The 286,752-nt window shown below is 34.0% G+C and overlaps 5 protein-coding genes across 8 annotated transcripts; 2 read left to right on the top strand and 3 right to left on the bottom strand.

Moving 5' to 3' along the window:
- Positions 1 to 45,096: 45,096 nt before the first annotated feature.
- On the bottom strand, positions 45,097 to 56,557 carry PIH1D2_1 (PIH1 domain-containing protein 2). 3 transcript variants are annotated; one of them, XM_051209617.1, is made up of 6 exons: positions 56,475 to 56,556; positions 53,864 to 54,040; positions 51,758 to 51,872; positions 49,110 to 49,837; positions 48,076 to 48,445; positions 45,097 to 45,323 (listed from the first exon to the last, which is right to left on the bottom strand). In XM_051209617.1, the coding sequence occupies exons 2-5, from the start codon at positions 54,032 to 54,034 to the stop codon at positions 48,404 to 48,406; spliced, it is 1,056 nt and encodes a 351-aa protein (XP_051075075.1). In that variant the 5' UTR covers positions 54,035 to 54,040; positions 56,475 to 56,556; the 3' UTR covers positions 45,097 to 45,323; positions 48,076 to 48,403. The 3 variants fall into 3 exon arrangements, with proteins under 3 accessions (XP_051075075.1, XP_012795467.1, XP_051075074.1); XM_012940013.3 differs by lacking the exon at positions 48,076 to 48,445; XM_051209618.1 differs by lacking the exons at positions 48,076 to 48,445; positions 49,110 to 49,837; positions 51,758 to 51,872 and having other exon boundaries at positions 56,475 to 56,557.
- Positions 56,558 to 73,352: 16,795 nt separating this feature from the next.
- MS3_00002059 (uncharacterized protein) lies at positions 73,353 to 85,047 on the top strand. Its single transcript, XM_051209616.1, has 3 exons — positions 73,353 to 73,644; positions 77,953 to 78,433; positions 82,099 to 85,047. Exons 2-3 carry the CDS (start codon positions 77,954 to 77,956, stop codon positions 82,249 to 82,251), a joined length of 633 nt encoding a protein of 210 aa, XP_051075073.1. The 5' UTR covers positions 73,353 to 73,644; position 77,953; the 3' UTR covers positions 82,252 to 85,047.
- A 2,332-nt stretch (positions 85,048 to 87,379) lies between these two features.
- UNC13C_3 (Protein unc-13 C) lies at positions 87,380 to 223,798 on the bottom strand (the record flags this gene model as incomplete). The annotated part of the gene is made up of 44 exons (XM_051218576.1): positions 223,758 to 223,798; positions 220,416 to 220,545; positions 218,583 to 218,700; positions 211,559 to 211,682; positions 209,258 to 209,581; positions 207,323 to 207,734; positions 205,922 to 205,981; positions 196,394 to 196,633; positions 194,639 to 194,794; positions 190,208 to 190,267; positions 187,564 to 187,656; positions 179,266 to 179,322; positions 178,242 to 178,741; positions 176,514 to 176,704; positions 173,132 to 175,121; positions 170,297 to 170,420; positions 167,663 to 168,071; positions 166,896 to 166,921; positions 165,679 to 165,778; positions 164,403 to 164,411; positions 160,198 to 160,278; positions 157,490 to 157,709; positions 154,077 to 154,304; positions 150,669 to 150,810; positions 148,748 to 148,789; positions 144,604 to 144,731; positions 140,833 to 140,948; positions 133,881 to 133,955; positions 131,615 to 131,712; positions 129,917 to 130,067; positions 125,920 to 125,988; positions 120,056 to 120,145; positions 117,933 to 118,058; positions 115,843 to 115,967; positions 114,108 to 114,326; positions 112,052 to 112,292; positions 109,675 to 109,974; positions 109,101 to 109,235; positions 106,696 to 106,767; positions 105,250 to 105,360; positions 104,383 to 104,617; positions 101,959 to 102,054; positions 88,453 to 88,612; positions 87,380 to 87,788 (listed from the first exon to the last, which is right to left on the bottom strand). The coding sequence occupies exons 1-44, from the start codon at positions 223,777 to 223,779 to the stop codon at positions 87,380 to 87,382; spliced, it is 8,814 nt and encodes a 2,937-aa protein (XP_051075072.1). The 5' UTR covers positions 223,780 to 223,798.
- A 9,283-nt stretch (positions 223,799 to 233,081) lies between these two features.
- MS3_00002057 (uncharacterized protein) lies at positions 233,082 to 252,141 on the top strand. Of its 2 annotated transcripts, XM_012940021.2 has the most exons (5): positions 233,082 to 233,136; positions 247,933 to 248,078; positions 248,120 to 248,216; positions 249,132 to 249,328; positions 250,229 to 252,141. In XM_012940021.2, exons 2-5 carry the CDS (start codon positions 248,036 to 248,038, stop codon positions 250,519 to 250,521), a joined length of 630 nt encoding a protein of 209 aa, XP_012795475.1. In that variant the 5' UTR covers positions 233,082 to 233,136; positions 247,933 to 248,035; the 3' UTR covers positions 250,522 to 252,141. The 2 variants fall into 2 exon arrangements, with proteins under 2 accessions (XP_012795475.1, XP_051075071.1); XM_051209615.1 differs by lacking the exon at positions 233,082 to 233,136 and having other exon boundaries at positions 247,665 to 248,078; positions 248,838 to 249,328.
- Positions 252,142 to 253,758: 1,617 nt separating this feature from the next.
- Positions 253,759 to 283,317, bottom strand: MS3_00002056 (uncharacterized protein). The gene is made up of 9 exons (XM_051209614.1): positions 283,262 to 283,317; positions 280,172 to 280,660; positions 277,540 to 277,617; positions 272,383 to 272,417; positions 270,384 to 270,599; positions 267,559 to 267,678; positions 266,132 to 266,298; positions 256,064 to 256,217; positions 253,759 to 255,050 (listed from the first exon to the last, which is right to left on the bottom strand). Exons 2-9 carry the CDS (start codon positions 280,584 to 280,586, stop codon positions 254,925 to 254,927), a joined length of 1,311 nt encoding a protein of 436 aa, XP_051075070.1. The 5' UTR covers positions 280,587 to 280,660; positions 283,262 to 283,317; the 3' UTR covers positions 253,759 to 254,924.
- Positions 283,318 to 286,752: the final 3,435 nt, after the last annotated feature.

Here is a 286,752-nt window from a genome sequence, read left to right as displayed (position 1 = left end):
GTAAGACAAGTTATACAAGTATATACTTAGTGCATGTGAATTCAAGTTTATCGTACAATTTTCTAAACTCTTGTATTCAATGTATTTGCTTTTTTTATTATTTATCATTGGATTTATTAAATATTATATTTTGGTACAATATAGAATTCTCAGCACGAGGTATTTCAACAAGTTTCTTCTACAAAAACGGAAAAAAGGAAAATAAGAGAAAAAGATGAAGGAAAAGATCTGAATCTGTACAACTTTTCAATTAGAAACATGTTTAAGAATGCAGGTTATTGACTAGGTTATCTCTAACAACCTGTTCGTTACAGAGTATATTTGCTAGTTATGATATTGTGGAGATTTTATGCCTTTGCTTGCATGCATGCATTGTAATGTGTTGACGTCGCGTTCTATCAGAAGATATACAAGGAGAAAGATATGAATAAAGGGGATGATAAGCATCTGATAAGATAACGCCTTCCAGAAGTTTGCAAGACTTTAGATGTCTATCCACAACCATATTAATAATCACCTAAAAAGAATTCACCACCCACCTTACTAACTGCCTTCAGAGTTCTCCGCAATACAGCAATGTCTCTTCTCCAAAGCCCGGGAAAGAATAATAGGTAATATGTAGGAATTGAGAAATTGTAAGAGTATATGTCGACTAATACCAAAAGCACACAGCCTCCTTATGTGGTAAGTCAGACAGAAAACTTTCTTCGATAACAGTAAAACATGAGATGACCAATAGAGATCAGAGGAAAAGGTAACACTAAGGTAATTGACCTTCAACACTGAGTTTACCAAAGAGTCTTCAATGGCACAAACAATATGTGACCCTTAAATGGTGTTTAGATGCCGTTCATGTCTCATGCTAAAGTGAACAGCTTGACGTTTAGACGGATTAAGTATGAGACTATTAACAACAGACCATCATTCAATACGAGACAAAAACTCATTCATTTGTTTAGCATGTAAAGAGGTAGAGTTCGGTATACATACAGCGAGATCATCCACATATTTCACAAAAATGTGTTCTGTGAAGGCTGACAGCCCATGCAGCAAAAAGAAGAAAGAAGAGGTGAAAGAACGGCTCCTTGTGGCACACCGCCATGAGACAGTAAAGACGTTGAACACTTTCCTCCAAACACAGTATACTGTTCTCTTCCAGAGAGGTAGGAACATAGCTAGTTGGTTATCCAGCTGTCAGTGTTGACGCTGATTAACTCGTTAGGTAAGAGTTGTCTTGAGATAGAATCAAAAGCACAAGTATAGTCCAAAAAAGTGCATCGAACAAAATTTTTACCCTTTTCCAAACTGAACATTATATTGTGATGCAGAACACAACGGCATCTAAATTGCTTCTTTTGCATTTGTAAGCAAACTGATACTGATCGATTTGCTCTTTTATTGCAGGTTGAAGTAGGAGTGCCAACAATTTTTCCATCACTTTGAGGAAAGGTGAAGGTATTGCTATGGGTCTAAATTTCACATTCTTATCACTAGATACTTTCTTAGGTATAGTGATTATCTTTATGTTTCTCCACACTTTCGGTATGGGGTTAATTGAGAAGGATCTGTTAAAGATACTCCTGAATGGATAACACAACTATTCTTCAAACGTGTGGATATAGGGAGCATGACATCAGATGATTGACGTACGAAATATTTACAAACATTCGGCTAGTTATCGCTTCTAATGTGCTTGTCACCTGTAAGCTCTTTAAAGAGCTTCCAAATACTTGAGGAATTTTTACAAGAAACGGGTTTCTGAGTAGAAATAGAGTTGAAACGTTTAATCTCTATGTTTATTAGACCATTTAGCTTACAAACTTCAATAAAGTTTCCCTCTTCGTACATTCTTTCAGGGGAAGAATACATGGTGAACAATCAGAACAATGCGATTCAGTTTGCAACTGTTTTGCTTTTAAAGCTATCAATGAAGTACCTTTAAAAACATTCTCGCAGTTTATACTGAATGTCAGTCAATTTCTTAATTACAAACAAGAATTATTTATAATAAAATATAGTTAGTATTAGTACAATTCAGAAAAGACTCTGTTATGATCTTGATGTCTGGTTTTTTCTATCACGCGACTTATCCGCCAATTACAATACGACTTATACGAATCTTCACACTATGCCAAACCAATGACGTTCAACCGGTATGAGCAGTCTAACGTCCTTATTGGTCATATGTCCTTTTAGCCCTTCCACTTAAGTCCAGAACACAATACCAGCTTCCGTAATATGAATCGAATCGGATCAAACCGTTTATTTCAGACATACTCGGTTAATATATCAATCAGACAGACCACAACGTACCATAAAATAGAAAATAACATATGTACACAAATAAGCCAAAAAGTGGCTGTGAATGTGGGAGGCAGTAGTTAATAAACTGAACATAGCTTAAGAACCGTAAATTGTACAATAATAAATTATAGGTCAAAATAAAGCTTATAATAAGAGGAATATAAATATACATAATCTAATTATTGAATAATCATACAATAAGAATATTTATAGAATATTAGTCCATTAACAGTCCTCGGAAGTTATCTGTAACTTAATCTTCACTGGGTTATAACAGATTTTATTTCTTTTTCTTGAAGAAATTCAACGAATAACAAATATTCATTAAAATAGGTATAAAAATCATTTATCATTGACTAAATGTTTTTAATCGATTATCTATATACAGATTTTTTGATTATCATTACTTGATTGAAATTAACTCAACTCTAAGTAACATTTACAATGCAAAGATAATTATTATTAAAATCATGTATTCTATTATTATTATTATTTCAATAGTTTATCATTGAAGATCTTGATATTTATTATTGAGAATCTTCAATTGTATTCTTAACTATTAGTTTCAATGATCACATTTATTGTTTTCATCATGTCAACTTATTTACTTGTTTAAATCGTTCATTATATTGCGAATTAGTTTTATGTTCTATTTTATACGTTCTATGCTACGCAACTTATTTGACTTATTACTATTATTACCATTATTATTACTATTATTGTTGTTATTATTATTACCATTATTATTATTATTATTATTATTACTATTCCTTATCTAGATGTTTTGTTTTTCTAAAGTTTTTTTTGAAAAATCATTTTAAATGTTGACAACAGATTTATTTGTTCATCTTAATCAACATTCAAATTTCTTGTGGTGTTTTTGTTTTTTCTGTTTTCTAAATGACAAAGATGTTTTGTCAATGAGTTTTAATATTTTTTTTTATATATGATTAAATAACATTGAGAATAGGCTTATAAAATGCGCTACTTGATAAATATTTCTTTTTATCATAATTGTTTATAAGCATTTCATATATATTGATAAGTCAATAAGTATACTTACTTACTTGCTTATTTATACATGTTAACCATCATTGAGAAGTATAGGCCATCTGCCAAGATTCTCCAATAGACTGTGTTTTGTGTTTTCAGTTTCTATTCATTCTCTTGACGTCTGCTTCCAATACCCGACTTAATGTATCTCTTAGTATTCAGTTTTTCATTTTCATTTTAAGATTCCAAGTTAAGGCTTGCCACGTGATACAGTGTGATGATTTCCGTAATATATGTCCTATCCACTTCTAGCATCATTTCCTAATTTCCTTCTTCATCTGTGTATTGGTTTGTTCTCTTTCAAATTAAATGAGTATAAGACCAATGAAATTTAGTTAGATTTATTCAAGTGATTAGTGTATGGTTTAAATGATAATAAATTGACAAGAACATATAAATATGAACGATTAACACTGGAAACATCGAGAACTAACAGAAAATAAGTTAAATGAAAACTTCGCATCATTTTTTATGTACAAATACATTGATTTAGAAGCAAAAACAAAAACAAACCTAGTTGGAATCAATAAACCTGGGACCTTATATATAATTTTCTTAGAGTATGATCAGATGAATTTATATAACACCACTATGATATTGTAATAAGGAAAATGAATATAAATAATTTATAGTTGAATTCATGAGTTAATTGAAGCTAGGCCACTATGGAAAACCTGGAAGCACTGGATGGTCGTTTCGTCCTATTATGGGACTCCTCAGCAGTGCACATCCACGATGCCACTTCGCAACATACGAAACCAAGACCTTTCGATCTTGAACATGAACACTTGACCTCTAGACCACTGAGCTGGTAATTTAGATTGCTAATTAGTCCTACTTATATTTTTTAATGTTGGAGTATGTTAAATTACCGAAAGAATATGATTTTGAAAATGATTTACATTTAGTTTATTTTTGCATTAATTCTTTATGTGAATTAGAGTTTTCGTGTACTTTCATCATACTGAATAATTTACCGTGTGTTTAAATTCCAGTGACGATTACTCAAATCAATAGTTCTGTGTTCTTTTAAGAACTGTAATTGAATATAGAATCTCTAAAATTGGTTAATTACATTATTGAACTATCTGATTATTATAACTAATGCTAAATCTTTCATCGTTGATCTATTTTATTATCAACGACATTTTTTTCCTAGTACAAAAATATATTTAATGAATAAATCTCAAAGTAAATGCCTCTTACTTTTTCAAAGGATTTCATATTGGGAAAAATGCGTCAAAATACTATTGCTCTTCTGTTGGGTTTACGAATTTTAATGGAGATGTATTCCGTATTAATGTTTTATTCATCAGTTTCACTACATTTTCGATATCGTACTGAGTTAGCATGTCATATAGGTCTCCTACTCTCTTATTTTGTACTTCAACACACGTAGTTGGAATGATTAAATTGATCTATGGGTATTATTATGGTCTGCTACTTTTACGACAAGTTAAAGAAACGGTAAATAAAACTAGTGTTCACTAGTCTATTCTATGCGAGGTACTCAGCTCAAAATTGTGTTTTAAATTACCAATAACATTCATAAAAGGACAGAAATTAACATGTTAACCAGTATGAATGTCTAATTATTTAAAAAAAATCGTTTAACATTGTCAGTAAAATTAACATGAATATGACTAATTCTACTTCGAATGTAGGGGGGTGAGGTGACGATAAGAGATAATTTGGCAGTGTAGTTAGTGTGACTAAAAAGATAGGCTTAGATACTAAGCAACAATGAATATGATCCAGTGACAGATTTAATTTCAGTAAGGAGTAATTAGAATAATTGTTATTATTGATGTTTTAAATTCAAAATAATCAAAATTGTAATCACTTTCTGGTCCGAATAAATTAATTAGCTAAAAAACTATTATTACACACAGCTCTATTGTCTTTTAAATCATTTACTTGTAATCTAATCGAAAAACGGAATGAATTCTTTTTCAATACTGATTTCAATCTGCCACATTATGCTATATAAAGTGAGTTTAGCTGATGATAAATAGCTAAATTGTTAGAACCATTGGGTTTTTACACATTCATAGCTTGGATTGTGAGTCGCGTACTAGGACCAAACAAGTATCAATGCATCCTTGTTTTTCGATGGTGCCTGAATTGAGAACAATCTGTGACGAATATAACTCACGTAATCTAATTGTTTATTTTAAGGTTAGTCATAAATTAAAAAATGGCGGGTGTTTACAATCACATTTAAATGAATAAAAGAGTAGTACTTTTATCTATATGATATAAAAATTCCCCAACAGTTGATAGATAGATGTCTGTTTATGATATAAGTTGAATATTTGGTTTCGTCTATGTAATTAAAATAATTAAATTTGTTAGATATATTTCAACCTCTAACACAAGGAACCATGGAGTTGGAAAGATTAAAATATAGATGATAAAACAAGTCATATATATATATATATATATATATATATATATATATATATATATATATATATTATCAAAACTAAAATGAAAGGAAGGTTACGAATGAACCAACCGGAAGTTAGAATAAGTGTAAGATAAATAAACCGCAACTTTTTTTAAATTCAGCTGATCTTTCCAAAAACACTTATGCTGATAAAACTAAATGATGAATAACATAATGAAACTAGATTTACACTGAATGCAAACCAGTCAGGAACGGATTCGCCTATTTACTTTTATAATACTTTAGAATTCAATGAGCGTTAGTAATTTCAGAAGGTAACACCTGACCTATGAAAAATTATTACTCTGCTAAATGCATCTTTCTACACACAATAATAACTAACCTAAAATAACAGTAGGAAAACTGATCATAAAATTTTTATTAATTGGACTGACTATAGAATTAATTGTTCATTCAGCCTATTCAGACTATGTAACAGTCCTCATAGAAACATAGAGTAGGAAAATTTCTTTTTTATCTAACAATGGCTTCAAATGTTGACTTGTAATATAATCATTTCCTACTGATAATGGTAATTTACACATGCCTGATGTTATTATCAGTTTTTTCAACGTTCAATAACTGTGCAGTATTCAAAACGTTTGATCAGTGCTCCACCTATTTGGTGAAAGATTACTGCATACTGGGGTGTAATTTTCATCAAAACTATCATTTTAAGCTTTAGAAGTCAGTTGTAGCTATCTGCTATGAATATTTCAAATCTATCATAGCTTAATAAGCCAAGTAAAAATTTTAAATATAGTGAACGTTATAGTTTGAAATGACATCACTCGCTGAAACTACATACAATTGTGAACTATTCATTCATTAAATAGACGGAAAAATATCTTGGATACAACATATTTATTGGACATTGCAAACATTCATATGATACTATTTCGCGAATCATGAATTGTTTCTTTCAGATTAATTTGAGAAATTTTCCACTTAGATTTAAATCATTAAAAATAGTTGACCTTTTTTAATTGTATTCAGTATAATATGGTGAAATACAATACAGTTTACGCCCAAATCTAGCTGAAATCAGTCTGTATATTTTGTTTACACGAAATGATCAAATCGTTTAAGAAGAGAATTTTGGATTCTAGCTTCTATAACCTAAAACTCAATGTATTTTCTTAAAGTAACTAAAATAGTATCATAGCATAGATTGAATTATAAATTCGTGAATAATATATAGAATATTTTCTATAACTACTTATGACAGTATAGTCTATAATGTACCAACATTCAGCTTGAATGCTTCCTATAAGTTAAGCTGAACCTTGAAAGTCGGAATTAAAATAAATCCAATTTAATGACATACTTCTTTCTTTCATGAAGATAACAATTATCAAATCACTCAGGAGATTTGTGGAGATTGTAGTACTTTTAACAGTTGAATTCACTAGTCGACCTGGATATGCTGAGCGGCCATTTCCTTCTAGTATGGGATTCCTCAACAATTCACACCCACCGCCTTACACGCCGGACTCGAACCCAGGACATTCAGTCTCGCCTAACCTCTGGACCACTTAGCCAACAACCAGTGATGTCAACGGCTAACTTCAATCGATCCGTGATCTTGAGCAACCCTTCATCCGTTGTCAGAGGCGGATAACTCTCTCACACCCGACATGGATTACACTCCACTGGTCACGGTTTCCAGGTTTTCATTGGGAGTCTAACTTAGATTGACTCGTGATTTCATCTGTGAAAATACTGCAACCTCCACAAATTTCGTATACTAAATACTGTCTAACCAGATATTTTCTCTAATTTGAGATTATGAAAAGTGGAATATTTTATCCATTAGGTTCCAAATTTTTTCTATCGAATTTAATTTCAGATCATCTTACCCAATAAATTGTCTAGCAAAATAAATTGGTTGATTTTTTACTAAAATCATCATCACAATTTAAATCAAACATATAGTCTAAGCATAAATGCTTTACAATTAATACGTTTTTAATGGTTGAGATTATGAGTCATTTGAAGCTAGACCACTATGGAAAACCTGGGTGCATTGGACGGCCATCTCGTTCTATTGTGAGACTCTTTAGCAGCGCTCATCCACGATCTTCGTGCGAGGAGGAGTTTCACAACAGGACGAAACGACCATCCAGTGCTTCCAGGTTTTTCATGATGGTCTAGCTTCGACTGACTCATGATCTCAACCATTAAAAATTACTATCATGTTCACAAAACCCTTTTTGATGCTAATTAATACGTTGTTAAAAATTTCTTGCAGAAAACTGAGGATTGAAATAGTTTATTTCTATGTTAATCATTTATTTCCATTACTAGCCATTGTAATATACAAGTGAAATAGTCTAGTTAATTGTGATTTCCATGTTATTAAATTATGAGAATTCTACTTTATTGATTGTAAATATTGAAGAATCTATTAATAGAATGAGAATTTCTTGTCCATAATCTAGTCAAGCATAAGCGAACAATGTATCGATTCATATATGTCCTATTTTCAGTCTAGACAATTGGTTGAATTTTATACAAGGGATGGAAAAACGTTTATCACTTTTTGGTTAGACTGAGAAGGCAAGCAAGTGTCTCTTTCTGAAAGAGATGATTAATTAGTTGATTTTGTACTTTTAGTCTAATTGCCTTAAATTATTTTATCAGTCGAACAGTGCTAAGGCGATCGCAAGAATAGTCAAATTTTATTGAAAAGGCTAAAATCGCTTCACGAACGATAACTACTAACACACGTTCTACCATTTCGATTTCTAAACATGATCCTTTACCTTTTAATTGGTTGTCATATTTTTTTAGTTTGCAAAATTACCACTTGCTCGAAGGTCATATTCTACTACTATAGTAACAACTTTTCTACCAATTTCGTTTGAGTTGTATGTTTCACCACATATCTGAAGTTAATTGAAATTCTGTCTTCTTCCTGTCTTAACCGTTGAGGTTTGATGTGTTGAGTATAAATGACTGTTGACAGTTCCAAAGAGCCTTTTGTGGAAGAGAACAAACCAGCTTCCAGCTGAAGAGGAAATTAGGAAAAGACGATGGAAATGAATAGGATATACATTATTCAAATCATCAAACTGCATCACGAGACAAGCCCTAACTTGAAAACTTGAAAGGAAGCGGAAAAGAGGAAGAGCAAAGAACACATTACGCCGGGAAATAGAGGCAGATATGAAAAGGATTAATAGGAACTGGAAGGAGCTGGAACGGATTGCCCAGGACAGGGTTGGATAGAGAATGCTGGTGAGCGGCCTATGTTCCTTCACGAGGAGTAACAGGCGTAAGTAAGCTAGTAAGTAACTAGTTTAACACTCGTTAATATAACATACATCTAAAATCCCAAAAATAACCAAACATAGAGATTGCTACTCTTTCAGGTAAAAAAATATCACTCTACTACTTACTCATATTTCCTGACTTCAGTCAATTTCCAATGAGACTGGACAATCATTCATTGTTATCTTTCTGTAGTTATCTTTATCTCTAATATGGTTGATTCAACGATCTACGGTAACTAATGCTAAAAGTTGATAAGAACCATTAACATGTAAAATTTATTTCGACATTTACCAAACAACGACCAAAAAATTATCAAAATCATATTTTATAAAAACGAAATATTTAAATGAAATTCGTTTAATTTGAAGATTTAAATACAAATTTTTTTCTTGTCAATCAATAGTGTACCATAACGTAAGTTATTTAAGTATTCAGAAATAAAAAGATTTGATCTTTTTTATACTAACAAAGCCCTGGTACGGCCGAGAGTAGAGAGAGTCCGCTCTCCCTCTCGAAATGCTCTCACATGGCCACGTGTATATAGCCTCTGCCAGGGAAGTCCTACTCCCTGCCTTCTCGTGGCAGGGGTGTTCTTTACGAAATTGAGAGGACGAAAAGCGAGTGTCCGGCACTTTAACTAGGTTGGTGGATATGGAGAGTCCACCTAGAGGAGTTGGAAAACCCTGATTCCAAACCAATGGTGAGAATGAGATCCAGTATCCTGAAGGGACAAATGGCGTATGAACCAGTCGTTGGTCACCGGCTTCCATGGGACTGCATCTCCTTACGTTGCTGCACTACATTGTGGATCAGACGTTCAGGTTGAAGGCTCCGGGTGTTCCCCTCTACGAAAACCACCTACTTCGGTTCGGGCACCCGGGTAGTATCCCAGCCCTCACACATATCAAATGAGATCTGTGTGGCGCATATGTATTTGGTGCTTCCTTGTACCAATATCTATGTGTTAAAATAAATAAAATAAAATAATTACTTCCGTTTATGGAAACAAAATTTTTCTTTACATATGTTTTTATCTTAATGATAGTAGAATGTAAGATTTAGGCTATTATTCAAATTATTAATAAACACTTTCAGAATGTAAACACAGAATAATTTCAGTATAAATGTTCATTCATTTTAAAAAGTTAAAATAAAAAATTTTGGTAATAAAACAAAGTAGCCAGTCATTGCCTGTTTAGAATATGGGACAAAACTTGATCACTCGAAGTTGTTACATTTGCCAAACACATCAAGTTGAATCTATTAAAGGTGAATAGGAAATTAGAATAACTAGTAGTACTTTCAATAATATTAAGAAAGATTAAGTGAAGAGAATATAATTTGTTGAGAAAGAATGAATTTGAAGAATAAAAAAAGTTAATATCATTGAATACATGAATCTCTTGCTTTACAACTTATTCTGAATCATATCATTCAATGCCTCCAGAAAATAGTCACGATAATCTTGCTTACGCCGACCAGATGTCTGAACCTCCGGAACAGTCTATGACTTCATGGTTCAATGTTATGTTTTGGTTTGGTAGCTCCGAACTTTTATCTAACTAATTTCCATGCTAGCCATCAGCGCGCGTATATGTAGACAGTGGCCGGGCATGTGTAACTTGTATCCCAACCACCTCTTTAGACGAATATTAAGTCCCTCATCAGTTGATTTACCACTTGCATAGTACTCTGCATCTAACTTCAGTAGTAATCAATTGATGCTCCTAACATACATGACTAATGCTTCAAATACACCTGTAATCCACTACTAATAAGCTGAGAATATTTGCTACATTTAGACGGCAAGTTTCACAATAACATTATAAAATAACTTTTCACTGAACAATTCCTTCGGCTTTTAATAAGTAGATAGATATTGGGATAAAAGCTTGAATGACCCAAATTAACAACATTCAAATGAGCTTTCTGAATTCTTGCTGTTGGCTCTTCAGTAGCACGGATTCATAACTTATCTTTGCAACTAAAATTGTAACACATATTCGTGATTATTCCATTAATCAGGCCATTCGACTGTTTTTATGGGTAACGTATACGTATGAAGCTAATATACGTATAAGGATAGAACATTTGTGTATGGATTCTCCAGACGTTTTTTAAGTACTACAAATAAAAAGCGCACAAACAATTAGTAGTGTCAATATAACGCGATCAGTTTACTTAAGAAGTATAGTCTTTAAACTAAAGCCGGCTAATTATTGGTTGATTGGTTCCTCTGAAACTTTATGATATTATTCTAAAGTTTTATAAATTGTAGACAAAGTATAATTCAAATTATAATTCATATCAATTATTTTCTGAAAATTATAGACACAGGTTTTCGGTTACACAGTTGTCAGAGGATGTGTTACGTCGTGTATCAATGATACTGTACAAGGGTGTTCCTGTTGTACTGCAGATCTTTGTAACAATCAAACACTTACTGTAAACGTGGATAAACTGGGACAACATAACACTTAAAATAATCTTAGTTCTAGTGTTTCGGCTTCTTCAACCCATGAATCCGTAACACCTGTTACACCAGTCATTTTGTCCGCGTCTTTGACTAGTGCTAATATTACTGTAGTGAACGAGAACACAAGTGGTACAATCAAATGTGCTTGAATACAAAATTACAGAATCTCTTAGTAAAGTCTGAGAACTATACAGTAAATACTTTGTTTGCAAAATGTCAATCAATCGCTTCATACTTGATTGTTCCTTCGTTTCAACACCCATCATTCTCTGTTCTCGTTTTCTTCTCTTCGATCTTCTTAACTTTCTGCCACCAGGCATTTCACTTTCGACTGATGACACATGTAGTGTCGGTTATTATGTTAAGCCCATATACCTTATTCTAGCTTTCGAACAGGCCAATCTATTCATTCTACTTGAGTCATATTTTGACCTTGTTAATTATCCGCTTATCAATCTTGACTGTTTTTATATGAGAGTATGTGCGTGTTCACTTCTTATCCTACTCATCACATGTCTGTAGCCTATTTTTGTGTGACTATAAATATTGATTAACGTTTGACTAAACAGGAGTTGGCTTACCCGCCATCTCCACTGCGTGTCGTTTCGCTTCTCTCTATTCCATTCACTTCATATACAAAATATATGTATTCAAAAGTTCATTCTCATTATTTGACATATTTAATTCCGTTAATGAATAACGCGATTTAAGTCGATGATTATATACGAGGTTGGGCGACACATATATTTCAATAACAATCATTCACACGATCAAATTGGAATCAGATCCCGGGCCACTAAAGTGGAGAGCCCGTCGACAACATCGTCCAGTCTGATTGATGACAAAATAAAGGCCCCCACACATATACTACTTATATCTGCCGACATCAGTAGCACACACCACACTACTACTACTTCTACTAAGATTTCGATTATGCAACCGACAACAAAATGGGAAACTCGAAGATGGTACTGGATTGAAACAATTTTATTATATTTAAATGTAGTATTTGTATATTCTCAATGTTATATATTTTTCCATGATAAATCACAACAGAACAGACAATTATATGGGTTTCTCTTACATTGCTTATTCTTGAGTATTGAAAATATGCGTGAATATATGTTCTGTTTGTTTAAAAGATGTTCAACGTTTTATATATTTGATTCATTTAAACAAAATACCCCTCAATTATTTAACAAAGAATGAACAAAATCACTTCACTGTAAATTGAATAAATATGCATCAATCACCATTCTGTGTATAATTTTTATGTTATCCCTTTTACTCTTGATTCAGCAGTTATTTAGTCATAGTAAAAATCATCCACTCAATAATTAATATTAAGATCATGGTATTACTAAGAAAAAGTACCATTATTTTGATTGTAATCCTTTATCCTATGAACAATTTTTACAGATTATATGCTCATTATCACCACCGATTGAACTTTAAGTTTCTTTCTCAAGTGATATCTTCAACTTAAAAGCAAATAGATGATAAGAAAGTTTTGTTCGACAAAACAACTAAAACATTGAATCATAATACACAATTAGGAAAATATATTTTACTCATTCTAGTTTTGTTCAATCTTTATTACTAGGCAAGATAAATTTTGCATCATTATAATTATGATCTGATTAGAAATTAGTTAGATCATAAAATACATAACCACTATGAGATAAATGAATGAGATGTATTGATGCCATAATAATCAAAGAAAACTGGATAGATTTAACAATAATCGAAGTTTTAGATATACTTGTAAATGAGACTGAGTGGAAGAGATCAACTAAAGATAAAAACTTATTGTAAATAGATGGAATAAATTTACTCTAGTCAACCTGTATGACAGCCATTTTGTGTAAGTTTTTTCAATATACTAATAAATTACATGAATCAAAAGAATGAATGTTAATTCGTCAAACCACCGAAGGATACTCTAATTTGCAAAGAAATAAAATGTTTGTCTTCTAGTATGGAACGATTGTGCTTGCCTACTGGTAATTATATTAGGTATGGCGCTGTGTTATTTCGTCTTATTTTCATACTTTTAATATTTATATATTGAACAGGGAAGTAAGCTCATATGCAATCTTACTGTATACATAAACATTATTTAGTAAGATGTTTTGGTGGCCCGATATCTGACTCCATTTGGATCTTAAGAATGAATGTTATTGAAATATACATATAATCAATCCTCGTATAAAATTATCGACTTTAATCGAGTTGATAAGTCAAATACGAGAATGAATTTCGAATACGTATATTTCATACAATCGTTGATCCAGACAAACAAGCGAAGAAACGAAGCAAAATGAAGAAGGCATCTGAGCGAACTCAATTTAGTCAAGCGTTAGTCAATAATGTATAGTCAGAACAAAAATAATCTACAGACATGCGATGAATAGGATAAAGTGTACATAATGGTGGCTGGAAGTAACCAATAGGAAACCCTGGACCCGGGTTTCATTCTATTTGGCACTTTTCACCAAAGCTTCACAGTCGGAGACGTTACCACTCGGTTGAGTTCGTCAGGGAACACCAGGTCCCTCAAGATTACAGGTACACCTTGCTGACGAGCGCCAAGTAGCACGAAACCCGGGTCCAGGGTTTCCTGTTGACTACTTCCAACTACCATTCTATCTCAACATAGTGCACGCAATGTCGAGTCACCTAGACTAGTGGCCTTATTGCAACTTGGTCGACGGCATTCGATCTGCACTAAGATGGAGTCAGATATCGGGCCACCAAAACATCTTACTAAATAATGTTTATGTATACAGTAAGATTGCATATGAGCTTACTTCCCTGTTCAATATATAAATATTAAAAGTATGAAAATAAGACGAAATAACACAGCGCCATACCTAATATAATTACCAGTAGGCAAGCACAATCGTTCCATACTAGAAGACAAACATTTTATTTCTTTGCAAATTAGAGTATATCTCAAACAATAATGATTAGGTTCAACACAATATAATTGATGTGCAATGATTATTGAATACAGATTAGTTGGTAGATCTGTAAGTGGATAAATTGAGTGAGTGGGTCTAAATGTATCAGTGATACAGCGTTAATCATATGGTTCTAATGACAAGTCATTAATTAACATGGTACATATCCATTATATTTACATATGATATGATCAATTATTTTTATAAAGTAAAAACAAAAGATATTCATCATTATATGATGAGTCTGATTTGTGTGCCACACCACCCCCTACCTACTTAATTTGCATTGATCAATTTGCATATAGATGCATTCATGAATATATTTATCATAGATCGACTTGTGCTCATGGTCGACATGCGTTGGTCATGTCAATTTTTTATTTGTATGCATGATACAAAGAAATCATTTTCATGTGAATGAGAAAAAAATTGTCCATTAACATGGTTTCTAAAAAAATATTTATGAATTCCCTACACGAAGTTTCACTTTCTATAGATGTATTATACTAATGTATATATCCCAATTGTCCTGTATTCGATTATGTTAGTAATAGAAAATATAGACCATTAGTCTGCCTACATGAATGGTAGTATAGATCGATGATTTTATTTTGACTCTCATTTTAAGTAGGCTGACGTTCATTTGTCTTCAATGACTTACTCACACAACACAATTTGTAAGTAGTATTTGTTATTGATTGATTTCAATTGACTGTCACTAGCAATCAGGGAGAGCTGACCAACCGTTTGATTTCATTCACGAGTTGGTTTATGTAGATTGGAATAGTTACAATTTTTCCAACGTTTTACCATAGTTTATCAATATCGATTCCTAGAGAAAACGTATTCCTACAAATTCTCCATAACATTTTCATTAATGACGATTGTTAACTTCAAGCAATGACTTATATCAAAAATGATTTATCAAAATTAAAATGGAGAGCAGTAATCTAAATGACGTCAACCAAATTTTGTTAGAGATGATTGACAAATGATGATGTTACACCACTCAAATGTAAAAAAGCTGGAATCTGACAATCTCCGAATGATATGGTACATGTCACATGTCATGACTACACATCAACCATGTAGTTTAAATTACGAAGAAACAAACCTTTGTTTTTGCATGACTCTCAGTGATTTTTAAATTTTTTGTCACAGCTCCTAGTAAGAGAATAGTTTTCGTGATAATTACAAAGTATGAAGGTAGCATCATCGATGAACAAAGAGGATCTGATGAAGACATTAATGCATGGATTAGCAAAGGAAGGGCTGCATTCCTACAGTTGAATAATATATGGAACTCAAAACAACCGTCAACCAGTATCAAAAGCAGAAACTTGGAGAATTACAACCATCAAAAATGTACATGTATTTATAAACAGTTGTCTACTCAAAATACTCAATATCTGTTGACAGGATACCATCAGCAATACCCTACTGTGGGAACGAAAAAACCAGCTTCCAGTTACAAAGGAGTTTTGAAAAAATTCTTCATCGGACATACATTACGGAAATCATCAAACTGTATCACGAGTCAAGCGCTTACTTGGAATTGTGAAGGGAAACGGAAGAGAGGAAGATCAAGGAACACAGTGAATTGGGAATTAGAAGCGGACATGAAAAGAATGAATGACAACTAGAAACAAGGGGAGAGGAATGTATAGGACGTTGTTGGATAGAGAATGGTGGAGGTGCCTATGCTCCTCGATGAGGGGTAGCAGGAGTCAGTAAGTAAGTAATAAATATTCATCAGTAGATATCACTATGATGAATCAATCTCTATTACTCCATTATGTTTTCAAGCACCTGTCTCAGCAACATATTTATAACCATATGCTGGAAGCATTAAGTGAAGTGTGTTAAGACAAATCACAGCTGACGAGTCGCAAATGGGACGAAACTCGCATTCTGGATTTTATTGCTAGCCACTATCCATCTCTGCTTATGATGCTCATGAATTAAGGCAATATCGAGGCAATACGCACAGTATGCACATAGGGCAATAAGAGACTAATCAATTACAGTCCGAAACATAATTAGGAAGATTCAAGTAAACAATACGAAGTGAATTCACTAGTATTATAGACTAAATATTTAACGGAGTTTCGAGATACAGTTGTCTTTATCTGCCAAAATGATAACCTTATAAAATGGTCGGTTAGAAAACTGAGTCAATATTCAAATCGAGTTATTTTTTTATATTCAATTCAGTGATTGATTAACGAAACTTTTTTTCAGTTAATTATGATCTAATTCTTAATTTGTTTCAATGAACTAATGTCTGGTCAAATGATCTTAGCTCAAAAGTAATTTGTTTAGTTACTGGATGAAAAACTTACACTTAAAATTGAGTCAATTCATTCTGATCCATTTTTTTTTAACTTAAATTAAGCAGTCCAAGTAATTACTGAGTTACTGATTGCTGCAGAATAATCGTCTTTTTACATCTAAATCGCATTAAAAGATCATTAATACTATGGTACTATAATTTAGTAAGTCCAATCTCAGGCCAAGTAAAATCAGTCTATAGTTTATATGTTTTCCACTTAATCAGTAATAATAATGGTAATAATAATAATAATAATATGAAATAAATTATAAACTATTTTATATAAAATAGATTACAAAAGTAAATAATTTACCATTGTTGTTTTGTATGTGAACAGGGAGTAGTGTAGTGTATAGCTCAAATCTTGACATGGTGGAGAAAATTTGTAGGTCAGGTGAATGAATTTGATGGAGTTTTGTTCTCTGAGCTGGACAGTTTGATCGTGGAGCTTTCATCATTCTTCTGAAGGACATCTTTAGCACAAGCTTCAGGTAGAAGTGAAGTACTCTATCAAAATGGCTCAAATCTTATGATGAAAACAGATTTAACGAGATTATCTTAATCATTAAGAGAAATTATCCATACAGATGAAAATCTATACTTATTTAAAAAAGTTAAACTATAATAAACATAGAAGGGACTGCAATTAGCAAAACTAAACTTGTATTATTGTGTTTAAAAGATGTCAATATAATAGAGAATTAATTAATTAATTAGGTTTAAATACTTGATTTGCAACTTTAATTATTCGAATAATATAAATTGTGCTGATATAGTTTTTTAAGCAAATAATCAGTGGAAAGGGCTTACCTACTTACGCCTGTTAACCCTTGTAAAGAAGCATGGACGACCCCCCTTCATGACTCTCTATCCAACTCCTTCCTGCGCAATCCTCTCCTCTTGTTTTCTAGTTGCCATTCTTTGCATGTCTGTTTATAACTCCCAAACTACTGTGTTCCTTGATCTTCCTCCCTTCCATTTCCCTTCACGATTCCAGGTGAGCGCCTGACTCATGATCCAGTTTGATGATTTCCGTAATGTATGTATGAATTTGATCGTTGATGGAGTGACATCTATAGGAAGGTCTGTGTGTGCTGCTTCGCTATCCGGTGAACCTAGTGTGGCTAGTTTATTCAAGAGTTCCTCAAAGTGTTCTACACACCTGTCCCTCTGTTCTTTAATCCCAGTGATTATCTTGACTTCTTTGTCCTTGACTGCTCTCTCTGGTTTGCTATATTTTCCAACCAGTCTCTTCGCTATATCATATATTCGTCTCATATTTCTTCCTTTACAGCTTTTTCTTATGTCATTGCTTGAGTTTCCACATATTTCTGTCTGTCGGCTTTATTGCTCCTCTTCACTTTCTTGTTTACTTCTGTGTATTTTGTCTGTGCGTTGACCTCTTATGATCTTGTTGTGCTTTTGTTAATTGCCGTCTTCTTGTTTTTCCTTTCTTGAATCCTGCACAATGTTTTGATAGAGATTTATTTGATTGGACGATGGTGGTTGTGGCACAACATCTGCTGACACGTTGAAGTTAGTGCTTCTTTGATCCTTTTCAAGTTGTTTTCCATAATAGTTTATTCTCCTTTGAGTAGATCCAGTAAGGCTTGGAACCTGTTGTTGAAATTTATCTTGAATTCGTTGAGTTTTTCAGTATCTCAAAGGAAGTCTGCATTGAACCTTTGTGATTCTGTTTCCTAAGTTTTCCACTGCTTCCATTACTTTAGTTTCATCTTGGTCACAACCAGGTGGTGATCTATATCTATGTCAGCTCCTCTCTTGTTTGTCACATCTTCCATTGACCGTGTAAACTTTTTACTGATGAAAATGTGATCTATTCGGTTCTCCCTGGTATGATCCAGTGAAACCCATGTAGCATTTTGTATGCGTTTGTGTGGGACACATACATTTACAAATCTTTCACCATTCTCGTCCCTTTCTCCTGGTCCATGTCGTCCTATGATATCTTCATGACCGTTGTTGTTCATTCCGACTATGGCGTTTAGGTCTCACATCAGGATGGTCATGTCCTTTTTTGAACACCTCTCTATATTCAATTCTAATCTCTCATAAGAATGATCTTTATCGTTGATGGGTGCATAACAATGTATGCCGTTCATTGTGATTCCCTCCTTTGTTTTGAATAGTGCTTTGATGATCCTGGATCCCTGAGATTCCCATCCTATAAGTGCATTGAGTGCATCTTTGAATAAGAACGGGGCAACTTCTTGAGTGTGTGGATCATTTTTCTCTTCGTAGCCAGAGTACAAAGGCAACTCTTCCATATCTAGCCCTCGCTGTCCAGCTTGGATCCAATAGGTTTCACTGATTCCCAGTACTGTCAATGTGTATCTCCTCATTTCCGTTGCTATTTAGCTGGTCTTTTCGGTCTCCTACAATGTCAGGACATTTCAGGGATATCGGCCTCATAACTTCCGAGGAATCAAGACTTCTATCATGAGGCGTCATAGTTCTTCCTTCAACTCGGAGGATATAGTTTAAACGGTCTAATTTGTTTATTGTGGTTAGCGTTTTTAGCAAGTTTTTTTCTCTACGAGATGGTGTGTCTGACGTCTTTCTCAACTGCTATCCTTTACCCTGTTTCGGGACCGGCATTAGTCCTAGAAAAGCTAGAGGCGGAGCTACTCATATATATACTCCATCACTTCTCTCCAAAATTTCCAAGAATCCATATTTAAATGAGTTAATTAACAAAACAAAATTTTATTAACTCTTACTATTATTGTTATTAATAATCAGAGTAGTGTGATTGCTTGTTTTCAAATTACGCCCATAACTACAGGAATATTCATAAATTAATGCATCATAGTGTATTTAATAATTTCAACAGTGAATATTCATTCGATTTATTTTTCAATGAAATCCAATTTGTTTCGCTTATCTGAGATCTAGTCACCATTTTCTATCATTTTTGAAAAAAAATATCTAATATATCTGTTTTCAGAAAAATTTATTTATTAATATTCTACTAAACACAACCCAACTTGCATCGACATAATAACTAAATCAAGTCAATGCACACATAGTATAGATAAGCTAACAATAACTAATCACTATGCAGAACATAATATCAATTGCAGGACAATTCAAATTTTTACTAGTAAATATATTAACATCATACCTGATGAACAAGTTGGTGAAATTGGTAATTCATACAATTCCACTTCAGTCACCTGATGCGACATATACTGGGTTTAAGAGTTTGTATGAATATGAACACTGAAAGGCAAGCACATTTACTTGACGTGCTCCAAATAAGATGAAACTTACAGTCTAAATTCAGCTCCTAACAAAGATCCATCTATACTTTACGATTTACTTCACAGAAAGATTTTAGTGTTTAGTCGACATAAGTTCAAGGTTTATTTTATTTGGAGTTCAACCAGGTCTGTTGTGAGATATCAGCTCACTGAAGATAATGGTGTACGGTGGCGCACCTTCGTGGATTGGTTGAAGTTAGACATTAACACCGTTGGATGCCGGCTCAGTGGTCTAATGGTTAGGTGCCCGCGCGCGAAGCCAGTAGGTCCTGGGTTCGAATCTTGCGGGGTGTGGGATCGTGGATGCGCACTGCTGAGGAGGCCCACACTAGGTTTTCCATGGTGGTCTAGCTTCAATCGACTCATGATTTCAACCTGTGAAATTTCTAAAAATCTCCACAAAACCCGTTCTGATTATTTCTGTTAATCAAAAACGTTGGTTAAATTAGAAAAGTAGTCTAATGAATGTGAATAATTAAAACTGACTACGTTACACAAACTTTTTCAGCAAACACTAACAAACTCCATCATATTAATGTTATCAAATATATAAATCTAACATATTAGGACGTGAGATTTAATGAAATAGGTGAATGTAATGATAATTTACACTTTAAATTGATTTTAACCAGACAACTTCTCAGGCTATAAATGATACCCATTTACTTAGTATTGGGAATACCTTCCATGAAAAAGAATTTCTGAAGTTTCAGTAAGGAATTGTGGTCATTAGAGTTTAGCCATATAGAAATTGAGACAGGTTTTACCCATCACTAATCAATTATATTGAAAATATGAATTACCGAATGTCTACTTGAAGGTCTAAAGGTAACATACTCATAAAGAATTTAGTTAGAAGATCCTGGTTTCAATTACTAACATATTTGTGTATATACGACATTGAAGTATCTCATACTGGTTAGTGCTTACTTAGTCATCATGATTAACTAGTCAAAATCAATTTGTAATACAAACTTACCTTCAAATGAATCTATTTACAAAACTTAGAAACTCATATAGAAGTTTCCATAATTAGTATACGACTTTATTGTTACGCAGTACATTTCTAACAGTTAAGTAAAGTTGATTTATCATTTTAGAAAATGTTAAAATGAATAAATGTTTGTTTATTTATACTTTTTTGTCCAAAATACGATGATTTATCTTAAAAATTCTACTTTATATTTGATTGATTGAGATATTCACAATTAAATCAAATATAATATGATAAACAAATATAACTCATAATCTCAACTATTGAAATTACTATAATATCCACAAAAACCCCCATCTGATATGAATCAACATATGCTCACTAGTGACTGGCTTCAATAAGTATTTCTTGAAGTTCTAGTGAGAAGCAGTGATCAGTGGAGTTCAACCGTGTCTGTTGTGATCTAGTAACGCACTGAAGATAATGGTGGATGTGTCGCTCAATTTCGTGGATTAGTTGAAGTTAGATATTAACACCGTTGGATGCCGGTAAGCTTGGTGGTCTTGAGGTTAAGCGTTCGCGCGCGGAACTGATAGGTTCTGGGTTCGAATCACGCGAGGCGGGATCGTGGATGCGCGCTGTTGAGAAGTCCCACAATAGGATGAAACCGTCATCCAGTGCTTCCAGGTGTTTCCATGGTGGTCTAGCTTCAATTGACTCATGATTTCAACCATTAAAAAAATTTTAAAAAATGATGATTTGAATGGATAATGAAAACTGTTGTTGCATAACAACTTTTGATTATTTTGATCATGAATAAATAAATATATATCGGGAGTATTTTAGTAATACATAGTTTGATGATTCGTTGAATACTTTTGAAACACAGTTTCATAAACATATAGATTAAAATAAATGATTTCTTAAGGTATAAATTTAATTTTTTTTATGAAATAGTGATTAACATTCATTAGATCAATTCCTACAACTTAAGAAACATTGAGCTGTACCTTTGTATTCAGTTTATTGGAGAGAAACGTAGAGTTCGAAGTCGATAGAAATCACCTAACATTGTATTAGCATTTCATACATTTGGAACAGAATAAATATTTAATGAAGTCCAAAATACTTTTGTGAATAGATATGATAGGTTGGTAAATGTCATTTTGAAAACTTATCTGGCTTTTGCTTGTGAAACTGCAGTATAATAGGTTATATTATGTGAAAGCGTGAAGACAACTGAATACCACTGAACTTCAATCAAATGATCCTGAATGTTGAATGGTTGATGAAAAATTGAAAATCGATGAAGGTCAATGTGAAAAGAATTAGATGACGTGGATTGGCTCTTGTGATAATGTACCCATATTCTGGACTTTTTTAACCTATTTTTTCTGATATAAGATATTACTCCAAGAACGTTTCGTTTGTCCTTGAATTGCATAGTAGAAGCGGGATAGCCTGGATAACGTATTAGTGCAATTAATCACTCATAATTCAGTGTACGATTACGTAAGTTAATAGTTCACTTCATTCCAGCTTATCACCAGTAGATCAAGACCATTAATCAAATAGCATAAACAAGTTCAATAATAGCTATCCTAGTCTTAGATCGCAAACATTCACAAATAATTAACCGTGACGTTTTATCCATGCATGTTTCCTACATATGTCTATAAGTTTATATTCGTTTGTCTATTATCAATCTGTCTGCTTTCATATACAGTCTGATTCGTACCTTAATAAAGGTCTTTTGATTAGTATTGATCCAAGGCTAACCTACGATAACGACTCAATCCTACCGTCAGTGTGATAAACTATATACATGAAATGAATTCTTAACAATAATTGTACTCAACTTTTTATTTATAATTTATAATCCCGTAATAAGTTGCGAGATTATAAACGAATTTAGTTAGGATGTATATTTTGCTGATCATCATCTTATGAAGCCAAAAAAAAATAACGAAGATGATGAGCATTTTAACGACAAAAGATATATTATCCAATATAAATTTTATTAATCATACTTTTTAAATCTTATCTCTGCTGAATGTTCAAAGTGTTATAAGAATTAACGACAGTGGCTTAACTGAATTAATCTTTTTTTTCTATCGCTTTTCAATATGTTTTAATTGTTCTGCCTTCATCACTCATCTTTACTTTTGTTTACTGTGATATATTTTTCTATTCAGTTTAACTTAAGGTTATATCTAGGCAATCCACACAGGATGCACATATCCCAACAAGAGACTGATCACTTGCAGTCCTAAATAACAATGGGAAAATACAAGTAAAAACAACATCAAGTGAACATATTCAGTTTAACTGTTTCTTTATATAAGATTTAACGAGTTTATCTAGTTTTCCAAAATAATCTCCTATCTACACTGTCAAACGCCTTCTCGTATTCAGTGAATTTGATGTATAGTGACGGGTTCTACTCAACTGATTGTTCGAGGAGGAAATTAGGAAAAGATGGAAATGGATAGGACATACATTACGCAAATCGTCAAACTGCATCACGAGGCAAGCCCTAACTTGGAATCTTGAAAGGAATCGGAAAAGAGGAAGACGAAAGAACATATTACGTCGGGAAATAGAGGCAGATATGGAAAGGATGAATAATAACTGGAAAGAACCGGAAAGGATTGCCCAGGACAGGGTTGGACGAAGAGTGCTGGTGAGCGGCCTATGCTCCTTCACGAGGAATAACAGGCGTTAGTAAGTAAATCCAGTATCTAGTTTTAAATGGTATAAACTTATGGTTTTACTAGAGAATAATTATGACTAATTTGTATATTACTAAGTGTATTATTCAAATTTAGGTTCTTGTATGAATGAGATTTTGATTTTTTTAAAAATAGTTTTTACTTGTTAATACTTATGATTGGTTGGAAGTAAAAAGATTAATTCAAAAAAATATATACATTATTTTTGAAATTAATAATCTCCTATGGATGATGAAAACATTTAATTATAAACAAGCAACTATAGAACAACAGAATGTTAACGTAGGCAATACTGATAAGTCAAAATAGTGACATTCATATGGTAACTAGTAATCCCCAAGACTGTCCAATACATACTCTAATAGTTATGAATAGATTAGTAATTAAGTAAAAAAAAAGAGAGAAAACAGTGAACTCATTCGTAAGTATTGTATTTGGTGAATTGAATTACGCGCGCAATTATTTATAAGGAATTATTGATTAGTATAAACACAACAGATACATGAATATTTCCAGGAATAAATACTGAACTTTCGAATTACAAAAATAATAACAGTTTATCCAGCTAATAATAAGTTTCATCATTGAATATCGTATATATCTTTAATCAATCGAGACTGAGATTATCGTCAACCTTCTTAATTTTATTATACCGTAACCAACACTCAAACGTTCTTTTGTTTATTTAATGCGTAAAAGAGAAAAATGTTTATTGCATAATAATATGCTACATGAAAATATGATAATCAATATTGAGAACACTTATCATAAAATGAATTAGTGTACGTTTGACATTTGTTCATACAAAAAAAAATAATAACCGAAATCATGAATCTAATTGCACTAATGTTACTTAGGACGAAACTCGCGTCCTGGATTGCACTTCTAGCCACTATCCATCTTTGTTTCTAATGCTTGTGAATTAAGGCGATATTGAGACAATCACCCAGTATGTACATATGACAATAAGAGACTGATCAATTGCAGTCTTAAACATGAATGGGGAGATTGAAGTAAACAATACCAAGCGAAAGAAAATATTTTTTTGAAAATAATCAAGGCAATAAAAATGATTAATTTATACCTCTAAACTCCTTTGATAATATTCAAAAGTAATCCAGTCATAAAAAGTTCAGAAATTTGATGTAAATTAAAAGATGTGTTCAACAAGCAATACTGTCTTCAAATTTCATCATCATCAGGCTCCATTCTAATATATAGTTCTGTTAATATGGATATATTAAATTTATTAAACCAGTCAAATGAACTGACGCATCAATAATCACAATGAAATAGATTACATTACACAAAACAAATCACGACACTATGGATCATTGTTGGATAACCAATTGAATAAAACTTATCACATTGCATCAACATCCTTGACCATGAGAAAGCATTTGACAGTGTGCAAAAAAGAACTTTATGGAACCTTCTTCGACTCTATGGTATACCTGAAAAGACCGCTAACATCCTCCTGAATTCATACAATGAACTGCAGTAGAGAGTCGTGAATGGATTACAGTTGACAGATACGTTCCATTTAAGGACCGAAGTTAGACAAGGCTGCTTACTCTCATCTTTTCTGTTTCTTCAGGCGTTTGACTGGATTATGAAGACCTCCACATCTGGGGGGAAGCACGGAATGCAGTGGATAGGTCGGATGTAACTAGACGATTTGAGCTTCACAGATGACCTAGCTCTCCTATCACATACACACCAATAAATCCAGGTCATGACAACCAGTGTATCAGCAGCCTCCACAACAGTAGGCCTCAACATACATAAGAGAAAAAGAAAGATCCTCAAATACAACACAAATAGTACCAAACCATCCGCATACGATGGCCAAGCGTTGCTGAATGACTATAGCCTTCACAGCTTTCCAAATCGTACAACTCAGATAACTCCATACAGCGATTGAGAATACTCTTATTGAGTTACTGATTAATATTTCCCTGATGGATTAAATGATGATCTAGTCATTTCACTATCACAAGACTTACTTGCTTACTTACTTACTTACGCCTCTTACTCCTCGTGAAGGAGCATAGGCCGCTCACAAGCATTCTCCATCCAACCCTGTCCTGGGTAATCCTTTCGAGCTCCTTCCAGTTGTCATTCATCGCTTTCATATCTGCCTCTATTTCCCGACGTAATGTGTTCTTTGGTCTTCCTCTTTTCCGCTTCCCTTCAGGATTCCAAGTTAGGGCTTGCCTCGTGATGCAGTCTGACGATTTGCGTAATGTATGTCCTATCCATTTCCATCGTCTTTTCCTAATTTCTTCTTCAGCTGGAATCTGATTTATCCTCTACCATAGTAGGCTTTTGCTGATAGTATCCGGCCAATGGATGTTGAGTATCTTGCGTAGACAGCTATTTATAATTACTTGTACCTTATTGATAGTAGTTGTTGTAGATCTTCAAGTTTCAGCTCCGTACAGTACAACTGCCTTGACGTTGGTATTGAAGATTCTCACTTTGATATTGGTTGAAAGCTGTTTTGTGTTCCATATGTTGTTCAACTGAAGGAATGCGGCTGTTGCTTTGCCAATCCTAGCCTTTACGTTTGCATCTGAACCTCTCTGTTCATCGATGATGCTTCCCAGGTATGTGAAGGACTCTATATCTTCCAGAGTTTCGCCATCAAGTGTGATTGGATTGCTGTTCTCCGTGTTGTATTTGAGGACCTTAGTTTTCCCTTTGTGTATGCTGAGGCCTACTGATGCAGAGACTGCTGCTACACTGGCTGTCTTCATCTGCATCTGTTCGTGTGTACGTGATAGGAGGGCTAGGTCATCTGCGAAGTCCAAATCGTCTAATTGGTTCTGAGCTGTCCAATGTATTCCGTGTTTTCCTTCAGATGTTGAGGTCTTCATAATCCAGTTGACCACCAGAAGAAAGAGGAAGAGAGAGAGTAAACGGCCTTGTCTGACTCCGGTCCTTACTTGGAATGCATCTGTCAGCTGTCCTCCATGCACTACTTTGCATTGTAGTCCGTCGTATGAGTTCCGGATAATATTGACAATCTTCTCAGGAACTCCGTAGTGTCGAAGAAGTTTCCATAATGTCCTCCTATCTACACTGTCGAATGCCTTTTCATAATCAATGAAGTTGATGTACAGTGTTGAGTTCTACTCAATTGATTGTTCAACGATGATCCGTAGTGTTGCAATTCGGTCTGTGCACGACCGATCCTTACGGAATCCAGCTTGTTGATCTCGAAGTTGGGCGTCTACTGCATCCTTCATCCGGTTCAGCAACACTCTGTTGAAGACTTTCCCTGGTATTGACAGTAGTGTAATGCCTCTGTAGTTTTCACATTTGCCCAGATCTCCTTTCTTTGGAATCTTGACGAGGTGTCCTTCTTTCCAGTCCATCGGCACTTGTTCCTCCTCCCAAATCTTTTTGAATAGAAGGTGAAGCATGTTTGTAGTTACTTCGATGTCTGACTTCAGTGCTTCAGCTGGTATGTTGTCGGATCCTGATGCTTTCCCGTTCTTGATTTGTCTGACGGCCATTCTAATTTCTTCCGTCGTTGGTGGATTGACATCTATAGGAAGATCTGTGTGTGCTGCTTTGATGTCCGGTGGATTCGTTGGAGCCGGCCTATCCAGAAGATCCTCGAAGTATTCTACCCATCGGTTCCGCTGTTGCCTTCTTTTTCTTTGACCGGTCTCTCTGGTTTACTGTATTTCCCTGATAGTTTCTTCGTTGTATCATAATGCTGTTTCATATTTCTTTCTCTTGCAGCTTTTTCCGCAGTCGTTGCTAGTTCTTTCACGTATTTCTGCTTGTCGGCTCTAATGCATTAGAACCCAAGTCAAGCACAAAAATCAACAAAAGGATCACCCTACCATATATACAAGGAATATCAGAAACCGCGACGAGACTGCTGAAAACCTTCGGAATAGGTGTGGCACACAAACCGACAAAATCACTACAATCAATCTTATGCAAACCAAAAGATGAAATAACAAAGGAAAACAAATCGAACATCATCTACAAGATAAATTGTGCCAACTGCGAAAAACACTACATCGGACAAAGCGGACGCCCCCTTCACCTTCGCCTACATGAACATCAATTAGCAGTCAAACGGCATGATATCTCTTCACTTATATCAATACACGTGGACAACTGCGGACACGCATTCGATTGGAAAAATGTGGAAATCTTAGACAGAGGAAACTCCAAAAACATCAGAGAATTTTTAGAAGCCTGGCACTCAGGTCAATCAGCAATCAACAAGCATATTGAAATCAATCCAATTTATCAACCAATCAGAAAAATCATGCATAAATATAGGAACAAAAATCAAAACAATGGGAGACACAACCAAAACAAAGAAGTAAACAATGACAAATTTAAGGTCAACAAGAACTAATCAACGTCGAGGTGCACAGAACAAGCTTTGAGACACATATGGAGAAATTCAAACACTTCACTTCTATCTGAAGTTTGTGCTGATGATGTCGTTCAGAAGAACGATGAAAGCCCCACGACCAAACCATCCAGCTCAGAGAACAAAACTCCACCAAAATGCTTTTCTTCACTTGCTCGTTTGCTTCTATGTACTCAGCTTGTGCTTGGACTTTCTCTGCTCGTGTTCGGCTGTTGTTAATTGCTGTCTTCTTGTTCTTCCTTTCTTTGATCTTGTCCAGTGCTTCTATAGAGATCCATTCCTTATGGTGGTGCTTCTTTAGGCCCAGAACCTCTTGATACGTTGAAGTTAATGCTTCTTTGATACCTTTCCAGTTGTCCTCCATAGTAGTTTCTTCTTACTTCAGTAGATATTGTAAGGCTTGGAACCTGTTGTTGAGAGCTATCTTGAATTCATTGAGTTTGTCAGTATCTCGAAGGAAAGCTGTATTGAACCTTTGTAGTGCTGTTTGTCCAGTTGTCCAGTTCTTTTTCAGCTTCAGTTTTAAATTGGCCACAACTAGGTTGTGATCTGAAGCTATGTCAGCACCTCTCCTGGTTCTCACATCTTCCATTGTCCTTCGGAATTTTTTGTTGATGCAAATATGATCTATTTGGTTCTCTGTAGTGTGGTCCGGTGAGATCCATGTAGCTTTGTGTATACGTTTGTGTGGAAATATTGTTCCTCCTATGACCAATTTGCTGAATACACACAGATTCGCAAATCTCTCCCCATTTTCATTTCTCTCTCCCAGTCAATCCATGTCGTCGCATGATATCTTCATATCCGGTGTTGTCTATCCCGACTTCGGCATTTAGATATCCCATCAGAATGGTGAGGTCCTTTCTTGGGAACTTCTTAAGATGATTGATTGCAGCCGCTCGTAGAATTCATCTTTAATGTCGTCATTGCTGTCACTGATGGGTACATAACATTGGATAATATCCATTGTGATCCCCTCCTTCTTTGTTTTGAATGATGTTTTGATGAATCTGGATCCGTGAGATTCCCATCCTACAAGTGCATTTCGTGCTACTTTGGACAGCATTAGAGCAACTCCCTGAGTGCGTGGAGCATTTTGTTGTCCAGCTTGGGTCCAATGGGTTTCGCTGATTCCCAGTACTGCCAAGTTGTATCTCCTCATTTCCGTTGCTATTTGACTGGTCTTCCACATTGTCCGGACGTTCCATGTACCTATAAAAATTGTTGCTCTGGTTGTTAGAAGGGGCATCGGCCTCGCGGCTTACGAAGGAACTCGGCTTTCACCATGAAGCGTCATAATTCTTCTAAATGAAGACCTAACTCCCAGGGCAGAGTTTAAATGGTTTGAATTATTTTTTCTGGTTAGCGTTTTTTTAGTGAGTTAGTTTTCTACGGGATGGGGTCGCTAACCCCATGCCCAACCCTCCTCCTCCTTTACCCGGGCTTGGGACCGGCAGTAACTCTAGAAGAGCTACAGGCGGAGTTAATATTCATCTAATAATTTCGTTAACCTTGGTAGAACTCCTCTTGAGATGGTGGAGAAGATTTGTAGCTCAGGTGGATGATTTTGGTGTTGTTTTGTTCTCTGAGCTGGATGGTTTGGTCGTGGAGCTTTCATCGTTCTTCTGAACGACATCATCAGCACAAACTCCTCTTGATTTCAGTACTCAGAACACGTGTGATTAGATAGGTCTAAACAACAAAGTGGGCTATTTTTCAAGTACAACGGTACCGTTTACGATTATTCTCATCAATATACGATAGTAACTTAGTAGGTCATTAGACATTAAAACGACCTCACTAATTATCAAGCTGACATTCTTATTCTTAACAGAAACCTGGTACCAGTCTTTGATACCAGACCCAAACCTAAACACAGATGGTTATACTCTGTGTCATCTCAATCGTCATCAAAAAACCAAATAGAATTTAAGATCTACGTCCTTAGCCCCATTAATAGATAAGGTCAGACAACAATGTATTAATTATATTCCCAGATTTATCCTGACTGATAATATGCGGCATCAGTTATAAGTTGCATGTAGGTTATGTGCTCATATTATCGTGAGCAAATACAGGTTTATATACATATCACTTCAGTTATTTCACTATTCATTCGGACTACTTATTAGCTGTAAACCTTCTGTCTAAATCATAACACAATTGCTTAAAAAATATCTAACTTTTCATTCTGACTTCTTTGGCTGTATTGTTGTATTGTATGTTTATTTCACATAGACTAATGAATGATTCTTGATGTATTTCACTCTGTCCCAAAATACTGATTTTAAAGCAACTTAGAAATAACATCTTTTTGAAAAGTATACACTTAAAATTATTATTATCACTATTATAACCTAGTAATTTATATCAAACTGATCATAATTGTAAACTCTAGTGCATTTTATAATTGACTGGCAAATATTATGTGCTAATTTTTAGAATCTATCTCCCTTCATTATTATTATTATTATTATTATTGATGATGATGATGATGATAAAGGTTGAACCGTTTAGATTGATAGCAATAAATAGCGTAATAATACATAAAAGGATAATAAATGGCGCGAAATCATGTACTAATGATCAGAGCTTGAACGAATAAAACTATTCAAATAGTAATCGTTAAAATTACGTAATAAGAAGTTTGTGAAAATCATGTTTTTATTCGAGCTTTTACCTACTTTCTATGTCCATATATTTGTTCATGTTACTATGCTATATACATATAAATTTTATTGTATATTAGAGTTATGATTGATGGAGATTTAGTGTTAAACAGTATTATCAGTTTATTATATCTTACCCCTATTATGACAGTTATATGTAACTAATTCTTTATGGGTATATACTAAAAGGAGAAAAAAATTATTGTATTAATTTACCATAAGATATGTACTACACTGAAGATTATTTATTCAGCTGCAGGGCTCATCACCTACTAAAACAAATGAAAATTGACAAATCTGTCAATTCCATTTATCAGTTTACGTACGTGTAAAAACACAATTCGAAAGAACAGAAAAAAGAATAAATGTTCGTATTTCTGAGTACTTTTCAAAAATTTCGATGTTAAAAGATGCCACCGTATTGAACAATTCAATTGCTCAGTATCTAATTGACAAGGGGCATATAATCAACTTTCATAAATCATTCAACATTAACAACAGATAGAAAAGCGTAACCCTTTTTACGTTTCATTAGAGCAAATGGTACTACAAAATTCGAACCCAATTTATGTGTTAAAAAAACACTCAATTGTCAATTCATCACAACCATCATGGATTCATAATTTTGATTAAGATTACTATGTATTCTATTATAAATGATCATATTTTGTTATGCAATTTTGGCCTAGCTAAACGTTATTTAATCCAATTTAGAATTATCATATTACTCATTAAAATTTTCAGTCATTCAATTTTTAGTTACTCTAGTGCATAATTACTCACTGTTAGTTAGATATAATTTTCTAAACAATATAGCTTCAAAAGATCTACTTTAAAACTACGTTTACATATGGATACGAAGCAGTCATTTAGTATTATAACCGAAGTATCACTGTCAGAATGGGGATTTGTGAAGATTGTAGTAATTTTAATAGTTTAATTCATGAGTAAAGGTAAGCTAGACCACAACTGAAAGCCTGGAAGCACTGTACGGCCTTTTCATCCTAGCACGGGACTCCTCAGTAGTGTGCATTCAAGGTCTTGAACGCGGGACTCTAAGTATCATTGACAAACTTAAAATATTTATTTTATGGAGTACCTAGTCAAATATAGAAATTGACGTTTCAATATATGAATTATGTATTTCATAATTATTCATCGTTCCTGTTTCTGTTTTATTTTTAAACCATAGGCTTTGATTATGAGGTAGTAAAAACTGTGATCTCTAGTTGTTATTCCAAATAATAAGCTCTTTATCCTGATTATCGTTAATAATTTGTGTGAGTCAAATAATAACATCAAACATGTGTTCAGAAGAATAGTTGCTTGTATCGGATTTTCTAACAGATGACTTAATTAAAGTGTAAAATACTAACATCTACAATGAAATACCTTGAGGACGAACTAACGTAAGACTAATTTTCACAAAACAAAATAGGAATAACGATTAAGTTATGCCCATAAAAGTACAGCAGTAATAAAGTATTTTGTAAATCACACACACAGTTTCAAAGAAAAAAACTGGTCTTGTATCGAAAATTCAAAAAGTATGTTCCTCGCTATTTGTTGAAATTCTTGTGGATGGATTATTTCATTACATTAAGTGAAGTAAACTTCATATTAACTAATCACAGGTGAAATGTGGCATAAATAAATAATCCGTTATCACATATGACAAAATCAGTGTAAATATGCACATTTACTTGTTTATTTACAACTTAGCGTCTTCTAGTCTGAGCCATGTTGGTAGATGCAGGCTACTTGGTTGGGGTCCACGTGACTATCGTAACCAATGGTTGGAGACTCTGGATTATATGGCTCAGAATCGATCACAATGACGTAGGTGTATACACTCTCTGTCTTTCCTTAAACCGTGAGATTAAAATTGCTTTATACCTTTCTTTCTACGAACCAATTCTTTCTTCCTGCATTTTATCCTTATACACTTTCTTTCTTTTATATATTACTACCATACCATTGAAGTAACTACTTCTATGAATTTGGTGTTCATCTTGTTGTGATAATGAGGTGTGGAAACTTGGACCGATGCATATGTGTGCTTGATCCTGCGTTGTAGCTGACTGACGGAATGGCTGATATCATCATTGGTTTGCATACCCTTGGCACAAATTGTATCGTTTCTTAATAGCCTGTCGATTACCTTGTACGCTACATAAATTTCACTTCAGTCCTCTTACAATAGTTTCATTTAAATTTACTTGTTTACTTTGATGATGAAACATTTACACTCCTGTGGAGCTGGTTATATAGGCCGTACTCAGTGGGCTTTATCTTTGCGTGTTCGTGAACATGTACCAGCATGGTTGGGAAAAGAAGTCACTAAATCGATTAACAATACCATTCTTTCTTACTTGTTAGACAGGTAACATAATAGTAAAATAGATGAAGCTTTCTCTGTTTTATATCAAGTTCCAAAAAATCTATCTTAAGGAGCTAGATTACGGCTAATCTACATAGCAAAGACCTTCTGGATCAACTACAGAAAACCGAACTTATGTATTCAGGTGTGATATATCCGGCCTATATGTTTACCGTGGCCTAGTACTGGATTACCGGATACATAAACTAGATATTATAAACCTGTTATCACCCTTCCCAATTCCTTTTGTATTTATATCGTTCTTAATCTTCACGTTCATCTACCAATTCACAGGAATTCATTTTTATCGTAAGTACCTTGATAATACCCCTCTTAATAAATATTATATTGACACGACGATATTTTTTTGTCACTATTATTATCATTATTACTTTGACTAACAAGATGAAATTCTCCCACTATGTATTTTATTCACACGAATTTTTACTTTACTAAATTACTGTAGGGCCAGTGATATATCACTGGGCCCTAGCCAAATTAGCCTGCAGTCGCGTCACTGAAGATCGAACAGTCCGCCGGTCCTCGTCACGGTCAACGACAACTAACGCACATCAGTTAGCTGCACGCCATGAACTGGCCCATGCAGCAGTGGTTGCACTTTGCTCTTTGTAGCTACTCTTACTATGATATTTCTGTAACAACGTTTTTTGTGTTGTACGGTCATCAAAGCAGCCATAGTACCTGATTAAGAGTAATCCACATTAGGTACTAACCACGAGGTGTGACTTAGACGTTAGCTGGTTGGTCACACCATTCTCGTCTAACTCGAGTAGGTCCTCAATCATTCGACACAGGTAATCTACTTTGGTGATCTAAATTATTATTATACTGATTGTGACTTGACACTTTAAACCAAATCATTCCAATCACATTAAATGACCTCTCTAGTTCACAAATAATACAATTTCGAAGTATTTAAATAGTAACAGGTTCAGACGCTCACCAATTTTAACATATAACATTGTCAAATCTATTAATGTATACCTTAATTTAGCCTTTGTAAAATATCATATTTATGATGAAGAAGTTATTGAAAACAATCGTTCTCTCAAATATTCTTTATTTTTGGATAATATCCTTATTAATGGAATGGAATGAAAATATGTGTGTGGCTAGTTTTTGATATAACATAAAGTACAATGGTTTAATTATTTTCACTTCCGAAAATATTATTTATAAAATATGTGTGTTCGAGTCCAGAAAAGCGAAGATACAAACAAACGATACCAGATGAATTAGACTTCATCCCATTGCACAACCGACGTCCATCAGGGCTCAGTAGCTGAGTGGATAACACGATGGCGTCTTAAAGTGAATGGTACTGGGTTCGAGTCCCGGGGTGGACATCAGTCCTGGAATGTATGTACATCTAGCTGACGAGCCCCAAATACGGCGAAGCTCACGTCCTGGATTTCACTGCTAGCCACTATCTTCCTTCGCTTATAAAAATTCTCTGTTGAAAATACCCATGAGTTGGTCACATTGTTATCGAAGATACTAAATTTGATTAGCATAGAAGTCACTAACCAATTTTAAAATGTTATGTATACTATTTATCTCATTCTAAAGTAGTTAAGATCTGTAATAAAAAATAAAGCGGCCGTCTGAAAAAATATCTAAGTAATCGAATTTTTTGACAGTCTAACCAGGAAAAAAGGTTCTTATTCGAAAGCGATAACAATCAGCGGATAATTATATAGGTAACTTAACAAGTATCTTATTGTCTGGAGTACGTTTGCGAATAATAAAAAACCTAACTAGTCAAGAATTACCCATACACAATTTTAAAATGTATTCAGGTGTATATCCCCTCAGTTTACTCTACCTTAGTTGTAGTACAATGAGCAAATTAAATTTGTTTTGGTGTAAACTCAAAGGTTCAATTAATTTAATATTCAAATACTCTTAGTGTAAAGGTGCAATCTGTAAAATCAATTATAAAATATTATGGCTTTCCCACCAGTCATTATAGAAAAACTGTGGAACTTTCTAGGAAATCCGTTTGTTTAGCTTGAACATATTTAAACACTTATGACCACGCTATAGTCAATATGGTAAACTATGAATATTATAACGTTGATCTATGACATGAAGTGGCTATAAAAGTGAGTGGATAAATAAACACAATATTCAAACACCAATTTAATTAAAATATATTTACAGGTTAAAACATATTGTTTCCCAAAGTTCAAAATTCAATATTTTCATATCTAGCGAAAATTTCACTTAGTATCAATACAAGATATGTGACCTTCATGGTAAAATGATCAGTATTTGTCATCAAATCAAATGTAATTTTGTGCAGAATAAACGACTTCACCTTAAAGAAGCACAGACCGCCCCACCCTTATCATCCTCCATCTAACTTCGTTCTGGCCAATCCTCTCCTCTTGTTTTCCAGTTGCCATTCATTCTTTTCTTCTTCATCTGATAGCTGGTTTGTTCTCATCCATAGTAGGTTGTTAATGATGGTATTTGATCAACGGATATTGAGTATCTACTGTAGACAACTGTAGGAATGCAGACCTTACTTTGCCAATCCATGCCTTTACTTCTGCATCAGATGCTTACTTTTGTAAATATATGTAAACTTATATCTGAAGTGACCTTTATACTAAGTGTTTGTATATTCCGCTTTGTTCATATTCAAGACTGAAATAGATCAGTCCCTATTGATATATGTGTATCCTCAGTGTGATCAACGGTAACATTCTGATACTTCTCACAGCAGAGTTACAAATTTGATAAAATACCTGTCCTGAATTCCACTCCCAGCCCCAAAACATATATGCTCAAGTGAACATTCAACTATCAGCTATAAATATCATATAACATTTTATTATAGAACTAATAACATCCATTTCCAAACTTTCTGTTGTAATTCAGGTGAATCAAGAAGCGAACACCTACTTTCATATACTTGAAGCATGTTTTATAGAAGTATGATAGTATGAGTACAATAATCTTAATCGTCCATAATAGTTTACTAAGTTTATTTCTATACTACTTTATGTGAATATATACAAGTTTGTATGGTAATATCTGAAAATTTATATCTACAGAGCAAACCTTCAGGTAACTAGTTAACAAGTGTCCACCATTTTAAGAAATGACATAATCAGTCTTATAAAATGTGAATGAATTTGAATATGGAATAATATGAACGAATATTAACTTAGTGTATTCACATTCCTTGTAAATAATCATCAAATTTACATTTATAATTTATAGGCACCCATGTTATTTATACAGAAAATTTGGAATTCACTTTCAAAAGTAAATGTTCATATCACATTCATTTAGTTCACTTTCTCATTCATTATCATACATACATGGTACAATTACTATGGATTCCTATGTAGGTGACATTTTCCTTAAAGTCACTATTTGGCCTGATTAGATTGGTGTTCCCACTCACATGTTGGCTACAGTACAATGAACACCCATATTTGAAAACTAAAAATTCTCTCAATGATCTGAAATGATTATTGAATGTTTACTTCCTTCTTGGCTTTCATTATTCTTTACAAATTATATCAAGATGTAAGATATTTTAACATCTATACAAATAATCACATTGTACAATATCTTCATTTCATTAATAAGCTTAATTCAAGACACTCGAATAATATCTATTGTGTGTAGCAAGATAGAGAATACACTTTTGAAATTGTAATATCATGTTCACATGATAGCAACTATTTCAATATATGTAGGATTGGATTATGGAGTATAACTCATATTGTGTTCATTTTAGTTTGATGTCCTGTTGTTTAATGTTCAAAAAATGAAAAATGATGGTGTTATGATTTTATCATCCAAGTAGTTTTACTTGATAATCTCTTAATTATTTTATTTTAATATTGTATAATGGTAATAATAATAATAATAATAATAATAATAATAATAATAATAATAATAAGACATTGGCTTGGTGAAATATAATCACGCTCTCACTAAACTTCATTAAAGTACAGTAATCATGTGACAGTAATTATTATTATACTAAATATGTATTTCTCCTGAATTAATTTATGATAATGATGATAAGATTTTTGTTTAATTTGTAATGGTTTGAATGATCCCGTTGTTGATATTTCTGACTGAAATTTCATCAGTCATGGCTGAAATATGGGCTTTATGTAGGCAATCCTCACAAGATGCTAATATGCCAACCAAAAATGATCAAATTTCAGTAAAAAATATCAATAATGGAATAATAATAATAAATTAGTGGGATTTTGAACTCAGCGGTTTAGAGGATAACGCGATGGTGTCAGAGTAAACATCAGTTGTGAGATACACGTAAATCCAGCTGACGAGTCCAAAATAGGATGAAATGTTCGTCCTGCTAATCACCTTTCATCTATTTGGTACCAAAGTTTTTTTGTTTTTATTAAAAACAACATGAAATTCTGTTAAACATACGGAGTACAATTTCAGTGTATATTACTATTTCTGGTTGTTAATATTCAAGATTGAATTGGATCAATCTCTCTTGGGATAAATAATCCTTTACTGAATGCCACAATATTGCTCGTAGCTTCAAGTTTATTATAGTTCCGGACAGTGATTAACAGTGGAATACAGAACACACCATATACGCTACTTGTGTCTAGTGCCTTTCACATCAATGTTGATTTTCAAACTGACATGGATCCGTTAACTATCGCTAGCCTGATAATTCGCCATTGTGATAAGGGTGATCGATGGAGTTCATTTTTAGACATTAACAACAGAAAAATAGGAAGTCCTATAAATAATAAATATCACAATCACTGAACATGTTGTTTGGTGTTTTGAATCACTATTTTATTAGATAGCTTGTTACTGTTTAAAGAAATAGGCATTAGTTTCAAGTTTCAGTGTGAACAACACCGATGCTACTCAAAAGCAATCACATAATATCACGTATTGGAAACAGCTAAAAATGTAAATATTAGTATGAAAACTTCGGTCTTGACGTTAAATGCTTGGTGCAAAGCCATGAGTTTTTGGATTCGATCCCTGACAGGCTTATGGGTCTGGACTGTTGATTCCAATTTCAATACATAACAAACGCTCATTACATCCTAGTTTTCACTGGTTGTTTATCTAAAAGTCAATTCATGATACGAACTAAAAAAATAATTAATCTTAACAAATTCCCAGTACTCACAATAATTATTTTCTAATTAATGCTTACAGTTCTAGTGAGAAGGCGCGATCAGCTGGGTTAAACTATGTCACTTATGAGACAAGGATTGACAAAAGTTCATAACTCTAAATAAGTAAACTATAAAAATTCATTAGTTGACCGCCCCCGAATGCCCTGGTATGGCTGAGAGTGGGGAGAGTCCGCTCTCCCTCTCGAAATACTCTCACACGGCCACGCGTTTACAGCCTCTGCCAGGGAAGTCCTACTCATTGCCTTCTCGTGGCGTGGGTGTTGTTTACGAAAATGAGAGGACGAAAAGCGAATGTCCGGCGCTTTAACAGGATTCCAAACCAATGGTGCACATGGGCTCCAGTATCCTGCGGGAACAAATGGCGTATGAACCAATCGTTGGTCACCGGCTACCATGGGACTGCATCTCCTTACGATGCTCCACTGCCTTGTGGATCAAACCTTTAGGTCGAAGGCTCGGGGAGTGGCCTCCTAAGAAAACCACCTGCTTCGGTTTGGGCACCCGGGCAGTATCACAGCCCACACGCAAATGATGAACTCTCTATGTCTATGGAAATTACTTTTATCGCTTCGAACAACAATCAAATGATTCAAATTATTATCATTACTATTATTGTCATTATTATTATTATTATTATTATTATTATTATTATTATTATTATTATTTACCACATTGTTCACCCTCTTTTATACTTATACAGTGGCTCGTCTTTGGTGGAAATTCGACTGTATCTAAACGTTCTCGAGTCACTGTCCGGTTGAAAATTGTATGTTACCACTGAATATGAGTACTGAAGCAGTTTTTCTGAAACCACGTGCACCATTCAAACTGGCTGCCTTCAACGTTCGCACACTTATGCAGGTCGGACAACAGATAGGGCTGGCTATGTCTTTGGAAAGTCTTCATATCGATGTCTGCTGTCTATCCGAGACCCCTATTCAAGACTCTGGTGAAGTACTTCAAATTCGCTCTCCATCTGTCACTTCAAAAACTTGTTTTACATGCGCTTATCCGGGGACCCTGTGGCATCTTCGTCTGGTCTGCTGGCGTTGGTGTCGCACTAAGCGCTAGAGCTGAGGCAGCACTAGTCGATTGGATCCTCATTAACAGTCGGTTATGTGATGTTAGATTAGAAAGTTCCATCAAAGTGAGAAGAAATCGGCGTGAGAAACGATGTCTTTTCGTCATCTCCGCCTATGCCCTGACAGATTGCAGCCCGAATGCAATCAAGGATGAGTGTTACCACCAGTTATCTGTTCTTCTCCAGAAAGTGCGTTCGACAGATATTATAGTACTAGCCGGAGACTTGAATGCTCAGGTCGGGCGTCTAGGCACAGAAGAGAGTCGTTTAGGTGGCCGATGGGGACTCGTTGGTCGCAGGACAGATAACGGGGACCGTCTACTGCAACTGTGCACAGACCACAACCTGTTTCTGGCTAGCACTAACTTTCGGCACAGTCATCGCCGATGTGCCACCTGGCGTCCTCCCTCTGCATCTCAAGCCTGGACTCAGATTGATCACATCGCGATCAGCTACCGCTGGCGTGGTTGTGTACAAGACTGCCACTCCTTTTGGAGTACCTATCTGGACTCTGACCATGCCTTGGTCTGCGCCAATCTTACCTTACTTTTCAGTGGACAACGAAGTGACCGCCACCAACGGATTGATGTTAGCAAGTTGGTTGCAACTTCTGTTGCAAGTAAGTATCGAACCGGGCTAGCCTCTAGGCTAGCTACCACTCCACCGAAAAGTATAGATGAGCATTGGTTGCAATTGCATGACGCCATGAAAATGGCGAGTACAGTCAGTTGTGGGTTCGCGAAACGTCCCGCTTTTAAGCACTGGGTTTCTTCAGGCTCCTTACAACTCATTGAAACCCGTCGGTCTACTCCGGGTGACCGTGAGTTTGACCATAAACGAAGGATGTTACGTAAGGAAATTGGGCAAAGGTTGCGTAAGGACCGAGAAGCCTGGTGGTCGGAGCGTGCTAATGAGCTGGAAGCAGCAGCTGCACCTGATAACTACCGGAAGCTCTTCCAACTCATCCGAGCCACTGGCAGCAAGAAGTCTGGTGTGAGCGAAACAATCTGCGAGGATGATGGGATGCCAATCACTAACATCCATCGACGTCTTGGACGATGGGCAGAATTTTTCGAAGGGCAGTTCAACTGGCCTGCTGCTCCGGCAACATCGGTCAGACTGTTCTGCCCTCCATGGCCGGTGACGACTGATCCACCAAATGAGGAGGAAGTCCGCAAGGAACTCCAACTCTTGAAGCGTCACAAATCACCTAGCCCAGATGACTTACCTCCGGCTCTTTTTAAAGATGGTGGTGAATTTCCGACTAAGGAATTGACGACGTTGTTTACAAAGGTCTGGGAGCTAGAGAGTGTACCAACGTCATGGAATGAGTCGATAGTTGTCCCTATCTTTAAAAAGGGTTCGCGTCGTTCCTGTAACAACTATCGGGGGATAAGTCTACTTCCGATTGCATCCAAGCTATTGGCTTCCGTCATACTTCATAGGTTGTTCAAAACCCGTGAAAGACTGACTCGCGAGGAGCAGGCTGGGTTTCGTTCTGGTCGAGGATGTATTGATCATATCTTCACCCTCCGCCAAATGTTAGAACACCGCCATACTTATCAAAGGCCAACAATCGTAGTGTTTCTTGACATCAGGGCTGCCTTCGATTCGCTGGACAGGGCTGGTCTCTGGGATTGTCTATTGAAGAAGGGTGTGCCTGAGAAGTTTATTAACATCCTAAAAGCCCTATATACAAACACCTCAGGCAGAGTGAGGGCATACAACCACCTCTCTCCATTGTTCCATTCGAGCAGTGGGGTTAGGCAGGGTTGCCCAATCTCACCATTCCTCTTCAACTTTGCCATCGATGACATTCTGGAAACAGCTCTGATGAATGTAAGTAATGGTGGTGTGGACCTGTTGCCTGGAGAAAGACTTCTCGACCTTGAGTATGCGGACGATATTGTCTTACTGTGCGATAATGCCCAAGGCATGCAATCCGCACTTAATCAGTTGGCAATCAGTGTCCGTAGGTATGGTATGTGCTTTGCACCTTCGAAGTGCAAAGTACTTCTACAAGACTGGCAGGATTCCATTCCTGTACTCACCCTGGATGGTGAGCAGATAGAAGTAGTAGAGAAGTTCGTGTATCTGGGTAGCTGCATAAGTGCTGGTGGGTGTGTGAGTGATGAGATCAATGCACGTATAGTGAAAGCCAGAGCGGCTTATGCCAATCTGGGCCATCTTTGGCGCCTTCGTGATGTTAGTCTGGCTGTAAAAGGTCGGATCTACAACGCGTCGGTGAGAGCAGTTCTGCTCTATGCTTGTGAAACCTGGTCTCTCCGAGTTGAGGACGTTAGACGACTCTCTGTGTTCGATCATCGCTGTCTCCGAAGGATTGCTGACATTTAGTGGCAACACCATGTTAGTAATACAGAGGTTCGGCATCGTGTGTTCGGGCACAGAGATAATAATGCAATTGGTGTTACCATCTTGAAACACCAATTTCGGAGGCTTGAACATGTTCTACGAATGTCGTCCCAGAGAATTCCACGTCGTGCACTATTTGCCGACGCTGCGACTGGTTGGAAGAAGCGGAGAGGTGGTCAGTGCATGACATGGTGTCGTGGTATGAAAGAAAGCTGCAAAGGACTGGCTTCTGTCGGTCCTTCACGACTCCCTGGTTGGGGTCCGAGAGATGGTGCTACACAGTGGCTAGAGACGTTATCAGATATGGCTCAGAATAGAAGCCAGTGGCGATCCTGCTGTAACCTTCTTTTACTTTCTTCATAAAAAGTGGTTGTGTCTCCCTTACCTGAAAGATTTCTTCCGATTGTACCTTTGCGTTCCCTGATTACTAGCACATTACCTTACACCAATCTCTTCGTTATTGTTCTCTTTTTTTTACGCTCCTTACCTTTTGTTTCTTTTCTTTTCTCTTCGAATTCTCATTGTTCTGTGTGGCGCATATATATTGGCGCTCTCTTGTACCAATATTTATGTGTTCAAATAAATAAATAAATAAAATAAATACATTCGTTGACCATACTTATTTTGACTTACAGTCAGCAGATGAGTTAATGGCTTACAGAAGTAGTTATTTTAACCTATGCAATTTTATCTAAGAATGTTATGTGATAAAAAAGGAAGATGAAACAATAACTGTCAAAGTAAATCAATAAAAGGAAATACAAGCAAATCTATAATTCTTTAGGTTATAAAGAGTTTATAAACTTTTTTTCACAGCCTTTACACTCACTTCTCATTGAGTGTTGAAGTAATCACTACCGACATTGCAATATATTTTCTAAGCAGCTTCCGATGTTATTTTTCCGTTTAAATAAAGATAGTCATGTAGAATATTGGATGCCAGATCAGTGCTCTAGAGATTCAGCGTTCACAGTTGTATCACGATTCCTGTTTTTCAATGATTGTCTAACTCATGTTTGTTTGGGATATCACCAACATTTAGTTATCTCCAAAAACCCACTATATTAATTCCTAAGAGTTGAATGTCTGATTACATTGGAGCCTCTTGGTTATGTATTCATACGTTTTGGTCGAAAACCCTTCACCAATCATTTGAATTACCTTATAAGCCTTAGATTAATGCCTTAAATTTAAAATTAACTAAACTCTTTACTATGGCATAGAAAATGCTGTATCTAAGCAGAGTTCCAGTTTACTAAAGTCAGATTGGCGGGATATCTATCATAGCCTTCCTTATTATATTAATCAGGTTTACTTTTCATGCAGTTGTGGTCACTTTATTGGATAACATAAAAACCCAGAACTAGTTTGTGGTATATGCTGACCGATATAAGTAGCATGTAGCAAGTGGAATGCCTAGTAGCACAAGATTGGAATGAAAAGAAGAGGACGGAAATCGGAGTACGATCGAAATAACAACAGAGTTGCACGGGTAATGGAGTATGTAAAAGATAACGGCAAAATGTACAAATGATATATTTAATGTGTGAGTTTCTTATTTTACTAAGCCACTGTATGATTTCCCAATAAGCACTCATTTGAATATCCCCACAAAGTTTTTGTTCCCTACATTTGCTGTCGCTGCCTAAAAAGAGGCGGAGCAGAGTCAGTCCTAGGAACGTCGTTGCAATGCCGGGAGATGGGTCGTTAGTTGATGCAGCCTAGCTAGAAAGGAGATGTCAAGTGGAGTGTTCTGATGAGGCGACTTTCGGTGTGGCAGTCGCTGTTAATGGGTAGAACACGTCGGATGTTCGGGTGCTGGGTGGACATCAGAGTTAGATGGCCCGGTAGGTCGACGGAGCTACAGAGGTCAGCGTGCCAGATGTTTTGATGAGGAGCGTAGCACAGACTGCGACAAAGGCGGCACAACGAGCAGAAAAAGTGAAGGGACGACCGTTTAAACGTGATATGAGTTTGATGGATGGCACTTATACAGAGAGATGTAAGTAGTATGTAGCACCACTTAAAAGTGAAACGCCTGTGAACAGAAAATTGAATTGAAGAAAACAGGGAGGGAAACAGAGAAGAATCACAATCACAACAAAATTGGAAGAATCATGAAGTATGTAAAGGAAAATTGAAGGAAGATGTCCAAATAATGTATTAATTTATAGTTTTCATATTTTACAAAGGGACTGTGTAGCGTTGCATGAAACAATAAATTGGTTCTCCCTACCTGGGTTCTCGTTTACTGACGGTTTATTTTTGATATTAGGCCATCATAGTGACCCAGGATCTGACTTCAGTTAGAGCAGACAAATGATGGTTATTGAATGATTGCTGTTGAAATATACATCCTGACTATTCTCGTATATTATTATCGACTTGAATCGCTCTAGGGAATAACGGAATTAGATAAGTCAAATACGAGAAAGGATTTCGAATACATATATTTTGCATGATCATTGATCTAAACAGATAATCAGAGGAATGAAGAGAAGAAAAGAGAGCGAAGCGAAATGACGCGCGATGGAAGATGCGTGTAAGCCAAATTCATTTAATCAAGCGTTGATCAATATTTATAGTCACAAAAAAACAAGCTACAGACATGTGATGAGTAGGATAAGAAGTGCACACACATACGCTCATATAAAAAAGTCAGGGTTGACAAGTGAATAATTACCATGGTCAAAACGTGAATGAATAAATTGGCCTGTCCAGAAGTTAAAATAAGTTATGTGGGTTTTACATAGTACCCGACACAGCACCATTATATTGTCGTTGAATTCACTATTTTGCGTTCCTCAAGTTGATTGATTTGCTATTATAAATAGAATAAATTTTTAGCTTTTTGGAATTGTTTGGGAAACTTTTAAAGCTCTCCTAACAAGAACCACCTCTATAAATCATATAGCTGAAGTTGAGATGAATTTACATTCCGTCTTCGTATTACCAGTAGCACACATAATGCAAGTATGAAAAAAGCGGAAGATTGCTTTTCAGATACTTCAACGGGGTATTATAAAGGGAGTTCATATATGCGAACGTAAAACTTCCTGTACCATTATATCAAGTCATTTATTTAAATGATCACTTTGAAAGTCGGATAGATTAAGTCAAGTTACACCTGAAAATTAATGAATATATATAATACTAGTTAGATGTAAGCTCCCATTACTGTATAATAAACAACATTGGTCATTAAGCATTTTTACTATATTTACATTTCATTATATATATTACGTAATGGTTGACAGATAAAATTAATCATGAAGATGAAATTATTGGAACAAGTATAATGAGTTTTTCTTTTTTCGAATTGAATTTTGCTTCTGCTAAATCAGTTTCAATTTTACAAGGTAAAAGAAGATCTAACGGATGAAATCCAACGGATGAATCCATAACTTCCAATTTAACTCGATTCTATAAAATTTTATATTTTAGAAGATAAATAATAAAAAAAAATCAGATATTGAAAAAAGGTCGTACGTTTCATATCTAGTTATTAATGTATGAAATAATTCCTAATGAAACAAATTTTTCGAAAGAAAGAATAATATTATTGCCGAGGTAGTTTATGAGATAACAAGAAAAATCAGTCGTTACTATGTTTACAGATGATAGATGAAAATCGATATATCATTGAGTAAAAGATTCATTTTATATTCTTTAAAATTTAAGCCATTCATAATTAATTGTAGAACCATATTATTTGCTATATTATTGTACTATTCTCACTGCTTTCGATTCCCCACTATTCTTATCGATTTATCTGTTGGTAGTTCAATGACTGTTTCTTTAAATATTCGGCCCACAGCACTCTCATATTCTTCAAACAGATTAGCCATGATTCGCTTGAGCACAGCATATAGGTTTGATTATCTGTATCAGGTGGGTTCTTCACTCAATGATTTCATGTAGACATTTAATTACGTGAAGAGAATTTTCACCAGTTACAGAATCAGTGGAATCTAGGGAAACTCGAGAACCATTTAGTTCTTATTCAAGGATCGATGCCAATGTCAACCCTCTCCCAACCATATATAGAATCCAATCCATTAGCATTGAGTAATATAAGATTGGACCACCAAACTGGGTACTTTATTTCTTTCAGTTATGTTATTATGTCAAATGGATTACACAATCATTACTGAAGTAAATATCATCATAAAAACACAAACTTAAATATGCAAAATGTTTATTACAGAAATCGTTCTCAGGCACGAATTAATGTGTAACTGTTTATTCAGTGAGTCAAAATCCACAGAAACATTTTACTCGTTTAAACTTTGCATTTAAGATTACTTTAAATTGTTACTAATTTCCATTTATAATCAAATGATGAAATCGTTTATCAAAATGCAATGAATTCCATGTGGCAGCTAATAGAATTTTAATTTTTAAATAAAATATGGCCGATTAATAAAATAATATTGAATAATTATACATATGGTAGATATATATTTATAGTTATACTTAAAATTACATACAGATATACTATAGTGCAACAATTCGTTGCCAAGAGATTTCTTCACTGAATTTTAATTTTATTTTAGTGTTTAAATTGGAATATGTAAATATATGTATTAACATTCACTTAGTGTTGTTTTACTCGTATCTTCCCATTGTTATTTAGGACTGTAATTGATCAGTTTCTTATTGGCATATGTGCATACTATGCATATTGCCTCGATTTAGCCTTAAGTCACAAGGTTTTTAAGCAATTGTGGATAGTGGCTAGCAGTGGAATCCAGGATGCACGTTTCGTACAGCTGACGAGTCCCAAATAGGACGAAACGCGCGTCCTGGATTCCACTGTTAGTCACCATCCATCCTTGCTCATATATATTAACAGTTTTGAAATCTTCATATGTGTACGAACAGAACAATGATTACTTTAATAGTTAGTGTGAATAATTGAAACTAAGGTACTTTTAAAGATTAGAGTTAAAGATGTTCAGCAGGTCTTAAATTGCTGATATAATGTACTACTATTGCTATTAGATATTATTGATGTTAATTAACACACAGAACTCACTCACCCTGCTCTACTAAAATACAAACTATGCCATTTCCTGTGTACGAACTATTATTACTATCTAAAGGAAATTAGTGTTCAATTTCATCGACTAACAGTAAAAATGTCGATTATTTAGTCTACATGGTTACAGTCCACCGTTTTGTCAATGAAAAGTCAGTTGATTTAAAGTATCAAGTCTGTAACCTTAATTTATATTGGTGTTTTTATTTATTTAGTAAGTAATTATTTTAATAATTTTATAATAGTACTATTTTAGCATTAAATTTGGCAGTACATTTTATGTAGTCACTAAAATAAACTTTAATCTGTGTATTAAGTGTGTATGAGAAATAAACTAAATAAATAATAATTCACTGACAAACTGAAAAGCAGTTTAAAATAAATGAGTCCATGAGGGATTGAACTACAATCTTTCTTATTTTGTTTTTGTATACTTCAACTGTAGTGGTATTGGATCCTAACCTCAATCCTCGAAGCTGAACGTGAGATAACTGGGAAAATAGACTTTCAACATGTAATACTAAGAGAAGGTCAATAATGGTGGACGCGGTAATATTCATTCTAAGTTCAATTCATCGGATAGCATGGCTCGGATTTGCAGGAGTGGTTGGAGTTATGTAACATCACTTTTATTCACATAAAGTATATTGTTATATCTCCAACCTAAATGTGTTCTCTATCGTATGTTGGTAATTGTTACGATACAGTGAGTCAGTGTAGACAATGACGTGACTTCCACGTAAGATCTTATAGATTAGGTAGTTACATCATGACAAATCTGCAATCTTATGATTAGATCTACTATTAAAGCAGTACTAATAACGAAGTAGACCATAATTCTAAACAGCCACGTACTTCTTTAAGAATGAAACATCACTAAGCGGAAAATTCTTTCCATAAAACCGTACTTAAATGCAAATAGCCTATTGATTAAGGAAAGCATGAACATTTAGTTTTTCAGCATTCTGGCTTTGAATCGGATTTAATCACATCAGTGGTGGAGAAGATTTGTAGCTCAGGTGGATGATTTTGGTGGAGTTTTGTTTTCTGAGCTCAGAAAACAAAACTCCACCAAAATCACATCAGTATTTTAAGATGGGTAATAACCGTGTCGAGTGTGAGACAGTTACTCACCGAAGACAATAACAGATGATTGCGCAATATTGTAGATTGGTTGAAGTTAGGCATTATCACTACTTCGTGCTGGCTCAGTGGTCTCGAGTTTAAACGTTCACGCGCGAGATCAAAGGTCTTGGCTCTGAGTCCCGTGCGCGGTAACGTGGATAAGTACTGACGAGGAGTCACGCAATTGGGCGAAACGACTGTCCAGTGCTTCCAGGTTTTCAATTGTGGTCTAACATTGATCGATTCATGATTTCAGTTAAAACCTCAACAATCTCCACAACTTCATACTGAGTAATAAATAACTGATTCATTGTTACACATCTTAACATTTGCATTTTCAGAGCCCATGTAACAAACAGAAGGTTATTTGAATGAATCCCTTTGAAATACAAAAATAATGTTTTATTTTTCAGATTAAAATATAATGGTCTAATGAAAATTTTATGATGAAAAGAAATCATTTTGCATAATTTCTTACAGCCAGAAAATAATACGCACTAAGTGTGAATCAGGTCAATTGGTTGATGTTTGTGTTAATTTATCAACCAATTAAAGTTTCGAAAAAGTCAACCAATTGATTTTAACTTGGTAGGCAATGAAGTGAAACTCTTGGATTCAGTTCCAAATTAAGGTCCAAAATTTGCATTGACTGATGAAATCGCACTCAAAACAAAACAATTTCACATTATAACTGAGCTCTTATTAGATTTTCAACTAGTATTAGTATTCTTTGGCAGATTTCATTTTCCTGGTTTAAAAATTTTCTATTTAGATGGTTTATGCAGACTATTTCAATTTTAGAGATAGATTTGCGGTTGAAAAGTCACTCAAAAACGATACAGTGTACTGTTGATTAATGTTAATTTTGTACTGCCCGACCATGAGATAGGATCTAAGAACTTTAATTCTTATGCTCAGCATGCTAAATCTTAGACTACTAACTTGAGTAAAGTATCTCATGTTTTCGGATTCATTTAAATAAAATACTATTTCTGAAGATTTATATTATCGTAATTTATCAGGATGTTCTTTATTTAACTCACTATTGTTAAATCGACGTTGCACTGTTTCCCAGACTTTATACCGGGTAATGCGAAAGTTAATTTCAATTGATTCACCTTATTTGATTGTTTAGTTAAATTAGAATTAATTACTTTAGCGGACCATGAAATTGAATTTATGATTCCTAATGTTGTATCATGTGAATTCACTGATGTTTCGTTTATCTCTTCAATCAGAACTTTCTCATTTGAACTAAATGATGATTTTTGATCATAGTTTGATTGATCTGTGGAAAGTTTAAATGATTTTAATGAACTCGAACATAAATCAATATCATGATCGCTAACAGCATGATCATCATCATCATTCACAGTTGATCTATAATTTTTTAATTCCATTAAAGTTTCTGGTGTTAAATTTTTTATCCAATCAACTTCATGATTAATTTTTTTATTTGTTTTAATTGGTTTAATGAAATAACCAATTGATTTAAATACTTGTTGTTCACTTCCATATTTATTAGATGATTTTAATAATTTTGGACGTATAGGATTATTAGAATATTTTACACTATAAGATTCAATTGTTGTTAAAGATTTTTCATTTTCTAAATAATTTAAACCAAGCCAAATAAGTTGATAACGATTATCATTGTGTATAGATTGGCAATAAACTATTTCTTCATTATGTATTTGATCATTTTTCAATGATTCATTAAAATTATGCTCAATAAATACTTTTGGATTGAAAGTTAATGTGATAGCATTCACTATAAAGAATATAAAATATTGACAAAGTTTAAAATAATTATTACTGAGTAACTTTATATTATTAATACTTAGACATTTCAAGATCGACCCTGAACTCAAAGAAAATATCAGAAGGGGTTTTGTGGAGATTTTAGAAATTTCACTGATTGAAATCATGAGTCAATTGAAGCTAGACCATCATGGAAAACCTGAAAGAACTGGACGGCCGTTTCATCCTAGTATGGGACCCCACAGCAGTGCGCATCCACGATCCCGCACCCCGCAGGACTCGAACCCAGTCCCGTGCCAGGTGCTTAACCAACTAGACCACTTAGCCGGCCAGCATCCTACAGTGTTAATGTATAACTTCAACCAATCCACGAAGTTGCGCCACCGTACACCATTGTCTTCAGTGAGTTGATATCTCACAACAGATCTGGTTGAACTCCACTGGTAACTCACTGCTGAGGAGTCCCATACTATGATGAAACGGCCGTCCAGTGCTTCCAGGTTTTCCATGGTGGTCTAGCTTCAATGACTCATGATTTCAATCAAGGAAAATACACAATTAGTATTTAATTCCTAAAATTACTGTAATAAAGTAAATATGTTCCATTTAATGTATATGATTATGATCTTAACCAGAAAGACTATGAAAACTTTACGACCGAACCATGTAGTTTAGAGGAAACAACACTTCTAAAATCTCTGTCATTTCAAAGTGTGTTTCATTTTTTTATTTTAAGTTTTACTATGAACTATAGTACTGATTACCAAGTCAACATGTGTGAAATAAAACCATCTTCCTTCGATGTTTTAGGATTTTTTAATTTTCTAAAGAATCTTAAAACAACACAGAATTAAAGTATATTACAAAACAACGAACACACTTCGAAATACTTTAGTTCGCTTAAAAGAAAAAATCCCTTTCATATCCACACAGAACTACATTTACAAATTAGATTGTATCGATGTGATGCCTTCTATATTAGAGAGTCATCTCGAGAAATCTTGACTAGAGCCAAGGAACGTATTAGGTACACAAAGAAACCACCTAACAATCCCGTAGAATTGGATAAACTTCAAATTAAATCGGCAATAGCAGTTCATGCCATTTTCAACAACCACCAAATCGATTTTAAAAATATCAAAATATTGCAAAAAGGCTTTTCCAATTACAAAGAAAGGAGAGTAGCTGAAGCATTCCATATAATGTTTAATCCTACTTCTCTCAATAGAAAAGAAGGCCTTACCATATATCCTGCTTGGACTATCTATCCTAACCATTCAGTCTGATCACATTTACAATTCACACTACATCTTACAAATTAAACTCTATCCTTTCTCACCATAAATGTCACAATTTTTCATCCTTAAACAGTACATACATACACACAAATTTACATACACATCACTTATGAATCACTTTGACCGAAATGACATGACATTAACTTGTTCAGACCAGTTTTTGATTGATCACATATTATTATTATTGTTCCGTTGTACTATTTAAACTTGGATTAATTTTAATCTGGTTATTTATTCTCTGAAGAAGTGACTTACACTGAGTAACGAAACGTCAGAAAACCTAATTTTTCTACTCATTGAGATATTACAAATATATTATTTATTTACAACAATCTACCCAATGCTCAACTTATTCGAAATTATCAAATCAAACCTTGGTAATGATACCTATAAAACTCTCAAGTCCCACGCCAAGCACTTATCTTTCAGACAGCTTATTCGTCATGCAGAGGTTAACACTCATAAATGCATTCAGTTTGTTTCAGTGCACAACCATTTTTTATCACCTTTACGAAACGTCTAGACAATGTTTTCTTTAACTTTCAAACTAATATTTTGACAACTTTAGAAAACAAAACATGGTTCAATAACATTTTGGATGAGAGAAATTCAACAGTTTTTCACTCAGTTACCTTCGTTTATCATAAATATGTCACCACATTTCACAGGAATTGGAGTATCTGATGATTCAGGTTCTGGAATAATTGACCATTCACAAAAGTTGACTATTAAAGGTTGTTCGTTCAACTTAATAAAATGAAGTTTTTAAAAGCAAATATATAAGCAAACACTAAAAGGCAATTCACAGTTTTGTTTTTAAGAAACATTAGTTACACGACGTGTACGAAACGTTATAAACTGACGAGTGAAGTTCCGCGTAAAATCTTTAGATTTAAAAAAGTAACATTCGTTTACTAATGTGATAATAAGTTCGTTAATCGAGTAAATATTATCCATGTTATTCTTCAAATTGTGAGTAGTTTAGATATTCGACACACTTTCATATTCATGAATAAAAAGAAAGTGATTAGTCTATAAATAAATAACTAATTATAGAATTACAAGACGTATTCTGCACAAGAAAGCAAAGCAGTCATATCAAACGCGAATATTAGCAATTAACGAAAAAAACAATACGAGCTACCTTGTTGAAAGGAAAGAAGTTCGCACTCTGTAGCTCTCACAACGAAATTGAAAGTTTGAGAATAGGGGATATATTATCAAAGTAAAGTATGGAAAAATATTATAAGAAGCTCATTTCACCATACTGATAGTACTTGTTACAGCTTGCGAGGCTTATAAATAATTGAAATACAACTCAATGTACTCATAAATAATAAGTAGTATTCAATTAACTTCGAAAGGAGGAAACTGTATTTAGTGCGGATTATGAATGGATTTTCAAAACAAAAGAAATAACGATGATCGATAGATGAAATACAATGATACAGTTTAACCGAGTAATGGCTGCTCACGAGAATTTACTATAGTCAAGAACCCATAGTGACTTGAGACCAAAGTGTTGGTTTTGCTTTGTAATAGAGTAACATGCTTAAATACAAATTAATAATATGAAATGGACATAACAAAATGTTACAGACGATTAGAAGGAATCAGTACCTCAACTCAGTCACTCTCCAATCAATTAAGATGTAACTCTCAGGCTCAATTCTAGGACTTCATACAATATCAAATAGAATCTAGAAAATAGACAATCTTGAACTTTTATAGTAAAGCAAAATACATATAGTAGTGACAAGTAGAAAAGTTAAAAACAAGTATACCATTCTATGAATAACTCTTCGATAAAATAAATCAACATATAGTTGAATGTAAAAAGTTTATCCTACTATTTATTAATCAGAAATTGTATATTGTTATTTCTAAAGCATTAATGGGAAACATATGCTCTGTCTTTTCCGTTTACTTTCATTTACAATGACTCTTCGGTCATCCTGAATCAATTAGTATTGTTACGAATTAATTCCAAATATCCTAACCTTTACATAGATGAATTATTCCAATCTTTACACTGAATCTGTTACAAATATATTTGCCTTTATCAATTACTCACAAGTATATTTGAGTGTGCTTTATGCGTTTGCATCATGCTGTGTATGTGTTTATTCACTTCCTGCATTTCTCACGTGCATTGTAAAAACTGAGTCATTTTATTACTGTCTGAGTAGCTGTATTGCCGAACCCCGATGCTTTGCTTAGTCGTAGTATCTTTCATTACTTGTCTGCTTTTCAAAGTTCGAATATCTGTGATATATGTATCCTTAAAACAAGCCTGATATGATTGCTACAATCCAAATTACACCTGACTGAACTTATTAACAATATGTCATTAAAACATAGTAGTGTATAGCATATAAATCATACAAGCCTCTGATCATGAACAATGTTCGTGAGTTACACTTAAGTATTTTAGGTAAGTAGTAAATCCAAAGTATTGATTGTATGCGCAAAGCTAGGGAGTTCCTCATGCCTTTAAAAATCAAAAGGTTACGGTAAATGTTGACATAATAATACATTAAAGTGCAAAATGACAGCACTTATCACTGATTTGCATTTATGAAATATTTCGGAAATGTATGTACAACGAACTGTTTAAAAATCTTCATCGTATCAAAATAGTGATATATGAACAAATAACATTTATTTCAATCAATTCTCTTTGGCTTCAAAATAACTTCAAAAATTAACAAACAATATATTTCATTACCTTCACTTACTTTTTGGGTAAGTTTAACAACAAATCTTATGATAGGTGGAGATATAGTTTTGTGAAAAGACTCCATTTGTCTGTTAATAAATTTTTGGTAGCAAACTGGGTCATTCTCAGACATTTCGTCTAACATTTTCCACAGTCGATTTGCATTATCCAGTATTTTGTTATTGGACATGTTTAACTAAGTAACAAAAAACGGTTGATTATAAGAATTAGTTAGCTGAACACATATGTAGTGTCAATTTCAATCAAGTTATATTATACAACTAATAAGAAACCGGTTGAAACATGGAAGCCAACTGGAATGTTGAACATAAAAGCTCGTAAAACCAACTAGTTTGTATTTCTTAAAAGTTAAACACAAGAATGAAAAGTTAATTGTCCAAGCGTTTTAACTCTACCTTTGTTAAGAGATAACATTTAAGAGTTGTAGCACATTATCAAGACAAGTCTGTAACTATATTTCAGTAGAATTGCTAACTCAGAAGTAGAATAATACAGATAATGCTGTACATCAATCAAGTTGTAAAGAATCACATTGTTCTTCAGATATCCGAAACTGTTGCAAAAGATGAGTGGAGTTTCCACCTGTTGATGCTGTAAAAACTCTAACAAGAGGTCTGTTTATCCTTTACTAAGCTTTCTGTATGTTGAGAAATACGTATTAAATAAATAACCAGGATTGACAACTCCTATAAGGAGTAACTGAACAATGTAGAACTGTTTCGTGATTGTTAAGCTAAAATAAAAAGGAATCCTGATCACATATTCATGAAGAATTGTCCCCAGTTAATCATTCCAAGCAAAAAGAGTGGTAACGAGACCATTGGTCGAACCTTAAAGAACGGACACATTATCCACTTTGTGAGCAATAACACTATGTGAGCACATTCTAAATACCATCTCCAGATCATTCTCATCAGGCAATATTTTGTTTTCACAGGTCTCTGTGATTTAATTAGTTTGACACATCTTGGAATTACCCAAAATACTTCAAAAACATATGGCAATTAATAATCAGTTCACAATTTCAACATACTGTGTGTAGGTCTCCAAATATTTATGTCATCTGCAGAGAGTAGAACAGATGCTTTTACTACAGTTCATAGGTCATTTACATAAAGTAGAAAAGGGAGACGAACGAGGATTGCACCTTGATGCACTCCACATTTTACAGATTCCCACGTTGATGAGGCCCCGTTCACCTATACCTTTTGTCTTTGTTTACTGAGAATGTCACTTATCCAGCTCATAATTTTTATAATGGGTCTTGAAACGATCTAGTTTTAACTCAAGGCCAAAATGAGAGACTTTGTCAAAAGCTTTACTTACATCTGCTGAACCATTTTTACCCCCCGATGCAACCAAAGTTTCCCTTGCAATGAGCAGATTTGCCAAGCGTAAAATGCCTTTCCTAAAACCATACTGTTCTATGGGTAAAAAATTATTCCCATTCACATGGTTTGGAATGGCCATTCAAGTAGTGTTTTCCACACGCTTGACAACTAAATTGATTAGAACAACGGATGATTAGTTACTAACTAAGTCTGTACTACCCGCTCTATAAACTGGACCGATGATCGTGCCTTTCTAGTCCCTTGAGAGTCTCGACTAACGCAAAGACATATCAGGCAGCATTGTCAGAGGTTCGACAATCACATCCGCCGGCGTTTTCATAATCATGGGATCAAGACCATCGGGATTACTGGCCTTGACTGGTTTAAGGTGGTAAAGTAATCGTAAGAGTTTCTTTCTCGATAAAAAGCGGATCAATCGACAAGTCTTCACTATCATCATTGATGGTTGGTCATTTACCATCGCTAGTAAAGAACACAATACTAGAATCTTCCGATGAAACTCGAGCTTTTACAACATCATTTTCTGTCAATATTAACGGATTTAATTGCATCAAAAATGGTGGAATTCCATCACTTCTACGATATACCCTATTGATAAACATACTTCAATGCTTTACTCTACGTCCAAGAAGCTCATTGACCTTTTAGCTTTCCATTATAGAGATTTGTTACGTCTACATAGGGATAAGCACAGTATTAACAAGGACGTGACTAAGCCAAGTGTGAGGAAAACTAAAAGTAGTTGGTAAATCATAGTAGGATGCTGTCCTTAGCCCTTAAGAATATATCACGTTTTCCCTTAAAGAACTCCAAAGAAGTCTCTTGGATTAGCTCAGCCGGCAGCCAATTCCGGTATTTGACCATCCTCAAGGAGTAGAAATGGTAAGACTATGAATTATGGACGACCTTTAAGCGACGCTAGACTGATCTTGAGTGTCCACTTAACAACCAGGACCAAATTAGGGTTGTGACCCTGTGTGAGGCAATAGAATTATAATTTACAGTTGGTAATTAAGCTTAGAAACTAAATTTCGGGTTCTCATCAGGAGGCGACATCAGTTATAATACCGAATCTCTATTTATTCAAATAGATGAGTGAATTTCGCGTCAAAATCCGACACCTGTTATCCTACATGTGATTGGTTCGTCCATATATTATAGTCTCGCCGTAGAAACTACTCTTACGGAGAAAACATTCAATAACATATCATACAAATCCTGTCTTTATTATGAGTTCTACGTTTATTTACGGATTACCGGTAGCTTTAGTCATTAATGACTTTAAAGACTTGTTTGGCACTCAAGAGTCTGGTTGTTATGATTTAAATCCTTGCTCGAATACTTGAACTTCGAACGGATTCAGTTTTATTTAGCAACATGTAATGTATAGAATAGACCTGAACTCTTGTATACGTAGTCTACGAAGTGATTTTCATGTTGAAAAAACTGGACCTTTTAGCACTGATCTTACCAATAAACTAAATATTTTGGTAATCCTGAAGTAAAACTGTTTCTTTTTATACTGTAGTGTTAACTATGCTATTTAAATAAATGGCTTTGTAGTCCCTGGAGTTTTGCTCGCCCTATTTGTTTTACTCAAAATAGCCTTAGCTAGATGCTCTTGTCCAATCAATCGTATTTGATTAAGTTTGGGTGCCCTATACTTTAAATCTCAAACGATAACTACTTAGCCTAGATTGCGTAAACTCCAGTACATTTATTTGCAGCTAAAATATAACTGTGCGTCCAACTATTCTTGATGTCCGGTTTCTTTGGCTTTGACATCATTGTGTAGGATGAGATTTTAGATAGTACCATTTCTGGTTGGTATATGTACACTACCACAGCTTCACCTTTTTATGATGAGTTAGTACATAACTAATTTTATCATTCCATAACCTTTGCTTCCGTCGTTTTAAAGCTCGTCCTCCCTTAATCAATATATAAGGTATAGTTTACTCTTGAATAGAACTTTCTCGTGAGACGACCATGGTGGATTCATGGCAGCTTGCGGTTATGTGAACATGCGTATGATTATCTTGAAATCGAGACATTCAATCTAGTGACAACAGAGACCTTTTCAACATTCGAAGCTAAAAAGATTATTTGTAGAAAAATATTATCAAGTGTAAAAGAGCTATTAATATTGGAACCGCTGAAGAAAACAGTTTCTGATAAAACTTGCCATCTATAAAGTTTACAACATTTTATATTTGTCTGGGAAACATCAACACCTTTTCGTCGTATACTGCTACTGTAGTTATTTTGCTGACTTTCGACAAGGAATACACCGATATTGCAGGATTGTAATTGTCAGAATGCATTCAAATAATGGAGTGCGACCACTACCATATGGACATATTTATGATGTGCGGTTGAATGGTGAGTGTCGATTTTCCTTAACCTTGGTGAGGATCGACAAGCTTTTCATTATCCACTGACACGACCTCCAGATGGTTTGACTAGAGCTCTTGACACTAATCTAATACCTCCAGCCTCTAAAAAGTGTATTACACATGTATGTGTGTAATTATGTAAGTAATACAATGGATTTGCTATTGCTTACCATAGTGGCGGTGAACACTTCTTATCACAGTGATAAGTCAGTTATCTTTTAAAGGGTCAAGGTGAAAATGACCTATGAGCCCAGAATTCTTTCGGAACATTACCATGGTTTACCAAAAGGTTTATTCAAATAAATTAATGTCTCATGAAATTACAGTGATCACCAAGATCAATTTATATGGATTAGAGACAGACTTTAAAGATAATGAAACTAAGTTGTTCAAGGTGGCATTTAAAACTACGGATAAAAGGGTTAGATATCAAAAAATGAATGTAAACTGCAATGACAAGGGATGTTTGTCCGAAAAGAATTGTCGTTCACTGACTGTATAAAAGAGTCGGAAATTGAAAAGGATATGGGGCTAAGATCAGATGATGAATAGTAAGGTGACATGAACGTACGTTTTTCAGTAGTGACCCTTCGGGAGCAAATAATATCGAAGCCACTTTGAGCGCAGCTAGTTCCACAGACAGATTCTGTCAGGTCTGATGTGATCCTCATGACAGAAGTCTGGCTGATAAAGTCTATGGACGACAGAGAACTGGAATTCAGGAATTTCATATTCATATGAGCTAGCTGGATTATGAAATGTGGCTTGGTTTTTTGAAAACAATATTCCATTTAGTGTCGTTAAATGCATACCCTATGAAATAAAAATGTATGAGTTGATATTTAAAAGATAAGAGTTTCAGATTTCGACTTTCGAATCCCATGTGAAATCTAATACTCTCAAACCTACCAGATTCATCATTATCGACTACACCATCCATTTCTCGAGACGCTAAAACACAAAAATCTGAATTTTAATCAATACCTTTCCATTGCTGACATCACAGCATCTATCCGCAATTTAATTTACATCCACCAACATCGAAGCAGACCATAACTGTCCTCAAGACGTCCTATGCTGGTAGACCTGATGGCATCACCCGTAAAATATGGTACAAGAGAAGTTTCATTATTTTTTTAAACTGTTCAACCAGTTTATGTACTATGGGGCCTATCCATCCTTATATAGCACGTTGCTTACCACTCCTAGATTCAAAACGGGACCGCGTGGCGATATTACTAACTATAGGCCCATCAACTTGACCTCTGTGATATCAATAATCATGGAAAAATCATCCGCACACAGCCATTATCATTCTTTCTTTCTGCAAGTCAAATTAGTTCAACATAGGTTTATGACTAAACATGCTTCACATCACACTTGGGATATTTCGATAAAATTGCTCAGAGAAAAGATGCTAGTCAATCAATGATAATTCTGTAATCCCTTATTAGTAAGGTCTTCGATGGTGCCTCACACAGCCTTTCTCGTCATTCGGCATACTGAAATCCCCTTTTGTCATGGCTCAAGTTCTTTAAGGCGAAATGTGGCCAAATGTTTAGCTTTAGGACTTGCAATTCTTAGCCTGTGAATGTAGCCAGTGGTTTGATTAAAGGGAGTGTAATTGGCGCATTACTCTTCCTACTTTTCACTATTGACGTGTACTCACTCTATCAGCGTAGTAAACGTTTCCTTTCTACTAACGATCTAAAAGTGGTTTATTCATTCTCGTCTCTTACTATACAAAGCTATATTTAAGCGGTAATCCGAGAAAACATAAATAAGTGACACAAATGGGATGTGTCGTGGAATCTGTCACTGAATGTTGACTACAGTGGATTTATTTAAATCCTCCACAGCCGAAACCGAAAGCTGGCTATACACTAACACATACTGAAACCTCTAAACACTTCCTGGCTTTGGTTTGAGGTATAGCGAAGGTTTGAACCCTTCTGAGCACACTGCATCTCAAGCATTCAAAGCGAGAAAAATCGTGGAATTCATTTGTTTAAGCTTAAATAACATCGAATCCAGATTATCATTAAATAAAAAAATGCACATATCCATCTTTAAGTATAGTGTTCTACTTTACAGTAATCACAGACATAATGATCTGATTAGAATTAGAGTTGTTCGAAAAAGATTTACCAAAGCTGTTTTTATGAATCCTGACAATAAGGATTAGCATTAAAAGTGTCAACAACTAAAGTCAGAGCCTTGCTGGATTAGGTGCATCAAATTGAACCTTTTCTTTGTTTACTGGGATATCAAAAGTATTTTCTACTCTTCTGCATCCACTACTTCGTACTCTATCATGACATGCCATAACCTGGGCAATAAAAGGAATGTTCTATCGATTCCGAGAACATACACAAACGTACACCAAAACTTCGTTATTTGCTATTCAGTCCTGAGAAACAGATTATCAATGTCTCCCCTTGATGGTTTTCTTTCCGAAAGTAATTATAAAGGAACAATTCAAGCAAGGTCCGACATTTGTCTAACTGAATGTAAGTAAAACCTTTTAATTTTTGTTTGCTTGTTCCTTTATTTTATTTGTCCCCTTGCTTTTCATCTAGACATCTGAAGTTCGATTGCATTCACACCATTTATCATTGTTATCATTGTAAGATCCATTTTGAATGTTTTGTGTGTTGGTGAAAATCCCTCCATGTATATACTTGTACTTTGTTCCTATTGATCCCCTTAGTTGTACATTGTTGTGTTTTGGTTACATTTGAATTGTTAATACTTGTATTTTTTATTATAGTTTTGTTTTTATTACGCATTCACTAAGTTTGTGTTTCTTCCTGAACTGCATCTGTGTTGTTTTACTTGACACTTGTTCTTGGCGGTAGCCATATTGATTTGTTCCTCCTGTTGTGTGTGATCTATCCAGTCAGGATAGAATAACGTTCATTTGTTGTAACTGGTAATTTTTCCTCATCTTCTATCAACTTCTTTATTTATTGTAATTTAGATTTGATTGATTGAACAATCATTGGTTGAATAGCCGGGTGGTAATATTTGTTTAGGTAACGATTTACATTTAAATTTATGACGGATTATAGAACCGCTATTTACCCGATTACTTGTTTTGATTTCGACGGGAAAGGGCGCGTGTCTAAAGTCCCCGGTCGGCTATTCTTCAACATCCAAACCGTAGTTTGGATTTTACAGTTCTAAACAATTATTACTTGGCCGAAATCCTTTGGCAGTCGTTCGCGGATTTTCTGGAAATAATTGGTCGTTTCGCTTATAATGCCAGTTAATCGTCGAAGGAAATCAAGCTCAAAGTTCGTCGATGTTAATGAAGAATCCCCTATTGTCAAGCAAGTACCTTTTGATGTCCTTAAGGGTCATGGTTCAGACTCAAATAGGGTTGATTATCATGGTAGTGATTCTAGTCTTAATTCGATGACAGATGACGTAAAAAATCTTAGTTTAAAGGAGAGGCAAAGGCCTGAATTACCAGGAAAGAGCATGTTGCCTATAGTTCATGTTGTTGGCCCAGAACTACCAAAGGTTGAACTGAGTTATTTCGATGGAGAGCCAAGAGGATACTGGAAGTTTATAAGGCAATTTGAGACGTACGTAGCATCAAGAGTCACGGATGATAGCCAGCGCTTGCTCTATTTGATACACTATTGTAAGGGCAAGGCTAAAACAGCTATTGAAGGTTGCGTCATGATGGAGGCATCCTCTGGCTATAAAAGAGCAAGGGAGATTTTAAAACGTTTTTTCGGACAGTCTCACGTAATTGCTCGAGAAACACTAGAGGACTTATTCAGTGCTGTGAATTGAGTATATTGACGGGGACCAACTATCAAACTTGGCTATTAAAATGGAAAACTGTGCTATGGTCTTGGAACAGATGAATTATACTTCTGATCTAAATTCCTTAGTTACTTTGGAAAGAATAGTGAGACTCTTGCCTCAACCTATGCAAGCCCAGTGGGTGGATAAATTGACTGAAGATAACAAGGAACCGACCTTCGACGAGCTCACTCAGTTTATCGCATCGCGTGCGAGAGTGGATTGTAGTAGATTTGGACGGTTAGCAAACCGTTCAAGAAAAGGGCATAACGTAAAGACGAACTGTCACGTGCAATCAGAGCAAGGGAATAGTTCGACAACGAAAACTAAATGCAGTATGTGTTCCTACGACCATGCCATTGATAAATGTCCACAGTTCTTAGCGCTTACAGTTCAAGTCCGATGGTCTCACGCTAAAAGCAAGGGTATCTGTTTTGTCTGTCTTAGACAAGGACATAAGGTTAATGAATATAAGATGACAAGGCTCTGTAAGGTTGACAGTTGTGAGAGGAGACATCACGCTCTGCTGCACACTGACTCGACAAGCAACGTCGTAAATGATAAGCCAGCATGCCCGGAATATAGGAAAAGAATTGTTAATCATACCAGTAAGATACAGACATTAGAGAACGAAATAAGTAAGCCTTATGACGTAGAGTTTTCAGATGCTTATTCAAGTGATAAATCATTATCAGTAGACGACAAGGTGGCTATAAAGATTGTGGAAGGGGGCACGCGCTTCGACAACGGTCATTTTGTAGTTTCTATACCGTGGAAAAAGAATCCACATATGAAAGTTGATAATTATGAAGTAGCAAGCCGTAGATTACAAAGTTTGAAGGGTATGTTGTCGAAGGATGTCAGTCTGCACATTAGGTATATCAACAGTATTGAGAGTAAATTTACTAAGACTTATGCGGAGAGGGTCCTTGAAATATATCTGCAGTCTTATTATCGCCCTCGATGGTATTTACCTCATCATGCAGTATTAAACATGAAAAAACCAGATCTTAGAGTGGTCCTTGATTGTGCCGCCCAGTTTGCAGGGGTTTCCATGAATGATATGATTTATCAAGAACCCGATACCACTGCTGAGTTAATGTGCATATTAATAAGTTTTCGCAAGGAGGCAGTTGCAATCCCTGCAGATGTTGAAGAAATGTTCATGCAAGTGAAAGTCACTGAGTCTGATCGAGGAGCTTCAAGATTTCTGTGGTGGCAGGAGGGAGACATGTCGAGGGAACCATCCGAGTTTCAAATGACATCCCATCCATTTGATGCCACATCATCGCCATTTTGCGCGAACTTTGCCCTGAATAAGACGGCCCAAATATTCTCTGACGGTTATGATGGTTATGTTGTAGATGATGTCAAGAATAATTTCTATGTTGATGATTGCTTGATATCCATTCCCACTTGTGATCAAGCAAAGAGTTTCGTTAAGCATATAAGTGAATTATTATGTAGAGGAAGTATACAAAAAATGACCGATCTTGAATCTTGGTTCAAATGTCCTACTTTATTGCATGGCGACTAAGGTCGACTAAGATACTCAGATTTCCCAAATGCTTTTAAATATCCAGTAATTTTACCCAGTCGACACTCAGTGACGGAAACGATGATTAGACATTGTCATAAAGAACAAGGACACATAGGAAGATCATTAGAAAAAGGGTATGGATATGTGTTTACTTGTTTGCAAACATGGGCAGTACATATTGAAATGATGTGTAGTTTGATTACTGATTCATTTTTAATGGCTCTATTACGTTTTATTGGAAGAAGAAGGAAACCTCCGGAGATTTACAGTGACAGTGCGTCAAGCTTTGTGGTGACAGTTTCTGAGTTAAGCAAGTTTGTGCAGCAGTCGAATCAGAAGATAAACATTGAATTGTCAGTGAAGCCCTCATCCAACAGCATGGGTGGAGTTTGGGGAAGAGTGATTAGGTCTATATCACGACTGTTATCGTTGATCACCAGAGAACAGGTGAAGCAGGTCTCCTTGAAGCTTTGGATTAGTCTTTGTTGTTATTAATGTAGTTAGGTCGAGTAGGCGTACTGCTGTAAGTCCTACTCGTTCCTATAGTGTAATATGTTATATAATGAACCATGACCGTAGGCATCAAGGTAGCTTGTGTGGTATGGAGGGATTTTGGGGGCCGGTGTAAGATCCATTTTGAATGTTTTGTGTGTTGGTGAAAATCCCTCCATGTATATACTTGTACTTTGTTCCTATTGATCCCCTTAGTTGTACATTGTTGTGTTTTGGTTACATTTGAATTGTTAATACTTGTATTTTTTATTATAGTTTTGTTTTTATTACGCATTCACTAAGTTTGTGTTTCTTCCTGAACTGCATCTGTGTTGTTTTACTTGACACTTGTTCTTGGCGGTAGCCATATTGATTTGTTCCTCCTGTTGTGTGTGATCTATCCAGTCAGGATAGAATAACGTTCATTTGTTGTAACTGGTAATTTTTCCTCATCTTCTATCAACTTCTTTATTTATTGTAATTTAGATTTGATTGATTGAACAATCATTGGTTGAATAGCCGGGTGGTAATATTTGTTTAGGTAACGATTTACATTTAAATTTATGACGGATTATAGAACCGCTATTTACCCGATTACTTGTTTTGATTTCGACGGGAAAGGGCGCGTGTCTAAAGTCCCCGGTCGGCTATTCTTCAACATCCAAACCGTAGTTTGGATTTTACAATTATTGTTGTCATGATTGATACATTGACAAAATGAATATCCTTTTCCTCATATCTTCCCCCCTCTCTTTTACTTCAACACGGAGTTTACTCCCAAGCATCCAAAGTTTGTGACTAAAAACAAATTACCTGGTGTTACACCTAAACAAGTTGACTTTACAAATTCATTTTATCTCATCAATTGATATCCCACCATCCTATGCAATTAAATATGACTTTCACCGCATCATTATGAACTGCTGCTGCACATACTCTGATTCTACCGTCAAATCTTAACGCAATAACGATTTATTTTTCTTATTTATATGTTCATTTGTTTTTTAATTCATTTTCTCATACAAATTGTAACGACCAAAATCCCAATATTCGGTTAAAACTCAGAACTAACGAATCAAAGCTTATTCGGTTGGACCAGAGTACGTCCCTCTGCATAATGTACGAAGCGTTCTTGTGTGACTCGTATTAAGTTACATAAAAAGACAAACTATGTGCTCAATTTAGGCAGTTCTAATTTGGGGAAAAACACAATAGTTCTAAAGTACAAAATACCTCAAATGATAGAGCCTGTGCTATACAGTCAAGGGTTTCTCCAGCACAAACCAACGTGCTATGAAACAAAAAAATAGTTAATAAACAAGAGCTTGATACCTGATAATCAGTAAAAATATTCCTAACAATATGTGATCAGAGATCTATCTCTAAGGATTTCTGCGACCTTTCCAAGCAGACAGTCGGAGGTTAACAGTCATACACTGGACCACGGCGTTACGCTGAGTTTAGGGAAACACGATACTATCGTCAGTGGTTCGGCAGCATGCGACAGTAAAATTAAGTAACAAAAGACATGTCTTTAAAATGGTTCAAATGGTTGTGGATGGAATAGAAGAAGCTTTCGCTTAACAGGCTTCCGTGTCTAGTAGCAGGGGATCACCAAATCCTCCAGGCAGGAACCTAGGTATGTTAACAATAAAAGAGGAAAAGAAATTAGTAAATCATAGTGTAATACTATCCTTAGTCCTTAAGAATAGATCAAGTTGCCTCTTAAAGGACTCCTGGAAAGTCTCTTGGATTAGCTCGGCCGGTAGCGCATTCCAGCATTTGACAACTCTTAAGTAGTAGAAGTTGTGTCTACAGTCCGTTCTGCTATGTTGTGTCTCCAGTTTTTGGGTGTTACCTCTTAGGTTAGTGTTGGAACTAAGCTTAAGTAGGTGTTTGAGAGGATGTCCAGAAGTGTTAAAGATACTATAAACCATCAGAAGGTCACCTCTAAGACGTCTATACTCTGATGGGCAAAGGTTAAGTGAATAGAGGCGCTCTTCATAAGGTTTAAATGTGAGTCCTCGAACTGATTTCGTGGCTCACCGTTGGATACGCTCCAGGGTGTCCTTATCCTTTTGGAGTGAAGGGGGAAATACTATGTTTCCGTACTGTAAATGGGGACGGATGAAACTATTGAATATTATATGGAAAGTCCTTCCGTCAGTCTGACCAAAAATGCGCTTCAACGTTACCAGTGCAAGGTTTGCTCGGAAGGCATTTTTGTCACAGGTAGCGTAAGACTTTAAATCGTAGGGCACCAGGACTCCCAAAACTTTTTCGACTTGGGATACTACTAGAGAGGAGTTACCTAAGTTATAACTGTAGACTGCGACATGTCGCAAGGCCAAAATAGTAGAAGCTCAGACGAGGAAAACCAGAGAGCATAAGGTACTGTTAAAATAGACCCGGATAAAGGTTAAAATACAAAAGATTTAGAACCAACAGGTAGATTACAATACTATCAAATAAAATGTCATGATGGGTTTCTCAGCATGTTCTTTCTGTCACGCATATATGAGTGTTTATTCTTATTTTGCTTCATAAATACGCTTGTTCAATTATTTGCATATTTCACGTTTCGTTCCCCACTCTTCTTTTTTCTCTAGAATCAGCTTAATATCCTCCTAAATTCCAAAGAACCTGTTTAAACATGGCGAATATTATACAGAAACTGTTTAAACCTGTGTATAATTGCATTTCTGAATTGGCTTGGAATGGTTTTTTCACAATGATTATGTACCGATAGGCCATTCGTAAATAATGCTAATATTAATAATAAAAACTGCGTGAGCGATGAATTTGTCAGTTCACAGCCTCAAAATGACACATATAAATGGTTTGAATCCCCTGCAATTTGACATTTAGCGATAACTGCCTGGAAGTGAATCATAAAGTAGTTTGGTTACAAATGCACAAATTCATGCGTTAACCGTGCACCGCTAATAATATTCACCTAATAAGAATGTCTTAAATATGGGCATCTTTGCAAACTACGGACTAAGCGCTGGCAATACCCAACATGTCTTCGTCCCGCAACGACAGGAATACTGTGATAGAGAGCGAAACAGCCCTGTACTTACGATTCTGTTCGGTAGCATGTTAAGTATGCGCTCTAGTTAACGTATCTTGATAAACCTATACGATGCCCAGTAGGATTGTCTAACATCTCAAATTGTCTAGTTGGAAGCATCTACAAGAAGCCCACCAATTACACCAAGCATAACAATTGCATGCTAGAAGGATTATCCCGCTCTATTCGTCTTGGATACGCTCAACCTGATTGCAGGAGACTTCAATCTTCCTGAAGTAAATTTCACTGAACACATACGTTTAAGGGAATAACTCTACTGAAGCTCGGTCCTTCAGCCTCACTGAAGATCTGGGATTACTCTGAAATGTGAAGTTAGCAACCCGATGGAAAAAAATTCGAACGCCGTCACATTAAGGGTGTGTTTTCACAAGTTAAGAATTCTAAATTGCTGATATCTCGGTCCTGGCTCCCCTAGCAAAATGTGATTACACAGCCATGACCATCAACTTTATCAACATAACTGAGCTAAAACATCCTATCAGAAGCAGGTGAACTAGGAAGCTCACTATTAACTCTACTGGGATCTCCCACTGCACAAGATCTTGAATACTACGAGACAGTGTGTCCCGCAAAAGACTCCAAAACTACAAGCAATATACAGTCACGACAAATCTTACTCTTCAAATGCTAGGACTCTAAAAGCACTACCGAGTGAAATACAAATGAACCAGTGACGACAGCATATGTAGGCGATTCAACTTAGTAAAGAACCAATAAGCAAAGACGATAAGAGAAGATAGGCTTCATTATCAGACAGAAATAATCGACAAGTTTGTCTCCAATCTCAAAGTTTATCCCGTCATGCAACCATTCGTCGACGATCCCAATACGGAGTTTCTCAGTTATTGGGTCCTAATGATCTAACTGACGACGACGGTGATGCTGCCAAGCCTCTTGGAGGACAGTATTTTTAAACATTTTAGTCGTCGCACACAAACTAATTTAGTGAGGGCTTTACTTGGTGTATCGTATCCTTGCTGGTGCAACACCCAGTTACAGTAACTGTGCAACGGATAACAGGAAAACTAATCATAACATTTCTGACTGACCATCATCTAACCTGCCTCACCATGATAATTCTAAGTTTCTTATTCTTTCGTCCAATGCCCGCTCTCTGTCCAATTAAATTATTCATCTTAAAACCCTTTTATTCCTTGTAAATCCAACCATAATACTTATTACGGAAACGTGATTCAATCCATCTACATCCGATCACTTTTCGAATGTAGACAACTACGCTTTTTAGAACCGATAGATGTTATGGATTAAGAAGCGGTACAATTATCTATGTCCGTTCAGACATTCAGGCGTTCAAATGTGAGGATAAATCTCTTGATGCTATAGACGACTCCACTTGGGTTACTGTAAACTGTGGATCTCAAAATTATCTACTGATAGGATGCATATGCAAACCACCTCATGTGGATACTAAAATTGATAGATTACTAAAAACTCTTTTTCATTGCTTCGCATCAGCCACATACTTTTAAAATCATCGGAGGTGATTTTAATTTGCCAAAAATTACATTGGGCTTGACTTCGGTACCAGGTCGACGTAACAAGCTAGTTGAAACACTAGAAATTTGTGGATGGGTCCAACAGGTCCGAAAACCGACCATGGGGAATAATATCCTTGATTTAAAGTTCACGATCAACATAGACTCTATCTCAGTGCATACCACTCATGAGCTTTTTATGAGTGACCATAGATTTGTATTGAGTATTATTCACTCCTTAAACGCCATCCAACTGAACCCTAAAGCTTCAATGATGTACCAGAGCAGACATTTTGATCAACAAACCTGGTAGTGGACTGAAACTCTCATTCAATGTTTATGATGGGAAACTTGTTTTATCACAAATAATGTTGACATTGCGCTTTCCGATCTGTACCAAAACCTGATATACTGCGTTGACTGCACTGATCCAGTTATTGGCCATGTGGCTTATAATGCTAATAAAGGCCAAAATACTTTTAAAAGAAAGCTGAGGAAATTAAAATGCCGCTACTACGAGCATAATGACGGGTATTCACTTCAGCGTAAATTTAAATTAATCGACAGAAATGCTTCATCTCAACACAGGTATTTTATGACTATAGGAAATAAAGCCTTAAGCAGTAAAAACCCAGAATTATCAATACTTTGGCTTTTTAAATCCTGTGTGAAGTTAAATTCCCTTGGGCACGACCGAATTCTTCATAGTTAACGAAAGCAATGTTGGCGACCCTAATATTATTTGCGAACAATTCAGCAAGCACTTCTCGCAATGCTACAAAACTGCAACTGAAGGCTCTATCATTACACTTCCAATGCTGACATCCAAACGCCTATCGAAAATTGGTTTATACCCTCCAACATCAAGCAGGACATAGCTACCCTGAAAAAGCCTTATGACGGTGGGCCTGACGGGGTCCTTCCATCATTTGTGAAAAATGGGAGTAGAAAATTCCTACTATTTTGTTTGCTCTCAAGAACCATGGAAAAAATCATCCATAAACAGCTATTATCATTTTTACTTTCGGCTAGTCTGATCAGCCCATCCCAACACGGGTTTGTGACTAAGCGCTCATGTTTCACATCGCACCTGGAATTTTTTGATCAAATTACCCAGAAAAGAGATATTGGTCAGTCAGTGATAATTCTTTACTTCGATTTTATTGAGGCTTTCGACAGTGTCTCACACAAACTTCTAAAACTCTCTTCATTTGGTATACGGATCCCCTTTTATGTTGGCTCAAATCTTTTTTATAAGAACGTAGTCGAATCGTTTGCTTTGGATCTTGCTACTTTCAACCTGTGAATGTAACCAGTGGGGTTATACAAAGAAGTGTGGTTGGTCCATTGCTCTCTCTCCTTTATATCAATGACTTGTATTCCCTCGTTCAGTATGGTAGACCTTTCCTTTTTGCCGATGACCTAAAAGTAGTTTATTCATTCTCTTCCCCACCAAAGAAAGATATATTTCAGCGTAATCCAAGAAGAAATAAACAAGTTGTACGAATAGACTGCTTCGTGGAATTCACCACTTAAGGTTGACAAAAGTGGATTTATTCACATTGGCCGCTGCCTTAACTTAAATCTGACAATACACAAAGATACACTGAAACCTCTCAACACTGTTCGTGACATGGGTTTAATTTATAGCAACGGTTTGAACTTTTCTGAGCACATTGCATCTCAAGAATCTAAAGCCAGAAAGCTCATCGGATTCATAATGATAAACTTCAATAATATCGAATCGACATTATCATTATACAGAAAATGTATGTTACCCATTCTTGAATATAGTATTTTAGTTTACATTAATTGAAGGCATAATGACTTGATTAAAATTGAAGGTGTTGAAAGAAGGTTTGCCAAAGCTGTTCTGGGGTATTCCGACAACAAAGACTGTCGCCAAAGATGTCAACAACTCAAATTAGAACCTCTCTGGGTCAGACGTATCAAATTAAACCTTGTCTTCATCTACCGGCTTATTAACGGTATTTCCTACTCTTCAGTATCCACCCCTTCATACTCTATGACATCATCCCACAATCTACGCAAAAAGGAGAATATTCTAGCGATTTCAAGGACCAACACAAACTTACGCCAAAATGTTTTCGTGATTCGCCACTCAATCATGTGGAACAGAATGTCAGTGAACCTCCATTGCAGTGGAACTACAACCCACCTCAGAAGTCTCCTTGATGGTTTTCTTTCCGAAAGTAGATTGTGTCACCTTGTGAATATCAATGTATTTAATGTAGAATCCAAACTACGGTTTGGACTGAAGAATAGCCGTTCAGGTAGGTTAGACACGCGCCTTTGCCCGTCAAAATCAAAACAAGTAATCGGGTAAATGACGGTTCTGTAATTCATCATAAATTTAAATGTAAATCGTTACCTAAACAAATATTACTACCCGGCTATTCAACCAATAATTGTTCAATCAATCAAATCAGTCACAACAAATGAACGTTATTCTATCCTGACTGGATAGAACACACAAAAAAGGAGGAGCAAATCAATGTGGCTGCCGCCAAGAACAAGTATCAAGTAAGACAAAATAGATGCAGTTCGGGAAGAAACATAAAAACTTAGTGAAGGCGTAAGAAAAATAAAAACTGTAATAAAAATACAAATATTAGCAATTCAAATGTAATCAGAAAACTAACAATGTACAACTAAAGGGATCAATAGGAACAAAGTGCAAGTGTATACATGGAGGGATTTTCACACACACCAAACAATTGAAACTGATCTTACATTTAATAATTATTCATACAAACAAGGTCCGTCATCCATCTAATTGACTGAAAAGTAAAATTAAAACTTTGAAACTTTAAACGTCTATTTTACTTTATTTTCTTACTGTCCATCTTAATATATGAAGTCTACTTATGTTCGTATCTATAATTGTTACTGTTATTAATATCATTATTGGTCCCTCGACACATAAGATATTCTTTTCATCTCTTCTTATCCTTCTAAACATATATTTTTCCTAAAAATCCAAAGTCTATAACTAAAAACAAATTATCTCATGGTACATTTAAGTAGATTAACTTCTCAGGTTCATTTTATCATCACCACATAAATATACCACATAGAAATTTATATTTGATTGTCGTTTGCAATTAATTATGACTTTCATAGCATCATTCTTAGTTATTATTGCACAAATGTTTATATTAATATCCGGTTTCACTCTGTATACTATCACATAAATCTACATGTATTTATTCGAGTGCAATAAAGGATTTTTATTTTATTTTTTTAAATTGTTGGTTTACTTTAGAGGTCGCTATTCATTACACAGTTACTATTATTATCATGGTGTAACCTTTTCACTAGGTGTTCATTTCTTTCATTTCTCTTTTTTCCATCTAAATAAATATTATTCTTAAGATTACGAAGTTTGTAGTTAAGACAATAACTTGCATTACACTTAACTTCTCAGATTCGTTTTATCTTCACTGTGCATATATGACTCATATATATTGATATTTCGTTATCCCTTTCATTTAATTGAGACTTTCATAGCATCACTCCAAACTATGACTGCACAAACATTTATTCTAGCGTCATGTCTAGCTGCAATAGAAAGTTATTTTTTAAAATTATCTTCTATTTTATTTTTGTTACTAATTTGACGATACATACATAGTCGTTCATTCTCGTTCTGTGTTCATAAACACGCCTGTTAAACCATTTGCATATTTCACGTTTCCTTTATTTCTATTCCCTTATTTTCATCCTTCCCTTCCATAAACTCAATTCAATATTCTTCTCAATTACACAGAACCTGATTCATTATTATCATTCTATTATTATTACTCTCTTTTTTAAAAAATGGCAAATATAATGCTAAAATTACTGAAACTTGAGTATTATTGCATCTCTGAACAAACCCGAAATGTTTTCTTCACAACACTTATGTACCCTTAAGATGTTTGTGAATAATAATAATATTACACCATTCAAACAAGGACACTTCTCGAGGCTCGAATATGGTTTATTCTGTTGTATTAAGGGAGGCGGCTTCAATATTGGCAAAGCCACTTGGCGCGATGTTCCTACATTCGCTATGTCGAGGCACGGCACCAGAAATTTGGAAACTAGCTCAAAATCCATCCAGTGAACCTTCGAGCTAATTGCTGGTAGCACTCCTCTCAATACTTTCAGAAGTCACGGAGTTCTTGATATACAATAGTCTGAGTGACTACCTACTATCCATAAACTTCTTTTCACCCTAACGGCACGATTTCAGAAAAGACTACTACTGTATAACGAACCTGCTGACTGTGTTGGACAGATGGACAAGCATCTTTGAACCCAAAGGGAAGGTTGACGTAGTATACTTTGACATCTCAAAAGCTTTTGACAGGATCAGGCAAGTTTGTCACATCCAAAAGCTCGAAATACTAGGTATCAAGTTACCAATGATTGACTAGTTTACTTCATATCTAAATAATGAACTTCTTAGGGTCAGGGTAAACTTCACTTTTTCTCGGGCAACGAAATGTCATGGTGGAGTCCCTCAGGGTTCTGTACTAGAACCTCTTCTTCTCAATTTTGATCATTGCCCTTCTTTGGCAAGTATCGCTCGATTTATTGCCTTTCGTCAACGATGAGAAATGTTGAGGGGAAATTTCTCATCTACTTGCACTTCATAATGATCTGACTGGACTTCAAAGTTGGGCAGATGACGACGGACTTTTAGGATTTCAAAGTGAAAAGTAGTCCATCTGAGATATATTTCAGACCGTGCATGCAGCTTATGTAACTTTCTTTTGGAGGTATCCCAATCTTAAAACTATCTAAGGGTCTTGGTACCCTATGATCTAAAGTCTAGCAGCAATTATGACGAAAATGCCAATGGCGCAAACATCGCACTAGTAAAGTTGAAGAAAATTTTTGTGCAAACTGACGGTAGAACTTTTGGAAACAGTTTTATTCAACTTCATGTAGAGTATGGAAGTACGTTTCTTCCTCCCTCACTCCAAAAGAATAAGAATACAACGTAACCTATCCACGAAATCATTTCGATGACTTTAATCCAAATCAGATGAAGGTCTCCTCATTAGAGTATAGGCGTCACAGTGGTGACCTTATTATGGCTTATGGTATCCTAAACAGTCCTGAGTACACTCTAAAATACTTACTTAGGTTCAGACTCAGCACAAACATTGAGGATTACATCCGGAAATTAGGGATACAACATTGGACTGAAGGAAAACACTTACTCTTTACAAGATATTTAATTCTGGATTTCACTGCAGGTTGAGGTGGTTCAAGAGATTTCTCAGGAGTTCTTAAGGACGAAACTTGACATATTTTTCAGGACTTGAGGTTGTATTTCACCATAATTTACCAATATTTCTCTAAATATACCTGGAGGCTTTGGTGATACACTGCTCCCGGATAAGTTATCCCTTTGAGCGAAAGTTCTCTATATTTGATCTCCAACTATTCGACCCATTTGAACCATTTTACGAAAACTGAATATTGAGGAGAGACTTGACTTGTTAAGAAACACTCAGAAGTTCAACAACGGCGCTACAGTTCGTCAGTTCCATCAGATTGGTAGAGACCGCGAAGCTTTGTAAGTCTTCGTATGCTTAATACTTGTTGTTATCACAGTCACAAGTTTACATATCTTTATGACCTTGCTATGGAATTTCGGTATAATTAATTGTTTTCCCGTAATTCCAATTGTCAATGGACTATAACATTATCGCGAATCTCAGAAACAATATGAATTCCTGCAAATATCTACTTGATACTCATTTTTACAGTGTCATAAATGCGCTCGAACGTCTTGTTACTCCTTTGATTTCTAGTCTGATTAGTTTGTTTCGTTACCGTTTACTTAGTCTTCCACCACCAGTTTTTTTCGGATACATTCTTTTCTAAATTATGTTACATCAAGCCAATCGACAACTGTCCCATGCTCTGTATTCATCCTCACCTGTGTCTTACAACTCGTGACGATCAATCCAATTCCACACTAGTTGGCAGTTCTAGATTATCACCTTTTTCTCCAGAATTACCAAGACTTACTGGGTGCCACTTCAAGTTAAGTAGTTTTTCTACCTTACTTAAACTTTGTCGGTTGAGTACACAAATCTACACTTAGTGAATGAGTTACATTATTTGTTCCAGTCACCTCATATTTTGTAACTTAGCTACCTGTTGCTGCTCATGGTCACCGAAGAATACTAGCAGCCTTTGTGTCTGCTTTATAATTAAGTGGAAATATAACCACACGATGGATGAAAAGCCTCATCATGCTCCCCTAAACATCCAATGATTTTTGGAGAAATTCGTGATATTTCTTTCTTCAGACTTATAGGTAACGTCTAGCTAGATATTAACTATCTGTTGAGTTGTACACTTATCTATGGTATGACTAAAGGTCTGTTTAAATTCAATCATATGGTCTGAAATTGATTATCTTTTGTTGACCTTATCTAGTACTGACCAGTGATGGGTTTCATTACTTTGGTCATCCTTCATGTCTGTCTTGTTTGTCCTAATATCTTGTCCGTCTAGTCTGAGAAGCTCAATTTTAAAGAATATGCATCGGTATCATATCCTACGTTAGTTCGCCTGTCTACTAAGAAGCTGGTCAATGGCAATACGAACAAACATAGCGAGCTGGTATCGAGTCTTATCTTAGTCTCTGTAGTTGTTTTTCAGTAAGACAGCGCGCGAATCGTTAATTAGCTTTCAGTCCGTACACACCTGTCTTGTTTTGTAATTTAATATAACCGCTCTTAAAACCGTATGGGGAGAACACCAAATCCTTTGGTATTCTAAAGGGAGGTCGTTTGTGTATACCATAATAACCTAAAGGTTCAAAAATAATCAAGTTTATTGACTGTATACAGGTTCGCGCTTTTGATTTTAAACCAGTCAAATGTTTTAACCATAGGGTGCGTACGTTGAAGGCTCCAATGTGTAGTTTGGAGCGAGATTTCAGTAGACCTGGGACAGTGTTTTAAGCACTAGGATCGTTGGCTATGGTGACACTTGAGGGGGAAGCCGGAAAGGAAGTTTAGAGGTAAAAGTCGATGTAGGAGGAATAATAGGGACACATGTCGTTGCCTTTTTGTCGTTTCTGCCTACGCTCCCACCGACTGCAGCTCAGATGAAGTGGAAGATGAATTTTACAAAAAGTTATCTGAACTTTCTCAGAAAGCTAAACGTTCAGACATGGTACTCGTAGCAGGTGACTTTAATGCCCAGATAGGTAGTTTAAACCAAACAGAAAGGCATTTAGGTGGGTATTTTAGTATTCCGGCACAACGAGCAGATAATAGTGATCGTCTGCTGCAACTGTGCTCAGAAAATCGTTTATTTTTAGCAAACAAATTTTAAGCATAAGGAAAGACATCGTCTAACATGACGACCCCCTACACCAAACCAACGATGGACTCAAATAGACCATATTGCCATCAGTCGTCGTTGGAGAGGGTCGGTAGAAGATTGTCGCTCATTCTGGAGTACCTGCTTGGACTCCAAGAATGCTCTAATACGGGCACGCATCTGCTTGCACCTCACTGGACGCACAAAAGTCACAGTAAAAAGACCCATTAGGACTGAATTGAGTAACGAGAAAACCAAAAGTAGGTTCCAGGAAAAACTGAGGTCACAATTAAGTAGTTCTGAAAACGAAGCTGACCCAGATGTTACTTGGAAAGCTATACAAACAGCTGTAGAAACAGCAGTGACATCTATCAGTGATTTAAACCACAGGGTTACAAAGAACCAATGCATTTCCTCAAGGTCTATTGCACTGATGGATTCTCGTAAACTCATCCCATCAGGCTCTGAACAGGATGAAGAGCGTCAACAAATCAGATCTAGGTTAAGCAAAAGTCTAATTTATTTTATTTATTTATTTGAACACATACATATTGGTACAAGAATGCGCCAAATATATATGCGCCACACAAAATAATGAGAATTTAAGGGGAAGGAGAAAAAAAGAGATTGATGTAAGGTGGTGTAATAATAATGATGGTAAAAATGGCGGAACAGACAGGTACAATCAGAAGAAATCTTTCAGTTAAGGGAGACACAACCACTTTTTTATGAAGAAAGTAAAAGAAGGTTACAGCAGGATCGCCACTGGCTTCTATTCTGAGCCATATCTGATAACGTCTCTAGCCAGTGTCACACCATCTCTCAGACCCCAACCAGGAGTCGTGAAGGACCAACACAAGCCAGTCCTTTGCAGCTTTCTTTCATGCTACGACACCATGTCATACACTGACCACCTCTCCGCTTCTTCCAACCAGTCTCAGAGTCGGCAAATAATGCACGACAGCCTCTGCCAGAGAATAATAATAATAGTAATAATAATAATAATGATAATAATAATAATAATAATAAAAATCTTTACTCGAACACTACCGGTCGAGTCAGAGCTTATGGCGAACTGTCATCTGCTTTTGCAACCTCAAGTGGTGTCCGTCAAGGCTGTCCACTTTCTCCAATTTTGTTCAACTTCATCATAGACCTATTGATGGAAATAACATTCTCATCTACTGAATTCTCGGGTATTGGTCTCCTTCCAGGAGGTCCACTTATCGACTTAGAATACGCAGATGATATAGTCCTGCTTGGTGAAGACGCTGACAAAATGCAGTCTTTTGGTAGCACTAAGCAACAATCTCAGAATGTTTGGAATGCGCTTTTCTCCCTTTAAATGCAAGCTGCTGCTTCAGGACTGGTCTGCGTCAACACCTGAACTAAGGATAGGGAGTGAAGTAGTCGAACGCGTTGACAACTTCACTTATCTTGGAAGTCTGATCAGCCCTAATGGGTTGGTGTCTGACGAAATCTCAGCACGGATTCGAAAAGCTCGCTTGGCTTTTGCCAACTTACGTCACCTATGGCGAAGGAGAGATATCCGTCTATCAATAAAAGGACGAGTATACTGAGCAGCAGTTCATTATGTTCTACTTTACGGCAGCGAAACATGGCCATTAAGAGTAGAATACACTCGTAAGCTACTAGTATTTGACCAGAGATGCCGTAGAAATATTGCTCGCATCTGTTGGGATCACCAGGTAAGTAATAGTGAGGTCCGACGCAGGGTATTAGGGAACGATGGTAAATCAGTTGATGAGGTTGTGAATCTTCATCAACTGAGATGGTTGGGCCGCGTGTTAGGTATGCCTGAACACCGATTACCACGACGTGCAATGCTAACCGGTGTTGGGGATGGTTGGAAGAAATGTAGGGGCGACCAAACCAAAACGTGGCATCAGTGCTTGAAGTCACTAACTTCTAGTCTGAGCTATGTTGGTAGATGCAGACTACTTGGTTGGGGTCCGTGTGACTATCGTAACCAATGGTTGGAGACTCTTGGTGACATGGCTCAGAATCGATCACAATGGCGTAGGTGTATACACTCTCTGTCTTCCCTTAAACTAAGAGATTAAAATCGCTTTATATCTTTCTTTCTACGTACTATATCTTTCTTCCTGTACTATATCCATATATGCAATCTTTCTTTTATATATTACCACCTCTGAATTAACTACTTTTACGAATCCGGTGTCCATCTTGTTGTATTAATGAGGTATGGCAACTTGGACCGATGCATATATGTGCCTGGTCCTACGTTGTAGCTGAGTAACTGAATGACTTCATTGAAAAGGAGACTGCTTTGCTTGTCTCTTGTATAACTTTCAGAAATAGTACATCCATGTTACGGGATTGAAGAAATGCGATAGATGATGCATGCTTTGTAAACCTCCACATTTCTATCTTATTTTAACTAATATGATTTTTATTTGCTTTCGTTTTGTCAGCAAGTGAGTGATTCCCTCCTACATATTGATAACATCTGCTTCATTTCATTTTAATAATTCATTTTTCTGTGTTATATGTATTTCAGAATGTCTAATTCTACTGATTTTCGACTACAAACCTCGGTATTATGTCACTCTTTCCTACTAGCTAGTACAGATAAACAAGATGCCAGTTACCTGATTGACTTAGCCGACAACACGAATACTGATCTAAATTTTGTTCCTAATGGACAAGAAATTATCAAATCATTACTTCAGTTGGTCAGAGATTTCAATCAACGTTTCAGCCGAACACATGAAATAGAACCAGTTGCTGAAAGTTTGGGTATCGATTCCGACAAACCAGTTGATAAAACAGCCTTGGAAATATTCTATCTTGAAATATTAGATGGCTTATTCGAAAAATTGAACTGGGGGCGTATTGTAGCAATGTTTGCATTTCTACGTATACTGGTTTTAAGATTATCCAAACATGGACATAGTGATGCAATAAAGATGCTTATCAAAATAACAAGTCAGTATTCTGATGAAAAGCTGAAGAGTTGGATTGATCTTCATGATGGTTGGGTACGTCGTTCACCTTTACTTACCATATTCATTTTTTCTTTGATTCAACCAAAATTCTTAGGATGGAGCTTTTTTCTCTAAAAAGTTAGTAATCTTGCGAAACGTTTATTTAAACTAAATCCTTGATTGAAAAAGACAGGTATCCTATGAATTTGAATAGAAAACTCATAAATTGCATGGTTTGCTAATAAGTTCTCTCAGTATTCCTGGCATAACAGCTAGTTAGTATAACTGCATATACTGTGTTTGTCTAGCTAGTCGACTGTGATTGCTGTTATTATTTTGACTCCATATTCGACTTGTTAAATTTTACCCAAATGTGTGACAATCTTGATGGACGCATGCTTTTACAATATGCTATTTTGTTTATTACTCACTTCCATGTGCCTTCAAAATAATTAAAACTTCTAGAGCTACACTAAGTTTAAGTCCTAAGTGGTTTTTTAACTGGATAGTTTTATGACTCATCAAATATTTGTCCCATCTTAGTTTTCTCTGTCCTGCAGTTAGGTGGTTCTAGTTATATTATCCAAGTTTTTCTTAAACTTTTAGTCATCCACCAGTGAATAGTTGCAGCAACATTAATAGTAGCGGATGAGTAATTGATATATTGGCTTACACTGGGTACCTTCAATTAGCGAATCGTGGGCTGGGAGAAGATTAGCAGCGGCTGTAGGTAGCACGAGACAGCTTTTCAGACTAATAAAAGAAACTGGAATTAAGAAGTCAAGTGTAAGTGAAACGATCTCGGTAAAAAACAACACTTTTATCTGATCTCAGTCCAGACGTTTAAAACGATGGGCGAGACACTTAGGAGCAGTTCAGCTGGTCTTCGCAATCCGCACTTAATCAGTTGGCAATCAGTGTCCGTAGGTATGGTATGTGCTTTGCACCTTCGAAGTGCAAAGTACTTCTACAAGACTGGCAGGATTCCAATCCTGTACTCACCCTGGATGGTGAGCAGATAGACGTAGTCGAGAAGTTCGTGTATCTGGGTAGCTGCATAAGTGCTGGTGGGTGTGTGAGTGATGAGATCAATGCACGTATAGTGAAAGCCAGAGCGGCTTATGCCAATCTGGGCCATCTTTGGCGCCTTCGTGATGTTAGTCTGGCTGTAAAAGGTCGGATCTACAACGCGTCGGTGAGAGCAGTTCTGCTCTATGCTTGTGAAACCTGGTCTCTCCGAGTTGAGGACGTTAGACGACTCTCTGTGTTCGATCATCGCTGTCTCCGAAGGATTGCTGACATCCAGTGGCAACACCATGTCAGTAATGCAGAGGTTCGGCATCGTGTGTTCGGGCACAGAGATGATAATTCAATTGGTGTCACCATCTTGAAACACCGACTTCGGTGGCTTGGACATGTTCTACGAATGTCGTCCCAGAGAATTCCACGTCGTGCATTATTTGCCGACTCTGGGACTGGTTGGAAGAAGCGGAGAGGTGGTCAGTGCATGACATGGTGTCGTGGTATGAAAGAAAGCTGCAAAGGACTGGCTTGTGTCGGTCCTTCACGACTCCCTGGTTGGGGTCTGAGAGATGGTGCTACACAGTGGCTAGAGACGTTATCAGATATGGCTCAGAATAGAAGCCAGTGGCGATCCTGCTGTAACCTTCTTTTACTTTCTTCATAAAAAGTGGTTGTGTCTCCCTTACCTGAAAGATTTCTTCCGATTGTACCTTTGCGTTCCCTGATTACTAGCACATTACCTTACACCAATCTCTTCGTTATTGTTCTCTCTTTTTTTTGTGCTCCTTAGCTTTTTTTTTCTTTCTTTGTGTTCCTCTTCGAATTTTCATTGTTCTGTGTGGCGCATATATATTGGCGCTCTCTTGTACCAATATTCATGTGTCCAAATAAATAAATAAATAAATAAATAAATAAATAAAAATAAATAAATAAATAAATAAATAAATAAATAAATAAATAGCTGGCCTTCAGCTACTCTACAAATATCCACCATTCCCAGACAGTCTGAATGGAACATTAAAGTAGGTTCCCCAACTCTAGCTGAAGTTCAAAAGGCTATAGCTTATCTGAAACGAGGAAAAGCAGCTGGTTCATACGAAGCAAATGTGCCTCGTCCTGTTGTGCAAAAACCTGTGAATGGTAATCCAAAAGAGAGGGCTTAGTTTTTTCACACTTAATCAATCCATGCGGTAATAATAGCCAATAACCTTGAATTATACCCTGTTTCTCTGTGATATCTTTCATTTGTAATACCTTTTAGATTTAGATGTTGTAATAAGATGAAGATTAATAGAACTATGTGATATATTAGCGCAATTAATTTCCAACAATTTAATCACACGTATGCCTATTAAGTACATTTATATTGAAAAAATTAAAAGGTCAGTTAGACAAGTGGGGAGGTAAGAGGAAACCAAGATTATAAATAAAATAATGCTCAAAAATGTGAAATTCGCCACGCTGGATAATAAAACAATATTATCAGGGTTGGCTGAGGGTATGAATAAACCTTTTGATGAACACATGCGGGTCTTCAGTTTTCGTATGACCAGGGCTTAGATAAACCTTAATATACGCCCTTGAACACTTGTACAAGCCAAAAAAGTTGAGTTAAGATCAATCTTATGACCTGTTTCAGCCATGTATCTAGCAACAGAGGACGATGAATGTTTGTCACATAACCTTATTGGGTCATTTGTTTTCGCAATCATTTAGGTACATGTTCAGACACTAATTTGGATACCATGTTTGCTCTTCCTTATGTATGTATGGCCATACACACATGTAAATTGATAGACTCATTGGAATGTGACGCGATAGTTTACATGTCGTTCAGGTTTCGGGTGAAGCATGGACCTTGTTTTTCGGTGATAATGACCTTTACCCCATAGGAAGTCTTACTGACAATCGATTTCAGCCTTTGTTTCAACACAAGTCTATTTGAATTATTTCTGAATGGTAGGGGGATGTAGACAAGATTTTTCTGTAACGAAGATGTGGTAGGTCTCTGTATACTGCGATTTTTCCATCGATTTATGAATTTTAAAGACTAACCACCTTCCTTTAATGGTTTGTTCAACAACCTCACTTAATCATCATAAGCATCGTTTATACAAATACGATTAGTCCTATTACACAGGGCCTCTATTTATTGACCTTTTACTTTTGTGTATAAATGTTCTTAAAAAGTCTATGTATGATCAGATTGTTTGAAATGTGTTATGCTATTATATAACGTAGTTCTGATAATCTTTGTCTTCGTATTACGCTATCCAAATTTATCAGAGGGAATTGCTGTTTTAAACCCTTCAGATTGTTTGACTTTATCACTAATCATATCCAGAGGCCATTTATGGTCGATGGTTTTTATCACATCTGGTATTCATACACATAAATACACCTACCACAATTTCTTCACATTACACACCAAATGACTCATGCACTCTAAAACAAATCCCACGTTGAACGTCATTGAGATTGGACAATTTATTTAGTACAAGGTTAATTTGTAAATCCTATTTACATTCAATAATTTTAATGTTTAATCGTTTCCTTAAAGAAGCTCGGATCAGACCGCCGAACGAAATGCTAGACTTTATTTTGATTTCAATCGTTGAGGTCTTTTATAAATACGATTTTCTTTTCCAGTATTCTATTTTGACGATTTTTGTTCTAATTTCAATTTTTTATTACAGTCTGGATTAATCGAATTCAGTGGTCACCAATTTGTAAATGATGGACAGGAACTAATCTGGAAAACATTACGCAATGTTGGTGGGCTTGCCACTGGAGCTGTTGGAGCACTTGGTTTAGCTGCTCTTGTCAGTTATATCGCAAATAAGATTTAATTCTATGCCATTATGTTTATAAAATATTGATCGGGCTTTCGTTTATCAGTAATATGACTAGGACCATCACTACCACTGTTAATTTCTTCTTTCTAATTACTCGTCCTCTTACCACTAATGAGGGCAATGAATACCTTTTCTGTGCTTATATCTTCAACATATGTTGTGTGATTGAAAATTTTTGAAACTTTTTTTTCACTGAGTTCAATAATAATAATAATAATAATAATAATAATAATGACAATCATTATTATTCTCTGTGCCTGACATTTCATCGTTTTATGTTAAATTTGTTTTTCGCACGTTTAATCGTTACTATTTTGGAACAATCAAAATCACAGGTTAATTAATTAACATTTCACATAAAACACTGTAGATAGTTGAAAATAATAATAATAATAATAACAACTCATTATTGTACCATCTTTATCCAAAAACTGTTATTGTTTTTTCTCATTTTTCTTGTGTTTATAAGGAATCAAATTTATTTCCCTGTATTTAATATCCTCATTCCCTTGTTTCATTATTCACATATGTTGTTTTCATCTTAAATAACATAATTATCTAGTCTTTATATTATTTATCATCTAACATTATTGACAACATTGTTGGTTAATTTTTAGCGCCTTGCCTTTACTACTTATTTGATGTGTTGTGTGTATTTAAAACGGTGTAATTTCCATATAATAGTGAAGTTTTATCGAATAATATATATGCAACACCTGTGCATATATATATATATATATATATATATATATATATATATATAATGATGGTTTTTACTACTGTTTTCTTTTCTGTGCATACATGCATTTATCTATTGAAGTTCAGTTGATTTTGAGTTAAATTTATTTGTTTGTAAGTATGTTTGCTTCTAAAAATTGGCGAATGTATTTTGTACACATTGGATATATATGATGTGTCATGTATTGCACTTACAATGGTTTCTAAATTATATAACATCCAACTCTACCTACTTTTATAGATTTTTAGCCTATATAATTCTTGTTAAGAGATGGTTGGTACACCGTCATGTTTGTACAACATTAAACATCGATTACTGAATTCTATTCGAATAAATAGATATGATATGTCATCCATAACTTAATAACTTGAGATAAAGTTTTACACTACTATATACTGTGATGACTGGCCAGATTCATCCGGAAAACCTGACATGATACCTAATTACAAAGCAGGGAACTTGATTATTTGGCTGACTTGACATATTTATTACAAGTTACATATGCTTTAAGTTTTATCTACTTATGCAAGGAAATCTAGAACCTAACAAATAGATGATGATGGAATTACTTTGAAGTTAATCTATTCTGCCCATCTAAATACACGTTAAGTTCGATCATGGGATTGTTTCAATTTTACAGTGGTTCGTTTCAAATATTGACTCATATTGTCTATTATTTCTCCAAAAGGGGATGTTAATAAATTTTGAAAATATGGCATACAAAACCATAAGTTTTTCTCCCTTTTTGTGAACTCAAAATTAGATTTTAAAGTGTAGTCATCTGTTCATTGAGAAATTGTTTTGGTTTATATGCCAAACCAACCTTCAGTTTCTTCAGACAGGTTCACAAAACTATTGTTAGTCCAGTTTTTCTTTTCATATAGAATAAGAATAAATGTCCTACATTGTGATTAGTTAGGATACATCAACACTCCACATGCTTCTGATATCACCCGATTTCATGTTACTCACTATTAGCTCCCAACATTGATACTTATTGATTTTCTATAGCACTAATGTAAGTTAGGACAATGAACATTTTGTTCTGCACTTTATTTTTAAAACTTGCTGACTTCTATACTGAATAGTAGGTTAGTTCACGGAAAAAGCAGTTGATCATAATAGATTATTGATCTCAAGTGGTTACCAGCTTGTGCTCTTCCAATTGTTTACATATAAATGAAAAATATGAGCCCTGCGGGTAGATGTCACTTTGATCTCAGTTCGTCAATCACGTTCTTTCTAAAAACTAAATTGTTCATTCATATAGTTTTATAGAGTTACAATGTATGCTTATTTGCATTTCGCTCTTTGAATTCACACACTTCAAAAATCAACAGTTCCCTATCCTTGATTCATAATTAAATAACTAAAATCCAAAAATCTGTTAACTTCTACACTTAGTCTCAGTCATTTTCAAATGTAATTCGATCAAGACAATAGGATGTGACAAGATCGCTTACGTGTTGACTTTGAATGTATGTTGAATTATTAATCATATTGTCTTTTCAATTAGTATGACCTCAGACGAGTAATAAGTCCTACTGATCAGTAACTTGAACCTGTCATTTTAAAGAACAATTAGTTTATTCATATACATAATCGTTAGTTATATTAATAACAAACAGATTTAGGTGTCACACAACCCCTCTTACTTCGGCTTCACTGAGTACTTATATTTACTAGTTCATATTTTATGTGACAGTTGCGGAAGTATTTTAAACCCTCTTAAATAGACGTTTCATTAAATCCTGTTTGTATTGGATTGGGCAGAAACAATGGGAATCAAGATGTTTTATTTATGTAGAGTTTCTATACATCTAATATAAGATACAAACATATTCAAGAAAGAAATTTAGTCTCACCTCAATTAAAGCTAATGTAATCGGTCTCTTGAGTATGTGATAATGGAATCCAGAAGAGTCGTTTAATATCAGTGTAAACTCTCTTGATTAACCATTTTGTCAACTGACTTGAACTTGTACGGTGTTAATCTTATATACATATAGATAAAAATCTGTTTAGGTACCAATACCAAGGTTGGAATTAATAGTTTCAAATAAATTGAGCAATGGGTTGAGAGTTAATAATATATTTTTGTTATATCCTAATGAGTAGAAGACTTGTATTTTTGACGTTTCGTGGCAATATAAACCGCTTCAGAGTAAATAAATAACCGACATTAAATTAATACACTTGTATTAATTTATTGCTAATGTAGGATATGGCCTTTTATTTCATAATTTAACAACTGCTATCGAATTAATCGGAATACACTTTGATTGTCGGAAGGCTAAAATATAAATCTGTCATGTTCTGCTAAAGATATACAGAAATAAAATCCCATATCCGTTATATTGTTACTGTGATATTTGAAATTCTCAATATACTAATAGAAGAACTAAATTTCCATGAACTGATTATACATTAATTCATTTTGTATTGTCCTGGATTTCACTGTTAGCCACCATTCATCTTTGTAATATAATGCTTGTGATTTTATATTAGTTTTTATGAAGGACAAATAATGAGTCATGAGACAAATTTCCACATTTCATCCTGTTAAATCTACTATAATATTTGTTTTAAAAATTTTACTATCTGAGTAATAGAGCTCAGGCTTATGAAACTAGTCTTAAATTACGTTGATCGTGTGGAAGCTAATGACAATTATTCACTTGCTTAAAATGAATTAGTCAGAGTAAGTTTCAAAGATCTAATCTAATAATCAAGACAAATGAATAATTAAACTTCCCAGCCATGAATTCAATCATTTTAATAACAAGTAAGAAAAAAAAGAAGACTATTATTATTATTATTATTATTATTATTATTATTATTATTATTATTATTATTATTATTATTATTACTATTGTTATCATGATTAGTATTACTTGTACAATGTGAAGATACTCTCAATATCGAACACTTGAGATTATAATAAGATATATGCATGAATGTGTAAATGATGAATAAATGCAGTTAACAAATGAATGTATATTTTATACTAGAAATGAATTAATTAATGTCATATTGTTTATATTACTTAAATAATCATTATTTCTGCCTTCAATTGTATAAATAAAATACAGTAAATTATTTAATAAGCAGAAAATAATGATAATAAGAGTATATATATATATCAGTCAGTAATGTCAACCACAAGATAAAACACTCCATGTATATACATAAAAATCAATTTAAGAAACGATGAAATTTACATTCTTCTGTTCTTTCTTTATATCAATGAAAAATAATCAAAGAAATTAAATGAAATTGTGAATAAAAGGATAAGGATTGTAGAATAGAACAAAAACAAACAGTAAACAATGAATACTCTCATTTGAGTCACAATGATGTTATTCTGCATTTTAGTTAGTTGAAAGACAGTACTAGTATATATATATATATATATATATATATATATATATATATATATATATATATATATATATATATATATATAGTCTTCTTGACAAATATCATTCTATCGGCAATGATGTAAATAACCATTTAAAATATAAAAGGGGTTAAAATAAATATTGAGAAATAAGACCAGTGTATGGCATAAACAAAAGTGAATGTTTAAAAAGTAATTATAAAAGATTATTATTATTTATTAATTAATTAGTATATAAATAATAATAATACAATTATTATATGAATAGTATACATTAAATAGAAATGTATATATTATGTATTATTAGTTAACTGCCTTAGAGGTAGTTAAATTATCAGTAGTCTTTTAAATTATAGTAATAATGATAATGATTTCAATTAAATGGGTAATATTAGATTGATTTAAGAATTAATATAAAATAAACAAGATTGAAAAAAATGCGGGGATAAAAATACAAAATAATTAAATATTATTTATCCTATTTGCATAATTGTTGTATTCTGTTATCGGTCAATTTGCTTTTGTACATATGTTATATATTTATGTAATGCCTGTATATATATAGTGGTTTTAATATTCCTAAATAATTTAATATTTATGAGTTTTTGTATTCAATATTTAAATACTTTGTATATTTTGAGGTAATTTCTACGAGATATTCACATGAATATGTTGTAATAATAAGATATTGTCAATAATAATAATAATAATAATAATAATAATAATAATAATAATAATAATAATAATAATAATAATAATAGAATAAATTATAGATGTTAAAATGAATAAGGCTAATATTGATGAATAAAGTTTTTTTTCTCTGTTTTGTTTTCGAATATTTCACCTACATAGATTGATTCAGATAAATTCTGTCAACAAAATAAGGAAGACAGTTGATAAGTGTTTATCATTAATTGATAGATAATTTTTATGGTCCCCGTGAATTGTTTACAGGAGAGAGGTGTAAGGCATGAATATATATATTATCGGCTACGTGGAACGGATCCATTCAATGAACTACCAGTAACAGAACCAGTAGTATTTCCTATTGAATCACAAGGACTACGAACTTCTGATTTTAAACGAACAAATTCACGAGCTATCTCATCTTGAGGACGTTGTGATAATATACGTAGTATAGTCCATCCAGTATCATCAAGATGTAATCTTTTTCCCAGACTACAAATACATGCACATGCACCACTTTGACCAGCACCAGTTCGACCATCTCTTGAATGAATTGTAGGTGAAGCATTTAAATCAGTTGTTGTTGCTAAATCACGTAGTTGTAATACAGTCAACCCAATCAATCGATCTGTTCGACCGAAACAATAATCTTTGGCACACATATGTAATTCATACGATTCTGGATCAGAACCAGCACTGAGAAAGCTAGAAATTTTGACAAAGAAAATAGAAAGAAGATTATACTCATATAGAATTATTGGGCCTAGCATCCAGTGAGATGACTGAAAGACTAATATAAACGAAAAATATTTTACTTGAACTACTACTAAAAACATAAAAGCAATGGATTCGTGTTTCGTCCCTGTATGAGATATCTCAGCAGTGAGGTTCAAGGACCCCGCAACTATATAGGTGATGAGACAGTTGTCCCCCTTAGGCAATAGAAGATAGTTGTGGAATATCGTGGATTGATTCAAGTCGAACGTCGACACAATTGAATCTCGCCTCATTGACTATATATATATATATATATATCAGATTGTACATGCTTTATTGTAATAAGGGTTGAAAATGCTACATAACCAAACTTGTAATAATCTCATAACTGTGATGGAATAGCTATTCAATGTTTCCTGGTTTTCAATGGTGGTCTAACTAAGATCATTCTGTAATTGGACTTGTGATCATTTATTAATTATTCATTGAAAACACTTTTCCCTTTAACCCAAACACAATATCTCACAAGTTTAAATGACTCAATGGAGAAATTCTAAATAAACATTAATTTACTTCCCAAGAAACCTGAAATCTTTACAAAAAAGCCCATTTCATTAAAATAAGGAACACATTCATTCTCTAGGAAACATACAATGTAAATGTTTCATTAAACACAGGCGACCAAACATTATTCTTTGATTTTGTTGCAAATTTATGCTTTTTTTCACTTAATAATGGACCAAATAATACTACTTCAATAAAAGGTTTAAATGTTCCCGATGTTGTCCATTTCAAATTATTGGCTGCAATAACTAAACAGAAAGAAAGAAAACAAAATGATGTAACTTTAACGAAAAAAACAAGACATAAAAATATTGTTCGATTTCGCATGGAATATGAGATGTTGACTGTTTCAAAAGTTGTTAAAATTTATCAAAATTTAATTTTATTAAAGGGTGCTTGTATAGATTGTTGAATTTTATGGGTGATGGTTCATTAGTCTAGAGTTTAAGTGTGCGACTCGATATCTGAAGGTTCTAGGCTCGATCATTGATGGACCGCGGATGCGCGCTGCTGAGGAGCCCCACTTCTCAGTGATTCTTGATTCTCAATGGTTGCATGAGATCAGCATGTGATGTAAAGTTAAAGTATAAAATTAAGTTTTATGATACTGTAATTTGTTGAGAAAACTGGAAATTATTTTGGTCTGGAGAGGTTATCTATTCTCTGATAAGACGTTTTATAGAAAACGTCAGAAATTCGACTACGTATTCACTGGGATATTATTATTACCCTAAATAATCGAACCGTTGCTCAACTGAATTGGAGGTATTAAGTCAAGATTTCTTAGGAATATTTCCAAAGAATCTATTATGGTGATAATTTTTTTCTAGATTTTATTATAGGAATGATGATTTACGCAAGTATTAATCAGCGATTTATTGTAGCTGCCTACAGAATTCCTACGAAGCAGACACTCATGCACGTACATCTCTTCGTCGCATGATTTTATTTGAAGTCAAGTATAACATATAATTACTGTAGCATATATCCTATCCGATGATTGACTGAAATAAACATGTCTTCCACATATCAGAATGTTGTGAATTCAGGGAATTCAACGTTTTTAATGTTATTTATTTTACAATAGTAACTGTTTGTAACTCCGCCTGTAGCTCTTATAGGGTTGCTGCCGGTCCCAAGCCCGGGTAAAGGAGGAGGGTTGGGCATGGGGTTAGCGTCCCCATCCCGTAGAAAACTAACTCGCTACAAAAACGATTACCAGAAAAAATAACTCAAACCATTTTAACTCTGCCCTGGGAGTTAGAAGGTCTTCATTTAGAAGAATTATGACGCTTCATGGTGAAAGCCGAGTTCCTTCGGAAGCCGCGAGGCCGATGCCCCTTCTAACAACCAGAGCAAAAATTTTTATAGGTACATGGAACGTTCGAACAATGTGGGAAACCGGGAAGACTAGTCAAATATCAATGGAAATGAGGAGATACAACTTAGCAGTACTGGGAATCAGCGAAACCCACTGGACCCAAGCTGGACAGAAAAGGCTAGCTACGGGAGAGATGCTGCTATACTCCGGTCACGAAGAATACAATGCTCCACACACTCAGTGAGTCGCTCTAATGCTGTCCAAAGTGGCACAAAATGCACTTGTAGAATGGGAATCTCATGGATCCAGAATCATCAAAGCATCATTCAAAACAAAGAAGGAGGGGATCACAATCAATATTATTAAATGTTATGCACCCACCAATGATAGCAACGACGACATTAAAGATCAATTCTATGGGAGGCTGCAATCAATCATAGAGAAGTGCCCAAGAAACGACCTCACCATTCTGATGGGAGATCTAAACGCCAAAGTCGGAATAGACAAAATCGGATATGAACATATCATGGGACGACATGGACTGACTGGGAGAGAGAAACGGAAACGGAGAAAGATTTGCAAATCTATGTGCATTCAACAAATTGGTCATAGGAGGCACAATATTTCCACACAAGCGTATACACAAGGCTACATGGATCTCACCGGACCACACTACAGAGAACCAAATAGATCATATTTGAATCAACAAAAAATTCCGAAGGACAATGGAAGATGTGAGAACCAGGAGAGGTGCTGACGTAGCTTCAGATCACCACCTAGTTGTAGCCAATTTAAAACTGAAGCTAAAACAGAACTGGACAAGTGGACAAACAGCAATACAAAGGTTCAATACAGCCTTCCTTCGAGATACTGACAAACTCAATGAATTCAAGATAGCTCTCAACAACAGGTTCCAAACCTTACAAGATCTACTGAAAGAAGAAACTACTATGGAGGACAACTGGAAAGGCATCAAGGAAGCATTAACTTCAACGTGTCAAGAGGTTCTCGGTCTAAAGAAATACCATTATAAGGAATGGATCTCTATGGAAACACTGGACAAGATCAAAGAAAGGAAGAACAAGAAGGCAGCAATTAACAACAGCCGAACACGAGCAGAGAAAGTCCAAGCACAAGCTGAATACGTAGAAGCAAACAAACAAGTGAAGAGGAGCATTAGAGCCGACAAGAAGAAATACGTTGAAGAACTAGCAACGACGGCAGAAAAAGCTGCTAGAGAAGGAAATATGAAACAACTTCACAATACAACGAAGAAACTAGCAGGGAAATACAGTAAACCAGAGAGGCCGGTCAAAGACAAAGAAGGCAGGAAAATCACCGAAATTCAACAACAGCGTAACAGATGGGTAGAATACTTCGAGGAACTCCTGAATAGGCCGGCTCCAATGAATCCACCGGACATCGAAGCAGCACACATAGATCTTCCTATAGATGTCAATCCACCAACTACGGAAGAAATTAGAATGGCCGTCAGACAAATCAAGAACGGGAAAGCAGCAGGACCCGACAACATACCAGCTGAAGCACTGAAATCAGACATCGAAGCAACCACAAGGATGCTTTATCAAAAATATTTGGGAGGAGGAACAAGTGCCGATGGACTGGAAAGAAGGACACCTCGTCAAGATTCCAAAGAAAGGAGATCTGGGCAAATGTGAAAACTACAGAGGCATTACACTACTGTCAATACCAGGGAAAGTCTTCAACAGATTGTTGCTGAACCGGATGAAGGATGCAGTAGACGCCCAACTTCGAGATCAGCAAGCTGGATTCCGTAAGGATCGGTCGTGCGCAGACCAAATTGCAACACTACGGATCATCGTCGAATAATCAGTTGAGTGGAACTCATCACTATACATCAACTTCATTGATTATGAAAAGGCATTCGACAGTGTAGATAGGAGGACATTATGGAAACTTCTTCGACACTACGGAGTTCCTGAGAAGATTGTCAATATTATCCGGAACTCATACGACGGACTACAATGCAAAGTAGTGCATGGAGGACAGCTGACAGATGCATTCCAAGTAAGGACCGGAGTCAGACAAGGCCGTTTACTCTCTCTCTTCCTCTTTCTTCTGGTGGTCGACTGGATTATGAAAACCTCAACATCTGAAGGAAAACACGGAATACAATGGACAGCTCAGAACCAATTAGACGATTTGGACTTCGCAGATGACCTAGCCCTCCTATCACGTACACACGAACAGATGCAGATGAAGACAGCCAGTGTAGCAGCAGTCTCTGCATCAGTAGGCCTCAGCATACACAAAGGGAAAACTAAGGTCCTCAAATACAACACGGAAAACAGCAATCCAATCACACTTGATGGCGAAACTCTGGAAGATGTAGAGTCCTTCACATACCTGGGAAGCATCATCGATGAACAAGGAGGTTCAGATGCAGACGTAAAGGCGAGGATCGGCAAAGCAAGGGTCGCATTCCTACAATTGAAGAACATATGGAACTCAAAACAACTTTCAACCAATATCAAAGTGAGAATCTTCAATACGAACGTCAAAACAGTCAGTTCTATTGTATGGAGCTGAAACTTGGAGAACTACAACAACCACAATCAAGAAAGTACAAGTATTTATAAATAACTGTCTACGCAAGATACTCAACATCCATTGGCCGGATACCATCAGCAATAGCCTTCTGTGGGAGAGAACAAACCAACTTCCAGCTGAAGAAGAAATTAGGAAAAGACGTTGGAAATGGATAGGACATACATTACGCAAATCGTCAGACTGCATCACGAGGCAAGCCCTAACTTGGAACCCTGAAGGGAAGCGAAAAAGAGGAAGGCCAAAGAACACGTTGCGTCGGATAATAGAAGCAGATATGAAAAGGATGAATTACAACCGGACGGAGCTAGAAAGGATTGCCCAGGACAGGGTTGGATGGAGAATGCTGGTGAGCGGCCTATGCTCCTTCACGAGGAGTAACAGGCGTAAGTAAATAAGTAAGTAACTGTTTGTATTGTGAATGGAGTGACTCTATGTTTCTTATATATAGATTTTAAATATAAAGCCTGTGATACCAGTCAACGTGTGAATGGTGAGATATAAATCGTTGCCGATCTTGAGTGATTGTCCAATTTTAATACGAATTGATTAAAGTCTGAAATATGAACCAGTAAACTCTGTGTAGCTCAAATGTATCACAATCACCTCAATACCTGAAGGTGTTGGATCTGTTCCCAGGTGTATCGTTAGGCCACCTTTCTGAGGCGTCCTAAAATATGTCAAAACAATTTTATGATATCTCTTAGTTCTTAATAGTTTTGAGGAACTAAGACCCTAAGAAACTGACTACAAACTGGAGAATGTCCACAGACATCTTACAATAAGGTGTTATCGACAGTAAAACGACATAATCCTTATTCAGTAATATCAGTGTGTTCATATGTTTATTAGTTTTCAGCTGTCCTCCAAATGATGTCAGTTCATGATGAAAATTGCCTTCAAATGTTACGATATCTCCATAAAATGACCCAGATTTGAAATCATCATAAATCCAAAGCTACCTATGATCAAATTCAACACCGGTTTTCACGGGGATTACGATATCGTTAAATCATCAATTAGGAACAAAGTGTTCTACATTTTTTCCTTTAGTCAATATAAGATTTAACGTTACCTACACCCAAGTCAAAAATGATGCAGTTAGTCGTCAACATTAATATAGGACAGTTGACCAGCACTTCTTAGTTTTCCATGAACTCATATAATGTAAGTTTGTGATGAAAATTATCACCAAAGTATGCAATATCTCGCGGGGGGGGGCGAGATCATGGATACACACTGCTGAGGAGTCCCACACTAGGACGAAACGGCCATGCAGTGCTTCCAGGCTTCCAATGGTGATCTAGCTTCAATTGAATCATGATCTCAACCATTAAAAATTACTATCATATTCACAAAACCCCTTCTGATATTAAATATCTAAATATTTAGATTAACATAAAGAATTTGAAATTCTGAAAAGTATGTTATACCATTAAATTCAAAATATGCTATGAATAGTAACATCGATATAGGACATTAATCAAAATAGTATGTTTTACAACTTCTCTGTCTTGTTTGAATTCATTTAATAAATGTGACTCATACATACATGTAAATATAAGTACAATTAAAGGTTTTCTGGAGCTTTGTCTATGTCTGAGACATACTGTGTTGTGTGAACAATGACCTTGTAAACGTACTTCAATAACACAGCAAAATAGAAAAAAATATTATATAGATAAAACAATATTTATATTGTTTTACCAAATTAGGCTTTTGAGAATTAATATTGAGTATTTTTACGATATCGATAGCCAAAAAAAGAACGCTGACTTGTCATTACTGTACCATGTTGTATGATATATGTGAATGGACTTTATGTTGATGATAATCATATTCCTACACTTAATAGTTAAGAATTATTGATTAATTATCTATCTCTCTCATAACCCACTAGCTTCAAACCTAACGACATAATAATAAACGTAAATAGTATTTCAATCTAATGAGGCCTAAACAGTATGATAATGCATTGAAGCCTTTGAAATGAAAATAAATCTTGATTTCATCCAGTGTACACTACTAGTGATAATTTTTGTACATTTCATATAAGCTTCCAAATATTCTAGATCTAATACCCTGAAACTAATCGCAAGCGAATTAGTCTAGAATTTTTTTTTCACACAAACTACTAGAATAAACTGTTAATTTAAGTAGTATTATAGTTAACAAGAATGTTCAATACAGTGTCATACATTTTCGTTAATTGTGTATTCTATCAACATAGTACACTTTTACTGAATTAATAATGAAACAGAAATATAAATGTAAATTAAAATCTTAAAAATTCCACTTTTTATATCCTACAGGTAATAAAGTTTGTAATATTGTCATTAGACCGAATGATTTAACTTTATGGTTTATCCCTTTTATTGTTGAACATTGAGTGATTGAAATAAATTGATCTCGTTCTTTTAGATTATTAGTTTTGTTTCATAGTTGACAAAAAAAGAAAACAGTTCAACGAGCTGTAGAACAAATAACTTAAGATGACATGGTTTACAGAGATAACAAAAGACTAATTTATGACCGTTAAGGTTTTATTCATTATCAATAACATGGGGGAGAGGATTCATCATAATCTCTGTTTATTGAAATTTCTTCACAACTTTGATTGTTTAACTTAAGTCATTGACAGATTGTTTAAAAACTGAAAACATTAAGAGTAATTAGATACATCATAAAATGTATTGATTACACATTTTTAAACAGTTGCTAACAGTCTAATTCAGTACATATCACTGTAAACTTTAAGTAATTATTCATGAAGTCACAACAACTAAGGAGTGTAGTAAACTTATTTCATGTAACGTTCAATATTTATCAGCACTCTCGACAAATGTACAGTTCATTCTTGTCTGTGTATAGAATAGTTGAAAATATTCTTACTTGTTGTCTTAAACTATACGTTGTTCGCGTGAAACACACTGCTCTACAAATCTTCTTCATCGGTTTTTAGTTCCCTACAATCTGATGAAAAGTGAATCTAACGTTATTGATGCTTTAGACATTACGAATTAATTCTGGATGATAGCAACTTAGAGTTAAATTTAGTTGTAACGTTCCTTCACTTTTCGAAAAGTCAGGTGATTACTGATTATAATTATTTATGATGTTCTCAAGTTTTATAGATATTGAACAACAGTGACGGATTATTACAGTTTACTGAGTTATAGAGTAATACTTCACTGTTTACTCGTCTGAAAACAGACAACTAAAAAAAGTCAGTTCGTAGTATGACTTGAATATAAACTGACCTACTTGTATTCATTATGATAACTTAACAACGGAGAATATACTTGGATTAGCTTTGTTTTTCAGATAAATGAAAAAGATCAGTCATTATGTTTATTTTTTGTTGTTGTTTAAATGACACTTTAGCATGATCTAAATGAATACTTTGATCTATTCCTTGATTTACGGAATTATAAATATACTCTTGACTTTCTGAAATATGAAATGAAGTTTGATAGTCTTCCTAATCGAAGGAATACTGTTGATAAGATTATCATCTTTTATGCGTTGAATATCGTATGTTTGATTACAAACATTCTTCTTGAGTTTTTTTTCTCTCTTTAAATTGGGAATTTTAACGTTAGGCAACGGATAAACAGACAGATAGATACATAAATCAATAGATAGAGGGAGGAATTTAAATTTTAATGAAAATAAATTTGATGCTGTTTTTCTTTTTACAATAAAAAGTCTGCTAATCTGCTATGTGAAACAAACGTTTTTAGACAATAAAAGGCATGGATATTATTTGTATATCCCTATTTCTTTTAAGATCTTGGCTTTTTTTATTATTTCATATGTGAAGCCAAATGTTTTTGTCTGAGAAAAGAAAATTTTTAATTTATGTTTATTCTAGCTAGAATTGTAAATTATTATTAGTATGAAAGGCTTTCTTTCATTGTTATTATGTTATATACAGTTTGCAAACTAAATGCTGAAGAGTCTTACAATAGAATGAAATGGCTGTTCAGTGCTTCCAGATTTTCCATGGTGGTATAGCTTCTATTGACTCATGATCCCGACTATTAAATTATTTTTTTTTTAGTAGTTGAAATCATGAGTCAATTGAAGCTAGACCATTATGAAAACACCTGGAAGCACTGGACGGCCGTTTCGTCCTCATATGGGAATCCTCACTAGTGCGCATTCACGACCCCACCCCCCGCGAGATTCGAACTCAGGATCTATCAGTCTCGTTTGTGAGCGCTTAACTTCTAGACCACTGAGCTGGCTGACATCCAACGGTGTTATTGTCTAACTTCAATCAATCCACGAAATTGCGCCACCTTACACTATTGTCTTCAGTGAGCTGACATCTCACAACAGACCTGGTTGAACTCCACTAGTCACGGCTTCTCACTAGAACTTCAGGAAATGCCTCTTGAAATTAGTCACTGGTGAGCAGATGATTATTATCAGAAGGGATTTCTTAGAGATTTTATAAATTTCAATAGTTGGAATCATGATTCACTTGAAGCTAGACCACGATGGAAAGCCTGGAAGCACTGAAAAGTGTAAGCGAATGCTTTTATGCTCTAGAAATAAAATAAAAAGATGATAATGTTTGTCAATTCTCGAAAACTATGTACACACCTTTTTTCGGGTTAGTATTAAATTTTATAGTGACGAAAACTGAAATAGTGGAATGTTCATAAAGAATGGATAGAATGTGGCTAGTATTAGAATGGAGAACGTGCATTTCGTCTGGTTTTGAACTAATTGGCTGGATGTACCTGAATCCCAGAGTTGATCCTCATAAAAAAACTCGATTAGAGTACCCCTCACTTGGAACACTAACGCGTTATAAACTTAGCTACTTAGTCCATATAGCAACTGGCTTGAATTGTAATTTAATTTGTAATCTTTTGAATTATCATATCGCTGATACTTTGACTAAAATTTGATCAGGCATTCCTCACAGGAAGCACATATCCCAACCAAGACTGATCAGATATCAGTAAAGTATGAATAACGGTATAATCCAGAGCATTACAAATCGGAGTAAAGTCTTTGGTTTTTGAAACAGTAAATCAGTATAAGTTACAAATTTATCGGTACGGATTTCACTCGTCAACCGAAAAGTTTTCTAATGTCGGTTGTTATGTTAAGTTCACATAACTTATTCTAGTTTCTGGACAGGCCAATTTATTCATTCTTCTTGAGTCACGTCTTGACCTTGTTAATTATTCGCTTATCAACCTTGACTGTTTTTTATACGAGCGTATGTGTGTGCACTTCTTATCCTCTTCATCACATGTCTGTAACTTATTTTTGTGTGATTATAAATATTCATTCACGCTTAATTAAATTGAGTCGGCTCACTTGCCTTCTGCAGTCTGCTTTGTTTTTCCCTCTTTGTTTCGTCACCCTGATTGCCTGTTCAAATAATTGATTGCATGAAATATACATATTCAAAATCAATTCTCGTATTCGGCTTATTTAATTCCGTTATAGTCACTCAGGCTGATTAAGTCGATAACCATATATGGAAGATTGACGACATGTATATTTTACTAACATTCATATGATATAACTGGAGTCAAATATCGGGCCACTAAAGTTTCACCATTTATTGAAATATGTCAAGCTAACAGATATCCATCCATATTAAAAAGTTGGAGATTACGTAATTTATGCCACATCATCGTCAAGCCTCTTCTAGGCTGTATTATGGACAGGTTAGAGTTATGATGGGAATAAGTTTTCTTTTCAAAAACTCAGTAGATCATTTTTGTTCTAGTGCAAAATCCTCATACTTATTAAATCATACACAACAGAAACTTTTGTTTTTAATAACAAACTGTTAAGGGTGTATGAAATAGCCTTTCATGTACTTATATTTTTTTATTGTCTAACGTCTGTGATAATATTATAGACATCTAAAAGAATTATTATTGATCGTTTGTTTTGTTATTGCGATTGTCTATTCTGAAAAATGAGATAAATTCTGTGGTATATCGAATATGTACACTTTCTACTTCTGAATAAACTGGATAATTTATAGTAATCATTAGACTGATTAATTACTCTTGTGCCTTCATTTCATTACAGGTAGTTTTGTTTACCACAAGTGTAAAAAGGGTAATAAGTCTATTTTACTAATATGTTCAACAGTTGTCTTTATTTAATTGACCATTTTACTCCGAAGGAAGGAAGTTATACAAGGTACACAAATCCTCAAGGTAGAATGATAAATCAGTTATAAGCGTTTTCAAGATATATTAATGGACAAGTGGATTTTACATCTAGCTGCCAAAGCCATGACCCACATACTCAAATTCAAACCGCTTGGTCTATCAACAAATGAATATGAACTGTTAATATTTTCATATAGCAGCACGGCTTCTGAAGTCATTTCACCTCAGTCATCCGTTAAATTTTATTGGGTAACCTGGCATTTAAAGTTTTACTGTATTTATATACCAGTGTTTTATCACATTCATTCGTGTTAGTTTATTGAACATAGCTGAAGAGAAACAATTAAAGCCAGTGTTTTAAACTATTTCTAAATGGTTTCTATGACATACTGTGAGAGTACTATATGCATATGTGGCATCCTATTCTCTCAGTGAGCCGTTGAGTCACCATTTAAAATTCAGTTACTTGCCATTATAATGAATAATTAGAAAGTGCATCCACTGTCTAACCCATTCAATCTGGATAAATACAACATTTGTAAATTATTCAAATGTTATTTTATAAATATCTAAAATGTTATAACCAATGAAAATAGAATGATAATAATTTAGATGTCACCATATATGATATCGATCGAAGAACGTTTACGTTTACTGAGAAATTAGTGGAGAATCAGAGATATATTATTAAAATTGGTTAGATGTATATCATGTTGGTTAAAAGATCTTTTAAGGATGTATAAACTTTTACTGGATAAAACATACTTCAGACGTATCATACAATAACTCATCAATGTATATATATATATATATATATATATATATATATATATATATATATATATATATATACCTATAGTAATCAGTTTTCTAGAATATATTTCCTAATTCGAGAGAAAATAATTCCATATCACAGCATAGGAATCATTCAGAATGTGTTTCAAATGTTAAAAGTTGAGAATCTAGTAAGTGTATGTCATTCTTAATATTCATAGTCTAGGTAGATTACATAATGCATATTGATTGAATATGAAAAGGTAGTGTATGATATAGTAGTAGAGAATAAGATCGAGATCCAGTTATTTAGTCAGCCAAAAGCAAAATACAACTAGGTACATATATGCATCGGTTTAAGTTACTACATCATATCAACAGGACGAGATTAAACTAATAACAAGATATACAACTGTAAATTAGTTAACTGTTCACAATGTTGATCGGAGCATCAATGTATGAAATTAAAGTCAATGCATGAAGTATCATGTGATAGTTTTTTTATGATAATCTATCACAATAACAAAATGAATTCAATGTTGAACATGCGGAAAAAACATATGCCAAATTATTTTCTCTGTTAAATGTTTCTCTCTGTTTTCACTATAAATTCAAATGAATTTTACCAATTTCAGATAGATATTAGACAACTGTTCAACTTAATTCCATCTTAAATAAGTTTTTCACATAAAATTAACATGTTGATTAGACTGATAAATAAATGGCAACTTATTGAATGAATCCCAGTATTTATTTATTCTGATACTAATCAACATTCGCTCACTAGTGACTGACTTCAAGAGGTATTTCCTGGAGTTCTGGTGAGAAGCAGTGACCAGTGGAGTTCAACCGGATCTGTTGGGATATAGTAACTCAATAAAGACAATAATGGATGTGTCGCTCAAGTTTGTGGATTAGTTGAAGTTAGACAATAACACCATTGGATGCTGGCCAGTTCAGTGGTCTAGAGGTTATGCGTTCGCGCACGAGACCGATAGGTCCTGGGTTCGAAACTCGTGAGGTGGGATCGTGAATGCGCACTGCTGAGGAGTCCCACACTGAGACGAAATGGCCGTCCAGTGCTTCCAGGTGTTTCCATGGTGGTCTAGCTTCAATTGACTCATGATCTGAGCTATTTAAATGATAACAAAATGTTTGGGCTCAATGAAAACCACCGTTGATCCATTTAATTTGAATATCATAATTATAATAGTATATAATTCATTTGGTATAGAATGTATCCACAATTAATCAATATATTTGAGTTTCATTTATATCTTATATAACTATTGTTAAGTCATAAAAAATTATATAAGTACAGTAGAAAATCATTTGGAACCATCTGAAAGGTAATGGTAAATCGAATCGAAAATTGTTTATAAAAATTAGATTTAAGGTTAGTAGAATATAACTTTATTTTAAAAAAAAATGTTTGGAACCTTTTTCATTGTTAATTTCTAGGTCATATGCTTCTTGATGAAAATGTAATAAATTGAAGATCATGAGATTTTAAAATCCATATTGATTCACACCATAGTAACATTATGATAGAAATCTTTAATTACATTTTGTTGAACAAAGGTAAGTGATTCGATAAGTTTACTAAAACGATAGCTATTGCAAAAAAACCATTTGAAGTACTGAGCAAACACATATCTACTGAAAGTTCAGAATGAATGAACAAAAGGTACAGATAATGAAAAAAGTTTACAAATATTGTTAAAACAGTTCGTTCATGATTTTGTTATGCCCTGATACGGTCCACGATGGGGAGAGTCTGCTCCCCCACTCGAAATACTCTGACATGGCCACACGTATACAGTCACTGACAGGGAAGTCCTACTCACTGCCTTCTTGCAGCAGGGGTATTGTTTACGAAATTGTGAGGACGTAAAGCAAATGTCCTGCGCTTTAACCAGGTTGGTGGGTACAGAGGATTTACTTAGGTGATTTGGAATCATTGCTGCACATGAGCTCCAGGATCCTCAGCAAACAAATGATATATGGACCTATTGTTGGACCCGGTTACCATGGGACTGCATCTCCTAACGTTAATCCACTGCCTTGTGGATTAGACCTGTAGGTCAAAGACTCGGGTTGTGGCCGCCCAAAAAGCCACCTGTTTCGGTTCGGGCACTCAGGCAGTATTCCAGCGCGCACAAAAATCAAGTGACGAAGTGTGGCGCATATATATTTGGTGCCTGCTTATACCAATGCTTATGTGTTTAAATAAATAAATATTGTTTCACTGGTTACGCAGTATTTTTACAAGGAATACTTAAGACATCAGTAATTATTCTCTACTAATCCCCAATCAAATATTTTCTGTTCAATTTTAGACAATATGTATATAAAGTTGTATTCCAATTTATGTCTATAATGTAGTTTAAGTATGACTTTAATCTAAATCATGGTTTGTATTGAAATTGAAAAATACTAATAATAATCCGTGAGAGCACATTCTTAATAGAAAATAACATAATTTCTCAAAAATTAAGTTTCCTTGATGAAATTGTGATTAGTTGATAGGGAAAAATATTGCGACACAATAGACATAAAACATTGGTGATGTTTACAGACATAATTTGTGTCTATTGACTACCAGGAACTTAATACTTGATGTTGGTATAACTGTTCGTTCTAATCTCGACAAAAGTTCACACAAATCATTCTGTTATTTCATTAGTTAGCAGTTTTAGTAATAAAATAATGGTTTTATTTTTTGTATAAATTTAATCAAATGAGATCTACTTACCAGTTATAGTAACTTTATGTTCTCCATGTGAAGGATGACGAAAGAGATCAACATGAATCGATAGCTCTCCAACACTATCTTCAATCGCAGGTTTATCTAGTGAAAAAAATAACAGTATTATAATAAATAAATAAATTTAGAATAATAATTGAAATCAATAAAATATGATGTTAATTCTTCAGTTTATTGATTGTGTAGTATATCATTGAAAATTGGCTTATTGTTTTTTTGTAATAGCTGTATTATGTAATTGTACACTTATACGACTCATCTGGTAACCATGTCATTAACAAACTTTAAATGCACTTTACGCTAGATAATCTATACTTGATCTAATTAACTACATACTTAACCGTAACGCTACTCTAGACACATTATATAACAATTGTTATAATAAAAACATATTAAGTTTGTTAGAGATGTTGAAAAATAATCATGATAATAAAGTGTATGGAAATCAATTTTACGCTTACTATGATTACTTTTCTTGAGCTTTGCTATTTAATAAAGGTTGTTTTCATATGATGTCAACAAATTTATCAGCATCTACATACTAAGCAAGTTGACGGCCTTCATGGAAAAATGATCACAACAGGATGTAAGTCATACTTAAGTAATATCTGGTTTTAAAAAACCAGTTACTGCTAAAGTCAACATAAAATGCGGAATAAATGAGACGGTAACGCTAAATAAATAATGGTTTTTATAATGATTACTTGGGTCAATGGGGAAACACCAGAAAAATGCTAGGTTTATTCTGGAGATTGACCCTAAAATGGTGATCTTTAATAAAACTACTCAATAGAAAGGTATATGAAGGGATTTTCGTGGATATTATAGTAATTTCATTAGTTGAGATCATGAGTCAATTGAAGCTAGACCACCATGGAAACCTGGAAGCACTGGATGGCCGTTTCGTCCTAATGTGGGACGAAACTAAAGGTATATCACCAGTAAAATTCCATTGTGGGAGAATAAAAAGAAAGAGCATAATTCAAACAGTTTGTAGCTGTTTTTCAGATGTCCATTTCAACCCTGCATCGATTATTGAAGTCAGATTGTGAAATCCGAGAAGAATTAAGGAAGAATGGGAAATTAAAGAAAAACATACTGTCAGAAGCTATTATCACTCTATCTTAAGAAGTTCACATGAATGTTGACTCGGATCTACTAGTCAAATTAGCTTAGCAGTATCAACTGTGGTATAGTAGCCTAAGATTACTCATTAAAGTTTATCTAGGACAGAAATCCATTCAAGGAAGTTGTAGAGAAATTTGTTCGATCAAGTAGTTTGTAACGTCCCATAGCTTGCAACTATTAAAAGCCTAACTAGAGTGCAAGATATTTAGGTTTGATGAAAGGCACTTTATTTAAATATTGACCTTTCATGAGACACTGAAACAGCAAAGTACTAGTTACTATGTTGACCTGAATGTGATATTCGACTCTAGAAAAAAAGAAAGCTTATGGTAATGTCTTCCAATGATAAGGGTATTAAGTAACTCTATTGATGAGTTTTTCTCAAAAAAATTGTTCGTTCATATGAAATTTCTGTGGAGTGTGTCGTCTGAAAGTGAAAAGTGGCGCTCGCTAAAAATTCATATTTTAGATATTTATGTTGAATCTTACTGAAATCCTCAAAACGAATGAATTACTTTCTAAGATGGTGGAGAAGATTTGTAGCTCAGGTGGATGATTTTGGTGGTGTTTTGTTCTCTGAGCTGGAGAACAAAACCAGAATCACTTTCTACTTCTTCAACAAATTAATAATCTATTTTCAGATTAACTAATCGATTTCCATTTCACAGGAAAAATAAATGTGCCATTAGAAAGAATGATTGCTTTCTAGAGTTTATTCAAGCATTAGCTTGAATGATAAAGATAGATCCATTTATGCTTTACATATTTTCGATAAGTACACTTTCTACTATTCTACACTTAGTAGTTCATTCTAATTATTTTAACAAATATTTTTCTCAAGAATTATTTAAATTAGTATTCATACCATGTAGTAACTGTGTGGTGTATGCTACCTATGTCGACAGATATAAGTAGTATGTAACACCCATCGAAAGTGGTAAACCTGGCAGTAGAAGGCTAAGAAAACCAAGTTGAAGAGAATAGAAGGGTAAATAGAAAGAAATTGCGAACTTGAAGAATCATACAGAATAAAAAGGACAAATGATGAAAAATTGCAGATGAAGTATTCAGTGTATGGTTCTTATGTTATACGAAGATACTTTGTAATTTTGTGTAAAGATACATTGGTTGTCCCTACATGTATTCTCGTTTATCACAACTGTACATCCATTATTTCAACTTGTCAAACAGTCAGTTAAGTATTAGACAACATATTGGGTTTACAAAAATAAAACATTTTGACTTTTAATTTAGCACAAAGTAGAATACAGAAAATAAGCAAACCTTGTGATGTCTGAGTAGCCACAAAGTTTTTAATAAGTGCATCCGTTGTTTGTGTGTATAATGATAGTGCATAACGTAATGATTGTAATTCCGGTGATTTGTCCAAGTAAGCTTTCTTAAGTCCACTACCACCAGCATGAAAATAGTTTTTAATCGCATCCAATGCTATATCCAATATTTGACAATGACGTGGTGTTAAATTTCGCTCTGAGATTCCTGAATCTTTAGACATATCCTACAGAAAAACGAGTTTACAGTATGAATAGATGAGAATTAGTTTGTTAGGAGTATGTGATCGAAGTTCAAAATATGAACCATTGAATTTTAACTGACTAACTCAAAGATGTTTTGGTCGATTGGAAATTAAATATCTTATATTTAATCCAAAATAGAATCACAGTTGCCATTCACTGAAGTGTAATAAACTAAAATAAAACAGATATCTAATCCTATTTGAGCTGTCACTCATCTTCTATAAAATATCAGTTCATGACGACAGGTAATTTCATAATGAATAATCCCCATAAATTTCTAGCTTACAAATATATGTTACTTTAGATTTATAGTATCGATCTCATTAATTTTAGAACTCAATTGGATTTGCATAACAAAGCATTCCTTTCAAAGACTGGGTAAATAATTTGTATAAAATAGTTACTATTTGTTAATGTAAGTAAATAGTTTACCCTACGAACTAATAATGTCTGGGTAATAATGCGATTGTGAAAATGATCCGATGTAATTGAACGAGTAACCAGCGAACAGTCATGAACTGTTTTCCAGTTAGTAATGAAAATACGAGTGAAAAAAAATAGGCAGAAACATTTATGTGAATCATCATTCATATTAAATGATTAACTGACTTACTTGTAGTAATCGACTTGCTGGTAGCTGACTGCTTACATTTGTCAGTAAACTCTGAGATACACTTGTTAATTTAGCTTGTGCAGTTGACGGAATCGACAAATTAAGAAACATCTGTAAATAGATTATAAAATTAAGATTAATCGTATAATGATATCAAACATTCATTCAAAAACTACCATTGATTACTAAAAATTAATCTCAGAAAGTGCAAAATGTTTGTGTGACTGTGTCAAGTTGAATTTGTACTACAAAACTGTAGTGGATAAAATATGAAAATTGTCTTTGTATAAAACAAATGGTATCATTATTCATGTTATGTTATTTAGTTATTTAATCTAGTTTCTGGATTAATAGGTTCATGAACAAAGTGAAGGGCATAAATATTATATTTATTTGACACGCCATAAGGTAAGTTAATGCTAACGGAAAAGATCACTGATTGAAAAATGACTAGGAAAATGAAATGTAAATCAAAACGGTACTGTTTATCCGTCTCCACATCAGATGTGTATTACGCTATCTGTTTTTATTGTAAATTTAAACAATGTCCAAGGTCAGTATACTCCGAGAGCGGAAAGAATAGTCTGCTCAGGATTTCGAATCATGTTCTAAAGAGCCCATTACTTAAAAAAACTAAAGTTTCTCCTCAGCGTAATTGCTTGAAATTTTATAAATTCATGATATTTCTGTGGATAGGGGCCCGGCCAAATCACTAATCCACATTCCTAAACTCTCGATCTTCCCAAAGGCTTCATAAAGAATATGATTCCAGAAGAAATAGATTTACGGAAGATGAAGTAAGGTATTTTAAACCGTGTAATATAAGGAATGATAAGAAGTAAGCACATCTGCATCACTGTGATTGATTCTCAGTCGTGTTTCCCAACGTATCGAACCAATGATAGCTTTAACTGTGCGAACTTCAGCTAGATTGCCTGCACTTAACAATACGGCTCAGATCAACAACTAGAGACTTCATGGACTGATTTCATGTCTCAGTCTGACCACTCTCTGGATTTACTTCAATTTATTCAATCTAGGTAGGCGGCAGAAATATATTCGATCATTTAGTCAACTGTTCTCTCACTTGTTAAATTAGTTAGATATTAGTTCCATGAGCAAATGATTGAGTCAACCACCTCAATCATTCAAGTATTTTTATTAGTTTCAACTAAATTTATCTTTCTAGAAATTTCCAGTTATCTGAAACAATTCTTGATGAGCAACTAGATAATGAATAAATTTAAAATTCTGATAAATCCAAGATCTGCTATTTAAATAGTGAGTGAGTTACTGCCAGAAACGTTCAAAAGCCAAAATGTATATTTAATGTCATTATTTCAAAAAACGATAGTCAGACATCTCATTTCTTTCAGTGATTAATAACGAATAAATTTACTACTTTCTATAGATCTGAATTAAAAATACCAAAACATTGAAACTCACAGCTCTTGGATCAGCAACAGTGGGTAGTACAACTTGTTTCTCCAAATTATGCATTGTAACTTTCCATAGTTCCTAATTTCATTATTTTACAGAACATTAAAAGAAATTTCGTATAATCAAGAAACCTAGTTGGTTATGAAAGTTTCAACTACTGTCAACTTTAAAACTCGAAAAAATATCCCAAGCCAAATGATATGATCCAGCGTTGATTTTATACGATAGTCAGAACGCATTTACACTGTGAATGCATAAATCGACAACAAGTATGATATTTACTCTCGCCCCAGAACCTTAATTCTCATTGGACCATGGAATATCACAGGACAAAGCTTGCCCTGAGATTGTGAAGAGTAAATATTCAGAAAAAAATATCACTGCATATTCACATTATATTGTAATATAAAATTACAATACAAAAGTCGTTACATCCTTTGTACTGATTCTTTCAATAAGTGCATAGATTACCCAATAAAGTTATTTCGAATATGTGACAGTATTAATTAAAATATAAAGTTTAAACACTTGTGCTTCTCTAACCAATGATTCTATATGTTGATTTCTACTTTACATTAATTTTGTCACACGAATACAGAGATTAGATGATATGAGAATGCTTTTAGCATTAAATATATCTACTAAGTTCATCGGTAGATTATATTTATCGGTACTGGGGTTTAGTGTATGACACAACCTTCTTGCAACTCCATAATTAAATCCACAATAAATCAAATAGGGAGTTTCTAAACTAGTTACAGATTGTACGGTTTATGTTTGAATTAGTTACAACTGATTATGTCTTCAAACTCCACCTGGAGTCACTCCGGGGGCTACTGCCGGTCTCAAGCCCGGATAAAGAAGGAGAGCTGGGCATGGGGTTAGCGACCTCATCCCGTAAAAAACTAACTCGCTGAAAAAAACGCTAACCACAAAAAATTATTCAAACCATTTAAACTCTGCCCTGGGAGTCAGAAGGTCTTCATTAAGAAGAACTATAACGCCTCATGGTGAAAGCCGAGTTCCTTCAGAAGTCACGGGGCCTATGCCTCTTCTGACAACCAGAGCAACCATTTATTTAGGTACATGGAATCCTTGTACAATGTGGGAGACCGGGAATCATACAAATTTCTGCAGATTATGTTTTCAACTGCCTAACTGTGTTTGTAACGGGATTTACGCTACAGTTTGAAAATAGTCAAGTGTGTGTTAGCTGATGAGCATTATATTAACCCTCTCACATCAAGGAGTTTTAATTGTTTGTCTTTGTAACTGGAAATGATCTACGTATACTACTTATTACTAGCTAATATTACTGTTTAGACTTTTATCTGCTTATTTTCAAAGTTCGTGTCTAGCTACTGCTTGTTGTACTTCAGTAGTATACATGTCAGAAGTAAATAAATAAAAACTTTCCCCTTTAATGGACTTGAAAAAGTCACTGAGCTATATGCAGCCGTGCTAATAATCAATAGAGAATATCAGAATTTCATGCCTAGTACTGAATTCAGTGAACTAGTTAAAACACTAGAAAGTTATTTTTATGATTTAAGATTAAAACAACTGATTTTATAAAAGTAATAATTATCAACAATCCGAAGCACTAGGGAAACTGAGTAGAAATATTTTTGCTACCCTGATAAGAAGGTGATTGTTATAAAAAAAGTCTGTCATTCATTTTAATTAATGAAAGCATCTTTATAACTGATATTGATATTGAGAAAAATCGTAGATTAGAGGGTAGAGCAACCCTCAGTAGATGTTACCAGTTAAAAGGAATTTGATGTCTTAAAACTTTTGCGTTAAAAATGCCTTTGCCAATATGGGTAAGGTAAAATTGATAAATATCAGTATAGTGTTGTGGAGATTGTTGATTTTTACTGAAATGGTGGACCTATCAACGTTACCCTACTATTGAAAACCTAGAATTACTGGACACCTGTTCCGTCCTAGTATGAAACTCTTCAGCAATGCATATCCACGACCCTGAACATAGCAATCGAATCCATAGTTTCCGGTCTCTAGTGAGAACACTTAACATCTAGACCACCTAGCCAACATCCAACGATGTTAGTTTCTAACTTCAATCAACCCATGACATTGAGCAACCACCTTCTGCTTTGAAGAAGTGGCTTACATTAAGTCACGAAACGTCAGAAATACAACTTTTCTACTCATTAAAACATAACAAAAATATGTTTATTGTTAACCTTCTACCCAATACGCAGTTTGTTTGGAGGTATCTAGTTCAACCTTGGCATTGATACCTATAAACTCATTGATAATAGATAACTTGTTAGCTTAATGTAAACGCTTTATTTTTAAATGTACCTCACTGAGTAAAGTTATTAAATAGTTTTAGCAAATAAAATGCAATGGATTATAAAGAAATTTTAAAGTGATAATATTACCTTTAACAATCGTTTCAATACAGTCTTTTCGCATAGATCTGCTAAAGCTGACAATGTTGACTCATAGTGATCCATAAGTGGATGTAATATGTGTTCAGCTTCAGTTTCCACATTGGCTTTGGAATTAGGTGGACACTATTGATAAAAGAAATAACCGTTAGAAAACCAATGAAATGGTTCATTTGGCAATTTAGATTCCGACTAATTTATTCAAAAAATCGTCTTGTTTATTATGAGATATGTAAGATGTACTTCGGACGAGCGAATAAAATGTCATCTTCTATAGACTTTTTGAGCCCTGCAATACTATTGTGTTTATTTTGACATTCCACTGCACTACATTCCTTACCACAGTTATATGAAAAGATTTTCTGAAGTTACTTCTCTTGTAATTAATTCACTGTAACGTTTTCATCAAAATTACAAAACATACAACCGATAGTTAACATTTTTATTTGAACTATATGATGAGGTCTTGAAAGAGCATTTTGAAACTTAACCAGTTCGTCAACGTAGTTCAATTATACTTATAAGTTAATTGTTAATGTTTAAAATCAACTACAATATCACTGACCTGATGAAGCAATTTACTTAATTCTTTAATTTTTTGTACAATTTGTACTTGTAATGCTTCAGCATATTGTGAAGCTAAATCATCAATAACAACCTGAAGCATCTGTTGTAAATCATTCATTGCATTCAATGTATCTTCACATAGTATACTACCACCCATTGCTTCAAATACTTTTTCTAACTGTACACGTAATTGTTGTATATTATTCATAATGATACATGCGGTTTCTTGTTGATGCACCCAACATTTGAAATCAGCTTTTACTATTTCTGCATAGGTTAGTAGTACTTTACTAACAGTCTAAATTGATAATAAGAAAAAAAGATAATAATTTTTGAATGGAAGAAATCAATAAAATGGTTATCATATATTTTGGTGACTGGATCTATTGGACGTATAACTATTATTAAAGAAAAAACGTAATTCCTTAATAATGTATAAAAAATTGCAGTCATATTACAATATACTCTAGGCTTGTTACTGATCGATTAACTCGGATTTCTAAGTCATATTTCCTACCATAGATTGGATAAAGAATTGAGATAATTGGTGGAAAATCATATACTGAGTTGATAATCATATATTCTTTATCTTTTGATGAGAATGGGGGTTTGGTAGAGATTGTAGTAATTTTAATAGTTGAATTCATGAGTCAATGTAAGCTAGACCACTATTGAAACTTGGAAGCACTGGATAGCCATTTCTTCCTAGTATGGGACTCCTCTGCAGTGCATATCCATGATCCTGCATGCATGGGTTGCGCAAGATCATGGATCGATTGAAGTTAGATATTAACACCGTTAGATACCGGCCCGATGGTCTAGATGTTAAGCGTCCGCGCGCGAGACGAAGGTCCTGGGCTCGAGCCCTGCATGCGAGGTTGTGACCGCATTGCTGAGGAGTCCAGTACTGGAACGAAACGGCCATTTAGTGCTTCCAGGTTTTCAATAGTGATTTGGCTTTCATCGACTTATGAATTGAACTATTAATACTCTTTACATCATATGTTGAAGAGTTAAAGATCAAAACCCAAACAATTCAAACCTTTACTGTTAATGGTATTAACATAATGCACGTTGAACAAGTTAGTGGTTACTGGAACTCAGTAGCTCAATGGATTACGCATTGGCGTTAGAAGCAGAAAATGTTGGATTTCAGTCCTAATGTGTAAATCAATATTGAGATGTAGATACGTCTAAGTGACAAGTTTCAAATAAAACGAAATGCGTGTCTTGAAGTCATCTACTTATCATGTCCATCTGTTTATTCCTTTTTGTTTTTCAACCTACTTTAGTCTATGAGTAACTTCCTGTAGAAAGTTATGAATACTATGCATCGCTAATGTTTTCCATATCTAAAAGTTGAACAGTTAAGCTGGTGATACTTATTTGAACATATCTGTAACAAAAAATAGTTGCCTTTTTCTTACTTTAACATTATTTGTTAAGAAGGTTTCGGGAATTCGTACAGTTAACGGGAGTTGGTCAACAGAGGAACTTTTAAGTGCTTCAGTGATTCACTAAGTTATACAAGCGTGCTGATGGAATACTTACATTGAGGAGTGACGTCAACATTTTATTGATACTAATATGACTACAGTATTGAATGGCGATTAGTATGAAGATGGATAAAATAGGTCCGATATACAGAGCTTAAAATTTTAATTGAATGCGAACAGAAATCTAATTATAGGTGTATTTCGTCATCCATAGTGTCCTTTGATATTAACGTACTCAAGATCTGTGAATTTTTAAAATTTGAGTAAACTACACAAACCGAATAAATTCCATGAGTATTGTCGATTGCATTTTATCAGTTTAATCAAAACAAAATTTGTTTAAGTAGTTTCTATACGTGAGTTCTGACAATTTTGATGAAAATAGCTCATAGTGCCCTCCATTTTGTGAGAGAAGTTAATTAACATATATAGGTAAATGTATTTAAAACTAGTTAACGTAACAAATGTACGAAATAATTTATAATCACATCTAGATATGCTATTCATATAGTCAGTTGTTAGGTTAATGAAGTCAGAAGATGAGCATAGTAAAATTGTACGCTAGTCAGTTAATATACTTATGCCTGAATCCAAACAGTAAGCCTCTATATATTATAAATAATACATTAACCATATTTATCTACCTTACTCATCACATTTTTTATGACTTCGGTTACTATACTCATTTATTCATCAGTGTGTTAACAGTTAAAACAAATCACTGATTTATCAAACATAATATTATCAATACTTAGTCTTCATTGAAATCTTTATAATACGTAGTTCAATTCTACTTATGAAAGTTCTGTAAATAGAATGTTTCAAAAGATTTGTTTTTCATAATTACGAATAATCACTTATGTAATATACTATACTTACACGAGCAAAACGATTTAAGAAACGTTCTTGTACACTTGGTTCAGGACATTCAAGTTTTTTAATTACATCAAAACACTGATTAAGTTGTGTGAAAACATCAACAACAGAATTAGAAAATAATGCATGTTCACTAGATCGTTGAAATCCATCTTTTTTATCACGTTCATAAGCATTTCGTAAAAAATCCATTGATACTTCATCATTTTCATTTAACCATTGCATAACAAATACTTCAAACCAACTAAATGGAGGGTGAAGAAAAAAGAATATTTTATTGTTTTTATGAAAAAATATAAATAAATGTGTTGATAACTGAAGAATAAAACAAAGATTTATTTTATGATAGAAAAGTTAGTTTTTGTAAGAGGGAACAACTCATAGACAGTTCAATTGTATGTATGTGTTTAGTTAAAATTAGGAAAATTCATCAGTCAGTCAGTCAGCTACAATGTAGGACCAGGAACATATATGCATCGGTCCAAGTTGCCATACCTCATTAACACAACAAGATGGACACCTGATTCATAAAAGTAGTTAATTCAGAGGTGGTAATATATAAAAGAAAGATTGCAATAAGGATATAATACAGGAAGAAAGAATTAGTTCATAGAAAGAAAGATATGAAGCGATTTTAATCTCTTAGTTTAAGGGAAGACAGAGAGTGTATACACCTACCGGAAATTCATAACTTAAGTTGTTTATTTAAAGAAACTGATAAGACTAAAATAATGTTTTAATGTATTTCTTATATAACCGATAATAAGAATCAATATTTTTACAACTTGATCATTTGTATAAATGATTAATTCAAAAAAAAATTAATATGAAAGTTTTCTGTTTCAAAACTTTTTATTACTACACAAACTGTATATTCATTGAATAATCAAAATTGTAACTAAGTCACCAGTAAAGGGTGGATCATTTTAAGATGTATGGATATATGGGTGTATTTGAGATATGACATAGGTGAAGTGATTTCAAGGAATTTATGTATTTTGTATAAGTATTAGGTCAATTCATTTCTTCGGCAATATTGTTTAACCTATAGTACTTTTGAAACCTAGTTCAGTTCATTAAAGTTTAAGGTTTTCTTAATTTAATTTAATACCACTCAGTAATTAAGTACTACTTTACGTACTTTAATTCATATGTTATGTGTGAAGAGTAGTGATGCATTTCGGAGTTGATAGAATAAAGTTTAACTCAATCTGTTACCTAACAGTTTAAAGTTAAACGTCTTAACTCTTAAACTATATCAGAATCGGTTTTGTAAGGAATTTTAGAAATTTCACTGGTTGAAATCATGAGTCAATTGAAGCTATACTACCATGGAAACACCTGAAAGCACTGGACGGCCGTTTCGTCCTATTGTAGGACTCCTCACCAGTGCACCTCCACGATCCCACCCCCCGCGAGATTCGAACTCAGGACCTATCAGTCTCGCGACAGGCGCTTAACCAACTAGACCACTGAGCTGGTCGGCATTCAACCGTGTAAATATCTAACTTCAACCAATCCACGAAGCTGCGCCACCGTACACCATTGTCTTCAGTGAGTTGATATCTCACAACAGACCTGGTTGAACTCCACTGATCACGGCTCCTCACCAGAACTCCAGGAAATGCCTGAGGAGTCCGATATTAGGACGAAACGGCCGTCCAATGCTTCCAGGTTTTTCATGATGGTCTAGCTTCAATTCGCTCATGATTTCAACCACTGAAAAACTACAAAGGTTAAATAAATCTATAATAAAAATCTGTGACTGATTTACTTATCTTTTACGTATGTGTTTTTCCCTGTTTGATGGGCGTGAATCAGTATTTGGTGGGTTAGAGTATCAGTGTGAACTTCATCACTGAGATTAAAGTAAATCTAACTGAAGATTCCTAAATGTGACAAAACGTGTATCATAAATTCCAATGCTAACCACAATCTCTCTATTGCAAAAATCCTCCTACTATTCAACTTGGTAAGAAGTAACATAAATGGACGAATATTGGTTTAATAATAATAAGGGTAGTGATAATAATTAAAATGATTGGTTTTTTAGACTAACCGTGGATATTCAGGTATAATATCTTTTTGCGAAGGGATCATAGCAACATGTTTATTATAGAACCATTTTAATTTGAAAAATAAGTTCATGTAATCCGACGATTTACAATATCGTGTATCAGTACGTGCATGAACTTCTAAGGCAATTTGTATATCTTCAGATAACCGTTCCCACATACACAATGCACTTATATGACCCATATTAACTTCTTGTGGAAATCTAAATAAAATTTTAAAAAAGAGAGTCAAAAAATATTCATTATTCACTTTTATGGAGATTAGATCAGTTTACAGCATTCACGGATATTAACAATGGGAAACTATTCAAATTTGGAAAGGAATGGACATCTGTCTTATATTGGTATTGCACGTTGTGGTAACTTGATTATAATGGCTACATGGCTGTATTCTAGCTTCGAGACAGAGGGGTCATTCTAATCTGATTGATTATTCCGTATAATTTTATACACATGACTTTGTTAATTAATCGTTTGTAACTTTGATCGTTTTTATAGGTATTTGATTGGCAGTAAATATATGTCTATCCATTTACTTACATTTCAAACATCGCTTATGAAAATGGAGTCATGCTACCAGCTCCAACGCTTTATCTACTCATTGCATCTCATTATTTGCCTGTTGCTTAGTTCTCGAATAATTGAAATGTACATATCCTGAACACATTTTATATTCCAATTCTTGTTTTTACGTAGTTAAAAGCATATAAACGTAGTTAAACGGGTGCTATATTTCACGTATTTCCGTCATCACTGTAGTCACTTAAGGGCTACAAAAAATTCTTAGTAAAAAGTATCAGTAACCGATACGAGATCATAACAGGAACATCTGAATATCTTGTTAATTAAGACATTTTTCAGTTCTTTAATGATATAATCTGGTTTAAGTTGTTAAACATAGATCCGAAAGAGTAGTTTTATTAACCATTAAAACCTGATCATCGGTATTATGTGAATCAAACTAAAAAAAGTTTACTCATGAATTCAGTAATCATGTAATTGAGGCTGTTTAATACATCTTTTTTCACATACTTCAAGGTTAAAATCTCATATAAATTTGGTAGTACATGTAAGTCAAACATTTATTCTGTCTAAACGGGAAGCATTTCAGTTATCATACTAACACTAAATATAGAACAAATAAAGTTGTTCAGATGTGTTCGTAAACGTTCCTAAAAATGGCAAGAAGCATCAAAATGCTCCAAATTACATTAAGGCTAACAGCATCGGTAGAAATTTCCAGTGGGAACTAAAAGTCAACGTGTTTATTTTTCGTTTTAATCTTATACTGATCAAGTAACAAAATTAACACTAAGTTTTACGTTTTTTTCTAAAAGCTTCTGATACTTCATGACTTCTAGTAACAACGTAGTTATTCCCTTAATTTTTATAACCCAACTAACCTTGGAAATAAACCTCCCGTCACAGGTTTTCTTCATTTAGTCTTCATGTTAAAGTATCAGTATAGTTTTCGAACCTTACTCCACTTAGCATGATTTCTGCTACCTTCATACTTGAAAATTAGCTAAAAGCTCAATACACGAACATGAGGAGGGTTATTAGGTTACAACTTTTACTTTGGATTTTAAGACTCAATCAAAATAAACAAATCATATGCATGATATTGATTTTCTATAAATTCTTAAAAAAACACAGATACAATTACAAAAACAATAAATATCACTTAAGTTGTGAAAAAAATGAAAATGAAAAACCTACTGATTAATGACAGCAGCATATGTAGTATTGTCTTCATCGATTACAGAAACTAGTAAGGTAATTAAACGATGCCAAAATACTAAAGATTTCAACGAAGGTGAACCTTCATCTTGTGAAACAGATTCCTAAAAGTGGTGATGAAAAGAATGAGAATAGAAACATCAAAGAAAATCAATAAGAAAAATAAGAAAATTATGTTTATATGAAAATATTAGTTCCATCGAATTTAAACCTACAACAAATTTAATTTCCTTTAATTTATACAATGATTTATTTTGAGAGGAATGATAATTAATTAACTTAGCTTGAATTTCAAGTATTTCCATTCTGAGCTTAATCAGTTCAAGTGTGATATTACTGGAAAGCGAAAGGGACTATATATTAGCTTTTAAATCTCTTTTATCTACTCATCATCAAAATGAGTAGTCTTCAATTGTTTTATCTTTTAAAAGTATGTAGTCGTAAAACTTTTTAATTTATCGTGGTTAATGATTATTAAAAAATGTATTTCAACACGAACATAATGGTTTCTAGTAAAAACCGACCAAGCAGTTTATATTCTAGGTTTATGTGAGTTCTTAAAAGTTAAGTACAACTGACAAAGGTATAACAAATCATGGACAACAGAGTAAAATTTCACAACCTAGATGATTAACATAATCATTACCTTTACCGTCTACATATCTTTTTTCTATGTTCATTTTTAAAATAAAACTTTATGACTATATTCTGGTTTTAATAACAAGAAATTGTTTTGCGAAATTCATTTTGTCAAAAATTAATTCATAGTTAACTCAAAGTAATACAAAGAATATGTTCAGCGAAAAGTGAAATTGTTGTGTCCTGTTTGTTTATTAACGGTATCTCGATTGTAACAAGAACTACCTAGATTGTCTATCGACTCAATTGTTCCTAGAAAGTAAGTTACAATAAACAATTTTCTGAGAATTTACTGTTTCGCATTCATAGACACTCTCCAGGATATGTAGTTAGAAGTGTGCAAATTCTTTCTGAGTACACCTGCTCCACATATATATATATATATATATATATGACAAGTTAATACCATTAAAGGTGTGTTTATGACGTATGAGGAAAACCGAAGCAACATCAGCCTTTTTACCGTTAATTTGACAATTTTGTACATACACATAAATACTGATAAATTATAATCATTCAATGATAAAATATCCCGTATAATTAGCTTATTTTATTTTGATCAGCCAGATATTTGATATTATCCGTAAAAGGCTAGTTTACATTGAGGCCCTTTCATCTCGATGTTAGGAAATATAAAAAAATGAACATTGTTGAGAAATTATAAAATAGAATGGGGCAGTTAGTCAATTTAGCAAAAACGTATAAGTAAAACAGATGTATATGCATAAATGTACAACAATATATCCACATTGTTCATTTTCTCATTTAATCACTTGTGTAATGAATTTATGATCCAGTTCCTTATTAACACCAATTTTTACATAGTGTAATAAAACAGCTCGTTTGATGGATGCCGACTTTTTTTTATTTTACATTTATCACAACAATTCTATTTATTTGACCTTTGAATTATGTAAATTTTGATTAAAATAAAATAAATAAACATATTTATCACCATTAAAAATAATAACAATAAATCAGGTGTCATAACGCATGAAACAATAAAACAGTAAAACAATACCATAAATAAGCAAAGGTGGATGGTGGTTAACAGTGGAATCCACGACGTGCGTTTCATCCTATTCGGGATTCGTCAGTTGAATCTACCTGAATCTCAGAGTTATCCCGGATTGAACATCAACTCTGAGATACAGTTACATCCAACTGACGAGTCTCAAATGGTATGAAACGCACGTCTTAAATTTCACTGTTAGCCACCATACATCTTTGCTTATAGTGCTTGTAACTTAAGGCGATATCAAGGCAATCTGCACAGGATACACATCCGTCAATAGCGGACTGATCAATTGAAGTCCTAAACATTAATGGGAAGATTCAAATAACCAATACAAAATTAATACTATAAATAATTTCAACACAAAATAGATAATACGAAATAATGATCAGATCAATAAATAATAAACAATTACTTGAAATTGTTTCGAGTATACTTCATTGACATTTTCATAAATAAATTGATAGGTAGATTGCATACAAGCACGTGCACATTCTTTCACTACTTGACTAGCTCTAGGTGGACTGGTCAATTCTTGAACCTAAGAATAGAAATATTGTATAAATACATATGAGTGAAAATTCTAACTGATATGTACCAACAGATCATGATTCTTTATACAATTCAATGCATTTATTTTCAAATGAATGAATTTAAAGATGGAAAGAGATGGTTTAGTCAAACTACCGAATAAAATGATAAAGTAAAATGTAAAAGGAAAAATATAGAAAGTAAGATTTAGGCTTATGAAACAAGACAAAAGCAACTAAATGAAGGTGATACTGAAAAAAAAACAATAAGGGAAATAAGTTAACAAAAAAAGACGTCAACATAAATAATGTCGATTCTAGACAATTCTGCCTGATTAATGTTAAATTACTAGTGGAAATTACTCCTTAATATAAACAGAATATTAACATAACAATCATACGCTCAACGAATATTTATTTTAAAATGAATTCTCTTGAAAATCTAATTCTAAACTTATAATTTATGCAATTGACAAAATTATGGTTAAGTTAATAATTCACTAAACAGGTTAAATCATAATCACCCCATATCGTTGACAATCATTTGACATTGAAAATATAAGTAATTGATATTCTATTCATCTCAATTCATAGAGATCTGTCGTTCAACTCTGTATATAAGCGTAAATGAGAACTAATAAATACTTTGAAAAAGATGTATGAAATTATTTTCTCAAGTATTCCATGGTTTTCTGGTTACCGTTGGGAGAGAACAAACCAGCTTCCAGCTGAAGAGGAGCTTAGGATAAGACGATGGAAATGGATAGGACATACATTACGCAAACCATCAAACTGCATCACGAGGCAAGCCCTAAATTGGAATCCTGGAGGGAAACGGAAAAGAGGAAGGCCAAAGAACAAATTACGTCGGGAAATAGAACCAGATATGAAAGGGATGAATAACAACTGGAAGGAGCTGGAAAGGATTTCCCAGGACAGGGTTGGATAGAGAATGCTGATGAGCGGCCTATGCTCCTTCACGAGGAGTAACAGGCGTAAGTAAGTAAGTATTCCATGGTTTTAAGTTGGTTTTATCTTCATAAATATAGTAAACAAATATCACAATGAATTGTTTAAATTCATTGTATATTATCATTTGATCCTTGATTAATAGATATTACACGTCAAACTATATATATGCTGTACTGCAAGTCATTGTCATAATTTGAAATAGTAATGACTAGTTTATTCAGAAGACAATTAATATAACTAGACTGTTAACAAAAAAGTAAACTTTCAACTCTGATTTCGCTTATATTTTAATAACGATAAGGTATGTACCAAACTGTATATCTAAATGTTAATTGGTTGGTCAAATATGATTTTATTGTATGACCTCAATGTAAACCTTGGATGGACATACTTTTATGACTTGCATAAAATTGTCTAATTGTACGACTCTCATTACCATTCTGAAGATTTTACCAATAAAGTTTCTATCAACCACTATTTGGTCTGAATAACCCGGATCAATAAGAGTATTTCTGATTACATAATCAACCACATTACAACGATAAGCTAAATGTGGTGTAAAGCGTGGACCCTATGACAGCGGAAGAATTTAATCTGAATAGGGTTTAAGAGGCGCTATATGGAAAATACTCACACTATTAGTGATAATTCCACTTATGGAGAGTAGACAATCCCAAGAATCTCTGTAAAGAAAATCATGTGAATGAGTACGTGAATACATTTGTCATTTTAAGGAAATGTTATCAAATAGTAGTTTGAGTCGGATACAAGCGGAGGTTACCAATAGTAGAAACTATGTTGAACTTTAAGAAAACCAGTAAATATACACAGTATCCTCTCTATTGCATTTTAACTACGCAGTTGCTATAATAAAGAACAGGATTAACTGAAGAGAAAACAATACAGTAATAGCGACATCAATCAAAATAAAACTTTTTGAGAAGGAATAGCTCGGAATATTTGTGTCAAAAAAACAACGTGAATAATAAGTATAAGGAAAACAAAGAAACCCTTCCCTTTGCTTGTGAAAACTTACTTTCATTCGGAAGAATGTAATACTTGTTAAAAGATCGACAGTAGATTTCAAATCTTGTAACTTATCCGGTTGTGAAGCAGGAAATGAATTCTGTTAAATAAACATTTAGCAAGAAAAAGTTATTACTTAAATAGACATATATGTATGTAATACTTTCAAAACTAGATTAAATAATATTCTAATTCTAATGAAGTAAATCTTCATTGGTAAAATCATTATAGTTCATATTTGATGTAGGTAACATTTCATCTTTTTTTTCAATCACAATTGATTGATCACTGGGTGGTGATCAATGTCATGTATGTCAAGTCCTTATTTAGTGCAGACCGAATGCTATCGACCATGTTGCCTCAAGATTACAGGTACACCTTGCTGACGAGTACCAAGTAGCACGAAACGAGTCCAGGGTTTCCTGTCGACTACTTCCAATCACCATCTAATTTTTTACAATATACTAACTGTAAATGAAATAAGGTAATTCAAATATTATATGATTGAATGTATGCGGATGGAGAATTAGTCACAATACTGCATTTATGGAATAAGTACTGCATTTTTTGAAACTAAATATTCATAAAAAGGAAATAAATAAAGATTTTTCTAAACGTGTATATTCAAAACTTTAAAAATTTACATACCTTATACAGTTGGTAAAAAAAAGTCATACAGATACATTTTTCCAATCTATCTACCCATTAGTCATATGTATAGTATTAGCTTTCCTTAATTTTTGAACTTAAGCACGGGCTACGAATTCTATAGTTTGCATGTATGAGACAGTATTTTGTAAGGCGAAACTAAAATTTATGAATGACTTCTGAACGATACTAAAATCACCTTAAGAAAATTCAACTACATAGTAGAGTAAAGATAGGGTTAAGAATTAGAGTGAGTAATTACGATTAAGAGTTAGAAGTGACGGTTAGAAATCAGAGTAAAAATCTTCACAAGAAATGATATTAACCATAATGTCAGAATGTTATTTAACTATATTGATTAATGATTTTCTCGCAAAAATCAGAGTCGCTATCTTAAATCTAAATGGTCCGTCCATCAATTATAGTCCCACCATTATAAATATGTTTATGATAAAAATTCTAAAATCTTTTAGTATGTTCAACGGTTGATCACAAAGACTATATATTTCATCAAGAATATACAAATGTTTGCATGAAACTATTTTATACAATCTAGAGTTTGCAGTAAAGAAGTTATCGAAGGTTAATCTAACTGAACTTAAACTACTGTAGATGAAGGAAATTTAAACACTGATTCTGTCTTAAGTATGTTATATCCCGGTGAAGATTAAATTACAGGTAACTCCCGAGGACTATTAATGAACTAATATTCTATAAATATTCTTATTGTATAACTATTCAACAATTACATTATGTATATTTATATTCCTCTTATTATAAGCTTTATTTTGACCTATAATTTATTATTGTACGATTTACGGTTCTTAAGCTATGCTCAGTCTATTAATTACCGTCCCCCTCGTTCACAGCCACTTTTTGGCTTATTTGTGAACACATTTTATTTTCTATTTTATGGTACGTTGTGGTCTGTCTGATTGATATATAAACCGAGTATGTCTGAAATAAACGATTTGATCCGATTCGATTCATATTACGGAAGCTGGTATTGTATTCTGAACTCAAGTGGAAGGGCTAGGAGGACATAGGACCAATAAGGACGCTAAACTGCCCACACCGCTTGAACGTCATTGGTTGGCCTAGTGTGAAGATTCGTATAAGTCGTATTCGGATTGGTAGATAATTCGTGTGATAGAAAAGCCAGACGTTAAGGTCATAACAAAGTACTTGATTAGTAATCGCACCCTTGAATACCTTGTAAAAAAGGAGTTTTTATTTGATAAATAAATATTTCTGAATTGTTTCTGTTCTCATAAAAAAATGATCATAATTATCTCTGTATAATTCTATCAATTTTCACTAATCTATACTGTTACGAAACATATTATTCATAAACATAGGGAATTAGTGAGAATATGAGCATAAGAAAACGAAATAACAATGATAGAAGCGAATCAAAGTGATAATCATTTTAATAAAACTTTGATGTATTATAGGTTGATACTCTCCCGAAAGTAGTATGTGGTGTAGATCGCTTCAACTGATATAGTTTTACTGTTATTAATCTATGAACTGAAATAAATAAATAGATGGATTTCTTGAACAGTTATTTTAGACAATAAGTAGTTGTAAATCATCTCAAAAAGAAATTAATAACAAAGCTATAAATTAGACCGTCTAAAACAGACCACAATAGGATCTAAAAAATTAAAAATGAAAATGAGTAAAACGAAGACTACTTCATCAAAACTATAAGGTTGAGGATAATCATTTGTCTTTTAATGTTCAATAAGCATGAGGCATCCAGCATTTTTGGTCGTTTTTTCATTCATTTGGTGAATGAGTTCTGCGAATAACAGTGTACTTGAAACGTCTTAAGTTATCCTTATCTATCTATCTGTCGTGAACACGTACGTATACGCGTTTCAATAAGTCGGATGAAAAATATGAATACATTGAAGGAGTAGGAACTGAAATGAAATTTTCAGTGAAAAGTACTCTTTGACATGAAGCACTTACGCATCAATTGAACAAAAATATAATTAAAATGCTGAATGCTTCACTTTTATTGTAAACTAAAAAACTGATGAATATCTTTAATCAACTAGAAAAGAAAAGGAAGTCATATCAACAACATACGATAAAAAGAGGAAATTCATCAAACACAAAATGATAAGGATGAATAAAATTTGAAAATAAAGTCGACATTTACACAATAAGGAGCAGAATAATTCAGTCTGAAATACCATTGATCATCATCAATTCAGTCTATCAAATAACGTAAAAAGTATCAAGAATAAATACATGAACTAAAAGTGGGATTTTTATGAAAAGGATGACAAAATAACAACAACTGTTGCTATTATTAGTGAATTAAATGACGTCTAGGCAGAAATACCAATCAGACATTCATTCCATCAAAATAATATCCCGGACAGCTACTATTTCTGCACGGAACAGATTAAGAAAACTGTTCTACTTCACCTGTGCCGTCAATGAAAATTAATAATAAAGAGTATATGCTTTCATTTTTTCACAGCCAAGATAAAAGACAAAATAGAGCAATAATTTAAAACTTTTGTATTATCGGTAAATGAATGCCAGATTTAGTTTTTTTATATTTCTTCATTTAGAAGAATTATGACGCCTTATGGTGAAGGTCAACATTATCCGAAAGTCACAAGAATGATGCCACTTCTAACAAACAGAGGAACAACCAATATATGTACATGGAGTGTCCGGACAACGTGGGAGACTGGGAAGACCCATCAAATAGCCATGGAAACGAGGCGATACAACTTGATGGTGCTCTCAATCAGTGAAGCCCATCGGACCCAAGCTGGGCAAAGATCATTAACTAAAGGAAAGATGCTGACGTACTACGGCCACAAAGACTAAAGTGCTCCGCATATTCAGGGAGTTGTACTGTTGTTATTCATGGATCCATGATCATCAAAGCATCCTTCAAAACAAAAAAGGATCGGATCACAGTGAATGTTATCCAGTGCTATGCACCCAACAATCGTAACAATCAAGACGATAAAGATCAGTCTCATGGAGGTCTGCAATCGATCGTAGAGAAGTGACCTGGAGAGAATCTGACCATCCTGATCGGAGATCTAAACGCCCGAGTCGGAATGGACATTAACGGATATGAAAATATCATGGGGTGACATTGACTGACTGGGAGAAACGAACAAGAATGGTCAGACGTTTACAAATTGATGAGTATCCGATAAAATGGTTATAGGCGGTACAATATTCTCAAACAAACTTATACACAGAGTTACATGGGTCGCACCAGATCACACTACACAGAACCAGACCAATCACATTGGCATCACCAAACAATTCAGAAGGGGCTGGCATAGCTCCAGATCACCACCTAGTAGTTACCAAGTGGAATTGAAGCTAAAAAAAACACTGAATAACTGGAGAAACAGAATTACAAAGGTTCAAGAGAGTTCAAAGCTGTTGATTCAAAGCCTTACAAGATCTTTTCAAAGAAGAAAAAACTTTCATAAAGAATATTTGTGAATGGACTAAAGAAGCATCCGATAGCGTGGATAAGAGAACATTATGGAAACTTCTTTGACACTATGGAGTTAGTAGCTGAGAACATCGTCAACATCATATAGAGTTCATACGACAGAATACAGTGCAAAGTTGTGCATGGAGAACAGCTGACAGACGCATTCTAAGTGAGGACCAGTGTCAGGCAAGCTTGTTTGCTCTATCTCTTTCTCTTTATTCTGATGGTCGACTGGATTATGTCGAGCTCCACATCTGAGAGAAAGCACAGAATACAATGGACAGTTTGCATGCAACTAGACGATTCGGTCTCCACAGATAACCTGGCTCTCCTATCTCATACACACCAACAAATGCAGATCATGACAGTCAGTGAAGTAATAGCCTCTGCATCAATACGTCTCAACATACACGAGGAAAAATGCAAGATATTCAAATACAGCATACAAAACACCAACACAATCACACTTCACGAAGTAAAAACTCTGGAAGATTTCAAGACTTCCACAGATCTGGCAAGCATCATCCACGAATATGGAGGATCTGATGCAGATGTGAAGACATGGATTGGCAAAACACGGGTAGCATTTCTACAACTGAAGAACACATGCAACTCGAGACAACTGTCTTAAAGCCAAAATCAAAGTCGGAATATTCAATATGAACGTCCAAACAATTAGTTCTACTGTACAGAGCTGAAACTTTGAGAACTATCACAACCATCGTCGAAAAGGTACAAGTATTTACAAACATTTTTCTACTCAAGATACTCAATATGCGTTGGCCGGATACCATCAGCAACAGTCTACTGTGGGAGAGAACAAAGCAGGTTCTAGCCGAGGCGGAAATTAGAAAAGCACATTCGGAGTGGATAAAACATACATTGAGGAAATAATTAAACTGCATCAGGAAGCAAACACTTACTTGGAATCCTGGAGAGAAACAGAAAAGTTGAAGACTAAAGAACACACTGTGCCGAGAATCGAAAACAGGCATGGAAAGGATGAATGGCCACTGGAAACAACTAGAAATGATTGTTCAAGATGGAGTCGGATGGCGAATGCCGGTTGTCAGCCTATGCTCGTCAACCAGGGTTAATAGACATAAGTTAATAAGGTGATTATTGATAAAAAGTATGTGGTTCTTTTTTTCTCACAGCCCAAATAAACGATAAAGGCGACCAACAACTTGAAACTTCTACATTTGGGGTGGATTATTGACATATTTTTTACTTTTCTATAATTCCATTTCTGTTAAGCAGATAAATCAAGTAAACAGTGAAGTTTACCATGTCCAGCTCTACATACACAATATACACACCCATACTAACATATGTAAATGACCACCTACAGTGAGGATAACAAACACAAGAAACACATTATAAGAGTGTAATACTTATCTATACTCTTCAAGTACCGGACAACTTGACAACATTTAAAAAAATGGTTTTCGATTAAAATAAATATTAATCTTATAATTTAATAGTCATAGAATATCATCAAATACCCAGTTTATTTTAAAAGTAAATTTGATCAGTAGAAGATAAGGTGAGTTTTATGAATAAGACGATAGGCTAGTGATCAGAAATGAAGTGAAGTTAATCTGCTTTCTAATCCATAACTTTATAATTATGGGATCAAATCTGATCACAATATAATTATATACACAACTTCTATACATTGGTTGGTAAGGTTCGAATTGGAAAACCACAATTATGATAATGACTATTTAACTTACACGATACACAGACAAACTGATACGTAGAGAGTTGTGTAACTGGTCCAATAATTTAACGAATTTTTCTTTCTGTAAAACACAAAATACAACATAAAATAACATATATCATGTAGAAATTTCAATTCAATAATAATGTAAATAAAATAAATAGTCCAGGTACATCTAGCTGAAGAATACCAAATAGGACGAAACGCTCGTCATAGATCCCACGGCTAGCCACCATCCAACTTTGCCTGTAAATAGTGAATGTGTTCTTTTTACAATGTATTTTATACAATCATTGGTTTAACTGTATGTTTAATAATCCATTATAAGTATTTGTATTTGCTGAACAAATTCAGTTAGTAAAAAACACGATAAATCCAATGATACTCAAGTTGAAATAAATTTCATCGAGCATCAAAATCTGAGTCAAACTATCCACTTGCTTTGGTTACAAAATCTAAAATACTTAGCATTAGCAGAAGATAATAAATCAACGTGAAATCATTCTAATTAAAATGTTAAAAAAGGGAGAATAATTAAGAAATCAATATAGAAAACTTTATCGATCTTAGTAAAACTTTGGTGAATGCTTAAAGATTAGCAGAATTTCAACTGAAATGTTTATGGGATGAATTTGATATAACCTAATTTTCATTTGACCATTATTTTTCTGTTATATATAGTTTGCACACACAACACTGAAGAGAAGACTCAATTTATGACTTTTAAACAGCTTTGCAACTGCGATGATTTTAGACCTGTAAGTTAGAATTCAAGGATTTAAATATCTTAATAAGTAAAATATGTTCCGAAGCGTAAATATTTACATTCACTTGGTATTGTTTGCTTGAATCTTCCCATTAATGTTTAGGACTTCAATTGATCAGTCAGCTTTTGCATATGTGCATCCTATGCGGATTACCTCGATATTTCCTTAAGTCACAAGCATTATAAACAAAGATGTATGGTGGCTAACAGTGAAATCCAAGACGTGCGTTTTGTCCTATTTGAGACTCATCAGTTGGATGTAACTGTATCTCAGATTTGATGTTCACTCCGGGATAACTCTGAGATTCAGGTAGATTCAGCTAACGAGTCACGAATAGGATGAAACGCACGTCGTGGATTCCACTGTTAACCACCGTCCATCTTTGTTTGTAAATATTTACGTATACTAGCCTTGATATTTAATTGGAAATGTATGTAAACCTTACTGTTCAACTGGTTCAAATCAAATTCAAAAAAGCAACCATAAATAATATATTGTTTGCTTATAATAAATGTACAGTCTGTTTGTGAACGATCACTTCTAACTAATGATATATATATTACTTATATGTAGATACTGTGAGCAAAATAGAAAAAAATTGAATAAAATAATGTAATTACAGTCGCAGTAAATCATTCTCTTTCTCATTTTAAATAAGATAACTTTTAAAAAATGCTCTTATTATTATCTTAGATTTTCTGTTGTGTACATAAATCTGTTCTCTTTAAATTAAAGCAATATATCTAAAGGGTATTGTGTTAAATAAGTTCAAGGAAAGAAATTTTTTTCCAAAAAAAGGCAGTTGAACGAAAAGCGCAAGATTTCCGTGAAAACAAACAACTAACACCTAAAACGGTACACATACTAACAAACAACCAATGACAATATAATACTGTAATATTTGAATGCTATTTATGTTGCTACCTAATAGTTATAGAAAAAATAGATGAGAAATGATTAGAATGGAAGAAATTTTAAGAAGAAACAATCCAAACATCATATCAATCGATCAATAATTTAATCAATCCGGTAAAATTAAGCTCAATTCTTCAGATGATATTATTTTATTTCATTTTTTTTGGTTATCTTCAGTGGGTACACAATATAAATAGAACTAGAAAGTAAGTAGTTTATAAGGGATACGCTTAAATGATTATAAACTTCTCGATATTATCATTGCTTTTTTTCCTTTAGTTAGAAATTTACAATTCTTGTTGTTAATGATCTGTCAATATTGATTTTTTATAAAGTAGAAGTCTAAAACTGACGTACATTGCCAAAATCAATCAGTTAATTTGTACTTCATGAAATTTCCAAATCAATCTAATTGGATGACATAATAACATTTCAGTTACAAAATGAATTATACTATCATATGTAATGTGAATAGACTTAACACAATGAGTATCAGTAACTGACTAGTATTCAATATCATGTTGTCTAGTATATATTACTGATAGGAGTAATAGTAGTTTTAGTAGTAATAGTAGTAACCTGTTAAGAAGATCTCAAATTATTTCGTTTTTTTTTCTTTTGTTAATAAATTGTAGTTCTGATATATGATCAAGTCCTCGATAACTTTTAATTCATATTATCAGGCCAACTGGTGATATCATCTAATTGGTTACTTTCTCTCATATTTTACTAGTTTTTCAAAGTTCGTTATCCTTACTAAGTAAACAGAATTCTTAGATCATATTTTGACTTCTGAGAATAAAAAGCTTCGCCATTAAAAAACCACATTCTCTCTTCTCTTATTGTGACGCTGTGTAATAATAAATTGCTATCGTTACATAACAGAAACATGTAAATGGGAATAAAAATAAGAAATTTGGTCCCAGTTTTTAATCGGTCATGATCGATACTTAATATTAGCCTCTTTCGATGAATGACTGAATGACCTACGTTTAGATTTCTAGTTCAGCAACAGTCCCATTGAAAATTCAGGTATGCATTGCTGAAGGGTGTCAATCAACATAAAACATAGAACAAGGGCTATATTTGGATTGACTTCATTCATTCAAAATATGTCATAGCACCATTGAAATTCACCCAATTCACATAATAGTCTAAATTTTTCAACATGCCTGTTTTATATCTATATCAGTGCTTCTATTAGAAACTTTATTAAATTTACGTGGCCTAATTTATCTAACACATTCATGTCTCGATCTGATATTTATATTTACAAATTGCATTCATCACCTAGTCAAAATGAATTGAGATAATTACAATGTTTTATTTTAATGTTTACTTGTCAAAAATGAATAGTAAATATAACACGTAAAGAATATGTTAATGGACAGAAATAACTTTTAGTCAAAGAGCAAGCAATAAATCGTAATATAATCGTAACACTTATGATAGAGTATTGCGATACAAATTGGTATTTATTTTGAAACTGTAATTATCTATTTTTCTAATAATAACGTTGTTTTTGTGTACTGCATAGATGTTTCTGTTTCAGGAAATAAAGAGTTTTTATGAAATTTGAAACTGTAAGTTTACCTACTGAAAAAGACAACAAAATATCATGTTGTTGTTCAGATGTTTTGTCGATATGAGTTTAAACTGTAGATAATACTCGTCACGGGTTGACATCAGTTAGACAACTACAGCCACATCTTAAAATGAGACTTGTCAATAGTGAATACACAAGACTACTGTGTTCTAAAAATGATATCTACAAGTATCCTCCTCGCCAAGACGTTCAGGTTCGAACTTATTTAAAGACAAGTGAGAATACGGGCTATTAGTTTCTAACCAAGATGAAAGTGTTTCCTTGCTCCGTGTTGCTTTTATATGGTCCTCTAGATGAAGTTATTCAGTGTTAGAAATAAATATCGTTACATAATATGCTAAGATTCCTTGACTTAATTACTGTTAAGCGTATCTACGATGTACCTACTCTTACTTCCTTTTCATAAGAAGAATATTTCAAATTATCTGATTTCAAACAACTTTCAAATATATAAAGTAGAAGTATGTATTCACTAGACTCGGAATCAGAGAGCATAGACACATGAAAGACCAAAATTAATGGTAAAATTCTGTGAAGAACTCTTTAATTAACCGAACTGTTACGATCATAATGTGTTATCTATCTAATATCAGTAAAAACGTCAAGATTCAAAGTGATGAGATTTATTTTTAGGTCAATGAATATGAGATAATAATAGTCAATGGAATAAATCCCATGACTAAAGAATTAGAATACAGGAAATTAATACTCTATTGACTTACACCAAAGTTACTAGCACTGAAACGTTCCGAAGCTGACTGACTACTAGAAGATGATGTATGCGCATAAAATGCATTAATATTGGCTAGAAGATTAGACATAGTAGCCGGTACACCAGTGCACATATATTTCGTTGTTAAGCATGAAAAATGCCTGTGAAAATTAAAAAAATCAATTAGATATGGTGAACTTTTGAATTTGAAACAAACACTAAATAATTTATATAAAAATGTGTATAAATAAAGTGGAATTCAAACGTACAACATATTGGAGTTCACCATATGTCTTTTCGAGATAAGAACTTGGAGTTGGGCTTTTTTTTAACTTTAGTGGATTCTGTTCAATAAGTTACAATTCAGCTCCTATTAGGACATTATTAAACTGTGCTTGTGGAATAAAACTGAGACAAACTTAACTATATATAGTTGAGTGTCAACTGTGTGATAATAGTTACCTATACATATTCATAAATAAATATAGGAAGACTAAAACGAAGGAATTGGAATAATCTACTATAAAAACATTGTCGTCTTGAGACTTGACATAAACAATAATTAAACAACTGCAACGGTCAACTTGAAGTTAAAGGTTATGTTTAAAAGGATGTATTCAACTCTCAAGCATCTCATTACTCAGTTAAAAAAAATTTTGTTGACAAAGTCAACTGTGGATAAATTCTCGTCTTAGATTTACCTACAGTTGTATACACCAGTTTACGTTCATGTGTTAAAGTAAATGAACACTTCCATTATTGCCGTTGCTTATTTTTCGCTCAATTGTTGAAAAACAGCTGCCGTTTGAAAATATATCATGATAATAAGTGATTGATCACATACACACCAACAAATGCAGATCATGACAGTCAGTGAAGTAATAGCCTCTGCATCAATACGTCTCAACATACACGAGGAAAAATGCAAGATATTCAAATACAGCATACAAAACACCAACACAATCACACTTCACGAAGTAAAAACTCTGGAAGATTTCAAGACTTCCACAGATCTGGCAAGCATCATCCACGAATATGGAGGATCTGATGCAGATGTGAAGACATGGATTGGCAAAACACGGGTAGCATTTCTACAACTGAAGAACACATGCAACTCGAGACAACTGTCTTAAAGCCAAAATCAAAGTCGGAATATTCAATATGAACGTCCAAACAATTAGTTCTACTGTACAGAGCTGAAACTTTGAGAACTATCACAACCATCGTCGAAAAGGTACAAGTATTTACAAACATTTTTCTACTCAAGATACTCAATATGCGTTGGCCGGATACCATCAGCAACAGTCTACTGTGGGAGAGAACAAACCTGTTTCCATCTGAAGAGGGAATTGTGAAAAGACCTAGAAAGAAGTAGAAAGCAGAATCTCGGACAGACTTGGTTGGAGAATGCTTATGGGCGGCCTATAGTACTCCAGGAGGTTTAATAGGCCTAAGTAAGTAAGGATGTTTTGTCACGAAGTAAATTTATTTATCGATGCACTATGATTGAAATCAGGGTACAAGCAATATGTTTCATTGCAAACTTTCCTCATTGAATTCAATCATGAAACCAAGATTTCTATGCACTTCGACAATAAAAATTGTGAACTTGAAAAAATGAAATACAATATTTCGTAAATTTTATTTATTTATTTGTTATATAAAGAAAGGAGAAAGATTAGTTTTATTTAGGATTTCTTCAACTTACGTCATTGCTTGATAAATTGATTCAATCCCATAACGGATAGCAAACTCATTGACAATATCTTGTGCAGGTGGATTAAAATATACTTTCCAAGCATCATCCTGAAAAGTGGTACATGAAAAATTCTAGAAAAAGATGAGTTTTATGCATCCATAAATTATTTACATGTGTTGAAAACAATACTATGTATACAATACTTCTAAGATAAACTGCAAGGCATTTTTAACATGTGAAGATTATGCTTCATGACAGATAAATCTATTTTCATGTTTTATTGTCATACACTAGTATCGGTTACGATACAAATATAAATCGGGAATAACACTTTGGAGCTTCAAATCACTTAGTGAACATTATAATTTCGGACAACTTATTTTAAATCCAATGGTCAACATTAATATGAATGCGCAATGTCGCCAATGCAAACATGAATAGGTGAATTCCGATTCGGTGAAGCTCGCGGCAAGGTATAAATGTTTCAGGTTCTAACCCTGCTAAAAATGTCTGTGTTTACCACTAATAAGACCTGGACAAGGATGAAATAACAATTAAGGGCTTTCTTGTTTCTAGTCATTTTTCACTTACTATCAATCATTAATCTGAATCAACTTTGAATTGGACGGTTTTCACAAATTACCCCGCCTCCCATATAATACACAGCAAGTGCGAATAAGAGAGATGTGTAAATCATTGCTATATTCTAGTTGAAATTTATCACCGACATACAAATTAAAGGTACTATCACATAATGAAGCTAAAAATTAAAGTGCTAATCGGTGTATAGTTAAAGAAATCTTCTAGCATATATGATGTAATTGGAACTACTTATTACTTTCTGGTTGCAAATGGTTACCGAGATGACCATTGACATCGTATCGAATAGCTCAATGGGAATTTTCAAATTGTCTTCGGAAAATTTGAGAATCATACCAAAAAAGAATTACATTCACATTATTAGCTAAATATTAAAATTAACTCATTTCAAAAAGGGGAAATATCTAAAAAAGAAAGGTAGTTGCCATCTTCAGAGGATCTTGTCAACAGAACGCATAATGATATTTTAAATTTAATCAAGAAAACTGATTATAAATATACAAATGAGACATATAACAACGATGGTAGCCGAAACACAGTACGTGGGAAGAGCTATATAGAAAGGTTATGAATGTCAGATTCATAGTCAATATTACGTTTAATTTTTTAAATAAAATTTCCTTGTATTTTCGAAAGTTTAACAAAATTCGCTGAAGGAAATGCTATTGGTTACAAATAAGTTCTACTTTCCTGTAGTGCAATAAACATATCAATAGGATTATTCTTATGAAACAAAAATATTTCAGGAACTATAATAAGTCAGTCAGTCAGTAACAACGTAGAACTTCGTACGTACGTACATCAGTTCGAGTTGCCACACCACATTTGCACAGAGATACAATTGTCGATTCAAATCCTATAGTGGTAGAGGTAGTAAAAGTATAGGCAGTAATCGGAAACACTAGAGTTTGAACATGTTATTCAAAGATTATAATTCAGTGAAATAAATTTGGAAGGAGAAAAAAAGGACATGAATAATTCAGAAGATTAGAATTCGTGAAAAAACAAAGAATGGATGCATCTGTGCCATTGCAAACGGTCTTGAGCCATGTCATTCAAGGTCTCTAACCATAGGTTGCTATCGTCTCGCGGATCACAACCAGGTAGTCTACACCTACCAACATGGTTCAGTCCACTTGTCAGTAACTTCATGGGTTTGTGCCATATTTTGGTCTGGCCGCCCCTAGCTTTCTTCCAATCTACTTCTATGCCACTGAACATAGCACGTCGAGGCAGTCGGTGGTTGGGCATACATAACACGTGTCCCAGCCATTTCAACTGACGAAGTTTCATTACTTCATCAATTGATTTGCCATCCTTACCTAGTACCCGTTTCCTAACAACTGTGTTACATACTCGATGGTCCCAGGATATACGAGCAATGTTTCGAAGACACCTATGATCGAATACTAGTAACCTACGAATATCCTCTACTCTTACCGGCCATGTTTCACTGCCATAAAGTAGGACGGGACGAACTGCTGTGCAGTAAACACGTCCTTTGGTGGATAGACCGATATCTCGGTGCTCATTGAGACTACGATTAAATTCAATTAAATAGTTCACTAAAACCGATTAAAGCTTAAATGAGAATGATTATTTAACGTATATATGTATAGATATATAGATGGCGGAGATAAATTGACTCTGATAAAAAGGAAATCATTCAACTTACCCCAGAAGCATCAGGTAATTCAACTTCTGGTTTACCTTCACTTTTATTCGTTTCGCATAAGTAGTGAAATATATTCTAGATTTATTTTGTTGAGGTTGGGGAAGAGGAGTATCGATGAGAAGATTTACATACAATATAGAGAGAGAAAAAAATAGTTTTTTACTGAGATTATCGGTAAATTCAGGAGAAACTGCAAGCAATTATTATATAAGTTTAAATGATTTGTATTTTTAGACGAAACTGGGAGCTAAAATTTATTGTTGATCTGATAACAACAACAGTAGGAACAAGTAACTTGTACTTAGGTAATTTTCCGCTGATACTAGAACAATTATTCATGAGCAAATTAATGTTTTCACTTATATTTTCATCATCCTTTACTTTGATATACAATGATGTTTATACGAAATATTAATCAAGAGATTGCTAAGAATAAACTAATGAACATTAAATCCCAGGAAACTAAGACTGGTGTTTTACGCCTGTCCAGCGGTGATGGTGAATCTGAAAGATGAATTACCTAGAATGAGCAGCTTGTATTTGTCATTTCGATTGCCTTCGTGGAGCAAGTTGTATTGGTCGAAGTTTTAGGAATTTACATTTTCGTGCTCGCGAATACCTTCCAGAGTGTGTGAGGAAAGGTATAGTAAGGAAAATGAACAGCTCGATATTGGTGTATTTAGTGAAAACTAGTCACAGTATCAATATAAGCCAATCTTTTTCAATTATTTATCGAGCCAGTAATTTTTTGCCAAAACCTGTTAGACACAAAGTCCTTCAAACGGTGGAAGCGGTAGCCACCAAGATTAAGAAACCTGAGCTATATGTACAAAAGAAATATCTTCAATCTCATCTTCTACTTTGGTCAACCTCAGGGCCAATTAATCAAAAATAAACTTAGCTATTGAATGACCTAATTTGAGTAATGTGCTTACAACATTTCTTAGTCAAATATAATTATCTTTATTGTCTTTGTTCACATATCTTGGTAATATTATTATTATTATTATTATTATTATTATTATTATCGTTATTATTATTGGTTCAACATCATCATTAATTTCCCGAACACATAATTCGCTTATTTAGCATTCACCCAACTTTATTATTTCTAACTAATTTCATATAAAATCCTGATACAACATAGTCTTGTACTAAACATTTGATCGAATTTTTAATTACACTCTTATTTCTTCCATCCTATGTGATCCATATGTATTCTGATCATGAATGTTTAAAATTTCACGTGACGTATAAGCTGATTCAAGTTAAACTCTAAATGAGCTTTTTCAACATTAACAATTTTGTTTTGTTTAACAATCGTAAATTCACATGCTATAACTTTAAACGATGCACTTTGCCCTAAACGTGGCCAATTTTCAGATTGTTACTTAGGCTATACATTTGTAGAACCTAAAGAAAATCTGTTGAAAAATTATTCGCAATATATATTATTGAACCAATCAGGGCAGTGATAACAGTTCATTTATGAGAAATTTATAACACTCTTATCTCTTCTTTGGCCGACTTAGTCTTAATAAATGGTTTTATTTATTATTATTTTCCATACGTTTTGTTCGTTTATTTTTCTTCACCCCTCTTTTCTCAAATATACGCTTCATTGTCTAATTATCTGAATATTTCTTATTGTATAATGCAATAATTTTTTAATAAATATTATTTCAGTTATTTCAGTAGTTGAGATCATGAGTCAATTGAAGCTAGACCACCATGGAAACACCTGGAAGCACTGGACGACCGTTTCGTCTTAGTGTGGGACTCCTCAGTAGTGCGCATCCACGAGGACCTATCAGTCTCGTTTGTGAGCGCTTAACCTCTAGACCACTGAGCTGGCCGGCATCCAACGATGTTAATGTCTAACTTCAACTAATCCACGAAATTGAGCTACACATCCACCAGTGTCATCAGTAAGTTACTATCTCTCAACAGACCCAGTTGAACTCCACTGGTCACTGCTTCTCAGTGTTTATTTTTTAAGTCATTAACCTACTTCCTATTATGAAACATTGATTCAAGCCTTAGTTATTCTTATCACAACTAGTACCCCTGTCATCATACTATCAATTTGTACTTTTTACTTATAATGTTTATTTATGTAATCGATTCCACTGTTATCACTGACTCATAAACTGCCTTGGTTGTTTTAGCAATTTATATATGCATGTAAATATTGCTGTATACTAGAGCAAAGGCCGATGAAGATCTAATTGAAAACAATATAATTCACTTATTTATATTGTTCAAATTAACAATATAAGAATTCCTAAAAATTTGTTTCTTCTTTTGTATGTGAACAATTAGATTGTTAATGTTTAATTATCAATGAAAAGTTTGTTATCTGTTCCGTTGTATCTGGGGTGATCATTTATAAAAAAGAAAAAAAAATCTTTTACAACACTAGTCGGAATATTATTGTGTCTGCTGAATAAGGTAAAAATATAATCATTAAATAAGGCAAGAAAATGTCTAAAATCTTGTTTAAAATGAAGAATATGTGAGCGAATAATTGTTTTCAATAAGATCATCATCAGGCTCTACAGTTATAAGTTCATAATTATTTTGACCTTTATAAAATATCACAATAATTATAGACTTATAATTGTAGAGCCTGATGATGGTGTTATTGAAAACAATTGTTCGCTCAAATATTCTTCATCTTTGAGTACTCTATGGGGATTTTTAAACTGTTAAATTCATGTTTAAACTTAACAAATTAACAGACTAATAAAGTAGTATTATCAGGAATTGATTCATACAGTTGATGTAATCAACATATCTTTGTTTTATGAAAATAGATGTGAAATATTCATCATAAACTACATACTTTAATTAACAAAGTTGAATGAGGCAGTAATGACGATTGTTTCAAATATACAAATACATAAAAGCATAGAGTTTTATCTCTATTCTTCTAGAGATTCAGTTGAAATTATCCTTAAAACAAAACTCTATTATTGAGTTAATGTACGTCTTTTGTTGAGTGTTTTGATTGGTCTAGAAAAGGGTTTAATTTTGTGAAGTAACTGAATAGGGAGGATAGTTTTTATTTCTAGTTTATTTTATGGGGAACTGCTTTAATCCTAAATTTTGCAGCTGATGTTCAACAGTACTATCAGTTAAATTTGTGTGGCACAGTGATAGTTTGTTAAAATATATCCGGCTATTATTATTATTTATTTACTATTTTAACCAATTCAATTACCTTAAGTGTAATAACTAATTTATCCTTGTAACAGGATGTTCGAGTGTTATACCAAGAACAAACGGCCGTCCAATACTTCTAGGTTTTTCAGTAGTGGTCTAACATTGATCGGATCATGATTTCAATGAGAAGGTTTACATGACAAAATATTTTGAACACGGCAGTTCTACTATTTTCAACCACTGGCTCTAGAAGTTTTTAATGTCATACTCTTGAAAACTACACCTTTTCCAAATAATTCTCTTTTTCATGTACAAATTCTATGTGAAATAATATTTGCTGCATATAATCTACAAAGATCAGTATTGCCGTGATAAAGTATAGTGAATAAAAAAAAGATCAATATATTATATGCAACAAGACATAAAGAAATGATTTACATTAACTTTTCTGTCGTTGTTTTTTTTAAAGAAAAGAATTAAATGAAACATTCATATGAGAAGTACAGAATAAATAGAAAGGCTAAAGTATAGAGATTAAATACAAGTAAAATATCTATTTCTTGTTTTAATCATTTAACTTCATTTTTCAGAAATGGGAAATATTTTATTGCTTTTCTTAAAATATCTAATCATCACATGTTTAGTCCAAGGTTTTTTTGATCTATTTATAGAACGAATCCGACCTTACCTTAAACTATTACCATTATGCAGAAATAATAATAATAGTAAGAGTATTGAAATTTACAAAATTAACAAATTCGGAATAAGAGAAGGGTTTATAGTTTGTTATGTTTCTTCGCTTGAAGTTATCAGCTAGAGAGTATTTGAAAAGGAGGGATAATCCAACATTTCATCGACAAAGATCCATGAAACTATACTATATCGAGTTCAGGACTTGAAGGTTTAGTGATAAACACTATGCCATCAGATCATTGAGTGAGAATGATTTATTAGATGATTTTGATAATTTCAGTTTATTCTCAATATTTAATAACGATTATTTGATGCCTTCTACAATAGCTTTTTCACCACTGGAGAAAATGAACTTTCGAAATGTTTTGTATTTATATGCGAGAATCTTGTCTTAGGACATGGGAAAATTTAGGTATCAGCTGGACTCGAAACAACAGCAGTGATCAGCAGTAGCTCCATTGAAGAAGCTAGATGACTGTGTTTGACATGGTACGTCAAATTGTATGCCATCGGCTAGCAAGATGATAACCTGTTTTGTTAGTCACTTATTATTCTAGTGACCTTGGAATATTCATGTGAATAGCACAACTGTTCACTCTTATCTGTTTTGGTTTAATTAAAACACTGATGACAGTGGTTTTAAAATATTTACAAACTATCAACAGACTACGTAAAATGGTGAAGTGACGATTAGAAAAATAAGATTTTGAGGAGAAATAAACTTCAGTAATGAGAATAAAAATAAGTCACATGAAAAACATTTACCAGTTTCACTTTCTATGTACCTCAGACTTCCCGTCATATAAGTAATTACCTTGTAGAGCAATGAATTACTGTAAATGTTATAATAGTAGATAATTTGAACTGTCACTCTCAATCCCAAATCATATACAATGTTGAAATAGGGAGTGACTGATTAACTTTGTCAAAATCAGTTAGCATACAAAATCTCAATGATCAATAAGTCAGAATACAAAATGGACTACATGAAAGAAAATATGTACAAAAATTACAAAAACTGTTCATTAAATAAGATATCATTAGACCATTCATTTAGTTATCCACTTATCATTTTTAAAAAGTGTTGTGAATACAATAACTCAAACACTTATTGATAGAAAACGCTTAACCCTTAATCTCATCATATTGATTATCAAACTTAAAGTGATTACGTTAAATAGTTCCATTGTGAGACAATTTCATACAAAAAGTCATGTAGATGACTGTCCTGGGTTCGAAACTCGTGAGGCGGGATCGTGGATGCGCAGTGCTGAGGAGTCTCACAAAAGACGAAACGGCCGTCTAGTGCTTTCAGGTTTCCCATGGTGGTCTAGCTTCAAATGACACATCATTTCAACTATTGAAAATAACTTTAAGTTCATATTGAACTTATATATGGTATTTCTTTGACAAATTGTTAGTGTTATGTGCATAATTTCTGCTATTGATCAGGGATAAATCATTAAATAAATGAAATGCAAGTTTCAATGAGAATTCTTCAAATCTTATAATTACAATTGTAAAGAGAGTTGTAATGCTATTTTATTCTACTTATTCCTAAGGTATTCATTATTTAATCAGAGATTGAAATACTATACAATAAAATCAATGACTTGATGGTTAAAGTAATTAACTTTTAAATACGTTGTGGATTAGAACCCCGTTTAACCCTGCACCTTTTAGACAACCAATATTTATCACCAGTGTTGATTATAAGTTGTAGCGGTCAAACCCAGTACATAGGTCAATACTTAGTGAATGAGTTACACTGAAAAATAGTGTTCACTAATGCTGGAACATCAGGTTAGACAGAGTGCTTACCGAATCATATGTTTTGAAGGAGCAAATGGATAAGCTGTGATTAGCTTGCTTGAATGCATTTGAAGAATGTATATCATTCAAAAGATGAAACTGTATCCGCAACTTAGCTGCTCTCGACCGCTTTTAGGCACTGGACACTTCACATAGTATAGTTTATAGACACATTTTTAAATAACGATCGATGCTCAATATAAGTCTAATGAACAATAGCGAGCACAGTGAGTTTAATTATAATGTGTATACTAGAAAATGAATCTGCACTAAGAACCCAAATATTATTAGTTCTGATTCATGAATATGCCTCTTTCATCAATCTAATTACAGCCTTATGATCATTACAGAAGTTTATTTCTCCTCAAAATCTTATTTTTCTAATCGTCACTTCACCATTTTACGTAGTCTGTTGATAGTTTGTAAATATTTTAAAACCACTGTCATCAGTGTTTTAATTAAACCAAAACAGATAAAAGTGAACAGTTGTGCTTAACCCTTAATGTCATCATATTGATTATCAAACTTAAAATGATTTCGTAAAATAGTTCCATTGTGAGACAATTTCATACAAAAACAGTCATGTAGGTTAACTGCAAAGTCAATTGTAATTATTGTTGTTATTATTAAAATGGCATGGTATGTAGTAATGTTTTCGATTAGTAAGAGAACAGAGAAATCAAATAAAAACATCTTTTTGTTTTAAACAAATGGCTTTATAAAGGTCGTGAATTTCTAATTGCAATTTTCTTTATGATTAGGGATTAGTTAAGAGAAACAGTCGGAAATCTAGCAATAATAGACAGTCGTTTAGTCCTTGTTCAAACTATTTTAACTATGGACAGCAGTAATATTCTTTCAGACAACCGAATTTAGAGTTTTTCCAAGCAAAGATGGATAGTGTCTAGCATTGGAATTTAAGATGCGGGTTCCCACCTGTTTATGACTCGTCAGCCGGATGTGCCTACATCTCAGAGTTGATGTTTGTGACTTAAGGCAGTATCGAGGCAATCCGCACAAGATGCACACATGCCAATAAGAGACTTATCAACTGCAGTCCTAAACACCAATTAGAAGATTCAAACAAACAATACAAAATGAATTTAAAGTATTTAGGTTTAAAAAATTCACAATTAGGAATAGAATGGCTGTTTCTTGATTTCTATTTTTCAAAAAAAAATTATTCAACTACCATCGAATTCTTGTTATAAATCACTTTTATAAAAATTTGTAACCCTATAAATATATGAACTGGAAATACTTGAAATACAGTAACGCTAACCTCGTGTAAACATGTATATTGAACATGATATGGTGCAACTTTTTCTTCACCTTTAATTTCTACTGAAATAAATAAACGGATTGCACCGGAAACAGCACTTTTATCAGTACGTTTTTCTAAAATAAAAAAGAAATAATGAAACCAAAATACATTAAAGATAATTGGTAGACAATGAACGAGAGTAACTAGAAAATGATATAAGTAAATGTTCGAAGAACAATACAAAATGACAACATCTAGACAGTTCTTTGATATCATGCATAAGAAAACAAAACAGGAAAATCAGACGATAAGTAATAAGGAAAATGCAATGAAGACTGATGTATATATATGTGTGTATTTGAAGAAATGGAAACTAGGACTAATCATACAAAGCAATAACATTAGTTTCAACTGGATATTTCTTCAGTTTCACTTGATTGATGAAGACAATAATTTTCAATAATATCATGTATGATACAAGAAATTTAAATCAGGATTGAATAGAAGGAAAAAATTTGAGAGAATCTGAACTTTAAAGGTTAAATAAGAGGTCAGGTGACAAAGTGGTAGAATGTTTGGCACTGTAACTTCACTCTGTCAGTTTCTAGCTTTTATTTACTGGTTATCTCAATTTTCCACTAATATGATTGCTAATTGCAATCGAATCTTTTAGTATTAAGTGTAAGTACATCTAAACTATTTAATAAGTCATTAGCTCATTTAGTTTTGCTTTCATATTCTGTCATAAACGTTTCTCTATAAATTACTCCAGCGCATAAAATACCTCCAGGCCGGACAAAAACTAATCAACCACTGAAAATGATAGAGAAAATAGATTTAAAAAAAGATTATCAAAAGGCAGTAAATGGTATCGACTTGTTAGAGAAATTCATGTCAAACCATAGGAATACAAAGATTGGTATTCTAATCAATAACAGTTATGTCATCTATATTATTTCGATCACTGAACCAATACTGCTCCCCACTATTTATTGTTTTAATCTGCATAATGATAAAAAAATTACCATGAAACACCCATAAAAATGCATAGAAACACTATGGAAATGTTATAGGCCGAATTAAGGCAGAAAAAAGGGAAACAACATCATGTTTTGTTTTTCATTAGCACAACAACAACCATAACAAATCAAAATATACGAGAATTCACATACAGTTGGGATTATTCATTTCTTTACATTCCATTATTTCAATTTATTATTAGAATAGACAATATAAAGTGACAATATTCAATTAGTTTTCTCTGTATTACTGAATAGAAACAACAGATTTTTATAAGGAATATAGAATTACAATTAGGTTGTGTGCTTCTTGTTTTTTTCTGATAGAATATACGTGCAGATATTGTGTAATCAATCACTGTTTAGTTTTCTAAACAAGAGTAACAATTACAACATCGATAATTATGATAGAATAGTTAACAAACTATTTATGTAAGAAATTAAGCTGTTAATGGACACATGCAATTATAAGGTCATGTTTTCTGATATAACACATAAAGTCAATAAATAGTTTTTATTAACAAACTCTTCCACTAAACTAGTCTGTTTGTATTTCGTAAATAGTTAACTGTAATGATCTTATTTCTATGACACAGACTACATTCTAAATCTACATCCCGAGTATATAACTACATAGTAATGCTTCGTTAAATATAGCTGTTTAAAATAAACTATTTAGTGACAATTAAGATAAAGCTTAAATTACAAGATGACAGAAAACAATACAATTTCATAATTTCATGTGATATCTGTAAATCTTTGGTTCGACTTATGTACAAATTCATGGAGTCCGCTCCTTTCTAGTTAAGATCTTTTTGTTTAATCATTATGATGAAAATGGTCGTTGAGCTGAATGAATTTCAAAAAAAATTACTTTACTAAATTAACTACATAAATATTTACGAGAAATTCGAAACTCATATAACATAAAATGTAAAAGTTCTTTGACCACTTTTTGAAAGCAGACAAATAAGACAAGACAAAAAAATTTCGTCAGATGAAATAGAGAAGAGTTTCTGAGTGTATTAAGTATGATTATCAAGTTCAAAGAATAACAAAATAATAATAATATTATTATTAAATAACCAAGAATATGAGATTTATAAAAAAACGTGAAAACACTGTTGCGTAATAATAAAAAAAATTTGTTACCAAGGTAAGTGAATACTAATGTTGTAAACGTTTAAAAGTAAATTGAAAAAATTCTAATGTGATATTATCTTAATAATTGAATCTGTACACTATTACGTTTTAAGTTTTACGTAAACCTGTCATCTTTATTTATCATTAAATTATTTGAAATTTATCTAAGATTTGTTCTAAGAAACTTCGACAAATTATACTCCATTGTACTCTTTCAAATCAGTTAATGTTTTCTCATGTATATTTATGTGTGTTGGGTGGAAGATATTTAATAAAGTACGTTTTCTCGGTTAAATTCTTTTTACTAAATTTTACTGTAGAATTAATGTTTTATTGAAACAGTAAATTTTATGATGAATTCAACATCTTTTTTCATGTAATCTTGATGTTATTACCTAAGTAGCAGTAATAGTACTAACAGTGGTAGTAGTTCGAAACAGTAGTATATATTGTCGTTGGAAATATATCAATATTCACGCCATATATGTTAATCGGACAATGATTATTATACTTGTAATACTATGAAATGAAACATATGAATCTGATGTCAGACCAATATTTTTTTAGCCAAAAACTGAAACGTGTTACAAGTTTAGAAATAAAAACAATCAAACTGTACAAGTCGATTGATCTTTTTACAAAGAAATAGTTCATTTATTTTAGTGAATGTTATAATTTGTAACCTTGTCTATAATGTGGTATTGGTTTACCGTGAATCATTTGTGTATATCACATAAAGGAAGTTAATAAAGTAAATTCCCACTATTTAGTTGGGACGGTTGTTGAATTTTAATGAGAACACAAACCAATCAAAGTTAGATAACTGTTGAAAACCTGTTGTCAAACCTGTACCCCATTGGATCCCGGCTCAGTAGTTTGAAGGTTAAACATTCAGGCGCAATACCGACGGTCTTATATTCAATTCCCTAACGCATGCTAATGGATGCGCGCTTCTGAGGTGCCCCATACTAGGACAGAATGGGCGTCCAGTGCTTTCATGTTTTCAATGGTTGTCTTAGGTCGGTTTATGAATTCGAAAAAGCAGATTTTTTCCACTAAGAATATGAAAATGATGAAATCAATAAATAATTCTTGGAGTAGGATGATGAGTGACTTGAGTATAATTGATTAGGATGGGTTACAGTTATTTATTTTCGTTAATTTAAAGATCCCGTCAGATTGACAGTCAAATGTAGATGCGAAAATGTTTTCATCTAGTTGTTTCTTAAATGTATAATGCTTTCTTTAGAAGTATTTTAGTGAAAACCGGATACATCAACATAGATGGGAAACGTTTTAAACAAAATCAAATTGATTATAGCTCAAATCGAGATAATTTCGTGTTGGTTACTGACATTTCTAGCACAACTTATTATTAGGCATTCATAGTTTAAGAAAAACCATACATAGAAATCCATTTTGACAAGATGAAAATAGTAAGCAATCAATATATAGATTTAATGAATATCGATGAGAGCCCTTCTAATATAGTTTCTTTAAAACAAGATTTCAAATATTAAGAAAAAAATCCAGTGAGAGCTGACAGACAATTAATAAGAATTCGAAGATTAAATAACATTTTAGTGTAAACTATTTTTTTCGAATTTTTCTCTAACTACAAACATACCAAGATTATACCATACATCCATTTCACCGGATAAAGTACGCAATTCAATAATAGCTTGACCTAAGAAATCATCAGATTCTGCAGTGAGCTTTGAACGAAGTTTAGCACGTAAATCATTATCTTCATCCCTATTTATACATAACAACGATTATTTTGACAATATTTAAAGAAAATATGATAACCAAGAAAATAAATGGTTAAACATAAAGAGATCAAGTACAACAGTGAATAGTATATTCAAAGAATAGTGAATCCAACAAGGGTTAATATTTAACCAACAAGCATATGAATAACACATATAAACGAACAATTATGATTATCAATGTGAATAGTAACAACAAACAAGTCAACACATAATATTTAATATTAGTTAGGAGAACAAACAAAATTGACCGATATTACCAAAAAAGAACAAATTGAACATAAATAATCGTGAAAGAAAAAATGTAAATTAAAATAAAGATATAGTTATCATTTTGATTATTTTGTGTGGAATTAGGGTATGTGGAGGAGGATAACAGATTTGTTAAGGTGTACAAATCCATTGTGCATTTAAATACACATACATATCATAGAAAGGTGATTTTTTTTTGTAGGAAATAATGTTGTGGTATGAATTGGGTAAAAAGTAGTGATGGATAAAAGAACAAAGAAAATAAAATATAATTAGAATAATTTTTTAGAAATTTATAAAATAAACAGTTAATTTAAATAAACGATTATTTTCGATAATTGAACTATGAGAAATCGGATTTATCACGTCTACATATAAAACTGACTTACTATAGCCTGAACACGTTATGTCGAGGATATAAGTCTACAAAACGGAGCTAGGTTCTGCAACCGATATATATTATTACTAATGGACGGTATATATATATATATATATATATATATATATATATATATAATGACTGAAATACACATATATGTATACATAGGTACATGCGTCAGCCAAGATGAATTAATATAGACTACAAAGATAGAGGAAACAACTACCATTAACCGTTAGACATTTTCACATAAACAAACATCCACATTTATATATAAGTGGCTAAGTACAGAAATATACAAAAGTACGTATTTTCTAATCACCATTATTAGGTAGAAAAAGTAAAATATAACAAGCAGTATGAGGAAAGAGTAATTTGCTTTTTTGTTTTTGATTTTCCTTTTTTTTTTAAATTTCATCTGATTGTGTGTAATTTGTAGAAAAAAACTATTTATTACAAACACATGCTATGGATGATTACCTAAATTGTACCAAACATCCATTTCTCCACTCAATGTACGAACTTCAACAATAGTTTGACCAAGAAAATCATCTGATTCACGTGTAAATTTTTGACGAATTTTTGATTTTAAATCGTAATCTTCATCCCTTTTTTATTAGTTATCATAAATTTAGTTTTCAATTTTCATGTTGTTTCATGTTTACCAAAGATTTACAAAACAAGTACGTATATATATGAAAACATAATAAACAAGTTAGTTTAAATTGATATATACAAATAAATACATTTGAAGTTTATTATTTTCATGATGAATTGATATGAGCTAGAGAACTATCGAAAAGAACAGAGCAACAGAGAGTAGTTTTATATCTCATTAGGGATAGTTGATAAACGCATTCAGGCACCATGACCAGTCAGTGAGTTGCACACTATTGGTCAGGAATTTCAGGTTCGGCCAATTTTATTAACACATGTCACTTGATCTTTAATGGTTCCCTAACTGATATCTACTTGTTTGATAAGCTTACTTCCAAAATGTGAAAAATCAATTCAAAAACTAAGTGAACAAATAAGTATATATTTTTGGGCAAAATAAATATTGGAGTCAGAAAATAATAATCCGTACGTATTGGCATTACGCTACCATCTTAGTTCAGGCTAAAGCATATCAATTAAATCACAATAATAATCCTTTATATTTCTATTTATCAACTATACTTTTATCATTAAGAATAGTGACGTCATTAATTGTTCTTCACAAGATTCCTTGACGTTTTCAACTATTAATGAGAAAAATGGATTCTTAAAAAAACATTCACTTACCATATGTGAATGCAATTTTAGGACTATTTTCATTATAGGTTTGTAAGTGTGGAAACTAATTTTTAGTATATGCAAAATACACGTTTTTGTTAGCCATAATATGTGACATATTTAGTCCCGTTTCGTTAATTATAGTCAACCATCACTTTTTATTAATAAACTTCAAATAAGGAATATGAGAGATATGATGATTCTTGATTCTTAATTGGATGTTCAATATAAAAACTGGTGCAATCAGTGAATAACATACATTTTCTCTATTTAGTCAGAGTGAGATATGAGGAGTTATGGTTAAAGCTGTTAATTAATGCTTGAAAATGATGTATATACACTTATTCTCACCGAACGATTCAGTACAATTTATTATGAAAATATATGAAATAGAATCACTTTGTTTCACTGATGGAAAATACCAAATAACTGGGCAATATATTTATGAAATCAAGCGTAGTAAAAACCCTGAAATACTTCAAATCATAGAGTGCTTTGACAATCCCACATGGGAGAATTAAGATTACATAATCAAAATAGAATTCGTTACAAAGTGTTTTTATTTAAGAAACTAAACTACGACACAATAAAGTGTTATATGTGCGGTACAATGGTGATGGTGTTATATGAATTCTCGAGTATCACTACCTAAAAAATTATACTGGGTGATGTGAGTAATTAAACACAATTCAAGTGGGTTAGGAAAAATAATTAAGTGGGCTGAAGTGACATACTTGGTATCAAACTACTGAAAACTATGGCCGTGTTTATTTGACGAATTCATTCAAGTTTATTAAAATGTAACGAACTACTTATTTCAGTTGCCAGTAACATGATGTGTGATTTTTGCTTAAAACTTATATGGTTATTCTAATGACTATTATTTTAAACATTCACTACATATATTATTATTATCAATATTATCGTCAATATCAGCACTTGATAACTACTGACACAAACTGGCATTTTGATTCGATCATTTGATTTTTTTATTAATTTTGCTGAATTCAATGTTAGTTTATTCTTTGTTTCAGATCAAATAAAAAATCTAGACGATGACACGTTTTTTAACAAAATAATTACTGTTTAATCGATCTTATTTATTTCACTGAAAAACATTTAGTGTCAAATAAATATAGCAAATGACTAGTTCAATCGGACGATATCCTCAGCTAAACCATGTCGAGTCATAGAAGTGTTTTGTTGTTATAATTTTCAAGATATTTAGTTTACTTGTAGGTAAATATTGAAAATAATTCACCTAATTCAAAGAGAGTTACATCGGAAAAAATATCTTCCTGATCAATGATTCATGTCACTGATTACATTTCTACTTTTTTGGCAGTATTTACAAGATTCATTGAAACAATGACAGAAGTTTACGGAATGAATTACCCATACTTTGAGTTGTTATGGGAAAAAAATGAAATTTGTATTAGATATTAAACCTTACTGCACACAATGAAAACAAAGCTGTATCATTTTAATAAATGACTGATGGTTTTATCTTAAGTTTTATTAATAGGTATTGGTTATTAGTTGACAAGTGTTTTGAACATATCCACAACCGTATTTCATTTTGAGATTCAAACGAATGTTGTCCAACATTCTTTATATAAGACAATGTTATGATGATGTGTAAATTTCATTATTTAAAATTATACAAGCACTTTAAAAAGACATCCTATTCATTCTAACATCAATTTGTAGACTGTCAATTTCAACAACTACAAAAATATTACTGCAATTTAGATTCATCCCACTAGTTAAATGATCTTTTGAATGCGAATTCTCTATCTACAATAATATTAGATTAAAAGTTAACATTGATGAATAGACAAGAAACTAAAACTCATACTGAACAATTGAAATAGTTAAACTGTATAATTACTTCCGGTTTTGTACAATTTCAACCGTGTTATAATTACGATAGTGCATGTAAAATGTCCACATTAATCAACTATCCATTTCAAATAAAATACAGATTAAAATATAATCTACAATGGATAAATAATGATCAAGAACTAGTGAACAGTACAATATGATAAATATTATCTAGACATATATAAAAATAATATTTTTAACTAATCACGTACCATACTCGAATTTTAATTCGATCTGAAGCATTATGACATTCGCTAAAAGAAATAGAACAAATAAACAAATACGATAACTCTAAATGAATCAAAACATCAGATAAAAGTCATAAATACCATGTTATAATTATGGCAAAAATACCAAGAATTAGAATATTGTATATTGACTTCACTACTCTTTAAGAGTAAAGAATTGTATCATTTCATAGGCATGATTTTAATATAACTCATATACTAAATTTTTTTTATCTAGTCGCCTTTAAGCAATACTTTAGTTATGCGACTGGTAATGATTCTATTTAGTTGTTTGAACTGAAGTAGTCAAAATGAAGTAGAAATGTACCACTCACCAGTTTGAACCCAAATGTCTCAACAACACTACTTGTATCTACTTGAGTGATGCCAAATTATAAAAAATCAAATTTTTTTCAATGTATTCAAACAAAAATTAATTAGTTATGATAAAGCATCCAGAAATCTATCGCTAAAAGTCAAGATGAAATTTATGTGAGGAAATGAAAGAGGAAAACGTCATACGGCGACAAAAATAATAAAACTAGGGGAATAAAACTCAAAGTGGAACATAGCTAAAATAGAATAGGAGACTTGTGATTGGTATTGAAGTTCAGGATGTGCATCAAATCTTATCTAGGACTTGTCAGCTGGATGTACTTGGATTCCACCATTGATGTCTCAAATAGAATAAAACGCAAATTCTTGGATTCCACCACTAGTCAGAATTCGTCGATTCCGAATAGCTTACGATAAAATGGATATAATGAAATAACCTATGCAAAATGTATATCTGCTGATAAAGACTGACTCAAATTCTATCATGAAAATCAACAACGTAATAATTCAAACCCTTACGAATAATGATATCATTAAACTTCTTCAAAAAAGTGCACAATATTTGTGTGGACAACTAAGACTAGAACACAGTAACTACTAGCTTTTTTTCGAACAGTGTTTGAAAAAATCTCAAGACATTAAACTATATTATTTTATATTATATCCAGATGGCAAAAAATAAGTAAGCCATGAAACTATTTGACCTTTCACGAAACTATTGTGGTGTGTGGTACTGATGTCGACAGAAATTAGTAGAATGCACCAACAATCGAAAGTGAAATGCGTGGTGGTAGAAGATTAAGAATATCGAAGAGAGGAGAATGAGAACAATGAGTGATTGGTGTGGAAAGGAAGAAACAGTCAAGTCTGAGACAATTGATTGACATTTTACAAATGAAATATTTATCGTACGGTTCTCAGATTTTACTAAGAGATTTTGTAATATAAATTCATTAGTCAGCGATCAAAATAGAATAGAATGTATTTGGAATGTCTGTTGTTTGTTGTTTGACTTCAGTTTATGGACTTATAGTATTATTCTGATATGGTAGAAAATATTTGTAGTCCAAGATGAGGATATTGAAGATGCTGTATTCTCTGAGCTGGACGGTTTAATCGGCGTCAGCAGAACATACTTCAAAAATAAGTGGGCAACTAGGATTTCTCCAAATCTGAATAATAACTTGTATAATTAAAATGGAGTTATGTACAACACACTTAAATTCCAGGTCAATAGAAATACCTGTTAATCAATAACAAAGAAATTCTAGTAGTCCGTTTATTTTAAAAGTATGTACTATCAGTGTTCTCTAGAAAAGCAATGAGAACTTGATGAATCAATCATCCTGCTCAGGGACAAATAACATCAGCAATCAATCATATTACCCAAACAATAATCGTAATCGAAAATTTGCTTACGAAGATATAATATCTTAGAACAAACGGTATAAAAATAAAGATTTTTACTTCTCGGTTTTTGTTAGATAACATTAAAATAGTAAATAATAATTAAGTCTGTAATAATGATAATAATAATGTGGTAAAGACAATGATAATCTATTTTACTTACAAATAGAATTTTTCATTCCAAACTGGATTAAGCTCTTGTGGAACAGTTTTTGTACGTTTTTTAACTTTACCAACTTGTACTGTAACATAAGGATCACTCGTACCAGTTTTATCTTTGCCAATTAAACCTTGTGCACATTTAACTGAAAATAGAAATACAAACTAAGGAATATTGTCCAGATAATCATCAGGAAAGATAAAATATAAAATAGTAGCTGGACTATATAGAATAAAACTGATAGAACATAGCTTAAACTAGCCGGGTCTGTTGCATATATAATTCACGATAGTTTCAAATTGGTCAATAACATCTTAGGTAGTGACTAAACGTGTATTACGTTATGAAAATTAGGAATAGAAGATTTATCGACGTATTTTGTGAAGAGTAATGTAGTATAGGCTGATATCAAAGCTTGGATACCATTGAACATCTGAGTGGTATTGGATAAATGTTTCTTCTTAGTACACGATTCTTCAGAAGGGTTGAGAATGCTCAACTGGTTATTCAAACAATAAATATACATGCAACAATATGTATACTTCTTTTAATTAATTGTCAACTTATGATAAGCGAAATATGAAGAATTTGTAGTTGATTATAATTAGCTTTTTCGTAGAAAGATATTATTTTTTGAAAAAACAGCATGAAAACGGAAAAAGCTTGTTTAGACCTGCTCTGTAAATGTCCAACAGTCATAAGAAGGTTTAAACAGTAACGCATTATCAAATTTTGTTATCAACACCATCTGGTTTTTATATAAATCCTTGAATTCGCCCTCTTTTATGAAGTATACTTAATTGGGAATCCATGTTTCTAAACAAATATCATATTTTTGTTACTATTATCATAATGACCGCAAACTTAAGAAAATTAGACAATTTAATACATTAAAATAGTGAAATATTTCCACCTCAGACAATGAATGAAGGGTTGTACAAGATCATGGACTGATTGAAGTTAGATATTAACCTCATTGGATGCAGGATCAGTGGTCTAGAGGTTAGGTATTCGCGCCCGAGACGAAGGTCCTGGGTCCGAGTCCCACGTGCGGAGTAGAGGATGCGCACTGCTGAGAAGTCCCATACTAGGAAGAAACGGCCGTAAAGTGCTTCCAGGTTTTCGATGATGGTCTAACTTGAATTGACTTGTGAATTCAACTGTTAACATATTTCATTGATCAACGCTCAAGTTATTTCGTATGTACTTGTAAAATGTCATTTAAGAAGGGGGTAGGAAAATTGGTTATAAGATGTCTAGTTACGAGCATTATATTAAAATAAATCATGTGAATATATAACATATTAGGAGAAAGCTACGATGGGTTAATTGCAATAATAATAATAATTATTATTATAAAGTCATGTGAGTATGGTATGTAATAGAAACAATTTTGACAAGGTAATCATGATAACAGTGATCTGAATTGGGAAATATTAACAATCTCCATAGTGCAAATTAGAACAGCACATATGAGCGAACAAGGTAGTTTTTAGTTAGATCTTCACTAGGCTTTGGTGATACTCATATAACCACATACATGTATCCATGTATGCATCCTGTACTTCAGAGTACAGGCTGATGAAGATCTATGGATCGGGAAAGATAAATGTGTAAATTAAGAATGGAGTAGGGCAGGAATATATGGAAAAACGGCTGGTGGGGAGAGTAAGAGTTTATAATATGTGATTTTAATGTGTGATGTGACCCAGTTGTGCTCTGTGGTAAAAAGAGATTCTAAATTTACCGCTTTCTAATGAATAAGATAGGTTTTCTGGAGTTGATTATTCAAATTTATCAATGATACATTTTGAACGTAATTAAGCCACATGCAATGCAAAATTGAACTATTTTAACAGTTGGCATGGTCTCACATTCACTCATATATGGGTTATTTTGGCCATGGTGATACAATAAACAAGGGTTTATGACCGTAGAGCTTGGTAATCAGATTATTTGAAACAACTATTCATTCGGATATTTCATATTTTTAAGAGAAGACTAAAATACTGGACAGTAATTCAATCCATCTAATTGAGTAGTACACCATTATCATCAGATCTTCAACCCGAAACTTACTTTCGGAAATTAAAGTGGTTTTGTTTGAATCAAGCTGGGAAAAAATGACTATGATTCTTACAGTGTAAATGCCAAAAATGAGTATATTTGAAAGCGATCCAACGACATTTTGTTAATAACTGCTTTTTGAACAATTTTTAAATGACTGATAATAAGTATTAAATGATTATGTTGGGAATGTTGGACATTGGATGAATGACTTAGTAGTTCAGTAAAACTTAAAGATTCTGAGTTTTTACTCTTGGAAAGTTATGGGTGTGTTTTTCCGAGTAGTTTTAAACTAAGAAAAAGCAGTTATTCAAAATTCTGGTCGTAAACGGTTCTCTAATTAATATTGTTCCCTGTTATATTCATTTCCAGTAAGATATATGGAGATCCTTGATTACTAGAAAAAGTCATGTACATACCAGTAAATAACTTCGACAGATACAAGTGAGTAGTTGTGGCCAAATGAGTGCATTCGTTTCAAGAGTGAGATGAATATCCCCCATAGCATTGAATAAAGGTTGCGCAATATAATTAATTGGTTGTAGTTATAAATCTAAACCACTAAGTCCCAACTACAAGGTATTCTTACGGCCCTGGGTATTATCTTAGATAGGACCGTAGATGCACAACTTTAAGGGGTCCTATACTGAGATGAAGTAACCATTCAATGCTTTCTCTTTTCCAATAATTGTTTCACTACATTAGATCGTTGATGAAATAAAATCCCACAAAATATCGATAATTTGTGTTCATAAGGTTTTATTTCAATATAATCTGTTAATAAGAGAGATGTTTATCTAAACATGCCACTCATTATTTTCTATCATTCTAATAAGCATTAAATACAAAATATTCAGATAGTATTTCTTTTAAAAGCTTTATTCTATTTTTAAAATAATCCTAATTCCATATGGTATAAGTTTGAACAATGTATTTTTGCCTTAAACATGCTCATTATTTTGAAGCACTAATTTAGATGTGCGAATGTAACATTGGATGGAAATTTACGGAAAAAATTTTCTTCCTCCATATATCTGTGTTTTAATAATGTTAGGTCTAGTGGTTAAGTGCTCGCGCGCGACACCAGTAGGTCGTGGGTTCGAATCCCGCAGAGGGCGAGGTCGTGGATGCGCACTGCTGAGGAGTCCCACAACAGGACGAAACGGCCGTCCAGTGCTTCCAGGTTATCCATGGTGGTCTAGCTCTAACTGACTCATGACCTTAACCATTGAAATTTTAAGAACTATTAAATAATTAAAATCTACAATTTTTGAGGGAAAATTAATCCACACATTTTATTTATATTACAATAGTAATAATAATAATAATAATAATGGCACTTACTAGTTATTGCAATTTTTGCTGACCATTTACTAGTTCCATCTAGAATACTTTGTTCGGCTTGTAGTAAATTACGTTCATGTATTTTACTATCTACTTTAAATACTAAACCAAGTAAATTGAATAGATCAGGCATTTCACTAATTCTTTGTGACATTAATGCTTTAATTGCTTGCATAATAGTTTGTGCTTTATCTGCAGCTCCTTGTTTAGCTGATTTTTCAGCAGCGCCTAAATTGTTTAAACAAAATATAATAGAAAATTAACATAATATCATGTTACATAAAAAAACGATTGCTTTTAATGTGGAATTATTATTATTATATAGAATTTCCAATAAACTCTAAGTTCAATTTAATAAATAGATAAAAGACGTTTCAATAGGAATATTGACTTTTATTCTTTATGTAAATATTAGGAAATGATGAGTTCTGTCACTCAGATGATAAAAAAAATGAATAAACTCACCTTTGGAAAACCGCTGTCATTGATAGGAAATCCTGAAGTTTTGGTGAGATGCTGTTACTTATAGAATTTAATGTGTTTGGAAGGGAATAATAACTATGAATGGTGATCACACAATAACACCAACTGACAGGGGTTAGATATATAAACCACTGAATCCCAACTCAATAGTTCACAATGCTAGAACTCATACTGCGAGACCTGCAGATGTCGGGTCATAAATGAGCACTTCTGAGACGTCCTACGTTAGGATGAAACAATTATCCGAGGTTTCCTATCCTTCAATGGCTACGCAGCCAAAGTCGGTTAGTGATGTAAAAAAAAGACTGAATAATTTCCACGGAACGTTTCTGTCAGTATATTACTTTCCTTATGCACATAGGTAATAGAGTTTAGATGTACTTATTTGTGATTGAATGTCCATAGAAAGATCACAAGCAGAAATAAATTTGGTAATCTACTGTGGTACACAAAAGTTTACTGATAAACATATTTCCTTAGCAAGATCGAACTATCACTTTTAGTTTGATATATATAGAAAATTAGTATTTGAGAACTTAGCTAATGCTGGAATAATACGAAATTCAGGAGACTATCTGGTCAATGAATAAATCAAATGTCTGTCAGAAAAAAAGCAACAGGGATTATTTGAAATATGTGAATAAGTTTGGATAGTAATTTTTGAGTGATTACCTTTTATTGTGTTTAACATTCAGAATAAACTATATTTTGTGGCATAAATTAAAAGTCACCTACTGTTTATTTTTTGACAGTGATTTCTCGATCAAGTGTTGTTCATTTTGAAAAAAATTGAACGTGGCTTTAAAGATTTTCAACAAGTGAAGTATGAATCTCACAAACGAAGATGACGTACACTCATTGCATTCATCAGTGGAGTAAACGAAATCGTAGTGAACGTTGGAAGTATTTATATATTCTTCATAAATGCACGTCCGTTGTTTTTAAAGGTGAGTGCTTTAGTTATGGAAAACTTTTGAATTACTAGTTATTTATTTGCATAGCAGAAGACAGCAGTGGGAATCATCTATGTCTGACAGCAGGGCTGTTGATTTTCCTAGACGGTCGGAGCAGTTTCTGTTGAACATGCAATTTATTCGTCTCACTAGCAACAATCAGTTCCATACACCTTGAAATCAAATACTACTAGAGTTCTTCAGAAAATGAACAGCCCTATGACATGCAAGTAGGAATTCTATTTTCCTGTAATATGCCCTGTTTTTGGCAGGTTCACCAACAATTAACTACTATTGTAAATACTATTTCACCAGTTAACCACCTGTTCAGATACCACAAATGTATACAGACCGGAAATTCCGAATTCTAGAACCACGCAAGTGCATTCTTTGCGTACAACAGTCAGTTATATTATAACCATAATTTATGATGACGTTTAACGACTTTAAACATTGCAATAAAGACTATGTATGGCAAACTGTTCACTAAATGTTGGCTGTTTTTTGTTCATATTTTCAGCAATACGGAAAAATGGACCGATATTTATGAAGTGTAAATGTTCAAACGTATGTTCACGGAACTCCATCTTAGAATTTATTCGATCGTGTATCAAGTTACGTGAAAAATTGGTAGTGTATTCTAAACACACTACACAAATTCGGTCTTAATAATTTCATCTAAAGCTCAGATTTTTCGGATATCTCTCAGCGATGGCATTTGATGGTTAGTCCATCATCCACGTAATACTGAATACTAATCTGTTTCTTGCCTAGACAGTGTTAGCGCATAAAATACACCTAAGTATTTAGTTCTCATATTTCATTCGTGCCTACATTTTGAAGTTAAATTTATGAGACTGTTTTAAAAGAAAATTACGAGCCATCTTTTTAATAGTATTCCATTTTTAACTGCTTCCAAAGCGGTTAATTATTTAGTATCCCATGTAATGTGGAACTAATATAAGTACTAAGCCCAGAATAAGAAACCAGAAGTTTTGTAATTCATCACGGAAGTTTAACTAACTTCACTTCGATTAACCTGCAGAAAAATATATGTAATTGCCTAAATATTTCAATTTTTAAAGCTAAAACGTTAATTAGTGTGGTACATGATTTCATTATATTACTTGACTAGGGATACAAACGACTCTACACTACAACTAAACGTCAAAGTTACAAAACTAAAATTAGTTAACATCGCCTTGAAAATTGATTGTTCTTATTTTAAATTATTGTTAACACTATAATACGTTCGTATCCACTGCTAACAATTCTCAACTCAGACTTTAGTACTGTAAATCATACTCTTCTTTCTGTCCCACTAACTAAAATAAAAAGACTGGTTTGGTAGTTTAAGCTTTATTGACATCAACCCAAGAATCATCGAAAAAAAGTAAATTCATTTTCAAGAATAACGTATTATTTTAATTCGCTTTTAACATTTAAGTCATGGTATTGAACCCACATTCATTTATTTTCAGTTACTAATTTAAGTAGTATTACTAGCTCTCACACAGAAAAATGATTTGAAGCTCAATAATATGAACTTGTACTTTGTAGCTATGACGTTAATTGGTTAGCATTGAGAATGAAGCGAAAAGTACCAGGTTCGAATTTTGATGTGAATACCAACAAAGAGATTTAGATACATTCACTTGACAAATCTATGGTAGAACTGGATTCCATTGATAGTCACAAAACAACTATACAAACATTATTGTTAGTTTAAAAATTGATTCCAAACTTTATTTTAGATGCAATATTGCGTTTGTGGTTGATTTATATGCTAAAATGTCACTTCATTCGTCTTAGTTTGAGAACCCAGAAAATACGATTACTCCTCAAAAACAAAATATTCAGCCAAAAGGAGAATAAATTACCTGTGCTTGGCAATTGCATTTACTTATATTCACCAACTATACAATTATGAAAAGTTAATACATTATAAAATATAAACATTAAAAATTGTTAACTCACGTTGTAAGCAATCTGAATTTAACAATTCACGACATTTGTCATGACATTTTACACCACATTCTGTACATCGTAGACCTTGTCGTGCCAATCCCCAAAGAAGACCTTCACATTCATAACAATAAGTTGGACTTGTAGCAGTCCATACTTGAAAGTTATGCGGTGTATTACTTGATATTGGATATAATAAAGCTTGTAGAGTTTTTTTGTATACATGTTGTTTCTAAACATAATTCAAACAAAAAAAAACAGAACAAAATGTAAGAATAGAATAAAAACTCAACTAAATTTGAATATATATTTATCAAGTCGCGAAACAATCTATTCACCAAGGGAATTTTGTTCAAAGAATTCATGTCTTAAAACAGTATAATCGTATATATATTTCGGTATCATATTTGTATTTTTTTTAAAGTAAACTATATGCTTGTTACAATATGTTATTGTATTTGATACTCGATAATGTGTAACTAAAAATAAAATTTTGAAGTAATCATATTGAAAAATGAATAGTCCAGACTGTAGAAAATCTTAAAATATCTCTAATAGAGTGTGCAGTAAAGTTCATTTACTACTTAAGTGAATATGAATAGTTATTCATTTACACATTAGTTTCCATTGCTACCTCAACTAAGATCAATCTATAAAGAATGCTATCTACAAATAAAAAATAATCACTGTTATACCCGAGCGAAGATTAAATCACGAGTAACTTCTGAGACATTAATTGACTAATATTATCTATACATTCTTATGGTATAACTATTCAATAATTAGATTAGGTATATTTATATTCCTCTTATTGTAAGCTTTATTTTGACCTATAATTTATTATTGTACGATTTGCTGTTCTTAAGCTATGTTCAGTTTATTGACTACTGCCTCCCACTTTCACAGTCACTTTTTGGCTTTATTGTGTACAAATGTTATTCCCTATTTTATGGTGCGTTGAGGTCTTTTTGTTTGATATATAAACACAGTATGTTTGAAATATATGATTCGCATAGTGGAAGCTGGTATTGGTGTTCTGGACTCAAGTGGACGGGCTAGGCGGACATAGGACCAATAAGGACGCTAGGCTGCTCATACCGGTCGAACGTCATTGGTTTGGCACAGTGCTAAGATTGTATAAGTCGTATTTTGATCGGTGGATAAATCACATAATAAAAGGCCGGACATAAAGTCTTAACAATTACCACAAGACCATTTCAGTTAAATAGGATCATTGTTTTGAAATCTAATTAACAGATAGAATTCGTTAGAAATGACTAATTTCTTTTCCGGCTAAAGATTGAGTAATATGTTCTGTTTAGCATAATCTAGTCAAGAAAAGACTAAACTATAATACCAAACCAATTATTGACACTTGTATCTAATGCAATTGCTTTCAGCGATTTGAGATAGAAGATTGATTGAAGTGGAGAACATTTCCAAAATTAATCACAGTTATAATATTTTGCTTTAATTTACCTAAGTGGTGTGTAAAGTGTTTTAAAAATTGGACAACTGAAGGTAACTATAGTGACAATTGTGGTTTTTGATTGTGTCAGAAAAAACTTTAGATTACGAATGTATGTGACCTAATTACTGAAACAAAAGAAATTAACATGATAAGTTTATATAAAAGCTGAAGTGAATAACCAAGAAGCCGTTTCGCTAAATTTCTAGTGATCAAGATAGGTAAAAACTTTGAACAATGAATAGTTATTTAAACATGGTTTCAAACTTACTGGTCGATAACATCTTCACTTTAGTTTGGTTGAGAAATCAAAGAGCGAGAAAAATTCATTCAAAATAGTCATTAGTTTATATCGATTGAAATGGCCTGATAATACCACCAAGTTGCCAAATCACTCTCTTGTTTTACATACCATACATATTAGTATGGGGTTGCAGAGATTGTTAACATGTGCTCACTAATGAGCGGATTCTCGGAGTTGCAGTGAGAAGCCATGATCAGTAGAGTTGGTCCGTGTCAAGTAGAGACAGGTGTCTACCTCAGACAATGGAACATAGTCCCGCAATTTCGTGGATTGATTGAAGTTAGATATTAACACCATCGATTGCGAAGTGCTGAGGAGTCCCATCTTGGGACGAAACGGCCGTTTAGTGTTTCCGGGTTTTCAATTGTGGTCTAACGTCCATCGATCTCAATCAGAAATCTTGTATAGTTGTTACTTTCTATTTTATGGTGTGATCAGGTCTGGTTTGCCTGTATATAAACTGCGTGTCAGAAATACGTGATTTATATAGTTGAAGTTAAGATTGTGTACTGGACTCAAACGGGCATGACAAGGCAATAAGTACCAATATGGACTCAGAATCAACTCTAGGCTACTCGTGTTGGTTAACGCGTCATTATGTTTGGCGCAGGGTCAAGGTTATATAAGTTAGTGTTCTGATTGGCAACCCTGTTACGTGATAATCGACGGGCTATAAGAACATAACATTCATGCTATCTATTGAATTCATGACATCCGGATAACCTATGTTAGTTTTATCATGAATAACTAAGCTTATTTTATTTGATAAATGATGACGCTTCAGCCAGATACAAGCACAATACACTTGAAGTTAAATAAAACTAAGTAATAAAGCAGGCAAAAAAGAATGTGAACTAAACAAACTAAAAATGTGGATCTATGCAATTTAGATGTCATTCGAAAGAAATGCAAATCAGGAAGTAAATGAATAATGAGACAAATTCATACCATTTCTTCATCGTTTATGGATTGACGAGTGATCAGATTTGCACTAGCTGTACCCATGTTTCGTTTTTGTACAGCCATAGTCTGACAAGCATAGAAATGTCAAAAAAATAATAAAAAATAAACAAATCAACTAACGAATAATAACAATAGATAAATTAAACTTAAGTTAAGAGGAAATAGATGACTGATGCAAAAATATACAGAATTGATACTTTCTTGAATTAACCATATATATGCCATGAATATATAGATATAAATCACACGCAGAGTTATTTAATGATACGTTCAATGTATTCTTTAATTAAGCACATTCATTTAACTGATAGAAAGAAATAAGTCATTCACTAGCATACCACTAATAACAAAAGCAAACCCTGTAACATTCAAGCTGTTAATGAGCATCAAAATATGTACAGGAAGGAGAACATGAGATAAATGAGCATGCAATATAGATGGTTGAAACAAACCCAGTAGTGGCATACACATAAACATAGACACCGACACAAACACCCGTATTGTTTGTCATATGATGATGGTATGATTGCACAAACGTGTCAATCATAGAATTTCTTGAGCGATTTAAAAAACTGACAAAACTCGAGAATATATATACTGACATTGAGTTTCCAACCAATTTAAGCAGATTTCAGATAAATGTTAAAACGTGTATCTATAAGTGTATCGGGTAGTATTATCTGCCTAACCAAAAAATGAATGAAGTTGTAGCTAAATACACAAATTTTTCGTCGACACCTAAGTTGTATTAGTCCTTATAATTACTTTGTTTTACTCTAATATGTCAGTGCAAGAATGAAGCTATGTGAATATCTCCATTAATATCCTATTCTACATGCAAATATTTTCGTAAATTACCATATTTTTAATTACTTGAATTAACTTATGACATCTTTCATTACTCAATACCATGAGTGTTGTTCCAATGATAAGGGATTCTCAACAGTAACTGGATGAATATTACAACAAACTTCTATTTAAAATGTATTCAAAATGTAATTATTCAAGAATAAATTCTATAAAAAGTTTTTATCAGTAAGTTTTGGTCACTCATTTTCAACCACGAAAGTTCTGTACTAGTTCAGATGCTACAACTATTGTTTCCATGAATTATACATATATAAATATGTTCTAGTCTTTCGTCTATGATTATATTTAAAGGATAGATAAAGAGAAAACTATGGTAATAACTTCAGTGATTTCATTTCAGTTTTCCATTATTTAGTATGGTAATAATGCGTACATTTTTTAAATAGCACATGAGTGCATACAGCCTAACATTCATTACTATTTAGTTAAAAAAAAAGTTTAAAAAAAACAGGAAGATTGATTGTAATATTTGGACAGTTTGAAAACAACTGGCCAAAATATTTGAGCAGACTACTCTAAATTTAGAAATACTTAAAACTATCTACTTGATTTTACACTCAACTCAGTGTATTGAGATGAAATAGATTGAAGAAAATCAGAGTTTACTTTGGTTAAATAGAATTATTAACTAAGCAGAAAATAATTTATAAGTTCTTGGGCTTATAAAGTTGATCTATATTAGTTATAATTTTAAAATTTACTACACTGAAGTTCTTCTTTACCATTTTTTATAGTGAGATTTTATTCTTTCATATTGTAATGTTAGAGGTGTTATTAGTTCTTACAACAACAACATTCTTGCAATAAAAAAATATTCGGAACTAGAAACAACATTCAGGTAAGATAAAAGTTAGACTTTTCAACGATAACGTTAAAACAGTAAGATGATACGGATCTAAAACTTGAAGTACTTCCACTCTTATCATTAAAACAGTTCAAACCCATAGGTCAAGGCCTATCAGTAATAACCTACTCTGATAGAGAATAAATCAGCTTCTACTTGAGGGAGAGAATTAACAAAAGTTGTTTCAGGTGGATAGGATATACTCTAAAGAAACAAGATAAACTCTAACTTAGAATTGTTAAGGTTAAATGAGAAGTGGAAGAGCGAGAAACACATGGGATCGGGAATCAGAGGTTGAAATAAAGATAATTGCAACCGTCAAGGAGAGACTAAGATAAGGTTACTTGAAGATCCCCGATCAAATGTCTGCGCCTCATGAGCGCTGGTAGGCTTAAGTACGTTAGTTGATTAATCTTATCATGAGTCCCTTGTAGTATCATTCATCACTATTTTCGTTTTATTGTACGTAATCGTGAAATATGAAGACCATAAACATCAGTTTAGTGGTGGACACAGTGTCTTCAATTACTAATTTGTTTATTTGAAGATGATTTAAAAGAAAATATAATCTATTAGCTATATATTATGGGGTACATTTTGTCAGGAACACTTGAAAGGGTTTAAAAATATAGTTCAGTAAAACGTAGCGCTTTATTGTGCTATATTTAATAACCCAGTTAAAATAGAATAATGTATATAGCGGAGCTTGTATTTTATTGCTAAACATTGTAATGTAACAACAATGTCACTGGTAGCTTTTTGATGGCTCCATTTATGTTACATAAAGCTTACTCAAAGAATAAGCATATATATATATATATATATATATATATATATATATATTGTGTGGAGTAAATCATTCTGAAGGTGGAGCATAATAACTATTATATAATAATTGAATTATAAAATTAACTATCAAACTAGGAAAAGTAATCGACAAATGATTTCCAGCATTTAGTCTAAAACATTAATAAATGGTAAAGATATAAGATAAACATGCGTTTATATGCTACATTTAAATGAAGCGGAAAATCAGAAGGGGAAATGACAACAGTAATCGCTAATTCTGAATTGTACAGTAAATAAACATTTTATACAAATAATATGATATTAAAATAAAACTGTAAAGCACTGTCAAACGCTAAACATTAGTCATAACGACAAGCATGTATATATATATATATATATCATGGTTTTTATTTTTTAAAAAATATTACAGTAGCGAAAACCGAATTTGTTTAAATGTTTTGCATGCTGATGATAAAGTATTCTTCTTGAAATATAAACTAATCTGAATTTTTATAGTTGGAGATTTCAAAAATCATACTGCTGAGTGAATATAAAGAAGATTCTAAGTCGATTATGAGTAGTTGTATTCCAAGTACAAGGTTATTTATTCATTAATTCGTAACTCATTAGTTCGACTAGAAGCAAAAAGATTATCCAGCAAAGAAAATTATTCTTTACCGACCATATATACCGTTGTATTTCATTTAACACATGTGTTATTTAATTTGTTGTATCATATGTAAGGTCAGGGAAAATGGTCCTTAAGTGACGATATTACCAAGGCAAAACAAGTTAAACGACCATATCTTTTTAGATACATTAATTCAATTTAAATCTTTATATTGTAATGGCTTTAGCAAAGAGTAATAAACTTTAAGTTCTTTGTTTATTATTTTGAAGGGAACTTCAACATCACGCTCAATGTCGATCAGGTGACGAGTAATTGTAACGTTGAAAACTTTCAATCCGTTGAGTTATAACGTTTATGAAATTTGTTTAAAAGGTGAGCATTTACATATTCGAAAATATTCTATAAATGATGTATAATTAGTATCATTACTGAGGAGACTCAAGTTTTATACAAAGTAACTTATTGTTTAACTGTAAATGTTTTGATTAAATTACTTGATTGTTAAAAATGTTCTACGGAAGTCCAATAAATTCAGTATAAAATTAAATCATATCAGCTATGTAATATAATTTAATCTATATCGTGATTAGTTAATAATGAATTCAGATCAGGGAAAGGAGTTAGCCAAAGAAATATTATAAATAAAAGAACTATTAATGGTGTTGTTTTTATATTGGATTATGATTTATTGATATCAAGATTACATTTTCAAGAGTTAGCTTACATCATTTCTGTATTACCATTATGAATTATATTCATGAGAAGTAATCTTAAATTAACACTCTGAAGTATGAGTACAAAGATGAAAGGTAATTAGAGAGAAGATTGAAAAATAAAAGTAAACAACACTATACACATGTAATAGTATGATAGTTTGAAGAAAGAATTAAACAATTGCGTAATCGTACAGATATATAGCATGAAGTGAAAAAATTATAATTTCATGCATACAAACATAGCATTCACTATTTTCTACTCAGTTATATAGATGGATAACATACATTCATTATTATTACTTTTAGTAGTAGTAGTAGTAACACGGGAATTCACACTTACCTGAATGACCTACACGAATGACATAAACAAATAATCAATGATTACTACTGTTATTAATTAGTATTAAGGAAAAAAGCATTACATTAGATAATGAACACCTACGTTCGATGTGACACAGTTAACCACCGAAGACAACGGAATGTTCTGGATTGATTGAAGTTAAACATTAATTCCGTTGAATGTCAACTCAGTGGTCTAGATGTTCATCTTTCGCTAGCGAAAACGTATTTATCATTCCATTATGCATGATAAAGTTTAAAGATTTGTGCGTACACTAAGTTTTGTACGACGATGTTTAGAAATGACAATTAAAATAAATAATTTGTTCACATAATCAACGGATGCTATTTATTCTTGATAGGAAAATCTTCACAAAAGATTTAACATTATCATCTAATATATTAGACAAAACTTGATAACAGAGTGAGAAATCGAAATTCGCTTGATATTGTTTACTTGTATCTTCCCGTTTTTATTTAGGACTGCAATTGGCTTATATGCATCCTGTGCAGACTGCCTCGATATTCCCTTAATTTACAAGCAGTTCACACAGAATTCACATAAGCCAATAAGAGACTGACCAATCACGGTCCTAAATAACAATGGGAAGATACAAGTAAACAACACCAAGTGAATTTCAAAATTCACCCCACTGCACAAGCAGGCGGCTATCAGCACTCAGTAGCTAGGTAGATAACGCGATGGCGTTTAAAGCGAATAGTACTGGGTTCGAGTCCAAGAGTGAAGGTCAACTCTGAGATACATCCAGCTGAGGAGTCCCAAATAGGACGAAACAATTATTATCTGCCATAAATTCCAAGGCTGTGTAAAGTATAACTTGATATTGACTGATCACCGAATAGTAATCAGTTGGAACACTGACACTTAACATCACATCCACTATATTTTGGTGTAGGATGATTAGAAGGAATGAACATAAAATATTGTAATTAGCTAGGACTGATCCACCCACAAGTACTCCTTGATAACAAGCTCGAACAAGCACAAAAATAAGGTCCAGGGCTTTCTAAGGAGTGCTTCCAACCAAGATAAAATAAATAATCTTATCAATAGACACTGCTACAGTTTAGCACTGTGGATGTTTTAATTTTCCCAAATCTTTATGTATGGGAAATTTCTCCAATCCTCTCTGGTGTTATGTTTTAGTTATACTACTAATAATAGTAATAAAAAGGAAGAATATATTTCTTATTGATATAGCTTTATATTTCGGTATGTTATGCAAATTTCAAAGAATATACACATATACACTTACCAAATCGCTAACCAATGATTTCGGTTTCTTTTTTAAACGAATATCTGGCATACTGTCAATATTTGTATAGAATGAAGAATGTAGATCATCAGAATTTGGTCTAGAGAAAAAAGATGAAATAGAACAAATGAAAACAAGTAATATATAAATCATAAATATGAAAAAATGATGTGAATAACTGAATTCTTGGTGAAATATTTAGAATGTATCTGAAGAAAAAGAATGATAATGTATGTGGACGTTTCAGCAAAGAAATTTTTCTTTACGATGATAACATTTTTGAAAACCGTAGTCATATCCATTGATAATAGTAAAGTAATTGTGCTTATTAGCACCTTAGAAATACAACTCTAATGTCAATCCGAAATAAATGAAAGCGTCAGCAATGCAACCAGTTATTTTAGAGCGAATAGACTAGTATTCATTTTAGTGCATGGTGGAAACTTGAAAGATTTTACAAACTAAAGTTTCATTTCCTTACGGTTAGAGAATCGTTCAACAACCATTACTTAAAAATTTAATGTTTTATTTCGATTACTGATTTCAAATCCAATGTATTTCATTTCTCAATTACAGAAATTTGATGAGAAGACATTAGTGAAATTAGTAATTTTTGACAAGTTGTTAATTTAATTGGACAAACTAAAATTATCAGTGATTTTTAATGAAAAATTGATTAGCGGTTAGGATTCCTGGCTTTCACCTAGGCGGCCCGAGTTTGACTCCCGGCGCGGGAGAGTTTTTTCGGCGACCATACCACATCGAAAGCACCGTTTCTCATAAGTAAGTGTAACTGAATAATTCCACAGTATTTGGGCACCGAGTTAATGTGAGATATTAAAGAGGAAGAATGTATTTAAAATCTCAGCGAATGAATTTTGAAGTAAATCCAACGTTTCCTTGAAAAAGCTTGAACCAGATTGCCAGGCGAAACGTTAGATTTACTTGAAAATTCATTTGCTGAGATTTCATAAATACATTCTTCCTTATTAATGTTACTTGTAATTGTTGCATAAGGAATTCAAAACAAACGTTTATGAATCTAATGGCTGGTATCATGTTTCGTAATATATTGGTCATGAAATGGAAACATTATTTTTTTTAAAAACAACAGACAATTATCATAACAATAAAAGTACAACTTCTACACCAAATTGATTCATACATAAAAAAATCATCTATACCATTAAAAAAAGAATAGCAACAGAAGAACTTACGAGATAACAGAAAACAAACCTCCCTCCTACAATTCAAATTCACAAGAAGAAAGTCAACAACAATGGTAATGATTTTTAATGTATGGACATAATGTACAAATGATTATTTACGTAAACATATTAAATATGTGTTAAAATAGTAATGGACTTTAAGTGTTACCGAAGGTCATAGTAAAATAGTAAAGCTTCAGAAGTACTAAAGATATGGGAGGATGGGTTGATTGTAGGTCATATATATATATATATATATATATATATATATATATATATAATTATTCAGTCAGGGGGAAATGAATAACTTTTTTAGCCTAGTTGAGGACTTATCGCCCTGTAGGTCTTACACCAACTATGGTGTACATTCAAAGAGTTGATTTGGAAGTCTTAAACTGAATCGAAGCATCCGCCCAGAATATTCATATATATAACTTTAAAAATAGTCTATCTTCTGTAACACCACACTAGTAACTTTGTCAGATCGTAAACTTCTTAAACTTTGCTATCATCAATGTTTATGTTCCCGTATTCACTGACTTTTAAATATTCGGGAAAGATATTACAAGTTATGAATTTGACCATAATAACGGTAAATATTTTCTTATGGCATTTCGGTAATTGTCAGTTGAATAAAGATTCACAGAGTATCGAAAATGATCCATATTTTATAAATTATTCTTGTTATTAATACTTAATTCAAGCTATAGGAGTTTCGTTAGGCTCAGAGCCTTATTAGGTCTAGTAATCAAGTTTTAGTCTAAACAACAACTTACTGTACGTAAACCACTACACACTCGCTCAAAGGCATCGTACCATCTTTGACGTGGAGTCTTTTCTACAGGTTCCATGATCTCATCATGTTCGATTCCCTCCTTTTTGATAGTCTCATCCTGGTGAACTGGAGATTGAGAATAATGATGAGTATAGTCATGATCATATTCTGCAAATTGTTTTGCATCAGACCATTCCTCTTCATTATCATCCATTTCTTGAATATCTAATGTTTGTAAATTTGGAGTAAATCGATGCCAGTCACTTGACGTTCGACGTGCTCCTTCAAAAGATATTCGACGTTTTGATAAAAGTTTTACTCTATCAAAATCATTGTCAGCATCAGTCAACGATAACTGTAATGACTGAAGAATTTTGCCATCTGAACTTCGTCGAGATTTACGATAAATACTGTGTAAGAGAAAGTAAAATTTAAACATGAATGTCGCTCAGAAAAATTATGCAATACATCTTGAAAAATCTGTTGCATTATAACGCTCATCATAAAATTACAGAGACATTTAAGCATACATAAATACTAAGGAAATGAAATATTCCATATTCAAATATATTCACAAAACAAATGAAGAATAAAATTCTTGGGATTTGAAGACAAATGAATACATTTTGTTCCCAGTAGTCATTTTTAAGCAATACCATTCCATGGCTCTAAGCTCTCATAAGTAAAATCTTTGCCACCCGAGAAAACTGACATAGATTTTAATACAAAGCTTAGATCAAGTATTTAAGGCCTATTAAACTCTTGCGACCTAGTCATAAACATTATGAGTCAGGCTGAGCATGACCATAATGAAATAATTGTAAGAAAATGAGAGTTTGGAACCAACTTTCGTTATATAAAAAAATTATATTATTCAAAATCTGTCCGATGTTAAAATCACTTCCCAGAACACCGGGTTTTCAATCAAAAAAGCAAAAGAGAATAGAATAATTATCATTTCTTTAGAAAAGAAACAACAACTCATCAGTGTACTTTAATTCTACCTAGCAGAAAGAATTTTGTACGAGAATCTACAGGTTAGTTATGCGGGGAAGAATTATAGTGTAGCCATTAAAGTAATAGATACATAAGTTTGTGTTAGAATACTTACCTAATTACTTAAGCTTAAGTTAAGCGTAAAGTGATGTTCATTCAGCTGCGTTCAAGATATCCACTATATTCCGTGCTTTCCCTGAGATGTAAAGGCTAACATGACACTGTTTGCAGCCAGCATAAAGAGAGAAGGCAATAATAGGAAGCTCTGTCTGACACCAGTCTTTACTTTGAATGCATGTTTAAGCAGCCTTACATGCACAACCATGCAAAGCAGTCCCCCACATGACTGAAGATTGTAATTACTCTTCAACGTCTAAGGAAATTCTTCAGTGTTTTTATATCCAAGTTGGTGATTTCTTATACATAATCAAAGAAATTGATATGTAGTAATGAATTCCATTCAATTGATTGCTCATCAAGGATTTGCAGGGTCATTGTTTGGTTGGTACGCAATCGGTCCTTACGAAAACTAACTTGTTTACTAAGTCGTTTACTAGTTTTAGAAACACTGTTAAAAACGTGCTTCGTACCGACTATAATGCTATCCCTCTATGGTTCTCACACTTACCAATATCTTCTCCTTTCTGTATCACTTTTTCTAATCTGTTGATACCTTATCGTTTAAAACTTTCTAAAGACGATGTGGAACATCTTTATATCCACTTCTTTGTCTGACTTCACCGCCTCACTCGGCATGTTGCCTGATTTGATCGCTTTATAATTATTGGTTTGTTTGACGAGATTGCTGACTTCTTCTATTGTTGATACAATAACGTCTTTAGGGAAGTCTGTGAGTTCTGCTTCTATGTCCAGTGGTTACAGTGGTGTTTGTCCACTCAAGAACTCTTCAAGGTCATCTATGTAGCTGTTCCGCTGCTTTTGCATCTAAGTGATTGATTTGCCTTCTTTTTTCTCGACTATTCGCTCTAGTTTGTTATATTTCCCTGGTAGCCTCTTGGAAGCATCATATAATTCTTTTATATTTTCCACGCTTGCAGATTGTTCGGCTATTGTTGACTGTTTTTGTCTTGTATTTCTGTTCCTATATCGTACCCAGATTGTTTACAGTGACCCATTATTTGTGCTGGTGCTTCTTGAAGACTAGCGCTTTCTTGAAAACGAAAGTTATTGCTTCCTCAATCCCTTACCAGTTGTTCTTCATGGTAGCTTACTCTTCCAGAAGATCATGTAAGACTTGGGACTTGTTGATAATGGCTATCTTGAACTCGCTGAACTTGCTAATTTCTCGAAGGAGGACTGTATTAAACTTTTGTAATGGTGCTTGTTCATTATATTGAAATACTTCATCCTAAATCAGTCATCATGAATTCAGGATACTAGCTAGGATGCCAAGGGAGAGAGCTAAGTAAAATAAACGAATGCACTGCAGATGTGATTCTCAAAATTGATTAAGACAATGATATGTGTAACTTACACATGTCATATATAAGTAGTTATCTGGAAGTTTTATGTACTAAAGGATCACAAAAACACATTCATACACTACAATATATTCATTAATCCCTTTAACAAATCATGAAATAATGGCAAAAAATGAAAACAATAACAAACCACTTACTTATTTTCAGCATTTGGTTCATATTGGGAATCTTGATTTATATGTTCCTGAATTGATCTATTATTTTCATCGTTATATTCTTGCTCAATGGCTTCAAGATTTTCAAACTCTGAAGCTTTATGTGCTAGATGTTTAAGAACAAAAAATAAAGTTTTTTTTGTATTCATAAACAGCTTGCATCCATAAAATAAACATGTTAGGACCCGAGTTATACCGAGTAGATTAATTATTGCTTGATATGATGGAAAGAAAAGTCAATTTTCGACTGAATTACTCATTATCAGTTTTATTCAATATTACATTCATTTTGATTCAACATGAGGATCATTCAGTGTAGTATTTGATTGTTATTCCAGTATATTTTCTTCTGTATAATATACGATATTCTTGCATTCACTTGACATGAACTATGCTCAGTAAGTGATTTGTTATAACTGAGTATGTAATCTAATCCTAATTATTAATCAAAATGGGTGTACAATCAACATATAAACCAGTGTATTTTAGACTATATTCGATTCGTCGTTGTCATAGTGTCTGGGGCTAATAAATCTTCACTTATACCAGTCTTGTGTTCTTACTTTCGTATCGTGGGAATTGCCGTGGTCTCTCGTTCCGAGTATAAGTGATCAGCGTTTTTGTTTTTCCGGCACAACAAAACCAATGATAACTATAAAATAAAAACCCTATTACTGTAAACAAGTCATTATTTGTTTTTAACAAATATTCTATCATCTAATGTATCGGTTTTATTATCATTATTATCATTATCATGAACAGATGTTCAGTAACAGTTGAAAATAAAAACTATTTAGTCATTTGATAATAATACTAATGAGATCAGCATCAAAATATTTACCATGTTTTATACATGACTCGAGCTATTATTGTTTAAGGCTATAGCCAACAGGACTACTACTAATGTGTTATGAGAAATTTCAATACATATTTAGAAATTTAAAAAAACCGATAGGTCCTGGGTTCGAACCCCGCGAGGCGGGGTCGTTAATGCGCATTGCCGAGGAGTCCCACAATAGGACGAAACGGCCGTCCAGTGCTTCCAGGTTTTCCATGGTGATCTAGCTTCAATTAACTCATGATCTCAACTGCTGAAAAAGAAAACTATTGAAAATCTTATGATCAAAGATTCAATTAGTTACTTCTCCTCATATAAAATATACAAAAAAAATCTAAGACTCATATAGAATAATGTAGTAATGTTAGGTTGTAGTAAAGGAGGGGAATTTAAAGAGAGAATAAATTGTATGAAATGTCAAATTTTATCAAATATTATATGTTTGTTTTTGACAGTTGAATGAAACATAAGAATGATTGAAAATAAATAGTCTATTGGATTAGATAAACAATTGTAACTATGAATAGGAAATACATAAACACAATACAGTTATCATTATTAAACGAACTCTGTTTCTATTATTAAACAAAATTAATGTTATACTAGGGGTCAAGTAACACGATAGACTATTTCTAAAAATTAATTAAATGAAGAAATTAAAAAAACGGGATAAGCTGGGGCATGTTCAATTATACTAAATTTGGTTTTAATTTACATAATTTAGACATAGATTTATATTCTATCAACAGATGAATCATTTTCTTTAGTAATGTTGATTATTTAAATAAATCTGTTTCTTTTTATCTAATCCCTTTCAACCTACTTTTTCTTCAATTAGTATATAATGTATATTCAGATAAATTGTTATTAGGAAACAGGAAAACTTAAACAGAACTCAAACCGTACGTTTTGTATTGAATGATTCCATTTAACAAATTACAATATCTCTTAAACTAACGATCTAAACAACAATACACAATTGTTTGTTCAATCCAACTTTGTGTTTTGTTTAAAAGTTTTGTAAGAGTGAGAGATTCCAAGCAATTTAAGAGTGAGAGAAATGACACTAGTGATACCGGATAATGATCGGACCATGTCGTGATCTAAGTTTTAATTACTGACCGATTGATCTAAAGTTATCGACTTCACTGTGATACTGGAAAATTCTAGGTTCAATTTCTTACTGAAATCGTGAGTGCACATTGAAGGGATGAATCAAGTTAGAGTGATATATTTGCTAGTGTTCAATGACTTTCAAAGTTTCTCTATGTTTTTTATCAATAAATGATCAAAATTATCTCTTGCTTTAATATTCTTCAAAAGTTGAATATATGTTACTACCAAATAGGTTTCTCTTCATCCATTATTGCTTAGTTCCTTTTTTTATTTTAAAGAAATATAATTTCGCATATTTTTATTTATATCTTGTCATATTCCTATCTATTTAAATCTAGCTATTTGTTTCACGATTTTTCCCAAATGACAATGTCTAGCTTAGTGTTACATTAACGAATGTTGCTTAGATGAAGCTAAAATGTACAAAGCATAACATTTAACTACTACTTTATCAAATCCCGACCGTTGTTGCTACCTTGATGTGGTGGTCTGGCTTGCCTATCGTGATGAAGCAACCGAGCTATACTGGCTGGAACAACCGTTCCTCAAGGTCCTACCATGTCAGACAGGTCGGTTGAAGAGCGGTAAGACTAAAAGCAACAAACCCAAGGTCCGAAGGCAAATTAGTAATAAATGTTTCAAATAACAGAGGAAGCTTATCACAGAACGTAATGAAATAGTGCTGAGGTGCAAGATTTGAAGGAAGGTAGCAAATAAATACATTTGAAATACCGTAATAGATTGTGAGTGATGATACCTAAGACCTTCAACAATCGATTTCGTTTATCATGAATAGCTTAACCAAGTAGTCTACATTTCTATACATAAATAATATTAGATTCTGCATTTTTTTAAGAGCTTACTTTTACTAAGTCTTCTATTTTCTTTCCTCAACTGTTTTTCTATTTCATCATCATCGTCCTGATATTCTATATCGTTTAAATCATCAAAGTAACCCGGTTGACCTGATCTATTGAATATAGGTGAATAAATTCCCGTTGCTGCAACCATCATCATTTTATCACGTTTTCTCAAAGCACGTAAGGTATCTGGATCAGATAAATCCGATGAATTGATTCCATCTAGATCATAATTATTTACATTGTCATTGTAATTGTAATGACTTTCATCAAACTGGTGTTTGTTACCAAAACCAGACGGTTGTTCCAATATATGTTGTTCCTGATTATCATCATACAATTCATTTTCATTATCAAGATCATATTCATTTATATTTGATCTATAATTATCATCATATTCAAAATCTTTTCGTTGATGATATGATTTATACGATGTTTGTTCATTACCATATTCTGCATCATCATATTCATCATCTGTAGTAACATCTTGAGTTTGTTCATGTAACCAATGACGCTGTTGTTGTACTGGTTGATCCTCTTGTTGATACTCATGAGAATTTGCATGAACTCCTTGCAAAGTGTGTCCTTTTTGCTCTCTTGGTTTTAATGGAGGACTGCCTGACTTAGGTTTTATCGTGGTATCATCAGGAAACCTAATGGATTCTGGAATATTGTTCATGGTGATGACTTTATTTTGACTACTTGATAGTTGAATTGATTCCTTTGGTTGTGATTGTTGTTGTTGCATTTGACTGGTAGTTTTTTGATTAACTTGATTAGCTTGAGCTACAAATTGTTCAGCAGCTTGATTAGCAGCCAATTTTGCAGCATCCGCAGCAGCATTAGCTTGTTTCAAGGCACCTGTGGCAACTGTTTGAGCTTTTGAAGCAGCAGATGTTAAAAAGTTAGAAAATAAACTTGATGCTGATGGTTTGTTTGTAGCTGATGCTTGGTTTGCTGAGTATGGTGATGGTTGTGGGTGTGGCCTACTTAGTGGTCCAGTAAAACCTGATTTTATGTTTGATAATAAAGATGGTATAGATGGGGTGGATGTACTGGAACTTTGAATTTTTGGAATAAATGAGTTTATATTTACAGAATAAGTAGGTTTAGGTACATCAGTTCCAAAGTTAAAATGAGAAGACATTGCAGAAGAAGTATTATAAGATGGTATCGTCGATGCAGAAGTTAAATCATTTGTTTTTAATGGTGTCATAGAAGATGCATTTCGTAAAGTCACAGATTCATATCCTGGTATAGGTCCTAATCCTGCTCTGATTCTCAATTCTTTAAGATGTTCTTCAGCACTAAAACTAGACTGACTTTCATTTTTCGATGGAATATCGTTTAAGTAACTTTCAACTATTTTAGGGGATGAAGGACAGGAAATATCATAATAGTAAGTTGATTTTGATACATTTACCGAAGAATCATTCAAATTCTGGTTATTATCTATAGCATAGGGCGATTCTAACGTTTTGTTCAATTCATAAACTTGAGATGATAAATAATTATTTGTTAAACTAGTTTTGTTTAATTCTTCATAATTGACATATATTCCAGTTTTTGTAGACGTAATAATTGATGTACTATTAGTGATAACTGTAGATGATGGTAATTTATCAGAAACGTCTTTAATTGGCAAAGGTTTATCATTCAACTCATTTACAGGAGTAGAGAAGTCATAATTTTTAAATTCAGAATTTATACTCTTAACATTAGATATATCCAAATCTGAACTAGAAAACTTGAATGATTTCGATGGATGTTGTGGTGGAACTAAAGCTGAAAACTCAGAACTCGATATAATAATCTTTGAAGTATCTTTATTATTATTCGAATCATTTGGAATAAATCTCATTGAACTAGAAATATTTTCATTCTTTTTATCAGTATTATTTATTGTTATTCTGGTTTTGTCATTAGATTGTCCTACTGTTTGTTTTACTTGTGAAAATGTTGGAAATAATGTGTTGTTTGAGAAAAATCGATCCTTCAAGAAAAACAAAAAAAGGAAAAATATACAAAAAGTAAACAGGAAATAAACAAAATGATAAATAACTTTATTGAAGAAAAAAATTTGTTTATTGATTATGTATATATATTATCAGAGAATAAGAGAGAAATACAACTCTTAAAAAAGATTCAGATAATAAGTTTAATTGTACCAGTGGTATAAGTAAAAATGATGCTATTTAACCATATAAGCAAAGATGGATAGTGGCTAGCAGTGGATAACGCGATGGCGTTTGAAGCGAACTTTACTGGGTTCGAGTCCCAGAGTACATCCAGAGGTACATCCAGCTGACGAGTCCCAAACAGGACGAAACGCGCGTCCTGGATTCCACTGCTAGTCACTATCCATCTTTGCTTATAATGCTTGTAAATTAAGGCAATATCGAGGCATACGCATAGTATGCACATATGCCAATAAGAGACTGATCAATTTCAGTCCTAAAACATCAATGGGAAGATTCAAGTAAAACAATACCAAGTGAATTATTGAACCATATTGTCTCAAATTGATTAAAATGATAATATAATAGTCTCTGAATAAAAATTATTTAAATGTGTAAAATACATCTTTTGTCTTAGTTAGTCATATGCAAAGTAAATATGGGGTACATATATATGCATCTACTCTAGTTGCTTAATTGAGCATTAGCTCACTGAGATGAAATTATGATGTAACAGCTTTGAATCGTCTAGTTTATGTGTATCCTGAATATTTTGTGATGTTCAAATTAATTTGGTTGGTCATGTATAGGAGGAAATATTTAAAATGTGAATAATATCTTGAAAGTCATCGGCGTCCAGATATTTTAACATCAAGGTTATAGTGTGGAAGATAATACAGAAAAAAAGTTATCAAAATAGAAAACAATGACATCCTTAAAGTAAGTTATTGGATATTAATTTTATTCACCTATTTCTTGCCTGGTAACTGAGGTTAGTAAAATAATGAACATCATTTTAGGATAGTGAATATTCTAAGTCGAAGTACATATCAAAGTTAACTGAGTATCTCATTATAAAAGAGTTCTTTACAGTCAATATGTTATCTCAAACACCTAGATCAAAAGTAACTCTAAAGTATAAACAAGTTGTTTAATTTGTCAGTAATTATACCTGTTGTCTACTATTCTGCACACAAACCAAATGATTTAAGCATGTAATACATTTATGAAAAGAGACAGACAGAAATGAAACAATTTCTTCCAAATTCCAAAAAATAATAACATTAATTATTACAAAAGCTAGAATCTATAATTAAATGCACTAAATTGTCGAAGTTTTAGTATCGCTGAACTATGATTCTAACTGATGTAGATTTGAATATGTTGCAAAGCATTTAGGTCAACCTGAGAAAAAACGGCTTACTTACTTTAGCAGCTTCTAACGAACGTATAACAGGTTTGAAAGCTGATTTTTGATCCCATAAACTTTGAAAATTTACACTTGCATTTGAAGTAGTTGCACAAGTAGTAGTAGTAGTAGTAGTAGCAGCAGTAGTAGTAGTAGTAACTACGGATATTTGACTTGTAATTGAATCTCTAGGCATTTTTGGCATTAATTCTGAAGAAGTAATTATTTCACATAAACAATTATATAAAAAAAGGTAAGCAAAACATTTACTTATATGTCTATATAAGGTCTCAAATAAGATATCTTCCATATACCCTGTATGGTGCACTGATGTTATACGTGGAGAATAAAGGAAACTAAATATATCAAATAATTTTGAACAAAAGGAATTCATTGAATGTTTCTTGCTCAAAATGGCAGCGACTTATTTATATAAGAAAAGGATGAAAGTTGTACAAGAAACATCCCACAAAACATACAAATTTTGACACAGTTTTTGCTTTTGTTAGTCTTAATTTCTCCATATTTAGAGGGAATGATTAAAAAACGGATTTGTCCTCACCAACCAAGTGCAGGGTTTACTTCTGATTACATTTCAATAAGCCTACATTAAACATAGTGCACAATATCTCGAATCATTTAGACCAATGATTACGTTGTAATCTGTGTGGAAGAACTTAATCAGCTCTAAAGGCTAGTTCAGCATTAAGTCAACTACTACTCAGAAATGCGCTAAAACACATACAAAACTCGATAGGATGTAAGTTGCTGTCTAAAATGCTCATTTGTAATGTTTCTTAGTAATGACATAACATTATGCAATTTTATATCCCATGAACAGCACTCGTTTCTTTAAGATAACAGAAGAGCTTTGGTTAAGAGCTTCAGCTAATGCCAAACTTATACGTTTATTGTTAGTTACCTACGACAGACCAACATAAAACTTCCACTTTCAAATTAAAAAAGTGTGTTATAATAAACTAATATTGTCACACTAAATAAGTTTTTTTAGTTTGTTTTATCAAATCGAAAATTTGGCTCACTTCCCTTGTTGTAGTACATTGAAACGAATTTCATTGTGAATAAATAAGCAGTGAAAACATTACCGAATGAAGTCAATGTCACTTTATATATTTTAAATATATTTTATTTCTTTTTATAAAATGTTCACGTAACTCATTTTACCGACTACCGAATTATGTACCCATTTTTGGTGTAACATTTTATATGTTAGATTTATTAGTACCTGACAGCTGTCCAAACTAAAATAAATGAATGAAGATTAAACTAACAACCTGTTGTTGTAAGTCAAATTATCTAAATGCCATACAACACCTTATTCGACATCTCAATATAACCCACGAATTACACGTTGATTAATAAATGTAGTCAGTGGTATTTTCAACTGTTCAATATTATTTATTTAGCATATTGACAATACTGTTCTAATTAATATTTTTTCCACTAATCATTCAGCTACCCGTTAAAACTCCTTTAATAATAATGTAAAAGCGCAGCTGATTGTATTATGCACGGAAAGTAAAATCTTAAGAGATGAACGAGTTAGCTAAGGTTACTGCTCACTTAAAAACTAACATTTGTGAACAGAAAACAACAACTCTGTTAATATGATTACCAGCCTGATCATTCCCATTTCAAGCTACAACAAAATAGTAAACTTGAATTTCTTCATAAGGTAGTAAGAATAGCGCAGATTAACATGTTATTTCGTCTATTAAGTTCTTACCTTGTTTTTGAGTAATTAAATCCCTGTCAAGATCAGCATTATATACTACAGTAGAAGCTTGCTTTTCTCGTAGAAAATCAGCATCAAGTCTATTTATAGAAGTTGTTTCAACAGTACTTGGAATTGACCTGCTATGGTCACCCGATTGACGAAAACTATCACGAGCCATAGCTAATCGATTATTCAGGATACGTGAAGACGTTTCAGTAGAAGTAGAAAAAACTGTGGACACTGAAGTATCTTGTGGGAGTTTCATCGAAGTTTCCGCTTTAAAGTGATCCAATGTAGCACTGAGTAAGCTGGTGGTAGTAGTGGTAGTAGTACTAGTAGTTGAAACAGTCATACAATTGGGTGAAATATTGGAAGATCTTACTAAAGATGTGACTGGAATTGGAGTAAGATCCACAAAGTGTAAATCTGCAGGATGTTCACCGGGAGGCAAGTGTTGCGCGACTGCTGCCTCAGCAGATGCACGAAAATCATTTTTAACTGATTCTGGACTGTAAAATATAGACGAAGGAACAAATAAAACATGAAAATTGTAAAAACAACGAGAAAGAAGGTTAAGATTAAATGGTAAACATAATGAGAAAAATTTAGGAAATAACCTTATAACTAGAGGATCCAGTTTTAAGATTAAATACTTAAAGAGTTATGATTATTTTACTAACTATTTATCAATCAAAAAGGAATTATAAGCTTCTGAACTGTGCGAATTAAAAGTTTACCGTATGTTGAGTCAACTATGCATTGTACTATCGATTTAACTAGGTAAGAACTTTTAAGTTAGTCAGATTCCAGACAATCATTATTACAAAAATAGTATTATAAAATGACAAATTAAAGTTAATTAAACTATCATGGTAAATAACCTTAGCAAACTTTAGATCATGAATGCTGAAATAAAATAAGAAATGCATAGACAGGCTTAGCCTTTAATGAAGTTAGTATAATTAATATGATACTAAGGGGATAAGAGTAGGAGTAAAAAATATAAATGGAGTAACAAATTATGTATACTTACCTAATAACTTTTAAACAGACATTAGAATTAAACGTTCGCGTTGGGGAGCTTGATCGACTATAAAATACAATAAAAAAGGAAAATATTAGTAGCAAACATATATACATGTTATAGTGAGGAAAATAAAGGTTTATTTGGAAGCATTTATGAAGATTTACCTAGTTTCCAGGCTACATTCGTCATAAAATGATAGTAGTTGGGATTTTTGACATGTTTTATTCTAGTATAAAACTTTCTAATAGTGTGCAACCATGGCCCCTTCCGAGATCAAACTCAGGGTCATCGGGTCTCGCAACAAACCTTTGGAGCATCTGAGCTGCTTTCCAGTGGTACGATTCAAATTTCAGTCAATTTTCTATATAGTGCAGCAGCTATCCGACGTCACTGGAGATAACTGTTTCAATCTCGAGATGTCTGAACTCAAGCAGTTACGACTTCGCACATACTAGGACGAAACCGATGTTTAGGGTTTTCTGGTTTCAAAAGTACCCTACATAAGGTAAAGTTCGAGGAATACAACCTACGGAGGAAACAATAATTAAGCCAAGTATTAACGAAAAACGCATACAAGAACATGGATTATATCATATCAGAAAAAAAACATTTTACCACTAGCCCTGGTAACAAAATAACAATGTGTGTCAAGCAGATAAGATTGGATGATACAGTTGAAAGGAGGGTAAACAAAGTTAAGAAAAACATATGTTGATTTACGATTAAAAAAACAGTTCTACATTCATTTTATCTCAAATTTGATCAGAGTCAATACAAGAAAAGATTTTCGAAAGGGAAGAACTTCATGTGATAGGACATTTACTTCTCGTTAAAAAAACATCAGTTAACCATAACATAGATAAATGTTCTAAACAACATACCAAACAGGTTTTACATTTATATCTCTAGAGTTCCGTAGACTACTGTTACTACGCAACAAATGCTCAGTAATTACAAAACAGATAAACCACTTAAATACTTAGTACTATCTGTTAAGGAAGTGGAGTCGTTTTAGTAAACTATTCTATTGAAGAAGTATTGAAGAGTTATTTTGTCCTCTTCTGAAATCGCTCAGTGACTTTATCCGCTATGTTTTCTGGACTTGAACATGGTAACAAATTATCGGCTTAAACCCAGTTATTTCCAAGTTGTAATGTAATCATCGATTTATATATAACTAGTGATTACATATCTTGCTCCTAATTTGATAAACTCTATATGTCTAACTAAATAATGTAGTACACATGTCTAAACACCATAGGATCCACTAAAAAAAATAATCATAGATAAATTAATTGCTAATGAGCAACGATAGTAAGGTTGGAATAAATTATAGATACAGAGAGAGAAGAGTCCATGAAGACCTGTTTTTTGTGCGGTATAAACAAATAATTAAAACGAACTTTGTATTGCACTACCGAAAAAGAAGTAAACTCTCAAATAATAAAAAAAAACATAACCAAGTAGTAAAAAGTAATAAATCAATAATTGGACACAGAAATAATCAAAATGAAATGTTACTGAAGCTAAACCACCGTGGAAAACCTGGAAGCACTGGATGGCCGTTTCATCCTAGGAGTCACATACTTGGACGAAATGGCCGTCCAGTGCTTCCGGGTTTCTCACGGTAGTCTAGCTTCAATTGACTCATAATTTCAACTATTGAAATTACTAAAATCTTCACAAAACCCCTTCTGATATTATAGATTTATCAAATTTATACATTTGTAAATTTCACATAAAAATCACTATCGCTAAATGTTAAACTAATGCAAATTAGGATAATTAAAAATGGTAATCAAAATTCTATTCTTATTGATGATCAAAACGAATGTAAATAGATTTTAACAGAATATTCAAAAAGTTAATTAATTGTATTAAAATTAACTTATTTCTGACAGAACAATGATTAGCTAACATTCAATATTATAATCATGTCAATTAGTGATAATAACCGCATAAATTAATTTGTTTAATTACAACAACTAAATAAATTATATGTTCTTTGGTACAAGTTGGGATCTCACGGGAAGACTATCTAATGACAAGAAACACTTAAATTACATAAAAAGACCTAATAATTCTGTAGAATTGGAAAAATCTACAAGTTAAATCAACAATAGCAGTACATGCTATTTATAATAATCACTAAATTGATATTAAAAACATTACAATAATTCAGAAAGGATTTTACAGCTATGCTAAATCCTTCTGCCCTTAATAGGAAAGAAAGCCAGAATATTCTATTCACCCCGAATGGATTATCAAAACAACCATATATGAACTTATTTATTTCCCACACAATTTACACACGTACAAATTAATACAGTGACAGGTCATACAAATTCACCTTGACTAAAGACAACTTTACATGGACATATTTAGACTTATTATAATTTGGATTGCACTAAAAATATTCTTTAGTAGTATTTAAATGTGTTAATTTTATTCCGGTTATTTATTTACTCTGAGGAAGTAGTGTAGATTAAGTCGCAAAACGTCAGAAATACAACTTTTCTACACGCAGAAATATTCAATTTACTTGGAACTATCAAGTTCAACTTTGACATTGATATCTGTAAATGAACTGAGTAAATTTGTTTTATTGTTAAAATATTACTAAAACGACCAAAAAACTAATAGTTTTTTTTTCTAAGAAGAATAAATGTGTATCACTGAAGACAATGTAACTTGTAACCAATAAAAATTGAATTACAGAGTTACTGTTTCGTAATGTTAAATAATGAAAATTCCACAATTCAATTAAATGTACGCTTTCATTTTTCAATGACTGGGGGAATATAGTACAATTTTATGAAGAATTGGTAGATTGTCTGCATCAATAAAGTGCAAATACGTTAGCTTTATATTTTAAAATTATCAAGGAAGACAAATATATATATTACTAATTGAACTATAGCTTATCATTATTATTATTATCACTTATGCTTATGTGATATATTGTTTATTGAATTAATATTTGTCATTCGTAAAACAATTTTGATCAGGGATTTATCGACCTAATTTAATTATTTTGATGTTGAAAAAAAAAATGAAACAAATTGAACTTTTATATGTGAAAATTATATTTGAAATAATCTCAGCGATTGAAATTTAAATAATTCCAACGTTTCGTTTGATTGGTGTAACACAGCATAGTTATTTGTTTGACCTTTATTAATTTTCATATAAACATGTCCCTTACACATTAATACAACTACCCATTTTAAAAAATCCTTCAAGTTGATTGGATGACTTATTCAGTATACAGTAAACCGAAGAACCTTGTACCTATTTATATTCGATAATTTTGTTGTTTGATTATATTTTCCTTGAAAAAGCTTGGACCAGATTGCCAGGTGAAACGTTGGATTTACTTAAAATTCATTCGCTGAGATTTTACAAATATATTCTTCTTTTAATGTCACAGCATAGTTTTGATTGTTTAAAAGTTGTTTTTTTTTGATGATTTTGATTATTACCATGAAGAAATCTAGACAAGTTAGCTGGACAAAACGTTGGAATTTAATTATTTAAATCTCAATCGCTGAGATTATTTCAAATGTAATTTTCACATATAATGGCTTCTCTTCACTCGGCGCCAAATTTCTGTCAAACTACTCGTTCTAATCTAGACGAATATTCATATAAATTCAACTTCCGATTTGATTTGCTTATAAAACGAAACTTCGCCAGGACTCCTGCCGGGGGCTACTGCCAGTTCCAAGCCACGATAAAGGAAAAGGGTTAAGCATGGGGTTAGCGTCCCCATCCCGTAGAAAACTAACTCGCTAAAAAAACGCTAACCAGAAAAAATTATTCAAACTACCTAAACTCTGCCCTGGGAGTCAGAAGGTCTTCATTTAGAAGAACTATGACGCCTCATGGTGAAAGCCGAGTTCCTTCGGAAGTCACGAGACCGATGCCCCTTCCGACAACCAGAGCGACCATTTATATAGGTACACAGAACGCTCGCACAATGTGGCAGACTGGGAGAGTCTTCCAAATTACTTCAGAAATGAGGAGATACAACCTAGAGGTGCTTGAGATCAGTGAAACACATTGTCCAAACAAGCACAAAATGCACTTATAGGATGGCAATCTCATGGACCAAGGATCATCAAAGCCTCCTTTAAAACAAAGAAAGAGGGCATTTCATTGAACATCATCCAATGCTATGCACCTACCAACGACTACAATGAAGACGATAAAGATCAATTCTACGATAGGTTACAGTCAATCGTCCAACAAAGGACCTGACAATTCTGATGGAAGATTTAAATGCCGAGGTTGGAATGGACAACACCAGATATGAAGACATCATGGGACCACATGGACTAGGAGAAAAGAACGAAAATAGTGGGAGATTCGCAAACCTATGTGCCCTCAATAAACTGGTCATAGGCGGCACCATATTCCCACATAAACGCATTCACAAAGCCACATGGACTTCACCGGATCACACCACGCAAAACTAAATCGACCATATCTGCATCAACAAAAAGTTCAGGAGGACGATGGAAGACATGAGAACCAAGAAAGGAGCTGATATAGCATCAGATCATCACTTGCTGGTCGCCAAGATGAAATTGAAACTCAAGATGCACTGGACAGTGGGGCGGACAATATCACAAAAGTTCAATATGGCCTTTCTTCGGGACACTGAAAAATTCAACAAATTCAAGATAGTCCTCAGCAATAAGTTCCAGGCCTTTCATGATCTACTCAATGAAGAAGGAACTACTGTGGAGAGCAGCTGGAAGGGGATCAAAGAAGCAATCACTTCAACATGCGATGAGGTTCTGGGCCACAAGAAGCACTATCACAAGGAATGGATCACTGTTAATACACTGGATAAGATTCAATAAAGGATGAACAGGAAGGCAGCAATCAATACCAGCCGAACGAGAGCAGAAAAAGCCAAGGCACAAGCTGAATACACAGAAGCAAACAAGTAAGTGAAGAGGAGCATCAGAACTGAAAAACGTAAATACGTGGAAGATTTAGCAATGACGGTGAGAAGGCTGCAAGAGAAGGAAACATGAGACAACTGTATGACACGACAAAGAAACTCTCTGGAAATCGCCGCAAACCAGAACGACCAGTGAAAAGCAAGGAAGGCGAGGTAATCACCAACATTGAAGAGCAACGAAACAGGTGGGTAGAACACTTCAAGGAACTCTTGAATTGACCAGCTCCACTGGACCCACCCAACATCAGAGCAGAACCCACGGACCTCCCAATCAATGTTGGCCCACCAACAATTGAAGAAATCAGCATGGCCACCAGGCAAATCAAGAATGGCAAAGCAGCAGGACCAGACAACATTCCAGCAGAGGCACTAAAAGCAGATGTAGCGGCAACTGCAAGGATACTCCACATTCTCTTCAATAAGATTTGGGATGAGGAACAAGTACCAAAAGACTGGAAAGAAGGACTTCTGATCAAAATACCAAAGAAAGGCGATCTCAGCAATTGTGATAACTACAGGGACATCACACTTCTCTCAATACCGGGAAAAGTCTTCAACAGGGTATTGTTAAACAGGATGAAGGACTGCGTAGACGCCCAACTTCGAGACCAACAGGCAGGACTCCGTAAGGATAGATCGTGTACAGACTAAATCGCAACTCTACGGATCATTGTGAAACAATCAATTGAATGGAATTCATCACTCTACATCAACTTCATTGACTACAAAAAGGCATTTTGATAGCGTGGACAGAACAACACTATGGAAACTTCTTCGACACTACGGCGTTCCTTAGAAGATAGTCAATATCATACAGAGTTCGTATGATGGATTACACTGCAAAATTGTGCATGGAGGACAGTTGACAAACTCGTTCGTAGTAAAGACCGATGTCAGGTAAGGTTGCTTACTCTCACCCTTTCTCTTTCTCCTGGTGATCGACTGGATCATGAAGACGTCAACATCTGATGGGAAACGCGGGATACAATGGACATCTAGGATGCAGTTGGACGATCTAGACTTCACAGATGATCTGGCTCTTCTATCGCAAACGCAACAACAAATGCAGGAGAAGACGACCAGTGTAGCAGCAGCCTCAGCTGCAGTAGGTCTCAATATACACAAAGAGAAAAGCAAGATTCTTCGATAGAACACGGCATGCACTAATCCAATCACAATTGACGGGGAAGATTTGGAAGATGTAAAACCTTTACATATTTGGGCAGCATCATTGATGAACACGGTGGACCTGATGCTGATGTGCAAGCGCGGATAGTGTTATATCCAGATAAGAATAATGAATGGTAACTTTCGGGACCCATTTATGAACCAATACTATGGGTATATTTTTATCGTATAGTTGTTATGTAACTAGATTGTTCATATTCATGTCGCTCTTATTATAAGATTTAATTTGACCTATAGACTATTACTATACGATTTACCATTCTTGAATTATGGCCTGTCTATTAATTACTATCTCCCTCATTCACAGCCACATTTGGCTAATTCTTGTACAAATGTTGTTTCATATTGTATGGTACGTTGTGGTCTGTTTGGTTGGTATATAAACCCCGTATGCTTGAAATAAATGATTCATATTGCAGAGGCTAAGATTGGTGTTCTGGACTCAACGGGAAGCAGGACCAATCAGGACTCTAGGCTGCTCGCACGTGTTCTATGCATCACTGGTTCGATCGATAATTCGCTGCTCTCTGATTGGCAGTTTCGTTGAGTTATACAATAAACAGGGCACACAGGTTCACAAGTTATAACAGATAGGAAAATCAAGAGCAGCATATTTACAACTGAAGAACATCTGGAACTCAAAGCAACTGTCAACCAACACCAAGGTCAGGATTTTCAATACAAATGTCAAGACAGTTCTACTGTATGGGGCAGAAACCTGGAGAACTACGAAAGCCATCATCCAGAAAATACAGGTGTTTATTAACAGTTGTCTACGCAAAATACTTCGGATCCGTTGGCCGGACAATATTAGCAACAACCTACTGTGGGAGAGAACAAACCAGACCCCAGCGGAGGAAGAAATTAGGAAGAAGCGCTGGAAGTGGATAGGACACACATTGAGGAAAGCACTCAACTGCGTCACAAGACAAGCTCTCACATGGAGTCCTGAAGGCCAAAGGAAAAGAGGAAGACCAAAGAACACATTACGCCGGGAAATGGAGATAGACATGAGAAAAATGAACAAGAATTGGATGGAACTAGAAAAGAAGGCCCCGGACAGAGTGGGTTGGAGAATGCTGGTCAGCGGCCTATGCTCCACTAGGAGTAACAGGCGTAAGCTCTTATAAAACAAACAAATTAACGGATAGCTTATGGAGTAAAGTAGTCTAGTTTGCTTGAAGGGAGAACAAAAGTTTTTTTGTTGTTGCACGAACCGCTAATTAAACAAAAAAGAAAAAGGGAGCTTAAGGAATTTATGATTTTAATTCGTATTTCTAAATGAATTGTTTCTTAAAAATGAATCGCTCCATGGTGTGATTTCAGCAGATGCACATATCTGCCACGCCATCCCGTTATCCAGCAGCTAAGTGGAGTCCCAAATAGGACGAAACGGACCTCCTGGATTCCACTGCTAGGCACAATTCATCTTTGCTTATAATGTTGTAAGCGCTTACATTAGTTACTCTGATGATGTTTTATTTATCCTATTAGCTTTGCGACATATTGGTTAATTTCATGCTTATTTTGAGTTCAGTGAATTTAATCAACTCATGGATACCATGTGAATTTAATGATAACTGTTCAATCTGTCCAATATTCTTATTTCTCATTTGCTTCTCTCATTGTATTAGACTAAATATGAAAAAGTTTATTTTTGTAAACACTGTAAATACTGCATTCGGCAATTAATACACACATCAACTAATAATAGGAATCCAACACACTTAAATCTGCCAAGCTTCGCAATTAAACTTCTTACTTGCAAACTTCTCTCTGCTTAAGTGGTTTTAACTAACTTTAACCAACAGATTAGCAGGTTGGATGTCCATCTACGAACCAGGGAGTAAGTATATTACCCAGCAGTAATTTTAATTTTAATCTAGAACTGGGAAACATGATCTGTGAAATAGGAACCATATACATCTTCTAAGCACTTCACGTGTATGGCTAGTAACAGAGTGAGATGTTAGTAAGGCTAAAGCCTGATCTCTTAGCAAATGGTTAAATAAAAACTCAACATCAACTTAAGTTTTCATAATACGATTTTTCCCAAATTGAACAAAACTACAGATACAGAATTGTTCTATAGTTAATAAACACTCATAAAAAATTATATAATACAATATTCACAAAAAAATTACCTTAAAGCTAATGATAGTTTACCAACACTAGGACTTGAAGCTTCTAACTGATAATTTACACCGATTGGAGTATAATTTTGAGTTTGATCAAAACTGAAACCCAATGGAAAAAAAGAAAAACTTCACAAATGAAATTAAATAGATTGTATGTTATTCACTATGTTACACAACATGAATAATTTTAAAAGTTTTAATTATACTTAAACAAAAAGGAAACATTTATGATTTGAATTATAAAAATAGATATTTGAACTTTCAATCAAATAATCTTAACATAATTAGGTGGAAAAATGTGAATATTTTAGATTCAAAAATACAATGTACGATTATGTAAAATCGATTTACAGGGTAACTGTTAAAAGTATAATATTTATTAATTTATTTGAACACATAAATCTAGGTACAAGGGGGCACCAAATATATATGCGCCAGACAAAACAATGAGAATGGGAAGAGAAAAAGAAGGTAAGGTGTGTATAAGAAAAAAACGATAACAACCACAGATTAGTGTAAGGTAGTGTAATAATAATAATAGTGGGGAGACGGAAAATTACAAGCAGAAGAATTTTTCAGTTAACGAAGATACACTAACTTTTTATGAAGAAAGTAAAAGAAGGTTACAGCAGGATCGCTACTGGCTTCTATTCTGAGTCATATCTGATAGCGTCTATAGCCATTGTGTTGCACCATCTCTTGGACCCCGACCAGGGAGTCGTGAAGGACCAACAGAAGCAAGCCCTTTGAAGCTTTTTTTCATACCGTGACACCATGTCATACACTGACTACGTCTCCGCTTCTTCCAACCAGTCCCAGAGTCGGCAAATAATGCACGACGTGGAATTCTCTGAGACGACATTCGGAAGGCATGTCCAAGCCACCAAGGTCGATGTTTCAAGGTGGTGACGCCAACCGAATTATCGTCGCTGTGCCCGAACACACGTTCCCGAACCTCTGCATTACTAACATGGTGTTGCCACTGGATGTCAGCAATCCTTTAGAGACAACGATAAGTATAGTATGACATACATTATAATATATCTTTTGAAACTAAACTGCTTCATTGAGTGATTTTTTGTAACTAATTGTATTACACATTGATAAGTTGTAGCTTATACAGTTAGTTTATTGTTGTTGAAAATGAACTTTCATAATAAAAGTCGGGTCAAATAATAAAGAAATGAGTTTAACCCTAACTTTTCTTTCTAAAAATAAAAAGCTCGATGCACTAGCCTATCGTTTAACTAAAATATATTTTCAGTTTCGGATTGTGGAGATTGTTTCACTTTTAATTGAGATCATGAACCAATCAACGTTAGACAACCATTAGAAATTGGAAGCAGTGGACGACTGTTTCGTCCTCGTATAGGGCTCCTCAGCAGCGCATTCAGATTTTTAATGGTTGTCATGATTTTAATGAAGTACATTTTATGTTTCTTTTTATCATAAACAGTTTTTCAATTACTACACTGAATTTAAATTATTGTAAAACGTGGCCAATTTTATTTTGTTTGTTGTATAAATTCTTTTCAGATCAACTTCAAAGATATAACAATGAATATTTATTTTTTTAAACAAGGGAAGCAATACAATTTTAGAGAGCAGGTCGTGAATTATAATATTTTCGAAATCGTAAATTTGGTAAATTTTCAGTTGAGAATATGACAGTATAAAGTGTTAATTATAACGGATTTTTGAAGTCATTGAAAAATAAATAGAATTTATAGTCTAGAAAAAAACCTTTGTTTTTAGTAAATTCGATAATGTTTGCATAAGACGTTGTGAGGATTATATAGATATATATATGATCTAGCTTCAATTGACTCATGATCTCAACTGTTTCAATTACTACAATCTCCACAAAACCCTTTCTGATACTAATCAACACATGCTCATTAGTGACTGGCTTCAAGAGATATATTCTGGAGTTCTAGTGAGAAGCAGTGACCAGTGGAGTTCAGCCGGGTCAGTTGTGAGGTAGTAACTCACTGATGACAATGGTGGATGTGTCGTTCAATTTCGTGGATTAGTTTAAGTTAGACATTAACACCGTTAGATGCCGACCTGCTCAGTGGTCTAGACGTTAAGCATTAGCGCGAAAGACTGATAGGTCCTGGGTTCGAATCCCGCGAGGAGGGATCGTGGATGCGCACTGCTGAGGAGTCTCACAATAGAACGAAACGGCCGTCCAGTGCTTCCAGGTTTTCCATGGTGGTCTGGCTTCAATTGACTCATGATCTCAACTGTTTAAATTACTACAATTTCCACAAAACCCCTTCTGATATATATGGTCATATCTTACTAGCTGGATTAGTTTTCGGACTCAAGATCTATCGACTAGTGATTTGATAACCTCTATTCATGAGTAAAAGTTCGTATGTATAGAATATAAAAAGATAATCTTAAATAAATAGATGATGAACTCAGATACTATTATAATTTGAAGTTTATACTTAGACACCTACGATTCAAATGAAAAACAGCTACAGTTATCAAAAAACTGATATCATCAATTACTTAACAGAGGATTTATATCAAATTCAAACCCGTTTTTCAAAATCAAGTCATTAAAACATTTGCTACTTAAGAAAAATATACAATAAAAATGATGTGGTTAATAATCATTACAATCATCACTGAAACATACCTAATAATTTTTGTATCCACTTCATAATCCGATTCACATGAACAACAACCATAATTTAAGCTAAATACGACAAAAAATAAACAATAAAATAGCATAAAATTTAATCAATTCGTTTCAACAAAATTAAAGCATTAAATGCTCATTTTTTGCATAAAATAGTTATCCATGGAAAAATGAATTGGGAAAGGCATCCATTAAAAATTGAATAGAAAGTTACGAGATCATTATATCTCAATATTGGATATATATATATATATATATATATATATATATATATATAATATAAAGAATTTTAGTTAGAATAAAAACATAACACTAACAACAGAGGTCAAAGGGTCATCTAACTTTCATTCCGATATTTTAAAGTAATAATTAAAATGAATTCAAATGATTCCTTGTTTATTTTTTTACTAAATTGAAGAATGCTATAGAAGAAAAACTGTATACTCTAATGAATCTGGGAATAGCTAGTACAATTGACAAAGTATCTTTTTATTCTTTAGGATCAATAAGTTTATAGACCATATTTTATCAAATTGTAGTTGTTATAAATTGACTAACTGATAGAAAGATTGATATGATTGGAGCAGTTTAATTGATAGTTTGCTTTAAAAACCAGTTTTTAGACTCCAAATAAACTACTGCTTTAAGGAAGTGCCCCTTGAAGAATTAATATATATATATATATATATATATATATATATATATATATATATATATATATATATATATATATATATGAATAATGAGAAATAATCATTATCATTGATTTATTCAACCCAAAATAACAAAAATCACGAAACGGTAACTGATTATTCACCTCTACCCATTGTTTTATTTTACTTATCTACAACCCTATTTCGGTTATATATCTTTTCCAACAGTTACAAATAAATAAGTGATTAGTAAAGAGTATTAAAAATGGGCTCGAAAAACTCAAACTCTTTAAACTATATTTAGCTTCAATAAAGAAGAAAATTATAAATTGAAGTTACTAAACACATACAAACATTAACATTACACCGAAAATATTGTTTCTAACGTTGGGAAATCAATTATCAATGTTATATCAATTAAAGTAAATATATATAGTAATTGTAAGCATATGAAATGAAAAGTGAAAGCATTTAAATTGCCAACCAATTTTCCAAACCGTTTTTTTGTAAAAACACCTCAATAATTTTCCACTGATTAGATAACCATTAATACAATTAACATTATTGAAACAATGATATATTTCAGAAATATTCTGTAAGCTGTACATCAGAGTTTAGGATTTATTAGTTTAAAGTAACTAATTACAAATCCTCATTAAACTATCCCAGATAATCTATGGCTAGATATTTTAATAGTTTTATGATTGAATGTGAAAGAAAAGTTGAATTAATGAGTAATTTAAACAATCTTCTATTTATTAGTCTTGTGTTGCTAGAACTACATTCCAATTAGTCCTTTATTAATTATGAGTATATTACGGTAAGTTCTTCTGATCGTATGATTTTGCATTGAAGGAGTCAAAGTTTTTCACTTATCTACATAGTAGATACAAGTTAATCTAAACTCCACCTGTTCAATTATCGTCACCACCTACGTATTATAAACATTTTGATCGGTAGCCGTACATTACTGATCTATTAGAGATATAAATGGACTAAATAACAAGAATACTAGAGCTTTAATGTTTCCATATAGGCTGTATGCATAGATTTGTCAACATATATGCCATATTCCTCCGAAAACAAAACTTTCTATTGAAGAAAGCTACACTAACTAGAAACAAGCTCTGGATTCTGATGCTATCCATTAGTAATTTATTACAACTTATATAAATTACACTAACAATAAAGCCTACTACATCAATCAAGTTAGTAACCACGCAAATTAAAAGGGTAATATAGTCTGCTATCGTAAGCTATAAGAACTATCGATTAGTGACAAGAATTAAGTATATATAAATTAGAATGTTCAACAAACTAATTCTTTTACCAAAATTGTTCAAATTTATTAGAAATTGTATACATAGGAACGATATCAGGCATATCAAAAAAATTTTTAAAAATTACTCAACTGTATACAATACTACAAGTAAGTATAAACGATATCAATAATACAAGATTAGAACAAATTTTCTTTTCTAGAATATGGTAGATTCAAAGTAAACATCATTAGAATTTCCAGTAATTAAAAGAAATAATAAATAATTAAAATAAATCAAAGAATAAATAAATAATAATAATAATAAAGGATTTGTTTTCTTTAATATTTTACAAAATAAAATTCAATCACGCTATACACAGTGAAAAAATATGGAAAACTGGAAAAAAGACAAATTTCGTGTGATTACTTTAGTAACAAAAACAAATATAATAAAATTGAGTAAATTTACAAAAAAAAATAAAAGAAGAGTGGTAAAAGAACGTTGGAGACAAATTTTATAGGTTATTAAGAAAAAAATTGTTTAATACTATGTTATTTATATTTTCAAGATTCTTCTAATGATTAGTCTGTTGTTATATGATGAATTGATTCAACAACATATATTGACTATAATTTAACAGACATTCAAAATATCTATTCTGAAAAAATTAACAACCACCAGAAAAAATTAGTTGAGTTCTATTAGTAACCATTAGTGAACAGTCTTAGTAAATTGTATGTATGGCTAGAGGATGATTAAATATTAGGAAGAGACATTTCAGCTGGAAACAAATTATAGTATCGAGGTTTTGATAAATTAATTCGAAAGTCTAAAAACAAACATGTAAAAATTTACGTTACAATAAACAATGTAGGTGGTAGACAATTACACAGTTGACAATATTTGTTTCTTTAAATTAATTTGGAACTCTGTATTTTGGGTTTTAAAAAGTACATATTAGTAAGCAGATAAGAATAGAAATAACATGTAGCACTGTTGAAAAATTTTCCGTATGGGCAAAACAAAAAAATTGCCCCTGAAACATAAATATTTTATAAAAAGCGTTACGTAGAACTAGTGGTTTCCGATTCGAATTTAATTAGTTTTGTCAAGGATTTTAATTACATGATGATGATGATATAGACATTTAAGAAACAGAATTAGTTTCTTTTCTAAAAACAACAATTACTAGTAATTTTACATGACCGTTTTTTTATACAGTACGGGTTAGAAAATGTCAACAATAAGATTTACAAGTAGATGTTAGATATGGTATTATGTTCATTAAGACATTTTAAATTTTCGGCCCCAATCTATTTTGAGGCTGTGAATGCATAAAGTTAAAGAGCTATAAGCTAGGCCTGATGCTTTTCGACTTACATTAATTTTCCAAATGATATCAGATTTTCAAAAGAATCGTTTTAGAAGTCGAGCAATGTATGTCATAAAACTGAAATATTTTAAATGATTCTACTATGACTTCAACTTATTTATTGAATTGAATCCAAACAATAGGTGAATTTTTTCTTTTGTTTGAGTGAATAAAATGTTGTAAATAGTAAAATAAAACATTAAGAGAAGAAAAGTAAAGAAAAGAGAAATGGCATAACGACGTGAATAAAATCAGTCATTTCGATAACTAAACTCAGTACAGTTTAGTCTTTAATTTCTGATTACCTACATGTGTAATACTGTTATTCAACAAGTACTTTTAACATTACAACAAGTGGGCAACCTAATCTAATTAAAGAATTGCATTAGAATTTACGTTCGGTTATTTTTCCCCATAACTATCATTATTTAGTAACAACCAAGAGATAGCACTTCAAATCCTATCAGTGTTCATTCCTAATGTAATAATTTATGTTATCTAGGGAAGTGAGTAGATGAGTTTGATGAAACACTTCATTTTGATCAACATGTCTTAATAAACACCACGGAGCTCTACCATAACTAATAATGCACCATTCATTTAGATTAGATATTCTTTTTTCTAAAGTTAGAAATACACTTCATAAATAGAATTGCAGTGGGAAATATCCCACGTCTTTTTAAATGATTCTAGTGAATCAAAAGGATTTTAAAAGAGGTATTCACATGCTTGGAAAAAATGATAATATCAGAATTTATATCATTATTAGAAAGTAAGTACATCCAACCGACAAATTTCAAGTAGGACAAAACGTGCGCCCTGGGTCCCCCTGCTAGCCAAAAGCCCATCTTTTCCATAAAAAGATACAACCAAAAGTTTGAATTATTCAGATTTTGTTAAATATTCATTTTGGAATGAATTTTTGATACTAAATTCATCAGGATAGCGTTCGAAAATATGTACCTCTAAGTGCTATTAAAAATTGAAATATGAATGAAAGTACACCATGATTTATAAAATTATTAACAAATTTTACATTCCAGTTGGATATTCTTCACATTTAATAAACAGAGCTTTAATTTAGTAAAGATCATATTATTAAAAATTACTGACATAGTAAAATACAATTATATATGCTTACGGTATATCATATTTTATATGTGGATACTTTTCGCAACAAACGTCAGATGGTGAAATTCCATATGCAGGTTGCGGATATGGTAAACGAACATAACCTCCTCTATAATATCGACTACTTTGAGGACTGAGGCGAGATCGTCGACGGCGTTGACTAAATCTACAAAAAATAACCATTTGATGAATATTTTTGGAAAGATCTAAGAACCGTTATCAAAAATAAACTTGAAAAGTCAAATACACACAGACCTTAATAGTGAAGTGAAAATATACCACGTACTGTGAATTATTTGAGCTGCACTGGAAGGAGTTTTTAGATACACTTCCTTCCTCCTAGATAAAAAATTGTAATGCATGACTAGTCTGCGTCAGCGTCTAGCCTTAGTAAAAAGAGTAGAGTAGTTAAGCATGGTGACTATTTTACTTGTCTTGTAAACCTCGTCAACCTTTCTGGGAAGATGTCCAGTAAAACCTGGAGATGAATACAAGGACCTCATCCACCTGTAGAGTACGTGAGTTGGTCGTCTGCCTGTCGAGAGGAAATTATACTGATATAGTTCACTGGGTATTACAAAACTGCTGTGAAGATATTTAGGATAAATCAAATATTCAACATCTATAGTAGATTATCTTAAATGGTTAAACTACAAGTTAATGGACGTTTTTAGATCTATTCATTATCTATCTCCTAAGTATGTAGTTCTCATCCTGCTAATTCAATCCCTGCTGTGCTGTTGTAGCATATAATAACTTGAATTAATAAATATTTGTACCAGGTAGTACAATGCTTACATAACTGACCTATAGATAAGAAGACGTAGATTATTGAGTCAAGGTATCTCGTATAACTTGTATTTATACTTGTATGAAACAATATGCTTTCATGACTACTATCTATAGTTTATTCGCCAAACCAAATAATTTTTAGAATAATTATATATCATCCACTTCAGAAATGTAGAAAACTGTCAAATATACTGATTTACTCAAACTTGACAAAATACTAAAAATTATCATCACTGTCAACAGAACATACACTGAATTTTATTATTCATTTTAAGAAATATAACCTTCTTTCCAGTTTCATAAACGAATTTACCAAAGACATATAAACATATCATAAAATGTGACTGCTACAGCTCAATAAGCCAGTAAATAATGAAGTGACAGTTCAATCAATTATAATTAGCTTCAAATATAAATGAAAAAAAACGCATCAATTTTTCATTAGTAAACACACAACCCTCAGTTTACGAGTTCAAAGTAGAACAACATCAATGATTTTAAACCAAATGTCAGTTGCCGTTAACATTAATTCTCACTGTCTTTGAAACTTATTCAAACTATAACTATGAATAATTTATAGCTTATGCTTTTAGTATGAATGTTTAACAATTTTAGCGGTAAGTATACAATACGTAAACCTATGTTATGAATAAATCACTTTTTGATCTTCTGCCTAATTCTATATGTAAGTATCAACAAAATATGCAATAATACATGACTAAGGAATGATAAAAACACCCACAAAAATATTCGAAAATAAAGTAAATCTATGTAAATCTCTGTAGATTGTTTTAATTAATAATTTTTTGGTCACAATAATCATAGGAAAGCTAATCATGCTGGTCGGTTGTTCAATCTAAAGTGCGTTGAAGGAATTTTAGAAAAGCTCACGAAAAAATGTCTCATTTTATCATCAAATTATAATTATACCAAATTATACTGATCAGAATGAAACATAGTGGATAAAATTAACCTTATTTGGTGTTCATCTGTCCATGGTATATAATCACCACTATGGCGATAGTTAACATAATCAGGATTCCAATCTGGTTCATCTATATCTGAAAATGGTCCACAATCAGAATAAACTGGACTTTGTTCATCCTTTGTTGGTTGAGGGTATAAATATTCTTCGTCATCTGACCGACCGGAATAACGATACCTTGGTATATTCGTAGTGTAAGATTGTTGGTTATAAAGATTTTCATAATTACTAAAAAATATTTTTGAAAAAGTTAGAGGAAGATGAATAGATATTTCTGGACACGACATCAGGAAAAAAAAGTTGAATAAATCTAAATTTCCAAATGGAGAGTTGTCGATCAGTAGAAAAACGCTTAACAACAAAATGTACTGGATTAACATATATTTAATTGTTTATTTCGAAAAGAGAATGGATTTAAAACTTTTGGATTTGATAATAAGAGTTATAACCATCAGTCACTGATGAATACTGTAATTAAGAAAACACAAAGCCAAAGCTTACGATGCTGATACCAACGATTCACGCATACATTCAATTTGGGTTGATTCTCAACATTCGTGATTCCTGCTAATTTTCAAATAATTTGATTTATGAACCGATATCATTGACCAATAGGTGGTAATTCTTTACAGTTAATTGTAAATAAATAATGTATGACCGATTTCGGTGGTCATTATTGAAAAACCTTTTTACTGTTTGTTAAAACAAAACTGCTCATATATATATATATATATATATATATATATATATATATACGCCTGCTACCCCTCGTTGAGTAGCATAGGCTGCCCACCAGCATTCTCCATCTAACCCTGTCATGAGCAGTCCTTTCTAGCTGTTTTTCAGGTTCCATTCATCTTTTTCATATTTGATTCTATTTCCCGATGTAATGTGTTCTTTGGTCTTCCTCTTTTCCGCTTCCCTTCAGGATTCCAAGTTAGGGCTTGCCTCGTGATACACTTTGATGATTTGCATAATGTATGTCATATCCATTTCCATCGTCTTTTCCTAATTTTCTCTTCAGCTGGAATCTGGTTTGTTCTCTCCCACAGAAGGCTGTTGTTGATGGTATCCGAGCAATGGATGTTGAGTATCTTGCGTAGACAGCCTTTTATAAATACTTGTACATGTTTGATGATGGTTGTAGTAGTTCTTCAAGTTTCATCTCCATACAGTAGAACTGCCTTGACGTTCGTATTGGCGATTCTGACTTTCATATTGGTTGAAAGCTGTTCTGAGTTCTATATGTTCTTCAATTGTAGGAATGCGGCCCTTGCTTTGCCAATCCTCGTCTTTATATCTGCATCTGATCCTCTTTGTTCATCGATGATGCTTCCCAGGTATGTGAAGGATTTTACATCTTCCAGAGTTTCGCCATCAAGTGTGATTGGATTGTTGTTCTCTGTTTTGAATTTGAGAACCTTGGTTTTGCCCTTGTGTATATTGAGGCCTACTGATGCAGAGACTGCTGCTACACTGGCTGTCTTTGTCTGCAATTTTTGGTGTGTATGTAATAGAAGGGCTAGGTCATCTGCGAAGTCCAAATCGTCTAATTGATTCCGAGCTGTTCATTGTAATCTGTTTTTGCCATCAGTCGACCACCAGAAGAAAGAGGAAGGGGAAGAGTAAGCAGCCTTGTCTAACTTCGGTCCTTACTTGGAATGATTCTGTCAACTGTCCTCCATGCACTATATTGTAGCGTGGCCCGTCATATGAATTCCGGATGATATTGACGATTTTCTTAGCCACTCACACCGTAGTTTTGAAGGAGGTTCCATAAGGTTCTCCAATCTACACTGTCAGATGCCTTTTCATAGTTAAGTAAGTTGATGTATAGTGACGAAGTTTATTCAATTAACTGTTCAACGATGATCCATAGTGTTGCAATCTGGTCTGTGCACGATCGATCCTTAATAAATCCAGCCTGTTGATTTCAAATTTGGGCGTCTACTGGATGTTTAATCCAGTTCAGCAATACTCTGTTGAAAACGTTTCCTGGTACTGACATTAGTGTGGGGCATCTTTAGTTCTCACACTTGCTCAGATCTGCTTTCTCTGGTATCTTGATGAGTTATCCTTCTTTCCATTCAGTCGGCACTTGTTCTTCCTCCCAAATCTTCCTGAACAGAACGTGAAACATACTTGCAGTTACTTATATGTCTGACTTCAAAGCTTCATCCGGTATATTGTCAGGTCCTGCTGATTTCCCGCCATTGATTTGTCTGATGGCCGTTCTGAACTTTTCGGTCGCTGGTGAAATGACATGGATAGGAATGTCTGTATATGCGGCTTCGATGTCCAGTGGATTCAATGGAGCTGGTCTATTCAAGAGTTCACCGAAGTGTTCCAGCCATCTATCCTTCTGTTCTTGAATTTCAGTGATTGTCTATATATATATATATATATATATATATATATATATATATATTATGCCGTTCAATAATATCCGACAGGAAGTTGTAAACACACAACAAACCAACGTATGTACAGAGAAAAAAGATAAATATTTTATAAAATGTTCTTGTCAAACAAAAACCGAACTAATAAATCATTTTTTAAATTTTTTGTAAACAACTATTGTATTTCTAAATTATAATCTATGATTAAGAAAGGATTAGGAACTATTCAAACATATCTACATTTTATAGAAATGTGAAACAGAATGATAATAATCTATTCTAGCAAACAATCGAGAGTTTATTTACCATACTGTGCTATATTATAATATTCTGTACTACCGACTATTAAATGCGCTTTGAATTCACGCAAAAAAATATTTGCTATTTTTCGCTATTTAATAAATATCATATAATATGAATATAATGTTATAAATATGCAATATTCATTGTAGTATAGATCAAAATGAATTGATTGTATTTTATTTTCATCGAAAAAAACTAACTCATCGAATCAAGAACTAGATTTAAGATGTTAACATGGTTAACATTGTGTCAAAACAGATTTAGATTCTACTACTTATTTGTATACTCAGTAATGACTACCTTATAAGGAATTTGAACAGCATATATAAATATAGCTTGAATTTTATCGGTTGTATAGCACTTTCTGTGAATGTTAACTGGTAGTTTTAAGTAATTTGATAAAAATTAGTTTTCATCATAATTGCTTCTAACAAAAATAACAAATATGAAGTTACCAATGAATCGATCAAAAATCACAAGAAATTATTTGCAAGTTCTTTCTCTTTTTTTATAAAAAAAAATGAAAAACAAACAACAACAGCCAAAAATAAATAAACGAAACATTTCATGATTCATCCAATTTCTTAAGTTGATTAGCAAACTGAAATAAAAGTGAATAGGAGAAAATGAAGACTAAAAAATAAGAAAAAAAAATACTAGTTTGTGAAGTTTTATTTATTTATTTATTGAATTGTACAGTTTAATATTAGGATTGGTGTAATTAAAAATTATTTACAATGTGAATTATCTATCTATTTTTATATATAAATGCAGAGTATTTTGATAGCACTGAGCAACAATGCCAGAATGTTTGGAATGCGCTTCTCTCCCTCTAAATGCAAGCTGCTGCTTCAAGACTGGTCTGCATCAACACCTGAACTAAGGATAGGGAGTGAAGTAGTCGAACGCGTTGACAACTTCACTTATCTTGGAAGTCTGATCAGCCATAATGGGTTGGTGTGTGACGAAATCTCATCACGGATTCGAAAAGCTCGCTTGGCTTTTGCCAACTTACGTCACCTATGGCGAAGGCGAGATATTCGTCTACCAATAAAAGGGCGGGTACACTGAGCAGTAGTTCATTCTGTTCTACTTTACGGCTGCGAAACATGGCCATTAAGAGTAGAAGACACTCGTAAGCTACTAGTATTTGACCACAGATGTCTTAGAAATATTGCTCGCATCTGCTGGGATCACTGGTTAAGTAATAGTGAGGTTAGACGCAGGCTATTAGGGAATGATGGTAAATCAGTTGATGAGGTTGTGAATCTTCATCGACTGAGATGGTTGGGTCACGTGTTACGTATGCCTGAACACCGATTACCACGATGTGCAATGCTAACCGGTGTTCGGGATGGCTAGAAGAAAGTTAGGAGCGGCCAAACCAAAACGTGGCATCAGTGACTGAAGTCACTAACTTCTAGTCTGAGCCATATTGGTACATGTAAACTACTTGATTGGGGTCCGTGAAACCATCGTAACTAATGAATGGGGAACTTTTGGTAACATGGCTCAGAATAGATCACAATGGTGTAGGTGTATATACTCTCTGTCTTCCATTAAACTAAGAGATTAAAATCGCTTCATATCTTTCTTTCTACGAACTAATTCTTTCTTCCTGTACTATATACTTATATGCAATCTTTCCTTTATATATAACCACCACTGAATTAACCACTCTTACGAATCCGATGTTCATCTTGTTGTGCTAATGAGGTATGGCAACTTGGAACGATGCATATATGTGCCTGGTCCTACGTTGTAGCTGACTGACTGATATATAAATGTTCTTAACAAGTATATGTGAGATCAGATTGTTCGAAATGTATTGCACTAATATATCACATAGATCTGATAATCTTCGTCTTTTTATTACATTATCGAAATTCATCAAAGCGGACTAATTGCTTTAAATTTATAAAATTGTTAAGTGAAAGAATAGTTAACAAAAACAAAAGCAATGAAAAAAAATAGTTTATCTATAATTTTGATTTTATTTTTCATTTCTGAATTATTTTGTAAACAATTTACAATTAGTTAGTTTCAACAAAAGTAATGAATTGAGCATTCATACTAATTAGTTGTATGTTTGATATTAGTTAAACTAATTTTTATTTGAATATGTTTTTACCAATGAATCAGGTTTTAGATCGACAGCTTTTACTGTAATATGAATTTTAAGTAGGGTAAATTTGAAATGATCCCATTGACCATTAATAATGATAAGAATTTATGTATTTGTCTTTTTGGATAATAGAAGCAAACACTTCACCTTTTCTTAATAAAAATTAAGAAGAATTTAGCCTAACAGTCATGTGATTGACCTATAAAACTCATGCGCAGAAATCGCTTATCATATTTTATATCATGCCCACCTCTTTTATACTAGGCTGTATATAATTTAGTTACTTAAATTAAAAAGAAGCTATTCATCTGGTAAATGATTTTGTCTTTGATCTTCAATTTATTCAAAGGCTTGTGTTAATAATTATGTCTCGTTTTGCCATAACAGATAACTGTATATCATCTGTTGAAAATATTCTGTTTATTTATTTCTACAAATCTAAACACCATAACGCTACTCACTAAAAATCTTTAGAACCCTTCTTTATGACAAATTTAAATGATGACGGTAAGATATTATTTGAACTCAATCAGCTGAACGAAAGTGGATGAATTCAGCGAGCTTTTAAGTCAAACCATCGAGTTAACAAAAACCTCTTAGTTACTTTTTAAACATTAGTCTGTAATAAAATTAATTGTAAAATGTTTTCATCTAACCTTTTAATTGAGTTTCTTACTCATGTACGTGAAAAAGATAAGAAACTAATACTAAAGCACAATTAAATTTCTTAACAGGAATTCGTTAATTTAGGGGTCCGCATGAACCAAGCAAGTGATATTTTCCTAGGCATCTAACATTTGATTATAAACATAATCCAGGGATAATTAATATTAGGTTATTTAGGTAAACGTCAGTTGGTGAAATTATAATTAACACGATGATATTGGTGATGAGGATTAAGAATGTATAAAGAAAATAAATTAACTGACTGAAATGTAATAAAACAATCAATTTGACAAAAGCTAAATATTTATACAAAGTGTGTAACATTAATGACTCAATTAATAAATTGTCTCTAGATCAACTAATTAGGTATCAAATAGGTAACAACCAAACTATTGTGATCAATCTGAACGCTGACTATGTTTTATTTAAAATAAACTCATCATTCTTTTTTAAAAAAATCTTAAAGTTTATTCTTTAAATGATCAAAGGTTGTATACGATGAATCAGTACTTAGACTTAGTTGTCTGGCAGAAAAAAATAAATGACTACGCTCAAGTAAAGATAATAAATACGACATTCCGACCTAGATTTTAGAAAATGTATTTAAGTGAATCTAACAAGTTCATTCTTAATTTAATCGTCTTTATTCATAATATTTTAATATATTCGTTCAAGTATGTCACTTAGTTGCTTCTATCTCTATATTTGACTATCTGTCTCCTATTACATGCATACAGTTTCCCTTTATCGATCTATTTACCTACTTATCATTACTTTTTTCTATTAAGATTTCTGTTTACTTTAATCAGTAGTAATTTATTCCTTTTGTTGATCTTATATTTTTTCACTTGCCTTATTATTCAATTCATTTAAAGTTGTTTTCTTTTTAGGAAAATCTTGATGTAACTTAAAGATCGTTCATTCAAAAATCGATACTCGTATGCATTAGATAGCTCATATATATATATTATTATATATATATATATTATATATATATATATATTTATATATATAGGCAAATTTAGTTCTTTTCTGCTATAGTGACTGTTTTTGCTAAACTGATGATTTAATTAAGTGCCTATGAACACTTTTGATAAAAAAGTGAGAAAGATAGTTGCAGTGGAAACAGAAAACAAATTCAAACATTAAAAAAAAAAATTAATAGTACTATATTTTTTAACAATCTCTATGTGTAATTAGTCAGGATGAGGGGGAATTGAAAAACAAGGTGAATGAAATAATGTATGAATGTTGGATTGAAGAAAAATCACGTTTCATAGTAAATAGGTTATTTTTTATCTGTCTGATCAGTAAACAAACAACAGGAGGATAATTTGATGATAAGTACTTATATACTATTTTTGTCATTATTATGTATATTACATATTAGTAGGAATGTGTAGAACGAAGTAGTGATTTGGTTGGTTTAAAGTAGTGTAAACAAACTGGGAAAACTTATTGTCATAAACGATTGATACACAAAATTTTAGGAAGTAGTTTGAATTATCCCGTTGTTGGTATTCTTGACTAATTTTCGATCAGTATTAGTTGGCATACGTGAATCCTATGTGGATTACCTCGATATAGCTATTTATATCATAAATGTTTATCGAATATATGGGTTGTAATCAGAAGGGAAATCCAGGATGCATGTTGCTCCTTGGATTCCACCACCAGCCGCCATTCATCTATTGAATGATTCATTTTAAATGAAGATTGATAGTCGTGGCATAGAATCGTCATGAATTTCATTTAAGTATCAGTTTCAAATATGTTGGTTATCACGATAAACTTTATCATTTGTTGATTGATATTTCTTTCATTCATATAGTGTATCTATTTTTATATTAATTTATAAACTATTATTTAATTGTTTCTATACATCATATTCAGCTTGTTAAAAAGGAAGCTACACTAGTTGCATAAAATAAATTATGAATAGATTACTTTTAGGTGCGAAACCATTATCTAACCATTACTATGATTATTCAGTTGCATTTTGTTCATACTTTACAATATTTCCATAAGATCAATAACGGTAAAACATTTATATTAGTACTAAATCCGATACCGAAGAAGGTGACTTCCATGGAATGAAAAGTTAATAATTTTGTCGTGGTTTAGTTAACATTAGGAATGAAAGGGACAAAAATAACATGACTGGTTGAAACTATCTAAAACCACTAGAACAGTAAACAAAATACATTTCCGTCATAAAAAATCTATTTTGCGTTATATCATTTAGAATTCCTAATACTAATTTAGATCAATGAATAATTAATTTGATTATTGATATTATTTACTAGTGGAATTAGTTTGGACTCTTTTCCCTTCAATGGAACAAAAGCATTTCGAAGTATTGGTTAATTGATGAGAGTATAATTTATGAAAGACCTTCGAGCGATGCTAAAGTGACTCAGAGATTGTTCAGCGATATGCTAGGGTTGAATGAGAGTTATAAATTAGTATGAGGAATGAAGACTAGGATTTACAGTTGAACTTTAGGGTTAGATATTGGAGTTAAGGTATTCATTACTAACTGACATCAGTTATAATGCCAAAATGCTACTTAGCCATATGGATGGATGGATTTGGCGCCAAAATCCAAGACCTTCCATCTAAAATCTGATTGATTCGTCTATAAATTTTAATCTCTCCAGTTAATTTATAAGAAGCCTTAATTCTTTTTAGCTTCAAGATACGTTACAATTCCGCTGCTGTATCGTGACGATAATATGAAACTACCGTACCAATTCATGATATTCAAGTCATTACTTAAAGATATATCACTTCCTATTAATACGTCTTTAATACTGCTCATAGGGAAATTATCAAATTGCGAGATATTAATCGCTATTTTACTCAGCTTATCATCTTATGAGAATTAAACTTTTAGATGAAACAATCAACACCTTTCGAAATGATTCAGTACTGATAACAGGAATATTTCCGTCGGAAACGACACAGAAATACATCTACATGCCAGGTTATCTCAACTAAGCTTTCTGCTTTGAAGATTGTGCTTATGAAATCTTGACTGTTACCAAGGATAACCTATAGTACACAAAGAGATCGCCTAATAATTCTGTAGAATTGGAAAAAAATTACAAATCAAATCGATATTAGCAATATGTGATATTTTTAACCACTAAATCGGTGCTAAAAATAGTAGGGTTATCTGGAAAGGTTTCTCAGTTATGGAAAAAACAGATACTAAGGCGTGTCATATAATAAAAATTCCTTTGCTTTAAATAGAAATGAATGTCTGACTATCCATCCAGCTTGTTTATCCACACAACTGGATTTAATACTATTCATTTTTAACACCACTAATATACATACATACAAATTCCAACTCCACTTGTTCACATTACAAATTTTACACGTTACACACCAGCATTCGCACAGATAAACACAATTATTCTTTGCACAGGATCATCTGGACCAAAATAGTATGACATTGACATACTGAAACCTATTTTGATTTTGATTAAACTAAATATTCTGCCTTGTTCCTATATACTTTCTTAAAGTGTGTTAATTTATTTACAGTTATTCATTTATTTGCTCTGAAGAGGTGATTTGATTCTACTGATTGGAAAGTCATAAGTTTATCATTATTGTCTTATTAATATTCTACTCGATACTGAAATCATTCAAAAACAACCAAACCAAGCCTTGATAATGATATTTAATTTTCACTGACTTGTGTATTATTTCTACTTAAGTTAAAGAGAATTCATAGAAACATAATTCCTGTAAAAGATAAATGTCATGTTTGAACACAGGTGAAGTTAATTTCTATTATGGACTGATATGGATAGTATCGGGTTTACTAAGAAACACAAAAATCCTGAGTTTAAACAAATGGCTGATCGTGCGTGTTCACTGGTGATGAGTTTCAGATGAGAACAAATAATCGGTTCTATTGTCTTCTTTAGCTTCCAAGGATTTAAGGATTGCGTCAGTTTTTGATGTGAATGAATAACATTTTTTTACTAAATTTCAATGGCTCCTACTTACCTATCGAACATATGTTCTTCCTCTGGATGACTACATTCTAATGGTGGTGCATCACCAAGCCTACAAATGAAAAAACGCTGAAGAAGTAACTTAAATTCAGACGCAAAACATCAGGAATACAATTTTCTACCCAGTGGGACATAACAAAATAATCAACGGTAAAAGTCAGTAATAGTATTAGGAATAATAATAATAATGTTAATGGCAGTATCAGTAGTAGACGAGTTCCTGAAAGCTATCCAGTATTTTGTAACATCATAAACTTATCTACCCAGCAGCTAAATTTATTTATAAGGCATCTAAAAGACGCATGTTGTATTTACTCAGATAGATAAATATACAAAGTCAGTCATGCACAATGCAGAACCTAGAAAATATGTACATTAGTTCCAGTTTTCGCACCCCATTAGCACGATAAGATTGAATTGTCAAAATAATTCCCAGATAATTACAGGTAATAACAGCATTAGGAGTAGTAGAAAATATTAGGCATTAGAGATTCGATTCTAGAAAAGATTATGGATTAGTGAAATAAAAAACTCTGATGTAATTTGGAAACTTAGAATTTAAGGGAAAACAATGAGTATTTTTGCTTGAGCTATTGTGAATAACACCAAAGCATGTCATCCAAAGCCTCTAACCATTAATAACAACAGTTATGCTAACCCCAACCAGGAGGTCTGCACCTGACTGCATGGCTTAATCCAACAGTCATGGGCCTCATGAGTTCATACTATGTCTTGGTTCGGACGCCCCTAGCTTTCTTCAAACTTACTTTCACACCAGCCAGTTACTCACGATCTTTTTTTTACGAAGTTTGTAACTTATTGGCTCCGAACTTTAAAAGACCCTACAGTCCATGGGAAAGGTAAAGCGTACTATTTTTAGGTTCAACCTTTTTTAACTCCTTCCCTCCGTTGTAAGAAGGCATCATCGTTGCAGATACTGGTTATCCAGGGGAAACATATTACTGTTGTCATATCTCGGTATATTCAGCTGCACAACTTCGCCCTCATACTATGAGTCTATTGCCTGGCATGCTGGGAAAGGAAAATTATGTAACGACCATCGTTATAATTGTTGGAATAATGTAATTAGTGTTCTGATGAGAAGACTATGCATAATGATTCCCATTTTTTTTAATTTTAAACGATCAACTGGTTTTTTAAAACACAATATTTCTCTATAAGAAGATTAGCTAGCTAACCATTTTGAAAAAAGAAATACTAGTATGCAAGTTTAAACTTAGTCAATGCAAGTATAACTCTTTATTCTCGAAATATCCCTACAGAAAGTGAATATAATTCTAATCTCAAAGTGTCACTGTGTGGGGATACATGAGTAGGAGTGCATCAACAGTCTTAAAGAGCTTTAGTGATTACACAAAACATCATAACTCACCAGTCAATACGATATCCATCTGAACCAGAATTATGTGAGTACTGCTGCTGGTAATTCTGATCAAAACATTCAGGTTCCGATATGAAATTATTATCTTCGGAATATTGACTATGCCATTGTAAATCATCATCAATATTATTTACATTACGGGAATCAAAACAAATTTGTTCATCATCCCATTCATACTCACCAGTATATTGACGATAAGAATATGGTCTATTTGTATGTGATTTTGGATATGGTCGACTATTATAATACAATGGTTCTGAACCAGAATCTAATTCACTGTCAAATGGCACTTGTTCATGGTGATCATAATGACGAGATGAAACAAAATGGTGATTTTTTAAAGTTTCTGATGAATGAGCATCTGAATCGTCAGTTGTAAACTGTCTATGCCTTAACGGTGTTTCTATAAAGAATAAAATTTATAAAAGTCTTTTGAAGGTACAATTATTTACACAATCAACCACCAATCAGTTAATCGAAATGTACAAACACAAACACATAAAAATGCAAAAAGCAGTTAAAATGGAACCTTAATAAAAATTATGCTTTTTGTACAGGGATCTTAAACAATGATTATGAAAGTTTGTAAAGAATGTTTGACAATGTTGAAAAGCTTATTACTATGCAACGAATCCCAAGAATAATTAATTAATCAGATACAGACAAGGAATATTTGTGAAGTTTACACGGTACACGTCACATGAAGACAAAACATATCCATTTGTGTGAATGTTCATTAGATCTGATGTAAACATAAATAACAGCTGTAGTAGTTGACTACTGTTGTTCTAAGCAAAAATATTAACATAGAGACTTCCGATCAGTAGCTAACTGGGATAAGAAATAATTCACTTAGAATATTCAACCACATTTATCTCGAACTAGCTGATAAACTAGAACAATTTCTCCAATATTCACATTATTTATCGTCCTAGTGAAACAAACTGTGAAAGGTAATGACCTGCAACTTTACTACTCAATTTTTGAATAAAGCTGGAATAATAGCAGAAACAGAATAATATATTATATATTATATAATAATTTGTTATTATATTTATCATATTGTATTCTAGTTAACTGTTTGAAATACAACTTTTCAGAAACTCTAAATCCTTTTCTTATCATGAAAATTCGCAACTTTATTTGAGTATTCATTTATAATATGTGCTCTGCAATAATGCTCACAGTATATTAGATCAAACTGGTATATAAAATACCTCACCAATCGAGTAATTCATCAACATCCCGAAGAATATTTCAAATATCAATTCTTATCACTTCTTGATATCTGCTGGAAGCCAGAGAGCCCTGGATAGATGTTTCTTTCCAAGTTATGACTTATCAAAAATGCGCATATACAACCTCTAACAGGAGATCTGTCATAATCCTGTCATTCGGCAAACAGTTATTCACAGAATCTACTTGATGAATGAGTATAGGTTCAAGTTCCAGCCTTTAACATCAGCACATTAAGAAAAAGAAGTAATGGGATGGAAAAGGGAGTAGGTAAATGAAAATACATTTAACGGAGAGTTTAAAATGAACAGCGTGTATAAAGTAGATAAATTACTCCAATAGGGATATTACTGTTTCAGTTTCTATTTGTTCGACTTCATAAATTGTGTCTTTTGATTGAAATGTTGAAAAATCCACTTAGAAACTAGTCACCGATGAGAAGATGGCTATTATTATTAATATTAAGCGGATTGATTTGATGGAGAGATTTTTGTGTAGTTTGAAGTTTGTTCTTACTGGTTCTTAGAGTAAAGTTAATTCGTGATGAATGTTACTCTTTGAAACAGATAAACATCTCCATCAAACTATTTCAGTATAATTCTATCGGTCATATTTATTTATACACAAATAAAAATACTTTCAACATACAAATATAATAACCAGTGTTAAATAGATAAAAATTACACTAACCATTTAAATAATCTGGATGATTCATTGAATACCCATAATGGTTAGAACTTAAATGATTAGTTGATTTAGACTGACGAGAATTTGGTAGTATATAAACTTCATTTAAATTATTAGATAGTCGATTTTCTGAATCACTTAATGCACAATATGGTGTAAATAATTTTTCACGTTGTTCTAAATGTTGATTTGCATGAATGTTAATTATATGACCAGAAAATCCATTCATTACATTTTGATTAATATTTGAACGATGTAAAGTACCATTTGTTGAAGTAATATTTGGTAATTTTCTTTTCGTAAATAATATTTCTTCAAGTGGTGAATCTGTTTGAATTAAGTTATTTGTTAAAAGTTGAGGAAAAATTATTTGACTAAATTAAACTATTCAAAGATTATTTAATATCAAAAATTCTTCTCAGAGAGCTATACTTGACAATATTCATTTAAATGATATGACAGTGACTATTATTAATTCTAAGATTTTAAAATTGATTGGAAACTATTTTTACTTTAGAACTTGATTTACTGTACAATGTGATACATAGGTTACTTGAGTATTGAGTACAACTATTGTCTTACAAAACTTGTCTTAATATTGTGAAACAAACATGATTTTTTTTCATACCGAATTGATGTCTGTATTACATAATATGCAAAATCATAAATAATCTGGTAATGGTAATAAACATTTTAAAGAGTACAAACGAATAAGTTAGTAATTTTCTTTTGAAGAGACTATACTCAATTAATTAATATTTGTAACGGTTACACATCTAAGCTAACATGGAATATACGAATCTCTGTTTTCTAACATTATAGTTACCTTACCAAATTATTGACATATTATCAGTATGGAAATTTGTGGAGATAGTAGTATTTTAACAGTTGAATTCACGAGTCAATCTAAGCTAGACCACCACTAAAAGTCTGGAAGCACTAGATGGCCGTTTCATCCTAGTATGGGAATACTCATCAGTGCGCTTCTACGATCCCGTACGCAGAACTCGAAACCAGGACCTTCAGCCTCACGCGCGAACGCTTAACCTCCAGACCAGTGAGTCGACATCGTTGGAGCTGAGAATTCCAATACTAGGACGAAATGGCCATTCAGTGCTTGAAGGTTTTCAGTAGTGGTCTAGCTTAGATCAACTCGCGAATTCAACTAGTAACATCGTTTTGACAAGTAGTAAAAACGATTAAGGAGAATGCTCCTAGAAAATTTCCTTGATAAGTTTCGTTATTTATGCATCATTTATTTATTCAAATAAATGTGAACAACAAGACGAATAAATGTTTCACATAAAGTAAAAAAGGTCATGAAAAAGTGGAAAACTAGAAACTACAGTATAATAATAATAAATCTGCTAGAAAAACAAGAAGTTGGATGACAATAAACCAATAGAGATTTCCTTCCTTCTTAATTTATATCTTATTGTTTGTCCAAAAAAAATTTTTAGCAGAATCAAATGTGACTTGAATTTTAAGCAAACTCAGATCCGTATAAAACTAGTGGTCATACTTGGGGAATTTTGAAGGGCTGACAAATGTTAATTAAATGCAACTAACTGCAGCTTGACGATAGTATGTGATGAACGAGTCTCATTCTGGCTGTTTCACCAGTCTCAACATCGGCAGACTGTATGACACAAAAGGTTCTATGATACTTACAGTGAAAACTGTCAAAATTATCAGTAAGAGGTTAGAGAATATTAGTTTCAACCATTTACAAACACAGAAAATAAGTAACTACTCACATTTCTTAAATAAACATATTACTTACGGCTGAATATTCTTGAGATATATTATGTACGTCTTACTAGTTCAAATAAGATATATACTCTCTAGAGAATACTAGTATCGCTTTCCTAGAAGCTTTCAGTCAACACAAATTCATTAAAATAGTAACGTTGTTTCCATTAGGCTTGTGAATTATGATGAACACTATCTGTTCTAGTAACCATCATCTATTTGGGAAGCTTTTATATCTCCCCCATTGTAAAGCACTCAAGAAATAACATGAACAGAGGCATTCCAGTATTTATATAATTGTTCCATTTTCGAACACAGAACTGATAGTAAATTTTAACTAACAAATGATGCGAAAGTAAAATTTCCCATTATATATTCTTTAGTAACTTGATCTTTAATATAAATTGATTACTGAAAAACCACAAGATTTATATTCCTGTTTTTTGTGAAGTCAACACTTCCGTAACTTATTAAGTAATATGATATCCAAAACCAAATTTATAAGGTGAGATGAACAGTATTAAAAGTAAAAATTAAGATTCTTAAACTTACCATCAGGTATTTCAAATCTTACAGTAGCTAGACATGAGTGTTTAGTAGCTGTCTTTGTGCCAACTATTTGTCCATTCTCAGTGATGACTTCGGAATCAAAATTCACCCACATTCCCGGACCATCCTTTGAAAAAAAAAAAATTAGTAAATCGGCAAATTTTCACCAATATATTTATCATAAAACGTTTGGTTATAATAAGTTACATTGTATGGATGACGTTAATTCACACAAACATACACTGCTATTGATGTCTTAGTTTAAGCAAATACATTTACTGTTTATATTTCTTTGCTCAGAATCAGGCTATTTTGAATGATGTTATCATAATGCAGAGTTGTTACAGTGTATCCGATTGTCTGTAATGATGTTACACAAGATGATTCAGTTTTCAAAGGATCACTTTGTGACTTTTCTTAACTATGAGATTGAAAATTGAAATAAACAGTTACATGTAAAACATCCAATCCCAAGAACAATTGGTCTCTTTTCGCTTATCTACTATTACTATTCTAGATGTTTTTATGCTTACTCAATCTGTTTATTTTCAATAAGATGAATTATTACTATCAATCAAATTAGAATTATCAGAATGATATACCAGAAAAACAACTACATCAAATAAGTTGCATTATATCAAAAAGGGGAATTATACTGAATGCTATTTGAAAAATAAATCTTCAAGTGGATATAACATACATAATATGTTTCAGAATAGCAAGACAGCAGTCAATCTATATAAAAATAGTAGAACCATCCAATATGAAAATAACCATGACAAAATACCTGACTACAGGTACACCTTACTGACGAGTGCCGAATAGCACAAAATCTAGGTCCACGGTTTCCTGTCGACTACCTCCAACCACCATCTCATCTCAACATAATGCACACAAAATCGAGTCACTTAGACTAGCGGCCACATTGCAACTTAGTCGACAGAATTCACTCTGCACTAAGAATGATTTGACACCCATGACACTGGTCACTACCCAGTGATTAATCAATCGTAAATCCCTGATAACGCTTTCAGTGATTTATGAAATATCAGTAGATATTAATAGACCATGTTAAGCACTTTTTATTAAACAAACTGTTGGGATACTCAGAAAAATATCCAAAAAAAAACAATTATCCGGTTAAGTCTAACGCTACCCTTGAACGTTAAATGGTGTCATTTCCCTATTGGTCGTTTCCCTACTGATCAATGTTTATTTTGCGTGTCATTTTCCTATTGCTCAATATTATTTAACGTGTCATCTTTCTGTTGGTCAATATTTATAGTAATCCTAACTGTATAAATATGCATTTGTTTGTAAATCATTATTCTGCTGCTCCTGACCCCATAAACGATTTTTCATCTACGGTTCGTGTTCTGATATATTGGAGATTGCGAACAGTATTGGGGTCGAACTGGGATATCTGAAGCTAGTCAATCGGTAGAATTTAGAGTAGCCAACTTACGATTCACAATACAAACACATCAAATGACAACGGAAGCTGTATATGGACTGATGACATAACTCAGTTTTATGTAGAATTGTGAAGAGAATAATACTGAACTAGCAGTTCATTGTTAAAACTAAGAACATTCGACCAAAAATCGATGGACATTTAGAAACTAATTCTAGCATCAATGGATCGATAGATTAAAATCTACCATCCTGTTTATTAAAGTATTTTTCTGTGGATTTTGGTTGGACATGCATAAGATGCATAGATTATTTGAATGCAAAACATGTCCGAGATAATTGATAATTTTTTATTCACAGTCTATTATTTTGGGGAACTCATAAAAATATACTTATGCAATAAATCAGGATAATTATGTAGGTAACCAGAATATACCCAGTGCGACATAAAATAAGAAGGATTGAATCAGCGAAGAGTTATCTTTTCATCGAATTAATTATCAAAGATTTACAGTCTGCATAGGAGGATGTTATGGAAACTTCTTCGACACTACGGAGTTCCTGAGAAGATTGTCAACATTATTCGAAACCCATATGACGGACTACAGTGCAAAGTATTGCATGCAGGACAGCTGACAGACGCATTCCAAGTAAGCACCGGAGTCAGATAAGGCTGTCTACTCTCTCCCTTCCTCTTTCTTCCGGTAGTCGACTGGATTATCAAGACCTCGACATCTGAAGGGAAACACGGCATACAATGGACAGCTCGGGACCAGTTAGACGATTCGGACTTCGCAGATGACCTACACCTTTTATCGCATACACACGAACAAATACAGATAAAGACAGCCAGTGTAGCAGCAGTCTCTGCATCAGTAGGCCTCAACATACACAAGTGGAAAACCAAGGTCCTCAAATACAACACGGAGAACGGCAAACCAATCACACTTGATGGCGAAACTCTGGAAGATGTAGAATCCTCCACATATCTGGGAAGCATCATCGATGAACAAGGAGGCTCAGATGCAGACGTAAAGATGAGGATTGGTAAAGGAACGAAAGCATTCCTACAATTGAATAACATATGCAACTCAAAACAACTTTCAACCAATATCAAAGTCAGAATCTTCAATACGAACGTCAAGGCAGTTCTACTGTATGGAGCTGAAACTTGGAGAACTACAACAACCACCATCAATAAGGTACAAGTATTTATAAATAGCTGTCTACGCAAGATACTCAACATCCATTGGCCGGATACCATCAGCAACAGCCTTCTGTGGGAGGGAACAAACCAACTTCCAGCTGAAGAGGAAATTAGGAAAAGACGATGGAAATGGATAAGACATACATTACGCAAATCGTCAAACTGCATCACGAGGCAAGTCTTAACTTGGAATCCTGAAGGGAAGCGGAAAAGAGGAAGGGAAATAGAAGCAGATTTGAAAAGGATGAATAACAAGTGGAAGGAGCTGGAAAGGATTGCCCAGGACAGAATTGGATGGAGAATGCTAGTGAGCGGCCTATGCTCCTTCATGAGGAGTAACAGGCGTAAGTAAGTAACTGTAAATTAATAATGGGAATGTTTACATGAACGATGAAATAATAATAATAGTAACAATAAATAAATAAGAATTATTTTTGTTACATGTTTTTCTGAATGAAAATTTATTGTCTGAATAGTACAAAATTAATTTAATGTGTTTTTTTTTCTGTCTAATCTCATTTCCTTCATCTCTCACCTTATCATTCTCACTATTGATGTCTGTTTATTTCATTCACGTATACATTTATACATACAGAAATATACTACGTATGAGAGAGAATATTCAACTAATAAATATTAACTATTAGGGGATTTATTAGTCATAATAAATTATCAATTACATTCTAAACTTTTCGAGTATATTTTGGCATTTGAATAAGGATATATATATAATGGCATATTTTTCAGGCTTTGTAAAGTTGTTGATTTATGAGTAACGGAAACTGACTTTGTATTTTATCGTCTATTTGTTGTTTTTATTTAACGTTTTAGTCTATGCTTGAAAAACAAATACGTGTAGTTGATCATGTGAAATTTGAATGAAATAAATTAAACTTTTTTTCCCTAACAATTCTGTTTTGTTATTGTGACTGAAATAAAAAATAAATAATGAAATTTCGGATCCCTATAAGGGAAACTAGTAGGAATATGATAAATAACTTTAAATGACCTATTTCTGTCTACTACATGACCGCTATCGATCAAGTGGGATAGAATCGATTTGCGTATTGTCTTGACAGTACCTCCGTTCGTAATTAGGAAAAGGTACTGTCAAGACAATACGCTACTCGATTCTATCCCATTTAATCGATAGAGGTCATGCAGTAGACAGAAATAGGTCATTTAAAGTTATTTATCGAATTTCTACTAGTCTTCCTTATGAGGTTCAATCTCGTCTCTTACACATAGCAGAAACTATAGGAATTCAAGCTAACGACACAAGTCTTTGTGTTCATAAGATATTTGTAACACCTTTATTTCGTCCTTGGCCTTAATAAGTGATTTTATTTATTATTATTTTCCACACTGTTCGTTTATTTTTCTTCACCCTTTCCCCCTTTTTTTTCAAATATACGCTTCACAGTTCAATTATCTGAAGATTTCTTATTACGCAACCTTATAATCTTTTTATAAGTGTTATTTCATTGTCTATATTTTTTCTAATCCTTGACCTATTTCCGATTATGTAACGCTGATTCAAGCCTTTATTATTCTTATCGCATCTAGTACACTTGTCATCACACTACCAATTTGTACTTACTTATTATATTTATTTATATAATCTATTCCAGTGTTATCATTGACTCGTAAACTGCCTTGATTGGTTTAATAATTCCGTATATAAATATAAACATTACTGTATATCAGAGTAAGGCCTGATGAGGATCTAATCGAAAACAATATTATCGAAATTGCTTCTAGAAATTTCAACAAGTACAATGTCATTTATGAATAGTTAAAAATTATTCATCGATTCTTGAATTATTGCTTTCTAGTAAGGATTTAGATATCAAAAACGAATTGAATGAAGTAGCTGACACTTCAGCTGTTACCACTTTATCAATGTATTGACCACTTATACGTTAAAACACAACTGTTGTCACGTAACAAATAAACTTTAACTTATGTAATCATACACTTTACCGCATAAATATTCAGCTTTTTCGGATGACATATTAAAAACATAAAGACAAAATGTTCACCTCAAAACTAGCGGAACATGAGTTCGATGCCGTATAGAAAGGCAGGTCAATGTTGTGACGTCCGGAACTAAAACAGAACAGATATTAAGCACTTCCTTCAGTTGACTTCAATTCATGATGAAATTACTTCCAATATATTCGCTTATAAGTTTGAATTACGTTACACAATAATCTTTGAACAACACACACTAAATAATATTATACGTTATTATCTTTGTTTTCGTTTCTAGAAATGTGATTGTTGGGGCACTTTAGTTTTTAGTTATAAACATTTAGGAATATTGTATAAACCTAGACTCAACAAATATCATGTGTTCGTTGATTAACTTTTTTATAGTTATATAGCGATGGACGAGCAAATCGCAGATTCAATGATAGCTTTTAGGAATACAAGACTAAGGAATTTTTCATTAAAAATATTTTAACCAGAAGTATATGCTAAATGTCTAAAATTAGAACACTGTTCTGATGATTATCCGAAAATGTACTCGTCAAATAGCTAATATTTTGACTGGCATATAATAGATTACAAAAAGGTTTCACAGGACGGTAGATATTTTCTCCACTGATCTGTGAGCAAAATCAGTACAAATATGATACAACAATTGTTAGCCCTTCATCTTATCAGTCAGCCTGTAAGTGCACTTTCATGAACATAAATTTCGGTAGAATTATGTTATAATGGTGACCTTGAGTTCCTCTCAACATTTACTCATTTATCAGGCAATCCGAGTTTGCATGACACATGTAAATAAGCTAATATAGAAAGACCAAGTATATAGGACTTATATATATATATATATATATATATATATATATATATATATATATATATCACATTATTGGTAAACATATTTGGGTTCATCAGAGACTCATCAATATTAAAATCAACGTGGGTGGGACAAAAGTGTTCATCCTTTAAGAGGCCGAAGATAGTCTCTTAATCGTGATTGTAACTCTTTGAAATTATAAATGGAAAGACTAATTGAAAGGTCGAAGAATTGACACTCATGAATGATAACGTGATTATTCCAAGGATATCTTTGAAGACGCAGATACACTGACCAGTCATCCAAATAAATCGGTTCCACGCTCATCACATAAATATGGAGTTTCTCCATTTCAATTGGGTCATAATACAGAGCGACTTTGAAAGACCTCAGAAACACCCTTAAATATGCATCAAATGCACCTTTTACACTATATTGCACTTACTATAGGGATGGGTAAAATATTTGTATGCCAGACCTAAGAGTTTGCCAGTATATTTTAATTTAACCCAAATATTCGACTGATTATGAGGTCTAGATAAGTGGAAAATTGTGTGAAACGAATTATGACAAGAAAACTTTCTATCTACCTCAATGAAACTGAGAGATAATGAAAAAAGTCTGCAATGTATGGTCCAAGAGTGAATACAATTAATGTATCATTTACAATTGGGCTATTTTTAAAATCTATAATGCTATATTAGTTAACTGGCAGGATCGGCGAAGCAAGAGCCGCATTCTTACAATTGAAGAACAACTAAAGAACAAAGGTACAAGTGTTTGTAAACAGTTGTCTACGCAAGATACTCAATATCCGTTGGCCAGATACCATAAGCAACATCCTACTGTGGGAAACGACAAACCAGCTTCCAGATGAAGAGGGAATTTGTAAAAGACGTTGGAAATGGATAGGATATACATTATGTAAATCACCAAACTGAATCACGAGGCAAGTGATAACTTGGAATCGTGGAGGGAAACGGAAAAGTGGAAGGCCAGAGAACACTAAGTCGGGAACTTGAAGCAAATATGAAAAGGATCAATAGCACTTGGGAAGAACGGAGAAAGATTGCCCATGACAGAGTTAGATGGATGCTACTCTACGAGGGGCAACAGGTGTAAATAAGTAAGTTAACTGCAACGATTTGATCGTATTCAAAAGTAAAGAATTTGTTAAATGATGCTCATCAACATAAGTAAAGAAAAGAGATAATTTTTGGCAATTAACAGTAATATACAAAAAACCCACTTAAATTGACTCATCATATTAGATCGTTACGCTGGATATGGAAAGATAAAATTAACTGGAAAGATCCAAGATAGATATGTTTTATAACTGATAAATATTTGGACAGCTAAAATTGACATGGTTGATCTGATAATGACTGCCAACATAATACTTAAAAGTTCTTTAACAAAAACAACTTCGGCTTATAAAATAACACTTTCTGTAACGAAATGAGAAACGCTAAAGAGTCGTATTAATTTAAGTAGATTGCTAACATATTTAGCAGACCATTGAAACTAGTAAAAACATTCGCAAACAGATTAACAATAAGTAAATTTATTGATGTGAAACATAGAATACAACAAACCTTATTAGAATGTAGTATTTTGTTTAAGGGTAACCAAACAACTCCTAACAGCTTATCTTTTAATAAACCTTTCGAATGTATTTCAATCAGGAGGCCGCCATCCATACGTTCCGTTTCGCTAAATGAATAAACAAAAAAAACTTAAGATTAAGGAACAAATTGAAAATATAAGCATAGATACATATTATTTGATAAATTAAACTGCCTTACTCTTAAGTATCATCATGATTCTGTTATTATATGCTTAATTTGGCTTTCTTGCGGTAACCATGAACTATATACTAACGATAGTCGGTGACAATTTTTCTCATTGCTACCATACTCGTCAATAAACTATTAACAAAAATAAACACTGAATGATAGTTATACTTATGTCAAGGTTATAAGATAATATTTCAAAAATAATTTTGTTATAAAATTGATATCACTTGGGGAATTTATCAAAACAAGAGAGCAGTAAATAGTCATTTCGTCTGTGACTTAACAAATTTAGAAATACATATGCACAATAATATGCATGATTGAACTCCAACTTTTAGTTTTTGCAGTGAATTTAGTGCATTTATACAACTGGTCCATATTCTTAGTCATAGTCAATGTGATATAACGCGATCTTTATGGGATGCTACCACCTAGTTATTATTTCACCCCTGACCTATTAAAATTCACAGGTCACCTTTCCTACTGGAACTACATGAAATCCATCTCAAAGCTAGTCACTAGTGGGTACACGCCTGAACTTATCAATAAAATCACTTATTATAAAGACACAATACACTTGGTTTTTTCGACAGCAACGCTATTTATAACATTTTTATGCTAAAAAGCGGTTTACAAACATTTCAGATAGCCAGCTTGAATCACCAACATTATAGAAATGAATCTATGAACTTTCTTAAAGATTTGAAGTTATACTTATCTGACTTTTGGTAAAAAGCTGTTAAATAACTAGTCATGTTTAAGGACTAGTGAAAGGTGGAATACTACTTTACTCCACATGAATAAAAAACAAACGATCAATTAAACTACTGCAATAAATAACTTAGTAATTAATCACAGTTAAAATGTTTTCTTTTCCATCCACAGGATATAACAAATATGTTTACAAGACGCTATGAAATTCACAGAGTTCTCATCCATTGTTTTCAATAAACTATTTATATCATAACAGATATATTTCTTCTATAATTATTAAGAAAAATAGAATAACTTGTCCATTAGTTCCACGTATATGAATGAGCTACAGTTCAGTGATTTCTAATAGTTATATATATATATATAATCTTTCGCTCAATTACCCAGAATAAAAGGCATTCGGTGGAGTATGAAATTCATTAACTTAAGGCTAATGCATTGTAGCCAACTTCCCAACTAACTTTGTGTTCTGCAATTCATTTCCCGTAGGAAAAACGAGAAATCGATTATATTTACTTGCCTTATTTAGCATTAAATGATTTGCTTACTTGTATCAATAGGGGGAGATACGTTTTCTATGGATATTCTCAAAAGCTTAGGATAAGTGATCGACAGATTTTCAGATAGAATGAAATGAATGCCATCTCGACCTTCATGTGACATTTTTGCCTTGGAAATATACTGGAGAATAGGCGACTTAGTTGTCGTAGTTAGAACTTAGCACAGTTTTTCGTACTGTATATTATCTATACAAATAATTAGCTCTAAATGAGCAGTGAATCTAATTGACACTAAAATATCAACTGGTGCACAGAGAATCTGGTTTGTTATTTGACATTTCAGTAGTCAGTTTAGAACGGATAACTAGTCATACAAACTCAGCTGATTAATCCATGAAAATGAATAGTGGAAACTTACAATATAAATTCTTCGTTCCATTTTGGTGCAGTTCCTTTTACTGATTGAGTTGAGGAATGTGCTTGTCTTAATTTAACGCTAATATACGTATTTAGCGATGAATCTGAACTTTCTAAACGTGCTTCAATAACTATAACAACAAATTTCAAAACCAGTAATAACAATAAATTTTGTGAAAATTCATGTAAATATATCATATCTTTCCAATTATCATTATTACTGATTACATTTCCTTCTATATAGAATTATTGTTTTTACTTTAGCATTAAGCCAGTATGTCAAATCGTAAGGGAAGGTGAATTAAACAATTTTTGAATAAGAAATTAACCTGCATAGGATGATAACAACATAAATATACCATTCAAGAGCTTATTTGCCATTGTACTCAAATCACTACAATGCCATTAAACCTATTGCAGATCACAAAAGTCCAAACCCACTGCAGTTGTAGAATCACCGAATTCTTCATGTGTGACTTAAACGTTTTTAAATCTAATCACTTAGGGACAAAACGTGTATCTCATTGAAGACATTTTATTAAAGTGTTACAAAAAAAATTAGAAAACTTAATTTTTTAAAAACATATTGAGTTTTTTATCTACATCAGCATGAATAATGACAGGTTTGTTTTTGTTTGCAGGATATGCTTTTTATCAATTTATCAGAGTTGTGGATGTCTTTAATTTTGATAAAAATTATCAACCTTATATAACAAGGTCGATTATAAGCAAGTTTTAAAACCGATACACCGATTTACATAGGCCAAAATCTCTACAATCACAAATTTTTAAAACTTGTAAGTTTGCATAACCACTAGATACCATGAATCTCATTTAACAAACAGAAATTTGTTTACAGACGTTTTTCAGAAAAGCAATGTATATCCAAAAATATATAATCACTAAACGAATTGGTAGTAAACTTGGACAGATTAGTATGGATTTTTATTCAGAGACGTTTTAAGCGAAAAATGCAATTTTAGACATGATAAAATTTTCTGAACTCAATATTAAATGCTACGGTTAAAAAAGCTAAAGAATAAAGCGTTAAAAAAGAAGGAGTCTACAGCCGTTGGCTTCAAAAATCGAAGATACATAATCCTTGTCTATACTTAGTTGCTTCTTACTAGCTAACTGTGATGAACAGGTAAGAACTGATGAGCAACAACTGCCTTATAAATGCTACTTGGTATTTTACTAACGACAATTTATTATGAAATTATATATATATGTTCATCTTCGTTAAAACTAATTCAAAACTGCACTCGCAATTTATTATGGAAGAAATGTCTCCAAAAGGTGAATGAAACTTTTAGCAACAGAATTGTGCGATAGGTTCATAATCTAAGCTTATATTTGTCCGATTGAAAAGTAAAGTATTCTTACCCATGGATATAACCCAGTTGTAAGATCAACATTTAAACGTTTTGTGCTACTTAAAGTCAAATAGATGGTGTGATTATTACAAACGGTACTTAAGATTCACTTTTCATAGCTGCCAACTCTATATGATGTCATTAACAACAATATCCTTTATTTACTTTATCAAACACTACATTCGTTTGATATACCAAACTTTTTCAAACGAAATCAAAATGTTGGTTTATTTATTATACTGGCGTCTAAATACATACATCTTAAAGAACTAAAGGCAATGGAGTTAGAAGTTCCGTTATCTACTTAGATCAAATTACTCTACCATTCAGTGTTGGGAAGTGGGCAGAATACGAAACTAAATTAACCAATGACACTTTTGTATCAACATAAAGGGTGAAAATATACATGTATATTATACATAACTGTGACTGGCTAAGACATAATCTTTTGCCCTCAGGAAATTCTTTTCATGTGGTTGAAAGTAAAATGATATGTGAAGAAAAACATGCCAAAAACTTGTTACTCAAGTTAGTTATACTTTATAACAGCACTGAAATCGTAGCCAATGAAACCGTGATGATTCTCATTGTAGAAGAAAGAAATAATAATCATTTGTTGGTCGGTTGTCTTCAATAAAGTTCCTATCACATGTGTGCGATGGCGAAAGTTGTCATTCTATATGGGCACAACAAGATAAAGCTAACAATATGAATATAAGAGAGGATCAAAGTAATCGAGTAGCGACTTCAACAAGAAATTGTAGGCTTTGAGAGCAGGGCTTGAGGAAACAGAGTGAAAAGGTATAAATGAGAGAGAACCGGAGCTTAAGGTTTAGAAAAGACAGGGGATGAGTGCCTTCTGAGCCATATCACCCAAAACATCTAAACACAAGTTTCTTTTGCCATCTAGATCTTAATCGATAATGTTTTGAAGCTACCTATTGTTAAACTCCTGTTTCCCATCTATATACACTATGCACAAGTGGTAAAGGCCAACACCAACATAGAGAAATACAGTTATTTGGAATACATGATAAACATTTTGTAGATATAGAAAACTGGATTAATTAAAATAAAAATAGATTTGCCCAAAAGTTTTGATCAGGAATAAAGTATAGGCTTTTAGAAAGCTGGAAGACCTTCAAAGAAAAAGTTTGGAAGGTTTTGATAAACCCTTAAACGAAAGAAATCACTTATCGAATATTGAGTAATTATTGTGGCAAATTGGTCGAACAAAACATTGAAGACTGATGAACAATTAGTTAGATACAACCCTTTTTGTGATGCAGTTGATACCAAGTTAACCAATATGTTATATAAACATGTTAGAAAGATCACCTATATCTATATCATTAAAACATCAAACTATAAAGTTTGCTTTTCGTGAAACTTCGTCCACCAGATGGGTTTGCCTTGGAAGCTGGACCGGTCAACAACGCTAAACTAGAAACAACTGACTGAAGTATTATGGGTATACCTAACATATTTTTACTAGTTTTACCCCTAGACAGTGCAATTTCAACTTCAAAATGTCAACAGACTTTCTGAACGTGATAAGCTTTCACAGGCACATCATCGAATATCAAGTTACTACTGAATTTCTCCAAATAATTTGCCTAATAATTTGAATTTATCAAGTGATGAGTTATGATGAAAAAAATAACATAAAGCAAATGTGATTAACACTTTGACGCATGAAAGTTGCAAATCAATTGTTCACTAGAACTGTCAAAAGATCACGGCATAAATAAGAGCAACTATGGCTAATGGTATGCTTGTAACCACTCAGGTATAATGCTAAGCTACAGAGTAAGTTACATCAAGCATCTGGCAGACTTCATGACGCGTTTTGAAGACTGCAACTGAACATCCTAAATAGACATCTCGTAAACTGAACAGATTCAGATTAAAACAAAGCACATTTTAAAGGTGTGGTTTAGTGGCATCCATATACTTGAGAAACTTACTTTTAATGCAAAGAAGCGGCATAACTCGATATTAAAAACTCCACCATCCCGCTGAAGCAAAATGACCTAGCCTCTGTTACAACCTTAGTAGTTCATATAAATGAAAGATTAAAACAAACACGTGCTAATGCAAAAACGTAGAAAACGAAAATCGCTTAAAATTGAATTTTTAATGCAGACGATTTACATCCATTAGGTCGTGAACTCAATTACATCGAGTGTATGGCGTCCATTATTTCGTGGTAATATTATTGTAAATATGTTTCTGAAGAAATCGAAAATGTGTACTTCTTACTGGAATTCCAAGTCAGATAGCATTGAAATGTTGATACCTTATGATAGGAATCCAGAAGAGCAGTAATAGAGCTGCTGGCAAGTTAGCATAAATTTCTGTTTGTAGTTGTTAACAATACATTCACTTTCTTTTTAAGGACTAAAGGGAAGATGCTATACCACAATCATTGGTAGACAAATTAAAAAAACAGACTATTCGTAATCAGCAGGTGTACCCAGAGAACAGTTTATCACACTATGCATTTATTTTTGGTGCATTCTCCTCTGATTTGTGCTAGAACTGAAATTATATGTCTTCTAGAAAATATCCAAGGATGTTCAAGATGCCGTAATTCAGTAATAGACCATCTAGGTATACCCTTTATACTAAAAACTAAAGATCAAGTGATTCATATCATCTTTTTTATCTTTTGAATTTACGTGCACGAACTGGTTTTATGAATAACCTACCATCTTACAAAATTCGACAGTGATTGTGACCATAGTAGTTCTGGTGGTGTAAATGAGACTTCTCTCCTCTCCTAAACTTCCAGTTTGGTAGACACTCACCCACAGTTTCTTGCCACGATTCAAATATAGTATTGACTTCTCGTTCGTGGTATTTTGATTTCGATATGTGAAAGATGTTGGCAACAACATCGACTGATTCTAGTGTATTAGGAGTACATAGTTTGCTAAAAGGCCTCTTTGGAATACCTATGGTCTCGCGATTATTTATCATGTGTTTTATGCAATAATTTAATCCTTCTTCCTTTCCGAGTTTATAAATATCTACTTTAAGCTTAACGAGTCTAAACACACTCTGAAATCGTTTTAATTTGCTTAAATATTCTGATAAATAAAATAATTTAAAAAGAGAAATTTTGCCAGAGATGAAGAAAGTCATCGATTACAGGGTGTTCAGCGGAGGACTTTCACGACAATTGATGTTCTTCCGAGCACTCAGTTCTTGTATGGTTTCAAAATAGCGACGTTAGTGTTACATCTGTCATTGTTATGTCTACGGAACACGTGACTAGTATGTGGGTGACACTATAAACCATAATTTGATTACCCTCACGTATATATATCACCTACTTCCTCACTGAAACGGCCGTGTAGTTACGTATTTTCGAAGTTCATTCTTGGTTATATTTTGTTCTGTTGGTACGGCAGCTGCCATTTCTTCTCGAGATGAGTACTAGTTTAAAAGTACTGGTGTGGATATGTGTTCAAAATGAGAAATAAAAACGCCTTTTTAGATGTAATACAAATCTATCTGTATTAAATTTCAGACTTTACTCGTTTAACTTTATAAATATGAGGCTGTGCATCATCTACATGACTTCGTATTACTAGTCAGTGTGTTTTCATTGCATGTCGAGATAGGATTTTGTGAACCAAGCTTAAAGTAATTGAGCACTCCGCAGATATGACATCAATGTAACGGAAAGAACACACTGAGAGTCCTTCCAAGGCATTTCATTGGAAAGTATTGAGGTTTATTTGTTTTTTTCCCCTGTCTTATATTCTGACCTCCATTCAGGCCTCTTTCGACCACGCTTTATGTCCTCCGCTCTCACTTACCTGAGCTCTTGTTATTTGACCTTGATTAAATATTTACCTATCATTGCCTAATTTTACTGTTGCAAGTTTCCGAATTATTGACCGTAAGGTCGTGCCTGGCTAAACTCAAAGTCACGGCGTGAGTCAGTGTGACTGTTAACCTTTGACTATTTGCTTGGAAATCTCTCTGGAATGCTTGCACATAGATACCCAATCCCTTCTTGTTAGAAATAATTGAGTTGATTCTCAGATATCAAACCTTAACCTTCCAACTATTCATTTTGTTCCTCGGCACGTTAGCATGTCCTAAAAACCCGCTTGACTGCATAGCACAGGCTGTATCGTTCGGAGTATTTTGTAACGTTGATGAACAATGTTCTGTTTCTTAAATTAAGACTGCTTTAAATTAGACACAATGTAGATCACTGACATGGGTGAAGTGCGCGGAACGATTGGGAGCCAATTCAAGTCAGGCGGGAATGGTGTGGCTAGCCAGCTAACGTGGACATCACACCTAGCATTTAACGCCCTTTCGTCGTTTCCGGATAGTATGGCTGCTTTGATGACTTTACAACACAAACGACGCTATTACAGAAGGCGTGTGTATGAGTAACAGAATGTGGCCGCTGATGCATAGACCAGTCTATGGCGTGCGATTCACTAGTGTGCGTCGGTTGTCCTTGACCTTGGTGAGGGTCTGTGGACTCTTCGACTTTCAGTGACCTTGTGGTGTATGCTACTTATGATGACAGATATACGTATCATGCAACGTCAATCGAAAGTGGGATGCGCGTCAATAGGAGGTTGAGAAGACTGAACTGAAGAAAACAGAAAGGGAAACATAAAGGAATTCAGAATTCAGGGAATCATGAATGATGGAAAGACAAGTGATGGGAGATGTACAAATGAAGTATTTAATGTATAATTTTCATAGTTTAAAAAACACTGTGGTTTTCCACTAAACAATTAACTGGTCATTCTCATCAAGTCTTCTTTCATAGCAACCCAGTGACATTTCACTGGCCTTACAGCAGAGTTTGTGTTTTGATACAATTTGATACAAGTCATTCAGAAACGCTTTGTACGCATTACAGAAGAACGAAGCTTGACCAAAGCGAATAAACTTTGATTCGTTAGTTCTGTTGCCGTTATTGTCATGAGTATAGTATAGTATTCATATTCGGTGAGTCAAATGTCGAAATTAACTAGATTGGATAATTTTAGTATAATATTTGTCATATTAAAAAAAGGTTCTGTGTTTTTGATGCGGTTTTGTTCTCTGAGCTGGATGGTTCGGTCGTGGAGCATTCATCGATCTTCCGCACGACATCATCAGCACAAATTTCAGATAGAAGTGAAGTATTCGAATTTCTCCATATGTGTTTCACAGTTTGTCCTGCACACCTCGATGTTGATTGGTTCTTATTGACCTTAAATTTGTCATTGTTTACTTCTTTGTTTTGGTTGTCTCCCATTGATTTGATTTTTGTTCCTATATTTGTGCATAATTTTCCTGATTGGTTGATAAATTGGATCGATTTCAATGTGCTTGTTGATTGCTGATTGACCTTAGTGACAGGCTTCTAAACGTTCTCTAGTGTTTTTGGAATTTCCTTTGTCCACCTCTATCCACCTCTCCACTATCTCAAAGGTTCTAAGTGATTGAGAAGGATATTGCGTTAACTTTAAGGACGGGAAGGGAGAAAATAAGGAAATAGAAATGAGGGAAACTCGAACTACGTAAATAGTTTGATAAGCGTGCTTATATTTACAGAACAAGAACAAACGACTATGTATGTATCGCTAGATGAAAAACGAAAAGAAAAGAAGAAAGGACTGAGAATAAATAACTTAGAAAATAACTTATCATTGAAGTAATATATGACGGTAGAATACGTGTTTATGTAGTAATACTTTAGAGTGATGCTATGAAAGTCGCAACTAATTGCAGTGAATTATAAAATATCAATATGTATGGGTCATACATAGATTCAGATTCAGATTTGTGTAGTAAAGACAGAAGGCCTACGGCCGATGTTACTCCTCTTCTAGTATGCTTCTGTGTGTCCAGTCTTCTCTTGCTTCAGGCAGCAGGTTACAAGTATTGATGACTCAGTGTGAAAACCTGCATGCCACTGGTATTTTGTTCGTTCTTGGCTTTTCTACTCGCCTGCTAAGTTCTCTGAGATGTCCTGATCTAGTGAGAAGCAAAATAGAGAATAGGTTAGGTCCAAAGTCATTTCTCTGTATTCTGAACATCAAAATTAGATCTCCCCTTAATTTGCAATAGGACAGAGTAAAGAGGTCCAGTTTTTGAAGCCGCTCTTTGTATAATAAACCCCGGAGTTCCGGAATTGCACGGATGGCTGCCCTCTGTACTTTTTCTAGTATGTCTGAGTCACCTTCTAAACATGGGTTTGCAGCCTGGACGCAGTTCTCAAGCTTAGTTCTCACTAAGGATGTGTATACTGTGGTGAACATGGTAGTATCTAACTTAGTGAATGTCCGTTTTAAAGCCCTGTTGTAACTCTCTCTTCTTACGGTTATGACCCAGCTATTCCTATTGCTTAGTATTCTTGGACACCGATTCACTTGACAAGACCCCAAATCAGAACACGGTTGAACAAGAAAGAGATTATATTCCAAATAACAAGGTTATATGGAAGCAAGATGCAAGCCAGAAGCACAATAGGGAAAACGTCAGTGTATATATAGTTTTTACATGAGAAGATCCTAGAGTATTCTCCAACTATCGACTAGTGCTGATCAGATTAGAATTAGCCAATCAGCGTGCACCAAAGCAATCGTGCATTGAGCTTGCTTTAAACTAGTCTATGTCTCTCTAACAAGCCCAGAGGGTCCGAAACCTTTTAGCTGCGACCTCCCGGCAATGGGCCGTCGTCTTATGATCATGACTCACTGTCACCTCTAGATCCTTATGAGACCGGACCACGGGTAATGGCACTTCCCCTATGTTGTACCTATTAACCTTCGAATCCCCAAAGTGCATGTAGACACACTTTGCCGCGTTGATAGGCATCAGCCACTCTTTAGACCAGTTAATCATGTTATTTAAGTCTGCCTGAAGAGCACACGCGTCTGTGTCTCCAGTTATTACTCGCCAGATCTTTACATTGTCAGCGTATAATAACATTGGAGACTGTACTATACTTGGAAGATCATTAACATACATTATAAAAAGCAAAGGACCTAGAACGGAACCTTGAGGTACTCCACTAAGTACTGGTCCCCAGATGGAGCACTTGGAATTTACTCTTACTTTCTGTCTACGACCTACTAGGAAATCCTTAATCCATTTTAAAAGAGGTCCGGCAATATCAAGGTTTTCCAACTTTGATAGCAGTCTATTAGTTGGCACCTTGTCAAAAGCCTTACTGAAGTCTATGTAGACAACATCCACTGAGTTTCCGTTGTCTAGGGCCTTTATCCAAGATTCCCGTGCTATACGGAGGTTCGTTGTACAGGATAGACCCTTTCTAAAACCATGTTGTGCCATGTCCAGTAAGTTATTGCTTTCCATAAATGCCGTTGCAGTCCGTTTGATTATTCTTTCCAGTATTTTAATTACAACACTGGCGAGGCTTACGGGTCTGTAATTCGATGGAACTTGTCTTGGTCCTGTTTTATGTATGGGAGTGACGATTGCGTCCTCCCAGTCCATAGGTAACACACCTTGGTCAAGTGACATATTGAATATCACAGTCAGTTCTTTTCCAGAAAAAAATCATTGTGCAAAAATGATTTAACACTATCTCATTTTAACGACATGCATGTATATCAGTTTATTCCTCTTTTTTCTCACGTTTTACGTCCTTACGTACGTACGAGCGTATTTCGAAATCTACTTGCAATTACTTTTTTTATTTTCCAGGACGTATGGTAAAGATGAGAAACCGAAGAAGATTACCAAGGATTGAAATTTTTGCACTGTTTGTTTTTCGTTACCATATTGTACCACATGACTCCTTACGATATGAGGAGACGACTAGATCCTGATGGACATAGCAAGTTGATAGAGTGTTCACTGACGACAAGCTTGCTGGGTTTAAAATTCTGGCTAGCCATGTTTTAGGATCATGACAACCTCTCTAAGGAAGGGTGGGCTGCAGCGGGGAATGTATCCACAAAACAAATATTTCTCTGTGTCTTCAACGTTGAATCTGGCCTTATTAGTTTTACTGGACACATTTAACTGAAGGCGCCCTGTCACTCATCCGCACCAGATCACGAGTGGGTACGCCGTGTTACGCATCCGTTGGAACGGTCGACCAGCTAATACAGAACGCCCCTCAAAGTATTGATAGTTTTCTAGATATATCTTTGATCCCCTTCATTACTAACTTCTGATTTGACTTGGTTGGCATACTTCGATTACAAAGGTGGTACTTGCAAAGGAGTTTTTGAACTCCGAGTACCTGTGGTATCTTCATGGGTAAACTTTTTAAACACGTCCTTCGTAATATATCTTTCTACGAACATTTTGTTCCGAAGAATAATGTGTAAAGTGATCATATAAAGTAATGACAACTTTGGAAATAGGTAGGTTAACAATAATATGGGATTTTTGGAATAGAAGACATCAAGGTCAGGAGAAACGTAAAGGCTAGGAAATTGACCTATCAATTGTTTGGTTCTGTACTAAATAAAAAACTTTATATTCAACTGTTTCCAGCTGCAAGGTAACTCTGAATTATTGAAACACTTGTTTCGACTCCTTTTGAGCGTGTCGTACTGTAACCAGATGATTGGAAAAATGGCTACAGGTAGACTACAGATCTTATCGAACTCCAGGTTTTTCATTAGCTGAGTGAGAACCAAGTCAGACGTGGTGTGTACAAGAGGTTCATTATAAGCCACAGTTACAAGCGCAAATATACTGGAAGTAAAGCTGGTGAATACAAACAAAGAGTCATTCGTCTAATAAAGGATATGTGCAAACTAAATAAGTTTTCATGTTGAAATATATTACGGAGAACTGTCTATAAACGAAGTTTTTATGATCTTAATAAAGTATTGGTGCTACTAGATTACTGTAAGACTGTCTTCTACTTCGAGGTGCCTAGTCGGAGTCATATATAGGAAGCCCACTGCTGACATCGAGTGTGACAGTCGTATGCTGGAAGGACTATCCCGCTCTACTCATCTCGGTCTCACTCATATCCTGATTCTGGGAGACTTCAATCTCCCTAGAGTCAATTTCGCGGAACATACGTATATTGGAGGTGAAAACTCAACTGAAGCTCGGTTCTTCAACCTCATTGAGAATTTGGGATTATACGAAAATGTGAGGTCGGCAACTCGTTGGAAAAACAGTCAGGCACCATCGCGCTTAGACTGTGTATTCACAAACGAACAATTTCTAGTTGACAACCTCTCAATCTTGGCTCCCCTGGGAAAAAGTGATCATGCCGTCATAGCCTTCAGTTTTGTCAGCAAAACTAAGCTAAGGTATCCCACCAATAACTTGCGTTGGAATTTTAAACGGCTGAATGTGCCAGCTCTACACCACTATCTACCACAGGTGGTTTGGGATGTTCACCCTCAACTCAATGTAGACGGTCATTGGGACTTCTTACTGCACACGCTCTTATGTACTACAAACCATTCAGTTCCTCAAACGGTTCCCAAAAGCTGCAAGCCACCCTCAGTAATCAATAACCGTACCCTTCGCCTGCTAAGCCACGAAAGGCACTGTTGGGCGGAATACAAACGAACTGACAACGACGGAGCGTACAGGCAATATAAACATATAAGGGACATATGCACGAAGGCTATAAGAGGAGATAGGTTTCAGTACTAGACAAAGCTTATGGACAAATTTGCCTCTAATCCTAAGAGCTTATTCCGTTATGCAGCCTCTCTTCGTCAAACCAAAACTGGAGTTTCCCAACTGCTGGGTCTTAACGGCCCGACCAACAACGATGGCGACGCCGCTAACCTTCTGGCTGAACATTACTCCCAGACATTTTAACTCGCTCACCTGAGGCAAACTACCGGAAAATTGGAAGTTGGCTCACATCACACCAATTTTCAAAGATGGTCGACGCAATGAACCTCCAAGTTATCGGCCGGCGGCTCTTCTGTCATTACCTTCAAAACTCATGGAGTCCCTGATATGCGACGGTTTAAACGACTATCTACTGTCCTTAAATTTCTTCTCACCCCAACAGCATGGTTTCAGGAGGGGCTACTCTTGTGTAACCAACCTACTGACTGCGGTGGACAGATGGACAAGCATCCTCGATCGCAAGGGGAAGGTTGATATCATTTACCTTGATTTCTCAAAAGCTTTTGATAGGGTTAACCATATATGTCTTATCAATAAGCTCAAACGATTGGCTATCAGACCACCTCTAATTGATTGGCTCATTTCATATCTGAAAAATCGACATTTTAAGGTCAGGGTTAACTTCACTTTATCTCAGGCTGTGGAATGTCCTAATGAGTTCCCCCAGGTCTCAGTACTAGAACCTCTTCTCTTCTTGATCTACATAAATGATTTTCCTCAACAGGTAACGTCTGAATTATTACTCTTTGCCGATGATGTTAAACTTTGGAGAGAGATACGTAATCAAGACCATATACAAGCACTTCAGGAGGATCTGACTCGACTTCAAAATCGAGCAGATAATAATGGACACTTCAAAGTGTAAAGTAGTCCATCTGCGACATGTCGCAGACTACAGTTATAACTTAGGAAACTCCTCTCTAGTAGCATCCCAAGTCGAAAAAGATTTAGGAGTCCTGGTGCCCCATGATTTTAAGTCTTACGCTAACTGTGATAAAAATGCATTCCTAGCAAACCTTGCACTGGTAACGTTGAAGCGCATTTTTGGCCAGTTTGACGGAAGAACTTTCCATATAATCTTCAATAGTTTCATCCGTCCCCATTTACAGTACGGAAACATAGTATTTCCCCCTCACTCCAAAAGGATAAGGACACCCTGGAGCGTATCCAACGGTGAGCCACGAAATCAGTTCGAGGACTCACATTTAAACCTTATGAAGAGCGCCTCTATTCACTTAACCTTTGCCCATCAGAGTATAGACGTCTTAGAGGTGACCTTCCGATGGTTTATAGTATCTTTAACACTTCTGGACATCCTCTCAAACACCTACTTAAGCTTAGTTCCAACACTAACCTAAGAGGTAACACCCAAAAACTGGAGACACAACATAGCAGAACGGACTGTAGACACAACTTCTACTACTTAAGGGTTGTCAAATGCTGGAATGCGCTACCGGCCGAGCTAATCCAAGAGACTTTCCAGGAGTCCTTTAAGAGGCAACTTGATCTATTCTTAAGGACTAAGGATAGTATTACACTATGATTTACCAATTTCTTTTCCTCTTTTATTGTTAACATACCTAGGTTCCTGCCTGGAGGATTTGGTGATCCCCTGCTACTAGACACGGAAGCCTGTTAAGCGAAAGCTTCTTCTATTCCATCCACAACCACTTGAACCATTTACTGCGCAATCATTAAGTGTGGCGTTACATTGTCGTGGGAACTTCAGAGGTTGGCATACTTTTCAGTTTTTTACAATTTTTGGGTTGTCATAATGATATGGGTCAATCCTTGACTTGAAATGTTTTTAGGGTCTTGTTGCATGCTGGGTGTCCGAAATCTATGTCAGCCTTTGGTTAACCAAATGTAATTATCTCGCGTCATTATGGTTACATCGGAAATCCCTTATTAAAAACGTATTCTCCTCCCTATGGACTTCTAAATAGTCTTAATCCGACTTTTTCAGAGTAAGACAAGTTGTTTTACCCATAAATTTACAAGAAGTCCGATAACTACTTTCTCTTGGTCTAATAAAACGAGCCTGATATTCGCTCCCGTTTGACTTTATAGTGGTATCTAACATAGTATATAACGTAGCCCAACATTATCGACCCAACAGGTAGTCATTATTTGTTACTACTTCGTGTATTTCCCGAAAAAGATCAAGATTTGGGCACATTTGGTTATTATGAGCAACATCATCTTACCATATTTGACAAATATCTCCACATTCGTGATTCTCCTCTTTCACAATAAAAATTTTTTCACGGTTTCATTTACCGGGTTGTTTCCTGCACAAGTACCACACTTCAGTATCGTGGGTCAGACTCGGTTTACTCCTAATGATCTTTCAGATGTTAGACTTTGCCTGGCAGAAAACTCAAAAGGTGTGACTTAAAGTCCTCTTGTGACAATCACAGAGGAATCAGTTTGACAAATATAGTGTCTAAAATATTAGCTTCAATAATACTTCGACGCCTAATCAAAGCTCGTGAAGAGCAGATTAGAGAAAACCAGGCTGGTTTTCGACCTGGACGTGGTTGTATAGATCAGATATTCACACTACGTCAGGTTCTAGAACACAGACACACATTCATACGCCCCACAATGGTAGTATTTCTCGACCTTAAGGCGGCATTCGACTCTGTTGATCGTGAAGTTCTATGGCAGTGTTTGTCATCACTGAAAGGAGTACCAAAGAAGTACATTAACCTTATAAAGGCTCTCTACTCGAACACAACTGGTAGAGTGAGAGCTTATGGCGAACTGTCATCAGAATTGATTACCTCAAGTGGTGTTCGTCAGGGCTGTCCACTCTCCCCATTCTTGTTCAACTTTGTAGTCGACGTACTTTTAGAGATAACACTCTCCTCATCTAAATTTCCAGGGGTTGAACTTCTACCAGGAGGTTCACTTGTTGACTTGGAATATGCAGATGACATAGTTCTATTTGGCGAAGACGCTGACAAAATGCTGTCGTCTGACCACTCTAAGTAACAATGCAAGCATGTTCGGGATGCGATTCTCCCCCTCGAAATGCAAAATGTTGCTTCAGGATTGGGTTGCATCGACACCCGAACTAACGATAGGGAGTGAAGTAATTGAGCGTGTCGATCGCTTCACTTATCTTGGAAGTCCCATCAGCCCTTGTGGTCTGGTGTGTGACGAAATCTCAGCACGGATACAGAAGACTCGACTAGCTTTTACCAACTTGCGTCATTTATGGCGTGGACGAGATATCCGTCTATCAACCAAAGGACGTGTTTACTGCGCAGCAGTTCGTCCCGTCCTACTTTATGGCAGTGAAACATGGCAGGTAAGAGTAGAGGATATCCGTAGGTTACTAGTATTTGATCATAGGTGTCTTCGAAATATTGCTCCTATATCGTGGGACCATCGAGTAAGTAATGCAGTTGTTAGGAAACGGGTACTAGGTAAGGATGGCAAATCAATTGATGAAGTAGTGAAACTTGATCAGTTGAGATGGCTGGGACACGTGTTACGTATACCCAACGACCGACTACCTCGACGTGCTATGTTCAGTGGTATAGGAGTAGGTTGGAAGAAAGCTAGGGGCGGCCAGACCAAAACATGGCACAAGTCCATGAGGTCATTGACAAGTGGACTGAACCATGTTGGTAGGTGTAGACTACCTGGTTGTGATCCACGAGACGATAGCAACCGATGGTTAGAGACCCTGAATGACATGGCTCAAAATCGTTTGCAATGGCGCAGGTGCATCCACTCTCTGTGTTCTCCCAAATTCTAATCTTCTGAATTCTTCATGTTCCTTTTTCCCTCTTTCCAAATTTATTTCACTGGATTATACTCTTTAAATAACATCTCCAAACACTAATCTTCCCGATTACTGCTTATACTCTTATTACCTCTACCACTACGGGATTTGAATCGACAACTGCATCTCTATGCTAATGTGGTGTGGCAACTCGAACTGATGTACGTACGTACGAAGTTCTACGTTGTTACTGACTGACTGACTGACTGTGACTTAAAGAGAGAAGTATGTCATTCGTCATCATAATCGTCTATTGGGATCTTAGGTTCTTAGACCTGAGACATTCTGATAGTTGTCTAGTGAATCAGTTGAAAACGTCGCTTGAATATACAGTGGGTTTCTCCACTATATTTACAAATCACAAATAAGGTTGTTGAGTAAAGATGTGTCCTTATTAATGAAAATATTCATTGGGCTCTTTTACATTGTTTGTCTGATTAGACAATTTTGTTTTTCTGAATTTTACACATAAATTTCTCTGTCTCGCGTAACAAACCTGATCACATACTTCCATTTATAATTAATAACCTCCAGATGTTCATGTTCCTACTTTATTTATTTATTTATTTATTTGAACACATAAATATTGGTACAAGAGAGCGCCAATATATATGCCCCACACAAAACAATGAGAATTCAAAGAGAAAGAAAAAAAGGTAAGGAGCGTGAAAAAAAAGAGAACAATAACGAAGAGATTGGTGTAAGGTAGTGTGGTAGTAATGAGGGAACGGAAAGGTAAAATCAGAAGAAATCTTCCAGGTAAGGGAGACACAACCACTTTTTATGAAGAAAGTAAAAGAAGATTACAGCAGGATCGCCACTGGCTTCTATTCTGAGCCATATCTGATAACGTCTCTAGCCACTGTGTAGCACCATCCCTCAGACCCAAACCAGGGAGTCGTGAAGGACCGACAGAAGCCAGTCCTTTGCAGCTTTCTTTCATACCACGACACCATGTCATGCACTGACCACCTCTCCGCTTCTTCCAACCAGTCCCAGAGTCGGCAAATAATGCACGACGTGGAATTCTCTGGGACGACATTCGTAGAACATGTCCAAGCCACCGAAGTCGGTGTTTCAAGATGGTGACACCAATTGAATTATCATCTCTGTGCCCGAACACACGATGCCGAACCTCTGCATTACTGACATGGTGTTGCCACTGGATGTCAGCAATCCTTCGGAGACAGCGATGATCGAACACAGAGAGTCTTCTAACGTCCTCAACTCGGAGAGACCAGGTTTCACAAGCATAGAGCAAAACTGCTCTCACTGACGCGTTGTAGATCCGACCTTTTACAGCCAGACTAACATCACGAAGGCGCCAAAGGTGGCCCAGATTGGCATAAGCCGCTCTGGCTTTCACTATTCGTGCATTGATCTCATCACTCACACACCCACCAGCACTTATGCAGCTACCCAGATACACGAACTTCTCTACTACTTCTATCTGCTCACCATCCAGGGTGAGTACAGGATGGGAATCCTTCCAGTCTTGTAGAAGTACTTTGCACTTCGAAGGTGCAAAGCACATACCATACCTACGGACACTGATTGTCAACTGATTAAGTGCGGATTGCATGCCTTGGGCTATTATCGCACAGTAAGACAATATCGTCCGCATACTCAAGATCGAGGAGTCTTTCTCCAGGCAACAGATCCACACCGCCATTAACTTACATCCATCAGAGCTGTTTCCAGAATGTCATCGATGGCAAAGTTGAAGAGGAATGGTGAGATTGGGCAACCCTGCCTAACCCCACTGCTCGAATGGAACAATGGAGAGAGGTGGTTGTATGCCCTCACTCTGCCCGAGGTGTTTGTATATAGGGCTTTTAGGATGTTAATAAACTTCTCAGGCACATCCTTCTTCAATAGACAATCCTAGAGAACAGCCCTGTCCAGCGAATCGAAGGCAGCCCTGATGTCAAGAAACACTACGATTGTTGGCCTTTGATAAGTATGGCGGTGTTCTAACATTTGGCGGAGGGTGAAGATATGATCAATACATCCTCGACCAGAACGAAACCCAGCCTGCTCCTCGCGAGTCAATCTTTCTCGAGTTTTGAACAACCTACGAAGTATGACGGAAGCCAATAGCTTGGATGCAATCGGAAGTAGACTTATCCCCCGATAGTTGTTACAGGAACGACGTGAACCCTTTTTAAAGATAGGAACAACTATCAACTCATTCCATGACGTTGGTACGCTCTCTAGTTCCCAAACCTTTGTAAACAACGTCGTCAGTTTCTTAGTCAGAAAGTCACCACCATCTTTAAAAAGAGCCGGAGGTAAGTCATCTGGGCCAGGTGATTTGTAACGCTTCAAGAGTTGGAGTTCCTTGCGGACTTCCTCCTCGTTTGGTGGGTCAGTCGTCACCGGCCATGGAGGGCAGGACAGTCTGACCGATGTTGCCGGAGCAGCAGGCCAGTTGAACTGCCCTTCGAAAAATTCTGCCCATCGTCCAAGACGTCGATGGATGTTAGTGATTGGCATCCCATCATCCTCACAGATTGTTTCACTCACACCAGACTTCTTGCTGCCAGTGGCTCGGATGAGTTGGAAGAGCTTCCGGCAATTACCAAATGCAGCTGCTGCTTCCAACTCATTAGCACGCTTCGACCACCAGGCTTCTCGGTCCTTACGTAAGCTTTGCCCAATTTCCTTACGTAACATCCTTCGTTTGTGTTCAAACTCACGGTCACCCGGAGTAGACCGACGGGCTTCAATGAGTTGTAAGGAACCTGCAGAAACCCAGTGCTTAAAAGCGGGACGTTTCGCGAACCCACAACTGACTGTACCCGCCATTTTCATGGCGTCATGCAATTGCAACCAATGCTCATCTATACTTTTCGGTGGAATGGTAGCTAGCCTAGAAACTAGCTTGGTTCGATACTTACTTGCAACAGAAGTTGCAACCAGCTTGCTATCATCAATCCGTTGATGGCGGTCACTTCGTTGTCCACTGAAAAGTAAGGAAGATTGGCGCAGACCAAGGCATGGTCAGAGTCCAGATAGGTACTCCAAAAGGAGTGGCAATCTTGTACACAACCACGCCAACGGTAGCTGATCGCGATGTGATCAATCTGAGTCCAGGCTTGAGATGCAGAGGGAGGACGCCAGGTGGCACATCGGCGATGACTGTGCCGAAAGTTAGTGCTAGCCAGAAACAGGTTGTGGTCTGTGCACAGTTGCAGTAGACGGTCCTCGTTACCTGACCTGCGACCAACGAGTCCCCATCGGCCACCTAAACGACTCTCTTCTGTGCCTAGACGCCCGACCTGAGCATTCGAATCTCCGGCTAGTACTATAATAGCTGTCGAACGCACTTTCTGGAGAAGAACAGATAACTGGCGGTAAAACTCATCCTTGATTGCATCCGGGCTGCAATCTGTCGGGGCATAGGCGGAGATGACGAAAAGACATCGTTTCTCACTTTGATGGAACTCTTTAATCTAACAGCACATAACCGACTGTTAATGGGGATCCAATCGATTAGTGCTGCCTCAGCTCTAGCGCTCAGTGCGACACCAACGCCAGAGAGACCAGACGAAGATGCCACAGGGTCCCCGGATAAGCGCACGTAAAACAAGCTTTTTGAAGTGACAGATGTAGAGCGAATTTGTAGTACTTCGCCAGAGTCTTGAATACGGGTCTCGGATGGACAGCAGACATCGATATGAAGACTTTCCAAAGACATAGCCAGCCCTATCTGTTGTCCGACCTGCATAAGTGTGCGAACGTTGAAGGTAGCCAGTTTGAATGGTGCACGTGGTTTCAGAAAAACTGCTTCAGTACTCATATTCAGTGGTAACATACAATTTTCAACCGGACAGTGACTCGAGAACGTTTAGATACAGTCGAAATTTCCACCAAAGACGAGCCGCTGTATAAATATAAAAGAGGGTGAATAATGTGGTAAATAATAATAATAATAATAATAATAATAATAATAATAATAATAATAATAATAATAATAATAATGATAATAATAATAATAATTGCAATGATAATAATTTGAATCAATTGATTGTTTTTCGAAGCGAGAAAAGTAATTTCCATAGACATAGTTCATCATTTGTGTGTGGTCTGTGATACTGCCCGGGTGCCCAAACCGAAGCAGGTGGTTATCTTAGGGGCCACTCCCCGAGCCTTTGACCTAAAGGTCTGATTCACAAGGCAGTGGAGCATCGTAAGGAGATGCAATCCCATGGTAGCCGGTGACCAACGATTGGTTCATACGCCATTTGTTCCCGCAGGATACTGGAGCCCATGTGCACCATTGGTTTGGAATCCTGTTGAAGCGCCGGACATTCGCTTTTCGTCCTCTCATTTTCGTAAACAACACCCCCGCCACGAAAAGGCAATGAGTAGAACTTCCCTGGCAGAGGCTGTATACGCATGGCCGTGTGAGAGTATTTCGAGAGGGAGAGCGGACTCTCCCCACTCTCGGCCGTACCAGGGCATTTGGGGGTAGTAGGGAATGATAGTAAGTCAGTTGATGAGGTTGTGAATCTTTGTCGACTGAGATGGTTGGGCCATGTGTTGTATATGCCTGAACACCGATTACCACGATGTGCAATGCTAACCGGTGTTCGGGATGGTTGGAAGAAAGTTAGGGGCGGCCAAACGAAAATGTGGTATTGGTGACTAAAGTCACTAACTTCTAGTCTGACCCATCCTGTACTCACCCTGGATGGTGAGCAGATAGAAGTAGTAGAGAAGTTCGTGTATCTGGGTAGCTGCATAAGTGCTGGTGGGTGTGTGAGTGATGAGATCAATGCACGAATAGTGAAAGCCAGAGCGGCTTATGCCAATCTGGGCCACCTTTGGCGCCTTCGTGATGTTAGTCTGGCTGTAAAAGGTCGGATCTACAACGCGTCAGTGAGAGCAGTTTTGCTCTATGCTTGTGAAACCTGGTCTCTCCGAGTTGAGGACGTTAGAAGACTCTCTGTGTTCGATCATCGCTGTCTCCGAAGGATTGCTGACATCCAGTGGCAACACCATGTCAGTAATGCAGAGGTTCGGCATCGTGTGTTCGGGCACAGAGATGATAATTCAATTGGTGTCACCATCTTGAAACACCGACTTCGGTGGCTTGGACATGTTCTACGAATGTCGTCCCAGAGAATTCCACGTCGTGCATTATTTGCCGACTCTGGGACTGGTTGGAAGAAGCGGAGAGGTGGTCAGTGCATGACATGGTGTCGTGGTATGAAAGAAAGCTGCAAAGGACTGGCTTCTGTCGGTCCTTCACGACTCCCTGGTTTGGGTCTGAGGGATGGTGCTACACAGTGGCTAGAGACGTTATCAGATATGGCTCAGAATAGAAGCCAGTGGCGATCCTGCTGTAATCTTCTTTTACTTTCTTCATAAAAAGTGGTTGTGTCTCCCTTACCTGGAAGATTTCTTCTGATTTTACCTTTCCGTTCCCTCATTACTACCACACTACCTTACACCAATCTCTTCGTTATTGTTCTCTTTTTTTTCACGCTCCTTACCTTTTTTTCTTTCTCTTTGAATTCTCATTGTTTTGTGTGGGGCATATATATTGGCGCTCTCTTGTACCAATATTTATGTGTTCAAATAAATAATTAAATAATACCCTGTTTCTAACCTCACTATTATTTAACCAGTGATCCCAGCAGATGCGAGCAATATTTCTAAGACATCTGTGGTCAAATACTAGTAGCTTACGAGTGTCTTCTACTTCTAGTGGCCAAGTTTCGCTGCCGAAAATGAAAATGAGTAATCTCACACTTCGATTATTATATATGAGTATTCGGGGATTCACACTGACACATAATTTGAGGCATTCCATCATGTGACTTTGAGTTGCATAAAACTATGATACATATTCCTTTTGCTTTTCATATTAGAATACACAGGTAAATATGCATTGGTATGTGTAATTAAACATGTGATTCATCTAGGCCTGAGTCAATTGCAAAACAGTCAGTCAGCTACAACGTAGGACCAGGCACGTATATGCATCGGTCCAAGTTGCCATACCGCATTAGCACAACAAGATGAACACCGGATTCATAAATTCTTCTTAATTTTTATTAAGAAAAGGTGAAGTGTTTGCTTCTATTATCCAAAAAGACAAATACATAAATTCTTATCATTATTAATGGTCAATGGGATCATTTCAAATTTACCCTACTTAAAATTCATATTACAGTAAAAGCTGTCGATCTAAAACCTGATTCATTGGTAAAAACATATTCAAATAAAAATTAGTTTAACTAATATCAAACATACAACTAATTAGTATGAATGCTCAATTCATTACTTTTGTTGAAACTAACTAATTGTAAATTGTTTACAAAATAATTCAGAAATGAAAAATAAAATCAAAATTATAGATAAACTATTTTTTTTCATTGCTTTTGTTTTTGTTAACTATTCTTTCACTTAACAATTTTATAAATTTAAAGCAATTAGTCCGCTTTGATGAATTTCGATAATGTAATAAAAAGACGAAGATTATCAGATCTATGTGATATATTAGTGCAATACATTTCGAACAATCTGATCTCACATATACTTGTTAAGAACATTTATATATCAGTCAGTCAGCTACAACGTAGGACCAGGCACATATATGCATCGTTCCAAGTTGCCATACCTCATTAGCACAACAAGATGAACATCGGATTCGTAAGAGTGGTTAATTCAGTGGTGGTTATATATAAAGGAAAGATTGCATATAAGTATATAGTACAGGAAGAAAGAATTAGTTCGTAGAAAGAAAGATATGAAGCGATTTTAATCTCTTAGTTTAATGGAAGACAGAGAGTATATACACCTACACCATTGTGATCTATTCTGAGCCATGTTACCAAAAGTTCCCCATTCATTAGTTACGATGGTTTCACGGACCCCAATCAAGTAGTTTACATGTACCAATATGGCTCAGACTAGAAGTTAGTGACTTCAGTCACTGATGCCACGTTTTGGTTTGGCCGCCCTTAACTTTCTTCCAACCATCCCGAACACCGGTTAGCATTGCACATCGTGGTAATCGGTGTTCAGGCATACGTAACACGTGACCCAACCATCTCAGTCGATGAAGATTCACAACCTCATCAACTGATTTACCATCATTCCCTAATAGCCTGCGTCTAACCTCACTATTACTTAACCAGTGATCCCAGCAGATGCGAGCAATATTTCTAAGACATCTGTGGTCAAATACTAGTAGCTTACGAGTGTCTTCTACTCTTAATGGCCATGTTTCGCAGCCGTAAAGTAGAACAGAATGAACTGCTGCTCAGTGTACCCGCCCTTTTATTGGTAGACGGATATCTCGCCTTCGCCATAGGTGACGTAAGTTGGCAAAAGCCAAGCGAGCTTTTCGAATCCGTGATGAGATTTCGTCACACACCAACCCATTATGGCTGATCAGACTTCCAAGATAAGTGAAGTTGTCAACGCGTTCGACTACTTCACTCCCTATCCTTAGTTCAGGTGTTGATGCAGACCAGTCTTGAAGCAGCAGCTTGCATTTAGAGGGAGAGAAGCGCATCCCAAATACTCTGGGATTGTTTCTCCGTGCTTCCAGAAGACTGCATTTTATCAGCCTCTTCACCAAACAGGACTATGTCGTCTGTGTATTCTAAGTCGATAAGTGGACCTCCTGGAAGAATAATTCAGTCGACGAGAATGCTATTTCCATCAATAGGTCTATGATGAAGTTGAACAAAAATGGAGAAAGTGGACAGCCTTGATGGACACCACTCGAGGTTGCAAAAGCAGATGACAGTTCGCCACAAGCTCTGACTCGACTGGTAGTATTCGAGTAAAGAGCCTTCACAAGGTCTATGTACATCTAAGAATCGCCTTTCAACGATAGACACTGTCACAGGATCTCGCGGTCTACAGAGTCAAACGCTGCTTTTATGTCAAGAAAGACCACCATTGTCGGATGCCGATAAGTATGCCTGTGTTCTAAAACCTGACGAATGGTGAATATGTGGTCGATGCAGCCACGACCACGTCTGAAGCCAGCTTGATTCTCGTGTTTGCAGTTCACGAGTCTAAGTTAGGCGTCGGATAATTATCGAGGCTAGTATTATAGATACTATATTAGTCAAACTAATCCCTCTATGGTTATCACAGGATGATTTTGACCCTTTCTTATATATTGGGACGATAAGTGATTGTGACCAGTTAGATGGAATAACGTCTAACTGCCAGATCTTAGGTAAAATATTAGTCAACCTAATCGCTAAAATTGGACCACCATCCTTAAAGACTTCTGGAGCCAATCCATCTGAACCAGCTGCCCTTCCTCGTTTCAGATTAACTATAACCTTTTGAACTTCAGCCAGAGTCGGGGGACCTACTTCAATGTTCCATCCACACTGTCTGGGAATGGTGGGTAGTTGTAGAGTAGCTGAAGGCCAGCTGAACTGTTCTCTGAAATGTTCCACCCATCGTTCTAAACGTCTGGACTGAGAGCAGATGAGTCTCACCTTTCTCCGAAATAGTCTCACTTACACTTGACTTATTAATTCCAGTTTCTTTTATGAGTCTGAAGAGCTGTCTGGTGTTACCTACAGCCGCCGCCTTTTCCATCTCTTTTGCTTTCGATGCCCACCACTGCTCACGGTCGTTCCTTAGACTTTTGCTTAACCTAGATCTGATTTGTTTTCGCTCTTCTTCATGTTCAGAGCCTGATGGAACGAGTTTACAAGAATTCATCAGTGCAATAGACCTAGAGGAAATCCATTGGTTCTTTGTAACCCTGTGGTTTAAATCACTGATAGATGTAACTGCTGTTTCCACAGCTGTTTGTATATCTTTCCAAGCAACATCTGGGTCAGCCTCGTTTTCAGAACTACCTAAGTGTGACCTCAGTTGTTCCTGGAACCTACTTTTGGTTTTCTCGTTACTCAACTCAGTTCTAATGGGTCTTCTTAGTGTGGCTTTCCTACGTCCAGTGAGGCGCAAACAGACACGTGCCCGCATAAGAGCATGATCGGAGTCCAAACAGGTATTCCAGAACGAGCGACAATCCTCTATCGATGCTTTCCAACGATGACTGATGGCAATATGATCTGTTTGAGTCCATCGTTGGTTTGGTGCAGGGGGTCGCCATTACTAGACGATGTCTCCTTATGTTTAAAATTAGTGTTTACTAAAAATAAGCGATTGTTTGAGCACAGTTGCAGCGGACGATCACCATTATCTGTTCGCTGAGCCGGGATACCAAAATACTCACCTAAATGCCTTTCTGTTTGGTTTAAGCTACCTACTTGGGCATTAAAGTCACCTGCTACGAGTATTATGTCTGAGCGTTTAGCTTTCTGAAGAAGTTCAGAGAGCTTTCTGTAAAATTCATCTTTCACTTCATCCGAGCTGCAGTCAGTGGGAGCGTAGGCAGAAACGACAAAAAGGCAACGACGTGTGTCCCTATCCTTCCGAGTTCTTACTGAGCCGTTTAGCCGAACAGCACATAAACGACTACTAACGGGGATCCACTCTAATAGTGCTTGTTCCGCCCTCATGCTTAGTGCTATGCCTACACCTGCCAGTCCACGAAAACTGGCCATCGGGTCACCAGATACACGGAGGGTGTATCTCGTTGGCTCTCCGTTTTGCCGAGGTGAGGTCAAGTGAATGACCACACTAGGATCCTGTATGCATGTTTCGGAGACACAGCATACATCAATGGTACGAGATTCTAGGGTTCTAGCCAAGGAAGCCTGTTGACCGATTTGACATAGGGTGCGTACGTTGAAGGCTCCAATGTGTAGTTTGGAGCGAGGTTTCAGTAGACCTGGGACAGTGTTTTGCGCACTAGAATCGTTGGTCATGGTGACACGTGAAGAGGAAGCCGAAATAGGAAGTTTAGAGTTGAAAGTCGATGTAGGAGAGATAATAAGAATTGAAGAGGGAGGTTGGTTATGAATACAGTGGTCTTGAGTGCTGTTAGAGGTATGAGGGCAGTTATCACTTCCCGGTTGCCCACACCGAGGAAGGGTTCTTCTGGAGGTACCCGAAAAGGAAATTGGATTAGAGGTGGTCTTAGTGACCTGAGAGCGTGACCGCAGTGCCCAAGGGACAACTGCTTGAGGTCGGTCACACACGACCTTTTTATGGGTTATTTTCGTGTTAGCTCCGTACTTTTTTGGACCTTACCGCCGGAGACGGATATCCGTGGGATAAGGCGAGGTGTGCATTTTTAGGGTCGACCTTTTCTAACCCCACCCCTCCTTGTGGGAAGGCAGCATCGCTGTCATGCTGGTTGTCTGAAGGAAGCACCTTACTGCTGTCACACCTCCGTACAGTCAGCAGTACGACTTCGCCTTCGGACCTTGGGTTTGTTGCTTTTGGCCTTACCTCTCTTCAATCGACCTGTCTGACATGGTAGGACCTTGAGGAATGGTTGTTCCAACCAGTATAGCCCGGCTGCTTCATCACGATAGGTGAGCCTGACCGCCACGTCAAGGTAGCAACAACGGTCGGGCAAAACAATCAACTGGAAAATAAGCCTTCACCTCATACCCATACGATTTGAATTTTTTGCCTGTGCAAACCTCATATCTGGGTTAACTGGTTCTCTGATTGCTTCGGGAAAACTTGCTACTCCCTCTGATTCATCATACCACTGACTGGGGATTCTACTCAACATACATTGGTTGTGAAAATGTCCAGCTTCTGATACAATAACTTCAGAAATGTGACTAGAATTCGACTCATTGGGAAAATATTTGTCACCTTCATTAGGAATATCACTAGGGATAAATCCATTGTGAGAACAATTAAAATTTGATTCTTCTGAAATATTTTCTTCAAATTTATTAAGAATTTCATTAAAGAATAATGGATCACTAGAAAAATCAGCATCTATCAGGACTGCGTCGAATTTTCGATCACGATATGATTTATTTAATATGTTTTCCTCAGATTTATAAGAAATTCCATCAGAAATATGTGAATCATTAGGACAAATCATAACCCACAGAATAACATGAGAAATCCGATAAGTTGGTTGAGTAGGGACTTTTGTCTCACGATGATTCTGAGTGTCATTTAATTCTAGACTGCTATGTGACTCTATACTGCTTTTTAAAATCGTGGATAAAGATAAATGATCATTACAAATACTCAACTTAATATGATGAAAATTACAAAATTTAGTATTAGTTGCAGAGAAATGAACAACATTACTATAAACTGACTGTGTCCCATCTCACCACATTTAAAGGATTTGGAATTACGAAATACACATGAATTAAATGAGTGAAACTTGCCATAGGACAAACATTAACCAAACTTGTGCCCATCTTCGTGACCTGAATCGCAACTCCTTAATGAACTGTCATATGAATAACCTTGACTAGGATGACGTAGCAAAATAGGGGAATTCCTGATGATCTGACGAATCATTTATGAAGTTTTCCTCCTTTACCGCATTCGAAATTTGTACACTTTACATGGTCTAGTAGTAGTTGCTCCAGAGTTGCATGAGGGAGTGAAATCGGCCTGTCTGGAAATGCCAATCTTTATTAATCTGTATGCTTCTTTTCCGATTAATGTAAAGAAATGAGTCACAATATTAACATTCTCAACATCGTCCTTGGTCATAGTCCAGATTTCAAACCTTTCCATGTAATCCTCAAAAGTGTCAGAGTTCAAATGTATGTCCAGTCGTTCCATCACAGGCTCCATCGCGACATCAACGTGATAATTAGGAGTATTTGAATTATGGGCCCCTATATGCCTTGGTACGGCCGAGAGTGGGGAGAATCCACTTTCCCTCTCGAAATGCTCTCACATGGTCACGCGTATATAGCCTCTGCCAGGGAAGTCCTACTCACTGCCTTCTCGTGGTGAGGGTGTTGTTCACGAAATTAAGAGGACGAAAAGCGAATGTCCGGCGCTTTAACCGGGTTGGTGGATATGGAGAGTCCAGCTAGGGAGTTGGAAAACCCTGATTCCAAACAAATGGTGCTCCAGGGTCCTGAGGGAACAAATGGCGTACGAACCAACTGTTGGTCACTGGCTACCATGGAACTGCATGTCCTTACGATGCTCCAATGCCTTGTGGGTCAGACTTTTAGGTCTAAGGCTCCGGGTGTGGCCCCCTAAGAAAACCACCTGCTTCAGTTTGGGCACCCGGGCAGTATCACAGCTCTCACACATATCAAATGAGATCTGTGTGGCGCATATGTATTTGGTGTCTACTTGTACCGATATCTATGTGTTCAAATAATAATGATAATTTGAAATATGGTACAAACTAAGAATCCCAGAACGAATGAGCTGCAAACCTTTGTCTTTCAATCGGTAATATATTAATCCAGAAGTGGAAAAATTACATCTATTGAAGCAACTATATATATATATATATATATATATATATATATATATATATATATATATATATATATATATATATATATATAATACAAACATTTGGGATTGCAGTGACTAACAAGAGACTTCGCCAGTTATGATATCGCATTGGCTATTATTATTCAGATTAGTTCATGATTAGGTTCACATCTCATTTAATAAGGTTTGCGAGCCTGTTAGGTTAATCTGCAGAAACCAATCGACTTATTTCATCTGATGCATTGGGTCGCTAGATGGTTTGTTTTTTACGCTTATTCCATACAGGATTTGGTACACATATGTATTGGCTTGACTAGATTTCTTTACAAAACGATTTTAATTCCTCAATGAATTTACAATATGCTTTCTTTTTGTAATTCCAGATGCTTGTTTATTCCTATTAAAAACAAAGTCTATTTTACTCAGAAAATATCTGCTACGGCAGACTAGACACTTGGGATTCATACTTTCAAAACGGCTTCTAAAATGAATGGATTTGCAAGACAAGGTGTCATTCGTGATGACAACGGTATAGTTTTATTTACTAGTAGTTTAAGTCTTGTCATATAGGTAATTTGATAATCCCCCCAACCCAACGACCCGATGGTACATGGAGAAAAGCCGTTCGTGTTAAAGAGGGGTACATTCCTCAAGAAGAAATTCCACTGTAGGTTATGTTGCTTTCCTTTGTTTTTACCAAATCTTATAAATTGCCTTAGTACTTGTTAATTTTACGACTCAAATATTTGGTGCATCTAGACTACCACAATTTCTCTCCGTAAAATGATAAAAATGAAGACCTTTAAAACTAAAGAAGAATAAAGCATGATTTCACTGGTAAATTAAAGTTTGTTAGCATTAAAATCTACAAAGATACTACCCACTAACTGAAACTTACGTAAATCTGATCATGTTATAACCCTCTGAAGTACATGATCTGTCAAACTTAACCTAAATGAGTTTCTATACATCAGTGCTAACTGCTGAAGTCTATGAGCATCTTTAAATCGACATTCGAAAAATTATTCGTCTGTTGAAGATAAATTAATCTAGTCAATGAGTTTTCGGATCGTCGATCGAAGTATTCAGGGTTTCGCAAAGGTTTGTGGAAGTCTCAATGCTCTAGTTAACCATCGATGAAATGTGAACAGGCATATTCACAGCGAACACGCACTTGTTATTCCATGATAGACTAGTATAGGTTATCTATAATTAAGTAGAAGTTGATACCTACTTACAATTAACAACCGTCTGTGTTGTTACTTCGTATCCGTTCTTTGTTATTCAGAAACCAATCATGCGTCAATGACGAGAATATACACAAGATTACTGTTCTGTCTGGAAACGAAATATGCTTTATGTGTCGATTTCATTCTGGTAGGCAGAACAATAGATATCCAATTCGCTTTGTCGTTGGCAGCTTATGTGCTTGTACCCACAAAATGATTTCTTAAACGAGTTCCTCACATACGAATTCTTCATCTTGTTTCGCCTGTTGGCGTTAGCTTTGAGATCAATTCATTTATTGACTAGTCAAAAGATTGTGCATCATATACGTTACGCTTTTATTTTGAATATCCAGTTACCGATCTGCTGGTGTACAAATCCTTGAGAAGAAATCACAGTTCGTCATCCCAGGTTTGACAAAAGACGATGCGGAAAAGCTAAAGCTAGAACGACAAAAACAGTCACAATCTGATACACCAGCATTAAACCCAGTCCTTAAGAAGAAAAAATCTAAGAAATCAAAATGTAAACAAACTGATGTCCAATCTCCAGGTTAGTGCAACAATCCGTCAACTTACATTCTAGTCCAGTTAATAATTTTAGTGCCTTTTATTATATATATATATATATATATATATATATATATATATATATCTTCATGTAGAAACTAGATTTTCCATATCCAACAGACGTATTTTATATAACGTATGTTTCCTATACATATCATCAACTTATATGAAAATATTACCTGGGTCTCGAAATAATAAGAATGTAAATTAAAGCTTCAGTAAAATCGTTGTATAGATATACATTTAAACAAACGAACCAGCTTCAAATGAATAAATAAGATATTTCTGATAAATTGAAAATGCTTGATTATTAACCAACTGTTTTTTCTTATTTTGAAGATCAATATTCTTTTCTGCTAGTAGGATAATAACCCCATACAGGATGAAATAACTACGTCGTAAAAAGCTAGGAAATAAAAATCCGCAAAACCTTGCAAAATATTAAAGAGAAAAATTAAAATGGGGTTATAGTTAAAGCGAATATCCATTCTCTTAGAAGTAAAATTGATATTGATAGCACATAGGAAAACTTCGTCATCATTATAGCTGCTGATTTAGATTTCATAATCAAGTTTTTGAATCTTTATAATTCCACTCACAGTTCTGATGAGCTGTATAATTGTCCTTCATTCGACGATATCATACTGGTGGATATTATATACCATACGTTACTTACAATAATACTTCATGCCTGATTTCACTGATAATCTGCAATATAAATTGCTCCTATCATTTCTGTGCAGTCAGCTCCTCATAGCTATCATCACCGCTAGTTACGTGTAGGAAGATCTTATATAAATACTCCATAAAGTCATCATTCATATGAGTCTACTCAAAAAAGGTGTTTTGATGTAATTCGAAATTGCTTCGATTTGATTTTTAGAAACATCAGAGCAAACAGAACCGGATTCAACAAAACTTACAAAATGCTGTACTACTTCACCAAATTACTCTGATAAAGTGAACATTGAAATTCCAACTGATGCAACCGTGACTAACACTGAAAATATTGATCGACAGCTTAAACGTGAACATAAACGACTACTCCAAATAGAAGAGATAGAGAAAAAGAAACAAGCTGGAGAGAGTTTAAACAAAGACCAATTGATAAAGTTAGGCCACAAACAAGCTGTTGAACAGCTCATTGAACAGCTGACGTTACTTAAAACTAACTGACGTTGTCCTGCCCTTTTTTTTGACAGCAGAATCGATTTCGTTTTTTACTTTTTCTGTCCCCACCCCACTTTGTTCCAAGTGTTTTTAAATCGAATATAACAGAACCAAACTAGACAAGATTAAGAATACACTAGTCAATTTATTAAATAATTGGTCCACTACCAGTAAACATATGTTATTAGTTAGTAATACTGAGTTAAACAAACTAATGTGATGCAACGGCATTTGTGCATGTTCAATGTAGATATATATATTTTTTCATTAGCGTTTTATAAACCTCAATTTCTATATGGAAAAATATGGTACTTTTAATATCTTTTACAATATGTTTGTATAATCGATGTAATATATAAATTATAATCACACTTATTTTGTTGTATAAAAAGTATTGTTGCTGGTTGAAACAAAATTTTGATAAGTGTACACCTATTTAACTCAAAGTTTAATTATGATTATAAAAACAATCTCAAGAACGATTCATGTAACAGGATGCAATTATTTTGTGCAATACTAATTGTATTTATGAAAACAAAATAACTTCAAATTAATAGTTAATATGTAGTTTGCAAACAGTAGTTTGAAATATTTTAATACTATTCTTGTCATGGATTATTCATATTGTGATATGCGAATTTTGTTATAAATAAAATTATTGTAAGCATAGTGAATTATATCGTGGTGAATTTTATGCATTTACCGCGAATTCAATATGAAGCATTTGAACATCAATGTTACGTCAAACAAAATGTTTGCAAATGAACAAATGCTTGTTGTCAAAGATTAAAAAAAAATATCCTAAGTGTTTTTGTTCCACTGTTAAGTCTTGGTAAAGGCTAGTTAACATAATAACTCTTGTCAGTTTTAATATGACAGGATAAAAAGACGAAAATATTTTCTTGTGTCAACTGATCGTCAACTTTGTTCAATATGATGTGTCAAATTTCGTTCTATATAACATATTCTGTATCGGGTATAACTTATGCCCCGGTCGATTAACAAGTGACGAAATCGCCAATCAGAATACCGACGTCTTTGACCTTGTCCGTGTACTAAACCAATTACAAATATACCAGCACTAGCAGCCTTGAGTTAACTCTGAATCGTTATTGGTCCTCAAATGTGGTAGCTTCTCGCCTTGCCCATTGAGTTCAGAACACAATATTGGCATCCATTATGTGAATGATATACTTCAGAAATACGTGATTTATATACAAGCAGACCAGACCCCATCTCATCATAAAGTAAAAAAATAAGAATTATACAAGGTCAAGCCAAAAGTGGCTGTATGGGAGGCTGTAAATAATAGATTGGGAACAAATTAAGAATAGTAAGTTGTACAATAGTGACCAATAGGTCAAATGAAAGCTTATGATAAAGAGAGTATAAATATATATAATTTAGCTACTTAATAATTATCCAGTAAGAATATATGTAATAATAGTCCATAAATAATTCTTAGCAGTTACTATCCATTTATTCTTCGTTCGGATTTAACAGGTGAACTATATTCAGTGTTTTTTTACAGTAATTATGTTTCCCCTTGTAATATTTTGTGTTAAAATTAGTACATAAATAATTGTATTTTATGCCTGAGGACAAAGTTTTTGGAGAGTCAATAAATCTTTATTGCACTAGTCTTTCGTGTTCTCATTTTGCGTTGTGGGAATTGTAGTGATTCCCGTTTCCCAGTAAAAACAATAAGATTGGGGAAGTCCATTATTATTATTATTATCGTCAGCTTTATTCAATATTATATTTTTGGTACAATATAGAATTCTCAGCGTAAAGTATTTCAACAAGTTTCCGTTTCTTTTTTCTTGGTCGGTCCTGGCGATAAATATTGAGTGATCGCCAGTTAGATGTTAGCAGTTCAGTAAGAGAAAATCTGAATAATGTGCATTCTTTTCGCTGTATATTGCCAGCAACCACATTGGCTCTTATTGAGTTTTTTGTAACTTTGACAACGAAAGGTTGTACACTTTTCAGGAACACAGCAGAATAGGTCATGCGATTAATAAACATAATGATATATTAAAACAAACAAAAATAGATAACTTGTTGAAATATCTAGATGGCAGGAACAGGTAGCCCAGATGCTCAAGCAGGCCGACTGTCAAACAATGGCAGTAAGACTGCAGACACAACATAGTTAGTACGTACGTAACAGTGCCGATACACCAGACATAACAGTTTTAGTTCATCCACTTTTCAGAAGTACATAAAAATAAAAGATGGTGTGTGTGATACTGATGTCGATAGATATCAGTAGTATGTATCATCAACTGAAAGTGAAATACTTAACAGCAAAGGTGAAGAAGAGCGAAGAAAAGAGAACAATAACAAAGAATGAATATTATAGAAACGAAGGAACAATGAAGTCTGAGATGACTGACTGATATTTGCAAAGGAACAGTCAAGTTTTAGACAATTGATTGACATTTCGCAAATTATTATATGGCTCTCAGATTTTCCTAAGTTCTGTAATTTTGTATTTAAATGCATTCGATTATACCCACTTGTGTCCTCATTCACTGCAATAGACCTAAAACATAACGGTATTTTCTTTCTTACGGTACAACGAAAAGTGGATATGTCCACGTTGCGAACGTCCGTTTCAAGTCACGCCTCTGGTTTTAACTATAGTGGTCCAAAAGTAACAGATCCATATACCCAGAAGACACTACATTTATGATATCTCTCTGATAGCTTATTACTGAAAATGACTTAGCAGTCATGAACTATGTATAATGTTAAAAAACCCACTGTAGATATTGCCAGTTTAGTGATAGTACATAACATGAAGTGAGTGATTTGTCCGTGAATCCCTCTGTCTTTCTAAACATTATTATCAGCACAAGTAGTTGATATCTAGTTGATGTGTAATTGTGTTGCTCTGTTACTTTGATTATGTGCTCCCCTACTTTTTGGTTAGTGGCTGTTTTTTCTATAGGCTGATATATCCAATCTATCAACATGTATATCAATATCTACACTACTTTTAGATACATTTTGGTAAATTACTTCCTCCTAACTGAAGTTTCGACTCAGACATTCGATAAATAAACCAACTGGCCTGAAAAAAGCCATACGTTATCAAACTAGTAGCTGTGAGCTACGAATCTTCATCATCTTATGGTATACAACTGAAAATATTTCACTGCAAAAATAACTAAAACAAGCAGACCTATTACGTATTCTGTATACAAAAACTTTTTAGAAATTAAAACACAACAAAAATGATATATTCACATGTACTTTTTTAATTGTGAGCATAATGGTTTTAGAAACGAAATCGAATGTCAAAAGCAGTTATATCCAAGTGGAGTGAATTTATGGGTTACTGATGTAAATTTGATTAAACACTTTTTTAAAAAAGATTTCGAGAGGTGTACATCCAGTTAAATAAATTGTTTTATTAACCGATATATATATATATATATATATCAAATATTATTATAAGAGAAAAATAGGAGAGGATGCGATACATATACATATTTGTTATATAATAATATCAGGATCGTCACAACATAGAGAGATTATTTAATCGTGTAGTAGGATGTAGAAGAAATATGTTTATAAAACAATAGGATTGCACAAACTAACACTACTACACATAAACAACTATCTTGAGAATGGAGAAGGAAGAAAATGCTCTGACAATTTTCATTAGTTTTTGTTTGAAAAAAAGTACAACCAACTTGGTGACAACAACGCTTATCCCTTGAATGTTTCACTGGTTTATATATATATATATTGCCTACACATTATCTTCTCATTAAAAGACAGCAACAAAAGAAATAAAATGAGGAAAATGCATACAACAAATAAAAGTGAACAGAAATTTTTAAAAATACAAACAAAAGCCACATTAATTCGAAATGAGAATATGCACACGTACATAGGTTAAACTAAAAATTTGTGTTGAAAGACAACCAAAATTTATAAAAAGAACTTTGAGCAATATTAATAAGTAAGAACAATAAATGGAATAGAAATGGGCAAATATTACATTGTTATTAAAAGCATGCATACTATGTATATATACTGAACACTAATAATTTGTATTAATGTTCCTTGTGAAGCAGAAATTCTTTGTAATTCAACAAATGATTTATACGTGTGAATTACTATACACAAATGCAATTCGTTTGTCTGTCAGTTGAAGAAGTAAATTGAGATCAATTAGATTACAAAATGTATGTATATGAGACACTGGAGAGTTTGGTGTGCATGTATTTTTAAAAATTAGTCAATAATGATGTTCTTAATAGAATAAAACGATAGAATATTAATGTAGGACGGATATTAGGAGGTCCGAAAATGGTAAATAAAACCAGCCAATAATTAAATTGTCACGTTAGTGCAGAATGTAAAGAAAAACAAATCCGGTTGATACAGCTATTTCAAGATATAATGGCACGTCGAAATGAAGGTGAAGATGTTAAGCTATCCAAACTACCCCATTTTTTCTTGGTAAAACATTTTTGAACAAGATCATGAAATTGATCGTCCATTACTCGTGAAAATGCCTAAATATAAGTTAATAATCAGATACTTTCAGAAAAGTAGTTGTGTAGTCATAAATTTATATAATAATTCTCATTTTTACTCATTTTATTTCCGTTATACATTTATCAACACACTTTGAAGTCCGAATGCTCAGAATGTTGATAATTTACTACGATATTTAAGTCTAATCATCTTTTAAATTTTTGTAAAGGTCTTAAAGAATGTAGGACAGTTAATGGCATACTCGAACTTTTATTGTACAATAACATGTCATAGACGGATTACATCAAAATTTATTACGTGGATTAATTTATTTATCATTCCGAAATACTTTCATAACACCGTGATTATACAGTACGTCACAGAAATCGTATACGGGTATTCGTTCAGCAGAGTATTATTTTACGTAGTTGAACTCAAGTACCACGGATTAAGTTGAAAAACTCAGGCATCTTGACAAGAGATTATCACATGACAGGTACTTCGTTGAATGTTTGAAAGATACTAGCTGTGGGAAAGATTACTGAACAGTAGTATCACAGTTCTTAGATAAATTATAGTATGAAACACTAAAATATGAGCTTGATTCTATCTAATTTTAAATCCGAATAAATACAGAGGTTAAGCATCATAATCAATATAGTTCATGATAGAACAAACAAACCCTAGTATTTTGATACTATGATTTATTTATCATGTGCTTTGAAAAATGTCATATTTTATAGATATCAAAATGAAACAATATCTTACTAAGACTTCATGTTTCGATGGCATTTTGATATTTAAAAAAAACTGGACCTTACGTATAAATAAAGACTAACATCATATAGTTATTCGAACATATGAGTGTTATTTATTAGTCTCACAAAAAAAACTTCTAAAACCTTTACTAGTTCTTATTTCATTAATTAACTTTTTCACAGGAAATGGGATAGATGTCATAGTGATTCCAAGTCGGTATACTATCCCCATAAAATCGTAATAATGAAATTTGTAAACGGAATCGAGAAAGTTCGCATATATCTATATATACCTCAAGTTTATAGGCACGATCGGTAGATAATAACGTTGGCTGATAACTAGGTCCACATAGTGATCTAATATCAAAATAATATTTCGCATAAACTGAACTAGGTACATTAATATTGAATTGAATTATTTCCAAAAATCGTCTTTCTAATTCATTTCTAAAAATAAAAAAAGAAAGTAATTTTTACAATAACAAAAAAGTTATCAATAAGTAGTCAAATAAATTTCTCTAAAAAAAATTTTAACCGAACAAAAAATACGAACACAATAAACTTGTAAATATTTTGAGAAAATGTTTATTAAAAGCAACAATGAATCAAAATGTAAACGGTACGTTCACAAATCAATTTAGAATGTTTACATAGATATCTAGAAAAAAACTAATTTTTAACCATTTTAGTCATTTGAATGAAAAAAAACCTACACGTTCTCATTTCTGTAGACAATTCAAATTTTTAGATTTATCCATTATGAGATTTTTTTAATTCCTGTGTATAACAGTCAAAATAGAAAGTTGGAAAATAAAATATATGGATCACATACAATTCAACGACGCCTCATATACAATGTACACACATAATATCTTAAGGTTATAAGTCAGATGAAAGTATAAGTGGATATAAGTAAATTAATTATGCAGCAGTCAAAATTCACCATTCACATGTTCACGAAGTTTTCCTATCTGTAAGTATAAATGAGCTGTAGGTATTTTAATAGGCTTTTGACAAAACAGTTTCATATACAGTTTTGTCTCTACTCTCTGTCTAGTTTAGCTGTCTAGGCATGTGAACAGTATCTTTACAGAACTACAAATGATAAAAGTATACCAAAGTTACAACTGCTACGTGTGGCATGATGCCTGAATCTTTAAAATACAAATAGAGATAGCATCAAAGAATCTCCTGCTTTGTTTTGGGCACCCGGGCAGTATCACAGCCTACACACAAATCAAGTGACTTGTGTGGCGCATATTTATTCGGTGCCCCTTCGTACTAATTTTTATGTGCTCAAATAAATCAGATTCTTGAACAAAAAGAGTATAGGTTCAAGTTCTCAAGGAATGTTATTAAAGTTTAGTGAATCACTGTGATAAATCTTGTGCCTCTCCACAAAGTTGGCTAATTATGTATGTATGTTTGAAATAAAAGCTTCTATCAAACTCAGGGCTCCAATCAAGACATTTGACCAACAGTAATTGATCTTGTAGAAAATTGGTGTGTTTTAATCTCATTATTTTTAGTTTATTTTCCAACCTAATCCTTAATACAGTTGGTACATGAAGCTTTGAATACAGTAGAAAGAAATTAGATATAAAACGGCATTGAGTTAAGGGAAATTTCATGTGCATATATCAACTCTACTGTACCTAAACAAAGACATTAAAAATTTTGAAAAAAATATACATATAGAGAGAAACCTTATCAGATATTACATGCTATATCATTTTTTTATTGAGTGAAGTCAGGTGCTTGCAGCTTACATAAATTCACTTTACTTCATGATGTCAATAATGGTTAAAAAAAAAGCGTTGACAATCAGTAGTACATATTTTCATAGTCATTATTTTTTAATGAGGTGAACGAAAATATTACAGAATAATAAAAATTACAAGTTATAAAATTCGCCTTTAATTTATACGTGCGTGCACTGTGTTGATATGACATGGTGGTTGGAGGTAGTCGACAGGAAATTATGAAACAAGATATTGTGCTATTCGGTACTTGTCAGCAAAGTGTACCTGTAATTTTGAGGGAACTGATGCTTCCTGAAGGACCCGATCCCGTGTCACCCAGCTTTACAGTCAGAGACGTTATCACTAAGCTATACAGGCCGCGACTGACCTTGTGTAGGCCTGGAGCGTATTAACAATCCATTGATCACTGGATAGTGACCGACTACCTCCAACCAAAATAACACTTCTAGTTTAGTCGGTTTGTCACATAAAACACTACTGACTTTGATAGCATAAATTAATCTCAGTCAGTCAGTCATCTAAAACGTAGAACCAGGCATATATATGCATCGGTCCAAGTTGCCATATCTTATTAGCACAGGAGAACACCAAATTCATAGAAGCAGTTACTTCGATGGTAGTAATATATATAAGAAAAGACTGCATTTAGAGATATGATACAGGGAGAAAGAATTGGTTCGTGGAAAGAAAGGTATAAAGTCATTTTAATCTCACGGTTTAAGGGAAGACAAAGAGTGTATATAAACTACTTTAAATGTCCTTAGTCACTGATCATTATACACAGAATTCTTGTTTCATAATAATGAACAAACTGCAACGTAAATTTTTAGCCTTTTTTGTGATTTATTGTTCAGCAATTACAAATAGCACGAGTGTAAGAGTTTTATAAATTTTATGTGGTGTTTAGTATTCAATTCTAGTCATCCATACACACTCAAAAGTCACGTTAAACTCAGTAGATATTTCGAAGATATCAGTATCAAAATATACTATTTTGTTTACCATTGTAATAAAAATAGATACACAATCGCACCATATACTGAATAATTAGTATCTATGAGGACTTTATCAGTGTCACAGATGAAACAATGTAATTAAAGAGTTGAACCTGTACACGTACGATATATAATTAACATTCTGATAACAACGTACGTTATCAAAATCAAAACTTTTGCTAAACGTAAGTTGAACAATTAAGAGTTTGAACTAAACAGCTGGTATTTTTTTTCAATTATATACGTGAAGAACTAACTTTCAACAACTAAGTTTTCAATTTGAATCGGACTGTATCTATTACAGTTTAATAAGTCAATTATTAGTATCACTAATTCCTGTGTAAGAAATGTGACTCAAGATGAAAACAATGACCTATATTTTTTGTTACTGGTACTCATCATCTAAGAGATATAGAAAAGTCAGCAGAAAAATTACTGTTTTGTTTACAGATTGATGATAATAAGTTCAAAACAAGATGGAATTTACAAACGATTTAATGAAAAAAATGTACATATATATAGCGAGAGAACCAATCAATAAATCACAAAAATGTTTAATTGATCATCATAAAGAAACGAAAGTGAAATGTATTTTTATTATCTACTTAATGAAAGCTATTGCACAGTATGCGTGCTTCATCTCTATTTCATAAGATCAACTTTCATGACAAGTGTTTATTTTGAAGAAGAAGAAGAAAGTAACATTTATTTTCAAATAAAAGTTTAATTTGAAAACAATGTGGTTAAAATAAATCTAATCTATCAAAAATATGATCCATATACATTATTATACGTAGGTTGTTAAATCCGTTTTATTAGATAGTATGGTTGTGTAGATGTTATTAGTTAAACTTAACTCCCATCCATAGGGTAGATAATCTGACCAGTATGAAAACTGAAGTCACATAAACTTTAATTTACAAATTTTACAGAACATTAAACTTATTCTATTCAAAACTCCATACTTTTGATAATACATATGTCATTTATATCGTTTAAAACATCTTTGGGAGTCCTCAGAAGTCAGATTCTTCAGGTATCACATTGTCTCATACAATTTTCTCAATTCCAAATAATTTGCTAAATTCGTGTGCACAAACCATTTTCTTCCACATTTAGTCTATCAGTGGCGATTGAAACACACAAGAGACTGTATGGATTCAGTTTCATTAAAACTGGAGATCGACGGTTGTTTTTGTGTTTAAAAGGTCATGACCCCTCATGAAACCTTAGGTTTACTTGAGTACCGTTGTTGTATATAATGTATTATTTTAGTAAAAAATAATAATAATTTCCTCATGAATTTGCAGTTTTTTCCGAGTTCTTTTTCGGGCACTCATTGGACAGTAAATGTAAGTTAGCTGGTCATCATAATTCATTAAAAATGAGTTGATATAAAAGTATTAACTCCAAACAAACTGTCGTTGTGTTATATATTCAATTCAATACAGTTCAAAAAAAGAACTACTATTCATTTAAAATATTCAGCATTTATTTTAAAACCCTGGTAACAAAATAATTTCGATAACTTTAAAGAGATTGAAATTAACAGTTCTCATTAAAAAATTTAAGAACAAAGAATATTACAGAGAACGATCGTTATCGATAACTTTTTTATCAGGCTCTACAACTAACAATCCAAAATGATTATTATTGTGTTACAATAGAAATAATCTATGTCATAAATTGGAAATGTCAAATTTCAACTTTAATATTTTATCTATTGTATTATAATCACAATAATTTTGAATTGATAGCTCTAGAGTCTGATAAAGAAGTTATCGATAACGATCGTTCACTGCAATATCTTTTGTTCTCAATAAACAATGAATACAACTGTAATATAGGTCAAGTCGGTCAATCGCAACGTAGAACCTAGTACGTATCTATATCGGTTCAAGTTACCATATCCCATTCTATACATGGAACGTCCGGACAATGAGGAAGACCAGTAAAATAGCAACGGAAATGAGGAGATAAAACTTGGCAGTACTGGGAATCCGCGAAACCCATTGGACCAAAGCTGGACAACAAAGGCTAAATACGGAAGAGACGTTGCTATACTCTGGTCACGAAGAGGAAAATGCTCCACACACTCAGGGAGTTGCTCTAATGCTGTCCAAAGTAGCACGAAATGCACTTGTAGGATGGGAATCTCACGGATCCAGAATCATCAAAGCATTATTTAAAACAAAGAAGGAGGGGATCACAATCAATATTATCCAATGTTATGCACCCACCAATGATAGCAACGACGACATTAAAGATCAATTCTATGGGAGGCTGCAATCAATCACAGAGAAGTGCCCAAGAAACGACCTCACCATTCTGATGGGAGATCTAAACGCCAAAGTCGGAATAGACAACACCGGATATGAAGATATCATGGGACGACATGGACTGACTGGGAGAGAGAAACGGAAGTGGAGAAAGATTTGCAAATCTGTGTGCATTCAACAAATTAGTCATAGGTGGCGCAACATTTCCACACAAACGTATACACAAAGCTACATGGATCTCACCGGACCACACCACAGAGAACCAGATACATCATATTTGCATCAACAAAAAATTCCGAAGGACAATAGAATATGTGAGAACCAGGAGAGGAGCTGACACAGCTTCAGATCACCACCTAGTTGTGGCCAATTTAAAACTGAAGCTAAAGAAGAACTGAACAAACAGCACTACAAAGGTTCAATACAGCCTTCCTTCGAGATACTGACAAACTCAATGAATTCAAGATGGCTTTCAACAACAGGTTCCAAGCCTTACAAGATCTACTGAAGGAAGAAGAAACTACCATGGAGGACAACTGGAAAGGTATCAAAGAAGCATTAACTCCAACACGTCAAGAGGTTCTGGGTCTCAAGAAGCATTATCATAAGGAATGGATCTCTATGGAAACACTGGACAAGATCAAAGAAAGGAAGAACAAGAAGACAGTAATTAAAAACAGCCGAACACGAGCAGAGAAAATCCAAGCACAAGCTGGGTAAATAGAAGCAAACAAGCAAGTGAAGAAGAGCATTAGAGCCGATAAGAAATACGTGAAAGAACTAGCGACGACTGCGGAAAAAGCTGCAAGAGAAGGAAATATGAAACAGCATTATGATACAACGAAGAAACTAGCAGGGAAATATAGAAAACCAGAGAGACCGGTCAAAGACAAAGAAGGCAGGCCAATCACTGAAATTCAACAACAGCGCCCAACTTCGAGATCAACAAGCTGGATTCCGTAAGGATCGGTCGTGCACAGACCAAATTGCAACACTACGGATCATCGTCGAACAATCAGTTAAGTAGAACTCAACACTGTACAACAACTTCATTGATTATGGAAAGCCATTTGACAGTGTAGATAGGAGAACGTTATGGAAACTTCTCCGATACTACGGAGTTCCTGAGAAGATTGTCAATATTATCCGGAACTCATATGACGGACTACAGTGCAAAGTATTGCATGGACGACAGCTGACAGATGCATTCCAAGTAAGCACGGGAGTCAGATAAGGCTGTCTACTCTCTCCCTTCCTCTTTCTTCTGGTGGTCGACTGGATTATGAAGACCTCGATATCTGAGGGAAAACACGGATTATAATGGACAGCTCAGAACCAATTAGACGATTTGAACTTCGCAGATGACCTACACCTTTTATCGCATACACACGAACAAATACAGATAAAGACGGCCAGTGTAGCAGCAGTCTCTGCATCAGTAGGCCTCAACATACACAAAGGGAAAACCAAGGTCCTCAAATTCAAAGCGGAGAACAGCAATCCAATCACACTTGATGGCGAAACTCTGGAAGATGTAGAATCCTTCATATACCTGGGAAGCATCATCGATAAACGAGAAGGATATGGATGCAGACGTAAAGGCGAGGATTGGCAAAGCAAGGGTCGCATTCCTACAATTGAATAACATATGGAACTCGAAACAACTTTCAACCAATATCAGAGTCAGAATCTTCAATACGAACGTCAAGGCAGTTCTACTGTATGGAGCTGAAACTTGGAGAACTACAACAACCACCATCAATAAGGTACAAGTATTTATAAATAGCTGTCTACGCAAGATACTCAACATCCATTGGCCGGATACCATCAGCAACAGCCTTCTGTGGGAGGGAACAAACCAACTTCCAGCTGAAGAGGAAATTAGGAAAAGACGATGGAAATGGATAAGACATACATTACGCAAATCGTCAAACTGCATCACGAGGCAAGTCTTAACTTGGAATCCTGAAGGGAAGCGGAAAAGAGGAAGGGAAATAGAAGCAGATTTGAAAAGGATGAATAACAAGTGGAAGGAGCTGGAAAGGATTGCCCAGGACAGTGTTGGATGGAGGATGCTAGTGAGCGCCCTATGCTCCTTCACGAGGAGTACCTGGCGTAAGTAAGTAAGTACCATACCCCATTAACACAGAGATGAAATGTTCAGACCAAACCCCAAAATAGCAGAAGTAGTATAGATCAAGTAAGGTATAATGAGTTTCATGTTACTTGTAAAAACAATAAACACGCTTACATCTCATGTATAAACACAATGAAAGAGTGATTCATGTAAAGAGTCAGAGGATTTAATTATTATCCTCATATTCTGTAGACCTCATTTATTATAATTTTATGTGACTATTAAAAAGCTATGGTTAGCATTTGATTAAATGAATAATTTAGAAATAATTAAGTGAACAACTCAAACATATCTGATTCAATTACAAACTGACCGACGTAAAAGCCAAGAAATCTAAACATGTAACTCATAAAATACGTTACTTTTAATAATATACTTTATCAATGTACTTGTTAACTAAAAATAGCTTATGCAAAGTTAATAGAGTGATAACTAAGTGTTGAAATCAATTAACATAATGTTTTTCAATGATAATTTACTTCAGTCAATGTAAAATTATCACTTATTCCTAAAAAACACCTATTCCATTTTTTATTAATACTTAATGTCAAAGGTTTATAAATCGATTGCTGTTTTGTCTTGTCATTCCTTTTTTATATAATCATTATTCCCATCTATCATGCATTTACCTTAGTTAAGTAACCAGTGGAAATCAGGAAGCGTTGGTTCAATTGTAAGAGCACTGGTTACGGTTGGAGTTTAGCTATGTCAGGATTGAGGCAGTTACCCACTGAAAGAAATGGGAGATGGTTGTGTAGTATCGCGAGTTGGTTGAAGTTAGCTATCTAAATCATTGGATACAGGCTTTTTTATCTAAAGGCTTGCCTTGAGGCCGGAATATCCTAGGATGCATCATCGGTGAAGTCATTAATCTGTACTGTTGAGGGGTCTTACAGTAAGATTAGGAAATTGAAAGCCGACTTATAATTACTATCGATTATGTATGTATTCAAACAAACAAAAAAACTGTGATTTGGCCAAATGAAACCACCTGTCTACTAAATGTACATTTGTAAATACTAAGACGGGATTAGGTTTGATACTGACCACAGTGGTCAACTATTCATACAGAATTATTTTGAAAAAGAATCTATTCACTTTACAAATTCCTGTATTGAGAGATAGAGACACAGAGAGAGCAACGAGATGTACAGTTTAGGAATTAGCATATTCCATTAAACTCGTTCAAATCTACTGTTTCAGATCTGTGTGTACACACGTACACGCACAGAAAACAGGCAGGATTAACAAATTGGGCGAAGGGAAATAAAAATGAATGGAAAACTGCAAAACAATAAAAAAGCATTAGGTTTTAAATAATACTAAATTTGGTTCACAAAAATAATTCGCTTATCATTGGTGTTTGAATCATCCCATTAATGTTTAGAACTGCATTTGATCAGTTTCTTATTGGTAAATATACATCCTGTGTGGATTGCCCCCAATATTGTCATTAAGTCACAAGTATTTCGGGCAGAGATGGATGGTAGTTAGTAGTGGAATACAGGACACAGGTTTTGACCTATTTGGGACTCACCAGCTTGATGTACTTGCATCCCAGAGTTGATGTTCACTCCGAGATTCCAGAACTCAGTAGCTAAGTGGACAACGGGATGACGTTTGAACCGAATGGTACTCACATTGAGTCTCAAAGTGAACCTCAATTCCAGGATCCCGGTACACCCAGCTGACGAGTCCCAAATAATTCGAAACCCGTAGCCTGGATTCCACTGCTAGCCACCATCCATCTCTGCCTATACAAACAAAAATAGATTATGTAAGATATTATCACCGCTATTATTACTACTTAGTTAAAAGTTTTAATTTCAAGTTATATGATTACGGAAATTTCAAATAGTTAAAAACTCTCTCTGCTTTCGAAAACAATAGAAACTGTTTTAGATTTTATTAATGGAGAATTGATTCTACTATTATTATTATTAGTAGTAGTAGTATTAGTAAAAACTCAAACATTGCTTATCCATCGGTCATTGCAGAGCATGGTATAGTGATAATAATTCAAAGGTATATTAGTTAATATATTAAATCCATTTATTATAAACTTTTTTTCTTTTTCCGTTCGATGTTTTTCATTGTTCCATTTATAGGAATTTAAATGAAAAATTTAACCAAATATGAAAACACTTGGATATGTAGTAGACCAAAACTAAATGAAAATGGGATAATTTATATTTGATATAAGTATGTGTGTGTTTGTGTATTTCTGTTTCGGTCAATAATAACAAAGGAACAAATATACATACATATAATTACTACCAATGACCGGTATCATTGTTTTCTTTAAAAAAGACTTGACACTGTCAATTTCTCATCATGAAAACAATATCAAAATACTCCACTGCTTATGTAATGCACATACGAAACAATTTTCATTACAAAATAACCACTTCACTTCATTCTCTCTCTCTCCCTCATTCCCCTCTCTTGCATACGCATAAACACAGAAATCCAACTCATCTGTCTATAGGATTTCTACCTTAACAAAGGAGTTATCTTTTGAAAGCAAAGCGCACTAAAATAAAAGATCAACTTTTTAAACAATTGTAAAGGAAACAAAAAAGAGATGTGAAAGAAAGGGATAGTTAACGTTATTCTGATTTATTGAATATTAATGGAAAGAAATATTTAAGCCCTTAAGTAATTATTTCTAAGTTATAAAAATTGGAATTTTGATGAGTAATGATAGAAAAATAAGGTGAAAATAATATTGCTGGGAAGGCTTACGTCGTTACATTATATCATTCATAATTCAATATAACGTATAGGAAAAATAATGTCGAATTGTGTTTAAGTTGAAAGTGACATTTACATATTTCAATAAACACTAAGTAAATTTCAGTGGTGAATTTTAAGTGGTATATGGCATAAACATAAGATTTGATATCAACTGGTTTGAGACAACTGATATAAGGCTTTAAACTTCATTTACATATCGACAAGTACTTATTATCAATATGTATAGGCAATGTTTAAGGAAATAACCCACTTCCTGTTGGGCCCCAACCCGGGTCATTCAATATCACAACCACTAAAAGGTTTGGCTCGAAAATGATCTCCTGTAGGATTGAGAGGATTAAAGCAGTGAAACGGATGTGAACGTAATGTAGTGTCGAGAAAACAAAATATATGTATATTAAACCAACAGAGTACACAGTCCGAAACTTACACATCATCAACTTGCATATCTTTTAAAATTTGACAATAATCTACATTCCAAACAGCTTGGTCATCCCATACTTTACTAGCCAGTACTATAGCGCATAAAACTATTCTTTTCCAAGAACTTGGTGTCAATTCTGTCTCAGCACTAGTCAAAAGACGTTCCAAGTAAACCTATATAATAAATATGATTTAAAAAATTAAAATAGGCTTCACTGATTAGCATTATTTGTACATGGTGATCTTCAAAATTTAGCAAATATCTGTATCGAAAGCAATAACTAGGCTTCATGAAAAACGAACTACAAGCGTTAACATTCTCTAATATTGACGATAGGATGTATTACAAATTTAAGGAAACAAATAGAAACTTAAGTGTTTTACAAGTTCAGTAATCATTCATGGACGTGATTACAACATGTAGAGCCCGATCAGACTTAACTGTCATTTCCACGTTACTAACTAAATTGATCGGTAAATTTCATTTTCAACTTTAGCCGGAGAGCAGTTGAACTTCGAGTGTTAACTGTACGATAAGGGGACAGTAAATTATAACCGGTATCATTGGCGACATCACTTTGTCGAAAAGGAGAAGTAAAATAACCATAGATGCAAAAATAGTATACTCTATTCATCCACAGAGAGTGGTCACTAACGTAAAATAGCTATCACTTGAGCTTTGGATAAACCAGCAAAACGAATCCGTATTCTTCAAATTTCATAATGACATACTTTCATAGCGCATCAATTGTCGATATACTTCCAACAGCACATGAGTACATTTTGTTATTCTTCTATACCTTTTCATGTTTCCTAGATTTTTATCTCTTTTGATTAACAAAAACTTCTCATCAATGTAATCTCCTCTTGCATGGATAAGTTGTTGTAACGATCCAACCTTACGAAATGTTATTCCTAGTCTTTTAAAATCTTATGATCCCGCGACATGCACGGTGTCCTTCTTAATCCCATATATAGAACATCAGCCTAGTTGTCCACATGAACTTAAATAGTCAACGCTATGAACCTACATGATTTACTCTTCAGACACCTAGAGAACAGATAACAAATCATGGTTTAACATACGTACAGCACTAAGTTTGAAAGTGGAACTATCAGCAGTTGAATTTAAAATGTTTCAACTAGTGAGTTTTGTTGCCCCGATTAAGTACTTAATTATATGAAACTGTTTGAAATAATGTGAAATGGAGACGGAACGTTAAAGTCTTGAAGTCTACACATATGTATATTTACTTCAGCATATTCAATAAAAAATATTTTTCTTAATTATATTTTAAAAATCAGATATATGTATATATGCTTTTAATTCGCTAATCTTTTTTTTCTCTATTGCAATAAATGCACATATTTATTATTCACATAAATACAAAAATATTTTTACTAAGTAATCATTTAAACTGCTATATGACATACCATAGTAACAATTGCACATTCTGGAGAAAGCTGGGCCATTTGGAATAAATTACGAATGAACCGATATACTGTTTTCAAATCTGGATCACGTGTAGCATAATCGAAAGGAACTGGCTCATTCTATACAACAACAAAAAACAATTATTTTTAAATGAAATGAAACTAACATGAAATATTTCAAATAGTTAAGTTTTAATCAGCTAATATATATATATATATATATATATATATATAATCTTATGAAATTGCATACAATGATGTAACCATTAAAATTGTAAGTGTACAAACTGAAAAGAATTATTTATAAGGATAAAGTTGAAAGTACTGATAAGTTTTTCAAAGTGAAATAAAATTAAACATTTTGTATGACAGGGTCTAGTCATCGAGACCTAACGACTTTAATCTCCAAACTAACTTCCAGATTTACAGTCTATGGAATCTGGAATATACTTACTGACATATAAATACACTTTGGTGGGACCATGTGTTCTGAGATTTAAATGAGGACTGTTACCAGAATTGTTGACCACAAGTATTGTTCATCAGGGTTACCCTTTGTCCCCTTTCATTTAATTCTGTTATTGATGTCCTCCTGGAAATTATATTTTCATCCTTTAACTTTCACAGATTAATTTCCAACAACGAAATTACCTTGTCAATTTAGAGTAGTAGATTATGTAGTGTGGTTTGGGGAAGACCATGACAAAGTCCAGTCTTCTGAGCACAATAAGCAACAATGCGAGCAAACTTAAGACGTTTTTCTCTCCCTCTAAGTGCGAAATGTTGCTTCATGACTGACCTGAGTCAAAGCCTGAACTAATAATGGGGAGTGAATTAATTTGTTAACTACTTCACTCATCATGGAAGTCCTATAGACCGCGATGGATTGGTGTCTGATAAAATCTCAGCAAAGATTCAGAAAGTTTTATTAGCTTTAGCAAACTTATATCACCTTTCTATCAGCTAGCCAAATGATGAGTTAACTGTGTAGCATTCCGCTGTTTTACTAAATTGGTGTGACAAATACTCATTAACAAAAGAGGATATTTGTAGGATGCTAGAAGTCCATCAAATGTGTCTTCCAAGCTTTGGTCGTGTAGTGGAGAATAATCGAGTGAGTAATGCTAATATATTCGCCGTAGGATATAAGATGGAAATTAGAAAGCAGTGAATTAGGTTATGAGTCTTCACCAATTGAAGTGGTTGAGACACATATTACGTATGTATGACCGTCATCTGCCTTAATGGATGATGTTTGTATATGTAAGAGGAGGCTGGAAGAAAGTTGGAGTTGATCAAACCAAGACGTGGCACCAGTCCACAAAGTCAATGACAATTAAACTGAGTCATGTTGATAAGTGCAGACAACCTGACTTGGTTGGTAACCGAGTGATTTTTGTGACCAATGTTTAGAGATTTTGGATGATGTGGTTTAAAATTGGTTAGAATGACCCAGGTTCATCCACTCCTTATCTTTCCTGAGATCTCGAGTCCCAATATTCCTCCATACATATCTTTTCATTCTTTCTTGTCGAACAACATTATCTGTGTGTAATCTTCCATATTGGTATTTCTAATACATCATTTAAACTCCTTTGCAATTTATTGTGTTTATTTCTTGTTGTTGTGTAACTTGGACCAGGTTTCCCAGTCAATCAGTCAGTCAGCTACAACGTAGTACCAAGCACATATGCGCATTGGTCGAAGTTTTCATACCTCATTAGCACAACAAGATGAACACCGGATTCATAGAAGTAGTTGTGGTAATTTATAAAAGAACTATTGTATGTAAGGATATAGTACAGGGGAGAGATTTTGGATTATGTAGTTTGAAATCGGTTAGAATGACCCAGGTTCATCCACTCTTTGTCCTCCGTTGGATCCTAATTTTTTAAAATTATCTTAAAATTGTATTTTATTATTTCATGAATACCTATTTTCTCGAAACGTATATTCTATGCCTAGTCTTTCCTATCACGACTAATACTTACAATTTCTATTACTCGGAGATTCATCTTGACAGTTTTACCTTGCCAAGTTAATGTGGTGTGACAATTTGAACCGAAGCACATATGCGTCAGATCCCATGTTGGATTTGACTTTCAGTAAGGTTAATCCTAATATACGGACTGTAATTGTTCAAGTCTTTATCTGGTAAAAAAAGCTTAAATCGGTAAGTGTAAACTAATCTCTAACTTTTGACATTTAATGCATATATACTTTAAATGAGGTTTCTCGCCACAAAGAACTCACGCTACATAAAAACATTTAGTTTAAAAACAGAATATTGAAATGTTTATGACCAAGACGATAACTAAAGAAGTGACACATGTAAAATGGACGTTTAATTCAAACAAAAACCACTACTTCATAAACGTATATCGAGTATGAATTCTTTTAAATTTAATTAGATACTTTTCATCACGAAATACAGACAGTTAGGCTGATATAAAAGACAATATTGAATAAATGTTTTACACTTAGTTTTAAACAATTGTATAAGTGTTTTGGAATCTCTCAGAATTATCTTTAAAGAATCGAATTTATTGTTGTTATTATTATTATTTTAAAGTGCCACCTTTAAGAACCAAGTAAGCCTTTGTCTCATTCACTAATATAAAAACTGAGACTCAGAGCTACATGATTACAGGTAAAAAAACCTTTAGCTTAGGCGGCCGGATAAAATAACTAGTTTTTATCCAAATACGCGCATCTCCGTAGTCAAGAGCACTGACCTGTACATGACTATTGGGTTACATTAATTAAATACTTTTAAATCAGAATAAAATAAATTTCTTTGCAAACTAAAGATAATGAAAAATCACCTGTATAGGATGTAAAGATTCATCGAATATTTCAATCATAGGATCACAAGCAATTTTATGATTTCTATGCTTAATCTGTAAATAAATTGCCTGAGCTAATGCGCGAACAGTGGATTTAGGATCTGGTCTAGTTACAGTTGAATCATGCAGCCATATAGTTGATGTAGAACTGGAACGATAAAGTACAGGAATGGTATTTTGACGAGTTCGTGGAACCTGTAATACACATAACGAAGAATATATATATATATATATATAGAGAGAGAGAGAGAGAAAAAAAAAATATTAAATATTTTGGAAATTATTAATTACACTGAAATTATAATGTTAATTTGAAGGAGAGAAGTTGTTGTTGTTGTTGTTGTACGTAATATTGAGAATAGTTTAGTCTTTATATCGGCATGTCAGTGTATGAACTATTTTGAATAATTGAATTACTTACACGGATTGATAATGTAACAGTTTTAAAGCATCAAAGCTTGGAATGGCACTTTGATTGAGAAGTTATAAAATTGGTTGGAATGAGGAAATTGAATAAGTATCGTATAAAGATAAAAGACCCAATATATTTGGACCGAAACGAAGTCAATATGGTGAGCAGTTTGAGCTAAAACATACACAGTCACAAATTTGTCCAAATATATACCCAATTCGACAATTCAATGTTCATCATCACTACTAACAAATATGAGCCTTGAAAACCAAGTATATATCTGTGAACTCTGCCATGAGCTACACTTTTTATGCAGGGGGTTAGTGATAATAACTAGGTGTTTAAGTTGACGTATGCTGAACAGATATCAGATAAGTAACTTCAAAGTTAATATTCGGACGTTTTAATCACTAACTTAGTAACTGATTCATACAAAACTCAGACTAGGATGATACAACTTGAAACCTTTCACCTTCCAAACCTATTCTTACTTCAAGTAACCTAAATCGTTTAGATCAGAAAAAAATACACATAATATGACTTAGCAGTCACACCCATACAATAAGGATAAACAGCAATACGCATCTGTGACGGACGTGTTCACCGTTCCTTATATTATACCTTACAGCCTACTAAATCTATAAGTGCCGTTACAGTCCCACAGTTTTTTGTTCTTATGCAGTATTATCGAGGAGCATTGCAAGAAAGTACTTTTTTATTCATAAACACAAGTTGATTTTGACAAAAATAAATATCACAGATTGAAAACATGAGGCAATTGAAGCTAGATCGCTATGGAAAACCTGAAAGCACTGGATGACCGTTTCGTCCTAGTATGGGACTCCTCAGCAGTGCGTATCCACGATCCCGTGCCCCGCGAGATTCGAACCCACGACCCATCACTCTCGCGCCAAGCGCTTAACCAACTGGACCACTGAACCGGCATCCAATGGTGTTAATGTGTAACTTCAACCAATCCACGAAGTTGCGCAACCGTACACTGTTGTCTTCAGTGAGCTGATATCTCACAACAGACCTGGTTGAACTCCACTGGTAACGGCTTCTCACTAGAACTCCAGGAGTATTTCTTGAAGTCAGTCACTAGTGAGCAGATGATTATTATCAAAAGGGGTTTGTGGAGATTTTAGAAATTTCACAGATTGAAATCATGAGTCAATTGAAGCTAGACCACCATGAAAAGCCTGGAAGCATTGGATGGCCTGGGTTCGAATCTCGCGGGGTAAGGGATCGTGGATGCACACTGCTGAGGAGTCCCATACTAGGACGAAACGGCCGTCCAGTGCTCCCAGGTTTTCCATGGTGGTCTAGCTTTAATTGACTCATGATTTCAATCTGTGAAATTTCTAAAATCTCCACAAACCCCTTCTGATAAAAATAAATATCCCATTTAAAAATTTATTATTATGCATACAACAAATATATACATAAGATAAAAACTAATGAACAAATAAAATATTACACTGTAAAAATCATCAAATATGAAAGTAAACGGTTATTTTCAAATTACAGTAAATTAGAAAAATACATATTCAATCATCAACTTACATTACGATCATATTTAGTTCGAATTTCACGAAGTTCTATGGAAATAAAAGAGAATTAAACCAAAAGTAAAAACCATTTTCTATTGAATTTGAAAAATAATATGTAAACAATGATATTAACAAGTGGCATTACCATGTTTTAACTTGATTTCATATAAATTGAGCATTGAGTAGATTAATATCAATAAAAATAATCTAGTTGTAATATTCTACTGAGTAGAAAAATTAAGTTTTTGAATTGTTTGACATTTCGTAACTTAGTGTAGGCCACTTCTTCAGAGAATAAAAAACAAATTAAATTAACCCACGTCTCAATAGTACAAAGGAATAAACTAAGAATATTTGGTGCAAAAAATTAAGAAATCCCTAAAACTGTGCTTAGATACAACTTTGTTTACTTTTAACTGGACATTATACAACTAAACAAACGGAGTAGCAATGCGATCTCACGGGTCCCCGATTGTAGCCTACCTGTTTATGTCACATATAGAATCAAATATTTTCGCCAAAGACACTAAACCACGAATTTAGTTCACATATGTAGATGATACTTCTGTTACCATAAAAAGGACTCACCTAAAATATTCCGCTAAATTGATCAATACTCTCTCGTTGCACATTAAATTTATGTACGAGAATCAAAGGGAACACGGTGAGCTGCAATTTTTAGATTGTTCAGTTAAAAGAAATCTAAGTGGAGCTCTAAATCGAACCATTTACCGAAAACCAATACACTCAAATCGTTATATCGACTTTAATTCAGAACACCATTCAATGCAAAAATCTCTCTAGCCCTAAACCTCTTTAGAAAAGTAAACAAGATTACTATATCTGAAGAGTATAAACAAAAAGAACGAAAGGATATGATTAACAGCTTACGACTCAATAATTTTCCTATGAAGATTATTAAAAGTGCGATATAACGAGACGTCTTACTGTTAAATAATAATCCGAATGAAATATCATGGATTGGTACTGTAGTTTTACCATACCACCATAGTATAACAGAACTCGAGTCTTAAAACAACACAATTAAAGTATATTACAAAACAATGAACACCCTTCGAAATGCTTTGGTTCGCATAAAGGAAAGAATCCCCTTTATGTCAACACAAAATTATATCTACAAATTAGGATGTGTCGGTTGTGGTGCCTTCTATATTGGAGAGTCATCTCGTGAAATCTTGACTCGAACCAAAAAACACCTTAGGTAAACAAAGAAACCGTAGAACTGGAAAGAAACAAATTAAATAGGCAATGGAAGTCCATACCATTTTCAACAACCATCAAGTCGCTATTAAAAACACCAAAATAATACAAAGAAGGCTTTTCCAACTGCAAAGAAGAGCGAGTAGCAGAAGGTTTCCATATGTTGCTTAATTTTACTGTCCTCAATAGAAAAGGAGACCTCACTACCCTCCGACTTCGACCATTTCTTCGAGCTACCATGTCTGATTTTATTTACACCTCACACCATTATCGTACATACAAGTTCAACTCTCCTTTCACATCACAAATGTCACATTTTTCATCCTTTAACATACATACACAAAAATATGTAAATATGCCTCACATAAACCATCTTGACCGGAATAACATGACATTGACTTGATCAGACATGCTTTGATTGATTGCACCAAATATTCTTACTTTGTTCCTTTGTACTACTTAAACTTAGGTTAAATCAATTTGTTTATATATTCTCTAAAGAAGTGGCTTGATGATATTAACAATTTACGGAAAATTACAATTACAGATTCCAAGCATGAAGTGAACAAAAACTAAACACTTTCGATTAAAATGATTGAAAAGAGTAACATTTTTAAAGTGCGTTGTATACTTGATTAAATTGGTAATAATGTCCACCTTCACAAACCAATAACTCTGATTTGAATAACTAATCCAACACAGAGTAACACCTTTTTTGAAAGAGGTTACAGAGAAAAGGTGTAGTGCTCCGTAAATATATCAATCTAGTATTTGTGCTACTAAACAATAATTGAATAGGTAGGCACTTATTTCTAAAAAGATCTTTTCATAACACAAAGATGACTAAACTAGTTTGTGATCCACGCTTGTATTCATCCTCTACTACAGGAAGTGTTGCACAGTCGATGCTTCGTAAAGTCTGTATATTTTTATGAGCGCAGATGACTTTAATGATATTTTTCTGAAGTCTAACAGTAATAATGTTTTAAGTCTTTTCCGTTCTCTGTAGACTAGGTTGTTTAAATTATAATGGATTCCGAGGTTCATTTGTTTTAATGATAAATATATTACACTAAAATAGGTCGATTTTCAATGTCGATTCGGGTTTTGGTCAAGTTATCATCAGTACGAGAGAAATGGATTAATTTCTTGATACGCTGTGTTTATTGGAGAAAAACTTTTTTTGTAAAACGGTAAATTATATAAAAAGTTACTAAGTAATTAATTACTTTATCCATAATTACATGCAATCAGTCGTGAAATTAAATCCCAATATACCAAAGCTTGTAACAAAAAGTTAATATCAAACTAATCACTCAAGTTGTTTTAAAAAATGACCGATCAAATTTCAGTTTTAAATATCAAATCTGGAGTGGAACAAGCTCCTACGAATGGAGAAACAATGAAATAAAGGAATAGAAAGTATGCGATGAAATTAAGGTCTAGGAAAATTAAAAAGTCAATGCATCTGCCCTAATAGAAAATATTTGGATTCTTCTTAACTACAGCCTCCAACCCCATCTATGACGACAGCTCACACCAATATCCAATGACCTCATTAAGTGGATTGATTTACTCATAACTAATTCCTTATCGAATTGTATAGCTTCTGTTCAAATAGCTAAGTAGTTGTTTACTGAAAGATATTAATATTTGATCGATTTAGTGGCACATTTACTTAAACATCATGTACCAAGTAACCGAAACAGATGCGGGTTTTACTATAGAGTATATGTGTATGTTACTTACTATTCAATAAGTTAACCTTGAATTGAGCATTAAACATTTAGTACAAATCAATTATTTTTTGGTTACTGAAATGGAATATATCACCGACAAATAACCGAATCTCATTATACTGAGAATATAATTAGGTTGTTATACTAAGGTTACAACGAATACACGCAATGTACTACTTGGTAAATAACCTATGGAGGGAAACGAATCCATTGGCATTACACTTACTGCCAAGTAGTGCCTAGAATTGGTGGGGAATATTTGTAGCTCAGATGGATAATTTTGGTAGAGTGCCTAGAGTCTGAGGAGGAAAGTGAACTACATTGTGAGTAGTCTAAACCAATAAACAGTTACTGCAAATTGCTGTTAACTTAACCCTGCTGTAACTTACTTCATATAGGTATTTCACTGAATAAAAAGTAAAAACTAGAAGAATTATAAATCAGACATTCAATACGGTTTGTACTATTCCAATTACTCTTAAGTAGCGATATCTCTAGTCAATCAAGATAGACAAATAAAAATGACAAATTATTGACAGATAGATGTGAAATGGGTATAATCAAGTGCACGAGACAATTGCTTTGAATAATCTAACTCTGTAACGATGAACAGTGTTGCACCGTAGATTATGAAATATAGCATTTGTGATAGAGATAATGATCATAAAACTGACTGGTTCCATAAAGGTAGGTGAGGCAATATTTCGGCTTCTGATCTTTAGTCTTAAAATTCAATGCATGAATCTCTGAATTGCGACGCTATACAGAATATGCATTTTATTAATAATTCTACTTGGGTGATAAAATAGGCAAGAGGTGAACGAAATGCACATGACTGACATAATTATTCTAGTGACCTTACTCAGATGACATGAGAAGAAATGAATTCCCATGCATGAAATCCGTCCATTTCTAGTAATTTATAACACCATGCAAATACGCTCCATCAACAAACTATTCCATCAGGGAATGTCCTTATAACAGATTTACTCGATAAAGCGTTTCATACATACATAGAAACAGCGTAAATATATCAAACCTGAAACTAATCATGTAAGTATTTCGCAATACGGGCTACGATATATATTTAATAATAAGATGTTACATTTTTTAAATGGAGATTTTGTGTATGGAAGAAAGAACTTAGTAAAATCAGTGCTTCTGTTTTGTTTTTACAAATCTAAAAAGATTATGAATAATTACGATGTTAAGGCTTTTTCAATCAATTAGTTAATACAGAACAAAAGTTCGATAAAAAATAATACATTGTGCTAAATGATAATACAACAAGAATACAGAAAATAAATAAACAGCATGAGTGATCACTACAGTCTTTTTTTTAAATAAATGAAAAACTTTTAAGCTTGGAGTTTAACATTGTTTCTTTATCAATTTCTTTACTCATATAATTAATATACACCTGAAACTTTGTAAACATTACTTTGAAATATACATGTTATGTGAAGGCTAAAGATGTTTTAAACATAAGTAGGTGGGAGCTGAAATCAAAACCTTAATCTAAAAGTTTAATCCAATTGAGTTACGGTACCACGTTGGTCTGCTTAATAATTCTAGGTCTAATGCTCACCCCTTTTCCTTTCGGATATCCATTATTATTACCCCCCCCCATCTATATGAACAATCACAATGCAAACGCGTAGCTCATTTAAGTTTCACTTATTTTCATTCTTTTAATTGTTATGGATTAATTGGCATACTTCTTTTCATGTATTGATTAGTTCTTGTTAAGTTTTTATGACTCAATGGCTTTTGAAGAAATAACTTGACATATGTTGTTCGTTCACAAGTGGATGCTTTAAAGTGATACTTTCATGAGATGAAACTATTGACCAATACTGAGTCCACACAGAAAAATGCATCATTGACGTTTTGAAACAATATACACTAAAGAGGCTAAGTAACCAATGACTATAAACCATTATTAAGTCTTGTGAACCTTTTCAGGAGGAGGACTCATCAAAGTCTGTCACAATCATCCAAATATGGGTCACATTTGAATAAATAGGAGAAAACGAGAGTGATAGGATAAAATGAAATGATGTTTATTAACCAGTACACCAACTGAAGTTAGACATTAGAGAAAGATATCTTACTCTTCATTGATAAAGACAAAATTATACTAATGATAAAATTTATCAGTATTAATCAAACGTGTGGAATGTTTACAACAAACTAAGTAAAAAACATACTTCTTTCAATGTCTTTACTTGAACGTTGCATAAATAATGTTCTTTTAGTTGGATTTAAAGATGGATCAGCATCAGTATCTAAAAAACGGATTAGGACAAGAACACTGTGAGTAAGCTGTTAAATATATAACACGGTGTAGCACAATCTTGTGAATATTCAGGACTCAACAAGTACAAAATTTATTTCTAAATAAACAGCAATAAATTAAGCATAAATAAAAAACGCTTAAATAAGTATTAAATGTTCGGAAATAGTCAATAGGAGGCCATGAACTTATGTTTCATAACTAAAGGGACACTATAATTTTAAGTATAAAACGTCCATTAGGTTGGTATTACTGTTGCTTGGGGCTGGAACCATGTCATTCATTGCTACAGTCGGAAAAATTTTAAGTACTAGGCCCCATCATTGGATAGGTCAGTCAGTCGTAAACAGCGTAGAATGTGGGACAAGTGTGTACTGGGTCAAGATCGTAACCAATGGTTGGAGACTCTGGGTGACATGACTCAAAATCAATAACAATGGAGTAGGTGTATATACTCTATGTCTTCCCTTTAAGAGATTAAAATCACTGTACTATGTCCTTACATACAATAGTTCTTTTATAAATTACCACAACTACTTCTATGAATCCGGTGTTCATCTTGTTGTGCTAATGAGGTATGAAAACTTCGACCAATGCACATATGTGCTTGGTACTACGTTGTAGCTGACTGACTGACTGACTGATTGACTGGGAAACCTGGTCCAAGTTACACAAAGGAGTTTAAATGATGTATTAGAAATACCAATATGAAAGATTACACACAGATAATGTTGTTCGACAAGAAAGAATGAAAAGATATGTATGGAGGAATATTGGGACTCGAGATCTCAGGAAGGATAAGGAGTGGATGAACCTGGGTCATTCTAACCAATTTTAAACCACATCATCCAAAATCTCTAAACATTGGTCACAAAAATCACTCGGTTACCAACCAAGTCAGGTTGTCTGCACTTATCAACATGACTCAGTTTAATTGTCATTGACTTTGTGGACTGGTGCCACGTCTTGGTTTGATCAACTCCAACTTTCTTCCAGCCTCCTCTTACATATACAAACATCATCCATTAAGGCAGATGACGGTCATACATACGTAATATGTGTCTCAACCACTTCAATTGGTGAAGACTCATAACCTAATTCACTGCTTTCGAATCTTCGCTTAGTATCCTGATTCGGTCTAGGCATCCGGGCAGTATCAAAGCCCACACACAAATCAAATGAAATGACTTCGCCGAGTGCTCTATGGCTGAACTCGGCATTACTCACTCGATCATTTCAAAATACATGGCCAACACTTGGGAGATACTTGTAATCTTTTGTTGCACGCTTACACATCAGTACTCCGAAATAACCACTGGTCTGCGGGGAATGGCTCCTTAAGAAATCCACCGAGCAGTATTCCAGCCCTTACACAAATCGAATGATTTGTGTGGCGCATATATATTTGGTGTCTCGTTGTATCAATGTTTATGTGTTGAAATGAAAAAATACTAGTAATTAATAAAACAGTCAGGCCATAATTGATTGAAGAACAAGCGACCTACAAGCTAGTTTCCTTCAATCATCTATGATTGTCAACCATATTTATTTTGTGTTCATATTCGGTATCTAAACGAGTTACTTTATTACGTGAGAAATGAGTTTCTCTGGGTTAGTGGTCTTGTCTTTGATTTTAAATCATTTGCAGCCTTAAGTCAATAACAGTTTCATGAGCAGCCATCACTCCGTTATATTTCACAGCATTGAGTTTATTTATTGAATAGCGTTCTATTCACTGATTTTAGCAATAGGAATTTCGATCATCAAAATCCTTTGGCCATAACAACTTATCGCTTTTTCAGACAATCAATCAGTGATATAAAATCAACTTATGACATAGATGAGTGTTTATTGAAGTTTGAGTAAAAACGAATACGTAACGTGAATGATATTAAAAAGCATATCAGATTATTGCTTTAACAAATAAAAATGCAAACTACCAGCTTACACACATAATAAAAATAATTCGTAATTAATATTTAGAGCATAAAGCGTTATAATCAAACAGCTGTAGTGTCTAGCATTATGTCAGGCCCACATGGGTTGCTCTAGCTTCCGGACAGGCCGATTTATTTGTCACTCTAAAGTCACACTTTAACCTTGTCGGTTATTCGCTTACAACCTTGACTGATTTTATATGAGCGTGTGTGTACCGCTCACAACATTCATCACATGTCTTTAGCTTATTTTCGTCTGGTTAGAAATATTGATTTCCGCTTTATCAAATGGAGTTGGCGCGCTTGTCTTTCCGATCTGCTTCTCCATTCCGTTTCTCTGATTGCCTGTGTGGCACGAGTGTATGAAATATACATATCCAAAATTCATGCTCATATTTGGTTTATTTGATTCCGCTATTCACTAACGCGAGTTAAGTTGATAATTATATACGAGGGTATCCGGGATGTATATTTCACTAACATCACTGTTTGACCAAATTGGAGTCAAATAAGTGGGCCACGAAACACCAACTAACAAATAGCTTGTTGAAGGTTCAAATTAACTTGGTACTTTAATTATGAAAACTTATCATCAACCGAAAGACTTACCATCTGGTTCTCTCTCTGAGATATGCTGCAAGTTTGAAGTGCTTGATTGTGTGTAGACTGAGGAAAGCATGAAGTCTGAAGGTTCGACGCTCATACCAAAGTCCCCTTGTGTTCGATAAGAAAAGTCTCTCACCCCTTGCATATCTCCCAGAGGAGCTGGACCATTGTGCCCTGCTCTAGAAATGCGACTATCTGAACGATGATAAGGATGAGAATTATTTAAATGTGAAGGATCATTTGATAAAGAACGATAACCAGATAAACCATCCTTGGCACATTCCGAGTGGCAACCTGATTGTGATTTTCCTACATGGCCAACATGATTAGGAACGGCAGATCCATAATTGATGACATTTGTTTCACCCATCGGTTTGTCATGAGACTTCCAAGCACAACAAGCACAAAAGTTTCCCATTTTTAGTTTGTATTTTGAGCTAAACACATAGAAGTCGAAGGTACTACTAACTCATTGTTCGAACAAAAGACAGGCTGAAATTTTTCAAAAAAACATGACTTTATTTATATCTCTGTATTATAAACACATTAAATTCAGCATAATACTGTCTTAGACCTAAAAGTAAGTCAGTGTACTAGTAAACATTATTTCTTATTCGTCAACGGATACTTGTTTATTGGATTGGACCAACTTTAACCAAAGCATACATAGTTGAACTTAACTAATTAACAGTTAGTTGTTCAGGTTGTTGTTGCCTTATACTATAATTCACAGCAATCAGGATGAAAAGATTTCGGATGTGATTTAAATAGAGAAAATGTACGTTTTTACAATGTCATTTTGCAGAGTACATAATTTCGTACCTTATACAGTATCCTTAATCCAAAACATGGTTAGTAAGGAAATATGTTTATGCTAATGACAATGGAAGAAATAGCGACTGAAGTAGTAAATTATTGTAACAACTTTGACGAACAAAACATTTAACGAATAAATTATCCAAGGATTGAAAGTCTACAACGACTATGACTTGATGGAGTATAGAGTCGTGCATGAAATGGGTCAGTGAAAATTGTGGCCTTTTAGTGATTGTAGTGACTGAAGGATGTACTTAATATCATGATCCATACCCTGACAGAATGTGGATTGCTGCCTAGAGTACTACTGGATCTGGAAAATGCTGTGGAGAGACTTCATAACTACATTGATTCATGCAGTTACCGACTGTAAGTTTAAGCCATTTTAGCAATGCGGACGCAATTACTAAAGATATCCTAGGTATCATGGCTCAACATTTATAAATGGTGTGCGTGGTTTTATTCCTTAACTCGTTTCGTATCTTAAAAATCTAATTCTTCAACATTTGCTCACTTCATATAGACCAAGAACCTTCATGACTCTATTATAATCACTTGTTAATTTCCTCTTTATGCGGCATCATGAGATTTAAGGATATAAACATAATATAAGCAAATTTGTGTCAGTGCGGTTAATATTTTGAATCAATGTTTAATACATGATCCACCCCGAGTTTCATCTAATTAATACATATAGCACAGCTCTGATTCACACCACCTGATGGAGGTCATGAAGCGCCAAACGATTTACCGACATACTCTTGAATATGGTGGTCTTGGATGAGGGCAGTTATCACTTCCCGGTTGCCCACACCGTGGAAGGGTTCTTCTAGAGGTACCCAAAAATGAAATCGGGTTAGGGTTGGTCTTAGTGACCTGATAGCGTGACCGCAGTGCCCGAGAGACAAGCGCTAGAGATCGATCACACACGACCATTTTGTGGGTAATTTTTGTGTTAGCTCCATACATGTTGAGAACTTACTTCCGGAGACGGATATATGTAAGATGAAGTGAGATGTGCATTTTTAGGGTCGACCTTTTCTAATCCCATCCTTCCTTTGTGGGAGTGCAGCATCGCTATTATGCTGGTTGTCTAAAGGAAACACCATACTGCTAGCACACCTCTGTACAGTTAGCAGTACAACTTCGCCCTCGGACCTTGGTTTTGCCGCCTTTAGTCCTACCGCTCTTTAACCAACATGTCTAGCATGGTAGGACCCTGAGGAACGACTGTTTCAGCCAATATAGCCCGACTGGTTTATCACAATAGGGAAGCCTGGCCGCCACGTCAAGGTAGCAGCAACGGTTGGGGAATTCAAAGCCGCTAACAGAGCTGTCTTGTTCAATTTTGGTCTTACACAGTTCCCCTCTATCTTCATACACTGATCAAAATAACTGAAACAGATGATTACTTCTTATCCACAAAATATTCCGATTAGTTGATTTTATCTGGGATAGTCAGTTAGCTGGTCATATCCAACTAAGAATCCCGGGTGAGGATAACTATTTCGGTTTACCAGTGTTATCATCGCAGAGAAAATCACGGAGATGTAACGAGTAAAAGACAAGATATAAAGTGCAATGAATCTAAGCATGGAGAATACAATTTACAAGCCACAAACGAAAATTAAGAATCGAAAACATGAAATGACACCAAACTAGAGATTAAGTATAAATGCAACTGTTCAGTGGGATTGTGTTATCCGGCGGCTTGGAACATTCGCAGTTTAGACCAGTGGTATTTCAAGCTTCAAACTGTTGCATAGACCAGGAGACAGAATAGGGACTTGAAAAAAAGGTTTAATATTGAGAAACAAGTAGAGAATGTTTTTAAAAGGACCAATTAGGCTAGAACACAATAGAAGACGGAATTAAGAGGAAAATCAGCCGCCAATCGACACTTATTTGCTGAACGTTACATGCAAAGCACTACAAGTTCAGTAAAGAGTACAACCATAAGGACATATGTATCTTTAAATCTAACACGTAGATAAGCTTATAGTGACCTAAAACTGTGGTGCACTTTGGGAATAAAGTGCTAAGCCTGCCACCTCACATACCTCGTAACTCAGCAGTAAAGCCTTCACCTCTAGTAATTATACAAACCACATGCTTCACCCGTTGTGTCGATAACCTTGTAATTATGACCACCGTTTAGTATCTACACAAAATGGCACATATTAAAATATTTGCGTACTAGGAATTCGGATTTAAAATGAGCGAGCTTAACAACTAAAAATTCCCTTCCATTAAATAATAATTCAGGTTGCAAGTTACCCATGAGCCCGAAGACCTTGAGATTCATAGTAGCCAGATTTCGGCGCCAGAAACCCTCAATCTTTTTCTACAGAAAAAAACTGTAATAAGTCTTCAGTTGTAAGGATAGGAGGTTAGTGGGCTTAAATTAATCTCATAACCTGCAGTTAGGCAATGGAAATATGTTTAGTCGTGTCAGTCGGTCTTCATAAGATAAGCCAGAGAGACCATTTGCCATTTTGGTCCATCGCCGTTCTAGCCTATCCGCTTCATACTTGAAACAAAGACTCACCACTTGAATCACATATTTCAAATACGGCTTTGAAAAAGTCGGATACAACACCCTGGACATTTATTTGTCGAAGTAGTAAAACGACTCTAGAATGTCCTATGGGACTCTGAAGCCTTTGATAGCAGCAGCCTTGGATTTACTTGTTGAGTATTATGACTACTTGGTTTTTGTAGTCCATTACTTTAGGTGACACAGTTTCACTTATTCTGTGGTGATATGAATCAACGCAGTTATTTATTTGCAACACTACACTTTTATTGAACTTAACTTCAAGTGATTACCTACACATTCACTTAGCCAGTGAATTTAGGTCATCATGTAATGTTATTCAATTCGACATGCTGTATGTGGGTCCCCAAATATTTATGTCATCTGCAGAGAGTAAAACATATTTTTTACTACAGTTCATAGATCATTTACATAAAGTATAAAAGGAAGGAGAACGAGGATTGCACCTTGATGAACTTCACAATTTACAAATTCCCACGTTGATAAAGCCCCGTTCACCCATACCTTTTGTCTTCTCTCACTGAGAATGTTACTTATCCAGCTCATAGTTTTCATAATGGATCCTGAAACGATCTAGTTTTTACTCAAGACCAAAATGAGAGACCTTGTCAAAAGCTTTACTTACATCCGTGAAAATTACATCTGCTGGACCATTTTAATCTCTCAGTGCAGCCAAAGTTTCCCTTGCAATGAGCAGATTTGCCAAGCGTAAAATGCCTTTCCGAAAACCATACTGTTCTATGGATAAAAGATTATTCCCATTCACATGATTCGAAATGGCCATTCAAATAATGTTTTCCACACGCTTGACAAATAAACTGATTAGAACAACGGATGATTAGTTACTAACTAAGTCTCTGCTACCCGCTCTATAAACTGGACCGATGATCGCGTCTTCCTAGTCCCTTGGGAGTCTCGACTAACGCAAAGACATATCAGGCAGTATTGTAAGAGGTTCGACAATTACATCCGCCAGCGTTTTCATAATCATGGGATCAAGACCATCAGGATTACTGGCCTTGACTGGTTTAAGGTGGTGAAGTAATCGTAAAACAGTTCAATCGACAAGCCTTCACTATCATCAGTGATGATTGATCATTCATCACCATTGGTAGAGAACACACTACTAGAAATTTCTGATGAAACTCGAGCTTTTACAATATCATTTTCTGTCAATATTAACGGATTTACTTGCATCAAAAATGGTGGAGTTCCATCACTTCTACGATATCCCTTCTTTGAAAACAAGAACAACCTTTCCAAACTATTTTCACAATCCTTAACCAATTGTTTCGCATACGACAACAACAATTTTCTGTTTGAGCTCCACGACTATTAATCAACAAATTGCGTCCGCGACCTTTGCAAACGGTTTGCCAGGGATGAGTAATTGCAGAGCCATATGTTTGTCACTTAACAGCTGTTTTATTTAGTCAATTGTTCTCTGCACCTCTTCCGTCCATTTAAATATTTCGTTACTCACAACTCTGTGGAGTGATGCTGCAATCTCACTGAAGTTTGTCACGAAGAGAATATAAAATGCCGTTCTCTCTGTGAACTGTCACAAATTCCTTTAAGAGGCGAGCGATGTTGACCGCGAGCATTTTTTCGAGAGGCATGTTTATTACACCTTAAAATTCATATGCTTACAGGTTAAAATTGGTCTTCGGTATCTGAGTCTTCTTGTTGATTTTCAGGCCAAACATTAATTCTCTTTAATACAGCCTACAACTGTCACTGATGGTCCTTCTTTTTTTGGGTTCACAAAACCAGATCATCTCCATATACTTCTAAGTTCTTAGGATTTCGAAGTAATAATGTCACCAGTCTTCTGGAAGTAAAAAGCTCTCCAGATGATCCAAAGGGAATTCGTTTAAATTGGTATTGCCTCTGCTCCACGCTGGCGCTTATTTTTGTTGGTAGTTGTCAATATTCTAATCGGAGGTCCAATAACACAAACACTTGGGCTTGCTGTAGGAGGTCTAAATTTTTTACCACTATTGGCGTTGTGCACAGCTTCAGTTCAGTTGTGTTATCTAGTTCTCGAAAGTCGACACAAAATCATTACTTCTCATTGGATCTCTTCACCAGTAGAATGAGTGAATTGTATGTGCTTTATTTCTACACTCATTCCATCCCTTAACATTTCCATCTGAAGTTTCGCTTCTGTTTCTAGATGGACAGGAAGCTGATGTGCATAAAATGTCTTTCAGCGACTAATTGTGGTAATTTCAAGCATCACAATGCCCATTAGCTTCGCCATCATCAGTGAACAAATTCACCTATTTTACCACTAGTGTTCCAACATTCGATACATCATTTTTTAATTATGGTTGCTGTTTTTACCCCCGCTATTCTACTGCTTTCGCATACGATAAATTTTTCATGCTTAGTGGTCACCCCGTTATCAGTGTCAACTTCTGCCCTTATTTCCTTCAAAAAATCTGCTTCCTGTATAGTCTGTCGTATTCTGTTGTTCACGATGAAGGTATATAGCAATGTACACCCGTTCATTTTGAATCAACAGTCTGCAACCTCTAAACATTTTAGAGCCCGTTCGCTCAACGTTTGTACTGCTAGTATTCCCAGTCTGACCATTTAAGTGTCTTTTTTGACGATATAGCCGCGTTCATATGAACTGATCGAACCAAGGTTTTCTCACTCACTCGCATGCTCGTGTACAATGCACCTCTATTTACTAACGCAAAAACCCCAAGCGTCGTTTTAAGAACAAAAGACGTTACATTTAAGTGGGTTGTCTTTCAACTTTCTGAGGCAATCCCTCCCGTGGTGTGAAACGGTCCCTCACTCTAATCATCCAACATTTCCCTCAGTACCAACACGTATCCCCGCTCCTCCACGGAGACATGTCCTACATTCACTCGTTAATGATGGTACAGTCGAATTCATCAGGTGCCTAGCTGCTCTAGCCATCCATTGGCTGTACAACACTTTCTACCTTGAGCTGTTGGACCATCATCCCGCAGGCATTCGACGAAATGAGATATCAGCAGCTGCTCTTTCGCTTCCCCTTTCAGCGTGGACAACGCATGTCAAAAAATGTTGGTCAAGATGTATGAAAATACATGCAGGTCTCCATCAGGAACAAGGCGCATAACTCCATACTGTTGTAGTAACGTTCGTCAGTCAGCCAGATTGCCAAACCCCACAAGTATATGGAAAACGAGGACATCCCACGATTCCTTACCGT

The sequence above is a fragment of the Schistosoma haematobium genome, chromosome 1 (genome assembly GCF_000699445.3).
Source record: "Schistosoma haematobium chromosome 1, whole genome shotgun sequence".
Taxonomy (NCBI): Eukaryota; Metazoa; Platyhelminthes; class Trematoda; order Strigeidida; family Schistosomatidae; genus Schistosoma; species Schistosoma haematobium.
Note: the sequence above shows the minus strand (reverse complement) of the source record. Positions and strands in the feature narration are given on the sequence as shown.

Coding starts and splice junctions, on each gene's coding strand:
- MS3_00002057 (XM_012940021.2), top strand. CDS start 248,036: ATGAATGGATTTGCAAGACAAGGTGTCATTCGTGATGACAACG. Junction 248,217..249,131: donor CCTCAAGAAGAAATTCCACT/GTAGGTTATGTT, acceptor TTGAATATCCAG/TTACCGATCTGCTGGTGTAC. Junction 249,329..250,228: donor AACTGATGTCCAATCTCCAG/GTTAGTGCAACA, acceptor TTTGATTTTTAG/AAACATCAGAGCAAACAGAA.
- PIH1D2_1 (XM_012940013.3), bottom strand. CDS start 54,034: ATGTCCAATAACAAAATACTGGATAATGCAAATCGACTGTGGAAAATG. Junction 51,873..53,863: donor TTGTTAAACTTACCCAAAAA/GTAAGTGAAGGT, acceptor CATTTTATTAAG/TTGAACGAACAACCTTTAAT. Junction 49,838..51,757: donor CATATTTATGATAAACGAAG/GTAACTGAGTGA, acceptor TATTCTTTATAG/TGAATGCTATCACATTAACT.
- MS3_00002056 (XM_051209614.1), bottom strand. CDS start 280,586: ATGGGAAACTTTTGTGCTTGTTGTGCTTGGAAGTCTCATGACAAACCG. Junction 266,299..267,558: donor AATGTGCAATTGTTACTATG/GTATGTCATATA, acceptor TTTATTATATAG/GTTTACTTGGAACGTCTTTT. Junction 256,218..266,131: donor GATATGCAAGTTGATGATGT/GTAAGTTTCGGA, acceptor TTTTATTTTTAG/AAATGAATTAGAAAGACGAT.
- MS3_00002059 (XM_051209616.1), top strand. CDS start 77,954: ATGTCTAATTCTACTGATTTTCGACTACAAACCTCGGTATTATGTCAC. Junction 78,434..82,098: donor TTGATCTTCATGATGGTTGG/GTACGTCGTTCA, acceptor TTTTTATTACAG/TCTGGATTAATCGAATTCAG.